Here is a 288358-nt window from a genome sequence, read left to right as displayed (position 1 = left end):
AAGCCTCTCACCACCAAGAGCCGGTAAAGAACACTTTCCCAAATTGTTTTTAAAACATAGTTTAGGCCACATTTGTATTGTGTGCCAGAAAAGGGAGGCCTTCTCCCTCTTCTATACTTTGCCTTATTCATCACCAAATCTAAGGGAAGAAAATAGACCTATGTTAGTGAATCCCCTCTTAAGAAGCTGAAGTGAAAATTTAAGCCCCTTTCACACAAGGTGTGGCTCAGAATCCCCCCAACTCCGGTATCCCGTGTTCAGTCCTGTCTGCTGGTGAAGACATCAACAGCACCAAATGACCCTTTGACCATTCCTTTTATTGGCTTCTGTTTAGATTTTTCTTTATCACAAATGCTGAGCCTTTTTGAGTGTAAGGCCTATCATATTTTGCTCAAAACGGATGGTGGTTACAGTGGTTGTTGCTCCTGCTGCTGAAATTGCATTTTTGATAACTCAAATTAGGCCTCTGGGCATGGCTCATTCTAACCACAGCTAGCTGTCATTTCATATTTCTATCTGTGAGATAGAACTATCTGCTCTCTTCAAAACCAACAATATAAATAAAATTTACCCTTTTCTCTTATTTTTAAGTGTTTTTGGAATGTTACTGGGAACAGTGGAGAAATGAAACATGAAACACAGGACAAGGCCCCTGCTCTCAAAGGTCTTTATTCTACAGCACATAGTGATAACAAGTACATGGAACCCAAGAAAAACAAATCTATCCTTGCATTCATCAAACAGATATCAATTACTTACAATGTGCAAGGCACTGTGGTGAATCCTGTGAACAACGAAAAGCTGTGTTACATACGTTTTCGCTGTCTAAGCTTGAAAAGTGAATAGAATTACTCAATGGAGACCATGGTACCTACACTGAGACTTGAATTATAGGTTTAATGTCAATCAGTGGTGATTGTAGAGGAACAATCTCATATGGAAGATAAAAAAGGGTAAGAAAGAACAAGGCAGAAACAGGGAGCTCTTACTAATGTAGCTTTCTTGAAACATGGTGGAAGAATTAAAATCATGAATGCTAAGTCTACAAATACATAGAAAGCATTGAGTTTGTATTTGAGAAAATTTTTTAAGAATTGGTATAATCAAAGAAATGCTCCATATACATATGTAGGAAGATTAATGTAGTAGTAGTGACAACAAAATGATGAAAACATAGATTTGGAATGAGCAGTTTTGAGTCTGTGATAAATTATCCAGCACTGAGTGTTTAAAAGTCTTGAACAAGTAAGGTGATAATGAGAATTTAGAAGAGAACGTGAACGTGATAGACATGGTGAAGGTAGATCCTCCAGTACCTAGTGATTTTTACAGGTGACAACAAAGGGTGAAAACAAGCTTTGATATTTACAGCAGGATGAAAATAAATCACCAGTGCCATAAGTAGATAAGTTAGAGGACTTACACAGAAGTTGGGGGTAGTGGTATGTGGGTCGGGGTAGGGAAAAGAAAAATTGAGGTTGACCTGATGGTTATTCAGTGCGCAGATAGGAACAGAGGAGTAAATCTGAGGAGAGAAGTTAGTAGAAGACAAATATTTAAGCCTTGTCTATGTGGAAGTGATTATTAAAGTCATGAGCATGATGACATCACTGAGATAAGTAGGGCATAAGAGAAGAAAGGAAACTTAAACGTTTTGATCCCTTATATATCAGACACTGGGTTTGATGTTTCATATACGGTATCTCATTTATCTAGTATACAAATTCTTGGAGTATGTCCAAGAAAGGGCATGCAACATAAAGGAAAAAATACATCAAAGAACAAAGAAGACTGGGAGGAAAATGAAGAAAACAAAAAATCAACATACTGTCATGTTATTTAAGGCAAATGGAAATGGGAGAGAGACAGAGATTGGTCTACATTGTCATGTGCTGTGGGAGGGAGCATGTTGAAGATGAAACCTGAGAAGGGGTTAATTATTAGTGACCTTTGTGATTTGTGACATAGAGAATGGGGAGTCAAAACAAGATTTCAAGTCTGTAAAAAAGAGTTTGTAAAATGTTCAAGGAAGCGTGTGACAAAAGATGAGTGTCTGTTATAACCCCTTTGCACTAAAAAAAAAAAAAAAAAAAAGCCTAATTTTCCCTGTATTTTATCCTTTGCACTCTCCTTGCCTATAGTATTTTGTGTAATTGTTTTCCATTCATCTCTCTGTGAAAAAGATGGACACCAGACTGCTCATTAAACAAATATAAACAAATAATTATAGAATACTGTTTATATAGCTAATGCTAGAAATATACCAGTAAATTTTCTTCTTGATGGCTTTGAGCATTTTTTTCTATATCAAGTACTATTGCTTTGTGTGTATGATCAATCTTATTCTCAAAATGACCTTGTTGGGTTATTGTTTTTTTTTTTTAATTTTCTTTCTTACTTTGGCACACTGCAACTGAACAAGGGTTATCATTATTTTTATTGTTATTAGCCAATGAAGCAAATAGAGACACATATAGATTAAATAACTTTACTGCAGTCATACAAATAGAAATTAGAGGCAATTTTGTATGCACTGGTTGTGACTCTTTTGCATATGTGATTTAGATGGAAACATAATATAGCTCCAGACCTACGATCTTAATTGCCATTTTACACTTATTTTTATTTGTTTCCAACAAATCCAATAGACAATTTTCATGTATGGGCCACATAGAGGAGATACAGTGGCATTCTTTATGCTGGAAATGAACATATTTAAAAGTGAATAAAAATGGAAAACAGTAAATAAAATAAATTTTCAAAATCAGTAATTTGAGAAAGTATAAATTAATTTAATATTAGCAAAATTATTGTTTAATAAAATTAATAATGCTTTTTTTTTGAGATGGAGTTTTTTTCTCTTGTTGCCTAGCTGGAGTGCAATGGCACCATCTCGGCTCACTGCAACCTCCGCCTCCCAGGTTCAAGTGATTCCCCTGCCTCAGCCTCCTGAGTAGCTGGGATTACAGGCATGCACTACCACGCCCAGCTAATTTTGTATTTTTAGTAGAGATGGGTTTCACTGTGTTGGTCAGACTGGTCTCAAACTCCTGACCTTGTGATCCGCCCGCCTCGGCCTCCCAAAGTGCTGGGAGTACAGGCGTGAGCCACTGCACCCAGCCTAATAATGATTATGTTTTGAGCTTTTTGTCAGTGTGTATCATTGTAGTAACTGAGGTATTATTGTTGGATTTCACATGACACTCTTTCAAAGGTATTATATTCAGTTTCTCTCTCCTTTTATTCATTACTTTCTTGGGTTTATCATTTAACATTTTCTTAGGTAGCTATATTTCATGTTGATATATTAAGTATTACTCAAGTTTTTCTTTCTGAATTTTTATAATCTAGGAAGTTCTAGGTTTTTATATCTTTTATTTATTGCTTTTATTGCAAAACTACTTATTTAAAAAACTGGCCAAATAAATTAACGTTTTAATAAGGGTGGGGTGAACCTATTGTTTTTGTAAAACTCTTTCCAATTTGTTCTTTTCATTTTTGTTTTAACATGCAGCCACAGAAACTAAATAAACAAAACCCCTCTAGAGATGACAGGAATATAAAACACCCAGTGTTCATCTTTTTAGGAGCCACATTTAGATTATTAGGCAGGTGAAGAAAAGTCTTAAAGATAAATATTTATTTTTCCATTTCTTAGAGTCAGGCAAAAATAGCTCTTGGTTTGTTTTTATGATGCCCAAGTGTTCCATCAGTTCAGTCAGATGTCTAATCAATCATCCAGACGTTTGATCAATCATCCAGATGTTTTAGCCAACTTTAGGTGGAAGAATTGGATGGCCCAAACTGACTTGAGTTGCTATCTTAATGTACAGAAGAATTAGACTTAGTATTAAATGGAGCTCATCTACGCAGCCTTAATGAAGAAATAAACAGCGGTTCTTACATATCTCCATCAATTCTTATGGTCATGCTTATTTACTTTGGTAAATTGAACTCAATAAAATTTGTTAGAGAAGTCCACAGAAACTAAGAACTTAGTGCAAAGTGATATCTTTCAATATTTCTTCAGTTGTACAAATAATTTTTTAAATCTATATTGGTAGCTAGATTTTTGTATTTGTCTCAGTTTAGATGAATTCCAAAGCTGAAAATGTCATTTTGGTTTTCTTAAAAGTAATACTTCTTAGATATCAAACATTGCATAATGGTGGAAAGTGTAGAAGTGTAAAGAAAGGAAAAGCTTTGGAAACAAGCACATCTGGTTTTGAATCCCAGGTCTGCTATTATAAATAACTTGATCTTGTGTAAATTACTTGATTTCCCTAATCCTCAACTTATCTGTAAATTTCAATGTTAATGTAAAGATTAGCTATAATAAATATAAAATGTCTTGCACTTGTAGCTATTATGATTTTCCTAAATTCTCAGACTAGATAGATATATCTCCTTAAAATCAACGTGTCGTGTCTATATGGAATTTTAGCTTGATATTAGTTCCTGTGATCTTCCTAACCCCTACCCAAAGTGTGCAACTATTTGGGGCTGGTATTTATTTATTCATTTAACAGATATTCTTTAAATACCTACATATTTCCAGTACTGTCTTGGCAATAAGAATACATTGAAGAACAAATAGACATAGTCTCTGACCAATTTGAATCTGAAACTAAATTTGAAAGAAAATAAATTAGTGAATAATTAGTTAGGTATATGACTATGAAATATGCTAAACTGAAATGAAGTACAGGTACTGCAAGAAACTAAAATTGAAAGGCCTGCATATGTGGAAGATTGAAACTGGACCCCTTCCTTATATCATACACAAAAATCAACTCAAGATGAATTAAAGACTTAAACGTAAAACCTAAAACTATGAAAACACTGGATGATAACCTAGGAAACATCATTCTGGGCATAGGACTAGCAAAGATTTTATGATGAAGACACCAAAAGCAAATGCAACAAAAATAAGAATTGACAAATGGGACCTAATTAAACTAGACACCTTTTGCACAGTAAAAGAAACTATCAACAGAGTAAACAGACAACATACAGAATGGGAGAAGATTTTTGCAAACCGTGGATCCAGAAAAGGTCTAATATCCAGAATCTCTAAGGAATTTAAACAAATATACAAGAAACAAACAACACCATTAAAATGTGGGCAAAAGACATGAACAAACAGTTTTCAAAAGAAGACATACATGTGGTAAACAAGCATATGAAAAAATATGCTCCACATCACTAATCATTAGAGAAATGCAAACCAAAACCACAATGAGATACCACCTCACACCAGTCAGAGTAGCTATCATTAAAAACTAAAAATAAAATAAAATTAAATTAAAACATAAAAAAAACCCACAAAAAACAGAGGCTGGTAATGTTGTGAATAAAAGGAAATGCTTATATACTGCTGGGGGAAATGTAAATTAGTTCAGCCATTGTGAAAGGCAGTTTGGCAATTTCTCAAAGAACTTAAAGCGAAAGTACCATTTGACCTAGCAATCCCATTGTTGGGTATTATATACCCAAAGAAATATAAATTGTTCTACCATAAAGACACATGCACGTGTATGTTCATTTCAGCTCTATTTATAATAGCAAAGACATGGAATCAACCTAAATCCCAATGGTAGACTGGATAAAGAAAATGTGATACACATACACCATGGAATACTATGAAGCCATAAAAAGAATGAGATCATGTCTTTTGCAGCAACATAGATGGAGCTGGAAGCCATTTTCCTAAGCAAATTAATGCAGAAACAGAAAACCAAATACCGCATATTCTCACTTATAAGTGGAGCTAAAACATTGAGTACATACAGACACAAAGAAGGGAGCAATAGACATCCTTACCTGGGTGATGAAATAATCTGTATATCGAATGATATGTTAGGCTTTGTGGCCCCACCCAAGTCTCATCTTGAATTATAATTCAACACCTTTCCCAGGTATTGAGGGACAGACCTGGTGGGTGGGAGGTGACTGGAATGGGGGTGGTTCCCCCATGCTCTCATCATAGTGAGGGAGTTCTCACGAGATCTGTTGGCTTTATAAATGGCAAGTTTCCCCTGGGCTTCTCTCTGTTTCTCCTGCCACCTTGCCTGCTTCTCCTTCTGCCATGATTGTAAGCCTCCCTGAGGCCTCCCAGCCATGCAGAACAGTGAGTCAATTAAACTTTATGTGTTTATCAATTACCCAGTCTTGGGTATTTATTTACAGCAGTGTGAAAACAGACTAATACACCAAACTCCTGCAACATGCAATTTACCTATATAACAAACCTGTATATATATACCCATGAACCTAAAATAAAAGTTAAAAAAAAGAATAAAAAAGAATTGAACGGCCTGATTTATGTTAGATTGCCGAAGATGGGTCTAAGTAAGTGACATTTTATCTGATTTCTCAAGGATAAATATGGTTATCAGGTCAATCGTGGGGAAAATGGCAATTCCAGGCAGACAATTCTGATATGTAAAAGTCTTGTGTCAGGACAGATCTTTCTGCATTGAGAAACTGAAACAAGATTGGTGGGGTTGTGATACACTTTGCCTCCTCCAAATCCAGATCTTATGCTGAAATTTGATCCTCAATGTTAGAGGTGGAGCCTAGAGTCAGAGGTGTTTGGGTCATGGGGGAAATCCTTCATGAATGGCTTAGTACCTCTCTTGTGGTTATAAGTGAGTTCTCACTGTGTTATTCCATGGGAGAACTGATTGTTAAAAAGAGCCTGGTACCCACCTCCTCTCTCATCTGAGCCTCCTCCCCTTACCACTTCACCACGACTGGGAGCTTCCTGAGGCCCACAGCAGAAGCAGATGTCAGAGCCATGCTTCTTGTATAGTCTGTAGAATTCTGAACTAAATAAACCTCCTTTCCTTATAAATTACCCAATCTCAGGTAGTTCCTTTATAACAATGCGAAAGGGGCAAACATAGGTTGGAAAGTCAGGGCAAGAGGTGGCATGATAAAAGGAGAATCTGGAGAGTGGAAGAGAAAGACCATTAAAGGTGTCTTAGAATAACTCAAGTTTAATCTTGAAATGCTTGAAATGAGCATATGCTTTAGCCTCTCCTCAGCCTCTTCTATCAAATTCATATAGAAGTTACTATAGAATAATTTAAACATTTTAAATGTTCAGTGCTCAAAAACAAGAAGGAGAATTATCAGAGGAGTAGACATTAAAAGAAATCCTAAAAGCAGAGTTCAAATTAAAAAGAGAACAAAGGATACAAAATGTGCAAGAGAAAGTTTAGCTATGGAAGCTGAGAAGTAACTAGGCTTCTTCACGGCCTCAGTAGTAGACACCTGGGACCACAGGGCCCAGTGAAACAAGGAAGATGATTAGCTGGGGTACCACAGAGGGGAATATAAAAAGCAAATACTGATAGCCCTACAAAGCAAAATGGACAAATTCGTAATCACAGTGAGAGGCTGAACATCCCTCTCAGAAGCCAACCAAGTAACCACCAACTAATAAGGAGGGATATGGAGGAGTTGTGTAATGCACTTAACAAGACTGACTGAGTAGCTATACAAAAATGTCTACCATACACTTAAGACTACATATCATTTTCAAACACACAGATCACAGCCACAAAAATTTACCATGTGCTATACCACATTGGAAATGTCAGCAAATTCCATAAAGGTGATAGTATACAGGCTGCCATTACTTATTTGTCGACAATTACAAGAAATTCCACTAAAAAAAAAAAAACACATACAAGAAAATTAAAGACACACACACACACACACACATATGCATAAACACACACAATTCCAAATAATTATTAGGCTAAAGCAAAAATCAGAATGAAACTGGTAAGCTATTTGGATCTGAATAACAAAATAAAATGCTATATAACAAAACTTGAGGGTATGGCTGAGGAAGTCTGAGAAAAAAAATGTATGAACTTAGATGTATCCGTATGAAAAGAAGATAAAAAATAAGTGATCTATACTCTGAACACAGGAGCCCGGGAAAATAAAATAAACAAAAGAAAATAAAAGGATAATATAAATAAAAGCATAAACCAATAAACCATGTGACAAAAAGTAAAAAACTGACAAATAAAAGCAAAAACCGGTGCTTTGAAAGATTAAGAAGACACTTTAGCAAGTATATTCAAGATAAAAAGCTACAAATAGTTGTTAGAAATGAAATAGGAAATAATAACAAGACTAAAAAATTATAGGAGAATAACAAACTTCAAAGCAATGCATTTGTAAATCTAGATTAAGAATTTCAAAAATAAATTTCGTATGTATGTACTTTTCTGAAGTCTATTATAGTTCAAAAAGATTTTAAAATTAATAATAATTGAAAATGTATTCTCCAGGAGCATTAGGAAAAGGAGAGAAAGGGAACCCAGCTAAGATGCCCCAGGTGAGTAAAGGCAGTGGCACAAAAAAGTGTTACTTATTAGGGCGGGTTAGTGACTTGTAGTATTTTGTGGTAAACAAGGGTTTGGGAAGCAAAAGCAGGAGGCAGGACCCCTGCTAGAGAAGAGACAGGAGAAGGAGTAATGGTCATAGAGAAAAGGGGTATTTAATACAGAAAAAATAAATCAGTGATTTAATATTATTTTTTAGTATTTGTCATCCCTGAAGTCTCTAAATCCCAAATAGTCATTCTGCATTTTTAGGCCTGAATCTCAGAATCTAGGTTATGAGAATTTTTAATTTAAAACTCTATTAGACCGGCACAAGCTAATAGAAAACAGTAATAGTTCTTGTTTTCCCTATGAGCTCTCAGGATTTAAAAATAATTCAAAAAATAATGTATGTAATTTTTGAGACTACATACTGTTTCCAAAATATTAATTTTTCCAGCCTGAGCTACACATATAGCTAATATTTATGTTTCAGAAAAGTGCATACAGGCCAGGCGTGGTGGCTCACGCCTGTAATTCCAGCACTTTGGGAGGCCAAGGTGGGTGGATCACTTGAGGTCAGAAGTTCAAGACCAGCCTGGCAAACATGGTGAAACCCTGTCTCTATTTAAAATACAAAAATTAGCCAAATGTGGTGGTGGGTGCCTGTAATCTCAGCTACTTGGGGGACTGAGGCAGGAGAGTAGCTTGAACACGAGTGGCGGAGGTTGCAGTGAGCTGAGATCATACCATTGCACTTTAGGCTGGGTGACAGAGCGAGACTCCATCTCAAAAGAAAAAAAAAAAGTGCATACAACCTCAAATATTAAGACTTCAACATGTGAGTTTTGAGGAGGCACTGTTCAGCCCATAACAGGGGCTTTTGCAGACTACAAAATCAAAAGTGAGAGGGGAATGAAAACTATGCCATAAAGGTAGCTGATAAAACCACTGCGTGAGGCAAGGAAAGACAAATGATCGAGAGCCTTTAAAAGCCAAACTTGGCTGAATACTAATCAAGCGATTGAAAGTAAATTTTAATATCCTACCATAACTTTCACAGTTGGTTATATTAACTGAGTTAATTGTGTGCAAGCTTTTAAAAAACACCTTCTATAAAATAAGGACTTAGTATTAGCTGTTGCCCCTGCCATTATTGTCGTTGTCATCATCGTCAGTGTCACCATCATTGTCAATGTCATCGTCGTTCTCTCATCCTGGCCCTCACCACAGCCTACTGTAATAAAATGGTGTAGTCATATCTGTCTCCCTCAACAATCACGGGTTCCTAAAGGCACGCTCACTTCATTGTCTTCATATTAGGATACATTGTGCACTGTGCTTGACACCTAAATCAATGTTGAACTTAATGAGAAAATGAAAACAAACGAAGGATTCCCTATTTCTTAACATATTTTTCCTTAAAAGCTTTGACTATACGTATGTGCTAATAAGTGCTAAATTAAATATAGACAATATTTGTCTAAATAGAGAACTAAAATTTTTTGGGTAACAAAAGAAAAACCATTTACTGAGGTATTTTAGAAGCTCATGAGAAAAACATTTTAACCACTAAAGAATTTCAATTTGGTAGTGTTTGCAAAATGCTTTGAAGATGCAGACTGATGCATGTGCATTTTTTTCAACTTGGCGAAAAGGAAAAGGATACAGAATATATAAAACCAGATGGAGTGTGAAAAACATGAAAAAAGTGAAAACTAAATCAGCAAAAACAGTTTTTAAAAATAACTAATATTTTTGTTGTCATCTGGAATGACAACAAAACCTTCAACTTTAATAAAATAAAAACACAATCTTTAAAGTGACCAGCTTATAAATGTATTTTTATTTTGAAAGAAGTTAATTAGAAAGACATTAATAGTTTGATCACTATACTTTTTTCTAGAAAGTAAAAATGGCATGTCTCAGCAAAAACAGTTTTTAAAAATAATTAATATTTTTACTGTCATCTAGAATGACTAAACCTTCAACTTTAATAAGAGAAAAACACAATCTTTAAAGTGACCAGCTTGTAAATGTATTTTTATTTTGAAAGAAGTTAATTAGAAAGACATTATTAGTTTGATCATTATACTTTTTCCTAGAAAGTAAAAATGGCATGTCTTTGTAAACATGGGCAGAACAGAAGAGCTCGGCTTGGCCTGAACTCCTCATACGCTTAAGGGTTTGAGATTTGTATTTTGGTGTCATCTATAGGCACTGTACATAGTTTCTTCATCTGATGTTTTTTTTTCTGTTGGTTGTAGTGGTTCATTTCTCTACTTTATGGAATTCTATTACAAAATACCTACCTTTGCTGGTGTAATTTAATAATCACATTGGTACTGCTGTTCTATCACTTTATACTAATATTGCTTTTTTTTTTTTTTTTTTTTTTTTGAGACGGAGTCTCACTCTATTCCCCAGGCTGGAGTGTGATCTCGGCTCACTGCAACCTCCACCCCATGGGTTCAAGCAATTCTCCTGCCTCAGCCTCCCAAGTAGCTGGGATTACAGGCCCTCACCACCACGCCCAGCTAATTTTTGTATTTTTAGTAGAGACAGGGTTTCACCATGTTGGCCAGGATGGTCTTGAACTCCTAACCTCAAGTAATCCTCCCACCTGGGCCTCCCAAAGTGCTGAGATTACAGGCATGAGCCACTACACCTGGACCATATTGCAATTTTTAAAGTAATTCAAAAGCATGTAATTTGGAAGGAGGCTGTCATGGTTTGAAGAGCTCTAAATTAAGACTTGGCTGGCATTCACATTCTGCCCAGCTACGCATTAAATGTTGAAAAATAGGTAACTCATGTAATTTCTCTAATCTCTTACTTTCTTATCTGAAAGACAAGGGAAATAGTAACTATTCTTGCTATCTAATGTGGTTGTAATGAGGACCATAGTTGTAATGAGAATCAGGAGAAAATGTACATAAAATTTTTATTAAATGAAGTGTGATTTACCTTTTATTATTTGTTTAACATAATTTATAATTTTTACTCAAGTGACCAGTTTCCACCCTTTATGTCTTATCAGTGACAAGAGATACCTGCTCTCTACATACATTGCTCAGCAAATTGTAGCAAGCAGCTTCTATTCTTGTGAAGTTTGGTTGTATATATAAGACATACCCAAAATTTATAGTTAGAAGAACACTCAAAATATCTAATTAGGCTTCTTTATGAATTTGTAAACAAAGAGACTGAAGCCCTGAGATAGTTAATAATCTGCTTAAGATCAGTGTACTCTGATATGTAATTTAATGCTTACTATGGCTCATGCATGATGCTATTGGCACTAATAGCTGGACTGCACTTGTCTGGACTAGTGGGCTTTGTTTCAATATTTTAGATCAGGGTAAGTAAACTACAGTTCATGGGCCAAATCTAGCCTACTACCTGTTTCTGTAAATAAAATTTTTGGAACACAGTCACACCCATTTGTTTAGGTATCATCCGTGGCTGCTTTAGTTCTACAGTGGCAAAGTTGAGCAGTTGCAACAGAGACCATACGACCCACAAAGCCTAAAATATTTACTGTCTGGCTCTTTACAAAAAAAAGTTTGCTGACCTCTGTTTTAAAATAATTATTTTTTATAAAATTATTTGGAATATCTTTGAAAAGTGATTTATACTTTTTAGGATAAAATTCAAATTTTCAGAAGTAAAATGTAAAAGAGAAAACTTTTATTCTTCTTAGGTGACATTTCCATCATGGTGGAACCTAGCAGAACTACCTGGCACAGAGTAAATGGTTGTCTGTGAATTTTTGTCAAGGGAAGGAAAGAAAGAAGGAGGGAGCAAGAGAGAGATGTTGGGCGGGAAAGGCAGGAACAAAAAGACTAGGTGACAGGTAGAAAAGTCAAATTCAAGGTCTTAACGTCATGAAAATGAGAAAAAAAGTGATTTTTGTTTCTGCCATGCTCTATGAGTATTCTGAACAAGGTAATAGATTTTTTCTCCCATTGGGACATTTTGCTTTCGTTCTAAAATTGGAAACATGTAACATAAGAAGAAAATTTGGCTGAGATGTGTAGTTCTGAGCTACTGCCTATACGTAAAATACATACAGTGAGCCCTCTTATCCATGGGGCATATATTTCAAGCACCCCAGTTGACATCCAAAACTGAGGATAGTACTGAACCCAATATCTGCTATGATTTTTCTTATACATACATACATACATATAATAAAGTTTAACTTATAAATTAGGCACAGTAAAAGCTTAACAACAATAATAATAGAATAGTTATAATGATATGTCAGCATCACTACTCTTGCACTTTGAGGCCATTATTAAAAAAAAAAAGGGTCACTTGAACATAAGCATGTACCACAACAGTCAATCTGATAACCCAGACGGCTATTAAGTGACTGGGCAGGTAGTGTCTCCAGCGTGGATACACTGGACAAAGGGATAATTCAAGTCACAGTTGGGAAGGTGCAATGTTTCATCACACTACTCAGAATAGTGCACACTTTAAAATTTAGGAATTGTTCATTTCTGGACTTCCCCATTTAATATTTTCAGGGCCTGGCACGGTGGTTCACCCCTGTAATTCTAGCACTTGGGAGGCCACAGAGGGCAGAATGCTTGAGTTCAGGAGTTTGAGACCAGCCTGGGCAATATGGCGAAACCCTGTCTCTACAAAAATACAAAAATTAGCTAGCATGGTGGTGCACACCTGTAGTGCCAGCTATTCGGGAGGCTAAGGTAGGAGGCTGGCTTGAACCTGGGAGGCGGAGGTTGCAGTGAGTAGAAATAGCACCACTGCACTCCCGCCTGGGTGACAGAGCCAGACCTTGTCTCAAAAAGAAAAAAAAAATCTCTCTCTCTATATATAGATACATCCATATATATTTTTTCTGGATATATATAATTTGTACATATATATATACGTATATATATATTTTCAGAGTGTGGTTCACCACCGGTAAATGAAACTGTGAAAAGCAAAATTGTGGATAAGGGGGGACTACTGTACCATAAATGCTAACTTTGGCAGAAGTTAAAGATTTTGTTTTGCAGAGCAAGAAAAAATGAACCTCATGATTTACACATGTTCTTCTGGGAAAAAGAACAACAACAACAAAAAAACATTAAAAAATAGATTTTTCCATAAGAAACAAGAAAGCAATGGATACTTCTGGAAAACTCTCAATCCTTGTTTCCTAGGGGATCATAGACCAGGGGTTGCCTTGGCAGGGATTTAACTACATCATTTAACCAAATGACTGCTCTCAGTTCATTAAACATGAATTGCATATGCTTCTCTCATGCTATTTCTAAAGCAGGTTATTGTAAAACAGTGCTAGCCCATGAATTCTCAAGAGAAAAATGTCATGAGAAAGATACCATAGGAAATGTATCTATTTCCTTATTATATCCTATTCCTTCACTTCGCTTTTGCCTGGTGAGGTCATGCAAGTTAGAACCTTCAGCTTATTGTTTTAAGAAGAGTTCATCTAGTTCACTTTGGTTCCTGGGTGGTAAATTGCTCAAAGACCTCCCATAGGTAGCAAACCTTTGTATTGTTATCTCATTACACAACAATGAAGGCTAGTGGAATGAATTTTTTTAATTTTTTTTTCCGCACTGCAGTTTGTCTCTGCTACATAACAATGTGATACAGAATGAAGCTGGCTCAAGTCTCTGTATGTGATATTAACTTGGAATTGCTTCTTGGCTGTCATCATTGACCATGTCACCACTTTGTCACCTGACTCCCAGATTTTGTCAACTGGAGCTGGGCGTCTGAGATCACTTTCATCCCTGTGGAATGTGCCTGCAGTGTTTGCATGAGGGCCGGTCCACTCAGACTTCCCACACAAGGCTATCGCTGCTGATGGAATTGTTTTACTTGCAATCTCTGTACTTGTGAGATTAATATAAAGCCCTCCAATGGGGAGGAGGAGGAGGAGGAGGAGGATTCTAAGAATGTCAAAGGAGGAAGCATTTCCTCTAGCTATTTGATTGTGACGTTAATTTTATGAAACAAAATAGGTGTGAACCTTTTACTTACAGCTTTTTTATCTCACCCAATACTGTGGCTGGGCTTCCCTCATCCGGCTTTTCTTTCATTTAAAAAAGAAAAAAAAAGTGTTATCAAATCCCAGAACTCAGTCCCCCAGCATCTGTTTACACTTCACAGAGTGACTGAGTATGTGTGAAAAGAAAATGGCAGAAACAAGAAATAAGGAATGACCCCATTCCTAAACTCGAGGATATTCAGTTTCTCCCCTCTTTCATTTTCCCCTTCCTCAATTTCCACCCAAACAACCTCACTGTGTGTGTGTGGAAGTTTGCTATTTGATGCTCAAGGTTAATTTTAATACTTAAATGATTCAGCTGTTAGTTCTTCAGCAACCTGTGTGATTCCCTCTGCTTTTGGTGACTGTAAAATAGGTATAGGGTAAACAACAGGATTCGTTTTCATCTACACTCACAATGAAAAATCCTTTCATTTGCTTTGAAGTAGTACCTCTCAAAAACTAAAACTATTTTTAAATACTTTATTATTTAGTTAAAACTATTCAAGCATATCACAAAACATGACTGAACAAAGAAATATGAAAAGGAAGTGTGGGGGAAGAAAGGATTCAATGTTCTGATAGAGTCCCAACAAAACAAAATAACAATGATCATTTTAGTATCTTACACATTTTCCTTTTCTATTTCAAAGAAAATCTCAATAAGCATGCTAGCCTGTAACATCATTGTTTTAGGCTTCTAGCTCTGTTCCTGCTTAACTACATTCAGTCCTGTCTGTAAGAACCCCACTGGGAGAGAAAAAACATTCCCTTTGCTGGCAGGTGGTCTTTTTGTAAGCACTTTTCAATTGAAAACATATGTGTCTGGGTGTGAGGAGGCTTCTGGTAAGTTAGTGGGGAGCTTATGCCAGGGAATGATTGAATTCTACAGGCAAATGCAGGGTAAACATGCATAGCCTTCCCTTTCTTTCAAAATGAAGGCAGAGGCTTTCATTTCATGTAGAAGTTCTCCATTCTACCCACCCTCACCTTCAAGTCGGAAGTCAGCCTTAACTGTCATACAACATAATTCAATATTTACAGTCTTTTCTTATCAGTGTAAACCTAAGACCCCCTTGTTTCTCCTCCCTTCTCCTGGTCTTTTCCACCAAGATAGGTTAAACTACCAACAACTGGGGATTGATCTTCTTAGGGATAAAACCTCTTTCTCAGACCTCAGAATGCTTCACAGCTAATCGAAGAGAAAAGAGAGTTGCCAAAGTAAATGTCTTTTCAGTTAAGAACCAAAAAATCTTTTTCCTATTCAAAGAACGGGGAAAAGGCTTTTGGCAAAAAGCTTTTTAAAATGAGAAATATGATGCAGAAAGAGCAGTACATAAATAACCATTTGAAAAGAAGTCAATTAGAAAAGTGCAAGAAAATAATCATAATGAAATAGATTTTAATAATAAAGTTTTTACTAAACTTCAGACCTCTATTAGGTGCCTTTCCCCATCTGAACACATCTTGATAAAAAGGCTCAGGTTGGCTAATGCCCTTATAGCTTTCTGTTACATTTCCTGGAAAGAAGAAAGACTGAGTCAGCTTCGTATAAATTAGAATTTAATTTGCAAAGTAACTGAAACTGTAAAGGCATTTCCTCCAAATCGCAAACTCTAAAAATAATTGAAGATTGCACAGAGGCAGTGAATCACTGAATAATATGGGAAAATGTACTTTACTCCAAGCCCAAAAGTACTTTATAAACAACCGTACCTCACAAATATCAGTGAAAAGAAGAGGTTAGATTGATCCTGTTTAAGTTACTGGTCATTTAATTAACATTTGCTATATCAACACCATAATGCTTCCCAAAACACCAATGCTCTGTAATGAAATTTCTTTTGCTGGAAACTTCAAAGTTTTCTTTATTGGTTCAGAGAAAGTGACAGCACATTTTCCCTCTGTCCTAATAAATGACTTTTGAACATTTACTGCAGAAAGTGAATATAACAAAATCAAGGGGAAAGTCACATTGCTTATCTTGGAAAATACTGAAAATGAGGCAAATTCCTCTTATTTTCTTTTTAACTGAATATCTTGCACCCTACTTGTATATCATTGGTTTATACATGAAGCAGCTTGCAATAGATAGTTACATGTGCACTTTAGAATTCCTAGGAGCTGCTTGAGTAACCCAGAAAAAGGGGTCAAAAATTATTAGACTGTCCTTCAGTTATTACAGACTAATTAGAAAATGGAAAACAAGCTAATTCCAACCCCCTCAAAATCATGATACTTTGTTGTTATATACTGCATTTCAGACATGACTTCATTATTTATCAGAACATTCTTCTTAGTGTAGGTAGCAACGGTTTTCTCCAGTTTATAGAAGCATAAACTTGGGCATAAAAAGATTAATTGATTTCTGTTGGGTAGAGAAAATCTATACTGAAAGGAGGGAGAGACCAACTTTCTCCAGGGACTCCAGAGCCTGCTGTTTCTCTAGGATATAGAAACTACATCATCAGCAAACTTGGTAACATGTTCTTAAAGTCTTTGACACAACACTGATATTAATCATCTTCATAATATTGACTTAAGAAGGTTTGGGGGTTTTGTTCGTTTATTGTTTTATACTAACACACTACACTCACATAGAATATAGTTACTGATTGGTTGAACAGCATGTTGCATGTACAGTAACAAATAAAAGATGAAAATCAGTAAATGATGCTTAAATCTTAATTCAAGAGTGCACGAGAGGTACAGTTAAGAATTGTCATTACTTACTCCCAGAAAGTACTATTTAAGGACAGAAAATTACATAATTGTGCTTGCTTCGGCAGCACAGATACAAAAATTAGAAAATTACACAATTAGAGAAACTTCAGAAGTCTATGATTTCATGAAAAATGGATAACATAATTATAACATCCTTATAAAAATATCTTTAGGAGATTGCTTTACTTATGCAGTTTTCCCTGTTTGAGTGTATCACCTCTACTTTCTCTAATATCTCTGCAATTCATGCATTCATTACTTCATGTAACTGATAAATATTTATCCAGTACCTATATTTTGCCTGGAAATTTCGCTTAATATTGGGGATCCTAATATTGGGGCAGTAAGATAGGCAAGGTCCTTATTCCCAAGAAATTTATAATGGTAAACAAATATGATAAAGCAGGAAACACATTCTATCAGGGTGACAACAGAAAGTGGAGATCATGCAAAGCTGGAAATTCCATGCCCCTTGTAAAGAGTATTGTGCCATGACGGGGCACAGGCCATAGTGCACACATATTATGGATTTTTCAAGAGGAGCTCAAGGCTTTATTTTTTTGGTGGTTGTTGTTTGTTTTATTAGTTGTGAAATTATTTATAATTAAAGCAAAAAATGTTTTTAAAGTGTGTATATAGTGTTGTGTTCTCTCATAAATATCGTTGGGCTTAAGAGCAGATTTTCTGGCCTCAAATACTGATTTGGTACTTCCAGGATGTATGACCCTGGATACATTATTGTACTTCTCTGTGCTTTAGTTTCCTTAACTGTAAAAAAAGACATTCCTCATCAGGTGTTGTGTGTAATGAATGAATTTATGTATCACACTTAGAATCTGGCACGCAGTAATCACTCAATTAGTCTTTACTATTACTATAGTCTTGTGGGAAAGATGTGATTAAGGAAGCAACTACCGTAATGTGTTGTTAAGTACTCTGTCAGGGGAATTTCGGAATGTGGTGGAAATGCAATACAAGAACATTTGACTTCAGTCTGTGGAGTATATATATGGTAGAAGGTTGTAACATGGAGGTCAAGGTAACTTCCCTGAGGAAATTATACAGGAAGGAATAGTAGATTTCAGCCTAGTATATTGTAGATTCTAAAAGTAGCTCAATTGGGTGCACTCACAACAGGTAAGGGAAAGGGTAGTAAGAGTTGAGGCTGGAGAAAAAAGCAGAGGCACAAATGGCCTTCCAAGACAGTTATGTTAAGAGGTTTAATTTTGTTTAAGAACAATAGAAAATCATTGAAGTAGAGGTGCAACACAATTTGCATTTTTGAAAGTTGCATTTTGGTTGTTTGGAGAACATAGAGGTCAATGAGATGGAAGACAATATGATCAGTTAAGAGGTTTTGGTGAGTATCCAGGTAAAAAATAATGATGGCATTATTGGAGCAGTGTTAGGGGTCATGGAAAGGAGTGGGAAGATATACCAATATTTACTTGCTAAAATTGATGTTTGGTTAGTTTTGGGGGTTGAGGGGAAAAAAAAGACATAAAGATGTTTTTCCAAGTTTTCTATTTTTTTTTTTTTTTTTTTTTTTGAGACAGAGTTTTGCTCTGATTGCCCAGGCTGGAATGCAATGGCATGATCTCGGCTCACTGCAACCTCCACCTCCCAGGTTCAAGTGATTCTCCTGCCTCAGCCTCCTGAGTAGCTGGGATTACAGGCATGTGCCACCATGCCCGGCTAATTTTGTATTTTCAGTAGTGATGGGGTTTCCCCATGTTGGTCAGGCTTGTCTCGAACTCCCAACCTCAGGTGATCTGCCCACCTAGGCCTCCCAAAGTGCTGGGATTATAGGTATGAGCCACCGCGCCTGGCCTATTTTTTGTTTGTTTGGTTGGTTTTTTTTCAATTAAGTGGATGCTAGTTCCATTCAGTGAGATTAGGATTAGCACAGGATCACAGATTTGGTCTAGCAAAGATGAAGTCCCAGCTATTGACTTGAGAGTTTAAGAGGCCTAGGAGAAATCCAGGTAGAAGCAGGGGCACCTGGATGTGTGGTTACATCATCCAGCCTCAATGTTTATCCTCCATGAAACCTTCCATGATCACCCAAATGAAACCAAGTCTAAACTCTGGATGCTCCCTCATTTCCAGGAATTTGAAGAACTTATCTCACAGTATCTTGATTTATAGTTAAAAAACCAAAACAAAAACCTATCTAATTTTTAAGTTGCTTACATTCTAAAAGCTCAAATGTATAAAGTAAATTTATAAGCAATGATCTTCCCTGAACATGTGAGGTATTTTCCTTAATTCCACTTCAGCCAGATAGTATATTCATTTGCTGAGACCCTACACACTTCCTGGAGTTCAGCATTTCCTGGGTATTATGAAATAAGACTTTTGTTTTTAAATCTGTCAGGTGTTTGATTTAAGAGATGATTCCTATGCTTTTAAGCCCAGACCTCTAATGAATACGCTAAATTTTCAGATATGAATTTACAACCTGTCGTTCATTCACTTGTTTAGCAGGCATTGTTCTAGCAGTTGGAGATTTGGCAATGAATCTCAAATAGATGCCTCTTTCCTCAGAAAGATTACAATCTGTGATGAAGACAGATAGTAAAGATGGTAAAATATATAGCATATCAGATGGTTATGAATTATCTGAAGAAAACTGAAAGCACAGAAGATTAAAAAAGAAACATTTGGAGAGGGATCTTTTCAATTTTCATTGTGGAAAGCTTCACTATGAAGATGAGATTTGAAAATTTACCTAGCAGAGATGAGGGAGGAGGCCAAGCACTATCTAAAGGAAGAGTGTGTCAAGCAGAAGGGCAGTGGCACACAGGCCCGTTTCCAGCCATGACCTCCACAGTGAGGAGGCCAGTGTGACGAGAGTGGAGGAAGTAAGGGGGAAAGTTGGAGAAGACCAAGCTGGAAAGGGAAAGAGGTAGAGGTCTAGGTGATGTGGGCCTTCTAGGCCACAGAAGGAAGGAACTCATGGAGGGTTTTATGTAGAGGAGTGTCATGTTCTCACTTGTTTTCTCAAAGGATCGCTCTGGTTATGTTAAGAATAGGCTGTCAAGCCTCAAAATGGAAGCAGGGAAAAGCGCAACAATTCAGGAGTGAACTGACAGGGTTGTGCTGTGTCAGTTAATTCCAGCAGGCCTGGAATTGGCCTGAGCTGTTCTGCTAAACGTAGGAGATGTATCTGGATGACACTGATCCCTTAGTCAAGGCATAAAATATACAGGATAATAGTGTTACTTTGTAACCATGAGTCCAAGGCAAGTTTCAGGGTGGTTATTACCAGGTTTTCAGCATTATTTTGTTTACTGGTAACAGTGAGATTGATGATTTGTACCTGGTTTCAGTGAAACTTCCACAGGGCTCTGATGCTGAGGCTAAATAATTGACTTAAAGGAGACGAGGGAGGAGGCCAAGCAGCTGTATAAAGGAAAAGCATGTTACATCGCAGAGAACATGCCCATATGTCCAGCAAGGAATTAAAAAACCCAGTCAGAAATCCACCTGGGTGTTTCTTGGACACATTGGAGGTCCCTGATCTTTGAGAGAAAACAATAGAGTCCTACAAATAGGAGATGATTGGCGCCTATATGCAGACTTTCTAGACCCCTTGCTGAGAGGCAGCCTTTGGCCAGAATGCATTCTTACTTTAATCTTGTGCTTTTCCAGCAATAAACATTATATTTGCATTCATTTTATTTTGGATCCTATGACTCTGGCAACATTAGTGCCAGAAGTTAGACCAAGGTGGTAGCTGTAGAAGTGGTGAGTCAGTCTGTTGTATCCTGGATAACATTTACAGGAAGAACTGATGTGATTTGCTGATGGACTGGATGTGGGGTATGCAAGACACAACAGGGTCTAGAATGACTCCCAATTTCTTCATCCTGGGCAATTGGCATGATACAGTTAGGAATAATGACTGAGATGAAGCCTAATTAGCATTCACTTAGTTAACAAAAGAAAAGAAAGAAATTGAAGACATTGAGTTTAGACAACTCTCTTGGGGAGATCTGATTTAAACAGAAGCAGAGAAAGGAAAATTTGTTGGAGAATCACAGAACTATGAAGATTTAAGAGAGCTGGTAGTCTAGGCATAAAGGAATTATTTTAATGTTTTGAAAACTCATTTGAATAAATTATTTCCTTTTTCCACGCTGGCTATTTAAATTTTAGCTAACACAAGCAAATAGAATGCAGTAAACATCAGTGCCATATTTAATTATATTATGGGACTTGTCCTATATACTATATCATTCTGTCTCTCAGATATTTTCATTCCAAAGTGATATTCCATTTAACAACTAAAATAAAAGGTGATTGCAATACTATAGCACAATAAAATCAGAAGCTGGAGCCTAGGGAAAATGTAAAATATTGACTCAGTTTCCTATGTGGAATATTATATTTAAGCAAAATATTATTCCTTGTGATTCTGGACCCAGTATTAATCCTAGAATTATGTGGACATTACATGAGCCCAAGAAAAGAATCCCATTTCTAAGCTAAAATGAATTAAACCTGCCATTAATGTTGCTATTGGCCTTTAATATTTATTTTATTCTCTATTTACATTTAATCTGGAAGTCTTTTTGTAGGAAATCTGGGATGATTTTTACATAGTTTGAAGGTAAAAACTTTGAAAACACCCTTAACTGCTGTATTGTGCATGCAGAATAAATGTTTGCTAAATGGATGAATGCATATATTAATGAATATATGAAAAAGCAGAGAGTTGCATGAATTGGTTGACAAATGAATATATGAATTTGCTGTGGCATATATAATGCAAAAGACACTGCACATAAACAGAGAGGAAGTCATGAATCCTTTATGAATCCCTTTATGCATGAATAGGAACAATATTGAGAGATACTAGCAGAATTCAGGCAGCAAAAAAGAGCATTATCATTTATCATCTTAGAATAAACCAGGTGGATGGAATACGGGCAGAATGAGGGGAAAGCGCAAGTCTAATGCAGGTGATTTCACTAAACAATTACTGTGTGTTTAGGTGGCATCCTTGGCCCTTAAAATGGAGATTGAAGTTAGAATTACAGCCAAAAGAAGCTTCCCAACACTCTTGGTGTAGAACTGACTCACCTGAGAAAAGAGTAAAGTTTATTTCTTTCCTCCTCTGAGTTAGGAATTTGGGACCTCCCTCCGCTTTCTATAAACACACACACGTCCCTAAGGCATTGGTGAAGTGAAAGATTTATATAGGCTCTCCTAAAGGATGTGACTGTTCTCGTGAGATTCTCTACCCATCCATCTCTCAAAGTGATTCCTAAACCAGGTAGAAAATTGAGGCATGGAATTGAGACAAATACTGAAAAGACATTTTAGGGAGATGAGCCTTAGGATGAAAGAGAAAAAGTAATTCTAAATTTCTATATCCTTACATGCATGTACTTCTAGATAGACAGACAGACAGGTAGAACTCACCTTCATAGAAAATGCTCCCGACATTATCTCTTTCTTACTTTTAAGCTAGTTTTAAAATGTCTTTCTGCTTCCTCTTTTTGCAATTTAGTAAAGAAGGGCCAATTCTCACAGGATTAGAAAAACAGATAAGTTACCTATAGTAGCACAATTTGATAGAAATTAATCAAAGAAATGCAGTGCAGCTCTTCTAATGCCAAGCTGCCACACTGCCCACTAAAACCACAAATGGGGATTTCCATTCAAATAGTTGCAAAATATTCTTTGATACTTCAGGCTCTATTAATGGTAGGATTGTTTCTTCAGTGAAACAGAACAATCCTGCCCTCTGTAATGAAAAGAAAATTAAATTAAATGTTAAAAGAAGGCAGTTTGTTGTTTGTCTTTAGACAATAGACACCAGACACCAGGAGGTAATGAAACAAATGCAAAGAGAAAAGATGTAGGTCAGAATTTCCGAAGTTTTTCCCACGGAATTATAGTCCAGATGCTCCGAGAAAAGCGTGCTTCATGCTGAAAGAGTTCTGCAGCGCTCCATATGCTGTCCTCTCTAGGGGAAGCATAGTGCTCATTAAAATAGTAAAGGCCCCAAAATCCTGAACTAAAAAACCCATTGAGTCTCCTTTAACCTGGTGTTTCCAAAATTTATGAGTCCACACAGCCTTTTAAAATATAACACACATCAAGATCCTGCAGAGTTAGTGATATGGAATATGCCTGGGGTGTTCCTATACAGACAATGCAAACACATCCAAGTGTACACAGAGCCAGGCCCTAGGGAAATGGAATCACTTAGTGGTAATCAAAGCCTTGGGTAGAAAAACATAACCTCTTGATGGTCAGAGCATGGAAAAAAAATTATTCAGGTTGGGAACAATGTACTATACCACTTAGGAATAGTTGGAATTAGAAAAAATTTGAAAGAAGCCAAGAAACTGGAAACGAAAGCTTAATAATTAAATCCACTAGACTGTATTTTAAATTAATCTTTCTGGTGGTACTGAACACAACTTTTCTAGGATAAAGGATATTAATATTATGATATTGTTCACTACATCAGTGCCTTCTAAACTCTGAGATACATTTGTCTTTGGAAAACCCCACTTCCCAGGGGTTCCAATGGGGAGAATAAAAAGACTTACAAGGCATCTTGGACATCAAATTCCTCTTACAAAACAATAATTTGTTGAATTAAGTGCTAATGAAACAGATGGATTACATTTCCCTCACAACGTGCACAAATTTAAAAATTAAACCGAAAAAGCACTTGGTAAAACCAGCTTTGTGTTTTGCTGGTTCTGAAACAGTTAGGAAAATGGTTTGAGATGCCACCAGGCCTGTCTGGCTCCAAGACACCAGCCTCATTGACTGAAATATTCTATTAAGCAAACAGATGGGGGAGTGGTTTGTTACTGATTTCTCCATAAAAGTGAAACATGAAATGTAATATTCCCGGAAGAATAAAAGCCTTGTGCTTCATAATTTACAAAGCTTCATTGAGATTCATCTCTAGGACACTTCGGAAAAATAGAAGCTCAGGGAATTTATTTTTTACAGAGATTAATTGTATCAGTATGAGATAATTGAGAAAAGGAGAAATAAGTACCAACAGAAAACAAAGTAAAAAAATGTGGTAGCATAGAGGTATACAGAGGAGCTGGTACCATTCCTTCTGAAACTATTCCAATCAGTAGAAAAAGAGGAAATCCTCCCTAACTCATTTTATGAGGCCAAAATCATCCTGATACAAAAGTCTGGCAGAGACACAACAAAAAAAGAGAATTTTAGAGCAATATCCCTGATGAACATCTATGAAAAGTCCTCAACAAAATACTGGCAAACCAAATCCAGCAGCACATCAAAAAGCTTATCCACCATGATCAAGTTGGCTTCATCCCTGGGATGCAAGGCTGGTTCAACATACGCAAATCAATAAACATAATCCAGCATATAAACAGAACCAATGACAAAAACCACATGATTATCTCAATAGATGCAGAAAAGGCCTTGGACAAAATTCAACAGCCCTTCATGCTAAAAACTCTCAATAAACTAGGTATTGATGGAACATATCTCAAAATAATAAGAGCTATTGATGAAAACCCACAGCCAATATCATACTGAATGGGCAAAAACTGGAAGCATTCCCTTTGAAAACTGGCACAAGACAGGGATGCCCTCTCTCACCACTCCTATTCAACATAGTGTTGGAAGTTCTGGCCAGGGCAATCAGGCAGGAGAAGGAAATAAAGGGTATCCAATTAGGAAAAGAGGAAGTCAAATTGTCCCTGTTTGCAGATGACATGATTGTATATTTAGAAATCCCCATCGTCTCAGCCCAAAATCTCCTTAAGCTGATAAGCAACTTCAGCAAAGTCTCAGGATACAAAATCAATGTGCAAAAATCACAAGCATTCCTTTACACCAATAACAGACAAACAGAGAGCCAAATCATAAGTGAACTCCCATTCACAATTGCTTCAAAGAGAATAAAATACCTAGGAATCCAATTTACAAGAGATGTGAAGGACTCTTCAAGGAGAACTATAAACCAATGCTCAATGAAATAAAAGAGGACACAAACAAATGGAAGAACATTCCATGCTTATGGTTAGGAAGAATCAATGTCATGAAAATGGCCATACTGCCCAAGATAATTTATAGATTCAATGCCATCCCCATCAAGTTACCAATGACTTTCTTCACAGAATTGGAAAAAACTACTTTAAAGTTCATATGGAAACAAAAAAGAGCCCGCATTGCCAAAACAATCCTAAGCCAAAAGAACAAAGCTGGAGGCATCATGCTACCTAATTTCAAACTATACTACAAGGTCACAGTAACCAAAACAGCATGGTACTGGTACCAAAACAGAGCTATAGACCAATGGAACAGAACAGAGCTCTCAGAAGTAATACCACACATCTACAACCATCTGATCTTTGACAAACCTGACAAAAACAAGAAATGGGGAAAGGATTCCCTACTTAATAAATGGTGCTGGGAAAACTGGCTAGTCGTATGTAGAAAGCTAAAACTTGACTCCTTCCTTACACCTTATAAAAAAATTAATTCAAGATGGATTAAAGACTTAAATGTTAGACCTAAAACCATAAAAACCCTAGAAGAAAACTTAGGCAATACCATTCAGGACATAGGCATTGGCAAATACTTCTTGACTGAAACACCAAAAGCAATGGCAACAAAAGCCAAAATTGACAAATGGGATCTAATTAAACTAAAGAGCTTCTGCACAGCAAAAGAAACTACCATCAGAGTGAACAGGCAACCTACAGAACGGGAGAAAAGTTTTGCAATCTACCCATCTGACAAAGGGCTAATATCCAGAATCCACAAAGAACTTAAACAACTTTACAAGAAAAAATCAAACAACCCCATCAAAAAGTGGACAAAGGATATGAACAGACACTTCTCAAAAGAAGACATTTATGCCGCCAATAGACACATGAAAGAATGCTCATCATCACTGGCCATCAGAGAAATGCAAATCAAAACCATAGTTAGATACCATCTCACACCAGTTAGAATGGCGATCATTAAAAAGTCAGGAAACAACAAGTGCTGGAGAGGATATGGAGAAATAGGAACACTTTTACACTGTTGGTGGGAGTGTAAACTAGTTCAACCATTGTGGAAGACAGTGTGGCAATTCCTCAAGGATCTAGAACTAGAAATTCCATTTGACCCAGCCATCCCATTACTGGGTATATACCCAAAGGATTATAAATCATGCTGCTATAAAGACACATGCACATGTATGTTTATTGCGGCACTATTCACAATAGCAAAGACTTGGAACCAACTCAAATGTCCATCAATAATAGACTGGATTAAGAAAATGTAGCACATATACATCATGGAATACTATGCAGCCATAAAAAAGTATGAGTTCATGACCTTTGTAGGGACATGGATGAAGCTGGAAATCATCATTCTGAGCAAACTATCACAAGGACAGAAAACCAAACACTGCATGTTCTCACTCATAAGTGGGAATTGAAAAATGAGAACACTTGGACACAGGGTGGGGAACAGCACACACCGGGGCCTGTCGTGGGGTTGGGGGAGGAGGGAGGGATAGCATTAGGAGACATACCTAATGTAAATGACGAGTTAATGAGTGCAGCACACCAACATGGCACATGTATACATATGTAACAAACTTGCATGTTGTGCACATGTACCCTAGAACTTAAATAATAAAAAAAAATTGGTAGCATAAATATTGTGAATAGCTTGAATTTCTGCAACTATGAACACAATTATTGAAATACTTCTTAGAATAACATTTATAGATAAAAATAAGATTTTGTGTGTGCTTTAATAAAAATTAATAAACTTTATTTTTAAGAACAGTTTTAGGTTCACAGCAAAACTGAGTGGAAAATACAGAGAGGTCCTACACAGAAACCCCCACCCCCACACTGGTACAACCTGTCCCATTATCAACATCCCTCACCAGAGTTGTGCATTTCTTCCAATCGATGCACCTACATTGACACATAACTATCACCTAAAGTCCATACTTTACATTAGGATTCACTCTACGTGTGTTTTTGACAAGGCAGTAACTTGGTATTATGGATTATTTATCTTGTCAAATAATTGACAATGCTATGTAAAGCATATTATTAGTGGATATTTGAGGATAAAGAAGACTGGAATTAATGCTTTGCCTTGTAAAAGAAATAATTTATAATTACACATTGGTTTATTTGATTTCAAAAGGAAATAAATTACAGGAAAATGTAAGTTTTACACACGTAACTTTGATGTTCATCACAGGAAGCAGATAAGCCTAATAAATTATGAAATACCTTTGCTAATTTTTCTAATTTACAATTGTAGATTTACAATTTCTGCAAATGTAGAAATATTATTTCCCTGATGTGACCCATTCTTTCTTTGGATAGCTATCTTTGGAAAGGCACATATTAGCACATATTAGAAAATTAGCTTTATAGCAATGCTTTACATAGATTATCATAAGAACAAAACAAAGCCCATATTCATTTCTCATAAACCTATTTTTCAAATGCTTCCATTTCAATATCATGTTGAAATCTTCAGTGCATCAATTATGTATCTCCTCTTTTACAGGGACACTGAGATATATTAATGGGATGAATTTTGATGCTGATTCTGACTCTAAAGGTTGAACTTTGGTTTTCTGAACTAAGCTGGACCTCTTAATCTATTCCCTGACATTAAAATTCCTGAGAAAGAGATTAGAAACTCCACAATCAATTTAGAGTCTGTGAATGTTCCTGCCTAAGGCCTGTTCCACACATTTCTGGCATTAACTCTCCTCAGATATATTCCTGAAGAGGATGACTGAAGCATGCCTTTGGCAACCCAAAGAATCACTTTTTGCTCAGCAATGCCCAGAAACCCTGGATGTGCAGGATTTTTAATAAACTGATTAAGCTAGAAATTCACTCTTACAGATTGTTTTATCTGGACTTTAAGATTTCTTTACATGATAGTTCTCTGGGTTTTATTACTAAGTTAAGACTCTATTATTCTTTTGCTTCCCAGTAAGAATAACTGCAAATATTTTAGTGTATTTTTCAAATTGAAAGATGTAATTTTTTTACAAACAGAACAAAGGGAAATTCAACTTTAATCCTCAACTACCCAATGGATATTCCCTTTTTGTTTTCTTATTTTTTGTCTCTACTTCTCTCTTTCAGTTGTTACCTTCCCAATTTCATTTTTCCTTATCCTTGATGCAGTCTTCAACCTGTAATTTTTGCCCAGATATCCACATTTCCCCCATTTTGGCCTGGGGTTCCAAGGTTAGAGCACTCATCTAGGTTTGGCCAAATACTTTATCTCCCTCCACCCCTCCATTCTCCTATCCATGGTGGTTAAGATGGGGATTGGCCTATGACCACATCCTGTCAAAACTGGATTTTCCGTTATGCAAACAAATACATACTCTTTTTTTGCTTAAGTTGACTTTAGTTGGTTTTCTCCAAATTTGAAACGAAAATAGTCCTGGTACACCCTTTCAGACTTTTTCTGGGTGCTATTCATGCATATATTTTTACTTAGTACAGTTACTTCTATGAATTAATGATAGTGACAAGAGGCAGTCAAATGCCTAGGAACATAGGGGCAGGACTCTGGTGAAACCTGACCTTCAAGCCAAAGATAGTCCTGGGTAAACCAGATTGAGAACCTGTCTTCCTGTTTGGTGTGCTTTCCTCTGAGTGATCTCTATACTTCACTTATTTTATAATACATATACCTACCCTTTCCTAATTGGTTTTATACACTGCCATGCTCACTTTTGAGCAATGCCTTTGCTTTAGCCTTTCTTCGCATACTCACAAACCAATCAGCACCCACTCCCCTATCCTGAGCCCATAAAAGCACCAGACTCAGCCACACAGGGAGAGAAACCACCTGATTGCAGGGGTGGAGGACTAGCCCCCGCATCCCCTCTCTGCTAAGAGCTGTTCTGTCACTCAGTAAAACTATTCTCCACCTGCCTCACCCTTCAAAATGTTACTGTAATCTCATACTTCTTGGACATGGGTCACGAGCTCGGAAACTGCCGAATGTGGGTACAAGCTGTAACACAGGCGAGCTAGGGCACGTCTGGCCCAGCCATGGGCTGAGCCAGTGCACAAGCCAGTCTCAGCCCAGCAGGCAAAGCGGGCAGGGCACCTCTGATGCCAGGCCCCAGGGCTGAGGGGGTGTCACTGGCTGTGGAGGTCCCTGGTTGTCAAACTGGCTGAGAAAATCCTGAAACTGGCTGAGAAAAATCCTGCGTCATTAACTTTTACAACAACTAAGTAAGAGAGCTTGTATTTGGTGACTTTAATTCTGTAATAGAATTAATTTGTAATAAAATTTAGAGACTCAGAATGAACTTTAGCATTGTATTAAGAACATACAAAGAACTTGATATTTTTCTTAGATGGATTGATTTTTTTTCTAGAGTACCTGCAGTTTTGAAGAACTTTCAGTAGATTGGTTGCTCTGATGTACAACATTGCAATTCAGAGACAATCACTTGCTTTTTTTTTTTTTTTTTGAGACACAGTCTCACTCTGTCACCCAGGGTGGGGTGCAGTGGCACAATCTCGGCTCACTGCAACCTCTGCCTCCTGAGTTCAAGCAATTCTCCTGCCTCAGCCTCCCAAGTAGCTGGGATTACAGGTGCCCACTATCACGCCCAGCTAATTTTTGTATTTTTGTACAGACAGGGTTTCACCATGTTGGCTAGGCTGGTCTTGAACTCCTAACCTCAGGTGATCTGCCTGCACTGGCCTCCCAAAGTGCTGGGATTACAAGTGTGAGCCACCATGCTGGGGTGATCACTTGCTTTTTGAAAAATATTGCTCTATATCTTGTTAATTGTTTCTCATATTTGAGTGGCATTTATTTGGAACATGTAAAGAAAAGAAAGTCATTAATTTGTATTTAAAGAATTAATTAGTATTATTCAGAAGACTTCCTCAGGACTATCGATTAAACCTATGACCTGGGAGCAGTTCCATCAGACTGCTCTGGCATGGTAGTTCAGCCCACTGCTACATACAGGTGGTGGGGGTTCAGTACATGCAAAATCACATTGAGCTTTCTCAGAAGTTACAATAAAGCAGAACCACATCAAGACTGGGGTGTAACCAGTATACAATTCATCTATGTAACCCAAAACCTCTTGTACCCCAAAAGCTATTTGAAAAAATATTACTAAAAAAGATCGGGGTATAAGCACACATCTTACAGAGGCATAATCACTAATCCTGTCAGACATTGTTTTATGTGTAGAAAAAGGCAAGGACTATGGTCACTATGTTTTAGGGAATAGAGTGACTCAGGCAAGAAACATGGGGGACCATGTACTATATTCTGTTTTATCTTCAAGGCATTCTTCTGGAGAGCTGCAATTCATTACAGAGCCAGGGGTTCAAGCAGGCAGGAATAAGCCAATGTGGCTTCTTACATGTTTGCTAGTTTGTGTCATCACAAACATAATCCATCAATTTTAGCTCTGATTTCTCATTAAAATGATCTTGGCTTAATTAGTTGGAAAACTACACATAAATTGCAAAAAAAATCAAAAAACAAAAAACAAACAAACAAACAAAAATCCTGTTTTAAAAGGAATTAGTCTATAAAGTCACAATTTTTTCCATGATACTGTATGAGAACTATAGCTTCCTAGTTTCTGTTTCAACTAGAGAGGTGAGCAACAGTTTCTAATCCAATCATTGTAGGTGTGGGATATGTGTAAGAGAATTTAGGAGCATAGTAAAATAGTCTAATAAACATGTTATTGCTGTCTCCAAAGGAAAAGAGAATAGGATCAAAGCAGTTTTTGAAGAGATGATGACCAAGTATTATTTTAAAATAGGTTGGGCGTGGTGGCTCATGCTTGTAATCCCAGCACTTTGGGAGGCCGAGGCAGGTGGATCATCTGAGGCCAGGAGTTTGAGACCAGCCTGGCCAACACGGTGAAACCCCGTCTTTACTAAAAATACAAAAATTAGCCAGCCGTGGTGGTGGGCGCCTATAATCCCAACTACTCAGGAGGCTGAGGCAGGAGAATCACTTGAACCTGGGAGGCGGAGGTTACAGTTAGTGGAGATCGTGCCATTGCACTCCAGCCAGGTCAACAAAAGCAAAACTCCATCTCAAAAAATAAAAAGAAAGAAAGAAAGACACGAACCACTAGGTTTATGAAGGTCAGCAAATCCCAACCCAGATAAATACAAAGATAACTCCATTATGCCTATTTTAGGCAAACTTATGGAAACCAAAAGTAAAGAGAAAATTTTAAAATAAGCTCGGAGGTCAAAGAAGAAATGTTACTTTCAAAGAAGAAAAAATGAAACGAATAGTTGGCTTTTCAGCCAAAACTGAAAAGGAATGATATCTTTAAAGTACTGAAAGAAAAACAAAATGCCAACTAAAATTGTAAGCACATTGAAAGTACTCAAAAATAAAAACAAAATAAGATGTGTGTAGTCGAATAAAGACTGAAAGACTTTGTTAGCAAAATGGCGATACAAAACATATTAAAAAGAAATTACTCAACTCAAAGGAAGTGGGAAAATACAGCAATGAGTGTAGAGCCTTTGAAAGTGTGTGTAAATATATTTTAATTAATATTCAAAATAATTGCAATATATTAGGATGTTCATCATATCCTAAAATAATTCAGTAGAGAAATATAGCAATCCAAAATGTGAGTGCACCAGATAGCACAGCTTTTTTAAAAAAGAAGAAAAATTGAGAGAACTATAAAGAAAAATGGAGCAATCATAATTGGAGATTTTAACGTGTCTCATGACTGATGGAACAAACAGATAAAATATAGCAAGAATATTTAAGATTTGATTTATTTAATTTATATTTCAGAACACTGCACTAAACAATTGCATTTTTTACATTTTTTTTAAAGTGGGCATGGGATATTTGCCAAAATATAGGCCCATAAAGCAGATCTCAACAATTTCAGAGGATTTGAATAAAACAATATATTATTGATTCACAGTGGAATTAAACTAAAAAAAATCAATAATAAAAATATAACTAGAAATTCTGCAAATGTATGGAAACCAAGTGACACACTTTTAAATAAACATGGGTCAAACAAGAAATCACAATGGAAATAAAAAATATTTTGAACTGAAAACCAATAAAAACAGGACATGTGGACACATGATACGCAGATAAAGCAATGCTCACTATGAAGTTTACAGATCTAAATTTACATAAAAATAAGAATGGTTTCAGGTTAGTGATATAAGCTTACATCTTAAAAAGCTAGAGAGAGAATTTCAAAGTAAATAAAAGAACATAGAAGAGAGAAAATAATAAGTAAAAGAATAAAGGTCAATGAAATAGAAAACTAATAGGTAATAGAGATAATCTCCAAAACCAAAGGTGGGTTTTTGAAAAGATTAATAAATAAACTCAATAAAAATGATCTAGAATATAAAAGAGAAAAAGACAAATTATCAATACAAGGAATAAACTTTAGGACACTAGTAAAGACTTTAGAGATGTTAAAAAGATCACTCGGACAGCAGGGCAGGGGAAACATAGATGCAAAAATCCTCAACAAAATACTAGCAAATAATCAAAATACTAGCAAATAATTAAAAAGCTAATCTACCATGATCAAGTAGGCTTTATCCTTGGGATGCAAGGCTGGATCAACATATACAAATCTGTAAATGTGATTCACCACATAAACAGAACTAAAATTAAAAACCACATGATTACCTCAATAGATGCAGAAAAGGCTTTCAATAAAATCTAACATTGCTTCATGTTAAAAACCTTGAAAAAACTAGGCACTGAAGGAAAATACTTTAAAATAATAAGAGCCATCTATGACAAACTCACAGCCAACATCATACTGAATGGGCAAAACCTGGAAGTATTCCCGTTGGGAACAAGAACAAAACAAGAATTTCGTGATGGTTATATCAGAGGCTGGGAAGGGTAGTGGAGTGGAGAAGAGGAAGTGGAGATGGTTAATGGGCACAAAAATATGGTAAGATAAGATGAATAAAATCTAGATTTGATAGCACAACAGTGTGACTACAGTCAACAATAATGTATTGTACATTTAAAAATAACTACAAGAGTATAATTGGATTGTCTGTAACACAAAGAAAGGATAAATGCTTGTGGTGATGGGATCATTTATTCTGGTATGATTAATGCACATTCCATGCCTGTGTCAAAATACATTATGTACCCCATAAATATATATGTACACCTACTGTATTTATACCATAAACATATATATATACACCATAAATACACACACCTATTATGTATCTCAAAAAATTAAAAATAAAAAAATCATCAGTCTTAAACAGTGTTTTTTCAGAGAATCAAAAAAGGAGAAATGTTTTTTACCTCATAAGACCAGCATGACCTTAAAACTAAAGCCTAGTAAAACATCATAAGAAAAGGAAAATCAGTGGGTAATAATCCTCATGAACACAAATGCAAAAATACTAAATAAAATAATACATTAATTGAGTAATTTATTAAAAGGATAACATATGTTGACCAAATGGACTGTTTTCTAGGAATCAAGGTTGGTTTAGCTTTCAAAATCAACTGATGCAATTTACCACATTAACAGAATCCTCCCCAAAAATCCATATGACAATTTATATAAATGCTGAAAAGCATTTGATAAAACAGCCCTCACTCATGATAAAATCAATTGTCAGCCAGTAGGAATGCCCTTCATGTGTTAAAATATACTTATGAAAAGGCTTACACTTAACATAATGATGATGTATTGAAAACTTTTCTTCTGAATGCAAGATCAAGACAAGAATGTTGACTACCATCTCTTCTACTAACCACCATACTTACAGCCAATGCACAAAGGCAACACAAAGAAATCAAGTTATAAAGACTAAAAAGGAAAAAGAAAACTTTCATGATTTACAGATGACAGAATTTTATGTGGAAAATCAAAATAAATCTATAAAATTGTAGCGAATTTAGCACAGTCGCTGGATACAAACTCAATATAAAATTTACATATATGTTTTATATAAAAGTATTAAATAGCTAGAAATGAAATGTACAAAAATTACCATTTATAATACATGGTAACAGCAATAAAATATTTAACTCATGGAATAGATCTAATAAGACATTAAAAATTTCTATGCTTAAAACTAAATTGCTGAGAGGAAAAAAACTAATCCTCTCAAAATTGATCAACATAATCAACAAAATTACAATCAAAATTACCAGCAAGCATTTGTGTGTGTGTGTCTGTGTGTGTGTGTGTGTGTGTGTTTGGAAACTAAAAAGCTGATGCTGAAATGTACATAGAAATGCAAAGGACCTAGGTAAGGCATGAAAAATCCTGAAAAAGAACGAACTAGTGGATTTTACAAATTTACAGTAACTATCACAGCGTAATATTGGCACAAGGACTGAAACCGAACCAATAAAAGATAGTAGAGATTCCAGAAACAGATCATGCCTATATGGTCACCTGATTTACAACAAAGGTATCAGTGCAATTTAGTGAAGAAAGATAGTCTTTTCCATGGCAGGGAGGGGGAACAAAACACCTACCTTCCATTGTATACAAAAATTATTTCGAGATAGATCATGAATCTAAGTGGTAAAGATAAAATATTAAAACTACACAAAAATAGAAAAATATTTTAATATAGGGAAAGATGTTTTAAATAAAACCAAAAAGATAAAATATTATTAATTTAGACTTCATTAAAATTGTGAATTATTGTTTATCAAGTCACCATTAGGAGGGTAAAAATACAAAATGATGGGAAAGAATGCTTGCAATATATTTATCTGGCCAATCATCTATACCCAGAATTTCAAAAAACTCTTATAAATCAAGTTTTAGAGTTACAAAAAACACAATAACAAATAGACATAAGATTTGAACAGGTACTTCACAAAAAAGGATATCTAAATGCCCAAAAATATAAAAGTGCTACCCATCGTGACTCATCATGGAAATGCAATTTAAACCACAATGAGGCACTTTCATATATCCATCAGAATTACTAAAATTAAAAGGACTGACAATACCAAGTGTTAGTGACAAAGTGAAGCAACTAGAACTCTAACGCTACTGCTTGTGGCAGTGTAAGTTGGTAAAAGCATGTTGGGTAATTATTTATAGTAGTATCTACTAAAACTAAGCGTACTTATACCCTATGAAATGACAATCCCACTCTTACATATGTAACTAAAAAAATAAGTGCATGTGTCCATTTATTTATTTATTTATTTATTTATTTATTTATTTATTTGAGACAGAGTCTCGCTCTGTCACTCAGGCTGGAGTGCAGTGGTGTGATCTCGGCTCACTGCAAGCTCCGCCTCCCGGGTTCCTGCCATTCTCCTGCCTCAGCCTCCCAAGTAGCTGGGACTACAGGTGTCCACCACCATGCCTGGCTAATTTTTTGTATTTTTAGTAGAGACAGGGTTTCACCGTGTTAGCCAGGGTGGTCTCGATCTCCTGACCTCATGATCTGCCTGCCTCAGCCTTCCAAAGTCCTGGGATTACAGGCGTGAGCCACCGCGCCCCGCTGCATGTGTCCATTTAAGAGACCTATTTAAGAATGTTCATGGGCACTTTGTTCATAAAAGCCTCCATTGGAAATAATCCAAATGTTCATCAAGAGTAGAATGAGGAAATGAATGGTGATAAACCATTGATTTGTCATATCCTAATTACTGTGTGAGATACACTGGAATCCCATACAGTAATTAGAGTATGTTGTTGCTACAATGTAGCGGTGTGTATAAATATCACAGAGATAATATTGAGTAAAAGAAGTTAGACATAGAAGAATACACACTGAATGATTACATTTGTCTGAAGTTCAAGATCAACCAGATCTTATATATGGCGGTAGAAATCAGAATATTGGTTTATGGCTAGTATATTGTGGACTGTAACGGACATAAGAAAGCTTTCTGAGGTGCTGGAAATATTCTATATTTTGGCCTTAGTGATGGTATCATGGAAGAGGATACATATGGAAAAATGTATCCACCTGCACATTTAATATCCATGTGTTTTTCTCTTTTCTGCAAATACCCTGTTTTTAGTCCACTAAGTGGTCACAACTCATATCTTGAAGTATAAAGATTAATTTATATGTTGACTTTTAATTTTTTAAATGTAGTCTAAATTGAACTTTAAATAAATGCTAAGAAATGACAGAAAATTTTCCTATTTATTGCAAAATAATTTATTTAAATGTGTTTAAATAGCTATATTGTTTTGAAAATTCTGCTGACTAAAAATAATATGTATAACTCCTTTCAAAAGTTGTTCAAGTACCTGTTGACACATCTATGCAAACAGAAAGTTGTAACCGTTGTCTAAATATCAGATAAAAACATCAACACAATGACAAAATTTAACCCCGACTATTAAAATATATTTCTATTTATTATTGAGGAGTGACTTAATTTTTTTTCTTTCTTTACCTCAATGTTTGTTGACATGAAATGAATATTTATGCATAAGTCAAATTCTTCTTTAATATTATCAGTTGGATAGAGTAAAATTTGAGACTGAATTTGAGAACACGGGTTGTAGTATCTATTCCATGTGCTAGTCATCTAAGGGCAAGCTTTTATATTCACATGAATTGCGGTAATAAGTTTGTTAATTTTTTTATCTATACATTTATGTAATTAATTTTATATATTTATTATATATAAATTTCAAACTACCTGATGCAAATAATGTAGCCAGATATTAACCTCAACAATTGAGTAATTCACTATTTTTCTTTTGAAGTATTTTTTAAATTATTTGATCCAAAATTTTGTTCTACTTAGTAACTTATGACTGGATATTCATAAGTCTATTGGCCATTTTAAGTATATTATCATTGTAACTAAACAATTACTTCGAATTAGAAAAGTTCCTTTTAACAGAAAGGTATAAACAGCAACCTCCTTCTATAGGAAGAGAATTAGAAATACAAATAACAGCTTTTCCAGTAGATGATGTAAACAAATACCAAGAATTCCAAAGGGGGCGGGGCCAAAATGGCTGACTAAAAGCAGCAGCAATCGGAGGCTCCCACAAAAAGAACCGTAACAGCCCGAATCCAGCACCAGCAACCAACATATTCAGGTTCTGTCATCAGAAGTGACTACACGGCTGGCATGGCCCACTGAGAGGAAGGAAGAACAGTGTGGTGTGGCGGCCCACCTGACAGCCACACAGGGCAGGGGAGACCCCAACCCCCAGTCAAAGGAGGCAGTGAATGAGGATGCTACCCAGACTGGGAAACTGTGCTTTTTTCTTGAAAGTGTGCAATCCATGAATCAGAAGATCCCACTTGTAAGCCCATGCCACCGGGGCCTAGGGCCCCAACCATGGAGTGGTGCAGATTCTCAAAAGCCACTCAGCTAGAATCTAGAATCAGCTAGAGTCTGCTAAGCTCCCGTTAGGGAGGGGTGGCCAGCACCATAGCTACTGCTGCCTCCTGCCATCTAAGCCATTTGAGCTCCTTGTGGGAGGGGCAGCAGCCAGCACTGGGACTGATAGCTGCCTAACACTAAGCTCCTAGGGAGGGGGAGGGGCAGCTGCCATCCCTATAGTTCCAGGCCATGCTTTTCCCCTGCTGAAGCCAAGAAGTTCCAAGAGGTATCCCCCCACAGTCCAACACACTAGTTGTGGCAGACTGTGGCCAGAGCCCCTCTTCAGGCCTGACCCTGACCCATCACTCCTCACTGGGCAAGGCCTCCCTGCAGTAGCTCCAACAACTCCTGCCAGGAGCTCAGAGACAGAACTCTGATCTCCCTGAGCCTGAGCCTCTAGCAGGAGGGGTAGCCATAGTATCCACTCTTGCTAGTTCTGAGGAATCTGGGCAGCTCAGGCAACTGGGTTTTCCCCCAGCGAAGCACACCTCCTCCACCAAGGGACAGTGCTTTGTTAAATGGTTCCTGCTGCCTGTGCCACCTAACTGGGTGAGACCCTCCAAAAGGGGTTGTCAGACACCCTATTCAGGAGCATACCTACTAGCACCAGGTCAGTACTCCTTAGGGTCAGAGATCCCAGAGGAAGGAGTAGGCACCAATCTTTGCTGTTCTCCAGCCTCTTTGAGTGACATCTCCAGATGCTGGAGTGAACCAGATGAATAAGGCCTGAAGTGAACCCACAGCAATCCGCTGCAGCCGTATAGAAGAGGGACCTGATAACTGAAAGAAAAACAAACAGAAAGCAACAAAAATAGCATCATCAACAACAACAACAACAAAAAGCCTCCAATAAAAACCCCATCCAAGGCTCAGCAGCCTCAAAGATCAAAACTAGACAAACTCATGAAGAAGAGAAAGAATCAATGAAAAAAGTGTTGAAAACCCAAAAGGCCAGAGTGCCTCTTTTCCTCCAAATGTCTGCAACGCCTTTCCTGCAAGGGTACAGAACTGGATAGAGGATGAGATGTGCGAATTGACAGAAGTAGGCTTCAGAAGGTGGATAATAACAAACTCCGCTGAGCTGAAGGAGCATATTCTATCCCAATGAAAAGAAGTGAAGAACCTTGATAAAAGGTTACAGGAGCTGCTAACTAGAATAGCCATTTTAAAGAGGAACATAAATGACCTCATGGAATTGAAAAACACAGCACAAGAACATCATGAAGCATACACAAGTATCAATAGCCGAATTGACCAAGGGGAAGAAAGGGTATCAGAGTTTGAAGAGCATCCTGCTGAAATAAAGCATACAGACAAAATTAGAGAAAAAAAGAACAAAAAGGAATGAAAAAACCTCCAAGAAATATGGGGCTATGTAAAAAGACTGAACCTATGATTAATTGGAGTACCGGAAAGAGACAGGAGAATGAAACTAAGTTGGAAAACACACTTCAGGATATTATTCAGGAGAACTTCCCCAACCTAGCAACACAGGCCAACATTCAAATTTAGGAAATACAGAGAACACTGCTAAGATACTCCAAGAGAAGATCAACCCCAAGACACATAATCATCAGATTCTCCAAGGTCAAAATAAAGGAAAAAATGTTAAGAGTAGCCAAAGAGAAAGGCCAAGTCACCTACAAAGGGAAGCCCATCGGACTAACAGCAGACCTCTCAGCAGAAACCCTAGAAGCCAGAAGCAGGGGGGCAATATTCGACATTCTTAAAGAAAAAGGATTTTCAACCCAGAATTTCATATCCAGCCAACTAAGCTTTGTAAGCAAAGGAGAAATAAAATCCTTTCCAGACAAGCAAATGCTGAGGGATTTTGTCACCACGAGGCCTGCCTTGCAAGAGCTCCTGAAGGAAGCACTAAATACGGAAAGGAAAAACCAGTACCAGCCACTGCAAAAACACACCAAAATATAAAGACCAGTGACACTATGAAGAACTTCAATCAACTAGTATGCAAAATAACCAGATAGCATCATGATGACAGTATGAAATTCAAACATAACTATATTAACCTTCAATGTAAATGGGCTAAATGCCCCCAATTAAAAGACACAAACTGGCAAACTGTATAAAGAGTCAAGACCCATTGTTGTGCTATATTCAGCAGACCCATCTCACATGCAAAGACGCACATAAGCTCAAAATATAGGGATAGAGGAAAATTTACCAAGAAAATGGAAAGAAAAAAAAAAAGCAGGGTTTGCAATCCTGGTCTCTGACAAAAGAGTCTTTAAACCAACAAAGATCAAACAAGACAAAGAAAGGCATTACATAATGGTAAAGAAGAGCTAACTATCCTAAATATATATGCACCCAAAACAGGAGGGCCCAGATTCAAAAAACAAGTTCTTAGAGACCTACAAAGAAACTTAGACTCCCACACAATAATAGTGGGAGACTTTAACACCCCATTGTCAGTATTAGACAGATCATTGAGACAGAAAATTAACAAGGATATTCAGGACTTGAATTCAGCCCTGGATCAAATGGTCTTAATAGACATCTACAGAACTCTTCACCCCAAATCAACAGAATATACATTTTCCTCAGTGCCGCATGGCATTTATTCTAAAATTGACCACATAATTGGAAGTAAAACACTCCTTAGCAAATGTGAAAGAGCTGAAATCATAACAAACATTCTCTCAGAACACAGTGCAATCAAATTGGAACTCAGGATTAAGAAACTAACTCAAACCCACACAACTACATGGAAACTGAACAACCTGCTTCTGAATGACTCCTGAGTAAATAATGAAATTAAGAAGAAATCAGGAAGTTCTTTGAAACCAATGAGAGCAAAGAGACAACATACCAGAATCTCTGGGATGCAGCTAAAGCAGTGTTAAGAGGGAAATTTATGGCACTAAATGGCCACATCAGAAAGCTAGAAAGTTCTAAAATCGACACCTTAACATCTCAATTAAAGGAGCTAGAGAAGCAAGAGCAAACAAATTCAGAAGCTCACAGAAGACAAGAAATAACCAAGATCCAAGCAGAACTGAAAGAGAGAGACACAAAAAACCCTTCAAAAAATTAATGAATTCAGGAGCTGTTTTCTTCAGAAAAATTACCAAAATACATAGACCACTAGCTAGACTAATAAAAAAGAAAAGAGAGAAGAATTAAATAGACAAAATAAAAAATGATGAAAGGGATATCACCACTGACCCCACAAAATTACAAACTACCATCAAGGAATACTATAAACACCTCTAGGCAAATAAACTAGAAAACCTGGAAAAAAATGGATAAATTTCTGGACACATACACCCTCCCAAGATTTAATCAGAAAGAAGTTGAATCCCTGAATAGATCAATAACAAGTTCTCATATTGAGGTAGTAATTGATAGCCTACCAACTATAAAAAGCCCAGGACCAGATGGATTAACAGCCGAATTTCTACCACAGGTACCCAAAGGTACAAAGAGGAGCTGGTACCATTCCTTCTGAAACTACTCCAAACAATTGAAAAGGAGGGACTTCTCCCTCTCATTTTATAAGGCCAGCATCATCCTGTTACCAAATCCTGGCAGAGACACAAGAATAAAAGAAACTTCAGGCCAATATCTCTGATGAACCTCCATGTGAAAATCCTCAATAAAATACTGGCAAACCTAATTCAGCAGCACATTCAAAAACTTATTCACCACAATCAAGTCAGTTTCATCCCTGGGATGCAAGGCTGGTTCAACATACACAATCAATAAATGTAATCCATCACATAAGCAGAATCAATGACAAAAAAAAAATTATCTCTATAGATGCAGAAAAGACCTTTGATAAAATTCAATATCTCTTCATGTTAAAAACTCTCAATAAACTACATACTGATGGAACATATCTCAAAATAATAAGAGCTATTTATGAAAAACTCACAGCTAATATCATACTAAATGGGCAAAAGCTGGAAGCATTTCCTTTGAAAATCGGCACAAGACAAGGGTGCCCTCTCTCACAACTCATGTTCAACATATTATTGGAAGTTCTGGCCAGGGCAATCAGGCAAAAGAAAGAAATAAAAGGTATTCATATAGGAAGAGAAGAAATAAAATTGTTTCTGTTTGCAGACGACATGATTCTATATTTAGAAAACCCCATTGTCTCAGCACCCAAACTCCTTAAACTGATAAGCAAATTTAGCAAAATCTCAGGATACAAAATCCATGTGCAAAAATAACAAGCATTCTTATACACCAATAATAGACAAACAGAGAACCAAATCATGAATGAACTCCCATCCACAATTGCTGCAAAGAGAATGAAATACCTAGGAATACAACTTACAAGGGACGTGAAGGACCGCTTCAAGGAGAACTACAAACCACTGCTCGAGAAAATAAGAGAGGACACAAACAAATGAAAAAACATTCCAACCTCATGGATTGGAAGAATCAATATCATGAAAATGGACATACTGCCCAAAGTAATTAATAGATTCAATGTTATTCCCCTCAAACCACCATTGACATTCTTTACAGAATTAGAAAAAAACTACTTTAAATTTCATATGGCACCAAAAAAGATCCCGTATAGCCAAGACAATCCTAAGCAAAAAGAACAAAGCTGGAGGCATCATGCTACCTGACTTCAAACTATACTACAAGGATACAGTAACCAAAACAGCATGGTACTGGTACCAAAACTGACACACAGACCAATGGAACTGAACAGAGACCTCAGAAATAACACCACACATCTACAACCATCTGATCTTTGACAAACCTGACAAAAACAAGCAATGGGGAAAGGATTCCTTATTTGATAAATGGTGCTGGGAAAACTGGCTAGCCATATGCAGAAAACTGAAACTGGATTCCTTCCTTACAGCTTATACAAAATTAACTCAAGTTGGATTAAAGACTTAAATGCAAAACCCAAAACCATAAAAACCCTAGAAGAAAAACTAGGCAATACCATTCAGGACATAGGCATGGGCAAATACTTCATGATGAAAACGCCAAAAGCAACAAAAGCTAAAATTGACAAATGGCATCTGATTAAACTAAACAGCTTCTGCACAGCAAAAGAAACTATCATCAGAGTGAACAGGCAGCCTACAGAAATGGGAAAAAAATTTTGCAATCTACCTTTCTGACAAGGGTCTAATATCCATAATCTACAAGAAACTTAAACAAATTTACAAGAAAAAAACCATCAAAAAGTAGGCAAAGTATATGAACAGACACTTCTCAAAAGAAGACATTGATGTGACCAACAAACATGAAAAAAGCTCAACATCACTGATCACTAGCGAAGTGAAAATCAAAACCACAATGATATACCATCTCACACCAGTCAGAATGGTGATTATTAAAGAGTCAAGAAACAATAGATGCTGGTAAGGCTGTGGAGAAATAGAAACACTTTTACACTGTTGGTGGGAATGTAAATTAATTCAACTATCATGGAAGACAGTGTGGTTATTCCTCAAGCATCTAGAACCAGAAATACCATTTGATCCAGCAATCCCATTACTGGGTGAATACCCAAAGGAATATAAATCATACTACTATAAAGACACATGCACACATATGTTTATTGCAACACTATTTATAATAGCAAAGGCATGGAACCAACCCAAATGCCTATCAATGATAGATTGGATAAAGAAAATATGGTACATATACACCGTGGAATACTATGCAATCATAAAAATGAATGAGATCATGTCCTTTGCAGGGACATGGATGAAGCTGGAAGCCATCATCCTCAGCAAACTAACACAGTAACAGAAAACCAAACACCATATGTTCTCACTCAAGTGAGAGTTGAACAATGAGAACACATGGACACAGGGAGGGGAACGACACATACTGGGGCCAGTCAGTGGGTGGAGGGCGAGGGAAAGGAGAGCCTTAGGACAAATAGCTAATGCATGTAGGACTTAAAACCTACATGACCGGTTGATAGGTGCAGCAAACCACGACACACGTATACCTATGTAACAAACCTGTATGTTCTGCACTTGTATCCTGGAACTTAAAGTAAAATTAAAAAAAAAAAAGAATACTAAAGAGGACGTCCTTGTGTCATGAATATATTGCTAAGATGGTTAAATGTAATTAAATGGTGGTAAAGTCTGAAAGCCTTGTTTTCAGAAAAGTACTCAGGATTATTTTTTTTTTCTTAAAAAACCACAAATAAATTTATATACTTTCTGTAAGCTGTTTTGCTGTATTACTATAAACATCTTTCTAGTCAATGCACACACACCCCTGACACACAAAACTAAAAGTATCTTAAATTGGTACTTATGTGCCCTAGGTTGGGTGAAGCATAATTAATTTAGTTTAATAAATTTTAGAAAATTTATGTTTTTCAATTTTTTATATTTCCAATTTGTTAAATTATGAATTATACTGTAATTAATAAGTTTAGAATGAAATATTTTCTTCAATTCATGATGATTTTAGGGCAAATTACTGGAGTTTGGGTTATGTACACTTTAATTAACAAGCCATTTAAACATATTTTTGCTAAACAAGATAATTATCTTATACTGTAACTAACAAAGTACATTAAACTTCAGTGAGAGAGAGACAGAGAATCAAATCTTTGTATCTTTTCTTTTAATTTCTGTTCCTTTTTTTTTTTTCTTTTTTTGAAACAGGGTCTCATTCATTGCAACCTTAAGCTCCTGGGCTCAAGCTTCCCAGATAGCCTCTGGCCTCAGTCTCCCAACTAGTTGGAACTACAGGTGTGTGCCAAGTGCCTGGCTCATTTTTGTTAATTTTTTTTTGTAGAGATAGAGTCTTTTTATGTTGTCCAGGCTGGTCTCAAACTCTTGGCTTCAAGGGATCCTCCCTCCCTATTCTCTTAAAGCGCTGGGATTACAGGCATAAGTCACTGCACCTGGCCATAATTTCTGTTTTTAATAGTATGCTTAAAGAGGTTTTTCTTACTACAATATGCATATTCACTATGCTAGTTAATTTTAGGTGTCAACTTGACTGGATTACCGGATATCTTGATAGCTAATAAAGCATTATTTTTGGGTGTGACTGTAAGGAGCTTGATATGTGAGACAGTGAGCTGAGTGAGGAAGATCTTCCCTCAGTGTGGTTGGGCACCATCCAATTGGCTGGAGGATTGGGAAGGCTAGAACAAAAAGCAGAGGAAAGACGAATTTGTTCTCTCTCTCCTGGAGCTGGGACACATTTTTTCTCCTGCCCTCAGACATTAAAAATCCAGGTTTTCCATCCTTTGGACTCTGGAACTTGCACGAGTGACACCAGTCCACCACCACCCACTCCCTTCTCCTGACTCTCAGGCCCTGGGGCTGGGAGTTACAACATCAGTTTCCCTGGTTCTGAGGCTTTCAAATTTGGACAGCCATGCTACTGATTTCCCCGGTTCTTCAACTTGCATCTGATCTATCATGGGGCTTCTCAACCTTCATAATCACATGAACCAGTTCTTCTAATAAAAAATCTCTCATGTATCATTATCTATTTACCTTATTCATTCTGTAACTCTGGAGAATCCTAACTAACACAGTCACTTAAATTTTACTCTGATATTTATATGGTATTATTTCTGAAAAATCACATTTAAGAACATTGTGTGTATATATATCTTCATATGCTAAAATTTTGGCTCTCAGTGAGGATTTGTATATAGGTAACACTTTCTTGGTGAGTATATTATATTGTTGTCTATGTTTTTATTGCTATTACTAATAGATTATTTTTATTATAGTTTCTTAACTATTTCTGGCATTTAAGAAATCCATAGAACTTTTTGTATATTTTTCTTTTTCTCCATTGACTATTACAAAATGTTTTCATGGTTTTAACAGTTCTTAGTTGATTTTCTTGGGATTCTCTTGGATTTCCTCATTGAAGAATCATGATTGCATTAGACACATAGGTCTAACCTGATGTATAAAATGCCTGCTAGATGTTGTGCACCATTCTAAGTGACCAAAATACAGTAAATGCAGTCATTGTCCACAGCATAAGAACACTAAGTATTACTCAGCAGGAAACAATCAAATCCCATTTTCAAAGTAGCAAATTAATAGACATACACCCACATAGTATATGAGGCAATGGAGTTCAAAAGTACTGAGAGAAATGAGGTAAGCTATCACTGGCAGGCACAGGTCAGATGAGAGTAATTACAGTATGTTTATAAAAGAAGATCAAGTTTGGGTAAGAGTCATAGACTAACAAGAACATTAAGGCCAGAGAGACACTGGCAAGATGGCAGCAGCAAATTTTTAATCCTTCTGAATCCTTATATAAAAATAGAACATCTGAATACCAATTGAAAACCTATGGATAACATGAACAGCAACATTAATTTACATGACAGCCCTACAGACCACAAAATGCAAACTGCAGAGGATAAATTCCTCAGCTAAAAGACCAGGATTTTATCAGCATCTATATAAAAAGAAACATAAAGAGGTAACAGAACATTCAATGAACATGAATTTAAGAAACTCCAAATAGCCAATAGTATTCATTTTAGAGGAAAATGAACCAACTTGAGAACAGCAGCTTAAATAAGTATCTGAATACAAGAGCTCTACAGAGTTTTCTATTGCTGCTATAATTTATCACAAACTTAGTGGCTTAAAAAAACACAAATTTATTATTTCACAGTCCTGTAGGTAAGAAGTCCTATAAGTTTGGAAGGTTTCTCTGCTCCAGGGCCCACAAGGCTGAAATCAAGGTGTCAGCTGGGCTGAATTCCTTTCTAGAGGCTCTGAGGATGGATTTATTTATAATCTCATTCAGTTTGTCAACAGAATTTCATGTGGTTGTTAAAATGAGGTCCCCATTTCCTCATTGACTATTGGCCCATAATCATTCTCAGCTTCTAGAAGCTGCTGACATCCTTGACTTGTGTCTCTCTTCCTCCATCTTCAAAGACAGCAGTGTTAGGTCAAGTCCCTCTTATAATTCAAATATATCTGAATTTCTTTCTGTGGAATCTTTTGGCTCAACTTTGAGACATTTTCTTTTCTTTTTTTCTTTTTTTTTTTTTTTCAGGGCTTATGTGTTTAGATTTTGGCTTACTTTGATTATCTAGGACCATCTCCTGATTTTAAGGTCAGCTGATTAGTAACCTTAATGACACCTGTAAAGTTCCTTCATGAGAGTACTTAGATTAGTGTCTGATTGAATAACCAGGCAACAGAAATCTTGTGAGTAATCTTTAGAATTCTGCCTACCACAGAATAGTCAGTAATTTCTTAAAGGGTTGGACCAGTGGGGACCACATAAACTTTGAAAACCAACCGGCTAAATTTCTTTTCCAGGAAAGCCCCACACTGAGAAGAAACTGCTGGGATGGAAGCAAAGTTGAGTAGAATATAAGCAAAATAGATGAATAAAAGATAAATTATAGATAAAGGAAGGATAAAGAGACAGTAAATATTAGAAAGCAAGTCACCATATATCTGTGCATTTCACAAAAACAATAGAAGAGGGGCTGGGCGCGGTGGCTCACGCCTGTAATCTCAGCACTTTGGGAGGCCGAGGCGGGTGGATCATGAGGTCAGGAGATGGAGACCATCCTGGCTACCATGGTGACACCCTGTCTCTACTAACAATACAAAAAATTAGCCTGGTATGGTGGCATGCGCCTGTAGTCCCAGCTACTCGGGAGGCTGAGGCAGCAGAATCGCTTGAACCCAGAAGGCAGAGGTTACAGTGAGCCGATATCACACTACTGCACTCCAGCCTGGGCGACATGGCAAGACTCCATCTCAAAAAAAAAAAAAAAAAAATAGAAGAGTTATGTTAAATATGTATCTCCTAGCAAAATAATCATCAACAGAAAGGTGTTGAGATTAAATAGCATACCGATTGTTAAAAGAAAAAAGATGATAAGAAGTAAAATAATATCCCTACTGGCAAAGGAATTATGGCAGAAAGATATGGCCACAAAACAACCTGTACGTAAATTTAACTATACACATAAGGAATGGTTATAAGACATAAAAAAACATAAATTAGAATAACTAGAAATGAGGTAAAAGAGTTTAGAAATGAATTAGAAATAAAAAAATTAGAAATGAATAAAAAGAGAAAATGCAAAAGAAAACCATAACAGATAATGTTTTAAAAGAAATAGGAAGTGAAAGCAAATACTTTTTTAAAAATTGGAAATAAATGAAGAGATAAAAAGGTATTTGAGACAATGACAAATTATGGAGATTGATAAAAAAGATCCAACAAAAGGATAAAAGGGGAGTTGGGGAAGGAGAAACAAGGGAACAGAACAAATACACAACAAAATGTAATCCCTGAAAAAAATGTGACTACAAATTGAAAGATGCACATTGTTTCATACATCTGATATTATCTGAGAATATTGACCCAGAATAATCAATATGAATGCATATTCTAGTAAAGTACTGGACTTTAAAGGAAAGAAAAAAATAGCTGATGGTTTATAAAGAAAAAATAGATTTTCATCAGACTTTTGACAGCAATACTTTATGCACTAAGGAAATAGAATAATATATTTAATGACAATGAAAGAAAGAAAATGTACCTTTGAATAAATATTTACTTGGAGAACTAAAATTAAATGAGAGTTTAATTTAAAAGGGAGAGAGTATTTTAATAGCTACATGTTCTGCCAATGTAAATATAGTACAACTATTCTAAATAACACAGAAGATGACTGGAGAAACAATATGGAAAACTGTGACCTATTCCAGTAATCATAAGGAGAATTGTTATTCTGAGAATGTTGTGTGTATAATGTGAAATAAAACTATCTGGTTTTGTAAAATATTTTAATCGTACCATCCTCTGTGTCTTTGAGAAACAAGGACACTTGTGAAAGAATGAAGAAATAGGTACACTTCAGATGAAGTTAAATAAAAATTCTGTCCTGAAGTTGACTTGTGTCAGAATAAAGTAATGAGACATTTTTATATATTTATGTTTAAAAATACCAGCCCTGTACACTGAAAAGGCCTAGAAAGAAAATCGCAAGTTCTTAGCATGAAGAGGATGAATCTAGAATTATCAAAGAACACTAAGGTCATGTGAAAAAGATTTATAAATTTCCATGGAATAATTTGAGTTTCAAAAGGATATAATAATAATTCATTATTTTAAAACTGGGGGAAATAAAAGGAAAACAATCAATTAATTATCTTGACTTACCTATATAAACTATATCACTAATATGTGAAAAAGAAACGACAGAATTTTAAAAGTACTGTTTTGCAGTCTCTTATAAATTAATAGATCTAGGCATTGAGCATCAATGGCCAATAACACCCAGAAAGAGAGACCACCAGACACTGATGAATAAACCCCAAACTAACCATAGTCTTGCCAAAATGATAAACATTCTGATCAAGCATCTGGATTCAGCCAACAATTTGCAAGGAACACAGACGACAGAGGAACTATGCTGACTTCACTATGAAACATCAGTCAATAAAATTCAGATTGTGGAAGATTTCCAATGTGAATTATTGTTATTTTTTAAGAGAACTGGAAGACAAAAAGGAATAGAGAAGGGAACTGGTAGATTAATAGCAGCTTAGAAGACATTGCCTAAAAAAAAGGGTAAGACCCAACTATTGTTCCTAGGGATGCCTACTTGGGTGATAAAACTATAAAGAAATGCAAGGAAATAATTGCTATAAAAATTAGAGTAGTGGCTACTTTGGAGAGACCAAAAGGGGCTTATGATTGAATGGTGCACATACAGAAGCTTCTGGGTGGCTGGCAAAGTTCTATTTATTGATCTGGATGGTGTTCACAAGGATGCTGATTTTATAACAATGCATTAAATTATACATTTATTTCATGAGGTTTTCTTTGTGCTTTATTTTATAATTTCAAAAAGAAAGCAAATGGTAGAGCATTGAAGGCATTTGCTTTCTATCTGAGTGCAGATATACAAAGCTTGTATAACAGTGCTTTATGTTTTATGATACTTTGCAGTTTAATTATCACTTTAATTATCTCAAGATTTTCATACTAATCCAGTGACATTTAGAGATAAATTGTTATTGTCCTCTTTCAAATACGAGGAAACAAAAATTAAGGGTCTAGACCACTGTGTGGGCCTGAGGTTTAAACCCAAGCCTAGAAGCAATTCACCTCCACACCTGCATCTACATACGACCACATCACACACATAAACGTTCACACATACAAGTGGTATTAATATTTATTGGCAGAGAGAAGATTCAGCAACCATACCCACTCCACCAATCACCCCAGAGGTTGTATTGATAGTAAAAGAAATGGCATTTGTTTTTTTTGTTTTTTTTCTACATTAAAGACATTACAAGTTAACCTGTATACATTGGTCACTGTTTCTAAAGGACATTTTCACAGGATCTCTCATGACACAAGTTATGTTGCTTCATTGTTATGCATTTCATTGTACTTCCTCTAATCCTTGTTGCTCAGATTTTTACAAGTTAGCTTCATTTTAAATGGTCTGAGGTAAAGATAGTTAATACTCATTTAGCCTCTGTTCTCAGCTGTATTTTATACATGAGGAAAGTGTGACTATGACAGCTTAAGAAATCTGTCCTCACGGCAAAATATTTCAGAACTAGAATTTTAACCAAGAATAGTATGATGACAAATCCTCAGTTTTCATCCTGCTGACCCCTCTGGGGCCTTTAATACTTGACAAATAATAGAGAAGAAAATGTAGTGCTGAGAATGTGAGAACGCTATTACCATCTTTCTAGAGTACTGCATAAAGTTGATGGTCAAAAAATATAATTCCAGGAAGAAAGAAACATTCAAAGAATTAATGTGAATAATTTTCCAGGAATTCCAAATGTAGGTCTTATATGAACCTTGACAACAAAAGTTTAGTAGGTACAAGCTGTGGGAGGAAGCACAGAACTCTCGGGAGTCATGCAATAGCCCTTGAGTAGCTGATTTCAGCAGCTCACCTTACATGACATATCTCCAATGGCATTGCAAAACAAAGCAGTGAGGAACACCTGCACATGTAAGCTTCCATGATGAGATAAAATACCAGAAGAAGCAGGGCCACTGCAAAGGCTACTTTGTAATTAAACATAAATAAGCAGACATAAGATCTAAGCAAAGATTTATTATCATATATATATTGGAAACCACTTTTATAGACAGTTGTCAAATGAGTTACAAACCACAATCTCTTTAAGGTACTGTGTATGTTAAGGAAGTCTTTTTTTTCTTCTAGACAACAATCTCTGACACAACCCTTTCAAAGAAAATGTCTCATTTAAATCAAACACTACTTTGCTGATTTTTAATTTACAGAGAATTTGCACTTAGAAACTTAAATTATGTACCATCTTACATGTAACACCATTGATCCTCTAAAATTCTACATATAAACAAAGTAAAGCAAAGACATCAGGAATTTTACAAGACTACCTGGTATTATTGCTGGAGATGCAAATCTTGATATTCTCTCAGTAAAACTGTATTTACAGGAGGTAAGTGTTTTTCAACCACACTTTATTATTTGGCCCCAAATATCTTTCATACACCCCTTTGAGACTTGTCTTGGCAAACAAGGAGGTAAAACAAGTAGGCCAAATGGCACATCACGAAACTCTCAAAAGTAAAACATACTTGGAATTATAAAGGAAAATGCTTATGATATTTGGTATTTCATCTTGACACCAATCAATTTAGAAGGGAACCCTTATTTTCTATTATTGCCTGAGTTTTAAGCCCCAAATTAAACATAATTTATCTTAGTTGAAAAAATTGATGATAATCTTATATTTTAAAACTTATATGATTGTATATAGGTAGGCTTAAATGCACATACCATCACACATAGAATCACAAATAATTATAAAAGAAAGTGAACCCATTCTTTCTGAAACAATTCCTATGTGCAGATTTTCTTTACTGTCTACATATATTTAAAATTATAAATCAAATCTTAGTAGCACTAATTTATCACTGATACATAAAATCTCTACTAGAATTAAAATTATTACAAGGCCATTGAGTCATTAAAAAGAAAAGCCAAATGGTTATAGGTAGATTTAACAATACCAAATTTGCTCTAAAAGAATAAAGGATACTGTGTCACATAATCTCCTTATTTCCTTTGATTATTGGTCTGTAATCTTGCTGAAAATTATAGAGAAACAATAAAAAATTAGTTTTGACATTCAAAGTCAGATTTGAGTGTGCCAGCAAAGAGCATATACAATAATTCAATAAATTTGAGAAGCATTCTTTCTGAATAATGATTTTGAAAATTCTCATGAACCCAAAAAAGTAAAATGCTCTTTTTCTATTTTGAAATTCTGTTAAAATATAACTCCCTATATATTCAATACATTGCTTGTGACAGTTAAAAAAAAAAAAAACAGAAACTCAAAAACTATTTAAAGAAACCAATACAATAATACTGGTGTTATCTATAGTACTCCTAATGTTCCGAAGAAGTCTAGTAAAAACATTTGGGAATATTAGTGCTGCATTCTTAGTCCATAACTCGAGAAAAGAATTAGCTGGAAAAGTATAGTAAAAGTTGTGTCATATAGAATTAACAGGATGCCAGGCAAGACTTAGATCAAGCCAGTGTCATGTGAGACACAAGAAAAAATGTCTGCTTACACTCAGCCACTCATACTGAATACAGCATCTAACTGGATTACCAGAAGTGATGTTCCTTACTATGTTAGCTAGGCTAGGAAGGCAGAGATCATTGACAGTAGGAAATTTCATTTCTAGAACTTGTCATAGTCTGAACAATTAAATTGTGAAATGACTACTTATTTACATTTTCATTTCTATTGAAATCTAAGAATGTCATCATAGACAACAAACAAAAAAAAGGGTTATGTTTATTAATAATATTGGTTTTGCCAAGAGAACGTCCTAGCTTTTTTTTTGAGATAGAGTTTCGCTCTTGTTGCCCAGGCTAGAGTGCAATGGCACAATCTCGGCTCACTGCAACCTCCACCTTCCGGGTTCACGTGATTCTCCTGCCTCAGTCTCCCAAGTAGCTGTGACTACAGGCATGTACCACCACGTCCGGCTAACTTTTTGTATTTTAGTAGAGACGGGGCTTCACCATGTTGGTCAGGCTGGTCTTGAACTCCTGATCTCAGGTGATCTACCCACCTCAGCCTCCCAAAGTGCTGGCATTACAGATGTGAGCCACTGCACCCGGCCTCCTAGCTTTTATTAAAATAGGTGTGCATATTTCCATTCTGCCCCTAATGATACATGTTTAATGTGACTTAGAAAGAAAAGACTGGAAACTACTGTGGACTTCAATGAACTATAACATAATCTGCAAACCTTAACTCAAAATAAGATCAAATGTATGAAGAAATTTACCACTTACCAGAAAAGTTACTGATTTGGTAAAGTAGAAACCAAGTCTGTTTAGATAGTCTAGCACTTCATTATGGCTAGACGTAGCCTCTTGTGACTCCCACCATCAAATGTTTGTTACAATATACTTTATAAAATATTGGAAAATAGTGTAACAATGCAAAATCGGAATGTAGTATAACAAAGCTAGATACTAGCTCTCTCCTTGCTTTCCTTTTTAAAAGTAAAAAAATCCCCCATCCTATGTAAACGGAAGTTAAAATATGGTGCATATAGTAGAGTCCTTTAAAAAATTCTGCATTTCCTTGGACATAGAGAGGTATGGAAGGCTTGTCATAATTCGCCTAACCACCCAAGCTCTCCTCTTCTAACATTTTGTGTGCTATATTTTACTTGGTGGAAAATAATGTCCTTCCTGTATTACTCTCCCACCTGCTGAGTGGTACACAAATTTATAAACTTAAAGTATAACATTTTAAAAAGAAAAAAGATTAGTATAACATAGAATAAATGACCAACTGAGGAATCAGTTTAAGTAGGACCATTTAAAGTTAATCCAGTTTAAGTAGTAAATAGGAATAGTAATAAGAAAAACAACCTTATTTTTGCATAATATTGACAATTTTTCATAGTGTCTCGATGAGAAAAAAATTGCCACTGGGTACTATTTTTAATACTTTGAAATAATATACAGAAAAGTTTAATTCAATTGACATTTGTACTCTTTCAGGAAAAGCAAACCAAAACCAAAACCAAAACCCAGGAAACAACAAGTAGTTTTTGATAAATAGTACAAAAGTAATCTTAAAATATTCTTTGAAATGTACGAATTATTCTCCAAACATTTTTTTGGAACAATTTCCTATGCCACTAACAGCATTATGAAAATTAAGCTTCTAAATTCTCATGGCCAACAGGTAAGTGCTGAAAAATAGTTTAAATGTTTGTTCACGTTACCTGTTTTCTTAATAAAATTTAAAATATATAAATACAGAAAAATAAAGTAACAAATGGCAGGACTTCAATTTTTACAAATGCATATGTAATAAAAGTTTGGATCAGAAAAAAATGCAGAGGACTGATTGGCAAATCAGTCAGTAAAGAGTTCAGGTATCTGAACTTAATGTTTTGATGGCATTACTGCTTCCTGAAAGCATACTGATGTCTCAGTCAGAAATGGAATCTTTGTCTGTGGAGCACAGATCTCAGCATTGAAATCACTGTGCTTTGTTCTTTACCATTTTTATTTAATTAAGTGAGATTCAAAACACTTTTAGTTCATGAAATAAACCTAGCTTTATTTATTTTTAAAATTTTCAAACATAGAAATTTCTGCCTGCACTCTGGGTGGTATATTCAGACATACCTCATCTAGTGGCAGACATAACAGCAAAAACTAAAGTTCAGCAAAAACTAAAGTTTAGCATTAGGTCTCATAGGAAAAGTAATTTTTCAGTAATTTGCCTATTACCCTGTTATATGTGTCGTTTAACATATTCTAATCATTTTTGGAGTCTTCTTATAATTTATATAAGTAATACCTCTATATAGGCTACATATTTTATTGAATTTTAGTAAGATATGCTAGTATATGCCAAATAGAAGAATTTTGGATTAACCCTAACCCCAAATTAACTGATCTTGAAAGATGTCCAGATATACTTCCACATATTTACACAACCCAACTCAAATGTAAACTGACAATGAAAGACCTTTCCAAACTATCTTCCATAAAGATTTAGAGAAAACTATTAAACCGGTTAATATGAGACGAAGGATATTAGTTTATGTTCACTGACACTTTTCTAAATGATGCAACCATGGTAATTAGGCTAAATGTCAAATATGCCTTGTTGACTTTTTTCAGAGTCAGAAGTAAACAGGAAATTTCAGATTTTGACATTTTCATTCATTTTGGAATTGTCTGATAGTGACAGAGATTCAACACTGGAGGTAATCATCCTGTTTACACAGACTGTGCAAAATGAGTGTACCAGCTAATAACTCTCAGATATTTCACTTAATCAAACTTTTAAATGATTCTTCTTAGACTGATAGCATTGATACAACAGGAACATAGAGAGTAAAACAAGAAAATCTTTATTATGCTTTTTCATGAAAGAGGTGGTAGAAAATTAAATGTCCAGATATCCCGGGTTCTTTGAGTGTCAATAAGGACAAAGCTTTTTAAGTCTGTACGTGATGCTTTAAAGCTTATCCAATTTAAGTAGTAAATAGGAATAGTCCTAATAAAAACAACCTTATTTTTGCATAATATTGGCAATTTTTCAGTGTCTTGATGAACAAAAAATTGCCACTGGGTACCATTTTAAATACTTTGAAATAATATACAGAAAAGTTTAATTCAACTGATATTTGTACTCTTTCAGGAAAAGCAAAAACAATAAAAAAACAAAAAACCAGAAAATAATAAGCAGTTTTTGATAAATAGTACAAAAGTAATCTTAAAATATTCCTTGAAATCTATGAATTATTCTCCAAACATTTTTTGGAACAATTTATGCCACTAAGAGCAATATGAGGATTTAGCTTCTAAATTCTCATGACCAATAGATGAGTGCTGAAAAATAGTTTAAATTTTTGTTCATGTTACCTGTTTTCTTAATAAAGTTATATGCTATCAATAAATAGTTAAAATCCTTCCAATAGACATCACTGATTTTTTTATACTGGATATTGCTTTTGGTGTTAATCAGTCCTAACATTATGAAACGTAGCCACTGAGAAAATAATACGTGAATAATAGTTATTTAAATCAAGTTTGTATTTTTATTTTACTATGGTGAAAACCTCTGAAAACATTTTGGATATCTTAATTTTTATCAAAACCGATTCATCTGTTTTATTCATTTCAAAAATATTATTATGCTGTTGAAAGAAGAGTTTGTTAATGACAAATAGTCATGATTCCAATTTACGTTTTGAAAAAGAAGCATGAAGTTGGAGGACTTGTGTAATTTCAAATTTTAATACAAAGTTACAGTAATCAATGCAGTATGACATCAGTATAATAATAGATATGTAGATCAATAAAACTGGATGAAGAACCCAGTAAAAAACCCACACATTTACAGTAAATTGATTTTTAACAAAGATGCCTAGGCAATTCAAGAGGAAAACAATAATCTTTACCACAAGTGGTGTTAGAACAAATGGATTGCTATATGCAAAACAAAAACCAAACCAAACCAAAACAAAAAAGCTCAGATGTTTATTTTACATCATATACAAATTTAAATAAACATGGATCTGAGACATAAGTAGAAAAATTAAAACTATCCACATTTTAGAAGAAGACATCCGATAAACAATGTGTGTCCTTAGGCAAGAATTTCTTAGACATGATTCTGAAAGCCTGATTCACAAAATAAAAATTGGCGAATTTGACTTCATCGAAATTGAAAACTGATGGTATTGGAAAGATACCATTTCAAAAATGGAAAGACAAACCACAAAGTGAGAAATATACTTGCAAATCATACATATAATAAACACTTGTATCCAGAATATAGTTGTTATCTATTGCTGAATTACTCTAATACTTAGCATCTCAAAACAACAAGCCATACAGTTTTGAGGGGCAGGAATCTGGAAGTGGCTTAGCTGAGTGGTGCTGGCTCAGGGTGTCTCAAGACAAGCTGTTGGCCAAAGCCACAGTCATCTGGAGCTAGACAATTCCGTGCTCACTCATACGGTTGTTGGCAGGCCTCGGTTCCATGTTGGCTGTTGGAAAAATACCTCAGTTCCTTGTCCCAGGGGCCCTTTATAGGCCATCTGATTGTCCTCAAGACACGGCAGCTGGATTCTCCGGAATGAATGATGCAAAGGGGTTTGGCAGGGGAGAGAAAGAAGCTGAGATGGAAAACACAGTCTCTTATAACCTAACCTTGGAAGTGATATACCACCATTTCTGCCATATGTTGTTTGGTTCTGTTGGTCAGACCAATCCTGGAGCAATGAGGAAGGTACTACTCAAGGGTGTGAATGCTAGAAGGTGAGGCCTTCTGGTTATTGAACAGAATACATAAAGAACTTTTCAAGCTCAGTAATAAGGTGACAAATAACTCAACAAGAAAATGGGAAAAATATTTCAATAGGCATTTCACTAAAAAAGATATATGTATGGCTAAAAATGATAATAAATACACCAAATGAAGACATGCTCAACATCATCTGTCATTAGGATAATGCAAATTAAAATTACAATGAAATATCATTATATACCCACTAGAATGACTAGAATCAAAAAGACTGACCATACCAAGTGTTGGCAAACATTTCGAGAAACTGGAACCTTTATACATTATTGGTGGGGATGTAAAATGGTACAACCATTTTGAAGAACAGTTTGGGAGGTTTTAAAAGTTAAGTATCCATTTACCATATGACTCAGCAATTCTAATCTTAGGTATTTATCCAAGAGAAACAAAATCATATATTTAGATATCCACAAAAAGATTTGTACATAAATGTCTATAAAATCATCACTTACAATAGCCAAAAACTGGAAACGACCCAAATGCCCACCAATAGGTGATTGGAAAAACAAAATTTGATGTCAATACAATAGAATGATACTCAGCAATAAAATAGAATGATCCATGCAACGAAATGAACGCATCTCAAAATCATACAAAATGAAAGAAGTAATTTCTATGAGTTTTATATTGCTACCATAATAATTCCTACAAACTTAATGACATAAAACAATACAAATGTATTATCTTATCATTTTGGAGGCCATAAGCCTGACATGGGTCTCCCTAAGCTAAATTGACAGGGCTGTGTTTCTTTCTGGAGGCTCTAGAGGGTAATCTATTTCTCTGACTGTTCCCTTCTAGAGGTCCCCTCCATTTCTTGACTCACGGCTCCCTTCCTCCAATTTCAAAGCCACCAATGGCAGACTGAGTCTTTCTTGCATTGCATCTCTCTGACTCTTCTTCCATTATTGTATCTCTCTGACCCAGCTGAGAAAGGTTCTGTGCTTTTAAGGGCTGAAGTGATTACACTGGGCCCATCCAGATAGTCCTGGATAATCTCCGCATTTGTAAGTCTTATTTACATTGGCAAAGTCCCCTTTCCAATGTGATATAACATTCACAAGTGCAGGGGATTTTATTTTGCAAACCACACTTTTTATATGAAATTTCTAGAAAAAGCAAAAATAAGTAGATGAAAATTATATCAGTGTTTGCTGGGACTGGGGGTGGGAGCAGATTTCACTAAAAATGGACATTAAAGATCTTTTTAGAATGACAGAAGTTATCTAAAATGGAATCTATCATATTTGCACAATTCTAAATTTTACTAAAAATAATCAAGTTGCATATTATCAATGGGCGAATTTTATATGTAAAATATAGTTCAATAAAACCATTAAATATTTTTAAGTGAATAGAAAATAGCAAAGAAAAATAATTTGTTGAAGTAGTTAATACTATTAAAATAAGCCTTGAAAACATGGACCTCTTATTTGGGATTTTGACTCCTGGTGAATTTCTGTTTTCTTCCAATCAATTAAATTAGTGTTTCTGCTTTCATCATGAGCACCTTATGTTTACATTCAATATATCATCTGCTGATCTTAAACACATTCCTATTACATCACTTGATAGAAGTGCATAAGTGTGAGACTTCTGAACTCAAATAAGGCCTCCCAAAAAGCTTTTCTTTTAATACTTCCATTGGATAAATTATGAACACATAGACAGAAATGCTAGAATCAAATCTCAAATGCTTCATCCTACTATACGTGTAAAATTATGATTCATTATTATTAAGGATCACAACAAACCCCATTCACCAATTAATTTTTTTCACATAAATATGTGGTGAAACATTTATTTACAGTTTCCTTTGCCTGGCTAGTGGTAAACCAGAATACTGAAAATTTGTGTCTTTTCTGAGTACATAGACTTAGTGACAAAAAACCAAGCACTTCATACACATTTGCTCCAGAAGTATTCAGAAGGGTCATGTTACCCTAGTGAAGAATAAAGGTACACACACTGCATCTTTATTAGTGATGAATCATTAATTTATTCTGATGAGCCTTAAAGTTATGAACGAGTCAGCTAGCTGAACTGTGTGAAATGGTGGGTGGTACAGCAAGAAGTTTGATGTTGACATATTTAACTATAGATGTTAATGCCTTGCTGTGTATATTCCCATGATGAAATTCATTCTGCTTTTGCTTTGTGCCTCGAGGTCTCCTGTAATTAAAGGTGTAATGTCTACGGATTGCTTTGAAATGAAGAGTTATCCAAAGAGAAGGTATTACCATATTACAGAGCCATCTGCTTAAAGCTTGCCAAAACAATATGGACAAGAGTGAGGGCCCTAATAGTGCATGTCAGCATGATCTCATCTTGAAGTATGAGAACATAAGAATCAGCACATACTTCTAAATACTTCCTTCAAATAAATAAAGAGAGCCTAATTGTTTAGCTAATTTATTTTATTTTATTTCTTCACTACAACTTTTCCTACTCTATTTTTACTATTGTGGACTTTTCAAAATCCCTTAAAATTGATGGCCATATATTAGCATGTAATTTAAAAAGCTTCAGTTTCTTTTCCCATGTATTGGTGATGTTAACAAAAGAATCAGGAGTTAAATAGATATATCCCTGGGAAATGCAATTTTAGAGACATTTATTAATGTCTATATTTCATTAATTATTTAAAAGTAGGGTTTTGAGGCAGAAACAATTTTTCTATTATATCTGTAACCATAAAAGATTAAAGATGCATTCATTTTTTTCTTCAACCTTTATTTTAAGTTCCAGGGGATATATTCATTTTTAGTTAAGTGGAAGTAATGCTTGAACCATGAATAAAGATACAGATTCATTTGAGTAGGCTTTGTTGGTCTGATTCACTAATAGTTTTTTAAACGTTAACATTCTTACCAGGCAATTTTTATTTCTTAAAAAAATCCTGAGTTTAATAACAGGTTAGAGTAGTTTCTGTTACCAAAATGACTTCGAAATTCCACATAATTAGAATCAGATAAAATGTATGTTCTGCAACCAATTTCAAGGGTGCTATTTAAAAAAAACCATGACAACACCAGGATTTAATTTCTGACCTATTTCTCAGATCTTTTTATTTAATCCACAATCCAGCATTTTAAAAAAATCCCACAAGGAAGCAATGGAATTCAGGTAAATAATTTTTTTCTTGAGAAGTGACTGGGATCAAGAGAGATTAAAAGATCCTTTGTTTCTTGTCAGGAAACCTGGATTTCCATTCAATTCCCACAGAAACATATTGTGCAATCTAGAAATATTCTATGTCCTTAGCATAAATGAATGGAATTGACTATATAAATTTTTATGAAAGTAAGTTCTAAAACCCTATTCTAGAACTCAAAAGGTTAATACCAGGTCTATAAACAAATGGGTTGAAAAGTCACCTTTGAAGTTTAGAAGCTGGATCTCAAATTCTAGGCCTGTTCATGAAACCACAGGTTTACTGGAGCAGATAAAATAAGGAAAATCTTGTAAAAATTTCTCAGAAGTTAAACCCACCAGAAATGTGCATAATTTTTGCATTTTCCACATCTAAGCTTCCGGTCAATTAGAAAGACTATGGTCAAAAGGTGCACACTGCTTAGATGCTGGCATTGATTTAATTAAAAGGAAAATGGAAGAAATGAATTCTAAGAATGGGGCAAATCTTAATGTCTTAATTTGTTTTGTGCTGTGAGTCTGGGCAATTTATAAAAAACAGAGATTTATTTCTTACCATCTTGGAGTAATACACAGCAATTTAGGCTTTTTCTAGCCTGCTCCTCTAAATTCTTCCATACTCTACCCCTTACCCAGTTCCAGAGTGGCTTCCATTTTTAGGTATTTGTTATAACAATGGTACTACTCCTTCGTACCAATTTTCTATCATAGTCCATTTTGTGCTGCTAAAACAGGATACCTCAGACTGGGTAATTTATAAAGAACAGGGATTTATTTCTTACAGTTCTGGAGGCTGAGAAGTCCAACATTAAGGTGCTGGTATCTGGTGATGGCTTTTCTGTTGCATCATCCTATGGCAGAAGGTGGAAGGGTAAGAAAGCATGAGAAGGCAAGACAGAGTTGAAATCACCTTTATCAGGAAACTGTTCCCATGATAATTAATCCATTCCTGTGATAACAGCATTAATCCAGGGCAGAGCCCTCATGATCTAATTACCTCCTAGAGATCTCAACTCTCAGTACTGTTGCATGGAGAATTAAATTTCCAATACGTGAACTTTGGGGAACACATTCAAACCACAGCAGTTAAGTAACTCAATTTCCCCTTATTCCCATACCCATATTCAAGCTACATGAATTTTTTTTCCAATTAGAAGTAAATAGTTGTAGGTACTTCAGTTTAGTAAATGTCACTGAATAGCATTTCATGAGACAAATTCAGTAGATAAACCTAAAGGTCCTTGCTGACATTTTTCTCATGTCAGTCTTAATAGTTTCTTAATCTCACTTTAATTATCTTAGTTTAAAAGCCAGATTCTAAATGGGTTACATAGAATTACCAGGGGACAAAAACTAAAGGAGTCATTTTAGGCTGGAGGCTTTTTTTTTTTTTTTGAAACAGTCTTGCTCTGTCGCCCAGGCTGGAGTGCAGTGGCAAGATCTCGGCTCACTGCAACCTCCACCTCCCGGATTCAAGCGATTCTCTTGTCTCAGCCTCCCGAATACCTGGGATTACAGGCACACACCACCACGCCCAGCTAACTTTTGTAATTTTAGTAGAGATGGAGTTTTGCCATGTTGGCTGGAGGGTTTTAAATGAGTATTTGCTCCTATTAGAGGTTGCCTTGGTAGTCATTGCCAGATCTGGTGCCTTGTACAGTGCCTGGTACATGGGAGAGAATTATTAAATGTTGGATTAATGAACAGACATACCTCAACCAGGCTTTATTGGGTTAGCCTATCTCAAGAGAGGGGTCACTTGTGTGTAAGACAAAAAGGGGTTATGGGAAGAGTTTATTTTACCTGTTATTGTATCCCTCTCGCCAAACTTTCTACCAGCTCTCATGAAAATGTTGCTCTCTATACCTTCCCTGACCATATATTTCCAGAAATGTCACATCATAAATATTACACAGGAAATAAAGCATCTAAAATTATAAACCCTCTGACCAGAATGTCTTTCATCTGACCCACAACTTGTGCTAAATAATCAAACCCCAAACCCAATGGAATTTTAAAATTTGGGGTTTCTGGTGCTGAATATTTTGTGATTTGTCTTCTCTTGAGGCTTAAAAATTTCTATGTGCTGGTACAAGTAAATATAGAGGTAAAAAATAAATAGGCTTTTATTGGACAAGCGACTTTGAGTGCAGACTATAACGTGTTTGAGGAGAGATTTATAATAAAATTTAGTTGGTCCAACAAAGCCTAAATGTTTATGTAGCTCATTCAAACTTGTCTGTGTCCTCAAATTGACACTGTTTTACTTCATGCCATATCAGATAAAGTTTAATGTGTTTATCTGTAGGAGAAAGAGCTTCTTGTCAAACACGAAAATAAGAGAGAAAGAGGTGGAGTTTCCTCACTGAAATTAGTCAGTAACACGCCGTGTCCATTACGAACCCTCACATTCAATAAAGTGGAGAATGCCAGGATACTGCAGCAAATGGAGTTTTGCTGAAGATCAAAGCAACGTAAGCTGCTATAACAGACTTTATGTTCTGTCTTTTCATTTCCTGTAGGTGGTGAGCTCCTGAATTGTGGTAATTACCAGTCCTTGATTGAAGGCAATTCATTTCCTTCCTGACACTGAAAATATCAAAAAGCAAGCTGCCTCTTGATGGCCCTAACTTTATAGCTCATTTGTAATTATTCTAATCAGTTGTAAGGAGCAGGTAAGAATGAGAATATGTTTTGTTTAAGACAGTCTGAAGTTCCTTGCTGGAGCTTATTTCTAAATACCCTTGGTAGTTTGTTTTATATTCATAAACTAATTTGATCATTTCAAATTCTTACCAATTTTTAGTCTGTTAATAAAAAAACCTTATCCAATTATATTTTTACAAAAAATTGCATCTTATAATTCTATGATCTAATGAAATTGCAAAATTAAAATTGTGCACAAACACTTTTTAGGTTGAAAAGTTTAAAAAGAACAAAAAGCAGGTATAAAAATACACTCTAGTTTTCATTTTCAGATAGAGTAATTATATATCATATATAAAATTCATATATAAAATTTATATATATGAAAGAATATATATTTTCATATATTTACATATAAAAGAAATCTATATATATATAATTTTTATCTTAGATATCTCCAAAGATAAAATTCTTAAGATTGATAGGGAGCTGAGAAGAAATTTTAAATAGTGGATAAAACTTGTAATCATTTAAGATTTAATTAAGTCACATTTTCAGTAGATGTTCTAATAAATGCAATAGTAGTAATTAGTATTATTATTAGGATAGTGCCTGAAATAAAGGGTGTAAACATCACATAAAGCTTGGATAGAGAGCTGTAGGCTCAGAATAAAAAAACTTCAGACTAGAAACATACCTGAAAGAATCTTAGTCAATTCCTGAGTTTTACAGTTAAAATTCAGTTTCAGAAAAATAAACTGTCTCAAGTTAAATTGTCACTTACTGGCTTAGTTGAGGCAATAATTTGTGTCTTCTACTTCTAATTCATTTACTCTGTTTTTTTTTTTTTAGATATACTAACTGACAAATAAACATTACTATATGTATTCAACTATTCCTATAATTATTAATTTAAATAGTCTCAAGTTAAACTTTTACATACAGAATAATACTTGAACATATTTTATACAGTGCTATACATTTTGTAGATCACATTGAATTTTTTATTGCTTACTCTATATTTATATCTTTTGTACCAGCATAATTATGGCAGTAGAGGAAAGGTAAAAAGAAAGGGCAAATATACACAATTTTCACTATCATGTATGATTTTTAGTTTTTACTTCTAGAATTTATCCATGCTTACATAGTTTCTGAAGTTGTAATGATGAGGAAATACAATCTTTGTTCTGTTTTATTTAAGTAACATTATATTATGACATTGTCATGTTCATAATTACTACTTTAGCAACTAATACTTCATTGACTTAATTTGATAATTATCCAGTCATTTCCCTCCTGAGAGTGATTAGGTCATTTCTAATATTACTATAAAAAATACTGTTGTGAATTTCTTTGTGTACATTGCTTTTCTATATTGTTTGTCTTTTGATTTTTTTTGTGCAGATAAATCATATTATGCTTATGTGCATAAATTATGTCACATAGGCTCGTGTGATTAAACAGCACTGTCCCTCTTTTACCTGAAGTGGAATGTGAAAACAGCAGAGAAGCTACAGGCAGGACTGGCCTTATGTGCAGAAGGGTACCCAGAAGTCTGCAAAGATAATTTATAGGACAACTCCCCAAATCACCCCCAGTAGTCTTTCCTAAAATTTCCAACAATGCAATTTCTCAGTACTTTTTTAAGAGGTAGTTATTTAATAAAGTTAAGGCATTTCTAGACTAAACAAAGGTAAAGCATTAGCTAACACATATGCAGGGTCTAGTTTATATGATTAATTCCCATTACCAATCATAAATTCTTAGGCAGCACAGACTCAATTCTTCAAATAAGTATTAAAAAGAACAATATTGAGAGCATGACACTATGATGCCTCTTCAGTGAAAGAAAATAAGAGAATTGAACTTCAATCTCTCATACATTATAAACATGTTTCCTACACAAAACACATACCAGTCAATGAAAAGGTCATGGTTTTTCACAAGTTCTTTAGGACTCGGGCCCAGAATTCACAAGATTGTTGTGATTTAGTCACTCATTATTGTTTAGCATTTATTTTCCTGGCATATACAGCTATACAGCTACCATGTATTGCAAAGCTACAATGTCTCAGCCACTTTTTTACATGATCTCATTTCGTGCTTATAATAACTCTATATAATATCCATTATTTCTCTCATTTTACATATGTGGACATCAAGGCTGAGAATGTTGAAGTATTTTGCATAAAATCACAAGTTCTGAGCTATGAAGTGGCATAGCCAAAATTGACCTTTCTCTGAACGATTATTCTGTAAGTACTCCTTAGTGAGCAGGGATTTCTACCATAATATGTCAACAGCTTTTTGGGGCTATCTGAATTCTCTTGTGATTTTTCTGTTCATAAAACTTGAAAAAGCTCTTAGTTAATTCTTTTTCCCAGAATGTCAGTCGTGCTGGACATTTACTCTGCTGTTAAACATGTAACTAGAGAAATACAAGTGGGAACCACATTTGTGACCCAAAATGAACTTTTCAAAATTTTTTTGAAGTCTTATAATATTTTGCACTCAATCTTCATGACCAAAGTGTACTAAAGTCACAACAGATATTCCAAATCAGCAGTTGTGTTGCCAATGGAATGTCAAAAATATTAATTCAGATTTAACAACCACTCGGATTCATCTCTTTAGACTCAAGTCCCATAAAAACACAGGATGAAGTCTCATGACTTTTATTAAAATGTCTCTAAATATAAGCCCTAAAAGCAATTAACTCTGATATGGTGTTTGGATCTGAAAAATTTTGGAGAAGAAAAAGAATGTAAGAACGTACCTGCACCATAAGCATAGCAACTTCAGATTTAATGAATTTTTTTGTTAAATTTTGTTCAGTAACTAAGCTGATCTCTCAGAAAATCATTTAAAATTACTCACAAGACTGTAATTATGTAGTGTTGGAATGATCTTGGTACAGAAATGAAAAAAAATCCTCTCTTTCACTGCTTCAAAAACTTCACCCAAAAAAAGGATTGAATGAATTCTAAGTTTTTAAAGTTTAAGAATTCTACCACAAATTTAACTTCAAGGAGAAAATACTTTAAGTTATAATTAATGTATTATTGGTAAATGTTTAGGATAAAAAGTCTCATACTAGAAATCCACAAAAAAAAAATTAACAGTTTTGAATCCATAATAGGTAGAAAGATAGTGTGTGATATGGTTTGGCTCTGTGTCCCCACCCAAATCTCATTTTGAATTGTACTCCCATAATTCCCAAGTGTTGTAGGAGGGAGTCAGTGGAAGATAATTTGAATCATGGGGCGGTTTCTCTCATACTGTTCCCATGGTAGTGAATAAGTCTCATGAGACCTGATGGTTTTGTCAGGGGTTTCTGCTTTTGCATATTCCTCATTTTCTCTTTCTACTGCCATATAAGAAGTGTCTTTCACCTGCTGCCATGATTCCGAGTTATTCCCAGCCACGTCAAACTGTAAGTCCAATTAAACCTCTTTTTCTTCCCAATCTTGGGTATGTCTTTATCAGCAGCATGAAAATGGACTAATACAGTAAATTGGTACCAGTAGCATTGGGTATTGCTGAAAAGATACCCAAACATGTGGAAGTTACTTTGGAACTGGGTAACAGGCAGAGGCTGCAACAGTTTGGAGGGCTCAGAAGAAGACAGGAAAATGTGGGAAAGTTTGGAACTTCCCTGTGACTTGTTGAATGGCTTTGACCTAAAGCCTGATAGTGATCTGAATAATAAGGTCCAGGCTGAGGTGGTCTCAGTTGAAGATGAGGAATTTATTAGGAACTGGAGCAAAGGTGACTCTTACTATGTTTTAGCCAAGAGATGGGCAGCATTTTGCCCCAGTCCTAGAGATTTGTGGAATTTTGAACTTGAGAGAGACAATTTAGGGTATCTGGCAGAAGAAATTTCTAAGCAGCAAACCATTAAAGATGTGACTCGGGGCCAGGCACGGTGACTCATGCCTGTAATCCCAGCAGTTTGGGAGGCTGAGGTGGGCAGATCACTTGAGTCGGGAGTTCGGGACCAGCCTGGCCAACATGGTGAAACCCATCTCTACTAAAAATACAAAAATTAGCTGGGTGTGGTGGTATTTGCCTGTAGTCCCACCTATTCAGGAGGCTGAGGCAGGAGAATTGCTTGTACCAGGAGGTGGAGGTTACAATGAGCTGAGATCACACCACTGCACTCCAGCCTGGATGACAGAGAATCACTTGTACCAGGAGGCAGAGTTTACAATGAGCTGAGATCACACAACTGCACTCTAGCCTGGACGACAGAGTAAGACTTTGTCTCAAAAAAAAAAAAAAAAAATTGACTTGGGTGCTGTTAAAAGCATTCCATTTTAAAAGGGAAACAAAGCAGAAAAGTTCAGAAAATTTGCAGCCTGATGATGAAGTAGAAAAGAAAAACCCATTTTTTGAGGAGAAATTCAAGCTGGCTGCAGAAATTTGCATAAGTAACAAGGAGCCCAATGTTAATCCCCAAGACAATGGGGAAAATGTCTCTAGGGCAGGTCATAGGACTTCATAGCAGCCCCTCTCTTCACAGACCCAGAAGCCTAGGAGGAAAAAATGGTTTTCTGGGCCAGTCCTAGGGTCCCCATGCTGTGTGTGCAGCCTAGGGACTTGGTGCCCTGCATCCCAGCTGCTCCAGCCACTGCTAAAAGGGGCCAAGGTATAGCTTGGCTTATGGCTTCAGAGGGTGCAAGCCCCAAACCTTGGCAGCTTCCACGTGGCGTTAAGCTGGCAGGTGCACAGAAGTCAAGAATTGAGGTTTGGGAACCTCCACCTAGATTTCAGAAGATGTATGGAAATGCCTGGATGCCCAGGCAAAAGTTTGCTGCAGGGCGGGGCCCTCATGGAGAACCTCTGCTAGGGCAGTATGGTAGGGAAATGTGGGATTGGAGCCCCCACACAGAGCTCCTACTAAGGCACTGCCTAGTGGAGCTGTGAGAAGACAGCCATTGTCCTCCAGACCCCAGAATGGTAGATTTACTGACAGCTTGCACCATGCACCTGGGAAAGCCACAGACACTCAACACCAGCCTGTGAAAGCAGCCAGGAGGTAGGTATACCCTGCAAAGACACAGGGGTGGAGTTACCCAAGACTTTGGGAACCTACCTCTTGCATCAGTGTGACCTGGATGTGAGACATGGAGTCAAAGGAGATCATTTTGGAGCTTTAAATTTTGACTGCCCCACTGGATTTCAGACTTGCATATGCCCTGTAACCACTTTGTTTTGTCCAATTTTTCCCATTTGGAATGGCTGTATTTACCCAATACCTGTATTCTCATTGTGTCTAGGAAGTAACTAGCTTGCTTTTGATTTTACAGGCTTATAGGCAGAAGGGACTTGACTTGTCTCAGATGAGACTTTGGACTGTGGAGTTTTGGGCTAATGCTGAAATGAGTTAAGACTTTGGGAGGCTGTTGCGAATGCATAATTGGTTTTGAAATGTGAGGACATGAGATTTGGAGGGGTCATGGGTGGAATAATATGGTTTTGCTCTGTGTACTCACCCAAATCTCATCTTGAATTGTACTCCCATAATTCCCATGCATTGTGGGAGAGACTCAATGGGAGATAATTTGAATTATGGGGGTAGTTCCCCCATACTGTTCTCATGGTACTGAAAAAGTCTCACAAGATCTGATGGTTTTATCAAGGGTTTCTGCTTTTGCATCTTCCTCATTTTCTCTTGCCACCACCATGTAAGAAGTGCCTTTTGGCCGGGTGCGGTGGCTCACGCCTGTAATCCCAGCACTTTGGGAGGCTGAGGCAGGCGGATCACGAGGTCAGGAGATTGAGACCATCCTGGCTAACATGGTGAAACCCCGTCTCTACTAAAAATACAAAAAAATTAGATGGGCATGGTGGCGGGCACCTGTAGTCCCAGCTACTCAGGAGGCTGAGGCAGGAGAATGGTGTGAACCTGGGAGGTGGAGCTTGCAGTGAGCCAAGATCGCACCACTGCACTCCAGCCTAGGCAACAGAGCAAGACTCTGTAAAAAAAAAAAAAAAAAAAGAAATGCCTTTTACTACCTCCCTCCATGATTCTGAGGCCTCATCAGCCATATGAAACTACAAGTCCAACTTAACCTCTTTCTTCCCAAAGTTGGGTATGTCTTTCTCAGCAGCATGAAAATGGACTAATACAGTGACCATAAATAGATCTTGAACTTTTAACTGTGAAGAACGAAATTTTGCTACATATTTAGCCTAACTTTACGTAGTTAGCTAAGCTCTATATCATTACATAATTACGAATATAGTTATATGACGAGTTAAGTCCTATGAAAAGGAAAGAACATGATTCCATGTAGGTGCACACAGTTCTCAAAATTTGCTTGTAAATGGTTTGGCTTTTAAAACATATTTTCTGATAGAAAATATTTTAAATTATAGCCTCTCCCCACCTGAAACTTATTGAATGTGTAATTAAGTTGAATTGTGCTTATTATGCTTGAGACAGAACTCTGAGTTCAGGAAGGAAGGAGGCAGAGAACAAATATTCACTTCTTTCTGGCTACAGTGCTGGCTATGAATAAAATTTGGCATAGGCAATATACATGGGAATTTTTTTACTTCTTTATATTCATTCCTTTCTCACTTGAATATTGCTGTTATTTGGGTATACTATGCTCATTTCCTAATTTAAACTATGCTTATTAGCACACTTCCCAGCACCAGCCTACCCCTCAAACTACTCTGTGCCTCAAAATTATCTCCTCCATTCTTGTTCCTACTACAGTGCCTTGCACATACAAGGCACACAATAATTACTCATTAAAAGAATGAATGAAATAAGAAACATAGAAAGTGTTAGAGAAAGCACCAACCTAACAGAAAGAAAAGATGTGGCTTTAACTATCCTTTGCCTCTTTACTTCCTCTACATTTACATTCTCAGCTATTCAAGTTTTATACGGTTGTTGTTCTGTACAATGATTTCTTGAAGGCAAAAGCTTGAGCTCCAACAAGGTTAGGGGGCATCAGTGCAGATGTTTTACGGACATTTTTAGAATTGGTGTTGATAGAAGTCTCATTTTTAAATGAGGTAAAAACTGAGGCTGTATAGCCTGATTCATAATGCTCAAAAGACCATTATGAATCATTATGAAACAAAGCAAACACATAGTTGTCATATAATATAGCAGTTCTAGGCTTGCTTCACGTGTTTCAAACAGTGATGGTTCCTTAAGAAGTCACATCTCTGTGCTATCTAACACATAAAGAGGCACAATAAAACAGTACAGCTACCGTGCTGTAATGTAGTTCACGGCCAACACTGCTCAGTGCTGAGTGTGGCATCCGTGGTAATTCGTGAGCGAGGTGCCTCCTTAGGCCTTTCCTGTGTTGCATACCTATCTCATTGCTAAACTGCATCTGGTTAGAAAGCCCATCCACATGCTCTTGTATGGTCAAAAAGGAGAGACTTCTTCTATACAGAACTCACTCAATGCCCGGCATGGGCACATGGCAGGCTGACAGCCAAAATGTGCCCACTAAGCCCCTAACAAATGAATCATGAATCTGGGTGACTGGAGAGACAAATGTTTACCATGGAATGGTAACAAAAAAGTCTGGGCTTTTTGCCATTTAGGAAAAAAAAAAAAAAGAAGTATGTGAACCTTCTTATCCTTTCCCAGATAGAGCTCTGAGAAGGTGTAGTACAATCAACTCAGTCTTTGGAGGGGCATATTGACAACCAAATGATACTTTGTATAGTTTCACAATTTTATGTGTGTGTGTGTGGTGATTTTCTCTCTTGTGGTGACTGATTTGCTTTACCATAAAACGAAGTAGGATGATACTATTATAATTTATCCTTTCCTATCACATCATGTTTTAGTTTAAGATTATAGAGCAAATAGACTGTGTTATTACTCATTGAACGTTGAACACCAAGAATAAAGAAAGAATAATATAAGATTTTTGAGCATGGTTCTTTTCTCTGCTCAGTATCAATTCTAGCTCTGCCAGTATCTGGCTGTGGGATGTTAGGCAAGTTACTTAACATCTTCCTCTATAATGTGGTCATTGAGACTAGATAATATGTGTATATGTATTAAGTGCCTGGAACAGATTAATAATAAATGCCAGTTGAAAATTATTTATTTGCGGAGGATGATGGTGGATAGGAGGCAGGACTAGCTTGCAGTTCCTGCCCAGATGGACGGAGCAGCGTGTGGAGACTCACATAGTGAACTTTTGCTCCAAGAACTATCACAGGAACATAGCAGGAAAGCCGAGCGAATCCACAGACCCTTTGAAGGAACGGGATCGCTGCTGCAGGCTCTCCAAGATGCCAAAAAAACTGTGAGTTGAGTTACTTTCTCAGGAGGGAGGCTGGTGGTCTGGGACATGTTCTCTGCCTGTCACCAGCTGCCTGGAAATAGACTCAGTGCTGCTGAGGGGATATGGTGGGAGTGAGACCAGCTTTTAGGACTGCAGGCTGTGTGGGAGCAGGGTGAGGCCTGTGACTGCCAGCTTTCCCCTCTTTCCCTGGTGACCTGTATGATGCAGCAGAGGCAGCTATAATCCCCCTGGGAATATAATTTCATTAGACTGAGAACCACACCCCCATCCCATACAGTAGCCACAACAAGCCCCATACAAGGAGAGGCTGGGCTCAGACACACCTATCCCTGCCCCCACCTGGTAGTCTTTCTGTATTCACCATGGTAGCTGAAGACAATAGTCATAATCTTTTGGGGGCTCTATGGCCCTGCCCACCTTCTGAGAAACCCAAATACTTAACCAGGTATCCCTAGGGCAAGTTTGCATATTCCCTATAGGACCACAACTGATGCGCTCTTGAAAGCATCACCTCCTGGCTGGAGGCCAACCAACACAAAATCAGTGCACTAAACAAAAGCACAACCAAAAACCCTCATAGAGTCCATTTCACTCCCCTGCTACCTCCACCAGGGCAGGTGCTGGTATCCACAGCTGCAAGACCTAAGGACGGACCATATCACAGTACTCTTTGCAGACACTCCTTAGTACCAGCCTGGAGGCCAGTAGCTCTGCTGGGTGGATAGACCCAGAGGAGCAAAAACAATCACTACAGTTTGGTCTCAGGGAGCTTCATTTTTAGAGGAAGGGGGAGAACACCACATCAAGGGAACACCCTTGAGACGAAAGAATCTGAAAAGCTGCCCCCGAGTCTCAGATTTTCCTTCTGACTTAGTCTACCCAAATGAGGGGGAACCAGAAAAACAATTCTGATAATATGATAAAACAAACTTCTTTAGGACTCCCAAAAGATCATACCAGCTACCAGCAATGGATTCAAACCCAAACAAAATCTCTGAATTGCCAGAAAAAGAATTCAGAAGGTTGATTATTAAGCTAATCAAGGAGTTACCAGAGAAAGGTGAAGTCCAACTTAGATAAATCAGAAACATGATACAGGATATGAAAGGAAAACTCTTCAGTGAAATAGAAAGAATAGATAAAGAACAATCACAGCTTCTGGAAATCAAGGACACACTTAGAGAAATTCAAAATGCACTAGAAAGTCTCAGCAAAAGAATCAAACAAGCAGAAGAAAGAAGTTCAGAGCATCAAGACAAGGCTTTCAAATCAACCCAATTTATTAAAAAAGAAAAAAAGAAAAAATAATTTTTAAAAATGAACAAAGCCTCCAAGAAGTTTGGCACCATCTTAAACATCCAAATCTAAGAATAATTGGTATTCCCAAGGAAGAAGAGAAATCTAGAAGTTTGGAAAACATATTTGAGAGAATATTCTAGACATTGAAATGCAAGAAGCTCAAAGAACACCTGGAAAATTCATTGCAAAAAGATCATTGCCTAGGCAAATAGTCATCAGGTTATCTGAAGTCTAGATGAAAGAAAGAATCTTTAGAGCTGTGAGGCAAAAGCATCAGGTGACCTATAAAGAAAAACCTATCAGATTAACAACAGATTTCTCAGCAGAAACCCTACAAGCTAGAAGGGATTGGGGTCCTATTTTTTAGCCTCCTTAAACAAAACAATTATTAGTCATGAATTTTGTATCCAGCAAAACTAAGCTTCATAAATGAAGGAAAGATACAGTCTTTTCCAGACAAACAAATGGTGTGAGAATTCGCCACTACTAAGCCAGCACTATAAGAACTGCTAAAAGGAGCTCTAAATCTTGAAACAAATCCTCAAAATACACCAAAATAGAACCTCCTTAAAGCGTAAATCTTACAGGATCTATAAAACAATAACACAAAGAAAAACCAACAACAAGGTATTCAGACAACAAATAGCAAAATGAATGAAATAATACCTCATATCTCAATACTAACATTGAATGTAAATGGCCTAAATGCTCCACTTAAAAGATATAGAATGGCAGAATGGATACACATTCACCAACCAAGTTTCTGCTGTCTTCAGGAGACTCACCTAACACATAAGGACTCACATAAAGTTAAGGTAAAGGGGTAGAAAAAGATATTTCATGCAAATGGACACCAAAAGTGAGCAGAAGTAGCTATTCTTATATCAGACAAAACAAACTTTAAAGCAACAGCAGTTTAAAAAGACAAAAACGGGCAATATATAATGATAAAAGAACTAGTCCAACAGGAAAATATCACAATTCTAAATATACATGCACCTAACACTGGAGCTCCCAAATTTATAAAACAATTACTTCTAGACCTAAGAAATGAGACAGACAGCAACACAATAATAGTGGGGAATTTTAATACTCCACTGACAGCACTAGACAGGTCATCAAGACAGAAAGTCAAGAAAGAAACAATGGACTTAAGCTATACCCTAGAACAAATGAACTTAACAGATATTTATAGAACATTCTACCCAATAACTGCAGAATATACATTCTATTCATCAGCACATGGAACATTCTCCAAGATAGACCATATGATAGGCCACAAAACAAGTCTCAGTAAATTTAAGAAAATCAAAATTATATCAAGTACTCTCTCAGAACACAAAGGAATAAAATTGGAAATCACCTCCAAAGGGAACCCTCAAAACCATGCAAATATATGGAAATTAAATAACCTGCCCCTGAATGCTCATTGGGCAAACAGTGAAATCAAGATGGAAATTAAAAAATTCTTTGAACTGAATGATAATTGTGATACAACCTACCAAAATGTCCGGGATACAGCAATAGCAGTGATAAGAGGAAAGTCCATAGCATTAAATGCCCATATCAAAAAGCCTGAAACAGCACAAATAGACAATCTAAGGTCACATCTCATGGAACTGGAGAAAAAAGAACAATCCAAACCCAAACCCAAACCCAGCAGAACAAAAGAAATAACCAAAATCAGAGCAGAACTAAATGATATTCAAACAAAAAAGTACAAAAGAAAAATGAAACAAAAAGCTGGTTTCTTGAAAAGGTAAATAAAATAGATCATTTGCAAGATTAATCAAGTAAAGAAGGAAGAAGATCCAAGTAAGCCCAATTAAAAATGAAATGGGAGACATTACAACTGATACCACAGAAATACAAAAGATTATTCAAGGCTGCTATGAACACCTTTATCCACATAAACTAGAAAACCTAGAGAGATGGATACATTCTTGGAAATATACAACCTTTCTAGATTAAACCAGGAAGATATAGAATCTCTGAACAGACCAATAACAAGCAGCAAGATTGAAATAAAATTTTTAAAAATTGCCAACAAAAAAAGTCCAGTACCAGATGGATTCACAGCTGAATTCTATCACACATTCAAAGAAGAATTGATACCAATCTTATTGACACTATTACAAAAGACAGAGGAAAAGGGAATCTCCCTAAATCATTCTATGAAGCCAGTATCACCCTAATAGCAAACCTAGGGAAGGATATAACAAAAATAAAATCACAGACCAGTATTCCAGATGAACATAGATGCAAAAGTCCTCAGCAAAATCCTAGAGAACCGAATTCAACAGCATATCAAAAACATAATCCACCATGATCAAGTGGGTTTCATACTAGGGATGCAGGGATGGTTTAACATATGTAAGTCAATAAATGTGATACACCACTTAAACAGAATTAAAAACAAAAATCACATGATCATCTCAATAGACACAGAAAAAATTCAGCATCCCTTTATGATTAAAACCCTCAGCAAAATCAGCACAGAAGAGACACACCTTCAGGTAATAAAAGCTGTCTACAACAAATCCACAGCCAACATTATACTGAATGGGGAAAAGTTGAAAGCATTCCCCCTGAGAAGTAGAACAAGACAAGGATGCCCACTTTTACCACCTCTATTCAACATAGTATGGGAAGTCCTAGCCAGAGCAATCAGACGAGAGAAAGAAATAAATGGCATCCAAATCAGCACAGAGGAAGTCAAACTGTCATTGTTTGTTGATTGTAGGATTGTATACCTAGAAAACCCTAAAGACTCATCCAAAAGCTCCTAGAACTGGTAAATGAAAAAGTTTCAGGATACAAAATTAATGTACACAAATTAGTCGCTCTGTTCTACACCAACAGCAAACAAGTTGAGGATTAAATCAAGAACTCAATCCCTTTCACAACAACTGAATTAAAAAAAAAAAAAAAAAAAAAAAAAAAAAACTTAGGAATATACCTAACCAAGGAGGTGAAAGACTTCTACAAGGAAAACTACAAAACACTGCTGAAAGAACTCATAGATGACACAAACAAATAGAAACACATCTCAAGCTCATGGATGGTTAGAATCAATATTGTGAAAATGACCATACTGCCAAAAGTAATCTACAAATTCAATGTAATTCCCATCAAAATACCACCAACATTCTTCACAGAACTAGAAAAAAAATCTTAAAATTCATATGGAACCAAAAAAGAGCCCACATAACCAAAGCAAGACTAAGCAAAAAGAACAAGTCTGGAGGCATCATATTACCTGACTTCAAACAATATTATAAGGCCATAGTCACCAAAACAGCATGCTAAAGGTATAAAAATAAGCACATAGAGCAATGAAACAGAATAAAGAACCCAGAAATAAAGCCAAACACTTACAGCCAACTTGTCTTTGACAAAACAAACAAACCATAAAGTGGAAAAAGGACAATCTATTCAACAAATGGTGCTGGGATAATTAGGGAGCTACATGTAGAAGAATGAAACTGGTTCCTCATCTCTCACCTTACACAAAAATCAACTCAAGATGAATCAAAGGCTTAAATCTAAGATCTGAAACCTAAAGATTCTAGAAGACAATGTCAGAAAAACTACTCTAGATATTGGCTTTGGCAGAGACTTCATGACCAAGACTTCATGACCAAGAACACAAAAGCAAACACAACAAAAATAAAGATAAATAAATGGGACTTAATTAAATTAAAAAGCTTCTGCACAACAAGAGAAATAATCAGCAGAGTTAACAGACTACCCACAGAGTGGGAGAAAATCTTCACAATGTATACATTTAACAAAGGACTAATATCCAGAATCTACAAAGAACTCAAATCAGGAAGAGAAAAAACAAACAGTCCTATCAAAAAGTGGGCTAAGGACATGAATAGACAATTCTCAAAAGAAGATATACAAATGGCCAACAAGCATGGGGAAAAATGCTCAACATCACTAACTAAAAGGGAAATGCAAATCAAAACCACAATGTGGAACCACCTCACTCCTGCAAGAATGGCCATAATCAAGAAGTAATAGATGTTGGTGTGGACATGATGAAAAGGTAACACTTTTACACTGTTGGTGGGAATGTCAACTAGTACAACCACTATGGAAAACAGTGTGGAGGATCCTCAAAGAACTAAAAGTAGATGTACCATTTGATCCAGCATTCCCACTACTAGCTATCTACCCAGAGGAAAATAAGTCACTATACGTAAAAGATACTTGCACATGTGTATTTATAGCAGCACAGTTTGCAATTGCAAAAATATGTAACCAGCCCAAATGCCCATCAAATCGACCAGTGGATAAAGGAAATGTGATATATACACTGTGAAATACTACTCATTCATAAAAAGGAATGAAATAATGGCATTCACAGAAAACTGGATGGAATTGGAGACTATTATTCTAAGTGAAGTAACTCAGGAATAGAAAACCAACATCTTATGAAGAACGTGAATGGAGAACATTGTATGTTCTCACTCAGATGTGGGAGCTAAACTATGAGGAGGCATAAACTATAAAGGCATAAGAATGATACATTGAACTGTGGGGACTCAGGAAAAAAAGTGAGGGGTGGCCATGGATAAAAGACTACACATTAAGTACAATGTACACTGCTCAGGTGATGGGTTCACCAAAATCTCAGAAATCACCACTAAAGAACTTATTCATATAACCAATTACCACGTGTTCCCCAAAAACATATTGAAGTAAAGAAATGAAAATTTGAAGAAAAAGAAAATAATTTATTTGCTTATATTGTTTCTAAAATTAATATTGGGATAAAATTCATCAGTAGCATTATAGCTAGAGACCAAAATACCTACCAATAACATGTGGCTCGCTAGACTAGATTTTTTTTTTAATCTAAAGAAAGCTATTTGGGAAATAATATTTTCAAATTAATTATTGTCAACCTTTTCTTGACTTAAGATTTTATTTATACTCTGTTTTATCTGCCCCTTACACTGTACCTGGTAAATAAAATAAAATAACTTATTTTAGTAAATGTAAGTGGCAAACGAGAGCTCCAAAACAATGAAAATCTAATATAGTAATGTATTCTATTCTAGAGGAAAAATAATAAAAAAAGAAGCTTGCAGAATATTTATGAATAGCTTAATATTGGTATATATGCATATGTACAAACAGTATAGAATATAAATATTAAGCTATTCATATATATTCATATGCCTATACATATATACATGTATACATATATATGTATCAGCTGTCCATAGATACCTATGTGTGTGTAGGTATATTTCTGTATACAGATGTGTGTATGAATTTTTACATATATGAACCCAGTTTTTGAGAACTAGAATGTATGAGGCAGTTGTACTCATCTTTCCTTTTGGCCACAAGAATGCTTTTTCTTCAACTGTGGTTTCCTTCTCTTTGGCTTTTTGGCACTCTGACCAACTGTGTGACAATCCTGTGTTGAGTACACAGACTTTGACGGTTCTCTAATATCTTCATTCAAATAGTCAAGGAGAAGCTGAGAATAACAAACTATTTTTAATTATGCTGGAAACACACTATGAAGTTTCCTACTGTGTAGTGGAGTGGAAGTGATTTATCACATGAGAAAATGAATCATTGGTCAATGGAAAGTTGACAGCTAATAAAAATTTTGCAGTTGGGACTCATCACTTCATATCTCAAATATCTCAAAGATATTTGAGAAAAGTAGGAAAATTGAGGTGATTTGAACTACTTATTACATAAAGTTCTGACACTTTTTTTATAAGGCTACTAAAAAAATATGATTTTCCAACTTCAAGACTGAGTGATGAAGAAAAGACTGAGTGACGAAATTTTAGAAACTTACTTCCCAAGAGAGTTATTTTGGATGCTCTAAAAATATCAGTAAGACTTATTTTAAAATTTCCTTGTAAGGTCCCCTTTCTTTAGAAATTTGCTTTGCAATCCAAACCCCAAGTTCAACTACAGTATAAGTTGGAAAAGAGAGGTAGAAAAGGAAGGATGGAACTTTGCTCTATCAAAAATACCCTTTTGTAACCTGTGTGTTCTAATAACTATTTGATACTTTAGAGAAATTTGTTTTCATTTATACAATTAATTATGCTTTGAGGGAGGACATCAGCAAGATGCCAAAATAGAAAGCTCCACTACCTCCTTCTCCAGTGGAGACAATGAATCAATAACAATACACAGACAAATTATCTCTGTTAGAAATCCAGAGAGCAGTTAAGAGGTTCATGCATCCCAAGTGAGTGTGAAATCAACTGCATTGAAACCAGTAGGGAAATTTGTGACACTCACTTGTCAGAGCAAGAGAACCTGACAAAACCTCTCTAATGGGAAATGTATATGCACAAGTTTAGAGAAGATATATTCACAGAAAAGGTTTGAGAAGCCCACAGAATCTCCAATTGGGCTAATTAGTGAATGTCTTTCTCAATATAAAGCTAGTTTTTAAAGACTGGGAGAGGTAACTGTTTTTTCAAATTCATGGATCCCAACACAAAGTAACAAGGCACAGAAAGAAATAGTTAAAGTTGGTCAAACCAAACGAACAAAATAAATCTCCAGAAACCAACACTAAAGAAACAGAGGTATGTGAATTATCTGACAAGGAATTTAAAATAAGCATCATAAAACTGTTCATTGAAATTAAGGAAAACGTAAGAATAAAATGCAAATATTAATAAAGAGATAGACAATATGCAAAAGAACCAAATAGAAATTTTGTAGCTGAAGAATATAATTGAATTTTATAATTCACTAAATGGGTTCAATATCATCTATGATCAAACAGAAGAAAGAATCAGTGAACTCAAATACAGGTCATTTGACAGTATTCAGTTAGAGAGAAATTAAAAAAAAAAGGATGAAGAGAGAAGAAGCCTAATGAATTCATTAGAAAGAAGAAGCCTAATGAGTTTATTTGGTCCACCAAGTGGACCAAAATACACATTATGACAGTCCCAGAAATAGAAGAGGAAGAAAAAGAAAGGGGAAAAAAGCTTATTTAAAGAACTAATGACCAAAATATTTCCATTATTGTGAAGGAATTATTGTGAAGGAATATTTTTGTGATAATTCCATTATTGTGAAGGAATATCTCCATTATTGTGAAGGAAGGAATATTTCCATTATTGTGAAGGAAGGAAATCTTTCCATTATGGTGAAGGACAAGAAGCCAAATGAATTCCAGATAAGATAAACCCAAGGAAGAAAACACTGAGACACATTATAATCAAATTGTCAAAATCCAGAAAAGAATTTTGAAGGCATCAAGAGAAAAGTGAATTGTCACATACAAGAGAGCCTACACAGAGAAAGAAGACTATCAGTTGATGTCTTAGCAGAAAATTTGCAGAAGGAAGCAGGTTAATATATTGAAAAATCTAAAAGAAAAAAAAAAACTTGCCAGCCAAAAACACAATATCTAGCAAAACCATCCTTCAAAAATGAAGGTGAAATAAAGACTTTTCCAGACAAAGGAAAGCTAAAGAGTTTTTATCACCACTAGATTTGACTTATAAGAAACGCTGAAGGGAATCTTTCAAGTTAAAGTGAAAGGACACTGAACAGCAACATGAAAGCATATAAAAGTAGAAGACTTGCTGGTAAAGGTAACCATATAGATAAGTACAGAATATTGTAATACTATAATGGCAGTACATAAATCAATGCCAATTCTGGGATGGATGTTAAAAGATGAAACTATCAAAATAACTACAAAATGTGTTAATGAATACACAAAATAAAAAGATGTAATTTGTGGCATCAACATAAATTCTGTGTGGGACAACAAAAGAGTAGAGTTTTTTCTACACAGTTGAAGTTAAGTCATCATTAGTTCAAAATATACTGTTATATATATTAGATGTTTTATGTAAGCCCTATGGTAAACACAAAGAAAACACCTATAGAAGATATACAAAAAAAAAGAGAAAGAAATCAAAGCATGTCATTACCAAAAAAAAAAAAAAATCGATGAAACACAAAAGAAGACAGAGAGGAAAAGATGTGCAAAAAATTATGAGAGAAGACAATTTGCAAGATAATAATGGTAATACTTCCCCTATCATTAGTTACTTTAAATGTAAAGAGATTGAACTCTCAAATCAAGAGAAAGAGAGTGTCTATAATGAGATACCATTTCATACCAGTTAGAATGACTATTATCAAGAAGTCCAAAATAATACATGCTGACAAGTTTGCAGAGAAAATGGAACACTCATAAACTGCTGGTAGAAATGTAAATTAATTCAGTCATTGTGGAAAGCAGTTTCACAATTTCTCAAAGAACTCAAAGCAAAATTACCATTCAACCCAGCAATGCCATGATTGGGTATATACACAAAGGAATATAAATTATTCTACCATAAAGACATATGCATGTGTATATTTATTGCAGCCCTATTCGTAATAGAAAAGACACAGAATCAACCTAAATGCCCATCAATGGTAGACTGGATAAAGAATGTGGTACATATATAACATGGAATACTACACAGCCATAAAAAAGGACAAGAGCAAGTCCTTTGTGGCAACATAGATAAAGCTGGAGACCACTATCCTAAGCAAACTAACACAAGAACAGAAAACCAAATATGCAGGTATTCAGATATAACTGAGAACTAAACATTGAGTACATATGCATACAAAGAAGGAAACAATAGACACCAGAATCTACCTGAAGGTGGAGGAGGGCAGGTGACTGAGGATTTAAAAACTATGTATCAGATACAATGCCTATTATCTGGGGTGTTGAAATAATCTGTACACCAAACTCCCATGACATGCAATTTACCTATGTAATGAACCTGCACATGTACCCCTGAACCTACAATAAAAGTTAAACAAAAACTAGAAAGAGTATCTAAATGGATACAAAACAGAATCCAACTATATGTTATCTTCAAGGGACACACTTTAGACCTAAAGCTTATAGGCTGAAAGTGAAAGGATGGAGAAACATAGTCCAGGCAAATAATAATAAAAGAAAGCCAGGGATATTTACACTTATATCAGACAAAGTAGACTTTAAGTCAAAAACTATCACAAGAACCAAAGAAGAACATTATAAAATAATTAAAAAGGTCAACTAATCAGGAAAATAAAACAACTATAAATATATGCACCCAATATCAGAACATCTAAGTACATAAAGCATCTAATACATAAACTATTGACAGAACAGAATGAAGGAACAGACAGTGACGCAATAATATCAGAAGATTTCAACACTCACTTTCAATAATAAATAGAACAATTAGACAAAAAATCAACAAGGAAACAGAGGACTTGACCAACACTATATACCAAATAGATCTGAAAAACATAAACAGAACATACTCTCAACAAGAGCAGAATACACATTCTGCTCAAGCACACAGATGATTTTCTCTGGGACAGAACACATGTTAAGTAACACATAAGTTCCTAATGGATGTAAGAAGACTTTTCCAACCACAATGGAATCAAACTGAAATAAATAACAGGAGAAATTTTGGAAAATTCAGAAATATATGGAAAATAAAAATAAAAAACATACTTACAAAAACAAATGGGTCAAAGAAGAAATTAAAAGGGAAATTCAAAAACATCTTGAGACAAAGAAAAATGAAAATACAAAACACTACAACTTAAGGGTAGCAGCAAAAGTAGTATTAAGAGAGAAATTTGTAGTGCTAAATGTCTAGATTTAATAAGAAGATCGATCTTAAGTAAACAACCTAATTTTACACCTCAAGAAGATAGAAAAAATAAAACTAAGCCAAAAGTTAGCAGAAGGAAACAAATGATAAAGATTGGAGCAGAGATAAATGAAATAAAGAATAGGAATAAAAAAATAAAAAAGATCAACAAAATTGACAAACCCTTAGCTGGACTAAGAATAAAAGGGAGAAGACTCAAATAAATAAAATGAAAAACTGAAAGAGGAGACATTATAACTGATGCCACAGAAATAAAAATTATTATAAGAGACTACTATAACCATTATATGCCAACAATTTGGATAAACTAGAAGAAATGGATAAACTCTCAAAAATATACAACCTATGAAGACTGAGTCCTGAAGAAACAGAAAATCTAAACAAATCTATAACTAGTAAGGGGACTAACACCATAATAAAAAACCTCTTGACAAAGAAAAACCCAGGACTAGATGGCTTCATTGAAGAATTCTACCAAACATTTAAAGAAAAATTAATGCCAATTATTCTCAATCTCTTCCAGAAATTTAAAGAGGTGGAACACTTCCAAATTCATTTATGAAACCAGCATTACCCTAATAACAAAGCCAAACACTACAAGAAATTGAATTGTAGGCCAATATTCCCGATGAATATAGATGCAAAAATCTTCAACAAAAGTCTTGTAGACCAAACTCAACAGCACATTAAAAAGATCATACACCATGACCAAGTGGCTATTATCCCTAAAACACTAGGATGGCTCAGAATATGAAAATTAATCAATATGATATACCACAGTAACAGAACAAGGATAAAAATTACACAGTCATCTCAATCAATGCAGAAAAAGCATTTGACAAAACTCAACACTTTTTCATGATAAAATCACTCAACAAACTAAGGCTAGAAGGATTTTACCTCAACATATAAAGGCCATATGTGAAAAATCCACAGCTAACATTATACTCAGTAGTGAAAAACTACCATCTTTTCTAAGATCAGAAACAAGGCAAGGATGCCCACTCTCACCACTTCTGTGCAATAACAAAAAACAATCTGAAAAGGAAATTAACAAAAGAATACCACTTTCAATAATCCCAAAAATAAAATTCTTAGGAATAAATTTAACCAAGAAAGTGAAAGCCTTGTATGTTGAAAACTACAAAACATTGAATAAAGAAATCAAAGAAGACACAAATAAGTGGAAAGACATATGTGTTCATGGATTGGAAGACTTCATATTGTTAAAATTCTCATACTACCCAAAGCAAGATACAGATTTAATGTAATCCCTATCAAAATCCTAAAAGTACTTCTTGCAGAAATTAAAAAAAAAATCCTAAAATTCATATGGAACCACTTAGGATGCAGAATAGCCAAAATAATTTTAAGAAGGAATATCAAAGCTGGAGGCCTCATATTTCCTTTCTTCAAAACATACTACAAAGCTATAGTAATTAAAATAATATGGTATTGACATAAAGACAAACATATAAACCAATATAATTGAATAGGGAGCTTAGAAATTAACCCAAACATACACAAATGATCTTTGACAAGCATGCCAAGATCACGAAACAGGGAAAGGTGCAAAAAAAAAAAAAAAAAGGTGCAAAAAATGGTGCAAAAAAAAAAAAAAGGTAGATGGCCACATTCAAAAGAATGAAATTGGACCCTTGTTTTACACCATACACAAAAATCAACTTAAAATGGATGAAAGACTTAGACATAATACCTGAAAACTATAAAATTTCCTAGAAAAGAACATAAGAGAAAAGCTTTATAATATTGGTCTTGGCAATGATTTCCTGTATATGACACCAAAAGCACAAACAACAGAAGCAAAAATAGACAAATGAGACAACATCAAAGTAAAAAGTTTCTGCACAGCAAAGGAAACAATCAATAGATTGGAATGGCAACTAATGAAATGGGAGAAAATCTTGGAATAACCAGATATCTGTAAAGGGGTTAATATCTAAAACTATTAAGAACTCCTACAAGTCAATAATATCAACAACAACAAATAAACTATTTTTTTTTTAATGAGCAAAAGACTTGAATAGACATTTCTCCAAGGAAGACATACAAATGGCCAACAAGTATATGTAAAGATGCTGAACAAAAGATATTCTCTTAATCATCAGGGAAGTACAAATCAAAATAACAATGAGACATCACCTCACATTTGTTAAGACAGCAATTATGTTAGAAAAAACAAACAAATAAATAATAATAATAAAAAAACACCAAAAACCCAAACCTGAAAAATAACAAGTAACAAGTATTGGTGAGAAAATTGGAACCCCTGTCATCGACAGTGGGAATGTAAAATGGTGCAGTTTCTGTGGGAAACAGTGTGAAGTTTCCTCAAAAAATTAAAAAACAGAATTACTATGGGATCTAGCAATCCAGCTTCTTGGTATTTATCTGAAAGAATTGAAAACAAGATCTCAAAAAGATATTTGCACTGCCATGTTCATTGCAGCATTATTATTATAGCTAAGAGGTAAAAGCAACATAAGTGTCCAGCAATGGATGAATTAAGAAAATGTGGTATTCAACCAAAAAAAGCTCAGGACCAGACAGATTCACAGCTGAATTATATCAAAGGTACAAAGAGGAGCTAGTACCATTCCTTCTGAAACTATTCCAATCAATAGAAAAAGAGGAACACCACCTAACTCATTTTATGGGGCCAGCATCATCCTGATACGAAAACCTGGCAGAGACACACACAAAAAAGAAAATTTCAGGCCAATATGCCTGATGAACATTGATGCAAAAATCCTCAATAAAATACTGGCAAACTGAATCCAGCAGCACATCAAAAAGCTTGTCCGCCACAATCAAGTTGGCTCCATCTCTGGGACGCAAGGCTGGTTCAACATAGGCAAATCAATTAACATAACCCATCACATAAACAGAACCAATGACAAACACCACATGATTATATCAATAGATGCAGAAAAGGCCTTCAACAAAATTCAACAGCCCTTCATGCTAAAAACTCTCAATAAACTAGGTATTGATGGAAGATATCTCAAAATAATAAGAGCTATTTATGACAAACCCACAGCCAATATCATACTGAATGGGCAAAAGCTGGAAGCATTCCCTTTGAAAACTGGCACAAGACAAGGATGCCCTCTCTCTCCACTCCTATTCAACATAGTATTGGAAGTTCTGGCCAGGGCAATCAGGCAAGAGAAAGAAATAAAGAGTATTCAAATAGGAAGAGAGGAAGTCAAGTTGTCTGTTTGCAGATGACATAATTGTATATTTAGAAACCCCCATCGTCTCAGCCCAAAATCTCCTTAAGCTGATAAGCAACTTCAGCACAGTCTCAGCATACAAAATCAAAGTGCAAAAATCACAAGCATTCTGGCCGAGCGCGGTGGCTCACGTCTGTAATCCCAGCACTTTGGGAGGCCAAGGCGGGCAGATTACGAGGTCAGGAGATAGAGACCATCCTGGCTAACACGGTGAAACTCCATCTCTACTAAAAGTACAAAAAAAAATTAGCTGGGCGTGGTGGCGGGCACCTGTAGTCCCAGCTACTAGGAAGGCTGAGGCAGGAGAATGGCCTGAACCCGGGAGGCAGAGCTTGCAGTGAGCTGAGATCGCACCACTGCACTCCAGCCTGGGCTACAGAGCGAGACTCCGTCTCAAAAAAAAAAAAAAAAAAAAAAAATCACAAGCATTTCTACACACCAATAATAGACAAACAGAGCACCAAATTATGAGTGAACTCCCATTCACAATTGCTACAAAGAGAATAAAATACCGAGAAATACAACTTACAAGAGATGTGAAGGACCTCTTCAAGGAGAACTACAAACCACTTCTCAAGGAAATAAGAGAGGGCACAAATAGAAAAACATTCCATGCTCATGGATGGGCAGAATCAATATCATGAAAATGGCCATACTGCCCAAAGTAATTTATAGATTCAATGCTATCCCCATCAAGCTACCATTGACTTTCTTCACAGAATTAGGAAAAACTACTTTAAATTTCATATGGAACCAAAAAAGAGGCTGTATAGCCAAGACAATCTGAAGCAAAAAGAACAAAGCTAGAGACATCACTACCATATATAGTATATCACTACTGATATAGTATATATACTGTGGTATGTATACTACAAGGTGACAGTAACCAAAACAGCATGGTACTGGTACCAAAACAGATATATAGACCAGTGGAACAGAATAGAGGCCTCAGAAATAATGCCACACATCTACAACCATCTGATCTTTGACAAACCTGACAAAAACAAGCAATGGGGAAACGATTCCCTATTTCATAAATGGTGGTAGGAAAACTGGCTAGCGATATGCAGAAAACCAAAAATGGACCCTTTCTTTACACCTTATAGAAAAAATAACTCAAGATGGATTAAAGACTTAAACATAAGACCTAAAACCACAAAAACCCTAGAAGAAGACCTAGGTAATACCATTCAGGACATGGGCACGGGCAAAGACTTCATGACTAAAACACAAAACGCAACGGCAATAAAGGCCAAAGTTGACAAATAGGATCTAATTAAACTAAAGAGCTTCTGCACAGCAAAAGAAACTATCATTAGAGTGAACAGGCAACCTACAGAATGAGAGAAAATTTTTGCAATCTATGCATCTGACAAAGGTGTAATGTCCAGAATCTACAAGGAACTTAAACAAATTTACAAGAAAAAAATAAACCACTCCATCAAAAAGTGGGCAAAGGATATGAACAGACACTTCTCAAAAGAAGACATTTATGTGGCCAACAAACATGAAAAAAAGCTTATCATCACTGGTTATTAGAGAAATGCAAATCAAAACCACAATGAGATACCATCTCATGCCAGTTAGAATGGTGATCATTCAAAAGTCAGGAAACAACAGATGCTGGAGAGGATGTGGAGAAATAGGAATGCTTTTACACTGTTGGTGGGAGTGTAAATTAGTTCAACCATTGTGGAAGACAGTGTGGCAATTCCTCAAGGATCTTGAACTGGAAATACCATTTGACCCAGCAATCCCATTACCGGGTATATACCCAAAAGATTATAAATCATTCTACTATAAAGACTCATGCACACGTAAGTTTATTGTGGCACTGTTCACTATAGCAAAGACTTGGAACCAACCAAATGCCCATCAATGATAAATTAGATAAAGAAAACATGGCACATATACACCATGGAATACTATGCAGCCACAAAAAAGGGTGAGTTCATGTCCTTTGCAGGGACATGGATGAAGCTGGAAACCATCATTCTCAGCAAACTAACGCAGGAATGGAAAACCTAACACCGCATGCTCTCCCTCATAAGTGGGAGTTGAACAATGAGAACAAATGGACACAGGGAGGGGAACATCACACAACACACCAGGGCCTGTCGGGGGGTGGGGGGCTAGGGGAGGGATAGCATTAGGGAGAAATGCCTAATGTAGATGATGGGTTGATGGGTGCAGCAAACCATGAAGGCACGTGTATACCTATGTAACAAACCTGCACGTTCTGCACATGTATCCCAGAACTTAAAGTATAATAATAATAATAATAATAACGATAATAATAAGCTTTCAAATGGAAAAGAAAGAGTGTATAGCCTATTTGTGACCATGTGTATAGCCTATTTGTGACCATGTGTATAGCCTATTTGTGACCACGTGTACAGTTGATTAAGACTGTATATATGTTTCAGGCACCACATGGAAATAGCTGAGGCTGGAAATTTCACAGGAAATTCTCAGATTAAGGGCTTTGTAAGCCATGCTAATGTGGACTTAATTCTGATTGTTCTGGTAAGGGACTGTAGAATTTTAAGCAAGAATGTGAAGACTTCTTTCCACTCAGACTTCAAAGCTTGCAGTTTTAAGACTTTTTCCTCCTCCCAACTGGGCATTAATAGCCTATCTCCCAGCCCTTAAATTCGATATCTGTATCCATAGCTCCTGTGGTTTACATGGTCTCAGCTGCCCCCACAGCCTGATCTGGTTTGAGTTCTCTTTTTTTGTATTTGCCAACTTAGAATTTTCCTTTCACTTGAAACCAGTTTATATATTTTTTAAATTTTATTATATATTATCCTGAGCTTTTAGCTGTCTGTAGTGGCAGAGCAGAGCCTTTTTAAAAATAGCTTAAATGCCATATTATCATAAAGTTCAATAAAATACAGATATTACTCCGACATCTGTTGTCTTATTCTAAAAAATTAAAAATGGAATTATGTGATATTTAATTTCTTCAATAGACCATAGTACAATGTGAATAATAATACTGTATAGTATTTAAACAACATCATCTTTCCCCAATATTAAAGGGTTCAGAGAACTACAGAAGAAAGTGAGGGAGCTCCTTGCTTAATAAATGAGCAAGGAGAAATCTTTACAGTGTTGTTCAAATACTGCAAAGTAAGAGAATAAATCCATATAAAGGAGAGAGAATCTAGAAAACAGTAGATCCACTGAAGAGGGAAGCAAATGGAATTCTCAGTATAATGGCCAAGGGAAAGACCATGATGACAGCTTTGAGAGAAACTAGTCCAGATTACAGCAGATCAAAAACACTCTAGAGGACTATGTACATGTATGATATATCAATTTAAAGACAAAGAAGTTAGCGTGCAAGAAAGGCTTCAGAAGAAATATAGCCACAAGAAAGAACTGATAAAACACTTGATGTTTAAACATTTAAAAAGGAGATACAGATAACTTGTGAGAGTTTAAAAATGAATTCATGATAAATAAATAGAAAACTAAATGAATAGAAAAAAACGAGAAAAATTTATAATTCTAGGGAAAATAAAATGCTATATAAATGGTGAAGAATAATCATTTTATCCTATATAGCTCATCGGTAAATAGCATTATACATATATATGCTATTTTTAATAATGTGAATACTTATCACCTATTTAACCAAAATTATGATATAATTATATTGAGAGGCTAGGGAAACAAAAAATGAATGAGAAAGAAGTGGAGTGACAAAAGTTAAATGTTAATTTTTCATAGTAGAAAGTCAATATATATTGCTTAAAATTAAAAAACCAAAACTAACACTAAGCATATTATTTAAAGGAACAGAGGTAAGTAATAAAGGAAATAGCTAGAAGAGAATAAAGTAGTTGCTTCCAGGAAAGAAAACTGGGGTTGGGAGAGGTAGGCACTTTATTGCTATTCCATAAAAATAATACAAACCTGTTGAACTATTTGCCCATGTTACTTTGATGTAGAAAAAAGAAAAATAAATTGTAATAAAAATAACAGGGCACTCATAATATTGAAAAAAATGAATTTGATTAATAGGTATTTTCCATCCTAATTTGATAAAATATTTGTGGACAGCAGTGTCAAGCTTTGGTCCAGTTGAAAAAATAAAATAAAATAAATAAATTAATTAAATAAGATGGAACTTCCTAAAAAAGAAAATAAAGATAAGTGTTTCTTTATCTTCTACTAGAGCAGTGGTTTGTTTGGATTTTTTTCTTTTTTTAAGAAACACAGCTTTACTGGCTGAGGACTGCCTTTCCTGTGGAAGGAAAAGTTATGCTAAGCTGAGTGCTAAAGTCAAAGAGCTGCAGAGCCATGCCTGCTGTTTTCAATTAGCATGCCAGTCCCAATGGCATGTCCGGCAGACGGTGTTTTATTAAGGGTGGGTCATCTCCTCCTCCAAGCCACGTGAACAGCCTGCGGTTCTACATGCTTCCCTTGACCTTCCAGTCCCTCTGGAGTTGTCTGTCACTTGACTCCCAAAGCTCAGCGTGATCTGCAATCTTCCCTTGGGACAGAGAAGGAAAGCAAGTTGATGGAAAGAAATGTCTCTTTCTGAAATAAAGTAGTTTCTTTTCCTTGAGCATATTTGAGAACTTAAATGAAGGTAACGAGCATACAGAGATGTGGAAGGTTGGTCATGTAATAATGCTCAGCAGGAATCAGGTGGGAAGTTCTGGTCCTCTCGCTAAGGGACTGGTTCTTGGCTAAAGGAGAGTGGCTGTTTACGAATTAGGATGGCAATCATACTGAAAAGCTTGGCATATATGACTCTGGAGAAGAGTGAGCAGACCTGGAATTTAGCCTAAAGAAGAGAAGGTTGAGGGTGATTTAAAGAGGAACTCTGGAGCAGGAAATGTCATTATATTAGGAACGAGGACCAGATGTTCTCAATCTTGTCAGAGCACAAAGTCCAGACAAAGAATGACTTTATAGAATAAAGCAGAACTTCATGACCTTTGTTAAACACTGGAATGGGGTGTTCATGGAGACTGTGGAATTCTCCATAAAAATAATTCCTTTGTCTCATATGAGCATTTGTGTGTAGGTTTGCCTTAAGCATTAAAGATTAATGAAACAATCTCTAGGGGGTCCCTTCGTGAGTGTTATTTGTATCACAACAGTCTTTCAGATAAATAAGAAAAAAGGGCCTTTGGAAGTTCTACTGATAGTAATCCCTGGATCCCACAGCTATAGGGGCCTGAATGAACAGTACAAACAAATTTTCTTGTTTTTTCCTTCTATTCTCTTTCCAGTTTCCTGTACATGTTTATAAACATATTGATTACACTGATCAGAGTAACAGAGGGACAACAATCCTTCAATTGCACCCTTTCACCAATGGCTTTGTTCATTATTGTGTTGGAGATAGAAAAGTTTATTACTTAAGACAAATATATCTTAATGTCTTAGTCCTTCTTTGCAATGAAATGAAGTTTTGTTTCAACACTTTTAAGTGCTCAATGAGATGACAGGAGTAATTTACAGGTTCGAATAAAAACGTTCCTTTTATTTTTCTTAAATGGTGTGACAGTAACATATAAATGTATGGTTAATTCTTCCATTTGATCTAACACTTACTTGATATGTAAGTTTACTTTAAGTCTTGCAAAATATCCATTCACCTTTAAGGTGGAACTATCCACATAACCCACAAGACTTGGATATGTCATCTCACAGAAATTTTAACAAACCAGTAACATATTGGTGACTGTAATTCACTGTAATCTGTAGTTAGAATAAGTAGTTTTCAACTTATATTTCCTATGCTTCAAATCAAAGCCAACATTTTAATTAGTAAAATGACCATAAAAAAGTGGCTGATGGCTAATTACTACTGATTACTACACTGTTAGCTGATTAATGAGTTCAGTTAGTAAGATAGCTATAAATTTTGATTAGTTAAACTCATCTGTGTATCTTTCAATGAACTAAATTACAATTCTGTTTATTAACCTGCTGTAATTTTTGTGAAGTTTTTATATTATTTAACAAGGAAATGGTATCCAAAGGAAAAACTACAAATATATAAACTAAATTGATATATATATAAATAATATAGAGCTATCTTCTCTTTGCATAATGACTAAAGTTAATACGATGACATTTTTCTTGCACTCATCAACACAGAATCACTGCACTTACTTACCAAATAATTTTTTAAGAAATAAATAAGCAAAATTTCTAGGAATGAAAGGGTCTTGAAATCTATATTTTATCCATCCCTCTGCTTCTAGTCAAGGTTGAATTTAAAGCTGTCTCATAAGATGGCTGGCTCTTAAATCAACTAGCGAGCAGGAAAAGGAATGAGAAGTTATAGGAAGGAGTTGAACAGCCAATATCACCATATTTGTGTCACAGTACCTCCAGGGTTAAAGAATCTTAGGTGCCAATAACTTGTTACTCAGAGTGTCAGAAGCTGTACTGCCCCCAAAGTACATAAGCAGTCCCAGAAGCCAGAACCAGTGACAGCACCTTGAGAGTTCTTTTAAGGAATACAAAAATAAGTGTTTGCTGTAGAAGGGGTTCAAATATTTTATGTATATCAATTGATAATTTTATACCCCTAAATCTAAAAGAAATATATAGTGTCCTATTTTTATTAGGCTGCTAATAATCCATACTTGGGATTGTTATTTTGGCATCAGGTAGTTATGTCTACCTTCAAACTTTATCAACCTAAAGAGTAATGAGACCAAACTTTCTGTAACTCAATTACTACAGTAACCCAGAATTATCTCTATTCTATTGGAATTAATATTTTTACTATAAACTGTCTTTCTGTGCATCCCACTGTAGAAGATATGGTGTAACAGAGTACTATGTCATAGGGGAAAAAACTTTACTAAAAAAACCTTGGTAGTTTGATGACAAATTAGGTGTAGTGAGAAGAACGGATGTAAGGAAGGAAAGATGGAGGAAAAAGTATAACTGCAAAGTTCCTGGCTTGAGAGGCAGATAGACACAGTGCCCCAGGTGCTGCTCAACATTAGAATGGAAAGGCAGTCTGAGAGAGAAGAAATGAGTTTTGTTTAAAACTGTTGTATTTTAGTTATTTACATGGCTTCTTCAAAAAAAAAGTTCTCCTAGGAAGTACAAAATTAGGATTGAACCACAAGCGAGAGGAGAACATCTAGGTCCAAAACGTAGTGTGTGGAAAGCATTGGATTGGAGTAGAAGCTTTCTGAGGCAATGCACACTGGGAGGTTGGACAAACAGTCATAAGCAGATTGTTGGAAAAACAAGAGGTGAAAGAAATCGAAAAGATAAGGAAGCATAACAATGTAGAAGCTTTATTTCTATAACATTCTCTGTATTTTTATATTTATGTGATTCTCCATAAAACCTTTCTTTAAAAATATTTTGTAAAGGAAGATTGCACAAAATTATATGCTGTTTGATAATATAATACTACAAGTTTATAAGGACATATAAAATCTTCAGAGGTTATTATGCCCTCTTTATGAAAATATCATAGAAAAAGAGTTCAAGGAAGAGGTGGTCTAAACTATTAAGAAATATCTGTTTGTAATTAACCCAAATGAAATCAGAACTATTTCATAGTAGATGAACTCAAAAAGTAGCTACATGATTTTTTATATTTTTTCCATAAGAAATATAGCTAAAAATAGAGACAGAATTACTCATAAATTTGTATCAAATATGTGATTTTTATTAAAAGTTTCCACTGACTTGGCTTTAATTCAAGAAGAAAACAATTCCATGGCAAACTTAATTCTCTAAATATAATATTTAGGCCTGGGTTATTTGCTTTTTTGTTTTGTTTTGTTTTCCTCTTTTAAACCTTTCCTATTCAGTTTCTAAGTTTCCCAGACAGGTACCACTCTGTAATCCTTTCAATATATTTACATAATTTCATTTGTTTGACAACTTTCAATCGTTTGTCAGTATTTGAAATATGCTTTAGCTTCTTTAAAATAAATGGAAACAGAAAAAATTTGTTTATAAAAAATTAAATAGGATAAAACTTTTCTTGAGTATAATTTAATAATATTGACCTTATTCTCAGTGGCTTTTAAACCATCTGACAGTTCAAAGGTGAATTTTTGGCTGAACAGACTCAGTTATATTCTGATGGGAACCATGTGCTGCTTGGTAGTTTCTAAGACTGTTTCCCCTAAAATCAGTTAAAGTCGGATTTTTGTGGGGTTCTGTTTTTCTTGGGACTAAAATACAAATTCATATTTACATTTTTGTTTTTGTTTTTGAGACAGACGCTCACTCTGTCACCCAGGTTAGAGTGCAGTGGTGCTATCTCCTCTCACTGTAGCCTTGAATTTCTGGGCTCAAGGATCCTTTCACCTCGACTCATGAGTAGCTGGGACTACAGGCATACACCACCAAACCCAGCTAATTTATTATTATTACTACTTTTTGGACAGAGAAGGTCTCACTAGGTCACCCAGTCTTGGTCTTGAACTCCTGGGCTCAAACAACTCTCCTGTTTTGGACTCCCAAGGTGCTGGGATTACAGGCGTGAACTATTGCACTTGGCCCTATTTGACTGTTTTGAAGATTTTCCTGGGCGTGTTTTGTGGTATTAAAATACTATTATGTACAGAATTAACAAAAAACTTCCTATAGTCTATCATGTTTCAGAAATCCCCAGTTTTAAAATATTTAAAGTTAGCGTTGAATTTTTCACATGATTCATGTGTAATTCTATTAGTGGCCTCATTTGGTAACACCTCCATAATGGTGGGCACAGAATTTGTCTCCATGTTTAAGGGACAATTTTGGAAGTTGGAGTCAATTTCATTATCTGAGGGCTGATTAATGCTAATTGTGGAGACAAACAGTGAGACAACACATTTGGGAACTTTCAAGATTTTTCCTAATTACCCAAAAGTCGACCAAAAAAAGATATAGAGATTTAATGCCTGAAACTAAAAGTAACCAGAGGACACTACTTTGTATAACAAAGTGCCCCTGCTCTCACCTATTGACTCTGTAACAGTCCTGCCTATTGGGAGGTGAGGGGATGGCTCTTCAGCATTCTTTTTTTTTTTTTTTTGAGACGGAGTCTCGCTCTGTCGCCCAGGCTGGGGTGCAGTGGTGCGATCTCGGCTCACTGCAAGCCCTGCCTCCCGGGTTCACGCCATTCTCCTGCCTCAGCCTCCTGAGTAGCTGGGACTACAGGTGCCCGCCACCAAGCCAGGCTAATTTCTTTTTGTATTTTTAGTAGAGACGGGGTTTCACCGTGTTAGCCAGGATGGTCTCGATCTCCTGACCTGGTGATCCGCCCAGCCTTGGCCTCCCAAAGTGCTGGGATTACAAGCGTGAGCCACTGCGCCCAGCCAGTTCTTCAGCATTCTTAATGTTGCTTTCTATGTGGAGGAATCCCACCAGTGTGATGCTCTTAGCCTCTCTCTACTCCTTCACTTGCTTCTCTTCAAAAAGACACAACATTCAATCTGATGGGTAAATCTGAAAAAAACTAGATACATGTAAACTAGTTTCTTTCTATCCCCATTTCTTTTTGGGAGAAGGCATCTGGTAGTCCAGTACCTTTTGTACCTGGGTAGGTAAGTTTATCTAGTTGTGAGGATCAGTATTTGGAAGTTCACTTGCCCACACATTTAAAACATATTCTATTTTATTAGCTTCATTGGGAATTATTTTGTTTTCCATCTGACTTACTCTTTTGTTCTACTTCTCAGTTAGTTCATAAGCCAAACAGAATAGAGAGGTGTTGAGAACTGAGCCCCTTAAACATCAACACTCCTGTCCTGGATAACAGTCTCTTATTCATGTTTTCATACAACAAATATTGATGAAGCCTTTGCTACATATTGGATCTTGCACTCGGTGCTGTAGGTGGTGAGAAGGTGAATTCAGTCCCACCTCTAACTTAACCCTGGCTTAGGTCTATCTTCCGAGAGTGAATTATAGGGTCAGCCCTAAACCCAGACAAAGCCACTATGTTGGCTGTGAAACTGGAGGAATTAAGTGAGGAAAGGAAGGGAGCATGGGCTTTAATTTTGCCTTGCACAGCTCCTACTCCAATAACTGACAAAAGATAAATTTATTAAATGTAAACAGGTCAGACTAACAGAAATTTTTTGTTCATGATTTATGAAAGTTTATTTGAAATTTAAGGTCTTTGTGAACTAAAATTATATTATTTTTACACTTTTGAATGATGCCAAATGTTGAATATTGCCTAAATAAATGTTTTGATCAAATCCGTTTGACTATTTTTGCTTTAATTGTGATTTGGGCTGTTTACGAACTCCTTCTTCTTCCATCTTGTTTCCTTTATCCCAGTGATAGAAAGCTGAAACAAGTTTTCAACTTTGTTTAACAAGTAGAAACAAGTTTTCTACTTGTTTCTTAGTCTACTCACTATGTAATTAATAACTGACTAGATTATGAATCCATATCTCCTTTATGACCCTGTCTCCTAAATGTGTTGCTTCTGCCTCTTCACTGGGCTTTCCTAAACAGCCTTACAAAATTTAGGGGAAAAAAATAAAGGGAAAATGGATGGATCTTGGGACTCTCTTAACAGGAGGCCTAGAATAGTACAGAAATAACATCTTTGCAGAATGTGTTGTTAAACAGCTGGGAAAAAGGGATGGAGGCTTTCCCAAAACCCAAACAATGTTTCTTCCACCTGGAACCCATACCATTATTTTGCCTGAGAGACCAACCTGTTCCAAATTCCTCTTTCATTCCAATCTACTGCCAGGCCAAGGTCTACCCAAACCTGTCTGTCACCCATAATGAGCTGGATAATGTCAGTGGACTGGGATGAATTTCTGTTTTCTCAAAGATACTCTGTTCCAAGAAATATAAGGCCTTTTTCTTAACTGTGTGAACAGTAAATGTATGTATTGTTTATGGAGCATGCCAAAATAGTTTAAAAATGATACTATGGAAAATTATTAACCAAGCACTTTGAAAATTTCAAGATAGAATTTAAATGCAGTTTCAAGCACTCTCATTTAGAACATTTTTTATCTGTTTCTGATGGTGACTGATTTTGACTCTGCTAGGAAAATCTCAGGATGGAAATTTCCTGAGCTGACAGTAGGTCATGCTGAATTAGAGACATCACTCATGTTGGGGGAGGGGGTAGCAGTTAAAGAATGTAACTGAATTTATTTCTCATTAGTTATATATTCATAAAAGCATGGAAGAGTAATTTTCTAATTTCCCAGTTTTAAAAATAATGGATCAGTTTTTCCATTCAGCTTCTCCTAATATGATGGGAGCAAAGAGATACTCAAAGGAAGCTTCAACTCACATCACGTTTCAGAACTTTTTTTTCTTAAGAATGTTGTCTTTTTCTTTTCTTTTCTTTTCGTCCCCAAGTCCCTATTATTTTTTCCATGACATATCATTGGGATATCAAAAGCAGATATACTGTACTCTATAAATGGACCTCTAACATTTAAACCTATTTGAGAGGCACACAGAATTTCACTGGAAATTGTGACTCAGGCAGGCTGAAATACACAGCCCGTCTGTGCCTACACTTCATCTCCCAGTGTATTCTTATTTAAGAAAATTAGACTATTCCTTTGCTACTAGATATTTTTATTCACTACTCACATTAGTGGGCACCCTAAAAACTGAAATTTTAATATGGGGATAACAATTAATTTAATCCAGTGCTTGAGAGCAGGCCAGGAATTGAAGGCATATGGAACTTTGTTTCTTTTTAATAACTTTCATTCCTCTCTTAGCTTTTAAAAAGAGTTCTCTCTTGTGCTCCTTTCCTGACATCATCTTTAACTTTGTTTGCTCTTATCCTTTCTTTTGAAAATTTCCCCCAATTCTATGTAACTGTATTAATCAGCTATAGCTACTATGATACTACATAACAAACTACTCAAAAGTTCAGTGCACTGGAACCACAAGTGTTTATTTCCTCTCCTACAGGTCTGTGGTTTGTTTGGGATGGTTCTGCTGTAGGCTATGAGTTGACTGTGCTTCATCCCAGGCTTCAGGTTAACTAGGAGTGGGCTTTGTATGTCTCCACATACCCCTAGAACCAGGAGCTATCCAAGTCATGTTCTCTTCACAGTGGCTCACAGAAGGCCAAGGAGGCAAGCAAACACCTAGGATGTCTCTTAAGATCTTGGCTCAGAATTCCATATTCATTGGCCAAAAACTTCATGTGGCCAAACCCAACATCAATGGAATAGAGAAATCTCCACTCACGGTCATGCACTGCCAGACGCATGCAGGAAGGAGAATTGAGAAAAATTACTGAATCTATAGTGACCAATGGGAGGTAAAATATTCCATTGTTTCTGGACTCCACCTCAGGCTGCACATTAAATGTGATGTGACTTGCCACTGGTGTTATATTATACAATAGGTTCCATTAAAAATAAATGTTGCATTTCAGACGATGTTGTATTTTAGGAAATGATTTGTACACATTTTATCAACCTCATGTAATAATGCCAATTACAAATGAACACACAGGATTTCATAGCCATTTATACAGATAGGCAAGCATTCTCAGAAACATTTGTCTGTCTCTTGTATTTATCAAACATAATTATACTTCCCAAACCCCAGTACATCCTTGGATATTGCAGTGATTTTCCTTTATTCTCTCTACCTCTTATTCCATGGTTTAGGTTAAAGCACAGAATCAGGAAAGTTATACAAAAAGTTAACTAAAAAAATAAGAAATTAGAAAAGGAAAATGTAACAAAATGTGAGTGCTAGGTAAATGGGATGAAACAGCTCTGGCAATACTCATTGTGAGTCTATGCAGATCAAATAGACTAGAATCTGAGGTCTCTACTCAGTGCCAAGTGAGCCTTAAAAAACATTACAAGGAAACGAATGAATTAATCACAATGAATTCCTACTATCATCTTAAACCTGGAATTTAAGATATGTCGCCAAAACTGGTAATGATAGTCTCACTAACTTGTCAGGAGCCAACTCTAGTGACTGAAACAGTAATCTGATATGTATTATGTGCCTGGAAAATAAGTAAACACTCACAAATGTTTACCATTATTATTCCTTTTATTATTGTATATGAGTTACTGTGCTACATGTTACAGATAAAGTGGTGGGCAAAACACATATGGGTGCACTTCTGCAAATTGTCCAGTGGCTAAACTCAAAATTTGGTCTTAAGACTATCAGGTGGACCTATACACAATGAATTTTGTTTAAGAGTAGTTTTTGTGAAAATCACTTAATGCTTTTAGTTCACTGCATACTCAATTTGAATTAACAACAGAATATGGCTACAATGGAAAATTGTTTTTACTGATAGGTTAATTAGCAGAGATGTAGTTCCCAAACAGGTTAATTAATAGAGACATATTTCCCAAAAAAAGGAAGGCAATCACTCCACTTTGCTCTTGACAAGTCAGTAAACATATGAAGAACTATATTAAGTTTATGTTACCAAGTATTAACATTTTCAGAAAATTAATGAAAAATTGAACTATGCACAGAAGAGGGTACCCAAAAGGGTAATTTATCTGGAAATGCTTGTGTAAGGAAAAGATGAAGGGATAAGTGACTTTTATCTTAAATAAGAGAAATAATTTTTATATAACTGTTTCTTAATAAGTGTTTAAAATGTTACTGTGGTCAATATATTATTTTGTTATTATAGAGGTCAAAACTTGGAGTAAAGACAGAACTGATTGCCTTAGCATAGATGTAACTACAATTGTTGTATTTAAACAAGAAAATAGATACCTATATAACTTGATTTTTTTTTCCCGGAAATATTCAGGAAATGCTTGATGGTATGAATAATTATTTAACAATTTATTATTTCAGGCTACCATTCTATGCTACTAGTTTTCCAAAGGAACATGCATATATCCTGACCCACTAATTTATTCATTTGTTTAGTTTTTAATTCAACAAATATTCTTTGAAAATTTACTAAATTTTGTGCAATGATCTTGTCACCAGGAATATAGAAATAAAGAAGAAAAACAAAATAATTGTCCTCATGAGCCCTACATTCAAGTAAGTGAAAAACTTGTAAATAAATCTTCTCATATTATTATAAATTCTATTAAGAACATGTATTTAAAATTGTTTCAAGAATGTCAAAAACGCATGTTTTGTGTGTGCCCACTCCCCTTCCCAACTCTATCACTTTCAATCTCTTTTCATTTTCATGCTCAGATCTAAATGTTTAAGTCATGATATGGTGTGGCAGAGGAAGGACTGTAATATGCACTAGACAGATCTGGTTTCATCCTTGGCATGGCTATTTACTAGCTATATGAGCTACTTACTTGGCCACTTTGACCCTCACTTTCCTTATTTATAAAATGCAGGGAAATTGTGATAGCATTTGTACAATGATAAAATGAGATGACATGTGAGATAGTTACCTTTTTTGATAGTTCTTTATTGGCAGCTCCCACCACCACCACTCGTCTCCACAGATCTATGTATTCTCTTCCCCTGCCTTACTTGAGGCCAGGAGGCTGAACTTCAAGGGCTGCATCTCCTGGTTTCCCTTGTTGATTGGTTCCCAGTTCAGTTCAGTGATTGGAAGCACTGGCAGGAGACTGGAGAATACAAAAAAGAGAGGTAAGAGTATTTCTTCCCTGATGTTTCCATGTGTTGGCAGGTATATTTAGCACTAGCTGCATCCCTCCAAGACCCGTGCTTCAACCAGGTGGCCCATATTTTTAATAATCCTAGCTCCCTCTGTGCTTGAGTAACTTCATTTCCTCCCTGACCTTTTTGTCCTGGGAGTAATATGTTTTCTTACTGATGTTAGTCCATGGATGCCTCACTATCCCTTCACCCCCCCACACACATCCACAAGTAGTCCTTCATTAAAGTCTCTGCATTTGAACCAACTGGGGAGAATCATTTCCTGTAGGGATTCTGAATAATACAGTATTTACTACCAGGAATAGCCACATAAAGTAGCTCCTCAATAGGGTATTCAGAAGCCGGTTTGTTAAGTGTTGGATGAAGGCATTATCTTCCTGAAGGAAGATAGGAGATAGGTAATAGCTTGCTGTGGTATCATAATTGCTCGGATTATTGCCAGTGTTGGCATAGGATGGAGGATCAGGTATCCAATTCCTGTTGCATTTCATTTCTATGGCAATAATGGTAATTATAGAAAGTATGAGCTGGCTAGCTACTTATGACTATGCAGGGAGCTAACCAAAAAAAAAAAACAAAAAACAAGAAAAATGCACAGCAACTTAAATTTCAAACACAAAGCACTAGTGGAAAACTAGACAGCTCCTATAATGAACCTTAAAAGAATCCTTTATATCTAGTAACTACAGGGCAGACACGCCTGAAGACTGGGCCCCAATGTATAATTGTGTAGGTAGCAGAATTGCTGCATTTTATAAATGCACATCATTACCAAAGCACTTACGATAAGGTTAGGGCATTGGTTGACAAGTTACACTGTGAGACTGGGGATGAGGATATTTGGATAGGATAGACCCATTTGAACGTGTAAACTTTGATTTTCCAAATCACTTGAAGATTATTTTGCAAAAAGAAGGAGCCTTTCTTTCCCGGTGTTAGGAAAATAAACTTTCTGTGCAGAAAGACCTTTCAATGACCTAATCTGCACTTTTGACTTACAAAGCGATGCCAGTTCTTCTGAAAGGCCACCCCCCACTATCTCTCATTGCCTCTGTACATGTAACTAGAGCTATATCTCAGCAGCCCTCAGGTATATAATTGATAACCCTATTTCAAAAAGAGACAGTATATATCATAAGACTTAAAAGATCTTTTAAAACTGGATCATCAGGAACCTTATAACCTGTGTAGGGATGGTTTCTAAGGGTGTTATATTGAGGAAGACAAAATATAAGGGTGAATTGAGACAATTCATCAATAGATAATAGATGCACTTCCCAGTATTTTGAATTAGCGTGCCAGCCAAGGCAACTTTAAGCACCTCTAGTAGTTTCCTTTGTTGGCTGCTGAAGCCTAGATTCAATGAAAAACAACATTTCATGATATTAATCTGCCAGAACTTTCTTGCTCTAATTTGAAGAAAAAAAAAAAAGACTTTAGAGAATTAAGGTCTTGAGGCAGATTTATCATATGCAATGTACACACCTTCCTTCTCTGTCCATCAAGAGATGCCAGAGAACACTGTACCTTTTTCTGTGAAGGCATTAAAAAATTAATACTCTTTCCATCAAGGCAAGTAAGAAAATTCACCAAGAAGAGAATAGCATCTTCAGAAAGTTTTGAAGTGGCTCCTTGGCAAACTGAAAATAAAGGTGGGGGATGTTGCCATTGTATTAGGATCTCTCATTTCTTGGAATCTCTCATTTCAATGAGAATAATGGAATCCTGGGGTAGGAAAGGCCATGTGGTAGTGCTTAACCTTCAGAGAAAATGTGGTTGCAATTACCATAATCAGCCACAGAGATGGGGTGGCAATCAGTGTTTTGACCTGCAGGAATCTGTGGCGGTGGCTAATGACAATGTTCCCTGTAATAAAGTGGATGGGCAGTTGATGAGGTATTACTTGATCTATATAATTGGAAAAAGTGTATGTCTTTTAAACCGAAATCTGACTTGAGTTGCCAAAGGACGGGGGTATTCACGACCTCTTATAGCCTCTCATTCAGTTTCTAGACCTGGGAAGTTTTTGAGGACACTGCAAATCAGCCCCAGGGAAGATGGTTAGATGGTCCTTGGAGAATGACTGAATTATCAACAATTTTATCTGATTTTAGCTGTTTTTCTAAAAGTGATATCTAGACTGGTGAAAATTAACATAGCTCCTGCTTAATAGGATAGCAACTATTCACCTGGCAAACATTTTTTTTTCTCATCCCTGGGGATACTATATGAAGCCTCCGGGACATACAGGGCATATACATAGAATTTTGGAGCAAAGCAACAATTCGTCCATTTGAGAAGCAGCTGTCAGGAGCATCACTTCCACTGTAAAAAGTTGCTAAAATCTAGTGTTTGGGGTTTTGAATGCATAAATATCTAGCTAGAAACCACATCTCAACCTCCCTTGTAGCTAGGTATCCCCTTCCCACAGGTTGCATAGATATGCAGCAACCCAGCTTCTACCATACAGAAGAGGATCACATCCTAGGGGTAGCAAATGCTATAAACCTGAGTTTCTGAATAATCACCTGCAGCAGAGCTGCCCCATCAGCCCACACTGGCCAGACATTTCATAAGAGAGAGAGACAGAGAAACTTACATATTATTTAGGCCACTGTATTTTGAGGTCTTTCTATTTCACCAGCTAAGCTTTTGCCTTATCTAATATTCTTTGAATGTTGCTTTTGCCCTCATTCCCTTCTTCCTCCTGCTATTACTAGAATGAATTCTTCACTGACCTTTCAACTTGACTAATAAACAATCATAAACTTAAAGAATACCAGATGTCATTTTTTAACTATTAATTTGGGAAATAATATTTAATAACATTCACTATGAGAGATGATGCATAAAATAGAATTCTCACAGTTGGTAGAATGATAAATTGATACAAACTCTTTGGAGGATAATTTGGCATAATCAATCAAAATTTTGAAAGTATGTAGTCTTTAATTCAGCAATGCCATCTAAGAAGCTGTTGTATATGTACACCAAGTTGTGTTTATAAGAACATTGATTACAGCATTGATTGAAGGAGCAAAAATGCTGGTAACAACTTAAAGTTATCAATGGGACAAATATTAAACTGAACTAGTGTCCCTATTCTGAAATCCCATACCACTATCAAGTGAATGATATAGGTCTACACATCTTGATATAGAATAAACATAGAAAAATCTCCACAGTGCTGCATGAAAAAAGCAAGGTATATACTACACAGATAAGCATACACACACACACACACACACACACACACACACACAGATATAGAGAGATTAAATGATAGACAACATACAAATTCTAGAAGGAACATCAACCCCCTTAATGGACTTTGGGGAAATTTCATTTTTAGCTGTTTATGTGTAAAACTGTCTTGAATTTTATATAATAACTTAATAATTAAAAACAACAAAAAGAAACTATTAGGCTTAAAGAACTTACAGGGGTTGGAGGAATTCCAGGTTCTGCTTTGGCAGAAGTTATTCTAAATCTAGTAATTCCTTTCCCTTTTTAAAGAGCAAACTTATGCCCCCAGAAATCTTTTACACCTGTTAGGATAAACATTATCATTGTTGGCTAACTTGCCCATGAATTTCCAGAAGTAAATAATTTCTTTTTTCTGAAAGTAAGGTGTTCATTCATCTTTAAAAAATCCAAGATTTAAAAATCTGAGAGGAAATCTTGTAAATACATAATTTATAATTGATGTGGTAAATCATTCTGCATAAACATCTGGTTTATTTTTAGTTCAATTAACATCACGGATAGAAAGTAAAACCATCCACAAGCTTACTGATGTTCACAATAAGTATCCTAAAAGTCACTTAGTAACAGTGGCAATTTACAAGCTCACTAACAACCCCAAACTATTCCCTGGATAAACTTTGTCAAGTAAACCTAATTTTATTCCTAAAGGCACTATTTCCATCCAAAGAATTACATTACATTTCTACATTTGCTTCTTTTTGATTATTTCTTTAGTCTTAATGCTTGAGGAAAGTAAGAATGTTACAGAATACTTCTCTTCTTCCTGTTTTACGTAAAAGATTACAACTCAACCTGGAGTACTTCATCTCAACAGACTCATCAAGAGAATGGTTATGAAATGTTTTTAAGTGGGTACCTGTCAGATATTTTCCCTCCTCCTACAGTTCACAAGATGAATCCTTATCTAGTGTTACATTTAAGAACAATGCTTACACATATTATGAGTCAATGTTGCTCTTGTTTCAGAGGGTGATTAAGACTTCTTTTTGCACACTTCTACTGTTCTCAGCTTGGATGTGGGGCATTTTCCAGGGAGTGCCCTTTGCTTTGAAGTTGCCTTTCCAATCCTGTTTCCCTTTTCTTCTGGGAGGATTGAGAAGTCCTGCTTTTCCAGTTTGATTTATTCAAAGAAGAAAAATATTTCCTTTGAATTTATTAGAGCTTTTTGGTTTTTGTCACTTAGTATTGGCATGAACTTTTTTCTTTGGGTTTTGGTTTTGATTTTCTTGCACAGAAGCAATTGTATTAAGATAGTGGTTTTCAAATTGTGGTCCCTGACCAGCAGCATCTGTATAACTTGGGAACTTATGAAAGCACAGATTCTCAGCTTTATCTCAGATTTACTGAATCTAAAACTCCACCCAGCATCCAGACTGGACTCAGCAATCTTCATTTAAACAAGCTTTCCAGCTGATTCTGGTGCATGCCTAAGTTTGAAACCCCACCACCACCCCCCCTACCACCACATGAAATAATATGAAAGGGGCTTAGCATTTTAACATATTGCAAGTATACCCAAGCAATTTACACTTGGAAAATGGGACATTATGTTGGGCTGGATTCTGGACACAGTATGGGGTCATCAGAAAAGGTGTTCTGAATTTGAGTGCTATTGGCCACTGGCATGGAGGGGTAGACATGGGGACTGAAGTGTCCATTTCTTTATTCTTTTGTTTAAGTACTCCTTTAGCAGGAAGTACCTGAACCTTGGTACTTCGAGTATGTTCTGAGGACCAGAATCATCAGCTTTTCAGAAATTCGTCCAAGAATGTGCATTTTAAGTAGTTCACCTGATGATTCATACTTACATAAAAATGAGAAGAGTCATTGACCCAGTGAGTACCTGGTGGCCTTCAGTTCAATATCAAGGTGCCTCTTCTTGCACTTGGTTTTGATTCATGCTCTTCTGATACTTGAACTGCTTTACTGGATTTCTGGCATGTTGCACTTATTTTCTTCTCTTACCTAAGTTAAATAAATGTGGAATTGTTGGGTCAAAGACTATGTGTCTTTTAAACATTGATAGACACTACATAATTGTTCTCTATAGAATGGACCCCTTTATCTTTTCATCAACAATTTGTAAGTGTTCCAGTTTTTTCCAACCTTCTGCCATACTGCATAATTTTAAAACATTTAATTTTTTCCAAAACTAAAGGTGAAGAGTCTTATTTTTGTTCTAATTTTTATTATATGTTGGAAATGTTGCTTCTTTTCTGCTGTTTCTGTTTAATTTTATGCCATCATTGATTATCTATTATGTGCCATCAACTTGCAAATTATTTTAAATACATAATAGGTGACACAATAATCCTGCAAGGTATGCTTTATAGTTTACAATTTAGACCTAAGGATATTCAGGCTCAGAGCAATTAAATCATTGGTCCACTAAGATACACATACGTTACACATAAATTAAAATTTTATGCAAAAATTAAAAATCAAGTTCAATTCAAACATGCATGTATTTTCTATGAAATTGTGCTATCTCCCTGTTCAGAAAAATCTCCCTGTTCATAAGAAAAGTGAGGAATACCAAACTTGGATTCAAGAAACTATAAGCAAGAATGAAGAGCTGAAACTAACTCTTATGGGTAAAAAATGTCAAAAAAAATTATGAGCTAAACGCTAGTGTGTCATGTAATAAATAAAAAGAAAATGTTACATTCAGATTATGTTTTCCCATTATCATAACTGGTTGAATGTGAAATAAAAAGAATCAATGAGTTCACGGTTTCACTTGTGGAATATTAAAATATTTTTATATAACTAACTTTAAAACTTATTTTCTTCAATAAAGTAACTTTGCTGCTTTGGTGAAATAATACTACTATTAACAATTATGATATTTATTAATTTACTACTATGTGACAGCCACAATTGATGGTCCTTTAGGTATATTAACTAATTTAATCCTCTTATCAGCTCTATGAGGCAGATATTATTGTTAGAGTAGGTAGATAGGCAGATATGAGGGGGGCAGGATAGGGCCCTAAAAACTATCAGGAAATTTTCAGGCATTTGGTAACAGAGAGGGATTAAATCCAGAATATAATCCTTTGACGTAACCCTCTCAGCTATTTTTTTTTCTTTTTTTGAGACGGAGTCTTGCTCTGTCACCCAGGCTGGAGTGAAGTGGCACAATCTCGGCTCACTGCAACCTCCCCACCCCGGGTTCAAGCAGTTTTCCTATTTACTCAGGAGGCCAAGGCAGGAGAATTCTTTAAGCCCAGGGGTTTGAGGCAGCAGTGAACTATGATCACACCAGTGCACTCCAGCCTGGGAAACAGAGTGAGATGCCATCTCTAAAAAAATAAATTATTTAAAAAGAATGAAATAATAAAATAATTTAAAAAATAGATGTGCCTACATATACACTTAAAAATCTGGAAAGGCCAGAGCAATTAAGCAAGAGAAAGAAATAAAAGGCATACAGGCTGGGTGCAGTGGCTCACACTTTTAATCCCAGCACTTTGGGAGGCCGAAACACTTGAGGTCAGGACCATCCTGGCCAACATGGTGAAACCCTGTCTCTAACAAAAAAATACAAAAATTAGCCAGGTGTGGTGGCGGGTGCCTGTAGTCTCAGCAGGTAGGGAGGCAGAGGTGGGAGAATCACTTGAACCCAGGAGGCGGAGGTTGCACTGAGATCCCACCACTGCAGTCCAGCCTGGATGACAGAGCAAGACCCTGCCTCAAAAAAAAAAAAAAAAAAAAAAAGGAAAGAAAGACAGGGAAGCCAAATTGGAAAGGAAGAAGCAAATTAGCTGTATTCACAGATGACATGATCTTATATTTAGAAAACCTAAATACTCCACCAAAAAAATTGTTAAAACTGATAAATAAATTCAGTAAAGTTGCAGGACCCAAAATCAACATACAAAAAATAGTAAATTTATATGCATCAACAGTGAACAATCTGAAAAAGAAATCAAGAAAGCAATTCCATTTATAATAACTACAAAAAATTAAAATACCTAGGAATCAATCTAACAAAAGAAGTAAAACATCTATAAAGGAAAACTACAAAACTCTGATGAAAGAAATAGAAGATGAAACACACGAAAAATGGAAAGATATTCCATGCTCATGGATTGGAAGAGTTAATATTGTTAAAATGGCAATACTTTCCAAAGCAATTTACAGATTCAATACAATCCTTATCAAAATACCAATGATATTCTTCACAGAAACAGAAAATAATCCTAAAATTTCTATAGAGCCACAAAAGACCCTGAATAGCTAAAGCAATCTTCAGCAAAAAAGAACAAAGCTGGAGGCATCACACCACCTTACTTCAAAATTTATTACAAAGCTATAGTCACCAAAACATTATAGTACTGGCATAGAAACAGACACATGGACCAGTGGAATGAAATACAGAAAGCAGACTCATGCATATACAACCAACTCATTGTTGATAAAGACTCCGAAAACTTCCAATAGGAAAAGGACAGTTTTTTTAATAAAGGATGCTAGGAAAACTGGGTAACTATATGCAGAAGCATACAACTAGACTCCTACCTTTCCCCATACACAAACATCAAATCAAAATGTATTAAAGATTTGAATCTAAGACCTGAAACTATAAAATTACAAGAAGAAAACATTGGGAAACACTCCAGTACATTGATCTGGGCAAAGATTTCTTGTGTAACATTTCACAATCATAGGCAACTAAAGCAAAAATAGAAAAATAGGATTATGTCCAAATAAAAACCTCCTTCATAGCAAAGGAAACAACAAAGTGAATAGATAACCCACAGAATGGGAGAAAATATTTGCAAACTATCCATCTGACAAGGGATTAGTAATTAGAATATATGAAGAGCTCAAACAACTCAATAGTAAAATAAATAAATAATACAATTTACAAATGGGCAAAAGATCTGAACAGACGTTTCTCAAAGGAAGACATACAAATGGTTAACAAATATATATAAAAAAGTTCAACATCACTAATAATCAGAGAAATGCAAACCAAAATCACAATGTGGTATAATCTCACCCCAGTTAAAATGGCTTGTATCAAAACAACAAACAATAACTGCTGCTAGTGAAGATGCAGAGAAAGGTGGACCTCCATACACTGTCGGTGGGAATGTAAGTTAGTACAGCCACTAGGAAGAACAGTATGGAGGTTCCTCAAAAAGCTAAAAAGAGAACTTGCATTTGATCCAGCAATTTCACTACTGGATGTATATCCAAAAGAAAGGAAGTCAGTATGTCAAAAAATATCTGCACTCTCATGTCTGTTGTAGCACTATTCACAACAGCCAAAATGTGAAATCAACCTAAGTATCTATCAATGAATAGATGGATAAAGAAAGTGTGGCATATATATACAATGGAATATTATTTAGCCATAAAAAAGAATGAAATCCTATCATTTGCAGCAAAAAGGATGAAACAGGAGGCCATTTTCTTATGTGAATAATCCAAGGACAGACAGACAAACATGCATGTTCTCACTCATATATGGGAGCTAAAAAAAAAATGGATCTCATTAAGATTGGTGGGTGGAGGGATGTAGGGGGGAAAAAGAATATAAATGTATTTATTTCCACTGAACTATACACTTAAAAATAGTAAGGATGGCAAAGTTTATATGTATATTTTACTTCAATAAAAAAATTTTAAAAATACTTCTTGAAACAAACCCACCATATATAATTTTCTCACGTATTTACAAAGTGGGGCAATATTTTTAACAGAAATACCTAATAAAATTTCTTGATATATAAGTATTGCTGATTTGCCTTTCTAAACTATAAATTGCTTGAGAAAAAGGACCTGCACAATCTGTCTTTGAAAAAATACCTCTTGAGGGCATAAATTAGTTAATATATGTCAGGAAATTGATAAAGGCAAATATTGAAATATTTTAAATGGTTTCTCTGGCTGAAGAGTTTTGTTTTTATTTCAACTGCAAGCTATTGGCAAATGCAGTTATTTTTACCTAAGATGGGTATGTGATTATTCAGTGATAGGCACATGAAAATTTTTTTAATGATGCAAGCAACATTTAACAGTGTCTTAAAAATGACTGTGGATTTGGGCTTTGATGGCTCTTTGTTTTATTATTTTTCTAGGCTAGATTTCTTACCATTAAATATGTGCATTGAACCCAAGTGTCGTGAATGGGCATGCCATCTTAGGAAAGCAAACAAATTTCATAAGCTGAACATTTTAAATGTTTTCTTAATTTCATTATTTAGTGCTTTGAGATCAAGTATAAGAAGCAAGTTATAAAAGTCGTGCCAATCATAATTCTTTGGTGGTGAGTCATCTTCTCTTCTATTTCATCAATCATTCTTCTTTGTTGTGTTTTGAGGTTAGCTTCTTATCCTTGCAAATTCAAATCCACTTATTGCCCTGATAATAAATTGTATTAATGATGATACCACCTCTGCCATGTAACTTTGGGCAAAAGACTCAATCTCTTTCCATGTCATTGTTTGCCACCCATACAAGTGCAATTTTAATATTTTAATTAAATCTGAAAGTGTTGATATAGTCACAGGGTTTTAGTCAATGAAACAACATAGAAAGAAGCCAGCAGATAATTTTCTTTAAATTAGAGTCATTTATCTTGCAAAAAATGTATTTTCACTCACCAAAAGGAAATATTTACAACTGACTCAACTATTTTCATTATCAACCCAAAGGTATAAAAAGTACTTACCCATAGGGAATTTAAAGTACTAAAATTTGATCACAAACCCTGCTCTCTGGTGTTAAGAAAGTAAATAGGAAGGAGTGACATCAGCAAGATGGCCAACTGGAATTACTTGGTGCTTGTCCCTCCAAAAAAAAAGGCACCAAAACAATAAATAAATGACTATATTCCAAGAGGATTGACTGAAGAAGTAAGCTGGAGAGCACCCAGGTAGTGGTGAAATTCTTCTGGAGCACAGAAACTCAGCACAGCGTCATAGAGAGGTGAGCAAATCACCTACCTCTGCCACATTGTTTTCCCTACCAGAATTGGCTCAGACCCAGGAGGAACTTCTTATGAGGAAAAAGATAGCTGGAGACCTGTAGCAGTCCCCATTACCACCACAAACACCTGCAGTCCTTGCTGCAGAATACTCCTACAAGCCCCACATCCAGTTTTGAGAGTCGCCTGGAGAACACACAACTACATTGCAAAGTAGGAGCCTACATTGTTTACTACTCCCCTGTGTCCTAGGCTGCTACAGCACAGCACCACCTTGACTCCAGACCCACTACTAGAGTGCTTCCTGCCCTGGGGGTCAGTAGCCACTGCCTGTCTCCATCCTTTAGGCCCTGCCATTATTCTACCATATTCACATGAGTGGCTACATTACCATGACTCTGGCTCCCTAAACTGTAGGCCCAGCAAAGCAGCTGAGACCCCAGTGTTTGAAATCATGCAGTATTCAATTACCCTGAGAATAAGCCAAACTTCACAGAGAGGAAGCTAACACAGAGCCAGCCGGCCTGCTGCACTTGTGCATGCCTGCATCTGGCTCTATAGCCAGTACAGCAGTGGTCCTATCACCTGGAGAGCCTGCCACACAGCCAGCCAGACCACTGTACCTGTACCAGCACATGCTTAACCCAATAGCCAGTATGGAGGTGGCCCTGCCCCCTATAGAGCCACTGCACATCCTGCTGGTCTGCTATGCCCAGGTGCACACGGCCTTACAGACAGGATAGTGGTAGCCTTGCTTCCTGGACAGCATGTAGCACAGCTGGCCAGCTTGCTACTCCCACATGCACCTAGTCTGATAGCCAGCCCAGTGACACCATCCCCAGAAAAACTGCACCACTGCTGTCACAAACTTCACAGCCTAGGCCACCGAAGCAATGGCAAACATCAATGATGAAAATTATAACTGAAGAAACTGCACAAACACCGTGCTTCTGAGTCCACTGAGAACCAAAGCCAATATACTATACCTAGCTGACACCCTAGGATCCATCTACAGAAAAATGTCTCTCCCTATGAAATGCTGCTTTATAAAATTGAAAAAGGTGACTGTTTCATTACATGTGCAGATACCAATGTAAGGACACAGGAAACATGAAAAAGCAAGAAGAAATATGACACCCCTAAAGAGGCACAGTAATTCTCCAGTAATAGACCCAAAAGGAAAGAAATGTATGAAATGCCAGAAAAGAAATTCAAAATGATGATCTTAAGGAAATTCAGTGAGCTATAAGAAAACACAGACAAATAATCTAATGTAATCAGGAAAACAATTGATGATCTAGATTAGAAATTTAACAAAGAAATAGATATCATAAAAGAGAGCCAAACTGAAATCTTGGAGCTAAGCAATTCAATGGATAAATTTAAAAATACAATTGAGAACTTCAACAACAACCTATATCAAGCAAAAGAAAGAGTTCCTGAACTTGAAGACAGATCTTTTGAAATAATCCAGTCAGAAGGGGTAAAAAGAAATAAGAATAAAAAAGCGAAAAAATAAATAAGAAGTAAAAATAATAAAAAGAATAAAAAAGAAAATATGGGATATCGTTAAGCAAGCAAATATTCACATTATTGAAATGTTAGAGAGAGAAGAGATGGAGAAAGTCACAGAAAACCTATTTAATAAAATAATAGCTGAAAACTTTCCAAGTCTTGGAAGAAATATACACATCCAGATTCAGGAAGCTCAAAGCTTCCCCATTCAACCCCAAAATGTCTTTTTGTGTGTGTGGCACATTACACCCAAACTGTCAAAACAGAATTTTTAAATGATCAAGAGAAAAATTTCAATTTACATATAAAGAAATTCCAATAGACCAAATAGACCTAGCAGTCATTTACAGAACACTCTATTTTACAGCTACAGAATCACATTCTTCTCAACTGCACTTGGGACATTTTCCAGAACAGATCATATTAGGATACAAAACAAGTCTTAACAAATCTAAGAGAGAGAGCATATAAAGTATATATTCTAACCATAATGGTATAAAATTAGAAATAAAAAACAAATCAAAAATTTACAAATACATGGAAATTAAATAACCATTGGGTCAATGAAGAAATTAAAAGGTAAATTTCTTGAGTCAAATGAGAATAGAAACATCATACCAAAACCTAAGGGACACAACAAAAAACAGTTGTGAGAGGGAAGTGAATAGCAATATCCTCCTACATCACAAAAGAAGAAAGATTTCTAATAAACAATCTGACAAGGAAAGTGGAAAACAAGAAGAAACTAAATCCAAGATTGATCTAAGGAGAAAATAAAATAATAAGGCCCAGAGAAAAAATAAATAAAATAGAGATTGCAAAATCAATTCAAAAGATCAATGAGTGAAAAGCTGCTTTCTTGGAAAGAAAAATAAATCTAACAAACCATTATCTATAAAAATTTTTAAAAATGAAAAAAGACTCAAAATCAGAAATGAAAAAGGAGACATACCACTGACACAACAGAAATACAAAAAATAGGACTATTATAGACAACTATATAGCAACAGATTTGATAACCTAGAAAAAATTAAATTATAAGGAAATAGAAAATCTGAACAAATTATGAGTGAGGAAGCTGAATCAGTAATAATAATCTTCCATTGGAGAAAAGCCTAGGACCTGATGGCTTTACAGATGAATTTGAAGAAGAACTATTGCCAATTTTTCTCAATCTGTTCCAGAAAATTAAAGAGGCAGGAACACTTCCAAATTCACTTTATAAAGACAGCATTACTCTAATACAAAAACCAGATCAGGATACACACAAATAATAAAATTGCATACCAATACCCCTGATGAACATAGATGCAAAAATTCACAATGAAATACTAGCAAACCAAATTCAACAGCACGTTAATAAGATTATTCACCCTTCTCAAAAGAAGACATTTATGCAGCCAAAAGACACATGAAAAAATGCTCATCACTGGCCATCAGAGAAATGCAAATCAAAACCACAATGAGATACCATCTCACACCAGTTAGAATGGTGATCATTAAAAAGTCAGGAAACAACAGGTGCTGGAGAGGATGTGGAGAAATAGGAACACTTTTACACTGTTGGTGGGACTGTAAACTAGTTCAACCATTGTAGACAGTGTGGTGATTCCTCAAGGATCTAGAACTAGAAATACCATTTGACCCAGCCATCCCATTACTGGGTATATATCCAAAGGATTATAAATCATGCTGCTATAAAGACACATGCACACATATGTTTATTGTGGCACTATTCACTATAGCAAAGACTTGGAACCAACCCAAATGTCCACCCATGATAGACTGGATTAAGAAACTGTGGCACATATACACCATGGAATATTATGCAGCCATAATAAAGGATGAGTTCATGTCCTTTGTAAGGACATAGATGAAGCTGGAAACTATCATTCTGAGCAAACTATCACAAGGACAGAAAACCAAACACCGTATGTTCTCACTCATAGGTGGGAATTGAACAATGAGAACACCTGGACACAGGAAGGAGAACATCACACACCGGGGCCTGTCATGGGGTGGGGGGAGGGGGGAAGGAAAGCATTAGGAGATACACCTAATGTAAATGATGAATTAATGGGTGCAGCACACCAACATGGCACATGTATACATATGTAACAAACCTGCACATTGTGCACGTGTACCCTAGAACTTAAAGTATAATACAAAAAAAGTCTATTCACTATGATTAAGTGTGATTAATCCAAGGCATGCAAAGATGGTTCAACATAATGCAAATCAATAAATGTGATATAACTCATTAACAGAAAGAAAGCTTAAAACCATATTTTTATTTCAATAGATGCATAAAAAGCATTTATTAAAATTCAAAAATCCTTCATGATAAAAACTCTCAACAAATTAAATATAGAAGGTATGTACTTCAACACTGTAAAGGCTACAAATAACAAATCCACAGGTAACATATGAGTAGGCAAAGGCTAAAAAGTTCTTCCTCTGAAATCAGAAAGAAAACAAGGGTGCTCCCTTGTACCACTTCTGTTCAACATAGTACTAGAAGTCCTAGCCAGAGCAATTAAGCAAGAGGAAAAAATAAAAGGCTTCCAAATAGAAAAGGAGAAAGTCAAGGTGTTTTTGTCTGCAGATGACATGATACTATATACAGAAAACCTTAAAGACTATACCAAATAACTATTAAAACTAATAAACAGATTCAATAAAGTTCCAGGATATATAATCAACATACAAAATTACAAATATTTCTGTATGTTAATAGTAAACTATCTGAAAAAGAAATTAAAAATCTATAATAGCTACAAAAAAAGACACCTAGGAATAAACTTAACCAGGACATAAAAATCTGTCCCCCGAAAACTACAAAACACTGATGAAAGAAATTGAAGAGGACATACACAGAAATGGAAAGATACACTGTTTATGAATTGAAAAAAAATAATATTGTTAAAATGTCTATGCTACCCAAAGTGATCTATAGATTGAATGTATCCCTGTCAAAATACCTATAACATTCTTCACAGAAATAGAAAATCTTCTAAAATCCATATGGAAATTCAAAAGGCCCCCAATAGCCAAAGCAATCTTGAGCAAAAGGAACAAATCTGGAGGCATCTCACTATCTTATTTCAAAATATTTTACAAAGCTATAGTAACCAAAACAGCATGGTAGTGGCATAAAAATAGATGCATAGGCCAAAGGAACAGAATAGAAAACCATAAATTTATGCACCTACAGCCAACTGATTTTTTACAAAGGTACACAAACACAAATTGGAGAAAAGACAGTTGTTTCAATAAACAGTGCTACGAAAATTGGATATAACTTGCAGAAAAAGAAGACTAGACCTCTACCTCTCACCATATACAAAAATTAACTCGAAATGGATTAAAGACTTAAATGTAAAACCCAAAACTATTAAACTATTACATGATAACAAAGGGGAAACACTTCACAACATTGAGCTGAGGAAGAACTTTTAAAATAAGGCCTGAAAGCGACAGGCAACAAAAGCAAATTAGACAAGTGGGACTACATCAAGCTAAAAAGAGTTTGCACAGCAACAGAAACAATCAGCAGGGTGAGGAGACAACCTACAGTGTGGGAGAAAATATTTACAAGCTATGCACCTGACAAAGAATTAATATACAGAATATGTAAGGAACTCAAACATCTCAACATCAAGAAAACAATTAGATTGAAAATGGGCAAAAGACCCAAATAGACATTTCTCAAAATATGATATATAAATGGCTTAGAGGTATATGAAAAAATGCTCAACATCACTAATCATCAAGGAAATGCAAACCAATACCACAATGATATACCACCTTATTCCAGTTAGAATGGCTATTACGAAAAAGGCAAAAGAAAATAAGTATTGGTGGGATTGTAGAAAAGAGGGAAGACTTAGATACTGTTGGTGGTAAGGTATATTAGTACATCCATATGGAAAACTCTATGGAGGTTCTTCAAAAATTAACAATAGAACTATCATATGATCTAGTAATCGCAATACTGGGTATATGTCCAAAAAAGTAAAATCAGTATGTCAAACAGATATCTGTACTCCCATGTTTATTGTAGCACTATTCACAATAGCCAAGACACAGAATCAACCTAAGTGGTCATTAGTGGATGAATACATAAAGAAAATATTGTACACACACACACACGCACACACAGAGGAATACTATTCAGCCATAAAAAGAATAAATTCTGTCATTTGCAACAACATAGATGAAACTGGAGGACATCCATGTTGAGTGAAATAAGGCAGATACTTACAGGAAAATGCCGCATGATCTCACTCGTGGAATATAGAAAAACTTTATCTCTAAAGAGTAGTTATCAGAGACTGAGAAGGAGATAGGAAAGGAGAAAATGGAGAAAGGTTGGTCAATGGGTACAAGGTTACAATTAGGAAGAATAGGTTCTGGTATTCTATTGCACAGTAGGGTAACTATGGTCAACAATAAGGTATTGTATGTTACAAAATAGCTAGAATAGAGGCTTTTGAATGTTCTCACCACAAATAAATAAAAAGTGTGTAAGGTAATGGATAAATGTGCTAACTACCCTGATTTGATTATTAGATAACATATACATGTATCAAAGTTTCAGATTGTACCCCATAAATATGTACAATTACAATGTGTCAATTTAGAAGTTAAAAAAATATAAAGCAAATGAGGAAATAGAAATATATGTTCAATTCCTTTTGTGCCCAGAGGCTTTGTTAGAGGTTCTTCAAAAAATGTTCACTTCTTCTATCTTCAATTGCTCCAGAGGATTTCTCTAACATCCATCCCATTCGGCAGAACCAAAATTAGACTTTTCATTTTGGACACAATGCCTGCTCTCCTTTATATTCATAGACTTAAAAGTTTCAGAGTTTATCCTTCCTAAGATGACTGAGTCTAGGACATGAATTTTGATTTCCTTTGTCCCATGCCTGCAGTTAAGGGCCAACCTTACAGTCTTTGGTATGTGGCTTCAACGATACTGAGATGGGCACCCACACATGCATGCGCGCGCACACACACACACACACACACACAGACACAAACACACACACTTCTAATTTAAACTCAGAAAAATCTATGATAACAATGACAAATGGCAGTAATGTTCTCTAATTTCCTCTCACCTCACCATCCCCTATTTCACTACTGGGGAAACCACGCAGTAAGTGGATCCAAAGTGTTGATTCTATTTAAACCAAGTACATTTCCTTCTATGATCACAAGGTGAGAGACCAGAAGGTGAAAATCAAAAAGATACTTGAAAGAGGATACTGAGTCAAGCCAGAATAAGTTGTCATTGTCTAAAATGGATCGTCAAGCAAAAGGGCAGACTGCAAATACTAACAGCTATAAAGGCAGACTAGTTAAGCAGCCATCTTACCTTTCTCTCTTTCTGTTCTTATCCCTTCCTATCCAAACTCTGCACCTCAGCCTGAGTGAGCTATTTAAAATACAAATCTAGCATTCCCTTTGAAAACTGGCACAAGACAGGGATGGCCTCTCTCACCACTCCTGTTCAACATAGTGTTGGAAGTTCTGGACAGGGCAATGAGGCAGGAGAAGGAAATAAAGGGTATTCAATTAGGAAAAGAGGAAATCAAATTGTCCCTGTTTGCAGATGACATGATTGTATATCTAGAAAACCCCATCGTCTCAGCCCAAAATCTCCTTAAGCTGATAAGCAACTTCAGCAAAATCTCAGGATACAAAATCAATGTACAAAAATCACAAGCATTCTTATACACCAATAACAGACAGACAGAGAGCCAAATCATGAGTGAACTCCCATTCACAATTGCTTCAAAGAGAATAAAATACTTAGGAATCCAACTTACAAGGGATGTGAAGGACCTCTTCAAGGAGAACTATAAACCACTGCTCAATGAAATAAAAGAGGATACAAACAAATGGAAGAACTTTCCATGCTCATGGGTAGGAAGAATCAATATCATGAAAATGACCATACTGCCCAAGGTAATTTATAGATTCAATGCCATCCCCATCAAGCTACCAATGACTTTCTTCACAGAATTGGAAAAAACTACTTTAAAGTTCATATGGAACCAAAAAAGAGCCCGCATCGCCAAGTCAATCCTAAGCCAAAAGAACAAAGCTGGAGGCATCACGCTACCTGACTTCAAACTATACTACAAGGCTGCAGTAACCAAAACAGCATGGTACTGGTACCAAAACAGAGATATAGATCAATGGAACAGAACAGAGCCCTCAGAAATAATGCCGCATATCTACAAGTATCTGATCTTTGACAAACCTGACAAAAACAAGAAATGGGGAAAGGATTCCCTATTTAATAAATGGTGCTGGGAAAACTGGCTAGCCATATGCAGAAAGCTGAAACTGGATCCCTTTCTTACACCTTATACAAAAATTAATTCAAGATGGATTAAAGACTTAAACGTTAGACCTAAAACCATAAAAACCCTAGAAGAAAACCTAGGCAATACCATTCAGGACATAGGCATGGGCAAGGACTTCATGTCTAAAACACCAAAAGCAATGGCAACAAAAGCCAAAATTGACAAATGGGATCTAATTAAACTAAAGAGCTTCTGCACAGCAAAAGAAACTACCATCAGAGTGAACAGGCAACCTACAAAATGGGAGAAAATTTTCGCAACCTACTCATCTGACAAAGGGCTAATATCCAGAATCTACAATGAACTCAAATTTACAAGAAAAAAACAAACAACCCCATCAAAAAGTGGGCAAAGGACATGAAGAGACACTTCTCAAAAGAAGACATTTATGCAGCCAAAAAACACATGAAAAAATGCTCACCATCACTGGCCATCAGAGAAATGCAAATCAAAACCACAATGAGATACCATCTCATACCAGTTAGAATGGCAATCATTAAAAAGTCAGGAAACAACAGGTGCTGGAGAGGATGTGGAGAAATAGGAACACTTTTACACTGTTGGTGGGACTGTAAACTAGTTCAACCATTGTGGAAGTCAGTGTGGTGATTCTTCAGGGATCTAGAACTAGAAATTCCATTTGACCCAGCCATTCCATTACTGGGTATATACCCAAAGGACTATAAATCATGCTGCTATAAAGACACATGCACACGTATGTTTATTGCGGCATTATTCACAATAGCAAAGACTTGGAACCAACCCAAATGTCCAACAATGATAGACTGGATTAAGAAAATGTGGCACATATACACCATGGAATACTATGCAGCCATCAAAAATGATGAGTTCATGTCCTTTGTAGGGACATGGATGAAATTGGAAATCATCATTCTCAGTAAACTATCTCAAGGACAAAAAACCAAACACCGCATGTTCTCACTCATAGATGGGAATTGAACAATGAGAACACATGGACACAGGAAGGGGAACATCACACTCTGGGGACTGTTGTGGAGTGGGGGGAGGGGGGAGGGGGGAGGGATAGCATTAGGAGATATACCTAATGCTAAATGGTGAGTTAATGGGTGCAGCACACCAGCATGGCACATGTATACATATGTAACTAACCTGCACATTGTGCACATGTACCCTAAAACTTAAAGTATAATAATAAAAAAAATAAAATAAAAAATAAAAATAAAAAAATACAAATCTAAATAACTAGTTCTTACCTTTAAAACTCTTTAAAAATGCCTTATTCTTGGTCCTAGAATAAAGTCCAAAATCATTAGATGATTTGACCCATTAATTGGTCTTACTACCTTCATTCTCTTGTGTTCAATTCCTAAGGAAAACTTCAGATGATATCACAACCCTGCTAAAATATCTTCAGTGGATTCCTATCACTTGTAGAATTTGAATTTCAACTTCCATGCTTTACCTCAGCTCAAATTTATTCCCTGTTATTTCCTTTTATATTCTTTATTTTGACGACTCACATTCTTCTGCTTCCTTGTTCCTTTTTTTTAATAGTCTCACTCATCCCAGCCTCTGCATGTCTAATTCCTTTCCAGTAGAACTTAAATCCCATCTCCTCCACGTCTCTTTTCTCTCTTAATTCCTCTTATCAAGAAATAATCTCTTCACCAACTGCATTATTATAATATTTTACCATGGCACGTTACCACTTGCTTCTTCGGGTTGTAAATAGGAATGTCCCTGTCTCATTTCACCTTCTTTCCTGAGCACTCCTTTAGATGCAAACAAGGAGCTGCATCTGGTTTATCACTTGTTTCAAAGCACCTAGCACAGTACCAGGATTCTTAGCTGGCACTTGCTCAACAAATATTTATGCAATAAATTACTGTCTACAACCATCAGAAATAAATCACTTCAAGAATCTACAAAACCAAACTACTACTGACTTCTTTTGTCTACTGTTGGCTAAGTGGAAAGTGCCAAACAGTCCTAGAATAAACGAATTACGTTTTTAAAGATGAAGAAGCACAAAGCAAAGAAAACAAGAGGGAGATGATCACATCATGGCCTGATTGTTTTGCCCAGAAGGCTTCAAGGTCTTTAATTAAACAGTTTAACCATGGGAGGCAAAGGATGGAATGTATTCCTAATTAATGCTTTAAACTCATTATGATTCCAAGCCAGAAAATATAACAACTACATAACAATTTGAAAATTATTTCCACCAAGATCATGGCAGGTTTTTTGGGTTTTGGTTTGTTTTTGATAAATCTCAATCACTGAGCTTCAAAGAAATCTGTGCCATTAGCTGAGCTGATACCATAAACCAAATGGGCAGGAGTTGAAGATGGCGGTTTGATTTAGACATAGTTAGATGAACTATAGCACCACACTAAAATCTCTTCTTTTCCCTGTCTTAATATTTCATAAAAATGTTGCACAGTGCAGTAGGGATATTTTCAGTGATTAGGTTCTAAATACATTTATAGGGGACAGATTGCTTAAGTCAAAGTTAACTATGAAAGTTCATTAAGCTTTTATGAATTAGAATAAACATGGTTTGAATATAATTCTATTTCTCGAGAAGTTCAGCAAATTATTTTTCCCTGGAGTAGGGATAGATTATTGGTTTTTATTGGTTGAGCATCAGAGGAAGAAATTTCCTTATGGCTAAAGGGCTTTGCTTTGTGAAAACCATTTTCTTTTTTTCTCTTAATTCATAAAGTTGAATATATTACATTAAAGGAAATATGACTATGCTATATTTAATTCACTTGATCCCAATTCACATGCTGTTCGTAATTTCAGTGCTCTTCCTCATAATGATACTCAACAAATATTGTTTGAGTGGATATTGTATGAAAACACTAGTTTGAACTCTACAGGGAACATAAAGATAATCAGTGTATTATCCCTGAGCTAAGGTTTTTACAACTTTTAGGAGAGCTGTGGTAGCTTTGTTTCAAGGTAGTCCTCAATGAGTCTTACCTGCTGGTATTCCCAACTGTGTATAGTCCCTTTCTATACTGAATCAGGGCTGGCCAATAGAACATTGTAGAAATTATGATATGTGACATTCTAGGCTAATTCAAAAAGCCATCTCAGCTTCTGCATTGGTCTGTTAGATCACTCACTCTAGGGGAAGCCAGCTGCCTATCAAGAACCATGAAATATCTGAGATTTTATCTTACTTGCAAACATACAAGTTACCTTGCCACAGTTTTGTGGATGGTAACAGAAGAAACAAGACCCCTGAGTCAAAGTCAAAGGACAGCTGATTACTCAAAACAATGAAAGTAACCAAAGTTTAAGCATGTTCAGTTACTTCAGCCCCAATTTCCACAGACCAATGCAAAGTGGAACAAGGGATGCTTATACATGTACTGGGTTGTGTTAAAGAAGATACACACCCAAATTTAGGGAACTCAATTTTTTATAATGGGCTGTAAACTTGTCTGACCTTTAGCTTAAGGAGATAGTATCTCTATTAAATAGGATAAAAATGAAAAATCCTTGCCCTTTGCTCTAGAGGGGGACTATCTTCATTAATCAAGGCAGTTTGCTATGCAAACATCTTTGAAAAGAGAATTCAGAACAAGGGAAATTTTAAGTTCCCCTTCTCACAAGATGTGAGAGATATATGGAGAGTCATCTCCTAACACTATAAAGCCATGAGATGCTAAAGCATCCCTGGAGAAGGATCTATGTGGTAATGAACTGAGGCCTGCTTCCAGCAGCCAGCACCAGCCACCAGCATCAGCCACCTGCCAGGTGACCACATCACTTTGAAAGTGAATCCTCCAGCCCCAGTAACCTTCAGATGGTTGCTTTCTTAGCTGAAATCTAACTGCAATCTTATGAAGGACCTCTAGCTGGAGACAGCCAAGAAGCTATTCTCAAACTGCTAATCCACAAAGAGTATGAGGGATAATAATATTGTTGTTTTCTACCACTAAGTTATGAGGTGATTTGTTACACCATAATGGACAACCCATACAAATTTTTGTACTTGGAAGTGGGGTGCTATTACAGCCAAAGTTTCAAAATATATTAGTGGCTTTGGGGATGATGTAGTAGAAAGAAGCTTGGGAGGCCTATGGAGAGTGTTATCTAAAGCACTGGAAGCCTTGAAGAGATTTTTAGGAAAACTCTCAAAGCCTCATCAAGATCTTTGAGGAGGCTGCTGGGAGGTCTTTAAAAGCAGTGAAGGAATGTTATTGGATCCTGGAAACAAGGCATCTTTGTTACATAGTGGCAGAAACTTAGCAACACTGTTGCCTGCACTAACATGGAAAGTGGAAAATGTACCTAATGAATCCGATGATCTAGCTAGAGTTTTTCAAGTCCAGTGTTGAATATCCCATCTGGCTTCTTTGTGTTACTTGCAGTAAAATGAGATAGACAGCCCTCTTGAGAATTCTTGAATACAATGTTTTATAGGCAACATACCTCCAGTACATAGTTTGCAATTCATGCCTATTGCATTTTCGGAAGGTAAATCACATTTTTTAATATAAAACTGAGTTACCTATTTAAACATTATGATCAAATGCCATCTTTTAAGAAAAAATAGGCTAGTAATAGAGAAAGGGAAAGTAAGAACCTTTCTTTCAGCTGGCTTTTATTAAGTGGCTTTGAAGGTAAATGTCAAAGAATAATATGATTGGGAATAATATTTTCAGTATTAGCTTCCTGGAGGGTCAAATTACCCTGTCCCATAGAGCTAAAGGTCATCTACTATGAGCCAAAGTAAAATGGGGAAGTTACCAGGAAAATGGGTGTTGAGGACACAAGAGAAATATGAGGTATTAAAATAGAACCCTATTCTTAGAGAAACAGTGTTAAAACATCTTTTCATGGGCAAGTACTTTCCTACCTTAAATAATTATTCTGTCTTTGAAAAATTCTAAACAACAAGAAAACACTTGGTCCAAAGATTCAATAAGTTGCCAACTTTAATTTGGCAGGGATACTAAGCTGGTCTGTGAAAGCTGAACACATTGGACAGATTCAAATGATGAATTATTTAGAGGTCCATGCAAAACAGTTTCTGAACCCTTTCTTAATCACCTCCTGCTATAGTCAACAATTATTAACCTTTCAAAATCTGTTAAGCATGCTTTCCTTTAAATTTTGTAATTTCATTTCTAACAAATAAAATCAAAACAGTTATAGAGTGACTCCAGTTCAGGACATAAAAATCATATTTGGAATATTTTACTTAATGAACACTTCTAAAAATTCCCCCCCCCAAAAAAACTACAATAGCAGTTCTCTTCTTTCTTTTGATTTTGTAAGAATATTTGTCTTTGGAAAGATAATGTCAACTTCTAGAAGAAACTCATCAAAATGATAAAACACTGGGGGAAAGGTTTTATTTCTTTCTTAGAAACTGAGTTTCTCACTCTACTCAAAAGAGAGCAGAATATTCTTTTCACTGTACATTTATTGAAAGTGAGTAGTCAGGTGTTCCTGGACACATCAGAAGCACTGCCTCTATTTCCTAAGAAAATGTGGTTTGAAATTCAGCCTGGTATTCTCAACCCAAATACAGGTACCTCCCTCTTTGAATTCTAGATGCCAGAGGCACTAATATGGAATGAAGACAAGCATATCCCCAGAATCTGCCTGAAATGTGCTATAATAGAATGTGCACAGGGTTTGGGGGGCTAAGAAAACTGAGTCTTGATCAAGTTTTGCCCACAACTTCTTGTGCAGTCACTTGAAACCTTTAAGCCTAAGCTTCCTCATCAATGAAATAATATCCAGGCATACCTTGGAGATATTGTAGGTTCATTCCAGAACACTGCATAAGAGCAAATACAGCAATAAGTCAAGTTACACAAATGTTTTGTTTTCCCAGTGCACATAAAACTTGTGTTTATACTATACTGTTGTCTATTAAGTATGCAATAACATTACGTCTAAAAGTAATATACTTACCTTAATTAAAAAATACTTTATTGCTAAAAATTCCTAACAATCATCTGAGCCTTCAGCGAATTGTAAGATTTTTGCTGGTGGAGGATCTTGCCTTGATGTTGATGACTGCTGATTGATCAGAGTAGTGGTTATGGAAGGCTGGTGTAGCAGTGGCAATTTCTTAAAACAAGACACAATGAATTTGCGGCCTTGATTGACTCTTCCTTTCATGAAAGGTTTTTCTGTAGGATGCTGTTTGACAGAATTTTACCAACAGCAGAACTTCTTTCAAAATTGGAGTCAATCCTTTCAAACCCCATCATTGCTTCATCAACTAATTTTAAACAGTATTCGAAATCCTTGGTTGGTTGTCATTTCAACAATGTTCACAGCATATTTATCAGGGGTAGTTTCCATCTCAGGAAACAATTTTCTTTATCCATAAGAAACAACTCGTCATCGATTAAAATGTTTTTATGAGATTGCAGCAATTTAGTTACATATTCGGGCTTCACTTCTAATTCTACTTCTCTTGCTATTTCCACTACATTTGCAGTTACTTCCTCCACTGAAGTCTGGAGCTCTTCAAAGTCATCCATGAAGGTTGGAATCAAATTCTTCCAAACTTGTTAATGTTGATATTATAACCTCCTCCAATGAATCATGAATTTTCTTAATGGCATCTAGAATGGTGAATTCTTTCCAGAAGGTTTTAAATTTACTTTGCCCAGATCCATCAGAAGAATTACTATCTATGGCAGCTATGGCCTTTAAAAATGCACTTCTTAAATAATAAGACTTGAAAGTCAAAATTACTCCTTATTCCATGGGTTGCAGAATTAATGTGTGTTAGCAGTCTTGAAAGTAACATTAATCATGTACATCTGCATCAGAGCTATTGTGTGACCAGGTACACTGTCAATGAGCAGTAGTATTTTTAAAGAAATCTTTTTTTCTGAGAGTTCTTTCCTTAAAGCTCATGAATCAACCTCTCCTAGCTTAAGAGATTTTCCTTTCTCACCTACATCAGCCTTTATAGAATTGAAAAGAGTTAGGACCTTGGTCTGAATTAGGCTTTGGCTTAGGAGAATGTTGTGGCTGCTTTGGTCTTCTATCCTGACCACTCAAATTTTCTCCATATCAGCAGTAAGGCTGTTTCACTTTAACATTGATGTATTCACTGAAGTAGCACTTTAAATTTCCTTCCAATAAATTTTTCCTTGCATTGACAACTCGATTAACTGGTACAAGAGGCCTAGCTTTTAGCCTATCTCAACTTTCAAACATATCCTCCTTGCTAAGCTTAATCATTTATAGGTTTTGATTTAAAGCAGGATATGTGCAACTCTTCCTTTCTCTTGAATACTTAGAGGCCATTCTAGGCTTATTAATTAGACTAATTTCAATATTTTTGTGTCTCAAGGAATAAGGAGGCCTGAAGAGAGAGAGAGAGAGAGATGGGGAACAGCTGGCTGGTGGAGAGCGGTCAGAACACATATACCATTTATCGATTATGCTTGTTATCTTCTATGGACACACTTCCTGATGCCCCAAAACAATTCCAATAGTAATCAAAGATACATCACAGATATAAGGGTAATGAAAAAGTTGGAAATATTGTGAAAATTACCAAAATATAACAGAGACATGAAGTGAGCACATGCTGTTGGAAAAATGGTGCTGATAAACTTGCTTCGCAAAGGGTTGTCACAATATTAATTTGTTAAAAAAAATTGCAATTATCTGTGAAATGCAATAAAACAAGGTATGCCTATGGTTGTATTATGAAGTAAGTTTCCTTCCAACTCAACTAGTCTGTGATTCTGAAAGTCCCTACTTTTCAGATGACTATAACCTGATATAAAATAATGAAGTCCAGCTTTACTCAGCAGCATCATCTGTAGGCATTTTTTTTTCCTCATGATATATTTTTCCCTGAGGTTAATGCTCAACTATCATGAAAGCTAAACCCCTTTGCAAATCAGTCACCATAATTTAATGACAATGTCTGAGACCTGTGAAAACTCTAAGACCTTGCTATTGTTGGTTATGGTTATGTTACTTTACATATGTGATGAATTATTTAACAACTTTGTCACTAAAATATAAGCTTATATAACTTTTTATAGAGGTAATCTTCATGAAAGGTGATTTCTGTCACTGGACGTATGCTCTTTTACCAAATACCCTCCTTTGATTAATTGCTTCAATCACAAGTCATGATTGAGTTGTCATGACACAGAGTATCTGTTCCACATTCAGGAAAACATTGATTTGAATAAAAAATATGATTTGTATTTGTATCAGATGGTTTTCTTCTCCAAAGAAAGAGCAAAGAACAAGTGAGACATGAGATTGGCTTCTGGCTTTTTACTAAACCCATACACATTCACTCAGTAGATGATGTCACAGCACAGCTTGTTCACAGTAAATTTTTACAATACACTAGAATAAAATGAGGTTTTAGTTTCCAACTTTGAAGTGCATACAGCATATTATGGGGGGGCAAAATTACTGTATATGAATATGAAAGGATTTTGATATTGAAGAAGATGTTCTATTCTTAAAAGGACAAATTTCTTATCAAAATACCAGATTAGCAATCTTTTCTAAAAGTCAGAACACTGCAGATACTTGTGTTGGTTTGTTGGCTATTTAAATAAGTGTGTGTGTGTGTGCACGCTTGTTTCTCCAAAAGTAAACAAAGTGAGCAAATTTTCTGAAGTGGCATATTTGAATGGTTGTTCACCCATACTACTTTTAAGTCTGCTGTTTTTTATTCCTAACTTACAGAAGAATCATACTTTTAAAAACCCTCCCAAGTAAACAAAATTACTACGAAATCTAAAACATCTGAACAGGAGCCAAACCTGTAGGTAAATTCATCTTAAATCATTTGATTCACAGGTGTTCCTTTTCTGATAAGATGAGACAAGCCAAACAGCATCCAGCAGCATTCCTCTGTTTTCCCTTTTGTTGTTTGCCAGTTAATTTCTATTCACTGGAAATGCCAATTTTCCACATGCTATTCAATGTGGTGTGCTTGTTTGAAAAGAAGCAAAGAAAAAGCACTAAAGATGCTAAGGACTTAATTCATTCCTCCCTTCTCTCCTCTCCTCCTCCCTAACAAGTTCCCTTTCTTCCAGGCTTAGTGAGAAACAAAAGCAGACTCATTCAACCTCAAAACTTGAACATGTGCCAGGTGAAATATTTTAGTGAGGTTTATGCTCAACTTGGTCATACTGTATAGGTGGGCCTAGTTAAGTGGTTTTTGTTGGCTATTCTGCTTATTACGACTGCAGTCACACCCTCTGTGTCAAAGTGGAGCTCAGCAAAGTATATATATATATATATATGTATTTTATATATACACATACATATATCATTTTAGAAATTGAGGAAACATTTCAGTAAAAATTTTATCTACAATGAACTAATTTGATCTTTACTATATATAGTATATACACACAGCAGCTTATATATATCCTTATTATTTTTCCCTAATTAAGTAAGCTAAAAAAAAAGTGCTGGTTCACTTGCTCTAGGACAGGTTTGAAAGTCGGATAGAAAACAAGAGTATAAAATAAAACTTTCAGCTTGAATTATTTTACCTGTATCAACAAACAAGTCTCTCGGCCTCTGGAGGAACATGGCAAAGTCATGCAAATAGCAGAATCTAAACAATTCTTCCATAAGGTGCCTCTCCAGAGTCACTTATACAGCAGAGGATTCCTTGCTCAGAGTTGGCACCAATTAGGAGCAGTTATCAGTATACATTACATAAATACAGCTTAGCATGTTTGCTAATAAAAAGAGCCTAAAGAAAACTGTGGAATGCAAACTTTCTTGTAGATTATGGGTGATTCGCAGCAAAGGAAATCCAAATATTTTGGGATATAAACATGTTCCACACTTTCCTTGTGTGTTATGTTAATGGGGATGACTAAGGATTGGTTATTACTATTATATACTTGGTAACATTTTAGGAGTAGAGATCAGCTTCAAGATCAGCTAGTTCAATCCTTTCATTTTACAGATGAAAAAATCTGAGGCCAGTAAGTGATTCATCAAATATCACTTGGACAGTTAACAGCAAGAGGGGGATTTTAATGTGGTTTTCCTAACAGCCAATTCAACTCACCAAACTTCTGGTTCTACTTTTCATATGGAAGAAATGTTTCCTACTGATGCAAGAGGTGTAATGATATACCACAGTCCCTACCTTTAAAGAAAGAATAATAAAGAAATAAGACAAATTTTATGAAAGCAAATGAAGATATGAATTTCCATGGGGTTCAAAGGATGGCGAGGAGAAATTTTCCACATTTTCTCACTACTCTAAATCGTAATGATTTCTTTTTCACAACTATGATAGAAGAGACACCTGAAAAGGACCTCAGAAAAAAAAATCCATCAACTTCATCAGGTGTTGGGAGAAAAGCTGAGTGTTGGGAAAAGCTGAAGCAGGGCTTGCATGTCTGACATAATATGAAAGAGTCTTGGAACATGTCCGGGGTCCAGGGTCTAAAACCCCTTGTGGCCTTTGGAACACCAAGCTCTGTGCTAAAGGGTGGAATGCTACCCTGATGCACCATAATCTAAGCCCAGGGCATAAAACCCCTCATGGCTTGGATTGAATCCAGGGCTCGTGGCCTCTGGAATGTGTCTAGACTTGCTGGCTCCTTGCTCCTTGCTCTCCCAGGATCGATTGTATCTTGAGTTAAAAGAACCTGCTCTCCATTATCTCAAGGAGCGAGCATATGCTAAACCATCACAGCTGTAAATCATGTGCTTAATGCAACCCTCCCTTTCACCCCCACATTCTCACCACCTATTTCTTTGTTTGATCACCAATAAATAGTCTAGGCTTCCAGAGCTTGGGGCCTTTGCAGCCTCCATACTTAGCGATGGTCTCCTGGACCCGCTTTCTCTCTCAAACTGTCTTCTCATTCCTTTGACTCTGCCAGACTTCGTCATCCCCACGACCTGGTGTTGAGTCTGATCTCCCCAACATCATCAGGTAGCTATCCAAATTAAGGGTGACAAACTCATGCCTTAGGATGTAGGACTCTTCAGAGCATAAGGTTTACTCATTGAAGAAAGAAAGGTAAAACTGATGTTACTATGAAACAGTACTCTATTTTAATGAAATGCCTATTTTGTTAAAAACTTTAAATGATAACAATGTAAAGCAATATCTTTACTTTCAAACCACCAAAATAATAGGAAAACACATTGTATAATGTAGCCCTTTGTTGATTCTGTACTCTATTATTATACTGGTCGCTTTTGGATAAAATCTTATGACTTGTGCCCTTAAAAATGTTTTACATACTTGAAAATATAAACTCCATTAGATTTTTGTAGATTAATGTTTCCAAGTTGTCACAGCATATTTAAATTAATAATTAAAAAATTAAGTTCGCATTTAATCAAGTTTTTCTTACCCCTGTAAATTTAGAATTATGAACAAATTTTATAAGCAAATTCTTAACTCTGTAATTCAAGTAATCAACAGAGATGGTGAATGAAAATCACGAATATCATTAGTGAATCCCACATTATTTCATATTGATAGTTCATCTTTAGAAGGACATCTGATTTAATCATTTATCAAGGCAAAAGGACTATGATTAAGAGCACTTTTTCTAACTGACTTTAAGAGCATGTCTTATCACTATATATTGAATATTCTTGGAAGTGTAGCCCTCCAAGCACTAGAAAGTATACATAATGATTGAGAAACATTAATGCTACCATTAATAAATTTTTCATCTAATGAAGAGATACAATTAATGTAATATCAATGTGAGTCATCTAATGAAGAGATATAATTAATGTAATATCACTGTGAGTCATATGCGAAAGTTGACCCAAACACTGTTAGAAATGAGATCGTACCTGAGAGGAGACTAATCAGTCCTGTCCAGATGCAGAGCAACATTAAGGAACAATCAAAGCAAAAAGAAGCCAGCTTGAAAGGGAAGGGAAAGTCTATATTAATGCAAATGAAAAATGAACTTCAATTTTGTGAATCTTCATGTTTATTAATTGGTTGCTAGAGATACAGTCTAGACAATATTGTACATTAAATAATACTCAATGGGGATTATCTTTTTGAGTTTAATATTCATTTTCATAAATTGTCAAGGCACTGTGATGAACTCAAACACCTAAGAATAAACAACTTCTCATGAAGGGGACTTAAATACATCTATCACATTTAAGATGAGAACAAGCAGATTACCCCAGAGACAATGAGAACATTGAGATGAGAACAAGCAGATTACCCCAGAGAAAATGCAGCAGTCAAAGACAAAGTGTGGAATAGGCAGAGGCAACATTGTGCAAAACACACTAGAGGAATGCATAAGTACTACAAAAACTTCTAAGAAAAGAAATATCAAAGATGACATCCTCAAAGACTGCATGTGGAAGAAATACCTAGGCAAGAACTAAGAATCTCATCAGAAATGCCTGAAATAAAATGTGAACATCTCTGCATGGACTAATCAATACAGAATAATGTACCACCCATATTGAGAGGATGCATATGAGACTGATACTGTTTTTGCTGTTCTGATACTGGATAAAAATTCTCACCTATTCTTTAGAAAAGGAACAGGCATTGAAATTCTGATGCCTTCAATGCATAATTAAGTTTGTTGTACATAATGTTATAAAATCCTGTTTATGTTTCTCATTATAGAATTCGGTTGAATATTTCTCAGCACATCTCTTTAATCATTTTATTGTTATTGTTATAATATGAATACCTGAACTGGTAGATGATAATGTGTTCTAGAGATTCAGGGTCACATCCAAAATTATTTGAAAAAGTGATTTACAAAATAACTAAATATGGATAGTACCATAAAAATGTACAATTCTCGTCAGATTCAAATAATGTAATTAACATGAGATGTCGATTTTCACCTTACAAAATGGCAAATATGTTTTAAAATAGCAAATTTGTCAAGATTATATGAACAGATGAATATGTAAATGTGCACAACCATTCTGGATATTTTAAATCAAAATAATATATTTAAGGAATATAAAGTATTTTATTATTATTTCTCATTGTAATATATTATGTAGCCTGATTTATGTTGGGAGAAATATTTAAATGATTGTATATTCACTCATTTCTCCTTTCAACAAATATTTACTAAGCCCCTATTACAGACTTCATGCTAGATGTGCAGTGAACGAAATATGTCCTCATGCAGTTTATATTTGAAACTAAATCTGATGAATATTGAAAGATGTTTTGATATATGAAGCTATAAGAGCATATTATAAACCTTACAGTGTGAACTTATATATATATATATATGTATATATATATATAGCATGTTTATGTATATGAGTAAAAAACAGTCTGAAAAAATATGTTTAGGATTTAATGTTGATAATGTATATCTAGTGAAACTAAGGGCATTTGAATTAGTTTTTCTTTATGTTTTTTAGTATTACCTAATTTTCTGCAATAAATACGTATTTAAAAAATAAATTGTATTTTCTGGTAAGACAAGAAGCCATCCTTTATAGAGGCCTTTAAGGCTTACTCTTACCTGAGTTGGCTCTAAAACATAAAGTCAGAGATTTATTTTGTTGAATCATATTCCTAGAACCTTCATTTAAAAGCAAGATAGTGGAAAATGAATTATTTTTACCTGTTGTTAGCTACACAGAATAATAATTTGAAAATATAATACTATTTAGGTTTATTTTCTTTTTACCATTACATAATACTTTCTAATGAAGTTATTTGATTCTAATAATCTTGTAATGTGTTCAGGTCACAGATAATTATCTGTATTTTACAAGTGAGAAAACCTAAGCCTTTGGAAAGTTTGAGTCTTTTGCTCACAGGCCCAAAGGAAGTAAGTAGTGAGGTAGGAATTAGAATTCAGATCTTCCGAAAGTACACTTTCTACCTATGTATGGTATGTACAAAGGTTTTTAACACACGGAAAGCCTGCTGTTAAAATTTGGATCACTAAAAAAAACTGACATAATGAAATTCCATTTGGTTTATGATGTGTCCTTTTTCATTTGGTTTATAATGTGTCCATGGTCAAATGATAAGTCCTTTTCCCAACTGCTTATGGTAGAAAGAAATAAAGCATCTCTTTAAGAGAGCATTAGTTGAGCTTTTTAATAAAATGCAAAGTGTTTAAAAAGTGGGAATGGGAGTATTTCCATTACTTGTGAAATGCTTAAGTTTTGAGAATTTGACATATGTGCCTCATGAAAAATTTTTCCACTCCCAGGGGAAGGCCCTGGTTGGTTTATGAGTGGGCATGTGACCTAAAAAGTTTCAATTAGGGTGAATCTCAGAACTCTCGTTTCAAATGCCGGGATAGAAGCTTCCCTCTCCTCCTCCAGACCTTGTGGTGTGCACGTGGGAGTCCAAGAACTAGAATACTCATTTTCAAAGCCTGACATTGGACCTGGGAGACAGGGAAAAACCATCCTCAGGAAGTCACAGTGAGTTCCTTGATTTAGTTATACAACCAGTATGTTTCCTTTTTTTTAAGCCATTTACCATATGATAATCTGACCCTTACAATGAACAGTATTCCAAATCACATTATCCTTATAACCTTCTGTAAAGTTCTTAGCCTGATCCAAGCTTTGTAATCTGATTCCTTCCTGCTTCTCTTGCTTTGTGACTTGTCATCTTCCCATACTCACCTTTTTCTCCAGATGTGAGGTACCGCGATGATGTGAACACATTGTGCTGTTTCAGATCTTCACATATAGACCTTTGTATGTGTATGTCCCTCTCTAGGAATGTCTTTGTTCCCTTTCTTGGTCTAATTCTATTTATCCTTCAAAACCTTTCTTCTATGTGATGCCCCAAAAAATATTTTCTGCAATATCTCCCACCTGACATAACTGTCCCTCCTATGTATGTCCATGGCTTATCTTTCCCATAGTATTTATCCCGTTGTTTCACAATTTCTTCTCAACCAGACTAGAAACTCTTCAAAAGGAGAATTCATGTATTATTTGTCTTTGCCTTTTTTTAAATCACCAGTACCTAAAATAACAGTTGGTATTCAAATATCGACAGAATTAATAAATGTGTCAGGTAGAATCACCACCTACAAAAAAAAGAATAATAACAACTAATTCTGGCATAAGACAATGTTATTCTTATTTTTGTTTGGTTTCATTTTGTTTGTTTTAGGTTTTTATGTAGGAGCCAACAAACCTAATGGATTTTAATTACTAGGAATGTGTTTCCACAGTTTGGTAGAGTTTATTAACTTAACCCATTAGTAGATTGGTAATCCGATAGAAAATGTAATTACTGATGAGTTGCTTTCTCTGATAACCTGTCATTAGCCACCAGAAATAAGCAAGAAAGATTGAATGGATCAGTGAAAATCCACCATCGCAACTTGAAAATTCTCAAAGCACATGATTTACACAATAAAGTCATGCTTATTTTGACTGAGGATATAAATGAAAAGAGGGGGCATTTAAAGGATTATTGTGGAAATTTTATATTACTTGAGAAAAATTTTACTTAAACCTTTTTCAAAAAGAGATTGCCTTTGCTAAATGGGGGTGCATTATTAGATATATGGGAAGCAAAGCAGTTTAAGACATCGTGTCTTTCTCCAGAGTGTTGCCCTAGATCCCAGTTTTTTCATGACTGGGACATTTAGCATGCTTCATGGATAATGTCAGCCATAGTTCAGCATCATTTCAGAAATAGTTGGATGTGTTCTCTTAGATGACCCAGTGATATCTTTTTCATAAAAGATACACAATGGAGGAAAATTCTTAGTGACCTCTTTTTTAACAGTGAAGCTTGCCAGGTTTGCTTCTCCTTATTCTAAAGTTGGTTTTGGCATATTTGTTATCAGACATCTAAGTGTCATTCAGAAACCTTCCTCACAGGAAACAGATGGCCCATTCACATCAGAATAACTTAAGAAGGATTTGTTTACAAAGTGACTAATGACTGAGATGTGAATGCAGTTTAAGAAACAGCTCAGATCATGCAGAGACTCAGCGCTAGTATCAATAGAGCTCTCACTCTCTTCTCCCATCCCATGTCCAGAGGGGTGAGAAGAGGAACTCGGTAGGAAAAAGGTGAGAACAGAAGGCCACCTGGAGAGGAGCAGGAATTTCCCATTAAGGGCACAGCCAGCCCTAGGAATAAGTCCCTGATGTCACTCTCTTCCCTACTTCCTGCCTCCTGCTAGGCTCCTCCTTAACTGAAGTCAGAAAGAACAGGAGGCTTTTTGTTGTACTACAAGACAGTCAGCCCTTTCTGCTCAATGTTTCTGCCTGGATGGAAAGCCTGTGCCTGCAACTAGAGAAGAAACAAAGTCTCATCAACTATCATATCACTATGGGACAATATCCATTCAATCATATTACCTCCTGAAGCCTAAAAAGTTAACTCTTCTAATTCTTCTTCTTCTTCTTCTTCTTCTTTTTTTTTTTTTTTTTTTTTTTTGAGTCAAGGTCTTGCTCAATTCCTGCTTATCACCCTGTCAGGAGTGCAGTGTTATGATCATGGCTTACTGCAACCCTGATCCTGATCCCCAGGGCTCAAAAGATCCCACTGCCTCAGTCTCCTGAGAAGCTAGGACTACAGATGCATGCCACTATGTCCAGCTAAGTTTTTATTATTTTCTGTAGATATGTGATCTTGCTATGTTGCACAGATTGATCTTGGACACTTGGCCTTAAGCTATCCTCCCACCTTGGCCTCCCAAAGTTCTGAGATTACAGGCGTGAACCAGCAGGCCTTGCCTACTATACAAGGGAAAGGGAAGAAAAAAATAATGGAGTATCATAAAGTATAACTTCTAAATTCTCCCTCTGTAGCTGGCCAGTAGCATAAATTGATGATCATAATTGCCTGCTTCCACCATCCAATTCCAAGCTCTCTTAGCATCTGGAAGTACTTCTGCTGGATGAGAGGTTTTTACCTAGTGGGATGACTTGAATATTCATTCCTCCTCTTGTGAATAGTCTTTGTACTCTCAGTCCAGTCTGTACTGGGCTCCAACTTTTATTATAGGCCTACTGGTGAAGTGGGTCTGAAACAAGAGTCAATATTTGCTTGTGAGACAAGGAAAGTTTATGGGAATCTGAGAGTCATAGTTCTTAGCTTCATCTGTATCTACCAAAATGTGCTCAGCCATATGAGGCACAGTTTCATTGCTTCTTGACAATTACCTTTTACTTAGCATAAGAGACCTGGCAGGTCAAGTTTATAATTAGTGCTAAAACTTTGTAACCTTTACAATCATACCCTGAGCTTGGTTGTCAGCTGCGTCTGTCCTGTGACTATAGGACAGAAGTGCCTACCCCAAGTTATTCAGAAAACCTTCTGGCTCTATATATACTTAATTACATGTTTATAGTTTTAACTCTTTTTCCCTATGTATATTTTATAGAACTGTAAGAAGAAATTAAGTGACTAATCTTAATTGTTAGAATAGCTAAGTGCCACAACCACTTGATCTCTGCTAGGACATTATCCCATGTGCAACCACCAGAGATAACTTGAGTGTTTATGATGCTCTCATATGCCATATACCCTATCTGATTCCTCCCACCCCCAGCAAAAAAAATTATCTCTGTACTCCTCAAAGATATGATGTACCAATCCTAGGCTCTCCTTTCAAGAGATCTGTTTCCTGGGGCCACTTCTAGTACCAACTAATGTATCAGCCAAAGTCCCAGCAGAATAGAAATAATTAGATGAGTATTTAAAAAGTAACAGATTATGAATGTTTGAGTGGAAAGGAAGTAAATCACCACAGATAGGTCAGGAGTGGCGGCCAGCAGCAGTGAACTGTTACCACTCTTAATCCAAAAGTGTTGAGGAAATGGAGAAGTGAACAGAACCTCAAATGAAACAGTACAAAGCCACAGGGCATGGGAGGAGGGTGGTCTGTGGATGTGACCAATGCAGGTCCATTTTTGAGGCCAAGGACAGATGAGAAGGAAGGAGGGTGGCTCAAGGGGTCACACAGACGTAAATGACACAATGGTATTTTTTTGCTTCCTCTCTACAAAACCACTTTCCTATCGCCCAGGCTGGAGTGCAGTGGTGCCATCTTGGCCCACTGCAACCTTCACCTCCCAGGTTCAAGAAATTCTCATGCCTTAGCCTCCCTCCCAAATAGCTGGGACTACAGGCGTTCACCACCATGCCTGGCTAATTTTTGTATTTTTAGTAGAGGTAGGGTTTTGCTGGCCAGGCTGGTCTCGAACTCCTGACCTCAAGAGATTGGACAGCCTCAGCCTACCAAAGTGCTGGGATTACAGGTGTAAACCACCACACCCAGCCCTATCCTTCTTCCAAATGATGCAATATTATCTTTTCTTGAACTATCTGGTTTAATTAATCCATAGACTCTAGTTTTTAATTTATGTGTACACTGCTGTGACAGTAGTAAAATGTACCCTTATTTTTATGTTCTTAACATGCACTCTGCTATTACATATCCATTCTCATACTTTTATGTATGCACAAATATATATTCACTTTTCCCCCCAAATATGAATGTAACCAGTGACCATGTCTTCTGTGTCATTAGACCATGCCATAGGTGTGTACAAATATTAATGACTTCTTGAGTTTAAAAGGTGAGAATTGATAACTGTACTTGGAATTAAGTACAATCCTAAGAATGGTATCTTTCTATTTCCTCTCCCTTCCAGCATGAGAATTCTTTCTTCAATTGAAAACATTCATTTTCAATTCATTTCATCATCCGGGGCAAGTGCTGGCTTTAAAAATGCAATTTAAAGTATGGCTTTCAAAAAGTGGCAAGAGATATCTTTAGTCTTGTAAGGAGTCCATGAGGTTTTTTTAATATCTCATGTCAGTAATGATTTCTGATTTTCTTAACAGGGATTAGAGTTGTTTTTATAAAAATCTCTTAATTACCTCAAACTTTTATTTGAAACAGAGAGTGGGTTTATCTGAATGATTCTCCAAAGAGATATCATAACAGAGCATAACCAATTTAGTTGAAAATTGAGGAATACATGTTGACCACCATGTCCAGTTTCAGAAAATTTAAGCCCTGAGCATTTTTCGTGTAAGAACAATAAACTACAAGTAATTACCCTAAAAGACCATTTTGAAACATCCTTTTTTATCTATTAAATGTTACTGATTATAGCATGGGGAATAAATTCATAGTAACACTGTTCTAAATCCATTCTCATTTATAACAACTTAAAACTCAGATGGCAATGATATTATCATAGTTTCCAGATTCAAATTACCATAGGCATTTCCACCATTGTTTACTTGTTTTTCAAGGATCTCACATTGCTCCATAGACAGACCATGATTGTTTGGGACATAAAATATCTATATCATTTCACAATGTGAAAAATAAAATACATTCTTGAAATTGAGACAATTCGACTAAAGTTATCTTTAATGTCTATGAGAAAGAAATAGAAACTGAGATGGTTGATTCTCTACTGTAGCGATCTAGGCTCCCCACAATTCTATTTTACACTTTAAGGGGATACCGTATTGATTATTTTGCTAGGAGACTATACTCAGTCCTCTTTATTGGCTTGGCAGTTATAGCAGACTTGCCCTTTGTGTACTAATTAGGTTATGTGGAGAATGATTTTAAAAATTCTGGTTCCAAGTCTACACGTGTATATGGAGTGACAAGTTTCTGCCACTCTCTAGAGGCCAAGATAAAAATCAAGGAATATGTAAAAACAAGTTTATTCCTCTTTCCAGTTTTGAGAAACAGAGAGCAGATGGGCAGAATGAGTTTATTTTCCCCAGTTAAAGGTGAAGAAAAATCTTATCGCTTGCATGTCGTAACCTAAATAATCTATGTGAAATCCACTAATACCTTAAGAACCAAATATTTCTGGCCCAGAAAGGGCCAAATACATCATTAACATAAGCTTCCGCACATAAAAAAATGATTTGCAAACTCTCCATGTAAAAGCGTGGCTTAAGATAATTCTAAATAGTAAGAACATATCTGATGTTACAATAGCATTAGATGTGGGTTGGAATTTGCTAACTATAAAGGCCATTCTAATGATGAATCTGGACAGGAAATGGTCATTTAAAATGTAATCATATGCTTCTAATTGTGATGTAATAGCACACTCAATGCTGAAACACAACATGACCAACGAAACAAGATTGAGCAATAAAGGAATAGAAAAAGAATTAATACCAGACAGGACAGTTTCAAATCTCTTTGAAGACTTCTCAGTGAAAACATCTTTTAACCTTTTTTTTTGTACTCTTAACCTGGAGGACACTGGTAGAAATTCAATGAAGCAAGAATGTGGCAGAAATGGTTCCAGAAAAGTTGGGAAAGAGCAGGATATGAGGCAATGGCTTTGCCTGCCACGCTGGCCCAAAGGTAGGTCCAGAAAAGAGTCCTTACATTCCAAAGATCCTCCCGTGACTGAGTCATACACTTTTTCCACTGTACCATGTGTGTCCAGTATGTGTTGCCTAAGAAAATATTGGCTAAAAGGCCAGTTTGGATTAAAAATGGGTTTGTCTGAAGCTACAGTTCACAGTTTTTACCATGTCACTCTCCTGTTCAAAAAATCCTTCAGTGGCCTTCCTTTCAAATGTGATGTGTTAACAAAGTGCATCATTATCTTGGCCTCCCATTGAGCCTCTCTCAGTCTTGCCAGTTTCATCTCTCATTGCTTCCCTACAGGAAGGTTCTGCCTCATTCAAATCAGTCCATTGCTCAGCCTTGGTGCTCTTCCACCACTGTACATATTTGATCTGGCTGTTCCTCCCATCTGGAACACCCCCTTCTGTCCTCCGTTTATTTCCATCCTACCCAATATTTAATGCAAGGGTCAGAAATCCACCTCTTTTGTAGGTGTTTCATAAGAGCTCAGTCAGTCCCTGGTTCTCCTTTCCTTCCCTGGACACCTAGAGTACACACTCTCAAGATCACTTATTGGGCTCTTATCAGATTCTACTTAGAGCTGCAAACTCCCTTTCCTGGAAAGCTGCTACCATGTTGCAAAAGCAGATCATAGCACAGTGCCTCCATCAGGAGGGATTAAATATATAAACTCCCATACAATGTCATGTGCACTTTTGCACTCTATAGTTTACACAGAGCTTTCGCATATCCCACAGCTTAAATAAACAAGCTTTCATGCCCTCAATCCATAGAGTACACAGAGAGTTTTGACATTTGCTATCTTGTTTCGCAATATCCTTGGAGAAAGGCCTGATAGATATTATAATCTCCATTTTACAGATAAGAAAGCTGAACCAGGGAATCATGAGTGATTTGCCCAAGTCACATACCAACTAAGGGGCAGTATGAAGGTGTACAGGCTTCTTTTCTGATTCTTTAATGTTCATTTGGCTTAATCATTTTTTCTGTGCCTAATCACTTTAATTTTGAAGTTTTAAACACTGTGATTTGGAGTTTTCTCGATAAAGTACTAAAAAGAGAAAAAAATGACTTGATACTATAAGATCAGAGATACACAAAGCTAATAAACAGAATAAAGGTGTATGATCAGTATTTTAAATGACTTGGGCAACTGAGGCGAAAGAGAAAAGAGCGTGAGAGCTCTTAATGTTGAATCAAATCATGAAGACTTAAGTCTTTTATAAAGAAAAATGAGATGAAAGTCTACAAACAATGTTTTTAAATTACGTATGTCTAGAGCTTTTTTCTAGAATTTTAAGTCATACACTGAAAGATGAAAAGAAGTACTATACTATACCAAATCCATTACAAAGAAAGAAAAAAATATGTTCTCAAGGTAACGATTCCATTAACTAATCTGTTCTAGTGTTGAATTGCTAGCATTTCTTAAATGCAAACTCTGAGTCAGGCACAGTCCTGAGTACTTTACATGGATTATGCACTCTCTCTCACAATGGTGCTCAAAAGTGTTATTATCCCAACTTTTCAGAGGAAGAAAGGCAAAGAACAGGTGTTGATACAGGTGTGATTTTCAACATGTGCCACCTAACTCCTGAGCTCAAGCTAAACTCTGTATAATCACCCTTGTCATTGGGAAAATCTGAATCCAATTATTCCAGTTCATTTTAAGTCAAAGTAAGTATATTTGGGCTTTATACTATTTCTTAATAATTATCCATATGTTTTTTACCAAAACTACTAAAACCCCTTGAGGTCTTGCTATAACTGCATACAACGCCAATGACTTAATATTTCCCCAGAGGACTTGAATGTCACGTTTGGGACAAAATATTCTCCAGGACAAGCTCCTTTGTGCTTTGCAGTATATGCACATCTGTTCGCTCCTGCACATGGAAGAAATGAACACATGTGACTCTGTTAGGGTTGCCAAATATCTCTGACTATGAAAGGTGACATTTGCTTTAGGAAGATACTTAGTTCTCAGTGGTCTCTAGCCTTGTTGAATGTAACGCTAAATGCACATGTTAACATTTTTCAAGGAATGCAACTCAGTATTTTTGCTCTTAAAGTGGTTGTTATTGTTGGGGATGATCCATTCTCAAACATCTTTGTGTTTGACACATTCCTTACACTATTGGCAATACAAAGTAACAGCTAACAGATGGTTATTGAACCCAGACAGACATGGATGTGAATCTCAATCTTTACTAACTTTGTGTTTAGGGGCTTTCACTGGACTTATCTGAACTTCGGTTTCCTTATCTATAAAACATAAAACTAATTAATAGGATTTGGGTGAAGATAAAGTAATAAGTGGAAAATCTAGGGAATATGGCTAACAAATGCTCCATAAGTATTAGCTTGACAATATAACTGCAGAGAACACAGAACACATACATAGAAAATGGATTTTGCTAGACAGACAAATATAAATATATCAGTATAGTTGACTGAGAATATAAGATTATGGATGTTTCCTTTTTCATTCTAATTTTCTATATCTTCTAGAATTTTCTTTAATAAGTAAAATAGAATTTGGCTAAGGAATGACACCATCTTACTGGCAGTAGCAAGAAATCTCAGCATACAGAGGTTGACATTGTTATCCACTTCAGTTCATTTGCAAGAAATCAGACATAGTCTCTTGAGGTTTTATATTGAATTCATTACAGCAACCACTTTTTTTCATTTGATTAGTTCTGTGAACACTTTTCCAATGATCGAGCAGTTCACAATCCCAGAAAACTCATTTTTAAGTGTAAAGATGTGGATTCTTCAGGGAGAAAAAAAAAAAAAAGAGTAGCCAAGAGGATTTACACAGGGCTCTCACTTATCACACAGTATGAACTTAAGAGGTTAAGCTGGCACACTGAGAACAGTGAACTTGGAAAAGCTGCCTCTAGCATAGTCCAAGGAAACTCTGAGGCTGTAATTTTCAACAGGCAGTCCACATCCTTTGGTAAACAGTGGTTTAGGATGAAGAAGACAATTTCACCCGGCAAAACCCATTTCAGGACTTGTCAATCTAGCTAGCAGAGCTTGCTTTCCTTGAAACTGGTAACCTCCTTTTAGGAGAATATGACTCTTCAGCAGGAAATCCACCTGTAACACCTATTATAGCAGCCTGTGAATACCGCTATTCCTGGAATGAATTTCATTGTAATATAATGAAAATGACCTTTCACTAGATGGATCTTTTTGAATAGAGGTACCTAGTGTGAGGGAATGAGCTGGAAAAAATGAACATGAGTATAGTTTCCAGCCAGGGAATGCTTCAGGAAAAAAAAATATGAAATGGATACTCTGAACCATGTTTATGCATGTCCTTGTGTAATTAACCCTGAGCAATTTATTGATCTTAAAAACTCATCAGTGATGGAATCATTGATTCTGGTATAATCCAGGTTTATGTGGGTTAAGTCAGTCCTTCCCCCAAACCTCAGAGAGCTGACAATTAAAGTTATAGATGTGTAAAACTGAGACACAAAAAGATGTGGATTAACAACTTTGCCAAACTCATAGTGAATCCACAAAAAGTGCATGCTACATTGCTCTAAATTGAGTGGCACACTATGAGTCACCTGCTTTTTCTACACTTTTCCCTTTGTCCCTTCAATTCCAAATCTGCCACTTAAAAACTTTGCAACACAGCAGAGAGCAGGGAACTATGCTTTGGGGTTTATGCTTTCAAAGGCAATTCCGGTTAGCAAAAGATGCAACTCAAGGAAGGTCTCCTTCTGCTGTCTCTCATACTTCCCTCTGTACTCAGTGACTTGTGGTTACTAGTGGATTCTTGCCAGGCATAGCTCCTGTGATGGTCGTCTCCCAGTAGAGCCCTATAAAATCTTCAGCTTGACCCTGGGTCCCTTTGAGACCGGAATGCTCAGTGTGATTATCACTATGGGTCAGTTTATAACATTTATTATATTCTCAATTCGTTGGACATCACAAAGTTGTACACACTGGATACAGTAGTGAATACTACAGATGGGATTTCTGTGACAAGAACATACAATGGGGTAAGGAGAGGCACTTCCCCTGGAGCTCCTCCAAACAATCACTGTGTTCAGAGCTCCCCATAGTAGCATTGGGAATTTGACCTATGTAATAACACAGGGCCTGATGTTCTCTTCAGTGCCTTTCATGGGTGGAAGCAGATTACAGTGTGCTGGACTCCACTTTCCCTTTGGGTGAGCTCTCTTGACTGTTATTGATTCCAGGATGCTCAAGCCTTGGAGTATTTGATTGTAGAGTCATTCATTCTCTCTTAGGCAGGTACAAATTCAGTTCACCAAAGGAGATGGTAATTCTTTATCTACCTCATGTATACATGATACATATAGGAAATAAATGCTGATGTATCTTTGGTTTTCCTTTAGTTTCCCAATATGGTCATGTAAAAGGAACTTAAGTGATCCTAGAACGCATTTAAAAAGATCTTCCAAAAATGATGAGCACTTAGCCTGTGTTTCAACTTTCTCCACAAGTTCTGCTCATTGCAACCAAAAATTTAAAAACTGGGAAAAGGGTAGTTTACTAATTTTCTTCTCTGTTGTCTGAGATTTCACATTTTGAGTAGAGAGAAGCAAACAAATTATAGAGGGTATGTTATCTATCTCTCTTTAATTATATTTCAATCAGTTTTCTATAGATTCTATGATTTAAACATGGATTACTTGGGTCAAAGTAATGTTATTGTCAATTGTCTCCATATAAACTAAATTAACACATTATAATTGTGTTGTCATGTTTATTGTCTTCTAAACATTTTATAATTCATAGAAGTAATTTGCATATCTAGAAGCAAGCCCATAAATCCAAATATATCATGTATTAAAATAATTATCCACACAGTACCAGTATAGTCTCCTTCATCTTATACTATAAATCACTGCTTATTATCACTCGTTGAATTTATTTGCAATATATAAGTCTTGTTTTATATACAAAGCTTATTTAGGAGGAACTAGATAGATAGGTGGATAGAACTATTGGCACATACATAAGGCTGCAATTCTGCAGAACGTTTTTATGCATCACTTTCTAAAGTAATAATTCTAAGACATCCAGACTACGTATGGAACCCTGCATTAGGCTGACATCAAAAAGCAATAAAATAAAACTTTCCAAAGCTTCTAGCTTTGGAATGCTAAATGTGGTCAATTTAAAATGATTTCCTGTTTCCAAAAAGGTCTTTTGTTGTTTTTCTCCCTCCCAACAAGAAAATCCTGTCTCTGGAAATATCAGATGTCCTCATGGTTATTTGATATTACTGCCCAGGAGAATCTGAGGGGAAAAAGAACAGAAAGAAAGTGAAAAAGGGCCAACAGAGTACAGGAAACCCTTCTTGGAATTTCAAAGGCAGTAAAATGTGGAATAACTTAGCTATGCTAAGACATTTTATATAGAAAGCCTGAAGAACTGAGTAAAGAAACATTTGTATAAATAAACATATAGATATTATATATGTAGCTTCATATTACATAAATTAAACTAAAAAAACCATTAAAATCTTTTAAAAGAGACATTAAGAAAATATTTAGTACAAATAAATGGATGAATAATTTGAATGACAGGGAACTATAGAGTAGCCACTCAAATGTTCCTAAAATGGTACAGCTATTACTGTTGCTGCTTTTCTGCATTTGTTTACACTTAAGGTAGTTAATTGTTATTTGTTAATATGTATCATCTTTTATGCAAAAAATTAACATATGATTTTAGAGAATGAAATCTTTTATGACATTGCCAATTTGTGTTGTCTCTTATCAAGCCATTCTTCACTGCTGTTACAAAGGAATAGGTGAGGAAACTTCCAAGACAAGTTTCTACATATTCCTGACAACCTAATCGCCCAAAATGGAACAGAGAAAATTGTGGTGCTTTGTTTTTGAACAACAATAGTTGTTATAATTAGCACACCAGGTAGCAATCTTGCTGAAAATGAAAAATATATTAGAACTCTTGTTCTTTTCAAACTAATAATAATTATAAAAATAGTGGCTTGTGATTTGGGAAAAACTAAATATAGATAAATCTTGAAATGATGCATTAATACTTTTTGGATATCTTATATTCCATGCAAGACTAAAATATGAGATGCTAAGAAAAATTACTTATACCAAAACCAACACATATGTTAATAAAAAGTACTTTTTATAGCTTGAAAAAGCACCTATATGGCACATAGTAGTTGCTCATTATGGGTTTTGGGGTTTTAGTAGACTGAGTTTCAACTCCATCTAAAGACTATTCAATGCTTTGCTAACAGCTTACACATAATTCATATATTTACTTGCAATTTTTGAACATATTTGCTTTCTTTAAGAGGAATGTTTTTTGGGAAAGAAATGGGAGAAAGAATAGTGAGGGTTTCCTTGCCGTACTATACATTAAAATAGATTATACAATCTTAATAATTTTTAAAGTTTATTACTGGTATAAGGATAGAGGCAAATTAATGTGTAATACACTAGAAGATCCAGAAACATATAAGTATACAAAGGACTCTAATATATGATAGAGGTGCCATTTTAAATGACTGAGAAAGAAAAGATTATTTAGTAAATGAGCTGGCTGATGGCTTGGAAAAAAAAGTTAGATCCCTACCTCATGCCACATGGCAGAGTAAGTTCCAAATGTACTGAAAATTAATAATAGAAAATTGAAACACTGAACTACTAGAAGAAATATAATGACAATATAATCTTGAGGTGGCAGATAGTACTTTATATTATAATTTAAGTAATATATTTATGAAAATTGGCCATATTTTCTAAAACTGACACAAATGTAGTGAGAAGGGTGGCATTGTTTTACATTTTTGCAAGTCTCCTTAATGTCTGGCTTAATAGAAAACATCTGGAATCTCATATTTGCCTTGGCAATTATCTGTGGTGATATCATATGTCTGTAGCTGGACAACTCCACTGTAAACTTGTAAAAGAGTAGAAGTGAAAAAGGCAGATATATCATAGTATTATTATGTAAATAGTTCTGACCTTTTAGGCCTCTGGAATGGATCTCTGGGTCACATGTGGACTGTGAATCACACTTTTGAGACTATGAAATATAATATAAACCTTTAAATTGATTGTATTTCTAAAGTATCGATTTTATTTGCATAGTTATGGAAAAGATTCATCTGAATTACCTGTAGTTTCCTATAAGTGATCAGTTTCCTAGCCCTATTGAGTAGCAAAATAGCTTAGTATACTCTTAAATTGGATTATCCCCCAAAAGGTCTAAAATCACCCCATAGTCCACTGAAAGGATACCCTATCATCTCTTCTGTCCATTTCTCAGTCTATCCTCCTAACCTACACCACCTTCAATTATCAGCCTCCATATTAAATGTTTTGATATGAAAAGGTCATAAGGAGATGGGCAAATTTCTAGGTGGTAATACAGCAAGAAAGAAGGAGATTGGAACTGTTTGCAGTGTAGTTAATGTAGTTACTTCTTTATATTTCCACACTTAAGTCCTTGCAAAATTTCCTCCTTCACAACTTCCCTCTTTCATTTGAAAAATCACATTTTCCTAAAGAAGTCGTTCTTCATGTTTCTTATTTCAGTCCTTTATCTCCTTTTCAGGAAATCTTATTACTTTCCTCAGCAGGTAGACGTTTCCCTTTTTGGTCTGTTCCATGCCTACCAACTCAAATGGCACTTCTGACTTAGTTCAAATGTTTATAAGGATCTCATTTGTTCAGGAAGATGGGATGCATTCTAATTACATGATTATAAGTAAATATGAGTTTCAGTTCAGGTTCAGTACATACTCCAAAGGAAAATTTGCTTTTTTTCACACTAGATCATCTGGTAGTTAATCTTCATCAAAGTGGTCACTAAGATTATAAAACGAAATCTCATATTCAAAGCAAATGCATATATATATGTCTCACGACAGATATATATATATGCACATGTGAAATGAAAGTCTATGGTTATTTAGCTTTATTTTGTCCTGTCCTTTTTAGGACAATAGACTCCACCATTATTCTTCTAAGAGGCTTTTTTTTTTTAATCTTTCTTATGCCCCACTGAGTGTGGTGTCATTATAAAAGACATCATAGTAAGTATAAATTGCTTAGCCTTAGTTTCCCTTCCTGCAAAGTAGTATTTCCAATCAAATTCCTTACAATTTCTCCTTCCTAAGGTATATGTTTGAGAGCAGAGGTAGAGATGGAGAGAGCTCCAGTTTATATATAACACATGCACAAAAATGTATACCCACAATGTGAACATGGATAAGAATGAGTAGGCCAGACATTTGAAAATTTACAAACATTTCGCTGCTTCATTTTATGGTTTAAATTGAGGTGTGGAGAACAAATCAGTAAGTATTTGTATGACTAATAATCCTAAAACATTACTTATTCTAAATCTGACTTTGGGACTATAGAAGTGAGTTATTTCATATTTTCAGTATAAAATTAGAGTCACAAGGGGCTCAAGTGTGATTCTAGAGATAGAAAGTGAACTATGACCACAAAGAGCAGGATTTACTGAGATGTACATAAATATCTAATCTTCCCCCTACTCCTTCCTCTCCTCCTCTATCTCTCCTTCTCTCCACAACATGGACAGGAGGAAGATTAAGTAGCTCAGACATTTAAAAACTATCCTCCTTTTCCTCCTCCTCTTTTCCCTTCTCCTCTTCTTTCTCCTCCTCCTTCTTCTAATGAATGAAAATAGAAATGGCAGCCATGTGAAATTTTTGGTCTAAATAGGATTGCAAACTCTGAAACATGGATTAAACCTGGCCCTTTGCCTCTTTCTGTACATCCATGAGCTAAGAATGGTTTTTAACTTTTTTTTTTTTTTTTTTTTTTTGAGACAGTCTTCTCTGTTACCCAGGCTGGAGTGCAGTGGCACAATCTCAGTTCACTGCAACCTCCACCTCCTGGGTTCAAGTGATTCTCCTGCCTTAGCCTCCCAAGCAGCTGGAACTACAGGCACCCGCCACCATGCCCAGCTATTTTTTGTATTTTTAGTAGAGACAGGGTTTCACCATATTGGCCAGGCCAGTCTTGAACTCTTGATCTTGTGATCCACCTGCCTCAGCCTCCCAAAGTGCTGGGATTACAGACATGAGCCAACGCGCCTGGCCAGTTTTTTAACACTTTTAAGTGGTTGAAAGTAACTCAAAAAGATAATATCTGGTGACACTTGAAAATGATATGAAATTCAAATTTCATTATCTACAGATAAAATAATATTGGAACACAGCCACACTTATTTGTTCATGTACTATATACCATTGCTTTTGTGCTGTACTGGCAAAGTTAAGTAATGGCAACTGAAATCATATGTACTACAGATCACAGTGATGCAATTGTAACTCAACAGTATTTCAAATGTAACTCAACAGTATTTCAATATGTCATGCATATTGCTCCACCACAACATAATTTTTATAAATTATCAATGGGTATTTATTATGTCAAAAGAAGAAAAGAAGAGAAAATGGAGGTTTGAAAATTGTACCTTTGAGGCACAAGGGAATGTAGGTTATTTTATTATTGAATTCAATTGTGAAGGGTTGTATTTATTATGCAATGACACTACAGCTGTGCTAAAATGCAATATACATCAGCGTCACCAAAAACCATGCATGCACTACAGTATTCTTCCAACTCACAAAAAAGACAATAATAAAAAAAATTTAACATGGACTATTTTGTCACAGCAGAATTTCTTCACAAAAATAAAAAATGAAAATCAGACTGTGACCAAAGTTTATGTCCACATTGCTCATTTGTTAGTCAAGGAAATTCATTTACAAATTGTGAATTAATTAAATCACATTTGATTGCAGCTATAGTTAATATCTGCCTAGAGAAAATTCTACTGAAGATTATTAGCCTTTTAATGAGAATAACAGTTCAAAGAGTTGAGGACATTGGAAGCAATGTCAATACTCAATTAAAAAACAAAGGAAATTGTGTTTAGTGGTTAGTTTTGGCTCTTGGTAAGTTAACAGGGGTTAACAATACTGCTGAGTTGTTTTTCACTTGAGGAATTAATGCCAAGTTTGCGATGACTGAAGAATTAGTATGTATGAACTGTTCATGTGGGATAATTACAGGAGAGAATATTTTCCAAAAAAATTGAGAAAGCAACAATTCAGTAAAATCTGAAGTGGTATCTGCTAAGATGTGTTATAACTAATGATGGAAAAAAACGTGTAGAGCAGAAAATGGCTTATTTGGACAAATTTACTAAGCTTTTGACATTGTCTTGAACAAGAATAATTGCCCTGAATCAGTATTATTCAATACTAAACAGCTTTGGAAATTTGCTGTTACTGCAGACTTGATTACTTAATTCAATCTAAAATTACAAGGGAGTTTAGAGTTTATATGTGAACGATACTGCAATAAAGTCATTTTGGCAAGTAATATTTTCTCAAATGACAATTTTGAACCACATGTTGGCAAAAGTTAAAGCAACAGTCAAGATTTTCATCCTCATATGAATATTTAGTGAGTATGTTCTTTGAACTCAAACTGCAGTTTCAGCAGAACTCTTTAGACCTTGATGCAAATGAAAAGGAAATTTCGTATTTCAAAATATATTTCACTAAGACATTGAGAAGCTTTCACCTAACCTTCAATTACAACTTATTCATCCAAAATGTAGTGACAAGCTAAAAGCCAAATATCAAAAGACTCTAATAGAAGTGTGTTAATGTATTTCAAGTTTTAATTATGATTAAAATCATATGCTGGTGGATTGATAACAGTATTTGGCAGTGCCATCTGTGCTAAAAGATGTTTTGGAAGACGAAATACATAAAATTTCATTATGGATAGCATTAACAGATGATATTTGTAACTGATTTTGATAAGAGAAAACACTAGGAATTTCAGTTAAGCAAATGTTACCTGCAACCCCCAAAAGGGAGAACTCCATTCTTCTCATTATTAGACGTGTATTAAAATTATTTAAACTCATTTGGATACAAAGTAAAAAAGTAAAAAAAAAATACATATTATTTTGTAGTACTCAAAATAACTTGAATGCTGTAGTACTCAATTATAATTGTTATTATATTTAAATTTCATCAATTAAAAATATGTGGAAATGTGTTTTCTCTCTGATTATGTAACATCTATGTAATTTCCATGATTTTGCCTCTTTGCCCGCAAAGCTTAAAAAATTCATTATCTGGACTTTTTTTTTTTTTTTTGAGACAGGGTCTTGCTTTGTTGCCCAGGCTGGAGTGCAGTGGCATGATCTCTGCTCACTGCAAGCTCTGACTCCTGGGTTCACACCATTCTCCTGCCTCAGCCTCCGAGTAGCTGGGACTACAGGCACCCGCCACCACGCCCGGCTAATTTTTTGTATTTTTAGTAGAGACGGAGTTTCACCATTTTAGCCAGGATGGTCTCAATCTCCTTACCTACTGTGCCCACTTTGGCCTCCCAAAGTGCTGGGATTACAGGCGTGAGCCACTGCTCCTGGCTCTATTATCTGGACTCTCACAAAAAAAGTTTGCTGATCTTTGATCTAAATAAAACAAATCTGAATTCTGGTTCCACTGGTGGAATGCCGAGGAAACTGACAGCAGAAAGAAAGTGCTGGAGGCCAGAGATCAATGAAATTGAAATTGAGGTGATGATTATCCTGAGACTTACAGTGAAAGACACTGGCTGCAAGGGTCTATCTGAGATGTTCTTCTCTCAAAAGAGGGCATCAGGTTCTGAATAAAATTAGCCATCCTAGACATCCAACAGTGGAGCCAAGATAACCAGTCTGTCATGCTCCAGTATACTGAGCACTATCATTTTTCCTTCCAATGACTTTGTTTGTTTCCATAGTTATATGTTTGTAGGGAAACTGTATGTTTGCCCTAAACAGGTGTTTATCTTTTTGACATAGAGAACACAAAAATTTTGGATAATTTTATTGTTAAGAGGTGGCATTGGCCAATGTTGGTATCATTAAAACGGATTGTAGATGCCTAATAAATTGCATGCGAATTTACTTTTTCTGAAACTAAGGTCAACTCTTTATGTCTTATTAGCTTTCAATGTTTTCAGAAAGAAAGAAGATTACGAGAAAATTAGAACAGGGACTATTAAAGTGGTTTTTCACTTGATTTTCCAACATCTTAGAAAAAAGACCTAGGCTTCATGCAGACCAGTGTAAAAACATTATGCCTTGTCTGGACATAATTAAGCCAGGAAAATGAACACTTTCCACTTAGTATTTATTTGTAAATTCATAATCAAAAAGGTAATAGTTATCATTCCTAACTTCTTCAAAGATACAGGGGATGAAAAAATACTTTTATAATAACCTCTTTAGAATAGATTTTTATGTGAAGGAAGTGCAGAATCACCAGTGTTTTTTTGTCAGCCTACCTCTGGGAGTTACATTGGGATTAAGTCTCCTCTAATCACCAATTGTTAGCTGACAAGGTGGACTTTGAACTAGTGTGTTCAAACATGGGGTTCTCTCGTGTTTGAAAAAAGAAAAAGACCATGTCAAAGCTAGTCTTTATCACTTATCTGGCAATCAATCACATACCTTCCATGGAAAGCTGTTTTACATACAAAGTATTTGCTTTAAATACTTTATAGAAGTAAAAAATGTGTACTGAGGATAACTTTTAAAAAGTAGCTCACATTTTTGAAAAGCATAATTGCTTCATTACATTTTTTTCATTATTGATATGGTTTGGCTCTGTGTCCCCAGCCAAATATCACTTTGAATTGTAATCATCCACACGTGTCATGGGAGGGACCCAGTGGGAGGAAATTGAGTCATGGGGGTGAGTTTTTCCCATGCTGTTCTCATGATAGTGAATAAGTCTCATGAGATCTGATGGTTTTATAAAGGGTAGTTCTCCTGCACATGTCCTCTCGCCTGCTGCCATGTAAGATGTCACTTTGCTCCTCCTTATCTTCTGCCATGATTGTGAGGCCTCCCCAGCCATGTGGAAATGTGAGTCCACTAAACCTCTTTCCTTTATAAATTACTCAGCCTAGGTATGTCTTTATTAGCAGCATGAGAACAGACTAATACAGTAAATTGGTACCAGTAGAGTAGGGTGCTGCTGTAAAAATACCTGAAAATGTGGAAGCGACTTTGGAACTGGGTAACAGGCAGAGGATGGAACAGTTCGGAGGGCTCAGAAGAAGACAGGAGAATGCGGGAAACTTTGGGACATCCTAGAGACTGGTTGAATGGTTTTAACCAAAATGTTATTCGGGATATGGACAATGAAGTCTAGGTTGACGTGGTTTGAGGTGGAGATGAGGAACTTGTTGATAACTGCAGCAAAGGTTACTCTTGTTATGCTTTAGCAAAGAGACTGGTGGCATTTTGCCCCTGCCCTAGAGATTTGTGGAAATTTGAGCTTGAGAAAGATGGTTTAGAGTATCTGATGGAAGAAGTGTCTAAGTGGCAGTGTTCAAGAGGTAGCACAGCATAAAAATCTGAAAAATTTGCAGCGTGATGATGCAATAGAAAAGAAAAACCCATTTTCTGGGGAGAAATTCAAGCCCGCTGCAGAAATTTACATAAGTAACGAGAAGCCCAATGTTAATCCAAGACAATGGGGAAAATGTCTCCAGGGCATGTCACAGACCTTCAAGGAAGCCCCTCCTATCTCAGGCCCAGAGACCTAGGAGGAAAAAATGGTTTCATGGGCCAGGCCCAGTGGCCCCTGCTGTGTGCAGCCTAGGAATGTGGTGCCCTGTGTCCTGGCTGCCTCAGCCATTGATAAAAGGGGCCAAGATACAGCTCAGGCTGTGGCTTCAGAGGGTGTAAGTCCCAAGCCTTGGCAGCTTCCATGTGGTGTTGAGGCTGCGGGTGCACAGAAGTCAAGAATTGAAGTTTGGGAACCTCCACTTAGATTTCAGAGGATGTATAGAAACGCCTTGATGTCCAGGCAGAGGTGTGCTGCAGGGGCAGAGCCCTCATGGAGAACCTCTACTAGGGCAGTGTGGAAGGGAAATGTGGGGTGCTATCCCCTACACAGAGTCCCCACTGGAGCACTGCCTAGTGGAGCTGTGAGAAAAGGGCCACCATTCTCTAGACCCCAGAATGGTAGATCTACTGACAGCTTGCATTGTGCACCTGGAAAAGCCTCAGACACTAAATACCAGCCCATGAAAGCAGTCAGGAGGAGGGCTGTACCCTGCAAAGCCACAGGTCTGGAGCTGCTCAAGACCATGGAAACCCACCTCTTGCATCAGTGTGACCTGGATGTGAGACATGGAGTCAAAGGAGATCATTTTGGAGCTTTAAGATTTGACTGTCCTGCTGGATTTTGGACTTGCATAGGGCCTGTAGCCCCTCTGTTTTGGCCAATTTTTCCTACTTGGAATGGGTGTATTTACCCAATGTTTATACCCCCGTTGTATCTAGAAAGTAACTAACTTGCTTTTGATTTTACAGGTTCATAGGCAGAAGGGACTTGCCTTGTCTCAGATGAGACTTTGGTCTTGGACTTTTGGGTTAATGTTGCAAGGAGTTAAAGCTTTATGGCCTGTTGGAAGGAATAATTGGTTTTGAAATATGAGGATATGAGATTTGGGAGGGGCCAGGGGCAGAAATATATGGTTTGGCTGTGTCCTCACCCAAATCTCACCTTGAATTGTCATAATCCCCACATGTCGTGGGAGGGACCCAGTGTGAGGTAGTTGAATCATGAGGGTGGGTTTTTCCCATGCTGTTCTCATGATAGCAAATAAGTCTTATGAGATCTGATGGTTTCATAATGGAGAATTCCCCTGCACATACCTTTTTGCCTGCTGCCATGTAAGACATCCCTTTGTTGTTCCTTTGTCTTCCGCCATGATTGTGAGGCTTCCCCAGCCATGCTGGACTGTGAGTCCATTAAACCTCTTTCCTTTATATATTACCCAGTCTTGGGTATGTCTTTATTTGCAGCATGAGAATGGACTAATACAGTTATTCTCCAAATTAAGCTTTTCCTTTCTGTTTTAAGGGTAACATGATAAAATCACAGAATAGCCACAGAAAGAAAGATTTTCTGAAAATAAGAAATATACATCAAATCCCATTTGCTGATTAAATATTTTACTATGCTTTATAAATACCTAAAGATATTTAGCTTATCCAGTTACTATTCTTTTTAAGGAAAGCTTTTGGAATTTGGAATTTAATTGCCATTTATACTAAATAGTAAAAAGAAGGTTGTGCAATTTACATAGGTTTAACTTCTAATATGAAATTATCACTCTGAAGTGTTAAGTCAAATTGAGAATGGAAGCAGCCTCCCTAAGCAGCATAAAAGACAGGCTGTAAAAGAAGTGCATGGAGAGGAGAGAAAATAATAGGCTATAGACAGAGAGATTCCTTTACTAGGGTGTATCATGGAGTCAGGAAGGAGAGGGGTGCAAAATTGAGGGATGTAATCTGACTCCCTGTTTGGTAAAGTCTGGATTTTATCAAAACTAGAATTGGTAAAGGCTTCTCCATTTATTTCCACCTATGTCCAATCAGTTACTAATTATTGGTGATTCTACTTTAAAAATTTCGATTGGAGATACTGAATAAATATATAAATGTATTAATATATGGATGAATGAATGAACAAATGGGTGAATGAATAAATAAGGGAAAACAGTGAAAGGTCCTTTGACTTATTATTTCTCGGGTGATAGTGAGATGCTTCATCCTGATTTCTGGGCAATCTGTCCAATCACAACAGAGCACCAGGCAGTGGATAGGGCACAGCAATTGAGATGCAGTGCTAGGGAAAGAAAGATGGTTTGAGTCAGACTTGATATTTTAAATAAGTCAGGTATCCAGGAAAATTAGAACAAAAGGGAATGTTAAAAATCCCACACTAGTTAATAGGGCTTAATTCAGGCATACAAAACATCATGTCTTCTTCATAACATGACTTCATTTTAAGTGCCACTCCGTGGTGGGCTGAGCTTCCTGGTCTACTTCCTAGCCTACCGTGATCTTCTGGGTCAGCCTGTATGTGGCCACTAGGGAACAGAGTGGCAGGCAGGAAGATGGAGAAGAAAAAAGGCAGGGAACACAAGGCAGAAACCAACCAAAGTAATCTAACTTCAGCCACTCTTCAAACTTTTACAGTATTTTGGTTTATGTTCACCACTATGCCTTTTGTAATTCTTGTATTTTATAATTTGTTAAGCTGCTATGGGACTTATGTTGATATAGAAAATTCTTTTTTCTTCTTCTTTTCCTTTCTTTTTTGACACACGCCTAATTTGTTGCTTATTTGATCACACCAAAACTGCCAAGTGTCTGCATGTGGAGACGTGTGATGAGTTAGGTTATACACAACAATTGGGCAGTGTCATTCATTGTAAATTCATAGGAACATGATAGACATTTTCCTAGAATTTAACTGTCAGGTTCATTAGATGGGTGATTTGAATTCAGCTTCATATATTTACCAAGTTATGATATGTTGATTTATTATTTTTTTCCATGAATGGGCTAGACCAGGTTTACTTGAGAGGCAATGAAGGAGGCAGTAGTAAAGTAAGTATTTAGTGTGAGTTACTTCAAAACTGTGTCTATTATATACTGTTAACTTGAAGAGAAAAGAAAACTATCTTAGCAAGCACCCTTTTAAAAAAAAATTAACTTTGAGTAGCAGTTTTACTAAATTAAAAGTGATTTTCCCATATTTTATCATCTTCAGTTAATACAAAATAGTGGAATATTTTATAATCCTAATAATTTGCACATTAAAACTTTGTTTATTACTACTATAAGTATTCCAATGACAACTATTGTTTATTCAATTCCTGCTTTTTTGTCCCTATAATAGATCAATTATTTTTGTTAACTAATGCATTGACTTGATTCCCTCATTAAAATAATCAAATATTTCAGTTTAATTGAAGAAATTTAGTGCTTTATATTTAGTATCATGTGGTAATTATCTTTGCCTTTCAGGCCATCAACATTTTTTTTCCAGAATTGACTAGAATAAAAATATTTTAAATGCTGTGCTTTTGACTCTTCTTTTTAGCCACTTTCATGAAATGCAAAGTTAATAGAATTTTTAAAGAAGCTCTTTGACCAACTACTGCTGGAAGCAAAGATGCCAAAATGCCATCTTTTTTTTTTTTTTTTTTTTTTTTTTGAGGTGGAGTCTCACTCTTTCGCCCAGGCTGGAGTGCAGTGGCGCATCTCTACTCACTGCAAGCTCTGCCTCCCGGGTTCACACAATTCTCCTGCCTCAGCCTCCCACATAGCTGGGACTACAGGCACCCACCACCACACCCAGCTAATTTTTTGTATTTTTTTTAGTAGAGACAGGGTTTCACCATGTTAGCCAGGATGGTCTCAATCTCCTGACCTCGTGATCCACCCACCTCCGCCTCCCAAAGTGTTAGGATTACAGGCATGAGCCACCGCGCCCTGCCCATCTTTTTTAAAAAGCTCTTGAAATACCTTCTACTTAGGTATATATACCTGAAAATAAGAAGAAATAGAGAATCTTCTGAAACCTTCATACGAGTTTGAAACTCAGATGTAGCCCAAAATGTGCAGGTGATTATAAAATTTAAGCCCTTTTTAAAGTGTTCTTGTTTTAGCCTTTATAGTATTAAGAAATCTGTTCAACGTCTGGGCAAGGCTTAAATATCTTTCATATTTCTATCAGCTGGAAATAAGAAAAAGAAATATATTTCATATGACACATTTTTCTACAAGACAAGAATGCAGAAATATTTTCTCTAACAGTATCTATTTTACAGAAAGAATATCAAGAGAAAGCAAGTTTTTTTTGTGATGGGGGAGATGCGGGGAGATACCTAGATGACAGCCATGATAATGTTCCTTCCGGTTTATTTCACAATTCTATCCTTTGCTAAAGCAATGTTTACCTTGATTTGGGGTTTCTCATCTTGTCTTCCTCTTCCTGGCTTGGCTTTAGCTTTTAAACTAAAAATAAAGATAAATGAAGGCAGAGAAGAATTTTTACTAGCAAGTGTTGCACAAGAAATAACTATAGTCTCATAAAGTTTTATATTTTTTGACTTCTTGCAATTTGAAATGTAGTTAAAACATAAGGCAAGGCTTCATATCATGTCCCTGAAGCAAATAAAGTACTTTTCTACTTACCTTCTTTAATAGAACTTATGTATTTTTAAACTTTAGTACACTAAGATTTTAAAAATCTTAAACTGCCAAGGTCTGCTTAGGATTCCCTTTACAAGTTTTGCGGAGGGACACAGACTGCACACAGGAAACTTGGTACCACTTACTAATGCCACCAAATTAGGTAATGTGTAACAGAATGTCCAACTTTTGAACAAACACCATTTCAACAAATACCGGATTTGAAGATAACCCCAATGAAATCTGAAATAAAATCTTTCAAATCAGATAGAAGATTGTACATATAGTCTTCAGCTTAAAAAATCTGTAACATTTTAGTTTAAAATGCACTTTATAAGCTAAGATTTAAACATACTTTGGGCACTTAAGATCAAATTTTGGAATAATAGTATGGTAAGTTTCAATTTTTCCAAGTCAACTTGGGCATTGCAAATACCAACTGAACTATCTATCATAAATATGTTCTGTTTCCTTGAAATGCATTAGGTTTTTAAAAAATGATACTACTCACAGTGGGAGAAAAAAATTTATAATCAATTTATGTGGGTAATATTAAGACAATAATATTAGAAATATTTTGCCATGCTGAGCTAATGTTTAGTAACTCTGAAAAGTCTGGGAAGTGTCTACTTTATACAAATCTAAGTAAATATAAAAATTTTGAAATAAAGTCTTGTATACTTTTTATACTCTCTCCCTTGTATACTAGGGAGAAGTTGAATGGTCTATTAAACTTGTTAAGTCCTGTAAAATTTGCAATTTCTTGGCTAAAACACAACACAACATGCCACTTGAGGTCATTCTTTCCTACTGAGTCACTGACTCAGGGCTCAGAGCATGGTGCTTAAATGTCAATGGAGACAAGCCCTCTGACTGTGATCCTTATTGTGATACAGTCTCATGTTCTGGATACTCCCATTCTCATAAAAAGCAACTCATGCTTATTTATTATGTAGGGGAGAAAACATAATTTCTTTTCTTTCCTTTTTAGGTTCTTCGTTGAGAGAGTTTCCTGAAAACAAACACTGAATTAACAAAAGAGACAAACGGAAGTTTATTAATGCATGCTGTACCCATCATGCAGGAGAGGCCTCAGTTCAAAAGTATTTCTCTCTCAAGGCAGTGACTTAGGGGACTTGCTTAAATAGTATTTCAACAAAGAACCATCAATCCAATATAGTAGAAAGACAAAGGAGAGAGCAGTTTCAGTCTTCCAAAAGGTAGGAAAATGTAGGAAGATAGTAAAATGTGTCTGCAATTTTTTCTGGTGCCTCCTGAAAACTTCTCTGGTGACTCCTCTGGGCTGATAAGCAAGTTCTGTCTCAAGGAAGGATTGATGGCCTGCTATCAAGCAAGCAGAGCCTGAGACAGAGTGTTCCCCTGTGTTTTCAGTGTTTGTAATTCAACAGTCCTCACTATTTTGGAGAGAACTATTTTGGTTTCCTTCAATCAAAATCTGAGAGTTCCTAATGTACAAATACTGTGTCTAATTCACTCTTTTATCTTCCCAAGGATCTCCATATAGCAGGGTGCTAATTTAGTGTTTGTTGAATTGAATTTATTTAAGGTAGGCTTTCTTCTCTCCTTACAATTTCACATCATGACTTTTACTGTTTTCTTTGTTGTGTGTCTGCATTAGACCACCACTTACTGATTTTTGCACTATTTAATGCAAGCAGGACAATAAAATTGCCTATTTGACTCTGAGCCTGAATCAGATAAATAGTAACATTTTGGAAAGTTCCAGGAAAGGGTAGGAAGCAGAAGAAATGTGCTGTCAGGGATTTTTCTGTCTACTAGGGGATTGGTGCAGTAGAAAAGAGCACAGGTATAGAAGTAAGATGGGCTTGTTTTCAAACTTCTGCCATTTCCTAGGAGGAGTTTGTCATCTTAACAAGGCTTACCCTTAGGAATGTTGGGAAGATGAAATAAAATGTTACACATAAAGCATCCAGGATAATGCCAAACGCACAAATGGTAGCTATTAAAATTTGAACCAGAAAGATTATGGTATTACAAAATAAGAGATTTCTTTTTAGGTCACATTGCTTGCTTAGAAATGACTCACCCTGTCAAAATAGGTTTCAATTGTCCCCTTTCACTTCAGTGACATGTGAAGAAAGCTGATCCCATCCAGAGAACTCAACCACCATGGAGAAGACAGCTGAGTACTCCACCATTACACAGAGCAACTCCCTGACACTGTTAGGGTTGGTAAGCTATGCCAGAGCCTACATTGCTGATTAACATGATGTTAGAAGCAAGTAGCATCCCTTAGAAATCAATCAGTAAAGATAAAATCTCGAGAAATTCCTCTGATAAACGACAAAGAGGTATACATTGGCTTGTAAAATAGAATTCAACTGTAAAAGTAGCATACAAAAAAAGATACAGATTAACAAAATTTTTAAAAGGCAGATAAAAATTCACACGTCAAGTGCAAATGAAGGAAATCTCAAAATACAATTAAATGTGAAAGACATCACCCTTCCAGGAGGTGAAACTTAATGATTCCTACCCTAAATCTTTAAATATGGACTGTTCTTAATGATTTGCTTCCAAAGAATCGAATATGAAGAAAGATTAAAAAAAGGGGGGAGAGGAAGGGGAAGAAATTTTATAGTGAAGAAAACTATCCAACACTACCTTGCCCAGGTATGAAGGATAACATCACCAGTAATAAGTCATGTCTCCAGTCTAACCATGAGAATAACGTCAGACAAACCTTCCTCTCTACTAAATCACTGATCACTGTTCCTTAAAACTTTCAAGATCACACACACACACACACACACACACACACACACACATATATGTAGAGAGAGAGAGAGAGATCCCAGAAAATGAAATAAAAAGAACCTTGAAAAAAGGTTAGACGAATTGCTCACTAGAGTAACCAGTTTAGAGAAGAATATAAATGACCTGATGGAGCTGAAAAACACAGCATGAGAACTTCGTGAAGCATACACAAGTATCAACAGCTGAATTGATTAAGCAGAAGAAAGGATATCAGAGACTGAAGATCAACTCAAAGAAATACAGTGAGAAGACAAGGTTATAGAAAAAAGAGTGAAAAGAAACAATGACTCTGAGAAATATGAGACTATGTGAAAAGACAAAATCTACGTTTGATTAGTGTACCTGAAAGTGATGGAGAGAATGGAGCCAAGTTGGAAAATACTCTTCAGGATAATATCCAGGAGAACTTCCCCAACCTAGCAAGGCAAGCCAACATTCAAATTCAGAAAATACAGAGACCACCACAAAGATACTCCTCGAGAAGAGCAACCCCAAGACACATAATCATCAGATTTACCAAGGTTGAAATGAAGAAAAAAACTTTAAGGGCAGCCAGAGAGAAAGGTCGAGTTACCCACAAAGGGAAGCCCATCAGACTAATAGCAGATCTCTCAGCAGAAACCCTACAAGCCAGAAGAGAGAGGGGGCCAATATTCAACATTCTTAAAGAAAAAAATTTTTGGACCAGTCACGGAAGCTCATGCCTGTAATCCCAGCACTTTGGGAGGCTGAGGTGGGCAGATCATGAGGTCAAGAGTTCGAGACCAGCCTAACCAACATGGTGAAACCCTGTCTCTACTAAAAATACAAAAATTAGCGGGGCATGGTGGCGCACACCTGTAATCCCAGCTACTCAGGAGGCTGAGGCAGAAGAATCGCTTGAACCCAGGAGGTGGAGGTTGCAGTTAGCTGAGATCATGCCACTGTACTCCAGCCTGGGCCACAGAGTGAGACTCCATCTCAAGAAAGAAAAAAAAAAAAAGAATTTTCAAACCAGAATTTCATATTCAGCCAAACTAAGCTTCAAAAGTGAAGGAGAAATAAAATCCTTTAGAGTAAAGGAAATGCTGAGAGATTTTGTCACCACCAGGCCCGCTCTACATGAGCTCCTGAAGGAAGCACTAAACATGGAAAGGAACAACCGGTACCAGCCACTGCAAAAACATACCAACTTGTAAAGACCATCAACACTGTGAAGAAACTGCAACAACTAATGGGCAAAATAACCAGCTAGCATCTTAATGGCAGAATCAAATTCACATACAACAATATGAACCTTAAATGTAAATGGGCTAAATGCCCCAATTAAAAGACACAGACTGGCAAATTGGACAAAGAGTCAAGACCCATTGGTGTGCTGTATTCAGGAGACCCATCTGACATGGAAAGACACACATAGGCTCAAAATAAAGGGATGGAGAAATATTTACCATGCAAATGGAAAGCAAAAAAAGGAGGGATTGCAATCCTAGTCTCTGATAAAACAGACTTTAAACCAACAAAGCTAAAAAGAGACAAAGAAGGTCATTACATAATGGTAAAGGGATCAATGCAACAAGAAGAGCTATCCTAAGTATATATGCAGCCAATACAGGGGCACCCAGATTTCTAAAGCAAGTTCTTAGAGACCTACAAAGAGACTTACACTCCCACATAATAATAATAGGAGACTTTAGCACCCTACTATCAGTATTAGACAGATCAATGAGACAGAAAATTAATAAGGATATCCAGGACTTGAACTCAGCTCTGGACCAAGCTGACCTAATAGAAATCTACAGAATTCTCCACTCCAAATCAACAGAATATACATTCCTCTCAGCACCACATAATATTTATTCTAAAATTGACAACATGATTGAAAATAAAACACTCCTCAGAAAATGCAAAAGAACGGAAATCATAACAAACAGTCTTTCAGACCACAGTGCAATCAAATTAGATCTCAGGATTAAAAAACTCACTCAAAACTGCACAACTACATGGAAAGTAAACAACCTGCTCCTGAATCACTACTGGATAAATAATGAAATGAAGGCAGAAATAAAGATGTTCTTTGAAACCAATGAGAATAAAGACACAATGTGCCAGAATCTCTGGGACACATTTAAAGCAGTGTATAGAGGGAAATTTATAGCACTAAATGCCCACAAGAGAAGGCAGGAAAGATCTAAAATTGACACCCTAACATCACAATAAAAAGAACTAGAGAAGAAAGTGCAAACAAAATCAAAAGCTGGCAGAAGACAAGAAATAAGTAAGATCAGAACAGAACTGAAGGAGATAGAGACATGAAAGACCCTTCAAAAAATCAATGAATCCAGGAGCTAGTTTTTTGAAAAGATGAACAAAATAGATAGACCACTAGCCAGACCAATAAAGAAAACAAGAGAGAATAATCAAATAGATGCAATAAAAAATGATAAAGGGGATATCACCACCAATCCCACAGAAATACAAACTATCATCAGAGAATACTATAAACACCTCTATGCAAACAAGCTAGAAAATCTAGAAAAAAATGGATAAATTACTGGACACATACACCCTCCCAAAACTAAACCAGGAAGAAGAAGAATCCCTGAGAAGGCCAAAAACAAGTTCTGAAATAGAGGCAGCAATTAATAGCTACCAACCAAAAATAGTCCAGGACCAGACAGAGTCACAGCCTAATTCTACTGGAGATACAAAGAGGAGCTGGTACCATTCTTTCTAAAACTATTCCAAACCACAGAAAAAGAAGGATTCCTCCCTAACTCATTTTATGAGGCCAGCATCATCCTGATACCAAAACCTGGCAAAGACACAACAAAAAAGGAAAATTTCAGGCCAATATCCCTGATGAAATCGATGTGAAAATCCTCAATAAAATACTGGCAAAGATAATCCAGCAACACAGCAAAAAGCTTATCCACCACAATCAAGTCAGCTTCATCTCTGGGATGCAAGGCTGGTTCAACATATGCAAATCAATAAATGTAATCCATCAGATAAGCAGAACCAATGACAAAAACCACATGGTTATCTCAACAGATGCAGAAAAGGCCTTTGACAAAATTCAACAGCCCTTCATGCTAAAAACTCTCAACAAACTAGGCAGTGATGGAATGTATCTCAAAATAATAAGAGCTATTTATGACAAACCCACAGCCAATATCATACTGAATGGGCAAAAACTGGATTCCCTTTGAAAACCGGCACAAGGATGCCCTCTCTCGCCACTCCTATTCAACATAGTGTTGGAAGTTCTGGCCAGGGCAATCAGGCAAGAGAAAGAAATAAAGAGTATTCAATTAGGAAAAGAGGAAGTCAAATTGTCTCTGTTTGCAGATGACATGATTGTATATTTAGAAAACCCCAGGGTCTCAGCCCATAATCTTCTCAAGCAGATAAGCAACTTGCAGCAAAGTCTCAGGATACAAAATCAATGTGCAAACAATCACAAGCATTCCTATACACCAAAAACAGACAAACAGAGAGCCAAATCACGAGTGAACTCCCATTTGCAATTGGTACAAAGAAAATAAAATACCTAGGAATACAACTTACAAGGGATATGAAGGACCTATCCAAGGAGAACTACAAACCACTGCTCACAGAAAGAAGAGAGGACAAAAACAAACGGAAAAACATTCCATGTTGATGGATAGGAAGAATCGGTATCATGGAAATGGACATACTGCCCAAAGTAATTTATAGATTCAATGCTATCCGCATCAAGCTACCACTGACATTCTTCACAGAATTGGAAAAAACTACTTTACATTTTATATGGAACCAAAAAAGAGCCTGCATAGTCAAGACAATCCTAAGCAAAAAACAAAGCTACAGGCATCACACTACTTGACTTCAAACTATACTACAATGCTACAGTAACCAAAGCAGCATGGTATTGGTACCAAACAGCGATATATAGATCAATGGAACAGAATAGAGGCCTCAGAAACAATGTCACACATCTACCACCATCTGATTTTTGACAAACCTGACCAAAACAAGCAATAGGGAAAGGATTCTGTACTTAATAAATGGTATTGGGAAAACTGGCTAGCCATATGCAGAAAGCTGAAACTGGATCCTTTCCTTACATCTTATACAAAAAATTAACTCAAGATGGATTAAAGACTTAAATGTAGACCAAAACCCATAAAAACCCTAGAAGAAAAATTAGGCAATACCATTCAGGACATAGGCACGGGCAAAGACTTCATTACTAAAACATCAAAAGCAATGGCAACAGAAGCCAAACCTGACAAATGGGATCTAATTAAACTAAAGACCTTCCGCACAGCAAAAGAAACTATCATCAGAGTGAACAGGCAACCTACAGAATGGGAGAAAATTTTTGCAATCTTTCCATCTGACAAAGGGCTAATATCCAGAATCTACAAAGAATTTAAACAAATTTACAAGAAAAAAACGACCCCATCAAAAAGTGGGCAAAGAATGTGAACAGACACTTCTCAAAAGAAGACATTTATGCAGGCAACAAACATATGAAAAAAGGCTCATCATCGCTGGTCATTAGAGAAATGCAAATCAAAACTACAGTGAGATACCATCTCACACCAGTTAGAATGGTGAACATTAAAAAGTCAGGAAACAACAGATGCTGGCAAGGATGTGGAGAAATAGGAATGCTTTTACACTGTTGGTGGGAGTGTAAATTAGTTCAACCATTGTGGAAGACAGTGTGGCAATTCCTCAAGGATCTAGAACAAGAAATACCACTTGACCCAGCACTCCCATTACTGGGTATATACCCAAATGGTGATAAATCATTCTACTATAAAGACACATGCACACATATGCTTATTGTGGCACTGTTCACAATAGCAAAGACTTGGAACCAACCCAAATGCCAATCAGTGATAGACTGGATAAACAAAAAGTGGCACATATACACCATGGAATACTATGCAGCCATAAAAAAGGATGAGTTCATGCCCTTTGCAGGGGCATGGATGAAGCTGGAAACCATCATTATCAGCAAACTAACACAAGAACAGAAAACCAAACACCACAGGTTCTCATTCATAAGTGGGAGTAGAACAATGAGAACACATAGACACAAGGAGGAGAACATCACACAGTGGGGCCTGTCAGGGGTTGGCGGGAGGCAGGGGTGTAGGGGAGGGATACCATTAGGAGAAATACCTATGTAGATGACAGGTTGATGGGTACAGCAAACCACTATGGCACATGTATACCTATGTAACAAACCTTCATGTTCTGCACATGTACCCCAGAACTTAAAGTATAATTTAAAAAATTAAAAAAAAAGAATTTTAAAGTTAATAATGATTATGCTTTAATGAAATAGACATGAAATCACAATAATGAAAACCACATAAAAGATTATTCAAATTTACTTTAAAATATACATGAACTAAAATTCAGGAGGAAATTATCAAAATGTTAACATTTTTATCTCTGTGTGATGTGATTATGGATGACTTTTATGTCCTTTTTTCTATTTAGTTTCTTCCCCCACAGTAAGAATATTACTTAAATAAACAGAAAGCAAAAAAAAAAAAAAAAAAAAAAACAATAAAAATGAGCTTAAAAGATGTGGTACTGAAAGATTTTTCTTTGAACAGTCGCACAAGCAAAGACAATACTTAGTAGTAAAGCCTCTAAGGAAAAAGTGGACATCTCAGCACAGATGGCAGGATAAAAATGTAATATGGGGAGCACAAAAAAAATATGCAGACTGAATCAAAACAGACAATTCCCTTAGGTAGGTGGGCTTTTAAAAATTGGGCACAGAAACCATTTATCCATACTGGATCTTGCCCAGAAGCATTGAAAGAAAAACAATGGAAGACAATGATGGAGGTTTGGGAAGAGGAGAATGAGAAGCTGATGCCCTGCTGCCTGCTATCCTTTATCTACACCTGCCTCTCTCCTCTTCCCCAGTGCCCCCAGCAGCAGGCTCTCCAGATGCATTAGGTCCAAGCAACACAATTTGAAAAATCAACAAAATCATCTTAGGTTAGATCTACTATCAATCACTCTCTAGTAAAGATGAGCTGGAAATTATCAGAATCCACAGTATAATCTTTGTGGTTTACTACATATGAAAATTTAAGAAAACTTATGTTATTCTCATGACACTAAAGCTTGGTTTATTAATTCTCCACAAATTTATTTGTCCTGTCTGTTAAAACCTTATTTAAAAAATATTATTCAGGGCCGGGTGCGGTGGTGCATGCCTGTAATCCCAGCACTTTGGGAGGCCAAGGCGGGCGGATCGCCTGAGGTCAGGAGTTCAAGACCAGCCTGGCCAACATGGTAAAACCCTGTCTCTACTAAAAACACAAAAATTAGCCAGGGGTGGTGTCATGTGCTTGTAATTCCAACTACTAGGGAGGCTGAGGCAGGAGAATCACTTAAACCTGGGAGACGGAGGTTGCAGTGAGCCAAGATTGTGCCATTGCACTCCAGCCTGGGTGACAGGAGCAAGACTTCATCTCAAAAAAAAAAAAAAAAAAAGTATTCAGGTGGCTGTGGTGGGGTGGCTCACACCTGTATTCCCAACACTTTGAGAGGCCAAGGCAGAAGGATTGCTTGAGTCCAGGAGTTCAAAAACAGCCTGGGCAACATAGAGAGACCTCATCTCTACAAAAAATTAAAAAATTAGCCAGACATGGTGCTGTGCACCTGTGGTCCCTGCTACTCAGGAGACTGAGGTGGGAGGGAGGATTGTTGGAGTACAGGAATTTGAGGCTGCAGTGGGCTATAACTACACCACTGCATTCTAGCCTGGGCAACAGTGAGACCCTGTCTTAAAAAAATAAATTTAAAAATTCATATATATATTATTCTAGCATTTATAGCTACTTGTTACTTATTATTAGCGTTTCTAGGTACTTGGCCTAGAAGGATGCTTCCTGATCGTTAGAGTTACCCAGAGTAAGAAAAACAGAAAGAATACATGTGAGTGAATCTGACAAAAGCTGTGGGACTGAGATGTCGAGTCAGTTTTGGCTTGAGCACACTTGGCTGTACTTGACATGAAAGGAAAAAGAGTTCTTCCTGTGTCTGGCCACAGTGAGCCTGGACAAGGTTGTATAATGATGGCAGCAATAAGAGCAGCAGCATGAACCCAGTCACACTGTATCAAAGCTGAGCTTAATCTAGCAACTGCAGCTGCAGTGAGCAGAGGCTTGGAGAGAACTGAAGCACTTGGTTAGATCTTACTTACTGAATCTATTAAAACTTTACGGAGATTTCAACAGCTGGCCTTTCCTCATTATGGTACCAATGGTTGCAGTAGAAATAAATGTGGACATCTCTTTCAATTGTATGGGAAACAATAGCGCAGAAGCATATTCTAGAACTGTGCTGCCCAATGTGTAACCATTAGCCACACCTTGCGATGAAGCTCTCAAATTTTGGCTAGTTTGAATTGAAGTGTAAAGTACACATCAGATTGCAAAGTCTTAGTATAGGAAAAAAATGTAAAATATCTCAATAATTTTCATATTAATTACATGTTGAAATGACTTTTTTGATATTTTAAGCTAAATAAAATATACTGGAACAATACAGTCAGGATGGATAAAGTTGACCCGAAGAAACCAAAAGGCAAGATGTCTGCCTATGCCTTCTTTGTGCAGATGGGCAGAGAAGAACATAAAAAGAAAAATCTAGAGTTCCCTATTAATTTTACAGAATTTTCCAAGAATTGCTCTGAGAGGTGGAAGACGATGTCTGGGAAAGAGAAATCTAAATTTGACGAAATGGCGAAGGCAGATAAAGTACACTATGATTGGGAGATGAAGAATTAAGAACCAGCTAAGGGAGGTAAGAAGAAGAACCCTAATGCCCCCAAAAGGCCACCATCTGGATTCTTCCTGTTCTATTCAGAATTCTGCCACAAGATCAAATCCATAAACCCTGACATCGCTATTGGAGATGTGTCAAAAAGCTGGGTGAGATGTGGAATAACTTAAATGACAGTGAAAAGCAGCATTACATCACTAAGGTGGCACAGCTGAAGAAGTATGAGAAGGATGTTGCTGACTGTAAGTCTAAAGGAAAGTTTGATGGCCCAAAGGGTTCCACTAAAGTTGCCTGGAAAAAGGTGGAAGAGGACAACAAAGAAAATGAGGAGGAAGGAAAATAAGGAGGAGGAAGAGGAGTAAAAAATTTAAAAAACTGTCTCCTTGTGAATACCTTAGAGCAGCAGTCCCCAATCTTTTTGGAACCAGGGACCAGTTTTGTGGGACAGTTTTTCCATGGATGGGTCGGGGGATGGTCTTTGGGATGATTCACGCATATTACATTTATTGTGCACTTTATTTCTATTATTATTACATTGTAATATATAATGAAATAATTATATGACTCACCATAATGTAGATCAGTGGGAGCCCAGAGCTTGTTTTCCTTCAACTAGACAGTCTTTCTGGGGGTGATGGCAGGCAGTGACAGATCATCAGGCATTAGAAAGATTCTCATAAGAAGCAGGTAAACTAGATCCCTGGTATGCACAGTTCACAACAGGGTTTGCTCTCCTATGAGAGCTGCTGCTGATCGACAGGAGGCGGAGCTCAGATGGTAACGTGAGCCATGGGGAGTGGTTGTAAATACAGGTGAAGCTTTGCTCACTTGCCACTCACTTCCTGCTGTGTGGCCTGGTTCCTAACTGGCCACTGACTGGTATCTATCTATGGCCCAGGGGTTGGGGACCCCTGCCTTAAAGTAGGGGAGAGCTGTAATTGACACATCTCTTATTTGAGAAGTGTCTGTTGCCCTCATTAGTTTTAATTACAAAGTTTGATTACAATCATATTGTTGTTTCTCAAACTAGAAACTCTTTACATGAAGTGGCCAAGTGGGTCTAGAGCACCCTGAAACTATATTAAAGTTGTACATATTTCCAAATATTTTTAAAATGAAAAGGCAACTTCATGCTCTTCTCACTCTGTGTGCTTTGCTGTTAGTGTGATAAGGCATTTAAAGGTGCTTCTGGCATTTTTTTTTTTAATTTGTAAGGTAGTGTTAACTACATGGTTATTGGCTAGAAATCCTGAGTTATCAACTGCATATATCCATAGTTTTTAAAACGAACAAAACAACCAAGACAAACTCTTGATGCTCTTTGCTTGATGTTGAGGCTGTGGTAGAAGACGCCTCTGGGAGTGGCCGTAGCTCAGGCTGTGCACTATGAGGCTGGGCCTGTTGACTATGCACTGGGCATCCACTTAGCTTCAGGTTGTCTTGTTTCTGTATCTAATGACATAGCATTCTGCTACCATTCCTAGCTGTGAACAAAAGGTGGTCAGCTGGCTTGAGAAGTATTTACTTTTTGTTTTTGCTTTTTTTTCAGTTAAGTGTGGTAGTTTTTAAACCATTTGTTTTTAAACAAACTACAGAACTTTTCATTGTCAACAAAGCGAAGAGCCACTGCATCAATGAAAGTTCAAGAAACTTCTGTACTTAAACATGATCTCCAACATTCTGGTTTTTTTTTTTTTTGTATGTTTAGAATGCTGAAATATTTTTGAACTTAAATAAACAGCATTACATTTTAATAATACATTACACTAAAATTATTTGCAACATTTCTCTTACCTTTTTTTAAATGTGGATACTAGAAAATTTTAAATTACACATGTGGCTTATATTTAAGAAACTGGGATTAAGTTTCTACTGGACAGCACTGCTACAGAGCAAACAGAATTGGGACTGCTGTTGTTAGGCCCTCAGGTCTTATTTGGGATTTTTGTGGAGGGAGGATTCCTTGTTTTACGAATGGAGAGAACACAGCCCCATCCTTTTGAGTTCTTGACATTTCAACTAGGGTTTGAGTTTCTTTGTGAAAGCAGGAAATACCAGTTACATTCCATAATAAATGATGGAGACGTGGACTAACCCAAAAATGAACACAGAGTGAGCCTTTTGTTGGCTTGTGCAATGGTTAGAAACTGCATTGAGTCTTTTGATCAAACCAACTCTGTTTTCTTGCCAATATGAAAAGGAGAAAATCATTTAAACAGATTTCAAAAAAGGAATGTGGATATTGACCATCAAAATGAGCCTAGGAATACACCATATCATTGAGAGCTAGTCTGAACTTTTATCTAGGGATATGTCCTCTTTTATTTAGGTCTAAACTTCTATGCAGAATACTTTTCTCTGAAATTGAAGATTAATTTTCTGAAGCCTATGAATTCTAACATAGCATTAAATTATATATTTCTTCAAGAGTGTCTTCATTCATCATTTACATATATTTTGAGAGTCTGAGTAACATAACAGTAGATTTTAAGATGGAGTTTACATTATACAGTCCCATACTTTAAGGGCCTTAGCATTTTCATTTGTTTATTCAACAGATATTTATTGAGCACTTACTATGTGCCAGGCAGTCTGCCAGGCATTAGGGGTGCAATAGGAATCAAAAATAGAATAAGATCACTGATCTCCTACAAATTACAGCCTACTGTGGGAGGTAGACATTTATCAAATAATCACATGTGAGAGGTCTCAGAAGCAGGGGGCAGGGATAATTCAAAGCTCAAGTGGAAGGATGAATTGTAGACAAGAGGAAGTACGGCTCCTCCAAGTGTAACAGGAGAAGTGATTCCCCGAATCCAGTTGGCTGCAAAACAAGTCAATGTGTTTGATATGAAGTGTGTGAGAAGAGAGCAAAACTAGCTGGAATGCTTAGTATATTATTTTATAACTCATCATCTAGGCATGGCTAGTTACTCAAGGTAAGGTTTAATTTAATATAATGTCCAGGATTTAGAAATAGACTCATCTGTTAGTAAATTGCAGGTTTGGGGTGGCAGGACACATCAATAACAGTAGAAGAAAATACTTGGCAGTAGAGACAGGCTTGTCATCACCATCTAGGAAATCTATAATGTACAAAGACTGGGCTTCTGTACTGGCAGAAACCCTTCAGCAGGTCTAAGCAGCAAGGCAGGACAACATTGCAAAAACTCAAAACATGGGTCAAGATAGAATTCTAGTAATTGAGCATACAGAATGTGAGGACATGGGGAGTTGGAGAGGAGAGAGATAATGACACTCAAGATAAAAACTCAGGTTTAGGAGTATTCTTATCAGAAATATTCAGAAAAAAACCTTTATTTGGAAAACACTGTGGCAGTCCAGTGGCCAGGACTGGCCATAACCTGGGGTAGATTAGCAAGTGTAATCAGTACTGCAATACCATGAGCAGGATTAGCCTGTTAGGGAGCAAGGCTTACTCCCAAGTTCCCCAAGGATGTGGAACTTTAAATAGGTTTTGAAGGAGACTCGTGATTTAGAAATTTTGAGGTTGGTAAGAATGGTCAATGCCATGTGTAATAAATGCATTGTCACTTAAATTCTTATAACATTTGTAATATCTCATATATAAATATATTTGTAATATAAAACATACAATATAGGGTTTATATTTTTAATATACAAATCAAGATTGTAAAATATATACTTTATATTTTCTAAATACGTATTTTCTAAACCATATATATACACACATATATATATATACACCTACATAGCTTAATAAGTATTCAAATTTGAGGTAAAAATTACGCATAAAGGCATTTTAATAATTTTAAAATTATTCATCATTATTAGGGTAATTTTTGATAACACAGCTATCACTAGTTTAATGATACTCCTTTCTTAGCTATGATTTTACACACAAAAGACTTCTTCAGTAACGTGAAGTTCTTTAGGTAACTGGGGATGCTGTGAGGCACCCAAGAGTGGAGATTCATCCTGTTGCCCCATCCCATTTTCGACTCTCCCACCGCTCTCCACCCACCATGCATTAGCAAAGTACACTGGACCTTTGTCATAAGCCTCTTCACAGGGGTATGAAAGCCAGAGGGAGAGAGAAAGGATGAGGGGGAGAAGGATATATTAACCATGTCGCCTGCTTCTGTAAGCTTGATGCTTTATCTATCCTACATGCATATGCCAGATACATCAAATTCTGGACAACCTGATAATATGCCTGAGTCATCTTGCCTTAGCCTCCTGCCTCCTTTGTCCCCCCTCTTGTCAAAGGGGTTTCTCCTCCACAGTGGCACACTATTCAAATACAAATGAACCAATTCAGTCTATACTCTCAACCACCTCCCTTATCTCACACTCCAAGCCACTATACAACTGCTGAAATTCACCCCAGGGCTAGATGCCAGACAACTAGGGACAACCCCCATACCCCAGAACTTGCTAGAATTTTCAAGCTCTTCCATTCTAAGCGTGATTGCCTTGCCTTGCCCATTTTCCCCACAGAAACTATGGTGAAGGCTCATGGGCACCAGTTTTCCCCTCTTCCTCTGCTTTGGGACCAACCCTGGCGCTTCCCTATGCGGCCTCTGTGGCATGACTTGTACTCCTTCTCTTGGGATCTGACAGTATAATAAACTACCTTTTCAATGGCAGTTATCTCCTGGTCTGTTGGTTTTACTATGCCTTAATAGTAATAAAGCCAAAAGGAGATAGGAAGAGGGACAAGGGGCATGGTTAATGACTCATTCTAGTTACTTTAGTTGATAATCTGCATGTTTTTATCTGCTGTTGCACCTGAGCAGGGCAAGACAGTTGTCTCCCATCAAAGTCACAAAACAACAGATCCAAGAAGTTCAGAGGACACCAACCAGGATGAGCATAAAACTATTTATACTTTGATATATCACATTAAAGATGCAGGAAAACAAAGACATAAAGCAAAATCCTGAAATAGAAGGGAGTGAAGGACTAAGGAAAATTCTCAGGCATCTCTGTGGGTGGCACCTTTGAGATAGAAAAAACAGGTGAGAAAACCTTCCATGCTGAATTCAGCCCTACATTCTTTCTTATTTCTCTATAACCTTCTCCACAGAATCTGCCAGTACCCAGATCCAGGCTTTATTTGAGACCTGGATTCCTACATCAATGTTTTCCTTAAATCTGATGAATTCATTTTTTTCATTTTCTTCTTCTTATACAGCTTCAGTACTGCTCCATAACACTTTTTAAAATATTACTAGCTGGACACAGTGGTTCACGCCTATAATCCCAAAACTTTGGAAAGCTGAGGTGGGAGGACCACTTGAGCTCAGGAGTTCAAGACCAGCTTGGACAACAAAGGGAGACTCCATCTCTCCAAAAAAAAATTAAAATTAAAAATTAGCTATTGATGGTGGTGTGTTCCTGTAGTCCCAGCTACTCAGGAGGCTGAGGTGGGAGGATCGTTTGAAGACAGGAGTTCAAGGCTGCAGTGCTATGATTGGGCCACTGCACTCCAGCCTGGGTGACAGTGAGAACCTATCTCAAAAATAATAATAATAATAAAAATAAAAATAAAAATAATATCACTTCTAGGTTTTGTTTTTTCCTCTGTCACTGATTTTTTACTCCTTTGGGTACTAAAACATTTTTAAGTAATAAGGTAATGTGGTTTTCTTGCAGAAGACTAAGAAAGTTGAAACAAAGTCATCTATGATCCTATAGTCCAAAGTTATCCGCTGTTAGAAAGTGATGTTTTCCAGTGTATTTCTCTATCTAGACATGACCATACCTCTTCTGTCTCAAAGTGTAACACATGCCATTTTACACCTCTGAAATACTCTTTCTTCCCATTTTATGTGCTTTCAGCAACAGTACCTGAACATGGTGGTATGAACTAAAAAGAGCTATCACCTTGGCACATAATACAGGACACCCCTATGGCCTGGCATGTATATATAACAGCAAGAATACCTCAGTGATGGTACACACCCACTGTTCATCAATCTGCAGGCTCAGGCCTTAACATCAACACTGTGTGCCAGGGAACAGCAATGGCAGAAGGAGTCTAATTGGGCAGATAGTTTCCTTTCTGTTTAGTGTTGGAATCAGGACAAGTGTCACCCTTCTTAGGGTTCTTGGATTTTTCTTCTTCTTCTTCTTCTTCTTTTTTTTTTTTTGTTTGTTTGTTTTTCTTCTTTTTTTTTTGCCTAGTAGGGAAAGAGAAGTTGGGTCTTAAAGAAAGATATCATTTTATTTTGTTTTGTTTTGTTTTCTAAAAAGAGGTACAGGGGAGTAAATGATTGATTGGTGGAGGTAGAGTGGAGATGACTATATTATAACCATATTTGTGTCCTTAACTTTGAAACAAGTCATGCCGGTTCCTAGTCTGTGCATGCTCTTGTATCTGTAGGATGCATTTTTAAAAGCCAAATGACTATCCCATCAAAACCTAAGCCAAGTGCGACGTTGCCTAGCTTTGTCTTTAAAAACAAAACAGATTTTTCACTACTTTCTAATGCAAGCACTAGCTTAATAAACTAGCAAAAATTGGGAGACTTCCTTTCTTTCTTCAAATGCTTCTTAACTTCATTTATTCATCTGGGCTAAATTTTCTGTGATTTTTAGAATTACAAAAGAAAACACATAACCCTTCATTAAACAGACTCACCAAATAACACTTCAATTAAGAACAAAGCCAGTATTATGGTAAACAAGCCATGATATATAATATGCCTAATTAACTTCAGTAGATGCAATTATAAAAGATCTCTTTCATGACTCTGGTTGATAAATGAAATGGACGGTTTTCTATAAAGAGGCTACAAAAAAATAAATAAAGTTAAAAAATTTTAATAACTGTCATCGTGGAAGGAAAAACCACAAGACATTAGAACTCTTCAATAGAGCCTCTTGTTTTCTAGTGAATTTTCACAACTATATTGCCTTTTTTGTAAGCTGTCATAGTATAACTTATTTCACCCCTGAGGCTATCACACTAAAAAGGATACTTTTTTTCTCATGAAAAAGTACAACACAGCTAAGATTTTCATGGTGTACCTAGTTGTACACTAAAAAAAAAAAAAAAAAAAAAAATCATGTTCTTAATTATCTACAATTCTAGAAAGAAAAGCAACTACTGTGATTACTGAGGGAACAGAAAATCCTCTCCGTGTTCCTTCTAAACAACATTACATAAGATATAAAGAAGAAAACATCTATTTTATTTTCAAATAAGTATCAAAAGAGCTTGCCTGGTGGGTTTATAAAAGAGTTCAGTTGGGCTGAGAGTTGCTTAAGCTGGAAGTGCCACACTGCTAGGGAGGGAACAGAAAGAACAGCAGTCCTTTCAGAGGATTACAGGGCAGTGCTGTGAGCCTGAGAGGCTGCATTCAGCTACTGGCTGAAACAAAGGCAGAGCCAGAGCCACACTCTTAAGTGGAGTGAGAGTGAATAAAGAAAATGCCTGGCATTCAAAAGCTGCCTCTCAACTGGAATTCAGGATTGTCCTTTTTGGTTTCTAGGCATCAAGAAATCTACAAATGTTTGGAAAATATGTATACTTTTGAGGTGAGCTGAATATGGCTGGGACTTCTGCTTATCTGGTCTTCAATCTCTGATCTCCTCAATTAGAAGAGGAAAAACAAAACAGACAGAATGAAAAAGATTGCCAAGAGGGAAGTTTCCACTTAAAAATATATATATATATGTGGATTGTAATAGAGGTCAAAACTGAGCTTGAACCTCCAAAGTACTGGGGTAAGGCTGTGCACTGCGGCTCATGCCTGTAATCCCAGCACTTAGGGAGGCCAAGGCAGGAGGATTTCTTGAGACCAGGAGATCGAGACCAGCCTAGGCAATAAGTGAGACCTCATCTCTACAGAAAATTTAAAAATTATCGAGGTGTGGCTGCACTGGCCTGTAGTCCCAGATACTGAGGAGGCTAAGGCAGGATAACCTTTTGAGCCCAGCAAGTTAAGGCTACAGTGAGCTATGACTGCACCACTACACTCCAGCCTGGGTGACAGAGTGAGATTTTGTCTCCAAAAAAAAAAAAAAGAAAGAAAGAAAAAGAAAGAAACAAAGAAAAGAAACAATGGTAGGTGTGCTCCTGATTTTGTTCAGTGTTGCCCAATAACAATCCCTTGTTGAAGTCTTGCCCATGTCTACCTCTTACATAAGACTTTCCCAGGCATCTCAGCTCAAAGTGATCTAGATTCATAGCACTTATTGCTAGTATTACACATATGGCACCAAATACTTATGGCCTTGAATTTTCATTGGGATATGTTGGATTCAAATTGACTTTGAAATATTCTAAGGGAGAATTCCGGCAGAAAATTGTGAGCTTAAGTCTGTCACTCAGGAAGGGTGCAGTCTAGAGATATAGAGATATAAAGGTGAAAATCTTCAGAAAATAGGTGGTAACTGAAACCACAAGAAAGAACAGGCGTACCTAAATAAAGGTCTGTAAAATGAGGAAAGAAAGTTCTAAAAGAATTCTTAAGAACATCATTATTTAAGAAGTACATAGTAGAAAAATTAGTGAAAGATAATTGTAAGATGTCAGAAAGAATGGTTAAGAAGGAAGAAAGAATGGTTGCTTTATGCGGGCTTTTAGTTTCCCCAAAGAGCGAGGTATTGTATTGGTGATTTCTGTATTTTCCAGAACACCTATCATAATTTTATGCATGTAATGTGCCCTCAATATTTATTGAACAAGACGTGAGGAATAAATATATATAAATATTGTTCTTAGTTCTCTTTTGATTGTTCTTTTCTTAGCATCAACACCACCAGTACCACTCCTATTCCAGCGTATTTATCTCACCTTTCAGAAGATAATGGGTAACAGCAGGGGGCCTGTTAATGGAGGACTCTGACCTCCAGGGGGAGCTCAAGGAGAGTAGTACTGATGAGGGTCCAGACACATTCCTCTCTGGGTCATTGTAGCAGCAGATTGAGCTTTTGGTGAATTAGGAAGGGCTAAGAAGGTCCTGCTTCCACATAGCTCAATCTTTAGTTCTTTTGAAATCATACCTCTCTTTAAATGTCACATGACAGTAAGCGGATCTAGGCTTACGTCCCACGTGGAAAAACTTTCCTAACATGGACAACCTAAACAAAATGCCAGATAGGATGTATGGGTTAAAGTAATGGCCATAAAACTATATATAGCCACTGAAATGTTTGGCCCAAGGTGTGTGTGTATGTTCAATAATTTGAATAACTTTGGAGCAGGCATAAATGTACCACTCTGCCACAGCCCTAACACGTCTTTCATCTAATACCTGCCCCACTTCACAAATTTATTTCTTACTTTGTTGGTCTTTATAGGCATTTGAATTTGCAAATATTGTTTAAATTTATAAAAGTATATTTTTCCAGGTTACATTCTCCGAACTTTCATGGTTAAGATGTAAGTGTTCAATGTCTCCTAAATTCCTACATTCCTCACCAGAAAAACAACAAATTGAATTCCTTTCTCTGAAGACTTGTTTGATTCCACATAGGGGAGCTTGGCAGAACAGGCAGATGATTGTGTGCACAGGCCACAGAAATTGCTGCAGTCTGTCCTAACTCTTTTGCTTTGGGGTTCTTTAACTTCCCTTATTGTACCTACCTCAGCAGAGTTGAAATTATGGGAGGATCCCTTTTGAAGAGAATAAATCTGAATCCTTCTTTTGGTTGTGAATCACTATTGTCACCAAAAATTCAATAGAAAAGACAAATAAGAGCTGAAAACAAAGTATCCAGGACTACGTGTAGGTCCAACCTTGTTTTCCTTACACTTGAAAAGAAAATAAAGTGTACTGAAGTGAAAGCCCTTCTCCACAGTTCTATGATCAGATCCAAGGCAGGAGACTTCACATCTCGCACAAATGAGCGTTCCAAAGCAGGAGGGATTAGACAACCACCACGAAGCCGGCACACTGCCACTGGGCTGGATTTCCCAGGGTAGGAAAAAAAGCTCTTCTGCTATCCTAAAAGCACAAATATTTCAAGTCTCACCATGGGTAGCCAAGAAAATAGAGTAGAAAAGAGTCTTCCAAACCGTAAACCACCTATTTGTTTGAGGCATATTTTACAAGCTCAAGGAATCCACTGTTTAATCAATACAATCAGAAAAACAATTCATGAAATGTCTACCATATGTTGGGCTCTGCACCTGCACAGAGGTATAAGACAAGGACCCTGCCTTCAAAAGCAGATAGTCTAACACTGCTGGCAAATGTGGGTGGATTTCCTGTCTCCAGCCTGATCTACAGCAGTGTTTTGTTTTGAAATCCATTTACTTGAGAGCATTATGAACCAATTCATTGGTCGTAAGCACTACAGTAAGAATAACATATAATATTAGTTCCCAGGTATGAGACATTCCAGGCATATTTTATAAGGGTGATTTTCAGGGTCCCATGGCAAAGATTTTAAATGGATTTGATCAAAAGTCAAAAGGAGCCTTTTCACATGCTTTTGCTGAGGAACTTGGCATTGCGACTGTACCTAATTGAAAGGCTTTGTTGGCTGAAGTGTGCTGGCTTCACGCCGAATCACAGGACCCCTTGGAACAATTAGTAAGGCCATTAGTTTGCATGCCTAATCCCAAGTGACCTTGTATGAGTCTCCCTCTGTCTTGGGATTTGAAGGTCCCATGGTTCAGTCCCATGGGAGAGTGAGATGTTAATCCTGCTTTTTTCTCTCTCTCAACCTTACAGATTGCCACAGGCCACTGACTATCCTATAAACGGAGATTAAGTCTTTTTTTTTTTTTTTTAACTACTTGACGGTAAAGCCTACATGAGAACATGTTAAAATTACAGGTGTTATTAACTTTGAACATCAATCTCACTATAATTTTTACTTTTGGCCTTGATAATAACTCCTTCTCCCTTTTTATTTACTTTTTATTTTATTTTAATTTTTTGAGGCAGGATCTCATTATATTGCCCAGGCTGGACTTCAGTAGCTCAAACACAGCTCACTGCAGCCTTGACCTCCCAGGCTCAACTGATCCTCGTGCCTCAGCCTCCCATGTAGCTGGAACTGCAGGTGCATGCCACCATGCACAGCTAATCTTTTTATTGTTTTGTAGAGACAGAGTCTCACTCTGTTGCCCAGGCTAGTCTCAGACTCTTGGGCTAAGTGATCCTCCTGCCTCGGCCTCCCACAGTGCTGGGATTATCATAGTGTTGGGATTACAGGCATGAGCCATTATGACCAGTCTCCCTCCCTTTTTAAAAGAAGCTTTATTAAGACATGCCTCAACTATAGTTGGTCTAAATGTTATAAATTAATTTTAATTTTTCATTAATTATTTCCTCTCATTAAAGTCTTATTACATATTGGATTTGTACTTTTAGTGGCTACAGAGTGACTAACCAAGTGAAGTAACTAATTGTCTTAAATACACCTAGACTCAGAAAGTAACTTTATATTTTTGTCTTTAATAAAGCAAAAGCAGGCTGGGCACAGTGGCTCACATGTGTAATCCCAGCACTTTTGGAGTCCAAGGTGGGTGGATTGCTTGAGCCTCAGGAGTCTGAGACCCGCCTGGGGAACATGACAAAATTCCATCTCTACTAAAAATACATACATTAGCTGAGCATGGTGACACACATCTGTAATCCCAGCTACAAGGGAGACTGAGGCATCACTTGAACCCTGGAGGTTGCAGTGAGCTGAGATCATGCCACTGCACTCTAGCTTGGGTGACAGAGGGAGACTCCGTCTCAAAAAATACATACATAAATAAAAAATTAAAAAGTAAAAGCAAAACAGAGAAACAAACAAAAAGGCCCAATACAGAAGCCTTTAAAAGCAATTTTAAAAAGTTTTCTATAAGTAAAAGTAAATCCTGGGCCAATATAAATTATCTAAACCTCATTCCTCTATTGTTACAGACTGGCTTTGACAATTCCCTCTGGCCAAATTATTTCTGGTTCTATAGAAAATAGTTTTAGAAAATTAACTTAGAAGAAGCAGAGGAAACAGTTCTCTAAATAAAATAAATGTGTATGATTGTATAAGATAATTAGCAGATGCATTGTAGTAAAATTGTAGGTTCAAAGTGACAGGAGCTGACTTTAAAACAGGGTTCTCAAGGATCTCTTTGATGAGAAAATTCTCTCTCCCTGAAGCCTGATGGGGGTTAGAGAAGTTTGACTCACTATTGTCCTTCTGGGAACTGAATGGAGCCATGTGATAGTGACCACTGGCATAGAGATTCACTGCCATAAATTTCAGATATGGATATGAACTGTCATGAATTAGACCTGTTTAAAACTGTGAGGAAGGGGTCCCAATTTAAGATCAACTGGGAAGCATGGGTTTGAGAAGAAAAAAGTGAAAATTATGTCATGATTTTTCAAGTAGAATTAAAATTACTGGTTTCCATGAACACATGTCTTTCTTAAAAATATATTTAAACATTTATTTAACCTGAAACAAATGCAGAAATGGCAGGTACTTTATTTTCCTGCAACAAATAACCACAGTTTTCCCTGCAATATTCAAAACTCGTTATTTGTGCAATAGCTGGTAGACTTACTTCACTTAGAAGCCCCTTCACTCCCCAATCTGCTAATAGAACCCGATTTGTTACCCACTTTTTGCCCCACCTTCCCCCACCTGTAAAGGGCTAAGTTTGATCCAAATATGGGTCACGAAGACCTATACGTCATTAGAGAGACTTCATATTACTAGCTCCAAAGGCCTAGCTTTGTAGCCAAGTTTCTGTGGTCTACATGCATCCATCTTTGCTATTTGTAATACAAATTAAGTATTGTTCTTATTCTTCTTATTTTAGTGCCAAATTTTAAAAGATGTCTAAGTTTGGTAGAAAAAAATCAAATCAAAATCAGTAAAGAAAATCTAGCTTCTTTATTGAAATGGACATAGGAGAAACTAATTAAATGCTTATTGAATGTTAAAAAACGAAAAAGCTAAATAATACCATAAATGTTTTCTCCTTTTGGGTAATATAATCAGGAGTAGTAACATAAGAAAAGACTCTATAGAAGAATAACATTTGCTGATATTTGTTGTATATTATATCACGAGATGCTTGCAGATATGGTGAAAACTAGGACATTGTTCAAATAGCCAATTAATTTAATATGTAAAAGGATTTTCTGCTTTTAGTGTAATATTTTACACTTCTTCTTTTTTAAAAATTTCATAAACTACCTTTCCAAGAGTTGGAACATTACATCAGAAAAAATACATAAACTCTGGTGTATTACTTATTAACAAATAGATAGCCTAATAGTGAAAATTTTCCTTATAAAGATTGCGTGTTGAGTTTTTCATAGAAAGTCTAATATGTCTTTAGTCACAGATGTGTATTCCCTGTGGACAAAAAGCAGGCAACATGTTTCTGAGCACCTTTTATCGGTTCTGACACATCATTACTCTTGCTTCTTCAGAAGTACCAGAGGATGTGAATGAATGCGCCCCCTCACTATAATTAGTGTCCTTATCTAATAAAGGTACTAGGTTTCTCTATCTGGCCTCACAGCATATTTATTGAAGGAAAGGGTGCGGTACTGTCATCAAGTTGGTTTACAGATCACGGCCACCCTGTACTATTTTAGAGATTTCAATTCACTGATATTCAAGGTGACAAAAATGAAAACCATTGGTTTGGATTTTTAGTAACAACACACGAAAAGTGCTGTTAAGTACATAATAAACTATAAGAACCTCTGAATTGGTCAATTGTTTTTATGGGGCTATGAAAAGTAAACCAGAAAAAAAAATAGCAAATATACTCAGTTTTTGCAAAATCTAAATACATAAACTTTTAAAAAATATTTTCTTTTCTTTTGAGACAGGGTCTTGCCCTGTCACCCAGGTCGGACTGCAGTGGCACAATTATGGCTCACCACAGCTTTGAACCTCCAGGGTCAAGTAATACTCCCACATCAGCCTCCCAAGTAGCTGAGGCTACAGGCATGCACCATATGCCTGGAAAGTCTTTTAAAAAATTTATTGCAGAGACAAGGATCTCGCTATGCTGCCCAGGCTGGTCTTGAACTGCTGGCTTCAAGCAATCCTCCTGCTTCATCCTCTCAACGTGCTTGGATTACAGGCATGAACCACCATGACCAGCCACATAAACTTTTTGATAACCTACCTGAGGTAGGTCTATTTTCTTGTACCACACTCATAGAACTTTTAGTTTGGGACTTCCTGTTTCTGCATCATGGTTATTATTGTCACTCTTCCTCATGAAATTTCTTCCTAACTCTTTTACTCTTGTCACTGCTTTCAACTTTTCTGACTCATCTCAAATCCCATCCACAGACAGTGAACTAATGTTCCTAAAGCCCTCAAACTTGAACTTCTGGATGCTTGCTCTTACCGCAATGACAGCAACACGGTATTCAACAGATCCCCCTGCACCCACCCCAGCTTCTTCTCTGTAGAAGATCAGAAGATTTTATAGGAATACAGTAGTCACTAGCCACATGCGATTATGGAGCTCTAATCTGCATTATGATGTGTATACTATCTATTGTACATATGAGCAATATATGTGACTGATCTATATTGAGAATGTGGCTTAATTATATTGTATATGTTGAGTATATTACTATATGCTGTAAGTTGTAGGATGACTATAGTTAACAATAATATATTATGTAATTTCAAATCGCTAGAAGGAGGATATTGAATGCTCCCAACACAAAGAAATGAGGAAAGTTTTAGATGGATATACAAATTATCCTGACCTGATTACTATATAGTGCATGTATTAAAACATCACTATGTATCCCAGAAATATGTACAATTATTACATGTCAATTTTTAAAAAAGAATTTTTTGGAGTGATACAGCTGTTCTGTATCCTTCTTTTATGGATGATTACATGATTCTATACATATGTTAAATTTATAGAACTATATACCAGGATGGGCATGCTGACTCATGCCTGTAATCTCAGCACTTTGGGAGGCTGAGGTGGGAGGATTGTTTGAGCTCAGATCAAGGCCAGCCTCAGCAACATGGTGAAACCCTATCTCTACAAAAAATATAAAAATTAGCTAGGTGTAGTGGCACACGCCTGTAGTACCAGCCACTTGTGAGGCTGAGGTGGGAGGATTACTGAGCCTAGGGAGGTCAAGGCTTCAGTGAGCCTTGATCACTCCACTGCACTCCAGCCTGGGTGACACAGTGAGACCCTGTCTCAAAAAAATAAAAATAAAAAATAAAAAGAACAACAACAAAAAATGTTACTGTTTCAACTTAATGAAAAATTATTTTATTAATCAAGTTGATTAAAAAAACAAAACTTTAGGCCGGGCATGGTGGCTTATACCTGTAATCTCAGCACTTTGAGAGGCTGAGGCAGGCGGATCACAAGGTCAGGAGTTTGAGACCAGCCTGACCAACATGGTAAAACCCCATCTCTACTAAAAATACAAAAATTAGCCAGGCGTGGTGGCGTGTGCTTGTAATCCCAGCTACTCAAGAGGCTGAGGCAGGAGAATTGCTTAAATCCAGGAGACGGAGGTTGCAGTGAACCGAGATCACACCACTGCACTCCAGCCTGGGCAACAGAACGAGACTCTGTCTCAAAATAAATAAATAAATAAATAAAACTTCAAAAAGAAAAGTTATGACATGATGTATATACACCTGTACTAGATTTTGATTAGTATTCAAAAAGTAACATATCTCAATGATTTTAATATTAATTTTTAAATAATAATTACATGTTGAAATGAAAATATTTTCAATATATTGGCTATATTAATTATATTAATAAAGCTATTTTTACCTGTTTATTTTCATTTTTTAAAATGTGGCTACTAGGAAGTTTAAAATTAGCTATGTGACTCACATCATATTTCTATTGGACAGCACTGGATTCGAATATGAATCCCTGGATACTACATCCCTACAGTTTCAAATAATCCTTCCTGATTCTGAATCCTTTTAATATTTGCAGCTCATGTTTTCACTTGGACTTTTCGTCTCCACACAGTCGGCTACTTCTCATGTCCACATTGTAAGCTTTAGAGGCCTTCTTAACTTATATTTTTGTATTCAATAAGCATGTATTGAATGACTATTTGGTTCCAGGGAGTCTGTCAGAAACTGTAGGTAAACTGGAGGCTGGAGTATATTCTGGAAACTGCAGGTGCCTCCCTGTGACTAGAGATAAAGATGCAAGAAGGAAGGTGATAAGATACAATGTAGCCAAGGCAGAGGAACCCCATCAGGAAATGGCTTGTGTGAAACTATGGAGTTCAGCTTTTATCCTGAAGGCAGCAGGTTGTCATTGAGAAGCTTTAGATGAGACAGTGACATACTCAGGTTTACTTTCTCAGAAAAATCAGATTATAACACAGCAACAAAAGAATTAAATAGCTGTCACAACAATAAAAAAATTAAAAGCTTGAATGTAAGCAGTGGTAATAAGGATATCTAAATTTGGATTTAAAGGATGTACAGCATATAAAAGATATAGAACATGTTAACTCTTTAGATATGGAAAGTAAGAGAATGGAATGAGTCAAGGATAAGAACCTGCCTGAAAATTCTGGTTTGGAAAATTCAGAATGTGCAGATTGGGGAAACATACATTTCAAGTGTGATACACTAAATCTGGGCTTCTGAGAGGGCACACAGGTAGTCAAAGGATATAAAAGTAGGATAAGCAGAATGAAACTCTGGATCAGAGGTATAAATGGTATCAAAACTTAGGAGTTCAGAAAAATCAACTTGGGATAGAATGAAAACTGACAACACAAACTCTGGAGAACTTTTTTTTGTGAAATACTAAAAATAAAATACTTAAGGTTCTGTATCTAAATACATTTGTACAAGACAAAGTCCAGAGGGCTATATGTTAAAATGTTAGCAGTAGTGGCTTCTGAGGGTGGGGTTATGAAAAAAGTTTCTTTTATTTTTTGGCTTGGTATTATCTTCTAAATTATCTATAAGGCACATGTATTAGTTATGATACTTTCCATGTTTGAAGCCATGTGTCTTCAAACAATACAGAATGCATACAGCAGAAAGGTAACATTTTCCTTCAACTTCCTCCAATCCCACAACCATGTCAGAATCAATGTTCCAAGTTTAGCTTGTATCCTCCGTGCACTTTTCCACTGTATTGGCAGATACACAAAAGACAGATAAAGAAACATTTTTGTTCTTTTTGTGTTGTGTTTGGTTTTGCTTTATCCTAAATAGATCTGAGCACTCTCCTCTTCTTTATCTACATTCTCCAAATAGATGATTGCTTATGGTCCCATGATGCCAAATCTCTCTATACGGATGGTGACACCTAAATTTAGATGTTAAAGCCATGAATTTTACTGAGAGCTCTAGATTTATTCATACTTTTTACTTATTTGGTGTTTATACTTGGCTATGTACTAAGCACCTTAAATTAAATACATTCAAAACAGAATATTTGATGCCTGTTCTGTCTTGTGGCCACAAACCCCAAAAACCGTTCTTTCTCACCTCAGTAAGGGGTATTTATTTTTGTCCACCAATGCCAAGGCCAGAATTCAAGAAGTTGTTAATTCCTCAACTTCACAACTAATGCATCAGCACAAACTGTTGTCTCTACTACTCAAATATATCCTGTATCCATCCACTTTCTCCCATATGCACTGTCATCACCCTAGTTCAAATCATGTTCACTTGTCTGGATTACCTACAGTGGACAGTCTACATCTCTTCCACTAATTTCCCTTTAGAATCCATATTCCATGCATATAAGTGACTTGTAAAAATGTACATCTGTCATCTTACTCTTTGATTAAAAATATTCTATGGTTTCTCATTACTTTTAGAATAAAACCTAGACTCCCTACCACAGCCTGGAAATACTGCCATGGCCTAGGTCTCCATCTCCACCATTCTGAGCACATTGGCTCTCCCTCTGTTCCGAAAACACAGCAATTCACTGTGGCCAACAGACCTTTGCATTGCTACTCCATCTATCTGAAAAGCTCTTCCTCCAAATATAAGTCAGTGTGGCTCCTTCTCAAATTCAAGTCTAAGCTCCAATGTTACCTTCTCGGGGAGTTCTTCCCTGGCTCTAAAGTTCCTGCTTCGACCCGTTATTATACATGATTTTATTCACTTGAAGTTTTGTCACAAATCATTACTATCAGAAAATGGTCATTCATTTACTTGGGCCCAGAACCAGGCTTCAACCTACACTACAATTTATTAAAGGCAAAGAAAATGAAGTATTTTTTTCTTAGTCTATTAACTAACGTGGTCTTACTCATGAGCCTGTCCCCAACCACACCAGCTAGTAGAAAGGAAAAGTGAAAAAGAAATTCTATGTAGTATATTTCACTTTAAAACTTAATTCAATCCAAGGGTTTAAATCGTTTCTAGATTTGTTTGAAATAATTATTTCATCTTTTACATGTATCTTCTGAACTCCTTGCTTTCCTCAAGTTGGAAAAGGGGGAAGTATTTATGTGTCATCATAGCAATATGGAAAGGGAATTTCCTGGCCTCATGCTGGTTCTTGGGTAACTCAAGTATGTTTAATGAATGATTATTATAATCCCAGAATTGTTCTAAGTTGATTACATGCATTGCTTAATTTAATCATCACAACAACTCTGTCAGGTAAACACAGACAGTTCCTATCCTACAATAATTTATCTTAAAGCTTCTTGACTTTATGATGGTGTGAATGCAATACACATTCAGTAGAAATCCTACTTTGAGTACCCATAAAACCATTCTGTTCTTCACTTTCACTATAGTATTCAGTAAATTACATGGGATATTCAACACATTATAAAATAGGCTTTGTGTAAGATGAGTTTGCCCAACCATAGGCTAATGTCAGTGTTCTGAGCACATTTAATTAAGGTAGCCTGGGCTAAGCTATAATGTTCAGTGGGTTAGATATATTAAATGCACTTTTTTTTTTTTTTGAGACGGAGTCTCTCTGTTGCCCAGGCTGGAGTACAGTGGTGCCATCTTGGCTCACTGCAACCTCTGCCTTCAGGGTTCAAGTGATTCTCCCGCCTCAGCCTCCTGAGTAGCTGGGATTACAGGCATGCACCACCATGCCCAGCTAATTTTTGTATTTTCAGTAGAGATGGGGTTTCACTATGCTGGCCAAGCTAGTCTCGAACTCCTGACCTCAGGTGATCACGAACCTCGGCCTCCCAAAGTGCTGGGATTACAGGTGTGAGCCAACATGTGCAGCCTATTAAATGCACTTTTAGCTTATAATATTTTCAACTTACAATGGGTTTATTGGGCCATAATCCCATTATAAGTCTAAGAGCATTTGTACCTTTATTAAGATTTACAGGTGGAGAAACTGAGGCAGAGAGCGGCAATATGATTTATGCAAAGTTACTACAGAGACAAGAATTGTATTCAGGCAGACTGCTCCATAACCCATGTCTTTAACCACCATCCTGTGCTGCCTTGTTTGTGTACTTGGCTGGGATCCAGTGAGCTGTGGTTGGCTCAGTCTCACCCTTGGGCTTTCTGTTAGTGTCTGCTGCTGACATCTATATCTGATGAGCTTGTGGTTGAGTGTGCTTGGCTTGGCCAGGGACTGGGCTGTCAACTCAGCATTCACATTACACAGTACCTAAGGGAGTTTCAGGAGGAAAAACAGAACTCTGACTCAGTGTGTGTATGCCAATCCACCTACTTACCTGATGTGGGCCATTTCATTTTGTGTGGCCACTCTGTTCATGGGCTCCTCCCAGAGACCTAATGGGCGGCTGGGCCAAAACCCTTGTTGCCTTGATTTTCCTTAAAGTGTACATCCTTCATCAAAACCCCATGTCTGACTGTTTTCCTTCTCGTGATATCTTATGTTTTCTTTCTCTTTTTCTGCCCATAAGCCAGTGAAAGAAGGGAGTGCTCTGTCTGCCTGCTTTGTGACATAGACTTTCACTATGTCTATGTCCTCCTTCTTCCTGAAGAAGCATTTGTCAACACCTCCTTTCCATGCGCAACCCCAATAAAATCACTGTGATGAAACATGGTTTATGGGGGAGAGGGATACAAACACAGTAATTTAACATTTGTCAAATATTATCCATACCTCTCTTGTACGTCTTCCCCAGTAGAGCATAGGCTTAATACAGCAAAGACTTTGACTGACCTTGTCTATAGACCAATTTGCTGACTTCTAAATCTTAGCTGTTTACTTTTTGAAAACATGTAGTCTATCCATCATGGATACGACCCTAAGAAAAGCCTATGCAATGCTTAGAAAAGTAAAATACCTTATAAAGCATTTCATCCATCAGATGTCTATCCTACTGCCAGGCCAGGCAAAGCAGTAATTGTATTTGCATGTATCAGCAAAGAGCAGGGGTAACAGATGAAACTACTTGAAGTAATGAACTTACTTATAACTTTTTTTTTTTTGACAAAAACAGGCTCGAAAAACTGAAGTCATAAAGAGCAAGAAAGAATGAGGCATGCAGAAAAGATTGCCATAGAATCACTCTGTCTACTTAAATACTGAAAGGGCAAAGTCAGCATGACTACACATACACACATGTGCACCCACAGTCAATTACAGAAAAGTACCCTACTTACAGAGAAGATGGAATGAATTAGTGAGTAACCTTGAGGTGTACAATTATTTAAAAGAAGACAATTCAAAGTATGCTATCTAGTTATAACTTGCCCACTGTATTAATATCTTTAAGCTGCTGTGAAAAAAAAAAAAAAATTCACTGCAGCCTTGGTGTCTAAAAACAACAGAAAAGTATTCTGTCACAGTCCTGGAAGCCAGACGACCAAAATCAGATGTTGGCAAGGCGACCTTCTGTTCCTTGCATCTTCTAGCTTCTGGTGGCTGCTAGCATTCATTGGCATTCCATGGCTTGTGCCTGCATCCCTGCAATCTCTGCTGCTGTCTTTACATACTCTTCCCCATGTGTCAAATCTCCCTCTGCCTCTCTTTCTCTGTCTCTCTCTCTCTTTTTTTTATTTTTTAGATAGAATCTCACTCTTGCCCAGGCTAGAGTGCAGTGGCATGATCTCGGCTCACCACAACCTCTGCCTCCTGGGTTCAAAAGATTCTCTTGCCTCAGCCTCCAGAGTAGCTGGGATTACAGTGAAGCACCACCATGCCCAGCTAATTTTTGTATTTTTAGCAAAGATAAGGTTTCACCATGTTGGCCAGGCTGGCCTTGAACTCCTAACCTCAAGTGATCTACCTGTCTCAGCCTCCCAAAGTGCTAGGATTACAGGCATGAGCCAACATGCCCGGCCATGCCTCTGTCTTACAAGGAAAATTTGATGGCATTTACAGCTCACACAGATAATCCAGGATAATCTCTCCAGCCAAGGAAGGAGAGGACACAGATAGAGAGAAGAGAAATATCTAGTTCCCTCGCAATATATTGACCAGGCTCAAATGGACTGGCCTTTAGAATTTTCTCTATTTCCAGAGTCAAGGAAATCCCTGGCCTTCAATGTTTCAGCTCTCTCATAAATGTGCTTTACTCCTATCCCTTCCCTAAATTTCTCGAATTAAGTTCACTTTTCATCATTTTTGTGTTCATTTGCAATTCAATTCTTGGTGATTTGGGCCACTATAAGTTAATATTTAACAAAAACATGCAACAATATAAGTATCTGCCGTTTGAATTCAAAGGAGCCAAAAATACATATCCAAAGAGGGTGGAATCTGATTATCTCATTTTCATCTGTCCACCAATGGTGTCCTACTTCCAGTCTATATCTCACTATACCCCTCAAGTAAATTGATGATGGGTGAAAGGAAAAATAACTGTGTATACATGTGTGACTTTGCTATTGCAGATTTTGGAGAAAGTTTGGAATTGCTTTTGAAAAAGTAAAAATCACAAAACTCTTCAAATGAACACATGGTTTAATAATAAAGTTGAATTAATTATGTTGGCCTATTTGGATACTTTTTATCTTTATTTAATTTACATTAATCATGATACTGGTTTGATGATGGGATAGAGAAGGTCCCCAAATCCCCAAACAAGTCATTTGGCTTGCATCGTAGTTCCACAAGCCTCAAGAATAAATCCTCCATCTACATCAGTGCTCCAACCTTCACAATATGTGGCTTCCATCTTGCAATTGATGCCCAGCCCTTACCTTCCCACAACTGGGAAAGGAAAAGGGAGCAAGGGAACGATATCCTTTTAAGAGAAAAATCTAGAAGCACATACTATTTTTGTTCTAGAAGCCAGAACCAAGTCATATCAACACAACCAACCAGCTGAAAAAAAGCTACAAATGTACTCTTTATTTTGGATGGCCTTGTAAAAGGTAAGATTTCATTACCATGGATAAGAAGAAAATCATCTTTCCCACAATCCATTTTTTGCTTGCCTAAGTGTCATATAAGGAATATATTAAAGCCTCTCTAAGTCCCATTCAGCACCTGGCAACCTATGAAATGAAAGACAAATATGTTCCTCACCACCCTGCCCCTCTACCAATACACACACACTAAGTTTACAATGGTGGATTAAGACTAGGAGAACTGTAATAATATCTGTTTTAAATAGGAAAAAATGAGAAATGTCAGTCATCTGTCCACAGGGATTATCAAGGGCTGTTGGATATGAACTGCAAAGATTCCTTCCCCTAAAGTAAGTTTCTTATAGAGCCTGTCTGACTGTCACTGATTCTTACCTTGGTGAGAAGCTCTCCAGCACCCTGTTCTCTGTGAGGAGCTCTCCAATACCCTGTTTTCCATGACCTCATGGCTTTGGCCTCTGGGTACCTTTCAAGTCTATCTTTCATTCTCTCTGGACATGTTGAAAGTAGTATGTATGTTTGATGGCTGCCCAGCTTTGCAATCTGGCTTACAGAATTATCTGATTTAGGATTTGAATAATTAGAAGTCTTTGTAAGCATAACATGTGGATTCTTTGACAATATAAAGTCTTCCAAAGCTTAATAGGTTTCCATATTTTTGTTCTTACTCAGTTCTATTTGGGAATAACCATAGCCAAAGTTTTGGACATAATTTTAAAACATGAAATCACGCCTTCTTTTTATTTACTATTTTCTCTCTTCTGCACACCTCACTGCCCACCCCGGTCCCCACCCTCCCACTCACCACCCTCAACTTTCGTCACATAATGGATGCTACCTAGAGGCTGTTTAAAATACTTGCCTTGAATGAAGATGCACTTCCCTTAATTTAACCTTTGCCACTTGGCTGTTTTCCAATTTTTTAGAAAAATATAGAGGCTTGGGGGCTATAGCCTTATTGCCTGCTTATTAACACCGATTCAGTGCTACTCTGTATCATCGCTTCAGTTTAAGGTGCAGAAGCAGGTGTTTCGATCATGAGGCCCCAAACCATGGGAGGAAATCTTACCCCTTCAGGAGGGTGACAGTCCTGAAGAGTAGTCAGGAAGGCATTGTGAAGGAGTTGATATATTAATGAGTGAGCAAAAGTTAGATGAAGATATGAGGGAAGGATGACTCGGTCAGAGAAAACAGCAGGAACAAGGTCATCAAGGTAAGAGAAATAAAGTGTGAAAAGAAGCATTGGCAACAAACTCGGATGGGGAGGAAGACTGAAATGTAGAGGTGTCTAGTTAGTAGGAAATGTATATACTTGGTCAAGTAGGGCAATTTTATGGTTTGAATCGGATGGTAGCAAAATGGATTTTTGATGGTCCCCTTTGATAGTGGTGTGAGGCATGGGCTTCAGGAACAAACATTTTGAGACAGGGAGACGAGCTACGAGGTTACTATAGTAATTCAAGCAAGAAGCCATGAGAAAAGTATGTTGGGTCCAGCTTTCCCACTGGCCTTCAGAAGGTTCTCTGGAAAAAATTCAGCTTGCAAAAGGCAGATTAATAGGAGAAAAGGGATACAATTTATTTAACACATACACAGGGGAGCCTTTAGAATGAAGACCCAACTTTCCAAATGTGGTACATGAGCATATATACCATCTTGAGGTTATAGAAAGAATGGAGCTTGGACCCTGCCTGGTAAAACAGGTTATGGAAGGGGGGAAGAAGAGAAATTCTATTAAGGAACAATAAATAATTACTAGGGAAAAAGATCGGAGGGAGATCAGAAATTAACTTGTGAAAATAGTTCTCTTTGGAATTTAAATGTTCCTTGAAGACAGTCATTATCTTGAAAAAGGGTCTGTTCAGATGTAGTTAGATTTTTTTGGTCTTCTTTCCTATAATGGATAATAAGATAATGTGGGGAGGGGAACAAGAAGAAATGTTCTCCTTGATGGGTCCTATCTTTATGCAGATGGGGGAAAAGTCTCTTCCAACGCCTGTTGATCTCTAAGGTCTTTTAATTTAAAACACTCATTACCCTCAGGGAGCCATATTCTAGGAGGAGACCTTTTGATTTTCTTCAGGTGATATCAGGATCAAGAAATATTTTTAAAATAACATCTGCATGATTTGGTAGTAGTTCAGCAGTGAATGACGTAAGAGAAAGGGTTGTAGAGAAGGTCAGAGGAGAAGGAGCAGGGAAGGGAGACTGATTGAGGAGGTTGAGATGAAAGACTGAATTTCAGGCATAGATATTCAAAGGAGATAAATATGGTTTTTTCCCAGGAGAAGTCTATACGGGAGAAATCCATTGTAGAAGTCTTTAATAGGCCGTAGATAATACCCTGAAATAAAATGACATCTTTCAGATAAAGTATGTGAAAGAAAACAAACAAACAAAAAACAAACAAACAAACAAAAAAACAAGATCATCAAAAGTTTAGAAGACATTAAAAAAAGAAGCCCCTCATGAAACTAAGGGAAGTCAGAGAAGCAGGAGGAGAATGGAGTGGTGGTGTAAGAGGATTACTCTGAGGGGAAGGGAAAGAGCCCAGATTGCAATAGGTTAAACAGTGAATTTTACAATAGGTTTGAACACCTATACAAAGTTTAGGTTGATTCCAGTATTATAGGTTTCAAAGAAAAGCGGAGTGAATGTCCTATAAGAAGGTAGGAATATGAGAGAGTAAGAGAGACAAAATCTTAGAAGTTACTCCCAGAAGGGCTTGCTGTGGGTTTGGTGGGCATTTGTATCTCTGGAGGTTCTCCCTGGAGAATGGAGAACCTGAGGCTGCTACTTTCCCTCCCTCCCTCGCATCTGCCTTTACCTCCTGCTCTTACAGAGTGGTGTTCCCTGAGTTTCCATTCAATATACGAGTCCAAAATACTCAGTAGGGACAACCTGGAAATAGTTATTTTTGAGAATCAAAATATGAATCAATAGAATGCTACAAAATTTGTGTTAAAATTTTAAAAAGCCCTTCATTGAGAGTTGATCAGATAAGCAGCATGTTTGAACCAGCATTCCTAATAACCATTCCATAACTGTGATGTTTAAACCATTTTCTCACACTGGGTTGTTCTAAGCTTGGTCAAGTATAAGCTAGTAGTAACATAAATTTAAAGACAGATATAATAGGGAAAAGAGAGAGGGAGAGATTGAAAGAGGAGAGAATGGTAATGTTATGAAAATAAAAATTAATATTTGAGGTAAATTTGTAGCATCAGAAATATTCACCTGGGAAAGAAAGACTCTGAGTAGCTCTCTACAATTGCTTGTGTGGGCAAAAGTTTTAGAGATCATGCCAAGGCTTTTTGAAATCCATACCTAAATTTGGTCTTCTTCCTTACTCTCCTCTTAAAATTGCTTCATAAACAGCCTTTTAAAGTTTATGGCCCAGTGCGGGGGCTCACACATATAATCCCAGCACTTTGGGAGGTTGAGGTGGGAGAATCGATTGCTTGAGCCCACAAGTTTGAGACCAGCCTGGGAAACATATGGAGACCCTGTCTTTACAAAAAAAAAAAAAAAAATTATAATTATCTAGGTGCAGCGGTGAACTACTGTAGCTACTCAAGAGACTGAGGCAGGAGGATCCCTTGCACCCAGGAGTTAGAGACTGCAGTGAACCAAGTTCACACCACTGCACTACAGCCTGGACAAAAGTGTGAGACCCTGTCTCAAAAAAAAAAATCTATGAGGAGAGGAAGAGCAAATCAAAAGTATTTAGTAGATTATTGCATACAAGCAGTTTGTAAGAATGAATACGAAGACACCACAGAATTTCATTTCTCATTAGAAACACCTGTAGCTATATCTCACTTGCAGATTCTGACTAATTAAGGCTACAGGGGTGAGCTATTATCATAGTTACCTAAAGAAACCATAGTATCTATATTTTAAAGCAAAACCTACACTCTCAAATTTAGTACTTTTTCTGATTATCTGTAGTCCATTTACATTTCTCCCCTTGGGAAAATTTCTCAAGATACTATAAATAAATGAAGTACTTACATAATTTTGCATAGAGTGAAATATGTCACTGTTCCCTTTTATCAGTCTCTTTGCTTTAATCTTTTATCCTGATCATTAGTATAACATCAGTTCAAACTTCAGATCAATATGGAGAAATCTAGTTTCATTGTTCTCTCATTTTGTCTCTGTTCTCTTTGCCAAGAGACAACTTCTGTTCTATGTAAAGGCAGGAAAAGCACATAGCCACATTGATATGGTTTGGCTGTGTCCCACCCAACTCTCATCTTGAATTGTAGTTTCCATAATCACCAAGTGTCTTGGGAGGGACGTGATGGGAGGTAATTGAATCATGGGGGCAGTTACCCTCATGCTGTTCTCATGATAGTGAGTGAGTTCTCATGAGATCTGATAGTTTTATAAGGGGCTTTTCCCCTTTTGCTTGGCACTTCTTGCTGCGGCCATGTGAAGAAGGATGTGTTTGCTTCCCCTTCCACCGTGATTGTAAGTTTCCTGAGATCTCCCCAGCCATGCAGAAGTGTGAGTCAATTAAACCTCTTTCTTTTATAAATTACCCAGTGTGAGGTATGTTGTTATTAGCAGCATGAAAATAGACTAATACACACATATATAAGTAGCATTACGCACACACGTGCAGATGCACACACAAAATCCTCCTCCCCAATCCTCTTTCCACACACAAACACAAACACCAGACACCTACAGAAGGAAGCAAAAGCTTGAGACAAGTAAACTTCTGTGACAGATTTTCCAAACTGGACCCAAAATAGCCCCTCTGCACAAAAAAGACCTATTTGATGCAAAAAAAAAACTTAGTATCTGGTTATTGTCAGGTTTGCAATTGCATAAAAGAAGACTGTTTTTATACTTTGATTTATTTTTCTTTCACCAAATACGCTGGATTTTTTTCCCATTGTGTGTATTGTGTCTAGAAAACACATATTTGGTCCTCTTTGTCTAGATAGTCTTAGCAGAACTATATCAAAGCACTTTCATCAGTTTGTACCTCTCACTGACCATCCCCCAACACAAATATAATAAGCAACATTCACTTGTTAAAGTGACAGAGTCTCAGATTCTGAAAAAGTGCAGTTCTGAAATCGTCTTTCGTATTGCCATATGCAAATTAAGGCCATAATGACTTTATCTAGCTTTAGCATATATTCTCATATAGAGCTTTGATATCAGAAAAACAACCAACAACTCCAGAAAGGAATGAAATCCTCAACAATGCCCAGAATTTGTCCCCAGTGGTCCACACTGCCAGGTTTTCCAGCTTCTTGAGTGTGAAGGCCTCACTGAGAGCTTCCTTCGCACACCAGCCCAGCACAGCTGCTTTTATTTCCCTAATAATTAAAATAGCAGAAACACATCTGTTTTCATGCTTCACTGTTGACAGCTCACCAAAAAATGTGCATCCAATAGTTTTTATCCAAATAGACAGACCTGATGGGTCCAAAACACAGAGAGGTTATATGATGTTTTGGTTTTAAGTTTGTGCAAGAAATTCAATTTTTATATTTTATGTCATGTCTGAAACAAATCCCTCTCAACTTCTGAAAATCTTCTTAGAGAGGTTCCAAAGTGTTTCCTGGAGTGTCACCACAGTGTGTTGAAGCTCATACTTTATATAAAGTATATTTTAAGATAGTTATTTGCCAAAAATGATTTATGCAAACTATTTTAATCTTCAAAGAAGGGAAGGGTAAAGTAGTACAAGTGCATGTATAATGCTCACATGATGTAACAGAGAGATGTAAGCAAAGAAGTGTTTGCTTCTTTCTTGTTACTCAACATATCTATATTCAATTTTTCAGCTTTAAAAAAAATGTTATTTCTCTTTGATAAGAACCTGTATCTGAAAAATGTTCAGCTTAATAGATGAATATTTTTCATGGTCTTGAAACAACCAAAACATTAATTGTGATTTTTAACACTCATTAAACAGAGAGAAAGAGAGAGAGAGAGAGAGAGAGCACAGAGGTATACAGCATGTGAAACTTTGGACTGCTCAAAGAAGACATTTTCAAATATATCTTTTCAGGACTCTCAATAGGAACCATAAGTGAGTGTCAGGTAAGTAGCTGTGATCAAATGGGAAAGTTTGGGGAGGAGAACAAAGAAATTAGCTTTCATCTTAGAGTTTGTTTCAACCACATCAAAGAGATAGTTAAAAATAAGTAGCCCCATACTACTTAATAATATTATTATCATTAATATTTTAAACTATAGTTAAAATAAATAGCCCTATACTACTTAATAATGCTGTTATCATTAATATTTTAAACTGTTAAAGTAAAAATATTAATGTAAAGTCACATCTAACTTTTCTACCTATGATAATAAATCTTCTGAGTAATCTCTTTTTTTCCATTATTGATTTTAGGTTCGCTCATCTAATTGTAGCAGTTAACTGACTGACAAGGTGAAGAAGGATTGTGGTTTTCTGTTTCAGATGGAAAAACTAAAAACATAAGAGAATCTCACAATTATCCACACATGCCCCAAAAGTTCATACTACAGAAGAATCTATATATACTTAAACAGACTATTGAGAAAAGTCAAGTTGTTTTTCTATATGAACCCAATAATGCATTTTCAAGACACTGGATTAATCTAAAGTAAGGGTCTTACACCTTTACTACTGAAGGGCCAGTTAATACAAAAAGATCTAATGCCCTTATTGCAGAATTATTCAACCAAATTTCCAGCTAATGCTTTTTTAAAGAATAATTTCACAAGAAGTTTTATTTTGGGCACATGCCTTTGGTCTATACTCCTTTTTGTCAAGTCAGCCATAGCCTATGATCAATGTAAGTTCTCCAGCCCACTTAAACATGCACCCACTTGAACACATTGAGACCCACCTTCAGATAGGATGCCTGTATTCTTTGGACAGGCACTTATTAGGTAATGAAACAATGATAAGTAATAACTGTCCTTTTATAATTGCTTACTTAAAAGAAAAAAGCTCAATCACCTAGCCAGGTAAAACTCTTGTCAAGTATTCACACAATGTACTGTAACATGAACCAAATGCCTAAATGATACGTTTCTGCCCTCCAGATGCTTAAAACCTAAGTGGTACACACACACACACACACACACACACACACACACACATCTATAGTCACCCTGTATGGTTAAAATGGAAAGAAGTACTATAAAAAGAAAGAAAGAGTATAAGAACCAACTTCCTAGTTGTAAAGTAGGTATGTGAGAGACCAGTATTTTAATTTTTTTTCTCAATCTTAGAAAAATGGGCATTTTCCAGGAAAGGGAAACTAGAAATAAAAGTAGAAAAAAAAGGCTTAAACAATATTCTCCTTTAACTTTCTGGTGAGTTTTCCTGTTTGCTTCTTCCTCCCCATTTTGTCTTCAAGCATTCCCTGCTGTGCAGAAAGCTGTTTTCGGCAACTTCTCTCTGTAGTCTTGCTCACACCAAGTAAGAGTCCAAAACTGTGTTCTGCTAAACATTATTCTTTGTGATGATTCATCATTTACAGAGAAAAAAGGGTGTGTCAGCAGGGAATCTGGACTAAGAAACAAAGGACCTGGATTCTAATCCTAACTCCTCCATTAATTAGGAATTCATTTTGGCCAAGTCCACTAAACTACATCATGACTCATCTTAGCTCATTGATAAAATGAGGATAATAACTTTTGCATTGTCTTACAAAAAATGTTGAAAATAGAAAGCATTTTGAACATTACATGTGTTCTATATTTTTATTGTTAGTAAACCTGTCAAAAATTAATTCTAAGTTTACAACTAAAAGCCACAAATGAATTTTTTATTTACTCGGTCATATGGAATCTTTAAGCACAAGTAAAAGATCTCTAAGTGGCCCTAGGAAATAAGAAGTGTTAGAACAAATCAGCTCTGCCAAATACTGGGAGTTCTGAGAACTTCACTGTGTCCCCAGCCATGCTGGTCGTCTTCCAGTTTCCACTCAGAGGTTTTTATCTAATCAATGAATTTACTGATTTAAATACAGTTTTAGGAACAAAGTCCTAAGTAGTTATTTTATGGTTCTTGCTTTCTTTGCAACCATATCCCAGCATATTTCCCCTCTCTCACTGTGCTGCAGTCATAATGGGCTACTGTTGATTCCAATTCCTTGTCCTGGTGTCAGGACTTTTCCCTTTCAACTGTTCACTCCAGCCTCAGATTTTTCAATGACCAGCTCTTTCTCATGCTGCAGATCTCTGCTCAAATGCAACCTTCACAAAAATCCTTCTGTGACCACACTATCTCCAGGTGGAGTAATATCTCTCCCATCACCCCCTACCACATCATCCTCAGAGTACTTACCACTTCTATTATTATCTCATTTTTTTATTTGTCTGTTGTAGGCTCAAGTGAATAAAATCATCCTTGATTCCTCTCTTCCCCCCTGTGCTCAGCCTATCAGCCAGTCACCTCTGTCTCCAAAATTATTCCATAAATGTTCATTGATTTCCATCTCTAATGTTATTATGCCATCCCATCACCAACATTGCTAACTAGGCTACTGCAGTATCCCTCTGACAGGAGCACCTGCATCCACATGCATCCTCGCATATCTGATTTTTTCACTGTATCCTTAATAACCTTTTCCCAAAACTTGTCAGGTTTAGTATGTACCTACTTAAAATCATCCAGTAGTTTCCCAATGCTTAGAAAAAGAGTCAAACTTTTCCCATGGCCTACAAGGGCTGCCTACTAACCTCACCATCTACCCCCTCTCCTCACTCTGCCCAACCGTACATCTGTCAGCTGTTTTCCTGTTTCCCTCAGGACATTCACTTGTCACCTATGCTTGAGCACATTTCCCTCTGGCCTTTACATGGCAGGCTTGGTCTCATCATTCAAGTCTCATCTCAAATGTCACCTGCTTAGCCATTCCTTTCTTGAACTATCCTCTATCCCTTTGATTTCCCATCACATTACTGTTTGTTATTTACTCCATTGCATTTTTACATTACATTAGCATTATATAGCATTTTTACATTACAACTGACTGTTGTTTTCTCCATAGCACTTATCACTATTTGGAAGTGTTATATTCTTTTACTTGGTCACTTATAATTTCCATCTCTCCCACTAATACACTGGATCTCTGAGAGTACAGACACACTGTCTTATTCATTGTGATGTATCTAGAATTTAGAGAAGCATCTTTAAAATAATAGAGGCTTAATAAAAATATTAGCTAAGTGAATTAATAGCAGTTCATTGCCTGCTTTCCTTATAAAATGTAATTTCCATGAAGGAAGGACCTCATCTTGTCTTTGTGTCTTGGTGTAACATATACTGCTATTTCCCCATCACCCAGCCCAATGCTTAATGAGTACTCATTAGTTATTTTAAGAATATTTGCTGAATGCAAGATAAATAAATGACTGAGTCTGAAGAAGATAATAGGTTTAAGTATTTCTAGACTATAAATCAATATTTATTTATAATGGATAATGTGGTTACAGAAGTTAGAAGCTCTTTCTAATATTTTTGGGTAGTCTACTGAAAGGGCAGATAGCCAAGAATTTACCTTGAAAGGTATCATTGGGTCAGTAAGCATGAGTTCTTATTCCAGACAAAAATGATCTTACCTTAGCTAGTAAGATCATTGCCTACTGATGACTCACAACTGAGTCTTTTTCTAGGCATTGGGAACTACCCAAGGGAGCTGACTCACCCAAAGTGATGTTACTCACTTCCAGTGATTGTTAGATACTGACTGAACAATAAAGGCACAAATTCCCTTACCTCAATTCGAATTGTCTGGGAACTTCTGTAGAAACTGCATCATATATTGGGTATCCGTCTTGCTTCCCTCTTTCCTTTAAAAGTATTGCTCTTGTCTATCAAAACCTATGCCCTGGGAGCCATGTCCCCTTTAAGGGTCAAGGCAGTCGTTCCCACATCTGTTGGTAGTGTAGCCTGCTGATGGCTCTCAGCTGAGTCCTACTCAAGACACGTGCCTTATAACTACCTAAGGCAGGAGTGCAAAGACTCAGTCCTCCTGCCTCAATTTGGAGCATCTCTGAAATGCAATCTCACTTTGAGAGCTTTCTGTGGGATTGGCTGAAGCCTCATGACAACTGCATTCAATTTAACTACTCTCTGTGCTTAAACTGCTTAAACTGCTTAAGGGTCAAGGCAGTCGTTCCCACATCTGTTGGTAGTGTAGCCTGCTGATGGCTCTCAGCTGAGTCCTACTCAAGACACGTGCCTCCAATAACTACCTAAGGCAGGAGTGCAAAGACTCAGTCCTCCTGCCTCAATTTGGAGCATCTCTGAAATGCAATCTCACTTTGAGAGCTTTCTGTGGGATTGGCTGAAGCCTCATGACAACTGCATTCAATTTAACTACTCTCTGTGCTTAAACTGCTTCTCTCACTCTTCAAAGTGCACTCACCAGTAAACCATCTGCAGGTAAATTTTCATCTCAGAATCTCTTTTCAAAAAAACATGATGTCTGTCATTATTAACTAAGGTTGAATTTTAAAATATAGTATGGCTTTGAGTTATCATGATTATCATTGCTTTTTGTATGGGAATACCACAAGTTAAACGTTGATGTCATGCAGGAATAAGGAAAGAAATGGAAGGACCTTACTAAGGAGTTGATCCTCTTTCACTTTATGGGAGAAATAATATAGTGCAATATAGCTATAGACTATGGGTAGATAAACAGAAGATACATAAGACAATAAAACAGATAACATAGGCACTAAATTTATATCATATGCAGTACCACATCACTTAGTGCTTCATATCAAGGGTGTGGTGTTCTCAAATGAAAGAGAATCTGAAAATAAGCAAGAAGGTCTGTAAGAAGACACATACAATGACATGAAATCAGTATTCAAATCATAAACTATATATGCAGAGAAACCTACCAGGATTCAAAGCCTTTTCCTTATTTGAACATTAATTCTAATAGTCTTGATTTTCTGGTGTGGGGCTAGCTATGCATCATAAGCTATAAATTACTTGTATGTACATAGACATGGTATTGTTAAAATAATAGGAAATGAATGAGACAGAAATATTGAGGGAAGAGACAGAGCCATAAAAATTGTGGGAAAATTTAGTAGTCAGTAAGATGGGCTCTAAGAATGGAAAGTCTGTGTTCAGGTCTGACTCTTCTACCTTCTTGTTTATGCAAATTATTTCACCTAGTCTCCTTATTAAAAAAAACTGAGTAACTGTGATAGGCAGAATCATGAACCTCAAAGATGTCCATGTCCTAATATGTTTATTGGAAAGATCTCATTAGATAATGCTTGCAAAATAATACAGTTTCTAGTACATAGAATGTTCATTATAGTAGCATAGTATAGTCGTGTAAGGGCATTCAGTAGAGGAACAAACCTCACTGCTCACCTCAGTGAAGCCCAGAGTCACAGTATTTGGCATTTATAGCCATGATCTTAGTTATCAAAAAGAAAAAAAAGTTAAAGTTTGCACATTGTTCTTTTAAGATGGCAAAGAAGTGTGAAAAATTTTTTCTCTGAAACTTAATTTCAAAAAAGCGTTAAAACTAGATTTTATTTGCCTGTAACATGGTTTTAGAAAGAGCACATAATTTCTCCAGAAATCAGATAGATTTGTAAAATAAAGCTCTATATGGAAAAACAAATTATGGAATTCTCCAATGTCTGACACAACATTTACAGAAGAGAATCTCATCTGTCCTTCTTGAAGTATGTTTCTTAAACTTTACACACTCAATAATGACATGATAAAGGTCTCATACAGTAGATAACTATTATCATCTAGCACTTATACAATTACATAAAGAAAATAAGTGACTTATTATAAACCTGTAGATTTACCTGTAGAAATATAAATATGCCCTTAACATAGAAATTTAGGTAAGTAAGAGTGTCTGTGGTGGAAAATGGATTGAAAATAAATGAAAACAAAAAATAAACAAAGAAGTAACCAGTGAGATTCTAAGATTATAATATCCAATTTAGCATTTTGGGCTATGAGTGAGAAAGGAAGTAAATCGTGGAGATCATTTTAACCTGTGATTTCGAAACACTGCTGGAGGATAAGTACTCAGTTTTTATTAATTTTTTACAAGCCTGTAGATAAATAAGATAAATGAGGACAACGTAGTTGTTTTTTAAATCTAAATTTATTTCATTTAAAAGACTGGTATTATTCTGAGATTACACTGTTTTACTTTTGAGTATTCAAAATCTTTCCTTAATAAAATGATGAGGATAATAGTGGTAAAAGTTTGCATTTTTAAATGCTCTTATTTGGCACAATTTACAAAGGTTATCCCTTCTATGTCAATTGCTTTTAGTTTTACTAATCCATTAATATCACAAGTCTGGAAGCTGCTGATTTAGCCTCACCTCCATTTTGCAGAGGAAGAAATTGAGGCCCAGAGAAGTAAATATCTTCTTTAAGACCTCATCAGTGGCAGCACCCAGCCTAGGACCTTGCCATGGGTCATTTATCAATGGTCATTAATATAACATTTTGGAAGAATATAAGTAGCTTTATTTCCCATCCAGAATGTTGAACTAATTTTTTTCTAAAATAGATTATTAAAGAAGTTCCAATGTTTATTCGCTTACCAAAACTGTATAATGCATATCTGAACTTATTTAAATTTAAGCACAGACTCTATTGCAAAAATATTGCTTTTCTACTTGTGTTACTTAAGTGTTGAGTCACCTTTTCAGAAATAACCAAATCCATCAGGCCATAATAAATGATAGAAGCTAAGTGACAACACATCCGCTAGGCAGGACAAACATTCACATCTCACGAGGACAAACATTCACATCCCAGGAGGGCAAGTGCTTGGAATTCTCAACTGGATTTAAGTCGTTCAGAAATGTTAGCAGAAGGTAGAAATTTCTTCTAGTATCTTTTGGCAGCCTATTGGAAGGGCGAGTAGCCAAGAATTTACTTTGAAAGATGTAATTGCGTCAGCCCCTATGGGTGATTCTTGTTAAGAGAGCTAATGGTAAAGATAAGCAGCATTTGTTTGGAGGTTGTGTAAATATCCCTGCTCTGAGATAAACAATTTGCATATCTGGAGAGAAGACAAAGTCAGCCTCTCCGGGGTACCTGACACTGGCTTTTCCAGGCCTTCAGAAATAACAGAGTTGTTTTCTTAGCTGCTGGGAAGAATTATTTTAGGTAGATAGATTCTTAAATAAAACAAAAGGATGTAATATGAAACCCTAGGTATCTTATACCTATATTATTTCACTCTTTTCTAAAAATGAACATTTTTATAATTGTGTACATAATGTCTTTGAACCCTGAGCATCTGCCTGAAACAGCTGTTTGTGATTAAAATTAAACCAAAGCTTTCTACCAGTGAATAATTCACAGCAGATAAAAAGAAAAAAATCATGGGTGCTTTAGGGACTATGCAACTTTTAACTTTCTTCTCATTCAGATTATGTGCAAGAGACACTTGCTCATTTTATTTCCAGAAAGGGAAGGAGTTTAGTGTCAAAAGTTGGAAATTTTCTGAGACACAAGAAGTCTTTTCAGATATGGTGCTAAGACTTAAACCAGTTCACTAATTTAAAAAAATTTTTTTCAGTTATTGAACAACAAAAATATTAATGTGTGGTTGACTTCTTTGAAGAAGCATTTATTATGTTAATCGCATTTGGGGAACTTATAGAAGCATTTATTATGCTAATCTCATTTTGGGAATTTATAATTCCTACGATTAATAGGAAGAAATCTATATGGCTAATTTTAAATTTATATTTTGTTTGATGGCTGGTTTTATGTGTCATCTTGGCTAGGCTAGAGTAGCCAGTTATTCAAACACTACTATAGGTGTTGCTGTGAAGGTATTTTCTTGATTTGGTTAGCATCTGCAGTCAGCTTGAAACCATGATTGCAAAATTGTAACTGAGACAGTGAAAAAAGATCTGAACTAACCCACTGCATCTTGCTTCTAACCTCCAAACTGTCCTTGTTCATTCCCGGGTATAGGATGAACTAACTTTGTTAGGAACTTAGTTTATAGTTTAAAACAAAAACAGTAACAGCCTCTTCCCAAAACAAATTTCCTTCTTGCCTGGGGACTAGACTGCTTTTGTAGGACTAATAAATTAGCCACAAGATTAGAAATTATGGTTTAGGAGTCATGCAGCTTGAAGCTACAAGATTCTGACCCTCTCTAAACTGCCCCTAAGATCAGTGCTTGAGGTACGATGCAGACCCTGCACTTGATGGATCAGCTGACACCACCCAAATCAATACATTGGCTCATCTGATCTTGTGGCTCCCACCCAGAAACTCACTCAGCACAAGACAACAGCTTTGACTCCCTGTGATTTCACCTCTGACCTGACCAATCAGCACTCCCAGACAAACTCCCATCCACCAAATTTTCCCATCCCAGACTCACTCCCATCCACCAAAATATCCCAGACTCACTCCCATCCACCAAATTATCTTTACAAATTCATGGAATGCTTGGGGAGACTGATTTGAGTAATAATAAAACTCCAGTCTCCTGCACAGCCTGCTCTGCATGAATTACTCTTTCTCTATTGCAATTTCCCTGTCTTGATAAATTTGGCTCTGTCTAGGCAGCGGGCAAGGTGAACGCACTGGGCAGTTACAAGCTAAGTAAAGAAGACTATTCTCTATAAAGTAGGTGGGCCTGTCCCATCTGTTGAAAAGTCTGAAAAATAAACACTAAGGTTTCCCTGAAAAAGAAGAAATTCTACCTAAAGCATGCAACATCAACTTCTTACCAACAGTTTCCAGCCTGCAGGCCTGCCCTATAGATTTCAAACATGCTATCCTCCCAAAAACCATGAGCCAATTTCCTTAAATAAATCTATCTATCTATCATCTATCTATCTGTGTTTTTTACTCATTCAGTTTCTTTGGAGAATTCTGACTCATATATCTTCTAAATAATAAAAATTTTTTCTATGAATAATTTCAAAATGTTTGTGAAATGGTTATCAACTTTCATCATAAATCATCAGTTGGTGTAAATTAAAACCCTCTTAGTTGCTTGTCCCATCAACATATTTTTTATTTCTATTCAACTTCTCATTGATTACCTCATATTCAGATATATTTTTAAATGATTAGTTATACTAAGAAGTCAAAGATAAAAAACTGAAGCAATCCTTTTATATTTGCTTTCCAAAGAAGAGCTTATTCCTACTTGGGGACTATTCCTACTTAGTAGAGGGGAAAAGGCAAGCATGTATTAAGCTCTTAAAACTATTACTAATCAATAATAAAAATAGTCAAAGAATTTTCCTTCACCTAATCCTCAGCTAGCCATTTAAAAAATGAAGAAAGGGAAGAGGGAAATATATGTAGAGAGAGGGAGAAAACCAGAGAGATAGAGAGATGGAGAGACAGATTCAGAGTATGTGTATGTGTGAAAATAACTATAAATAGTTTCCTAAAACAGCATCAGAATACTATCTAATATGGGGACTTGGGGAAAAAATGTGGACATTTTACCAGCTATTGGAGTTATTTCATCATTGAGAATTTGACCTAGGAAAAAAGGTTAATCGTGGCACATGCTCATCTAGTTTGGATTGCTAAATATAAAAACTGTGGCCCCTGCACCTCAGTGAGTTCACAGAGAGAAACACTATGACACCAAATCACAGTAGCAAGATTACTATTTATGTACATTTGTCTTTAACTTCATACATCTCTTCTGCTACTTCTATGCCTGAAGGATTATGCAAACAAGGAAATAAATGACAAATTTTATGACAGCAAATAGCTTAAATATTAGAATAACATTTGATTCTTACTTACTGTGCATAACACAATATTGCAAAACTTAATAACTGTTAGAAACAAATGCTTGTTCCTCAGTGCCAAAAAGAAGAACTAGTCCTCAGGCAAAGAATTTTTTCAGCAAGGCAATTTTACTTCTATAGAAGGGTGTGATTCACAGATGGAGCAATAGTGAGAGCACAACTGAACAAGGGAGGGGAAGGGGTTCTTATTCCTGATACAGGTAGCCCCTACTGCTGTGTCATTCCCCTATTGGCTAAGGTTGGACCACACAGTCTAAGCTAATTTTCACTGGCTGTTTTAAAGAGAGCAATGGTATGAGCCAGAATGGCAGGGTGAGCAGTTTGATGGGAAAAATGGTTACCGAACAGGTGACTAAAGGTGTCTTAGGTCGGAGCAGGTGACCAGGGATGACTCAGGTCAAAGCAGGTGACAAGGATGAGTCAGAATGGAGCAGGTGACCAGAGGAATGATGTGAACTACTGATTAAAATTGGTGGAAAAGGTTGTTTACTGAAACTATGAGGAAGTTAAACTTTAAAATGGAGGACAAAGAACTGAACATACTGACACACTGATTATTTGAAGAGAAATCTAGAACTCACTGTATCCAACATAACTTTAAAACTATACATTATTATCTTACAGTTTTTCAGGAAAATGAGAGCAGCTGAATTAGGCATTTCTAGTTCAAGACCTTCCTTGCATGAGTTGCAGTCAAGGTGTCATCCGGGGCTACAGTTATCTGAAAGCTTGACTGGGGCTGGAAGATCCTCTTCCAAGATGGCTTTCTCACGTAAATGTTGACAAGAAGCCTTAGTTCCTCATTACATGAACCTCTCCCTACAGCTTCTCCAATGTCCTCCTAACATGGGAAGTGGTCTCCTCCTGAACATGTGATTCAAGAGGCAAGGAAGAAGTTCCAATGTCTTTTATGATCTAGCCTCAGAAGTCTCTGTCATTTTCACAGTGTCTAATTCATTATCCAATTTAGCCCTATCTACTATGGAAGGATAATACTAAGGCCATGAATATCAGAAGGGAAGCATGCTTGTGATCTATTTCAGAGGCCGGCTACCACAATCATTAAATAAGATGGACAAAAAGCACATTAAAAATCAACAAATGCATATTAATAGAGCTCAAAGTGAGTATGTCAATTTTGAAATAATAAACAGCATAATCAGAATAAGATAGAATTTATCATGGGTTTTTTTTTTTAAGGAGGTGAGAAGTTTTCAGTTGAGTTTAGAAAAAAATGAGAGACGGAAATTTTGATAGAGAATAATTAAGAGGAGCGGACATTTCAGGTAAATATATGTGTCTATCTTCGTAGTCTACTGAAGGGTAAGGATTATGTCTGAGGGCATCTGATCACTTAGCATTTAAATCAGAGTTACAGACTTTTATTTGTAGGTGATTTTAAAGCAACATTATAACAGTGAGTAAAACATATCCAAAGGACCCTTTTACTATAAAGGTAGGGATCTGAAACATTACCATGAAAAATTGAAAAATATCCAAATGTTTTTTAGAATAGGTGCTGTATTAGTCTGTTTTCATGCTGCTGAAGATATACCTGAGACTCGGAAGAAAAAGAGGTTTAATTGGACTTACAGTTCCACATGGCTGGGGAGGCCTCAGAATGATGATGGGAGGTGAAAGGCAGGGCCAGAGAAAATGAGGAAGATGCAAAAGTGGAAACCCCTGATAAAATCATCAGATCCCGTGAGGCTTATTCACTACCATGAGAACAGTATGGGGGAAACTGCCCCCATGATTCAAATTATCTCCTACCAGGTCCCTCCCACAACACATGGAAATTATAGGAATACAATTCAAGATGAGATTTGGGTGGGGACACACAGCCAAACAATGTCAGGTGCTTTCTTACGTATGTAAATAATCATAAGCAACTGTGATAACTAACATAAATGTAATAAAGTGTACTTAGTTAAATGCATAGTTTTTTACAGATATAAAGATATTTGTTAATATCATAAGCTCATATAAAGACACAAAATATATTCTTTAAAAGTTTCTCTGTACCTTAGCTTCTCAACATGTCAAATTAACTAAAAATCTGTGAATCAGCTTATTGAGTTAAAAATCAGATTACTAACAGACTGCCAACACAAACAATTTAAATTGTCGAACTTGCCTGATGCTGATTAAATCATGCTGAGCAACCCCACAATTATAATTTGGCACTCTATTTGCTGTTCAGTAAACATAAATATTCTGTCCTGTTGATAGTTTTATTTTTTCATTATAAGTTAGTCACTGGACATTCTTTATAAACCCACTTCTAGTAAGTTTATTGTATGTCATTTCATAAGAATTGATTCATTATCTTAAAGTATAATGACAAAAAAAGTGTAATGATCTCGAAAACTGGAGGACCAATTTCTAGAATATAATGACCACTTTAAAGCTTCCTCCTTTGCCAAAATTCCATCTGAGTGACCATTGACCTCGCAAGACCTAATGGTAACAAGTCCTAATTATTTTCTCTTTATACTTTGACTAAAATGAATACTATATCTAGTAAGGATCAAAGTTGGCAGAAGGAAGAAAACAAAAACTTCTATTAGAGAGGTAAGATAAGAAAACCTTTCCTCTTCCACTGAAAAAACTTGATATTATATTTTCTTTAAGGATCAATGAAGTTTTACCTAAATTTTTATATTTTGCATGGCATATCAGGAAGAATAAGATGAAGAATTATGACACATGGATTCAGGTTCTTGCTCTGAGACTATTTATGTGGCATTAGAATATTGCCCCAATTTTTTACATCTCATATTCTTCTACTTTAAGAACTGGTGCTTTGGTTAGATTATCTCTAAAATTTCTTTCGCCAAGAAACTCCTTGATGTTTCTTCAGATGACTAACCAAATTCTTCAAGAAAATAAGATAGTGTTAAATTAGTCCAGTAAAAACAAAGGAAGACAAAACACAGCAATAAGATATTATTTCCATGAGAAAAAAATAAAAATTTTAGCTATTATTGCAAATTTAATTAGTATGCATTAAAGCATTCCATAATTATTCTCAAGCCTCCTAATTTTATGCCATCCATACAGAGATTACAGAAAAGAACAGAATTAAATTGAGGCCGGAATCCCAGTAGCTAAAATGTAGGCCAACAGTCTAAAATGTTGCCAGATTGTCCAGACACACTACAGGGAAATGAGCCAGTTATCTTTAGTTTTTAAAGTACACCTTGCCCATCTCTGCTAATGGATTCAAAACTCTAGGGTAGCTCCTGGACATCTGCACAGACTAAAAGGCTCCTGCAAAGTCTGGGTCACCTTAATCCTTTAAAAAGTCACTATGTGCTTCTTTCTTATCTGAAAAATCTTAGTTATGCTTTCAAGATGGTTTTCTGGTAGATTTTATAAGATAATACCTCCTCTCACCCTCCCCTGCCTATTTCATGAGCCTATGTATGTGATAAACAGCAAGCATTCTGAAATCATCTGAGGTCTTTATAAACAAACTTGCTGGCCTCAGACCCCAGATAACAATGTGTGTTTTTCATGTGTGAACAATCACTAAGTGACTTTTGAAAATTGGGAAATGTGCAGAAAAAAATTTTCCTCAGTTTTAAAATATACCTCGTTTAGGAAAAATAATTGTTTGTGTAATTCCTTTGATTTTTAGTAATTAAAATTATTTTCCTTTCACAAATAGTTTTATCCTCTTGAAATAGTGCTTAAATTGCTGTGTTTCATGGAAAACATATGATGCTTGATTTTTCCTTGAAGGAAAAAACCTGGAAAAAATCCTCCAGAAAACAAATATACCGTAGAAGAAAAAGCATCAAGCTCAGGTTTGGGGTCCCAGGTTTTCACACTCACTTGCATGAAAAATTCTGGATCTTTTGTTCCCTCGGCTCTAAAATGAACAATTAGAATCTAATTTCCCTTCAGGCTTAAAAAACTAGGAATATATGTTTTTTCATCATGTATGTTATGAACAGAACTATGTGCCCCCCAAAATTTATATGTTGAAGCTCTAACCCCCAGCACCCCAGAATGTGACTGTATTTGGACACAGGGCCTTTAAGATGTGACTAAGTAAAATGAGGCCATTAGTGTGGGCTCCAATCCAATCTGACTGGTGTCCTTGGACAAACAAAGAGACGTCAGGGATGTGAACACAGAGAAAAAAACATGTGAAGACACAGCAAGAGGGCATCTGCAAGCAAAGAGAGGCCTCCGAAGATGCCAAGGCTGCTGACATCTTGATCTTGGACTTCATCTTAGTTTGGGTGCTATAACAGAATACCAAAGACTGGGTGGCTTAAACAACAAACATTTCTTTCTTTTTTTTTTTTTTCCTCACTCTGTCGCCAGGCTGGAGTGCAATGGCGTGATCTCAGCTCACTGCAACCTCCGCCTCCTGGGTTCCAGCAATTCTCCTGCCTCAACATTCGGAGTAGCTAGGACTACAAGCACGCGGCACCATGCCTGGCTAATTTTTGTATTTTTAGTACAGACAGGGTTTCACCATGTTGGCCACGATGATCTCGATCTCTTGACCTCATGATCCATCTGCCTCAGCCTCCCAAAGTGCTGGGATTAGCACAGTCAGTTTCTTGGTGAGGGCTCCCTCTTCCCAGTTATGCCCTCATATGACCATCCTTGGTGTTTGCACAGGGGGAGACATCACGTGTCTCCTCCTCATCTTATAAATGCACTAATCCCATCATGAGGGCCCTACTCTCCTGACCTAAGATAACCCTAAACACCTCCCAAAGGGGCACCTCCAAATACATTAGGGGTTACATTTCAACATATGAATTTTGGGGAAACACATTCAGTTCCTAGCAGATTCTAGCCTCCAGAATGGTGAGAAAATAAGTTTCTGCTGTTTAGGCCACTCAGTCTTGTTACAGCAGCCTTAGTACAATAATATGATGTGCAGCAGTATTAATCATTAGTTTCCTTTTGTTGTTTTCAAACAAAAGAGAAGGCTAACTTTCAAGTGTAGATATACAATTCAAAATTAGAAAAAATGTTCATGTATGAGCTAAAATTTATACTTATGAAACAAAAATATTATACCTCACTATTCACATCCTGTTCTGCTGTTTTAACCTTTAAACAAATATGAAAACTCCAGGATGTCACATACAACTAGGGTTGGTAAATGTTTTTCATAAAGGACCAGACAAGTGTATCCGTTATCTTAAATGTTTTGAACCAGAAGTGTTTTGGATTTTGAATTTTTTTGGATTTTTGGAATATTTGCAATCTATACTGGTTCAGCATTCCTAATCTAAAAATCTGAAATTCAAAATGATCCAATGAGCATTTCCTTTGAGCATCATGTCAGCACTTAAAAAGTTTTGAATTTTGGAGTACTTCAGATTTTGAATTTTCAAATTAGGGATACTCAACCTGTAATAAATATTTTGGCTTTATAGGCCATATGATCTCTTGTAAATACTAGATTTTGCTGTTGCAGTAATGCATGAACAAATGAATATGACTATGTTCTAATAAAACTTTATTTTAGATGCTAACATTTGAATTTCATATAATTTCACATGTTATAAAATATTTTTTGAATTTTTTTCAAATATCAAAAAATGTAAACATCACTCTTAGCATGCCAGTTATAGCCCATGGACCATAGTTTGCTAACCCAGAATAGTATAATAAAATGAAACAATCCACTTTCTGTTTCTTCCTTGTTACATCATAGTTATTAATGTTTATATTTGTTTATTTTTTAATTTTTTTGAGACAGGGTTTTTTCTGTTGCCCAGGCTGGAGTGCAGTGGCATAATCACAGCTTATTGCAGGCTCAACCTCCGGGGCTCAGGCAATCCTCCCACCTCAGCCTCCTGAGTAGCTGGGACCACAGGCATGCCCACCACGCCCTGCTAATTTTTCTATTTTTTGGAGAGATGGTGTTCTCCCTATGTTGCCCAGGCTGGTCTCAAGCGATCCTCCTGCCTCAGCCTCCCAAAGTACTGGGATTACAGGTGTAGGCTACTGCCTAAATCTAAAAATACATAGTACCACAGGGGTTTGAGACAGGAACTAGGCAGAAGCAAGCTCAAACCATTTCTTACTGTTAAGAATTTACTCTAGAAATTAAACCATGTAGCAAAGTCTGCATATTTCAGGGCCACTGAACAGTTGAGAGTTCTCTGAATTAATGTGCATGTAGAATATAGTATTTATTAAAAGATAAGTAAAATATGCTAATTGTAAGTTTATATACATTATTAAAACTCATCACTAACCACAACAACTTAGAATTTAAGCCAGAGTTCCACCAACTACAGCCCACAAGCTAATCCAGCCTGCTGCCCATGGCTACTATCTATCCCTTTACAGAAAAACTTGCTGACTTTTAACTTAAATTAACAAAAGATTTTTCCAGGGGAGGGTATTTTAACACTGATATTGTACAGAATTGCTGGTGTTGGGGAATAATAAAGAACACGACCATAGATAATATGCACACTTATTGCCTGTACCTAGGGTAAACTGTTCCCACTTCCCTGTCCTTGGTATGTCAATGGGGTGTAATAATATTTTGACAGTAGAAACCTAGGGCTCAGACTCTGTAAATATTTGGAGTTGTACAACCCCTCATACAACATATTGATTGGGCCTTAGATTCTACCTGACTGTTCCTACATAACTATTTGAATATATAACTATAAATAGTAGTAGAAGAGCCTTCTAGGATAAAAGAATTTAGAAGGCATCATGCCTTCTCTTTGAGGTTCAAAATGACTAAAACAAATGTATACTATTTCTGCTTTATCTACCATTGATCAGGCAGTGCCTTAAATGCAGAAACATTTGCATTCTATACATATTTATAGTGATACTAGGGAAGCTCCAACCAAGGAGAGATATAAGTAAAGGATAATGTCGGTTCTGGCCAATTTAGGTGTATGTATTCCCAACCCAACTCAGCCATCTTGGAATCATGGATGGCCTTGGGGGGAAATGGCTATGTGAGTGAATCTAAAGGCCCACACCACTGGATTTGTAAACCTTGGAGCCCAAGAGTGTGTGTGTGTGTGTGCTCACGCACGAGCATGCATGCCATAGCCTGGCACATTTTGCATCTGGAAGTTAATGTAAATCTTTACTGGCAGCCAGTAGCAAAGATGAATAACGTAAGCTCAACACCATCAGTAAAGGGAATCTTTCTTACTAATAGGTTACCTTAATGGCTATGTATGTTTTGTTAATGATACTGTCAATAGAAGACATATCATTCATCTTCTATTTTTTACTTTTGATTATATTCTTGTCTAATAATTGGCTTGCTTTTAAAATTTGCTACAATAGGCGATAGGCCTAAAGAGTCAACCGTTTTAGTTTTTTTGCTTTGTTTACCTTGTAGGTTTCTTTCTGACCTTGCTTTAGTCTGACTGAAATGTTATAATCATTGAGCTGTGTCAATATCTTTTGGTAAAAATAGTTGTTGTTTTTAAATTTTAGATTCAAGATATTAGTTTCATAGATCTTCTTGGATGGCATTTTTCAGTGATCACTGAACACTGCCAGGTGATAGAGAATGATTGGTTAAAATAAACTAAGTTGTGGGGCTTCTGCCTTTTCAAAAATACAGGGATGCTTTCCAATAAAAGCAGAGTTCAAGTAGAAAAATCTCAATTTTTAAAAAACTGAGAATTTTTTAATCTACTACTAGTAATAATAGCTAACATCCATGCAATTGTTAATAGGGTTTGTTTCTAAATCTCACAACAACCCAACGAGGCATGTGAGTATTATTATCCCCATTTTGCAACTGAGGACATTAATGTTTAGGAAGGTTAAGGGACTTGCCTATAGTGGCAATAATGTGTGGCCACACATCATTAACAGAGGATTCCTTTAAATGTCAGTTTCCTCTAGGATAAGTAAACTACTTTTCTAGCACCATGAGTCAGGAGTGCACCTGGGAAAAACTATGCTTCAAAAATGTACACAAAGATAGCAAAGAGAGAACTGCAGAAAGAAAAAAAAGGGTATTGGAGAGACTTCAGGAATCTTTTGGACTGAAAGGAAGTAGAGGCTGCTTCGAGAGGGACTGGAATAGAAGAAATAGGGGAGCTGTCTAGAACCACGGTGACATGTCATTCTACCACTCTCTCTGGGGGTTTCCATTTGTGTTTGACTATGTGAGTCTAGCTCATCTTCTCCTTGGTCTGCAGCCTGGCTGCTTTTTCAGCTTCTCCTTGCTCACTGCCCACCCATACTTGCCCCTGCAGAGACTCGTATTTAAAGTGCCTGTGTGGACTTTGGAGACTGGCCCTGACTTTAAATGCCCACAGAAAAAAATTGAGGTAGAAGCGGGAGGAAAGCCAGGAAAAGAAATTGTGGAAGGAAAGTTTGGGCAATTGGAAAAAAAAAAAAATAAGACCAGGTAACAAAATGGAAAGCAAGGAAAAGGACTTCAACAGTGACAAATACTTTCAGAGAGAGCATTTCTCACTCAAAATCAAGAGAAAACGAATGAATTTTTTTGATAGGGCATAATTGAACCTAGAACTATATGTTGTTTTTTTGCTTTTCACCTCTATAACAAAACTTTAAATTCTGCTTGAATTTATTGATACTGGAATATTCTTTCACAATCTTTTCTCCTTTCTTTTCTCTTTTCTTTTGGTAGTTCTTGCCCAATGCGTTGGAAAATTAGAGCCAGGTGTCTCCTTTATCAAGAATAAATGTTTCCAAGTAAACTTGTAAATTAGAATGTAAACTCTATTTAGCATAGAGTTTTATTTTATGCTCTATCATCTTTATTGGTTTTACCTTTCCAATTTTGAGACTAAAAAGTACAACCCGAACAGCTCCTTATTTTTGTAATAAAAATGTGCTGCATTCCTGTCCATACAACAAAGAACTAAACGCCACATTAATCTAAGGGAGATCTTCTACCATATAGTATCTTGAAATGTGCTGCTATATATTTTAGTTCTTCTCTGTCTCAGGTAGGGAATCTTCAGTTTGCTCCTGCTGTTGTTTTTGTGTTGCTTTTTTGTTTTGTTTTTCACACTAAGGTTTTATTTAAAAAACAAATACAAAACTTTCTTTATGATACGTATCTTTTCTTAACCTTTTAAAAATGCTCTTAAACCTTTTTTAACCTTTAAAAAAAATGCTTAAGATTATCAGCATTCCATAAGCACAAATAAAGACGTGAGTGATGTGATGAAAATAGGCCTTAGGTTATGTTATAAGAAACTGGATTAAAAAAACAAAAAAAAAGCTGAACTCAAGCCTTCAACAGCTCTGATTTAATTTCCTGTGGAGTAAATCCATTCTCAGACACCTGTGGATAAGTTTGTTATTTAGCACTTCACTGAGTCCCTTTTTGAACTTTACAAAGGAACAAACTTCAGGTCACAGGGTCCCAGGGCTTTGTGGACCATCCCCTGACACACTGCTCTGACCCTTTAATACACGGTCATTGCATTTCACCCTTGATCACTGGCTAGGAATTAACCACGCGCAGAGAGTTGCTTTTGTTAATTTTGGTCATACCGTACATTCCTGGTAAAAACTAAAGAAGGATTACTGGAGAGGGACGATGAAAAAGAAAATGAATTAGCAATTTTGTTTTTAATTCTATGTTTCTATGTGAGGTATATATTTTGTCTCTCAAATATCACAATTTTTTTTCAGAATTTCTGCCTTTCTAGCCATTATTAAAGGTTAATTTTTTTTCTTTTAAAAACAGTGATATATATTCATGCTAGTTAAAAAAAAAAAAAAATTCTCAAAGTAACTACAGCTGGAATGTAGTAAGGTCACCAGAAGAAATGTCCTGGGTCCATTGGCCCAATCTCTTACTCCTGGATGAGGCATGTGAAGAAACCAGAGAGGTAAGACTCTTCCAGAGCCATGTAGTTAGTTGACAGCCACGCCGAGACTTGAACTGAAATCCTTGGACACATGGTGAACTTTTTCACGACAACTTGCATCCTCTAGGTAGAGTGAATGATGCATCTTAGTCTGTCTGGGACTTCCCAGTGCTTTTTATAATGCACCTCAAACTTTAACAGTTAGGGATATCATTGATGAAAATGTGGAGATGATTTTACAGTCAGTGCTCCCTGTCAGGAATATTCTAAACTGCTGATGGCTGGTTGACAGCCAAATTCTGGAATGCTCCTTGGGTTGTCATGACAGATCTGCTGAGTGACCTCCAAGAGCTGCACAACAGAAGATTATCATATTGACTAAATGTGCTTTCCTAAGTCCAGAAGCTTTTGATTTTCTCTCTTGTGAAGTAGATTCTCACTTCAAAATAGTCCTTTATTTAGAAAACGTTACTGTAGAACAGTAATAATGAGTCACTATAAAATTTTACTTTGTAGAGCATCTTCCAGATTACATTTTTACATATTATGACAGTGCCTAAAATATTTATTCTAAATGTTTTCTTTCTGACTACTTTTTAAAAAAGCACATAATAGGTATACTTTCTAATGATAGGCTAGCTTAACATTCCAGTAAAAATTCTGGTCAATTTAGTAAACCTTGAAATTTGCAAAATGTCAGTCATTTTTCTAAATTTTGTAAAGTATGCAGGAAAGTTCCTAATCTCAAATTTTACTTTTTCTGCTCAATTATGCTGAGAAAAGAAATTGTCTATAAATTTAGATGTAATACAATTTCATTTCACTTTAGTTCTTAATATTAAGCTTGGTGATACCTAAGGGAAGATATCAAATAATTTTAAACACTTGAATGAATTTAAATGTCTCTTGAGCATATTATAACTGCCACCCAAAAGATAAAATTATTTCAATTCATTAACAAAACGGTGGCATATAATTCCAAAAGTATTATTACCAACATATATTTATAAAGTTTTATCAATATTACATTCTATTACATTTCACTGAAGGAAAACTTTGGTGAAAATTTAATTTTGTATCAATACATTTATAGCCCAATTTACAATGAGTTATTTGGTTATATTAAATAAACCAGTCAAAATTATTTCAGGGTGAATAAGCTGAAGTACTATGACTTTTAAAATATTCAGTAATGGTATTTTTCTTCTCAGGTCTGAGTTCTCTGTAATCCAGGATATAGTTAGTAAAATTCTTCTTAATAGTCTTTAGACCACGTTAAATTGCCAAAGTGTAGAAAAATACCTGTTTCTGAAAATCTGTGCTTTTGATGTTTTTTATTTGAGAGAATAATATTTCTTCACAGGAAGCTAGGGTTACATCAGAAGCAGGAGACTTGTCAGAGACCTTTTACCCACTGAACTTTCCCTTTGCTTTGACTCTTATTACTATTAAAAATGCATTGTGCTGGTGACAGGATTTACAGATTCAAGCAAAAGGGAAGAGCATATTTTTCCTTAGTAAGTTGCGGTACTACGAGTGGCAGATTCTTGGCCAGGGCACCTATGAAAGCCCATATCTTGAAAGCGGCTGTGTCCAGTAGTAGGGCAGGGGCTAATGGGGCCAGAAAACACACTTGACTCCCAGCCTTAGTAGGCACCTCCTGATATCCTGAGTCAGTGGATGCAGTTTAAAAGACCAACATAAGCAAAGGAAAAAGGAGAGGCCCTAGACAAATGGCCAAAGAGTAACAATTGCACTCTTTTAGTGTTGCAGTCAGCTCCCATGTATTTACTTTTCTCCTCTACAACTTTCTCTTTGCAGTAACTCTCTTATTGAGACAACCAGGTCAGACGGGGTCCCCAGAAAAACTCCCAGCGTCGGTGGGCCTGCGCACCACTGTGGAGCAGGGAGGAGCCTGGCCCCTCCTCTTCCTGTGTGGAACCTGGGATTCAAGCTGTGAGTGGGAAGTGCTCTAGCAGGGAACTCTGGCCTTGCCAGAGTCCTGTTTCCCCCTTTTTTTCCTTTTCACCCAATAAAACCCAGTCTTACTCACCATTCAAATGTCTGTGAGCCTGAATTTTCATGGCCATGGGACAAAGAACCCTGTCTTTAGCTGAACTAAGGAAAAGTACAACATTATTATCTTCCTTTCTTAGCAGGTAACTAATTAAGGTATTCATTGATATCAATGTGTAGTGTTCAATTAATATCTAATGTTATCTATTCTGTGATGCAAAATTCACTTACATATCACTTTCTGGATTCCCTCCATCAAACATACATGCACGCACACACATACCCAAGTAAAAAGGAGAGTATTTAGGATTGGAAGACTGCTCTCTGCTCTACAAATTACACTATATAACGAGTGACATTTGTTCTTGGTGTGTGGCCTACATAGGAAGACTTTCCTCTCTATTGCCATACAACCCATGCCTGATTCATCTGGTTCTTTCCTTCTCTTTAATGAAATAATAGTAAAAGTTGTGTGTTCATGTAGTAATACAAAATCATTTTCTTGATGTTAAAGTTTTCACAGATTTTACATTATAAATATGTTTTATGTTTTTAAAAATAAAGGTCAGCCTAGAGTTTCTTATTTTTGTAGGCATTAACATATTTTGAAAGCTAGAAAGTAACAAAAATATGATTTTTTGTTGTTGTTTTTTTTTAAACAAGGTCTCACTTTGTCCACTCTGTTGCCCAGGCTGGAGTGCAGTGGTATGATCGTGGTTCACTGCAGCCTCTACCTCCGTGTCTCAAGTGATCCTCCCACCTCAGCCTTCCAAGTAGCTCTGACTATAGGTTCCTGCCGTCATGTCTGGCTGATCTTTTGTTTTAATTTTCCTTTAATATAAATGGGACATGAATTTTCATAACAGTTTTTCAGTCAAATACAATGCATCCCTAGAATAGCAACAAAAAAGATTTTAAAAGCAATTATCTTTTAAAAATATAAATACCTCTGTAAACTAAGTCTAGTGTAACAGTTATCAAATGTTTTGGTTTCAGAACTCTTTACATTCAAAATTATTGAGAATGCCCAAGAGCTTTTGTTTATATGGTTTATTTTTACTGTTATTTACTATATTAGAAATTAAAACAGATTTTTAAAATATTCATTAATACATTAAAAACAATAAAATCACATGGGTGATTTTACAGACATGATTTTCAGTTAATATAAACAGCAATTTTATCACAAATAACTGTGTTTTTCAAAAAATAGTGAAAAAAGTTTCATTTACATTTTTTATTGTGAAACATTTTGTGAAGTCTGGCTTCAAGTACGATAATGGACCCTCATATTGGTTTCTGCATTGTTATCTATTGCATTGCAATGTTTTAGATGAAGTAAATGAAGAAAATCTAGCTTCACACAGATATGTAGTTGGAATGGGGAAGTCTTTTTGGATGATTGTAAATATTCTTTGATACTACACTAAAATTCAACAACCTATAGGTTCTTAAAGATTAGTTGCAATGTGGGATCTGAAACCTTGTCAGTGAACTTTTGACATTCTGTTATAATCTATTGGTCTATATTTCACTTTGAATGAATCCTTTGCCTATGCATGGTTTTGTAACATTGTTCACTAGTCTTATGGAAAATATTGAGTCACTGAGTAACGCAGATCTGAACGCTGACTTATTTCATGATACAATGTCAAAAAAATTCATTAATATCACCACTGATCACATAGAAAAAATCTTTTAGTATCAGGAAGCTCCTTGTGTTGGTTAGAAGGTTTCCAAAATTCTAATTTTTGTTTAAAAGCTTGAATTTTATCATTGGTAGCAAGTGCTATCAGATGTTTTCCTTAATGTAAAGGCTCAATTTGTTCACTTTTGAAAAAGTTTCTGCAAACACACAAGTCCCAATCACCATAGTTTCTCTGCTGCCCCTTTTCAAGGAAAAATGGTGTTTCATTAAAAAAAAAAAAAAAAAAAAAAAAAAGGAGCTAGTTCAGCTTGTAAATCAAACAACTGCATAAGTGCTTTTCCTCGAGACAATCATTATTCTCAGTTAAGCAGCAGAGGTGCTTTATGCATACTCCTAATTCTTCACATAGGATATTAAAAGGGGTGTACTCAAGGGTTGAGATTTAATAAAATCTGTAATTTTTATTGCTTCATCAAGAATATATTTAAATGAAACTGGCCATTTTCTTCACTCTGTGTGCGTGTGGCAATAAAAAATGCAATGGGTGCTAGGAGTTTAGAGCCATTGCCTTGATTTATACTAAAAAACCAATTGTTTTTTGGTGTAAATATTGACCAAGTAAAAAAGCAAATAATGTTTTAATATTATTAAGAGAATAGTTTTGACCTTAAAAGTCTGTTGAGAACTCCCAGGAATTATCCAGTTTACACTTTGAGAATAACTACTCTAGTGTGATGACTTTGTAAATCAGGAGACAAAAAAATGGCATTCCTTGGACCAAACATAGCCTGTGGATCTGTTCTGCTTGGCCTCTTCAACATATTGTTATATCTTTAGACAGGGAATGCATTCCCCAGTTTACAACAAGTTCTCACCACTTTCTTCCTTTTGGCTCAGTTCCTAATTCGCTCATTGATGTTAATTGGCCTTGAGAGAGATTTGAGTCCATGACCATTGCTAATTCAATGAGACAAGTAAAATCTGAAGCATACGTTTTGGAAAGCATTTGTAGATACAATGATTTTTCATTTTAAAATCTAAGAAATTCACTGGAAAACCAGTAAAAGTAGTAAGAGTTAGTAAACACTCCCAGTTATGATATCACCTTTTAAAATGAATGCATACAGTCACAATATCAATTAGAAAATATAAAATACCTGAATTTAAATCTAATAGATAATATATAAGACCTATCCATATATATTAAGAAAATTATAAAATAGTAATAGAAAACAGAGTAGTCTAATTGATTAATAATTACAGTAATAATAAAAATTATTATTTACTAGCACTTACTAAATATCAGGTAATGTACCTCAGCCTTTCCTTATATTATCTAATTTCATCCTCATTCTATAGCAATCCTTTGAGTCAATACTGTTACTATTCCCATTTCATAGATGAGGAAACTAATGTGCAGATAAATTAAATGATTTACCCCAAATCAAATAGAGACATTATGCCATGTTTCTAAATGGGAAATTTCAGTTTCATAAATAAATTGATACTCCTCAACTCACTCCATAATTCATGGAATTTTAAATAAAATCTTACTTTGATTTTTTAAAATAAAACTTGACAAACTAATTCTAAAGTTCACATGGAAAGATAAATCTTTAATACTAAAAGCATTTTTAAAAAGAACAGAAGAAGACTTCAAGATTCTATAAAGTTAAAGTAATTAAAACATTGTTGATTTGGGGCAGACATAAAGAAATAGATGAATGTAATAGAATAGGGTATGGAAATTCACCTATATATGTATGTTCTTAATGTATGAAAACTGGTGTATCTCAAATCAGTAAGGGAAAGATAAGGGCAATGTAATTGATGGTTTGTGACAATGGTTTATTCATTTAGAGAACTGTTAAATTAGACCCCCTCCATATCAAATAATATAGAAATAAACACTGAAAAACAAAAAACAAAAAAAGTTAAATGTAAAAAAGTTAAGCTATGAAACATAAATAAAATATAGGATAATATTTTTATAACTTGAGATATTGTAAGACTTTCTAAGCTATATTTTAAAATTCCAGAAAGTAGAAGAAATGAACTAATACATCTGATCTTATGTTAAAAAATACATTTTTTAAAACTTTTATAAGACATTATTCAAATGTAAAAACTCAAGTGATGCTTGGGAGAAAACATCTATAACTCATCTAACAAAAAATGTTAATATCAAACTATGTAAGGAGCCCCTAAAAATATACTAAAAATTGTTAAGTGATCAGATTTTTAATGGACAAAAATGGCCTGGCTCAGTGGCTCATGCCTGTAATCCCAGCACTTTGGGAGGCCGAGGCAGGCAGATCACCTGAGGTGGGGAGTTCAAGACCAGCCTGACCAACATGGAGTAACCCAATCTCTACTAAAAATACAAAATTAGCCAGGCATGGTGGCGCATGCCTGTAATCCCAGCTACTAGGGAGGCTGAGGCAGGAGAATCGCTTGAACCTGGGATCGGAGGTTGCAGTGAGCTGAGATCATGCCATTGCACTCCAGCCTGGGCAACAAGAGCAAAACTCTGTCTAAAAAAAAAGAAAAAAAAAAGGACAAAAATATTAAAAATACAATTCCAAAAGAAATATAAATGCTAAATAGACATTAGAAATTAGATTCACTCTCACTAATTATTAGGAAAATAAAAGGCTTAATGACATAATATTTCCTATTTTGGGCTGTTTTGCCCAAATTCAAAGATTTCTGATGTTAAGTAATGCTTAGAATTCATTGAAAAGAGCATTCTCATACCCTCAAGTACAGTCTAAATTAATGAAACCTCTTTGGAAAAAAAATTGTAAGTATCTACTTGTATTTTAAATGTACATCTCCTTTGTTGGAACAATTTCATTTCTGGTGATCTACTTTTAATGGATGCCAGCACATGTGCTCAAAGCTATAGGTACAAAGATGATTACTGTTTCATTAGCTGTGCTAGCAAAACCAAGCATGCAAACAAATAAAAAGAGCTAAGAACTTAAATGGCCATTAATGGGTAAGTGGTTATTTAAACACGCCTGTTACTGATAAAAGTGAGCTACTGAAGTGAAAATAGCTACATGAATATTGTTAAGTGAAAAAAGAATGTTGTAGCTTCAGTAGGTTTAGTAAAATACCAGTTACCTAAGAAAGAAGAAAGATGTATGCACATCTATTTGCAGGTAAATAATTAGAAAGACCATGAGAAAGATGGTCAGTTGGCAATGCTACTTCTGGGGGAAAGGAGGCCTCCATGATAGCTCCCATTTTGCTTGCTATCATTCTTCAAAATTTGAATTTTTTCAACTCTCAGAATATACTAAGGCTATATGTGTGTATATATTATTATATATTATATTATATATTATATATACAGATTTATATACATATATGTTATATTTGAAATATATACTTCCATATATATTTGAAAATGACTGTTTTCAAACTTACATTGAATGTCTGTACTCATTCTACAGGTGCAGAGTGAGGCAGCGAGGAAATAAAAATAGAGTCCGCACTCTCAAGTGTTTCCTGATCTGCTGGGGAAAATGGTCATATTAACACATGGAGTCATGGCACAGTGTGTGCTAAGGATCATGGTAAAGGTGTACACAGTGATTTGCTAACAAGAGGGATAGAAGGTGTGGCTCAGGGAATGACAGAGCTGTCTGAAAGAGTCAGGAAATGTGCCACAGAGAACGTGACAGAGATCTGGATCTCGAAGAAATGAGAGGTTGCCTAGGGAGCAATGACAAGGAGGGCATTCCTGGCAGAGGAAATGGCATGTGCAAAGAGACATCAAGAAGATGAAGTGTTAGAAATATAACTAAATTATGGTTATAGCTTGGGTGCCTATTAATAGATCTGCTCAATATTAGGCAAAAACAATAACAATTGAGAATTTGTATAATATCTTTGGTGTCTTCTTTGATAACTTACTTTGTGTATGTGTGTTTTTCTTTCCTGCTACTACTCTGGAGACTTGTTCCACTGGTGACCTTTATACATTCTAAACAATCCTAATTTCACAGACTAAGTTGTTCTGTTCTCCCTATGTGTTTTGTCACTAGCCATTGTTTTAAAGTAGCTTGCTTGGTTTTTTGTATTGCATCTTGTGAAAGCCTAGATGCCTAGGGGCTTTCATACAAATGTAGAAGTCAAAATACATTTCTTCTTGGAAGGTAATAAAGTATGAACGTTTTCAACAAATAAAGCATTAATATAAGACCTGTATTAGTTCATTCTCATGCTGCTACAAGGACATACTAAAGACTGGGTAATTTATAAAAGAAAGAGGTTTAATTCACTCACAGTTCTGCAGGGCTGGGGAGGCCTCAGGAAATTTGCAATCATGGTGGAAGGGGAAACAAACATGTCCTTCTTCACAAGGTGGCAGGAGAGAGAAGAATGAGAGCCAAGCTAAGGGGGAACCACCTTATAAAACCATCAGATCTCATGAAAACTTACTATCATAAGAATAGCATTGGAAAAACCACCCTCATGATTCAATTACCTCCCATTGAGTCCCTCCCATGACATGTGGAGATCATGGGAACTACAATTTCAGATGAGATTTGGTTGGAGACACAGCCAAATCATATCCTTCCACCCTAGCCTCTCCCAAATCTCATGTCCTCACATTTCAAAACACAAGCCCTTCCAACAGTCCCCCAAAATCTTAACTCATTCTAGCATTAACTAAAAAGTCCAAATCCAAAGTCTCATGTGAGACAAGGCAAATCCCTTCCAACTATGAGCCTGTAAAATCAAAAGCTAGTTACTTCCTAGATACAATGGGGGTACAAGCATTGAGTAAATACACCCATTCCAAATGGAATAAATTGTCCAAAACAAAGGGGTTATAGGACCTGTGCAAGTCCAAAGTCCGACAGGGCAGGCATTAAACCTTAAAGTTCCAAAATGATCTCCTTTGACTTCATTTCCCACACCCAGGTCATACTGATGCAAGAGGTGGGCTCCCACAGCCTTGGGCAGCTCCACACCTACAAATTTGCAGGATACAGCCCCACTCCCAGCTGCTTTCATGGGCTAGCATTGAGTTTCTGTGGCTTTTCCAGGTGTATGGCACAAGCTGTCAGTGGATCTACCATTCTGTAGTCTGGAGAATGGTGGCCCTCTTCTCACAGCTCCACCAGGCAGTACCCCAGTGGGGACTCTATGTGGGGGCTAGCACCCCAAATTTTCCTTCAGCACTGCCCTAGCAGAGGTCCTCCATGAGGGTTCCATCCCTGCATCAATCTTCTGCCTGAATATCAGATGTTTTCATATATTCTCTGAAATCTAGGCAGAGATTCCCAAACTTCAATTCTTGACTTCTGTGTACCCACAGGCCCAACACCACATGTAAGCCACAGAGGCTTGGGGCTTGCACCCTATGAAGCAATGGCCTGAGCTGTACATTTGGCCCATTTTAGCCATGGCTGGAGCTGAAGCAGCTGAGATACAGGGCACCACATACTGAGGCTGCCAAGAGCAGGGGAGCTCTGGGCCCAGCCAATGAACCATTTTTCCCTCCTAGGCCTTCAGGCCTGTGATGGGAGGGTCTGCCGTGCAAGTCTCTGACACGTCCTGAAGACATTTTCTCCATTGTTTCGGTAATTAACAATTGGCTTCTCGTTACTTAGGCAAATTTCTGCAGTAGGCTTGAGTTTCTCCCCAGAAAATGGGTTTTTCTTCTCTATCACATCATCAGGCTACAAATTTTCCAAACTTTTATGTTCTGCTTCCTCTTGAATGCTTTGCCACTTAGAAATTTCCTCTACCAGATAGCCCAAGTCATCTCTCTCAAGTTCAAAGTTCCATAGATCTCTTGGGCAGGGGCAAAATGCTACCAGTCTCTTTGCATAGCAAGAGTGACTTTTACTTCAGTTTCCAACAAGTTCCTCATCTCCATATAATACCACCTTTGTCCATATCACTATCAGCATTTTGGCCCAAGCCATTCAACAAGTGTCTAGGAAGTTCCAAAATTTCCCATATCTTCCTGTCTTCTGAGCCCTACAAGTCTCTAGGAAGTTCCAAGCTTGGCAACATTTTCCTGTCTTCTTCTGAGCCCTCCGAACTTTTCCAACCTCTGCTTGTTACCCAGTTCCAAAGTCACTTCTACATTTTTGGGTAGAAGCTTTATAGCAGCACCCCACTCTCAGTACCAATTTACTGTATTAGTCCATTCTCACGCTGCTATAAGGACATAACTGAGACTTGGTAATTTATAAAGGAAAGAGGTTTATTTGACTCACATTTCTGCAGGACTTGGGAAGCCTCAGGAAACTTACAATCACAGCAGAAGGGGAAGCAAACATGTTTTTCTTCACAAGACAGCAGAAGAGAGAAGAATGAGAGCCAAGCAAAGGGAGAAGCCACTTATAAAACCATTAGATCTTGTGAGAACTTACCATCATGAGAATAGCATGGGGGAAACCACTCCATGACTAAATTACCTCCCACCAGGTCCCTCCCATGATACATGGGGATTATGGGAACTACAATTCAAGATTGGGGTGGGGACACAGCCAAACCATATCAAGACCTTATAAAGAATCATAGATAGGAGACACCTTGTGCTGAATGAAAGTATGGGTACTTCCTTCCATTTCCATCCATTTGTTCATCAATAACATGTATCCACTTTTCCTTGGTAACACATTCTATGCTTGGCTTCACTCATTGTACATTTCTAAACCACTGGCATATGCAAAAAATGGATCACACAGATATTCAGATATTCACTTCAGAAAAATACAGTCTTCTGGGCAAAAGAAAAGCAGGCCTCTGAGATTGTATGTGAAATTTATATGGTAAACTTCTAGAACCCTGTGCCCCCAACACAGCATTGGTGAAACAGATTAGTCGATCACAGGCTGTGCTTGGACAATCTGGCCCCTTGAAGTTAGGGAAACTCCTTGTATTAGTTTGTTAGTGCTGCTATAAAAAAAAATACCACAGACTGGATGACTTAAAGAAGGAAAATGTATTTCTCACAGTCCTGGAGGCCTGATCTCCAAGACTAAGATATTGGCAGAGTTGGTTTCTTCTGAGGCCTTTCTTTTTGGCTTGCAGATGGCTTCATATGGTCTTTGCTCTGTGGTTGTGCATGCCCCTGGTGCCTCTCAATGTGTGTCTCAGTTTCCTTTTATTTTTATATTTATTTATTTAATTTGAGACAAAGTCTCACTTTATCTCCCAGACTGGAATGCGTTGGCATGATCATAGTTCACTGCTGCCTTGAGTTCCTGGGCTCAAGAGATCCTCCCACCTCAGCCTCCCAAGTAGCTGGGACTGTAGGCAAGTGCCACCATGCCTGGCTAATTTTTTTAAAAAATTTTGTAAAAACAGCATCTCATTGTCTTGCCCAGGCTGTCAATTTCCTCTGATTTAATTCAATTTACTGATAAGGATATCAGTATTGAATTATGGCCCATCCTAAGTGCCTCATTTGAATATAATTGCCTCTTGAAAGGTCCTATTTACAAGTATAGTCACATTTTAACATTTTCAAGCATTGTTGATCAGTGCTTCAACATATGAATTTGGAAGGAATGCAATTAAGCCCATAACATCTCTGGGTTTTGTTTGTTTGTTTTATCTTTTTTTTTTTTTTTTTTTTGGAGGGGTGAGTGATTCTAACCACACATAATGAAATCCAAGATTGATTTCTTCATCAAATCAGAAGTGGCTACATGTATTCAAGTGTTATATCAAGAAGGAAGAAAGGGACCCAACGCGTATACCAGGCTTTTTGGTGTGCAGGTTACATACATTTTTTTTTAACTTGATCTTTACCAAAAAATTTAAGAATATGATATACTGATTAAACTCTTTTTTTTTTTTTAGACAGGATCTCACTGTCACTCAGGCTGGAATGCATGGCATGAACACAGCTCACTGTAGCCTCAACCTTCTGGGCTCAAGGGATCCTCCTACCTTGGGTGCTCAGTAGCTTAGAGTAGCTTGGACCACAGGCACACACCACCATGCCCAGGTTAATGTTTATTTTTTAGTTTTTTTGTAGAGACAGGATTTTGCCATGTTGCCCAGGCTCGTCTCAAATTTCCGGACTCAAGCAATCCTCCTGCCTTAACCTCTAAAACTGCTGGGATTACAGGTGTGAGCCACCACACCCACTTTATAAAGAAACTGACATTTAGGGGCAGGCCCATATTCATTGTATAGATAAAGAAACTGAGGTTTAGAGGTGGGCCGCTACTGAAACCCTGCTCTCTGACTTCCATCAAAGCTCCTGTTCTTAGTGTAATTGCCTGATGGGTTCATTCTGCCTGCTGCACAGACAAAACCAATTTACTGAGACCTTAGTACTACAGTAAAGAAAGAGTTTAATTAATGCTAGGCTACCCATGCTAATAGATGAATTATTACTCGAATCAACCTCCCCAAAGACTCAGAGGTTGGGGTTTTTCAAGTATAGTTTGATGGGCAGGGGTCTAGAAAATGGGTGCTGCTGATTGGTTGGGGATGCAATCACAGCAGTGTGGCAAATGGTCCTTGTGGGCTGAGTCCACTGCTGTGTTGGAGGATGGGGGCCACAGGACCAGATGGGTTGAGTAGTAAGTCATGAGTCTGGATGGGATGAGTCAGTTGTCAGAACACAAAAATCTGAAAAACATCTCAAAAACACAATTCTAAGTTCTGCAATTGTGATGTTATCTACAGGAGCAATGGGGAATTCACAAATTTTGTGACTTCTGGCCACATGACTCCTGAGCACTAAGGGATTATAGAAACTACACCTATATGTTAGCAGCATTTGGTGCCCCCCACCCATCTTATTCCTAATCTTGTGGTCTTTTATTAGTCTTACAAAGGTGGTTTCAGCTAAGGAAAAAGGAGGGAATTCATTTTAGGGAGAGACTATTATCATCCTTGCTTCCAAGTTAAACTATAAACTAAATTCCTCTCATGGTTAGCTTGGCCTATGCCCAGGAATGAGCAAAGACAGCCAGGCTGTGAGGCTATCCAGGGAAACAAGATAAAATCACCTACTGGGTGTACTAGCCCCCAATATTTCAATGTAGGTTCTTTTCTATTTTCCCTAAGTGTCAGCTGGTCTGAGAAATAAAGGGAAAGAGTACAAAAGAGAGAAATTTTAAAGCTGGGTGTCTGGGGTAGACATCACATGTTGGCAGGTTCTGTGATGCCCCCTCACCTGCAAAACCGGCAAGTTTTTATCACAGATTTCAAAAGGGAAGGGGTGTATGAATAGGGTGTGGGTCACAGAGATCACATGCTTCAAGGGCAATAAAATATCACAAGGCAAATGGACAGGGAAACGTCACAAGGCCAGGGCAAAATTAGAATTACTGATGAGGTTCCCTGTCCCACTGTGCACGTATTGTCACTGATAAACATCTTAACAGGAAACAGGTTCAAGAGCAGAGAACCGGTCTGACTAGAATTTCACCAGGCTGGAATTTCCCAATCCTAACAAGCCAGGGGGCACTGCAGGAGACCATGGCATATTTCATCCCTTATCTAGAACTGCATAAGACAGACACTCCCAGAGAAGCCATTTTAGAGGCTTCCACCTGGGAGTGCATTCTTTTCCCAGGGCTTTTCCTTGCTGAGAAAAAGAATTCAGAGATATTTCTCTTATTTGCTTTTGCAAGAAGAGAAATATGACTCCGTTCCACCCACCCCTGCAGGTAGTGAGACTTTATGGTTATCTCCCTTGTTCCCTGAAAATCGCTGTTATCCTATTCCTTTTCTAGGTGCCCAGATTTCATATCGTTCAAATACACACGTTCTACAAACAATTTGTGCAGATAACGCAATCATCACAGGATCCTGAGGCGACATACATCTTCAGTTTATGAGGATGACAGGATTAAGAGATTAAAGGAAAGACAAGCATAGGAAATTATAAGAGTATTGATTGGGGAAGTGATAAATGTCCATGAAATCTTCGCAATTTATGTTCTTCTGCTGTGGCTTCAGCCGGTCCCTCCATTCAGGGTCCCTGACTTCCTGCAACAATCACCCATGTTAGATTTCTCTCACTGTCATAATCTTTGCAAAGGTGGTTTCATTACCACTACACTAGATTGCACAGGGCATGGACAGCACCTAACACTGAGTGTGCTACATGACAAGCACAATTAAACATTAGACATCACCACTGTCCTAGTTAGGGTTCTCTACAGAAATAAAAGCAGTAGGACACATAAAGATATCTAGAAAGAGACTTATGAGGTTTTGGTTCATGTAATTATGAGGGTTGAGAAGTACCATTATCTGTCCTCTGCATTCTAGAGACCCAGGGAAGCCAGTGGTGTAGTTCCAGTCCAAATTTGAGCACTTGCGGTAGTTCCAGTTCAAATTTGAGCACCTGCGTGCCAGGGGAGCTAATGGTGTAGATTTCAGACCATGTCTGAAGGCCCGAGAACTGGTGAGGTGAGCCAGTGATGTTAAGTCCCACTCCTGAAGCACCAAGAACCAAGAATGCTGATGTCCAAGACAGGAAATAATGGATGTCCCAGCTCAAGCAGAGAACAAATTCACCATTCTTCTGTCTTTTTGTTCTATTCAGGCCCTCAAAGGATTAACTAACACCCATGCACATTGGTGAAGGTGATCTTCTTTACTCAGTCTACTGATTCCAATGATAATCTCTTCTGGAAACACCCTCACAGACACACCCAGAAATAACATTTACCAACTATCTGGGCATCCCTTAGCCCAGCTCAGTTGACACATAAAATTAATCATCACAACCACAACCATCATCATAAATCATTACTATCACTGTCATCACTATCATCACCTTCCTCAATCATCATTGTCATAATTGAGCTCCTCTAAAGGATAAACATTATTTCCACCTTATTCTAGGATAACTGAAATCCGAAGAGGAAAAATATATGTCCTTGGGATTTCGACAGTTTTTATAACTACCAATCTCTTTTCACCATAGAGTGTTGCCTCTTACAGAATTGTTTCTGCAATTTGACGACTTCGTTTGTAAGTTTTTATTCATTATTCATTCCTCAAAAACGAGAATAAGGGGAATGCAAAATAAAGTGGTGGTTAAAAGCTGATAATTGTGAATCAGGACTTGTGGCCTCAGTTCTGTCCACGTATATGGGTTTTCACATAGCATATTGTTATCCAGTATCCGTTAGTCACAGCAATTTTATTTGCATGAAAAACTAAGTGGAGGCATTCTCCTTTTCAGTATAAAGTCTTCTATTTTTAGATGTTTATCTTTTTCTAATCTTACAAACCTATTTTTCAGAAAAGTATCATGCCTTTTATAAATGAGTTTCAAATCCTGAATTGTAATTTATCATAAAAAAAAGATACATATATTCCTGCCCTTAGAAAGACTACAATTCTCTAATTATCAGGTTTCTACTTGGATGCTATGTGTACGTTTTAATTATAGTCTCAGTCACTTGTACTTGATCTTGACTACATTGGATTCTGAATATCTACTATGAGGTTTAACAGTATACTATGGCCACAGTGCATATACTTGACTATTTCAGCCCTGTTTAGCTTTGTCATAGCCATACACATAGTCTGATTTTCAAAAGTCTGTAATATTCACATTGTTATGAAAGAATGGATCATGACTTTTTCTTTCTGATGAACAATAAACCACATATTTCATAACACACCACTGCAGCTTATTTTCAGTGTATATAGCAAGCAATTCACATGCTTTCAAATAACTTTCACTTTAAAAAAAAAAATTTAGCACTAATGAATATCTACAGGTAAAGTATGCTTTTAAACTACAATAATTTTAGAAAAACATATATAATATAAGAAAAAGCTTTAACAATAGTATCATTTTTCAGCAAAAAGTATAAGAAAAAAATAGGTGTACTCTTTTTTGCTCATCTCTTGGACAAGCAGAGTTTAATCTATTCATGGTCACATAGAATAATAAATGTAAGCTCCATGAGAGTAAGGATTCTGTCTGTCACCCTGCAAAGTGCATAACACACACTATATAAATGTATGTTGAATGAATAACTGACTGGCTGAATCAATACAATTGGCCTTGGTATACGAAAGTACCATTCATTTCAGCAAGTAAAAATCTCATTTCATTTATAACAAACAACATTTATAACACAGTTGGAAAGTATTGTTGCCCCTTGAGTTGTTAGTAATGAGGAACACAGAATTTTGTTTTTGGTAAAATGTGGTGTATGAATGGTTATTTCAAGGGTTTTTGGATTTTTATACAATGTATGCAATGTAAATAAAATTTTTAAAAATCCTTTCTCTTGCCTACTGTTTTAGTATACTTTGATTGTTTTATTTATAGTCTCCTTCTAAGAAAAATAGAAATACCACAGAACACATGTCAATATCTATAGAATTGCATCTGTTTTGATTAAAGACAGTTATGATTTCTTTAAATCAGTTGCTGACCTCAGACTGACTGGGCACAGCAGCTGAGGACTGTGGCTAAGCGGTCACCACCTAGAATGCAGTGAGTCAGCCTTCTGGGTTTTCATTCCGAGCAAAGTTATTGACTCATGGAGTGACCTTAACCAATCCTCTTGTGACTCAGTTTCTCCAAGGAAAATAGCTCTCACATAATGGAGGGGGTTAGTATTATGAGCATCAGCTGATGGGAATAGGGATTTTAAAACCTTAGAAGGAAAGTCATAATTTGTTTTTAAATTTTCATTTCTCTTTATTCACAAATGAATAATTGTCATGTCATATTTGTATTAATTTATATTTTCTTCCCTACTGGAGTTTACCAGCTGGTAGAGGACAAATGGTATGTGAAGAGGCAAATAAAAGAACTACAGTTTGTTGTGTGAACAAAGATTCAAAGAGGGAGCTATGATAAAGACGAAGGGAAAAGGGCCCGGATTACATCACGCCTGTAATCCCAGCACTTTAGGAGGCTAAGGCAGGTGGGTCACCTGAGGTCAGGGGTTCGAGATCAGTCTAGGCAACATGGTGAAACCCCATCAATACTGAAAATACAAAAGTTAGCCAGGTGTCATGGCGTACCCCTGTAATCCCAGGTACTCGGGAGGCTGAGGCATGATAATTACTTGAACCCAGGAGGCAGAGGTTGCAGTGAGCCGAAGTTGCGCCACTCCACTCCAGCCTGGGCAACAGAGTGATATTCTGTCTCAAAAAAAAATAAAATAAAGGAAGGGGATCTCTTTGAATGGATGAACAGGGATTGTTCCCCTAAGAAGTGACAATTCAGCAAGCCCAAAGAAGGAGAAAGTGGCCTCCCATCAAGAGGAAACTGAATGAACAAAGTTTCCGAAGTATAAAAAATTATGATGTGTCCCAGGCACTGAGGTAGGGCCAATAGGGCCAAAGTATAATGACAGATAGATAGTCCCTTGGTCATGCTGGGGCCCTGTAGGCCTAGGGAAGTTACTGGAATTTCATTTTAAATGCAGTAAGATGTTTTCATAAATGTTGACAATACAATTTCTCATTTACTAACATTTTTATTTCTTTTTTTGAAGGCCTTCAGTTGTCATTCTCATTTCATGGCAAATCAGTCTAGGCAAGGCCCCTCTCCATTTAATTTATTCCTTTTCTTCTCAACCCTTACTTCCACTTACCACTCATTCTTAACCTGTCAGTCATCTTGTCTCATGTACTTGATTTAAACACGTGAGTATGTAGCATTGCTTTTTATGCTCATGTGGTTTTGCACAAATTGTACTAAAATCTTATTTTATCTTTTCACTCAACACTGTGCATTCAGCCTACCCATGTGGTCATTTATACACCTGGTTCAGTGCCTCTAATTCTGTATGTAAATCCATAAAATGCATCCATTTCATGTATCAACACCCTTAGCTAGTGAAGGACTCCAAGGAGGACCTCCGTTTCCTAATACAAAAAAATACCATGATGAACTCCCTCCTGCACATCTACTTATGGACCTGAGTGAGAAATTATTTTAAAAGTCTATTCAGGGGTTGCATTGCTGAATCTTAAAACATATAGATACTTATCTATCTGCTTAACTTACCTATGTTGCCTTTTAGATTGGTTCTATTAATTTACACTCTCATCAACAAAACTCAAAAAAGTATTCATCTCCCTATATCTGCACCAATATTTTGTTTTATGAACCTTTATAATTTTGGTATTTTCATGTCTAAACGGTGGTATCTGATACTTTAATTTTGTTTTCTCATTACCAGTGAGTTTGAGTTTCTCCATATATTTGTAGGTCATTTAGGCTTTTCCCTTGCACCAGTCATTCCCAAACCCGGAGCCATAAACCAGTAGTGGTCCATGGCCTGTTAGGAACCAGGTTGCACAACAGGAGGTGAACCTGCATATGTGAGGATCTAGGTTGTGTGCTCCTTATGAAAATCTAACTAATGCCTGATGATCTGAGGTGGAATAGTTTCATATCAAAACCATCCCCTCATCCTCATCCATGGAAAAATATTGTCTTCCACAAAACCAGTTCCTGGTGCTAAAAAGGTTGGAGACCACTGCCTTGCATGTATTTTTCCTATTGGCTTTCTTCTCTTCCATTCATGTTTTGTAGAATAGATAATGATCCCTTATTGCTATTTAATAATTCCAATTATCTTGTTTGTCTATTGATATTTTTGTTGTTTTTGGATAGATAGCCTTAATTTTAGTATAGCAAGTCTGTCAGTTTTTCACTTTTGGATGTTAGCTACTAGAGACTTAAGGAACTTTTTTCTACTCCTAGGATACAAGGAGCATAAAAAGAGTATTTAAATCCATCAAACTTACTCATCTCACAGAAAGAAAAAAAAAAGAAATAAGAAATAAAGAAAACTCAGAAAAACTCTAACATTTAAATTGTCAAATAAAAAGAATTTAATTGGCTTAACCATTGACTTAAGTTACTGCACAAATGTGCTAATTCAAGTGAGGCTTATATCTATAAAATGTAGATATATGCATACACGTATAATGTATTCATATATATGCATATAATCATGCCTATAAGATGTGAAGGGATTTGAATTAAAAACCCAAAGGTGGGTTACTACCATTTTATTCATGATAACGGAAATCTAACTCTTCAAGGTTTATTCTTCTGGGCAAAATTGTTTAGACAAATGCCTCAGGGGAGGAGATGTATCAATAGGAAAAGTGATAGTCAAATGAATCTGTCGTTTTCATTTGGTTAATGATAGGCATCCCAACTTGACTGCTAAGAATATTTTTAAAGCATAGAGAAGAAGGAAGACTAAAAGTAGAGGATAAAGAAGGCCCCTTCCTCTGTTCCTCCGACCCATCACTCTCCCAGGCTTTGCCTCTAGGTGGCCAGCATCCTCATACAGATGTTAACTGTCACCGTCTCGGCCACAAGATTTGTATCCCCAAGAATAGTGTTGCATTCCTGTGGAAGGAAGCTCCAGCTTTTGCTATTTCAGATGCTAAAATTATTTCTTTTTTATTATCATCAGAATTAAAATATCTAAAACTAATTGCTATTTAATACTATCTTTTTTTTTTTTAACATTACTTGCCCAATATCTTTGTTTAAAAAAAAAAAATCTAACTCTTGGTTTCCTTGCTGTGGTGATTGCCCAAGAGTCCTTCAACCGGGATTCAGTCTTAAATATTCTCTGATCCCTGTGGAAAAGTCTGATTTAATTAAATACTTAGATGTCAACACTGTGGTATATATGCAACTACTGCCATTCCTTCTGGGCCACTGCTCTCCTCATTTTGCAGTGTCATGGGATTCCATGAAGCAATAATTATTTTCTTTATGTGAAAATTACAAGTGGGAAAAGAGAAAAAAATGGCATATACAGAGGGAGAACAAAAGAAGAAAAATATGCAAAGACTATAGAAGAGAACTAGGACGTGTTGCTACTGTTACTCTTTACTAGAAGACATTCTATAAAGTAGCATGTCCTGCTTCTATTTGATGTTCTTGGTGAAGGAAGGTTGGCTAAGGGTAACTTGACCTTTGTTACTTTTGTTAGGTTTCCCTAATTTCTTCACTTGTAAAACAAACAATCTATTATTCACACAATTATAGCAGCTATATTGAGAATAAACAAAACAACTAACTAAAAGAAAACTCTATTTAAAAAATGTTCTGCAATTCAGGGTTTCATTTTTACCATTATCACTACTATTAATAACTTCAGTATTTTTTTAATAGAACACAGATAAATCAAGTGTTAATTCTTTCATGGACTTTATCAACTAGTTGCTATTTTTCCCCTCAACTCCAGATTACTGTATCCTGGAGATATCAATTATTGAAGTTAAATGTTATACTTTTGAAATGAATAAACTGTAAGCAATCTTAAATATTGGTGTGCTAAATTGTATTCTGCTGGTTTTTCTTATTTTTCTTCATTATTGTGTTTTGTAATCATGGGGAAAATAGAATATAGACTACCTTTCTGTTTTCAGAGAAAATGTTACCTATAGTGGAGTTCATGTCAACATCCAGCTTATTCCATTTTCTCTAGGGTCTTGATTCATGCAAAGTCAATGCATCAGCAGTGGCTTGAGCTTTAAGGTTGCTGCATTAGTCTCAGCATACTCTAAATGACAGTGAGGGATTTGTTCTTCCCACCTTTTCAAATATTTAAAATTTTACCACACTTGTAGAGATATCTTTGGGTATTTTCTTTAGGCTTCAAGTCTTTCAATACCTCATCTCATCACCTAGGTATCATTTGTTTGTTTTCACTTTGCACACTGTGAAAGAAAATCAGTGCAAAAATAGAAGATACTGCTGGAGCTTTTTGAAGATTATAGATTCTTCACAGCTACTCTTTTCTTCTTCATATTCCTCCAATAGTATTCCTAAGAAGACATAGGTACCCATATCCCTGAGTGAGTTTAGTCCTGTTCAACCACCAATGACCCTGAGTTGTATCCCTATATCTACTGATTGATGGTGGAGAGTAACTTGATAATCACAAAAACAATGTCCACTAGATACGTTAGCAATCCCAAGTAACACAGTCCTACAATCTTTCACTTATATTTAGCTTCTCCTCAGTGTAGAGGATGCAAACTTGAATTAAGAACACAGAATTTTATACTCAGGTAAGACTTTTGGCCTTCTTGGCATCCCACACATCACAGATACTCCCAAGATAGTTACTGATTGACTGTCCCACTGAAAATATCCCAAAATAATAATATCAGTAAGAATGGTAATACTTGTCTCTGTGACAAGACTTTGATAAATGTAACTTTCTTAAATGTCCTCTTCAAACTATGTCATGGAAGCAAATATGTATTCGGCCTAATTCTAGAGTCAGATCTTAACTCTGTTTTTAATCTCTTTAACAACAGAAAGCAATGCCATTTACAACAAAATTCTACTGTAATTATCCGTAAATGCATAAACATATTGGTAAAAGATTATTTTTTGTTGAGATTTATTCATGTGAACTCATTTTGAATTCATGAGCATTCTTTTCATTTTTAATGTTTCTAATTTATGGTTTTTTGCATACAACTCTCCCTCCTTTTCTTTTGGGAACTTTGTTTTACAGTATCTGTTCATTTATCATACCTATTTCATCATAAATTTTCACAAACTGAATCGTTACCAAGAATGTTGATAAAATTTAATCTATGATTTATTTTATTATCTTGAAGTGAAATTCAGCTAGGTCTGGTGACCTAAGTCATATAAGGCAGTCACTACTTTCCTTTCTCTAAAGCACAGTAATGTAGAGCTTCTTTCATTAGGATCTAGAGTCAGCCTGCCTGGGATTACATTGCTAGCTATGTGATCTTGAGACATTTAACTTCTTTATGCCTCAGTGTCCTCTCTGGAAAATTTAAGGATAAAATAAATATAAAACCAATAACATTATTACCTTGAAATGTCATAGAATTAAATGTAATAATATATGTAAAACATTCAAAGTAGCCCACATTTGGTGATTAAGCAAGGCAGCACCTGGCCTGAGACATTCAGACAGAAAATTCCTACCCCAGAGATCCTCACCAGGTTACTAAAACCTTGGTGGGCCTGCAACACTGTTCATCTTCCTTGCCCAGTTCTGCTTCTTCCTCCTTCCTTTTTCAAGTGTTGATCCTTAACAAAAAATTTGAAACCCAAATACCATCTCAGCATCTGAAGATATCAAACATTCCCATAGAATAACAGTGTGTAACATCCGCTCATCAGAAAGTTCCCAGAGGTTTCCTATAGACGTTTCCCTTTATATTCTTCATTGATGCAGTCCATGCTTGAAGTGAGAGTTTGATTTTTATAATCCCCCAATATAATTTTAAGTCAAATTAATATTTTTAGTCTAAGTTTATTATATTATCTTCTATTTCAAACTTTTGCTTATATGAATCTTCAGTTATTTAAGAAACAATATCAGATTTCCCATTTATAAACTAATATATGTAGGTAAATAACTTGGAAATTTTTTTAAGAGTACAGAAAAAAATTAAAATAACCAATATCATCATCACAACATCAGAATCAACCTATAGGTCTTATTTATAAGTCATTATTCTCATTTTACATAATGGGAACACAGTCCTGTGGTATGCATTCATGTAAAATAATTTATCGATATGTATTTATGATTAATAATTGCAAACATATACCAAGTGTTTATGTGCCAGGTACTATTCTAAGCACTTTTTTTTAACACTATTTTTTTTTTTTAATTTTTTGAGATGGGGTCTCGCACTGTTGCCAGGCTGGTCTCAAACTCTTAAGTTCAAGCAATCCTCCCATTTCAGCCTTCCAAAGTGCTAAGATTATAGGTGTGAGCCATTGTGCCTGGCCTTAAGTTCTTTTTGTGTCTGTTCCATTTTGTATACGTAATCAGCTTATGAGATAATAACTATTATTACCCCATTTTAGAGATGAGCAAAATGATGTCCTGAAAACTTAAGCAATTTGCCCACAGTCACACAGTATGCGAGTGGCAAAGCTGGGATTCAAACCCAGACATGTGGCTTAAAGCTCATCTTAAGCCTAAAAACCACTGTCTTTTTATTTCTTAAAACATCTAATATTTAACATTCTCAGTGGGAATCTTCTAAAATCTAGGACCTCATAAGCATCTTTACTCTTACGTTATCTGTCATATCTAAAACTCTGTTTGGGGGCACCATGGGTTCCAGAGAGGCATAAGACACAGCATCTGTCTTAAAAGTAACCTAATGGGCAAGAAAGATGAGGACAACTGACCTGAATATATGAGAGTAAAATGAGTGCTATCAGGGGCATAGAACAAACTGCAGTTTGAGCAAAAAGAAAAGAAAAAAAAATAGAATTTCATAGAGGGGGATGAAACCTGCGGAACTGTTGGGAGAGAAAATGAGCTTTCAAGAATGGATGATGGAGAAACCTATTAACATACTATAGATTTGCTTTACTTTATTGAACTAAATTGTTCCTGAATAGCTGCATGAAATTTGAATTTGATAAACTAAGTCACACTTAAAGTACTGGGATACTAACTAAATGAAATCATTTAACCTTAAACAAAGCTAAGAATTCCTTTGTATAGTATAAAATCACACCTTCACGTTTTTTAAATCTACTTAGTAATTCTATCTTTCCTTATGTTGGAATTTTAAACCAATGCAACCTGTCTTTTCATGCTTTATATGTAGTATTCTTTGGAATTCATGGTTCTGCTTCTACTTTTTGTTTTGCTTTTCTTGTTTGTTTGTCACAGTTGGTTGTATTTCTCATGTTTCCTTTTCTAAGTCTGTAAATACTGTGTAACAACAAAATATACAAAAAAGGAAATAATCCCAAAATGATTTCAAGATCAAATGTACTTTTCTGTAATTTGATTTATAGGTAATGCCAAAGAAAGAACCAGGAAACACTTTTAATGAACTCTTAATTACTAACAGACAAAAATGTATTAGCTAAGTTTGGGCATGGAATTCAGGCAGCTGATTATGTCAGAAATGCAACTGCATGCTTCCACGGGTGAATACGCCCTCTCTTTCCAGACTGGCCCACCCAGTGCTTTCTGGGTCTACATTTGTACTGTTCATATTTCCATGTACTTATGCAGTATTGCCTGAAAGTATTACAGGAAGAAGAATTATCTGGCTAAAAATGCCTACCAGTTTTCCATCTTTAAATTCTCATACTTTAAGAAATATTATTGACATCATATCTTCACAGGTATTATTTTACTTTGTAAAACCTTGTATTTGCCTTTTGCATCAGTTTCAAAGGTGAAAGGTGACTCTGGTCCTGAAGATTAGTGTCAGGAGAGTATAGTCCTCACTATCTAGAAAATACCAACCAACTTTGAGTCTGCATCACTCTAAATTGCCTGTGGATAGGGCTGGGACCATCCACAAAGGAAAACTATAGAGATAATCTGATGTCCATGGGTGATCTAGGTTTGCTGAAAGAGGCTGGGCTTGAAATTGGCTGATGCTAAGTACTGTAGGTTGTTCATATGCCACCTGATTAGCCAAGGTTATAGGGAGACAGAAAAAATATCACAGAGCAGCAATGTCTATAGAAGCACTGGCAGTGGTACGGGAGGGGACAGCAGTCAGGTTCAATTCATTCAGAGACTTAGGAAGTAAAAATCAGGGTAACTGTGGTAGTCACTTGCAGAATATATGCTATGTTCATCTTTCTCTATGATGTGGTAACCAATTACATGTTCTCTATGGGGCAGACTCAGACTTTGTAGAGCCTTAAAGTTTCGAATATTTGTGAAACCCACATATTATTTAAGGAAAACATTTTTTAAAAAATTACTAATATGAAATTGCTAGGGTTCTTCCTGAGTGTTAGAAAGAACTCATGCAAGTAAGGGGTCCTGATACTCAAGTTTCAGTAGCTTCATGGAAAATTTACTTCTGCTATCAAAGGAGTATGAATATGCTTGAGGAAATCCTAAATCCTATTATTCTATTTGGTTTATTCAACAGGATGAATGGCTTCCAGGAAATATAGCAACATTTTTAAAAGGAAGCTGGGGGAAAAAGGGAGTATCTGATGGGAGTCAGAAGGAAGTTTTTATGGGACTTCTTCACAGTGGTATGTGGGAATAAGCTCATACAAATTCACAAGAGCCAGTTAAATTTTGAGGAATTTTGTGTCTCTGCTGATGTCATGTGGGTAGCTTGAAACCTGCCATGATAAGAATATTTACAAAGTGAAAGTTGGCAAATGCTATGTCAGTACACCACTGGGTTTATGAGAACTCAAAATCCATGAAGTTATTAAGTGGAAATTATGACAGAATTTAGAGAAGTCAAACTGTACCTCGAGTCTGTTGTACCAATAGGAATCTCATTCCAGGGAAGGCTTTTCCAGAAACTTGAAGAAAGGAAAGCAAAAGCAGAAGCATGCAGATTGGACACTTTCCCCAACCCAGGGCCCATCATCAGTTGGGGCGATGGTCCTTATGCATAAACATCCAGCCTTTTTATACCAGGGTAACTTAACCTTCAGTTCTTCACATTTATGACCACATTTTGGGCCTTCTCATCACCTGCTTGTTTTCCATTTCTGAGATCCATATTTCAAACATCCATGACTCTAAACACAACTTCAATTATTCAATCTTTCAACAAATACTTATTTTACATACACTATATGCCAAGCAGTGTTATAGATATCAGGAATAAAGTGATGAACAATAAATATGCTATAATGGAAAAGACAATGAACAAATAAACTTACAAAATAATTCCTGGTAATAAGTTCTAGAAGAGAAATGTAGAAAGGTGATGTGACAGGTAATAATTGTATTTGGGAAAGAAGGCTACTTTACCTAGGTTGGTTTGAGCAAAGCCTCTCTGAGAGTTCATATTATTATTAAGATATCCTTATATCATATTAAGATATAAGGAGAACCATACAAACAGAAGAGGAAGGCTATCTAGGCAGAGTGGACAACATGTGCAGAGGCCTTGAATTAGAAGAATCTTGACTTGTTTCCAGAACAAAAATGGAAAAAGACTAGTGTAAAGTAGAGAAGTAGAGAAAGAATATAAGGCAATTGTACAAAGTGAGGATACAGAACCAAGAAGAGCCTTGTAAGGTATGGCTTTTGTTTCTTGGATTTTATTGTAAATACAATGAAAAGGTTTTGTAAGATGTTAAACAGGAGAACAACATAATCTGTTTATTTATTTATTTATTTTTGAGACAGAGTCTCGCTCTGTCACCCAGGCCAGAGTGCAGTAGTGCCATCACAGCTCAGTGCAGCCTGGACCTCCCAGGCTCAAGCAATTTTTCCACCTCAGCTGCCCAAGTAGCTGGGACTACAGGCATGTGCCACCATGCCTGGCTAATATTTTTGTATTTTTTGTACAAATGGAGTTTGTACAAAATTCCTTGGGCTCAAGCAAGCCTCCCAAAGTGTTGGAATTACAGGCATGAGCCTCTGTTCTTGGCGTGTTTTTTGTTTTTAAATTATTAATCCATCTGCTATGTGATAGTAGCATTAAAGAGTGATACAAGTAGAATCAGGAAACCAATGAGAAGGACTTTATAAGTGTCCAGGCAGATAGGAAGATGCCTGGAACCACGGTGCACAGGCAGATAGGAAGATGTCTGGAACCATGGTGCAGGTGATGAAGATGGGCAGAGATAAGTGGATAGATGAGAGATATTTTAGAAGTATAACTAAGAAGAGTTGCTTTTTTTTTTTTTTTTTTTTTAGACAAGGTCTGTCTCACTCTGTCACCCAGGCTGGAGTGCAATGGCACGATCTCAACTCACCACAGCCTCTGCCTCCCGGGTTTCCTGCCTCAGCCACCCAGTGCTGGGATTACAGGTGCGTGCCACCATGCCCAGGTAATTTTTGTATTTTTAGTAGAGACAGGGTTTTGCCATATTGGCCAGGCTGGTTTCGAACTCCTGACCTCGAGTGATCCACTTGCCTAGGCCTCCCAAAGTGTTGCAATTACAGGTGTGAGCCACTGCGCTAGGCCAACAGTTGTTTTTGAATTGAGGATTGAATATAAAACACAGGATTCAAAAATGGTTCTTCAGGCCGGATGCCATGGCTCATGCTTGTAATCCCAGTGCACTGGGAGGCTAAGGCAGGAGGATCACTTGAGGCCAGGGGTTTGACACCAGCCTGGGCAACACAGGGAGGACCTTTTCTCTGCAAAAAATAAAAATAAAAAAATTAGCTGGGCATGGTGGTATGCGCCTATAGTCCCCTGTACTTGAGAGGCTGAAGTAGGAGGACTGCTTCAGCCTAGGAGGTCGAGGCTACAGTGTGCTGTGATCACATCACTGCGCTCCAGCCTGGGCAACAGGGCAAAACCCTGCCTCAAACAAACAAAACCAAATAAACAAAAGAATGTATATAAAGAAAGCAGGTAGAAATCAAAGTGTCCATAAGCTTTTATGCCATTAGCTCTGAAGTAGATACTGAATTGGTCCTAGAGCCAAAGGTAGTTCACAATACTTCCCGCAAAATCCCACTTCAAGACAACCTATCCAAGAGATAGTCTAATTTGGCCATCTGACTGCTACCCACACATCTCCAAAGGGAAATTTTACTCTTTGTGCTTACTGGGCTCCAGGAGTGGGGACAGCATGTAATAGGTCTCCTGATTTGCCTCTAGAATGCATGCTAATAAGCATACATAAACTTCCATATGACAGCATGGAAGCAGGAAGAGAGCAGAATGCATCTTGCCTAATAAAATAAACTCTATCTAAGGCTCTGTCTGCTCATGATTCCCATTTCATAGGAAAGAGTGAGCAAGTGAGAAGGGAGGCTACAAGTGTCATTCTCATGGCCATCTCCTAATAGAAACATGGAAGTGATTGTCTCTACACATAGAGATTTTGGATTTCTTTAGTTCCTTAATTGTATATTATTTGACTGTATTATGATAAACATGTACTTTTACAAAAATGGTAATGTGCATGTGTCTCTTGTATCTTGTCTTTTAAAACTTTTTTATGTATTCCTTTTGCTTAGAATGTCTGTTATGCCTCTATCACACCTAGTTGCTATAAAACACGAATATTTATCATTCAAAGCCTAATTGAACTATTGGCTACTCTTAAAATTATCCCCATCTCTCTCCTGAACAATAATTACTGTACTGACCATATACTTTAATTACCCGTTTTCTTATTTCTCTTCCACCTAAAAGAAAATGTCAGCTTCCTGGGTTCCCTAAGACCACAAATAATGCCAGTACATAGTAGCTGCTAAATATGTATATATATGTGTGTGTGTGTGTATGTGTGTGTGTGTATATATATATATAAAAGAGACTGTCAGCTTCCTGGGTTCCCTAAGACCACAAATAATGCCAGTACATAGTAGCTGCTAAATATATATATAAATATGTGTGTGTGTGTGTGTGTGTGTGTGTGTGTGTGTAAATATATATATATATATATTCGACATGGAGTCTTGCTCTGTTGCCCAGGCTGGAATGCAGTGGTGCGATCTCAGCTCACTGCAACCTCCACCTCCTGGGTTCAAGTGATTCTCCTACCTCAGCCTCCTGAGTAGCTGGGATTACAGGCGCACACCACCACACCTGGCTAATTTTTATATTTTTAGTAGAAATGGGATTTCACCATGTTGGCCAGGCTGGTCTCAAACTCCTGACCTCAGGTGATCCACCCGCCTCGGCCTCCCAAAGTGCTGGGATTACAGGCATGAGCTACTGCTCCTGGCAATATATTTTTATTGAATTGAATTCAATATTATTTCTAGCTGGCTGTCACTGGATTGGTGGGCAATGATACTGGCTACACTGTGGACTCAGGATTCTCATCCTAATCCCACAGAATTTTGGCCTGGGTTGCAATGATTAATATCGCATATTAATGGCTTTCCTCTCATTTTAACTTGAAGAAAGGTGGCATCCTAAACATTTCTGAGAACTAGCAGATGGCTATTGGCTCAGAACTTAACACCTGATGAAACTTTGCCACTACTTTTTCTTCATAGTCTTTGTCTATTAAACAAAGCTTCTTTCAAGACAGAACTCTCTGCTCTGAAAGTTCAGGGGCAATTGGCATTGCCCTCTTTTAATTACAGCACTGCAGTACATTTTTTTCTACACTAAAAAAAAAAAAAAAAAAATCACCCACAAGGCTGAGAGTTTAAAAACACCTTTTAAATACATCAATAAAATTTTATTTGTCCACTAAAATAAAAAAATGAAAAAACAGAAAGAAACACTTGCTGTAAAGCAGCTGCAGGTTGGTTTCCATTTCTGGTAAGAGAGCACGTTTTTGAGGAGCAGTATGCCCTGTGATTAGGAGCCCAGACACTGAGCCAACTTGTTCAGTAGGAAGTCTGGCTCCACCAGCTTCCCATTGCTAATGCTAAGCAAGACATTTGATCCCTCTGAGCCTCAGTTTCCTAGTTTATAAGAAAAACCTATCTCATAGCATTATGGTGGGATTAAATATTAAGTATTTTAAGGAGTAATTGGAAATAGTAAAGTTAGGTAAGGGATCAGTAGAAAGTAATCACTATCTAAGCACTAGCTATTATTAATATTCTTACCTAGAAAATGTGATTGACATAAAAATGTGGTTTTAAAGAATAGGTTTAAAAATCACACTTAAATATGTCCATAAGACCCATTTTGAACTCTTTGTTTTTTCTCTGATTAAAATGACAAAGAGATTTAACACAATTTAATAACTGAAAATGTGCTTGTATGCAAATGGTTCTTGTCTCTGCTCTTCTTGGGGAATTTGCTGTGTCGTTAATATCTCACTTTGTTTTCAATCATTTGCTGAAAGGTTCCTGCTGTTAGATTCAGGACATAAGAACTACCTTAAAAGTCTTAAGAATCAATGAACAGTCATATCTATGTGTTCAAATGAGATCGTTCAGCCATTTAAAACTTAGTAAGGGAAAAAGTGCAGCTAATATGTCCTTAGGGATTATTTTCAACTACAGTCATAAATAATCACTCTGTCTAAATGACTTACCATACACTTACACAGTTCCTAAGTTCTCTCCCTTTCCCTTCTATATTATGACTCCATGGGGCCTTGCGCATCACAGAACATATGGAAGAAGATTGAAAAGTGGTCTTTGCTTTCTCACCTCCCAGTTATATCTTGAAATCCCCCAACCAGGTTTGTGTTGTCATTACACAACCAAACTGCTCTTGTCTTGTCAAAGTCCCAGCAACCTCCACCTCACAACACCCAGTCACCAGTTCATTGTCTGCACCTTGCTTAATCTGTCTGAGTCATCCACAGTATCAGACACCGCTGTCTCTCCTTTGTGAAGCACCTTTCATCTCTTGGCTTTCAGGACACCACATTGTTCTGGTTTTCTCCCTTTTTCAATAGCTTCCCCTTCTGAGCCTTCTTTTCTGGTTCCTCTAACTCTGAGAAACTACATGTCAGTGATCTTCCAGGGTATAGTCCTTGGCCTTCTGTCTCTTCTGGCTTTACTCTCTCCCTAAGAAATTTCATCTCTTCTAATGGGTATAAATGTCAGCAATATGCCAGTGATTTCCAAATCTATTTTTTTAAGCTGTAATAGTTTTAAAACAAGTCCATAAATGTTTTGACACACCTCTTACCAAAGGTGGAGTCTGATTCCCCTCCCTTTGAATAGGGGCCAGCCTTAGTAATTGACTTACTTCTAATAAGTAGAAAGAAGCAAAAGTGACGTTGTGGGACTCCTGAGGCTAGATTGGGAAAGGTAATACAGCTTCATCCTGGTTCTGTCTCTCTTGGGATGTGCACCCTTGGAACACAACCATGTATGAGGAAACCAGGCAGCCACATGGACAGGCCATGTGTGGGAGTGCTGGCCCAGCCCCAGCAGATGGCTGATGGCCATCCCCAACCACCAGACAAGTGAGTAAGACAGGTTGCAGATCATTCCAGCTTCCAGCCTTCAAGTTGCCCCAGCTGAGGCCAAATGAAGCAGAAACACGTCCCCATTAAGCCCTACTCAAATTACAGGTTTGCAAGAAAAATAAATGTTGCTGTCATTTTAAGCCACTAAGCTTTATTGGAGCGGGGAGTGTTATGTGGCAGTAGGTAACCAGAGCACTATCTGGAAACTTCCTCTGTACTCCAGAACCTGCTCACTCACATCCCCATTTCAATCTATTATAGGAAATCCAACTTTATATGGCAAAAAAAGAACTCATAATTTCCCCCACAAAACTAACTCCTCCCCGTCTTCCCTAGCTTAGTCCAAGACACCACTTCAGTGCTCAGGCAAAAACTTGGAAAATCATCCCTGAATAAAGCCTTTTCCTCACACTACACATCCAATCTATCAGCAAATATTGCAGTAACTACCATCAAAATATACCCCTAAGATGGCCATTTCTAAGTACCTCCCCATCACCTCTTGTAATCATCATCACCATCATCTCTTGTAATGTCTGAACTGGTACGATAGCCTTCTAAAATACTTACCACGTTCACCGTGCTACAGTCTATTCACTGGTCAAGCATCCCCCGTGCACATGTGAATGGCTTCCACGACACTTAGGGTAATGTACAGGCCTTACTGTGGCTGACGAAGTCCCAGATGAATGGGCCTTTGCCTTCTCCTCCAATTTTATCTCCTACCACTTGCTCACTTGATTCTCTCACATCAGGTTTTTGCATTTTCAAGAGCAGATTTTGCTCATTCCTGTCCCTGACTGGCTGGGTTTTGTCTGTCTGGAAGACTCTTTCTCTCAAATATTACTCAACTGGGACACTCAGGTCTCTGCTCACACATCACTTTCTCAAAGAGGCCTTCCTCTACATGTTAAGTTCTCCATCAGCCCCTATTACTCTCTAGCCCCTTGTGATATTTTTTATCCTTAAAGCACTTTATAGTATCTGAAATCATATTTATTTGCTTACTGCTTGCTCTCTTCCAGATGAGATGTTAGGTTCCTCCCCACAGGGACTTTCCCTGTCCTTTATGTTTCAGTAGTCCACAGTTGCCAGAGGAGCGCACCACAGCTGTCAGCAGTCTAGATGTATCTGATAAATGGACTTTATTCAATAAAGGAATTGTTCAATCAATTAATACCTACTGCTTCATTGAATTAGTTTGGGTTAAAAATCTGTGAAGCATTTTCTTGATACTCAAGCTATTTCCATGGATGAGAAGTTGTCCTCCTTACAATGAGGCCTGCTTGAATAAATTGGTATGACTCTGGACTATTTTGAGATATTATGACTGTAATGTTACATGAAAGCCTTGGATATAACAATAGGAACATTAAAATATGTAATGCAGTACCAATATCATACTTCATTTTAGCCTAGGGGTTATTTATAAATTCATATGTAAAGTTTTATTGCCTGATCACACATAGTTTTCTGGTTTATTTTGTATTTTTTGTTTGTTTTGTGGTTTAGATATTGTCAAGAACTGTGAAAGTCTGAGATTTTACCCTACTTGCAAGCTACAAATTAGGTTGCCATAGATGTAGATGTGCTGGCAAAAGAAATGAGACCTGAGTGAGAGAAAAGACAGTTTATTGCTCACAGCAGTAGCCGTAGTCAAGATATCAGCATTTTATTTCACTAATTTCTTTACTCCTAATTCCCAGAGAGTGACAAAGCAAAGGCTGTAACACATGCACATGTAGTGGATTGTATTACAGAAGAGAAATCTCAAGTTTAGGAAACCTCAGTCCTTTATAATGGACTGCAAGCAAATCTGCTTAATCTTTTCTCAAAGAGAGACATTATCTTTATTAAACTGCACAAAAAACAAAACTGCCCTTTTCTCCAAAGGCAGACATTACCTGTCTTCTAAAGCTGTTTGCTTTAGCAACACCTTTGAAAGGATAGTCTAGAAAATAAGCTGTCAGTGCCACTGCTTATAAAAACATGCAAAAATGCAAAAGACTCAAGAAAAATTGTCTCTTATTATGGACTGAAAAATGTTCTCTCAAAATTCTTGTTGAAGCCTTAACCCCTGATGTGGAGATATTTGAAGACTGCAGCTCTTGGGAGGTAATTAGATTTTAATGGGGTTATAAGGATGGGCCCCTCATAATGGTATTAGTGCCCTTATAAAGAGAGAGTGAACCTCTCTCACTCTCTTCCCATCTATGTACAAAGAAGAGGTTATGTGAGCACCCTACAAGATGGCAGTTGCCTAAAAGCTAAGAGAAAAAGCCTCAGAATGAAACCTACCCTACTGTATGAACCTTGGACTTTCCAGACCCCAGAACTGGGAAATAAATCTCTATTGTTTAAACTACTCAGTCTGCGGTATTTTGTTATGGCAGCCCAAGCTAACTAAAACATCTCCCAACTGACATTTCCCTTGCATTGTCTTTTATTTTTTCTAAAGAAAGATTGTTTGGCCAGGTGCAGCAGCTCACACCTGTAATCCCAGAATTTTAGGAAGCCGAGGCAGGAGGATCACTTGAGCCCAAGAGTTTGAGACCAGTCTGTCCAACATAGTGAGACCCTGTCTTGTCCCTACCAAAAAAAAAAGAAAACTTAGCCAAGCATGTTGACATGCTCCTGTGGTCTCAGCTACTTGGATGCTGAGGTGGAAAGATAACTGGAGCCCAGGAGGTCAAGACTGCAGTGAGCAATGATTCTACCACCGCACTCCAGCCTGGACAACAAAGTGAGACCCTGTCTCAAAAATAAAAATAAAAATAAAGAAAGGTGTTTAAAAATATATAGCTAGCTAATAAAAATATTTTGGCAGAGAACTGTCAGAATAAAAAGTGCCATTACTGCAGAAAATTAAAGCAAGACATCAAATGAAGTGATATCTCACTTTCAATTGACTGGATACTTTGTATTTTATTTATTTATTTTTAAACAAATTTATTCTTGTTAAATATCAAGAAATCTGCAAATCATATAAATCTGGTACAGTGACTTATTGATGCATTAGAGACACACTCCTGTTGTTTTTCTGCTCTGCCTACCTCAGTGTTTTGGTAACATATGGTTAAAAGCAATGATCCAGCCATAGATTTTGGTGTTGGGCAACAGAACTGAATCAGGAGTTAAAACATTGATGCCACTATTTGGTGTTAATGTCAATTTCACCAAGCCATCTTATGTCTTTGAGCCTCCAGGTGCTGCGCTGTAAAATGACTGTAATGGTAATATTCACGAGTTATCATGAGAACCACAAAGGTGAATGTGAGTGTTGGCAAACAATGGATTTGAATATTGAGCAGAATTGATTTCTTCACAGCATATTTATCATCTAAATTGTAAAGGAACACACAATTTAAAAATATTGCAAGGTGATGATTGTTATGTGACCAAGGAGAAACCACACCACTACAGAGTGCATAGCTGTCATTTATATATTCTGTGTTCAGGTCTGTGCACTGAAGTCACATTAAAGTATTTGCTACTCCAGAGAAGTGCCTTTAAATGTGAACTTCTAGGACTCTACACACACTGCCTCTCCTATTGACAATGACTTATCCCTTCAATCTACACCTGGTAATTATTCTTCAAAGCCGGGTTAAGTATTGTCTCTGGAATCTCTTTCCCAGGCTTCTTGGGCCAACTGGGCTTTTCCATTGTAGTTATTATTATAATGTATCATCTTAACTTGCAGTTGAATCTACTTATCCTACTGAGTAGTGAACACTTTGATGATTAGGGATCTTATTTGATTTACCTTAGAATTCTCAATATGTAGAATTATCTGGCACTTGCTTGTGTTTAAATTACACTTGCTGAAAGAAAGGGTAGAGTTGGGGGATAGGAAGATACGGGAGAAAGAAGGAAGGGGAATTCTTCAAAATTTAAAGCCCTTTTTGAGATGCATTTATTATGCCATTATGAAGAAGAGCATGGACTCTGAAGCTAGAGGACTGAGTTGATTTCCAGCTCCATTCCCTATTAGTTGTAAACTCCGAACATATTCCTTATCTTTACTATGCCTCATATTCTTCATCTATAAAATAAATATATTACCAGCCATTTCAGTTTTTGTGAGGATTAAATGAATCAATATATATACAAACTACCTAGAATTTTGCGTACACTGCAGCAACCACTCAGTAAGCATTAGCCATTGTTATTAATATTGATGCACTTCCCTCTATTACCACTACCAAATAATATGTGATGACTAATTGTAACTTCAGAGATTAATGATGTGTCAGTTGACATCTTTGAGGTATTTCTTGTTAAAGGTCATTTTGATCAGGTGGTCAGCCAGTTCTCATTAAGGAACACTTGTAAAGAATATGACCATACATTTTGGGAAAGCTGTCCTTTGTTTGTAATTTAATTGTGCCCATCATTGCAGAGGATTCTCCACATTTATTTTTATTTTTGCTATGTGTTATAATACTTTCCTTGGAAAATATAACCTGCTGAGGTTGAGAAAACTAAAACTCCTTATCCTTCACTGAGCTTTCCTGGAAATCGCTGTAATTTTGGAACTAATGCAAAATTCTTGGTCAGATGTTTGGTTTGACCCAATCCCTCTGATAGGAAACAAGTAAGATTTAGTGAAATTTCCAGGACTTTATCAAATCCAAAAGAATGGAGTTTATATTGTCCAGTATATCCTCCTTTCTTTACAGATGCAGAAGGCCTGTTCAGAGGCACAAAGTCTAAGACCACTTTGCCTTTTGATGGAGGCCACTTCTGGAATAAAGGTTTTTCATTTCCCAGGTGCTCTCAAGCTCACAGTATGAAATGAAAATGGTCAGTTATTGATGCTACATTTTATAGTGCCACTTTATTATTAAACATTTTCTCTTTCTGCTTCAGGTAAAATATTTTGTACACTAAATAAAAAGTTAAATTTTCAATATTATATAAGATGAAAACATGGTAGGAAATTTAAAAAATAGACATCACACTGAATGATTGATTTTATTATTTTGATTCTTGTCTAGTTTTTCCTAGGCATGGATAATTGAAAAAATACAAATATTTATTAACTAGATTGTTTTAGATCATAGACTGACGCTTTGTAATACTTAAGTACTGTTTTAAGCAATCATGCTACTGACTAACACCTGCAGCCTTGATTTCATATAAGGAACCTGTATTATTTTATTTTAAATAGACCCCAATGTTCATCTTCTAATTGGTCTGGCATTGACCTGTGATGGTGCCATAAGTCTGTCATCCCCTGATGGATATCCCAGGCTGTTCCCATTCCACACGGGGGCCCTACGGGGAAGGTAAAACGTGCTCCGTGACACTGTGACATTGTCTGGAGAAGGATGTTAATTCTTTACGATCATTCCCACGGAGAAATCTGACCGCTGTTCATCACAAACAGGAACTTTTTTTTTTTTTTTTTTTTTTTTTACCGGAAGGTAGAGTGAGAGAGGAAACATTGTTGATTTCTGGGAGAAGTGGTATTGGAAATCCAGTTTGTTGGCTCTTGGAACAATTATGGGAAGCCCCACAGAGCATGTCCTTTTTACTAGAATAATAGAAAGCACTTCCACTCCTGTGTGGAAACAGCAGTTCAAAGACAGGACAGAGTCCCTAAGCTCTGGCAGCTTTTAAATAGTGTGTGTTTGTGTGTGTGTGTGTGTGTGTGTATGTGTGTTTTTCCTTTTCCCTCACTGGTAAACTGAAAGAGGACTCTCCTTGTAGGCAAACTGTGCAATATGGATTTCATTTATAAACCACTGTGCTAGTTGCCTTTGGAAATTTAAAAAACTAGACTATCTGGTCCCATTTGTGTATTCAATAAATATGCAGTAACCGCTTTCTTCACAATGCGGACATAATATTATAAGAAATAAGACCATTTTGCCTGCCTTCAAGAAATGTATAGTCTAGACAAACACATGAATTGAAAAGCACATCGTTCTGGAGAGCAGATAGGAAATATGGAATCAAATTGCAATGAGTGAGCAATCTGTCTTCTGGTATTTATGTAAGAGGAATTCTCACTAAGCTCTCCGGGGTCCATACACCAAGATCTTCAGCTCAGCCCTTTTGAAGTCAGCAAGAAGTTGCAGGCAATATAGGTCTCAGTGTGGAAGTACACTGTGGGATGCTTTGCCACAGTTAGAAGCAAAGAACTAGATGTAACAAAATAACACAGATATACCTTTAAAACACATAGCGCTGAGCAAGCTTAAAAGGAAGAAACAAAATAATCTATAACAATACCATACATGTAAATCAAAATACATTCACACAAAGCAATGATGCCCAATTAGCAAACAAATTAAAGGATACATGGAAACACGTTAAAATGACAGCCTATGATGTGGAGGGACGTGGGAGTACAGACTGTTGAAAAAATGAATTAGAGAGATAAATAAATAAATAAATAAATAAATAAATAAATAAAATGTGTGTGGGGTCTTTGTAGACCACTGATGATTATGTGACACGAACTAAGTGTGAATAACTCAATTGTCAACCAAAGTCCTAAAATGGATAAGAAGAGCAAAAACTAATTATGGTGCAAAGCAGTAAGTGTGCCTAGAATGCAAAGTTATTGCAGTCAGAGTTCATAAAATCTGCCATGGGGGATTCAGCAAAATGTCCTAGGGGAGGTAACATCAGAAAGAGTCTTAGACACTTAATCTAATAGCTGTAGCTATTTCTCCCACCACGTCCTTGCTGATCCTTGCCTTTGAATAAATTGAACTTTATTCCTAGTAAATTAATCCCTACTAATTTAAGAAGCCCTTTCTTTCAATAATATTGATGATGACTCATTTTATTCTTTACCAATTAAATGGGAAGGGTACTATTGCAAATTGGGAGCCAAAAGTTCAAAGAGTAGCTATCTTTATCTTTTTATCTGGATTTATTGTATTGAGATAGAGCACACACACTATTCTTAGAGACCAATCTCCTTGATTGTGGCAGCCTCTGTCTCACTCAGGGGTTCTGAGGTACAAACCCGTGCTGCATGCTGATCATCCTATTATGATCTGGTGCCCTAGGGCCAGTACATAGGCTCTTGCACTGTTTTGTTTCTGTTTGTTTGCTTGTAAGATACGACCTTTCATTTCCCTTTCAACAATCAGGTCCCCAGCTTACTCCACCATGGTCTAGTCAAGTGAGACCCACCACTTGATTCCTTTGTATCTCTGGGATTGTGTACTACCTGGTTCTGCCCAGAGTTTTTAGGAAGCAGAATCATGTCCTGTGTCTAGCCAAGCAGCAAAGCTTCCTACCTGATGCCAACAGTTTATCATGAAAAGATTCACCTATTCTGCCTTGCTAAACCTCTCTTTTCCCCTCTCACCTTTCAACATTGGTCAATGGACAACTTCTTTCTCCCTAGTCTCCTTGTGCCTACTCTGTCTGCCGGTCTGGCCTTTTCCCTGTACTGTAAGGCCAGGATGCCCCCAGAATGTATCTGATGCAGGCTTGTGGGAGAGGCTAAGTGCAAGTGATTATGCTAGGGGCTCTGAAGCCAGTCTCCCTAGGTTCAAATTCAGATGTTCAACTAACTCATTGCAGAGGAATAAGTGAGTTATTTGATTTGCGTGCCTATGGGATGGCAAGAGGAATATAATATATTGGGGTTCAAGTTTTGTATACGCATTAAAATGTGCAAAGTCCTTATGCCAATATCTGGCATGAAATAAGTGCTCTGGAAATGTTATCCATTCTGTTATTGCCTACAAGTTTTATCCTCCCTGAGATGCCTATCTCATTGTTAACAGCTTCAGTTCTGGGCCTGGGAACCAACAGGAAAAAAAAAATTGATGACATCTCTTTTGTTTTAACTAAAAAGAATTGTTTTGGGCAGAATGAAATGTAGTATAGTGGGAAGAGCCCAGTATATGATTCCAAATGACCTAGGTCAAAGTCACAGCTGTCCCTTCCTTGCTGTGTGATGCTGGGGAAGTTTATCTGTCTTGGCCCGTTTCCCTGTTTATGGAATGGAAATAATAATGACCCCTACCTCCCAGGATAGTTGTGTGGATTCAGCAAGGTAAAGGTTGCGAAAGCCCTTTCAAAAATGGTATTATTCTAGCATCTGTTACTGTTGTCATTGTTATCCTTCACTTGTTTTATATTTCTAGAAACTATGTCATAATGCTTCCTGCAGAGTCAATGAAAGATAACCCCAGTTCAATATTCTAGGAACAAACTTGATCTATTATGATGGATAAGTTTCACAATTTGAATTAGCTGGCCCAATTCATTATGAGAAAAAAAAATCGGTGTGAAAAGCTAAATACATCACTAATACATTATCTTTTAAATGTAAAAAACAGGCACCACATAGCCCACAAACACAAATTTCATTTTTTCTTTCCATTTCTCACTTTCAGTTTTTTCTCCATCAGTTAGCAGAATCAAGAGGACACAGCAATTCAGAAAAACCAAGATGTTCTTGGAATATGTGTTGACTATATCCTTTAATGATTATAATCACCTTGGGAAGCAGGAGACGTAGTATTATATCTTTTTGTAGATAAGAACCAGGAGAGTAGGGAATTTTCATCAAGATTATCTGTCTAATGGCTGGGCGCGTTGGCTCACGCCTGTAATTCCAGCACTTTGGGAGGCCGAGGTGGGCGGATCACGAGGTCAGGAGTTCAAGACCAACCTGACCAACATGGTAAAACCCCGACTCTACTAAAAATACAAAAATTAGCCAGGTGTGGTGGCGTGCACCTATAATCTCAGCTACTCAGGAATCTGGGGCAGGAGAATCGCTTGAACCTGGGAGTCGCAGGTTGCAGTAAGCCGAGATCATGCCATTGCACTCCAGCCTGGGTGACAGAACAAGACTTTGTCTCAAAAAAATAAAAGATTATCGGGCTAATTAGTGTTGAATTGAAGGTTAGACTATAGGTGGCGGGACTCTTACCCCATACTAAGAAGCAGCTCAAGATTTCTTTCTTCATAAAAATTGAGAAGAATGTATACGTATTATCCCAGATCTTTGCAATGCAATAAATAGAACACAGTCAGTGAATGTGTTTGTGTTATTTGCAGGGGAGGGGATAAAATTTTAGAGGAGGGAAAATTTTATGTAAATACCTGACCAACTTGACCAGATACAGTCTTCATCCCCCTGTAATGGAATATATTGCAATGCATTCAAGCATTTTTCCAAGTTCACTAAAATACCTTCCCCAGCTAGATCTATGCCTGGAATGAATACCTTTGTCCTCTCATGCCCTGAGTCATTTTTCTCAGATGAACCTCTGAAACTTAATCAATATGGGGTAGCAGAAACGAGAATCATGACAGTTCTTTGAGTCATCCATGAATGAGCCATAGTATAATGCGAACAGCCCAGAATCTGATTCCAAATGACCTAGGTTAAAGACATCAGCACTGTGTTCATTCATCTGTTTAATGCCCTTTTAGTATAAGTTTCATGTATTTCCTGAGATGCTCCCATTAGAGTCTAATGAGAAAGAGGCTTTCAACAAGCAGGACTGTTAGAACAGTCAGGAAAAGCAACCTGAATAAAATAAGACTATGTAAGAACCCCAAGTGTAGATGGCTACTTTCAAGAGTCCATAATAGCTGAAAGGAAAGAGTATAGTGATTATTACGGCCCTTTTTATTTCCTAACACAACCCACTAAAGATGTACTCCCTTTACCTTCCTCCTGCCATTAACTCCTCAAAGTCTAAGTGGATTATTTCCTGGGGGGAAAAAGATACTTTAACAATTGCAGATTTTATTTCTAAATAAATTATTTTTAATATCAAAATGTTACTAACTTGTCTTTATCAAACCTAAGTATTTTTATGTATGTGGCAAACTTTAATTTCCAAATGCCAAATAATACCTATAAGTTCTGTGCCTGCTCTCATTCTTTTTTATAGAAATGAAATTTAAAAATTGCACATGTAGATAAATATTCTTTTGTCAGAGTCTATGAAGTATTGAGTCATCAAAGACCCATAACTGTATTACAAATTCAATTATCAAACTATGTTTCTCTTACCAATTTACTGAATGTGTTCATCCAACACATTCTTGTTCAAAGTTTTGTCTAACCATTATGTTAGTTTTCCTTTTATACATAGAGTTTTTAAACAACCAAACTATTAAAGGTTGATTAGCTCTGTACCTGAATATTCATATATAAGAGCAATGGCAAATGATAGTTTCTTACATTAAAAAAAAAAAAAACTTATCAAGGACTCTAGAGCCAGGCCATTAGGATTCAAAGTCAGACTCTGACACCTACTAGCTATGTCACTTTGGTTAAGCTTCTGAAACTGCGCCTCAATTTCCATAATTATAAACTGAGGGTAATAATAATACTATCTTATTATTATTATACAGAACAAATAAGCCAATATTTGGAAACCATTTTGAAGAATTCTTGACACATTCCAAGTCTTATAAGTCCTAAATAACATACATATAAATAAATTATATACACATGTATGAATATATATAACTCATTTTTATGTATGTATGCAAATATATGAATAAAGAAGACATCAAGTTTCTCAAAATGTCTCTCTGAAGTTCAAACATTCATAAACCTATAGATTTATAATTCTTAGTCTCTTTTGAAATTTGATCTTTCAAAAACTAATTACATAATACATTGAAAATTCCTTTTTGTTTGTATTTATTGTTAAACATTGAAATTTCAATTTAATTTTTACTACTAAAATATAAAAGGAGTGTAAATATTATCCTTAAGAAAACTTGTATTAGACAAAACCTATATCAAAGAAGACAACCTTTAGCTAAGTTTTTAAAAAATTAGTGAAGTAACCATTATCAATGTGGCTTAATGTACAAAATATTGAAATGAGTTCCTGCATGTTTCATATCTTTTTCATGGTACATGTTGATCCAATGTGAAGCTAATTTCAAGTTTTCTCTCACCTTCTAAATCTATTCAGTCACTGACACTTATTGACCTTATGCATCTGAAAGGTTTGAACCAATCACTTGTCCTCTAGTTCTTCTGACACTGTCGTAGTTGAGATTCTGCTCATTTCTCACATGAATTATTTCTATAACATATTTCCTCTAATCCATGCTCCATATGCTCACAATTCACCTTTTTGATACAATGATCATTGTTTTTTAAAAAATTTCAATGTCTCTAAAGTACAAAATTTGAAAGCGGCTGCATAGTGAACAAAGTCACCCAAAAGCCAGCTCTAACTTAACTTTTCCTCATTGTTTTATGCCACTTTCTTCTCCTTCATGTCCCTCTCCAACCTGTTAGTAGATGAAACTTGTGACCATTCCTTGAATGAGCTATGCAGCTTTTACTACTTCCATAGCTCTCATTCACGTTATTTCTTCTGTTTTTGATGCCCTCAATTTCTGATGTCTTCTTACTCTCAGTTTAGAAGATTCTCGGTTGAACTAAGCCTTTAGAGATAAATGTTTCTCTAAAGACTTCCCTTAAATCCATTCTCAATTCCCATACCACTTTGCACATGGATTTATTATAAAAATTTATACTGTATAATTGTTTATATATGTGTGTTTGTGTGTGTGTGTGTATATATATACACATATATATATAATCTTATATATATAAAATCTTCCCCCAGTCCTTGTAAGTTTGCAGAGCCAGGCATATCATAAAAATATTGTAACCCTAGGGCTCATACTGGCCTGGGTTGTGGTAGAAGTTTAGTCAGCATGTATGTGTGTGTGCTTGTGTGTCTCTGTGTGTTTTAATAAAGAAAATGCCACTTTTAGCTCTGAAGCTAACTGGCTGAATCTCTCTAGATGAGTCTATTAGTTTCTCTTTATTCTTTAAAATGATGAGATTATGTAGGAGGCCCCTTTCTGACTCTAGAATTTTATAGTTTAATAAAAGTAAAATAAAAAATAATTGTAAACATACTTATAATAAAAATACTCTCTCAGGTTTAAAAGTGCAAATGTCCTTAGATACAGATAAACAAGTATTAACATGTTTCTAGCCACTTACCTAATCAAGCTAACACTAAGTGGAGATCTCTCCTTCGTTATACTTAAAAAAATTTTTTGAAACCCTTTCATGAACTTATTAATAAATGTGATAAAAGGAAGGAAAAGAAGGACTATCCTGGAAAGAGGAGAGACTGAGAGCATGGAGATCAACTCTAGTACCACTTTAAATTTTCATTTGTAGGATGATTGGAGTTTTATTAGGGTACAAGTTGCACTTTGAAGGGGACTTCTAGGGATATTAGCCTTTAAAATTTTACAGAAGGCAAACATTAATTAAATGGGATATCAGGAAAACTGATTACTAAAACACCTAGGCTTTGCAATTTTCTTCTTTCTAAAGAGGCTACAGATTAAAAAAAATGCATAACTTTTTTGTTTGTCTTAAACTAAAGATAGAAAATAAATTGTAAGGAGTTATAAATGTCCCTGATAAGACTCAGTGAAGTTTCCATTAGATTTTCCAAGATAGGATTGTTAAGATAAGATTCATAATAACAACAACAAAAAGATTTTTGCCAAACCACAATGACATTTTAGATGCAGAAATTTTTTAAAATCTTATTTTGTAATCAGATCCAAAAAATTATAAATGATAGTTCAATTCGATACAGTATTGTTAGCTATTACTGTTATCCCCAACCAAATATAATATAGCCTAATGCTGTGAAACAAAGCTAAGTTTAAGGGCATTTCTTTATATTCTTTTCTTATCTTCAAAGCATTACACTAATTACACTGAAGAATATGAAAAAAACTGGAGACAAGGTCTTTGACTGTCCAAGGAAGACGAGTAACACACAGACAACAAATAGACAGCATAAGCAAGGCCAAAATAACATACCTCCATAACATACTCCATAAGTGCCAGGGAATACAAAGCTGAGAGCTGATCTCATAGAAGAGAAGTTGGTTTGGAAGGCATCTAGGAGCCGCTAGCAAAATCTTAGAGGAAGGAAACCTCGGGTCATGCAGCTGAGGAATGAGGGCCTTCCAGGCAGAGCAGCAACCTTAGCAAAACATATCCCAAAGTAGTGTTGGACCAGATGTGTGCAGAAGCTTGGAGTAGCTTGATTCAAGTGAAGAGAATCTGAGATGTGACTCGGAAAGAGAGAGCTGGCAGAGATTCACTTGGAAACATCCTTGGATAATATTAACATTTAGCCCTAGCAGGGAAGGAGAGCCAGAGTTGATACTAAACTTCTAATTTCTGCACTCCCATAATTGGAAATGTATTATGAGTTCCCTAGGGGATATTACTGCAAATTTCCATTCAGTTTAGTCTTCAAAGTTCTCTAGGAGTCCGAATATTTATTCTTGCATTTCAGACCCTTCATGATATGGTTCCAACTTACTGTTCCAGTCCAATGCCCTACTTCTCTCCCATATAAAATTCCTACACAGCCATATTGAAATTAGGCATAGGTGACGACATTTATTTGGTTTTATTTTGGGTAGGGGGAGGTTCAGGGGTTTTGGGCTGGGAGATTTGCACAAAGGAGAATGATTTTAAGTATTTCCGTCATTGCTACCTATTTTCAATTCTCCCTCAAATAAATATCTTCCTCACTCCTATCATTTTGTATACTCTCCATCCTTCATAGTCCAGCTGGACTTTTGCAGTTTTCATGAAGCCTTCCCAATATCCCAACTACCCATGGTAGTTTCTCCTCTGCACACTTTTATGCTGTGCATATTGCTTGTAACATCCATTTAGTACTGAATTGCTGACTTTCATATCGTTATCTTTATGTATACAGTTTATGCGTATAGTTGTATGTATACTCATAAATAGATAATAAACAACTAGAGAAGAGAGATTTCTTTTATAGTTTTCATTTCCTACAATGACTTGTAGATATTAAGTGTCCAATGAAAATTAATATATTGACTTTTTAGAACATATGAAAATGGGACGGTCTTTTAGTGTTAAGCTCCTAATATATTTTTATTCCACATAAATAAGTTGAATGAATAAATGATAACAATGAAGTGAAAGAAGCACAGTCTCTGTAATCAGACAAACCTAGGTTAAAACCTAGCCCTTCCCACTACAAGTTTCGTGACGACCTTGGGAGTATTCTCAACCTCTCTAAGCTGTATTTTCCTCCACTGCTAATGAGGTAATAAATACATAAATTGCAATATTGTTGCAAGGTAGCACACAGAAATCATAAGTATTCAGTGAATGTTCTCTATTATTAAAGTTTTTCATTCAAATTTTCCCCATTAACATCGCATGTTTATCCTTCAATGGAAAAATTCGCCCTCTGACCCCAGTAGATACCTTGTTCATTTTGGCCATTTAAAATATTTCTACCTTACTGAGAATAAATACCTTATTGTTTCTCTAGAAAATGATGTCTCCCCATTCTTCCTTCAAGATGTTCCTGTTCTTTTAAGACTCATAAGACTAACCACTCACTATCCACTTACTTAGATACTGTTTCATACTGCTAAAATAAATTAAAATGGAGATCAGGCCTGAAGAATTCCTGCACAGACAAAGCCAGTAAGGCCTCATAGGTAATTCAAACCTTGGATGATTTGCAAGCATAGGCATACTTAACTTGAGCTATTAATATTTCTTATAAATGCCTACATTAAAGGAAAAATGAACTTAAGCTCAACCAATCAGAAACAGCCAAAAAGCTTGTAAGTGTATAACTAGGGACTTTCCAATAGGGTAGACCAAATAAGGCAACTGTGTAACTGTAATCACTGTAATCAATCTTCGTTCTGTTTTTTTCTTTTTTTTTTTTTTTACTTCTGTGTTTGTTCTATAAAAGTCTCCCTCTTGCATTTCCTCAGTGGAGCTCCAGAACCACTTCTGGTGTGGAACTGCCCAATTTATGAATCAATGTTTGCTCACATAAACTGTTATATTTGTGTGTGTGTCTCGGTTTCTTTTTAACACTATTTATATCCAGGCCATTTTCCCTTATTTCCTTAAAACCTGAGCACCTGGCCGCTTTTCTTCCTCCCCACTACCGTTACTATTATCATTTTGGAAACCAAACATCTGAGCATACCAGGTCTGTTTCTGACCCAGATGAGTGAATGGTATATACATTAGACTTTGGCACATACTATATCCAAAACACTGGTTCCAAACAACTTACTCTCACCATGCCACCACTTCTTAAAATTCCAGTTGAACTATTTTAGATCTCCCGTTACAACAGTTATTTAGTTCCACTTGCATTCCAAACTACTGACTCCACCAACTGCCCCCTTGTGCCCTCCTCACTTTTCCCCTAACCCAACACGGATTTCAGACTTCATCCCTGAGATTACTCATTTGCATACACTCTTAATTCTCTTACCCTTCTAGCTTTGTATTGTACCCTTTTGCAAAACCCCAATTCAAACTAAATCTTATTCATCACCTACCAGAGCAGTTGAATACGGCTAAAGAATAATATACAATCATGCTGCAGTTTCACTTTAATTGCTCTTCTTTCTCAGTCTTGCTTGTTCACCTAATGGTATTCATTTCTATTCCAGCATTCTAATTCAGGCCTGGCATTACCTTGTTTCTGCTCACCTGTGTCTCTAATGTTCTGTCTTCCTTCAATTCATTTTGCATGCCGGCTTCCATTAATTTTTTTTAATTTAACAGAAGTTAATTGAATAGTGAATGATTCTCTGATTGGGCAGTCCCCAGAACCAGAATAGTTCAGGGTGACTCCAGGGTTATCACGTGTTGTAGAACATTTATGAACAGAAAAAGAAAAGTGACCTGTGATGTACTGAAACAGCTAGATTTGTTACAGCTGTTACCATATTCGCCATATTTGGGTGTTTGCCTTATTTGAACCTGGTTTGAAGAGTTGGTGGCCTGTAATTGGCTGAGACTGGCTACTACTGTTTATCTTTCTGTTTCAACTTTTTATTTTAGGTTCAAGGGTATATGTGCAGGTTTGTTACATGAGTAAATTGTGTGTTTCTGGGGTTTCATGTACAATTGATTTTATCACCCAGGTTGTGAGCATAGTATCCAATAGGTAATTTTTCAATCCTCACCTTCCCTCCTCCCTCCCTCCTCAAGTAGGCCCTGGGGCCTATTGTTCCCACCTTTCTGTCCATGTGTACTCAATGTTTAGTTCCCACTTGTAAGTGAGAACATTCAGTATTTGGTTTTCTGTTCCTGTATTAATTTACTTAAGATATTGGCCTCTGTCTCTATCCATGTTGCTGCAAAGGACATGATTTTGGTCTTTTTTAAATGGTTGCATAGTACTCTAGTGTGCATGTATGACATTTTCTTTATCCAGTCCAACATTGATGGATATCTAGATTGATTTTATGTCTTTGCTATTATGAATAGTGCTGTGATGAACATACAAGTTCACGTGTTTTTCTGATAAAATGATTTATATTCCTTTGGGTATATAGCCAGTAATGGGATTGCTGGGTGGTATGATAGTTCTGTTTTAGGTTCTTTGAGAACTCTACAAACTGCTTTTTAAAACAACTTTATCACTTTCTCATCATCACTGAAAATGTCTTTATGTCTACCAACTTTTACAATTTTCAAAGTGATTTTTCTTGCATTTTTAAATTCACTTGAACAGGTAACTTGCCAACACAAAAATCTTTAAAACATTCTTGCAGCCTAAAAGTATTTCACATGAAAGTCAAAACCTTATATAATATCTTGTCAATCAACATTTTAAGTTTTAGTTTAGATGTCATCTACTGTAGATCAACAGTGATCTCTCTCTGGAGCTTCTGAAGTGTATTATGTTTACACACTCACATAACTCTGTCACATATTACATTACATTGTATATATACTTTCCTCTGCTACTAAATTATAATTTCCTAGATGGCAGGAACCATATTTGATGCATAGTTGTATCTCTCAGAGCAGCTAACAGAATAATATAACTATACCAGTGATCAGTGTATATCTGTGCTATGATTTTCTTCTTTACATTTTTATTATCAAATTTAAAATATTTGCACTAGAATGTATGACTTAAAAGTATTGTTAAAGAAATATTTGTTTGGGGTTATCTTCCAACATGGTGGTTTAGATTATGGCGACTCTAACACCTAGTCTTAGGGGACTGTCTATCACAGGATCAAGGGGGCAAGTTCTGGAGCAAAACTCCCTAGGTTCAAAATATTTACTCCTCCAATTCCTGACTTTGTACCTTGGGCAAGACAGTGAACATCTTTTTTTGTGTCATTTTTTCATTATTATTAACAAGGAGAGAATAATTAGTAACCACTTCATGATTTGCACCTTAGGCTCTTACTCTAGGTGCAAATGTTGGAGATCGGTGTTATTGCCTGGAAGGTACTAGATAAGCACAAATGATTAACCAGCTCTTCATCCTCACTTTAAGGCTGACAGTTTTAAGAGTACACAATTACAGACTCACAGTAGCCATAGTTCAAATTAAACTCCTTAAAATTAAATGGATCCCCTTGAGAGTGCTCAACTATAAGCACAACTATAAGCAGAGATAAGATGAAATAATTATTTTTATTATATTTTAAGTTCTGGGATACATGTGCAGAAAGTGCATGTTTGTTACATAGGTAAACACATGCCGTGGAGGTTTGCTGCACCCATCAACCCGTCATCTACATTAGGTATTTCTCCTAATGCTATCCCTCCCCTAGCCCCCCATCCCCTGACAGGCCCCAGTGTGTGATGTTCCCCTTCCTGTGTCCATGTGTTCTCATTGTTCAACTCCCACTTATGAGTAAGAACATGTGGTGTTTGGTTTTCTGTTGGTGTTGGTTTTCTGTTCCTGTGTTAGTTTGCTGAGAATGATTTAATGGTTAATATGATTTAAGGTTAATTAATATTGTTATGTGTGAATTTGATCCTGTCATTATGATATTAGCTGGTTATTTTGCCCATTAGTAGATGCAGTATCTTCATAGCATCAATAGTCTCTACAATTTGGTATGTTTTTGCAGTGGCTGGTACTGGTTTTTCCTTTACATATTTAGTGTTTCCTTCAGGAGCTATTTTAAGGCAGGCCTGGTGGTGACGAAAATCTCTCAGCATTTGCTTGTCTTTTAAAGGCTTTTATTTCTCCTTCACTTATGAAGCTTAGTTTGGCTGGATATAAAATTCTGGGTTGAAAATTCTTTTCTTAAAAATGTTGAAGATTGGCCTTCACTCTCTTCTGGCTTGTGGGGTTTCTGCAGAGAGATCTGCTGTTAGTCTGATGAGCTTCCCTTTGTGGGTAACTCGACCTTTCTCTCTGGCTGCTCTTAACATTTTTTCCTTCATTTCAACCTTGGTGAATCTGATATGTCTCTTGGGATTGCTCTTCTCGAGGAGTATCTTTGTATGTTCTCTGTATTTCCTGAATTTGAATGCTGGCCTGCCTTGCTAGGTTGGGGAAGTTCTCCTGGATAATATCCTGAAGAGTGTTTTCCAACTTGGTTCCATTCTCCCTGTCACTTTGAGGTACACCAATCAAATGTAGGTTTCGTCTTTTCACATAGTCCCATATTTCTTGGAGGCTTTGTTCATTCCTTTTCATTCTTTTTTTTTTTCTCATCTTGTCTTCACACTTTATTTCATTAAGTTGATCTTCAATCTCTGATATTCTTTCTTCCACCTGATCAATTCAGATATTGATACTTGTGTATGCTTCATGAAGTTCTCGTGCTGTGATTTTCAGCTCCATCAGGCCATTTATGTTCTTCTCTAAACTGGTTATTCTAGTTAGCAATTCCTCTGACCCTTTCCCAAGGTTCTTAGCTTCTCTTGCATTGGATTAGAACATGCTCCTTTAGCTTGGCGGAGTTTGTTATTACCCACCTTCTGAAGCCTACTTCTGTCAATTCATCAAACTCATTCTCCATCCAGTTTTGTTCCCTTGCTGTTGAGAAGTTGTGATCCTTTGGAGGAGAAGAGGCTTCTTGGTTTTTGAAATTTTCAGCCTTTTTGTGCTGGTTTTTCCTCATCTTTGTGGATTTATCTACCTTTGGTCTTTGATGTTGTTAACCTTCAGATGGGGTTTCTGTGTGGACAACCTTTTTGTTGATGTTGATGCTACTCCTTTCTGTTTGTTAGTTTTCCTTCTAACAGTCAGGCCCCTCTGTTGCAGGTCTGCTAGAGTTTACTGGAGATCCACTCCAGACCCTGTTTGCCCGGGTATCACCAGTGGACGCTGCAGAACAGCAAAGATTGCTGACTGTTCCTTCCTCTGGAAGCTTCATCTTAGAGGGGCACCCACCAGATGCTAGCTGGAGCTCTTTTGTATGAGGTGTCTGTCAACCCCTACTGGGAAGTATCTCTCAGTCAGGAGGCATGGGGGTCAGGGACCCACTTGAGGAGGCAGTCTGTCCCTTAACAGAGCTCCAGCACTGTGCTGGGAGATCTGCTGCTCTCTTCAGAGCCTGTAGGCAGGAATGTTTAAGTCTGCTGAAGCTGCGTCCATAGCTGCCCCTTCCCCCAGGTGCTCTGTCCCGGGGGGATGGGAGTTTTATCTATAAGCCCCTGACTGGGGTTGCTGCTTTTCTTTCAGGGATGCCCTTCCCAGAAAGGAGGAACTAGAGAGGCAGTCTGGCTACAGCGGCTTTGCTGAGCTGTAATGGGCCCTGCCCAGTTCAAACTTCGCAGCAGCTGTGTTTAGGCTGTGAGGGGAAAACCGCCTACTCAAGCCTTGGTAATGTCTGACACCCCTCCCTCCACCAAGCTGGAGCTCTCACGTCGACTTCAGACTGCTGTGCTGGCAATGAGAATTTCAAGCCAGTGGATCTTAACTTGCTGGGTTCCTGGTTTCACCCCCTTTCCAGAGGAGTGAACCGTCTGTCTTGCCGGCATTCCAGGTGCCACTGGGGTATGAAAAATAAAGCTCCTGAAGCTAGTTCCGTGTCTGCCCCAATGGCCACCCAGTTTTGTGCTTGAAACCCAGGGCCCTGGTGGCATAGGCACCAAAGGGAATCTCCTAGTCTGCAAGTTGCAAAGATCATGGGAAAAGTGTAGTATCTGGGCTGGGATGCACCATTCCTCACGGCACAGTCCCTCCAGGGTTCCCTTGGCTAGGGGAGGGAGTTCCCCGACCCCTTGCACTTCCCGGGTGAGGTGACACCCCAGTCTGTTTCAGCTTGCCCTCCGTAGGCTTCACCGGCTGTCTAACCAGTCCCAGTGAGATGAGCCGGGTACCTCAGTTGGAAATGCAGACATCACCCACCTTCTATGTTCATCTCGCTGGGAGCTGCAGACCGGAGCTGTTCCTTTTTGGCCATCTTGCCAGCCACTGAGATAATATTTTTAATGTTAGCATTTCTCAATGGTGATTTAGAGACTTGACACAAAGGTTCAACTTCTTCCCCAGGAAACAGATTAATGGATAAGTCTCTAAGGATTAAAAGCAATTAACACCAAAAAACAAATGGCTGGAAAATGATCATCCTAATCCATCAGGTTTTTAAATGGCTTCAGAAGCTTTTGTCAAGATTCCCAAGGCAAAGACCAGTCCTTCAGGGTTTACCATCAGTAAACCATATATCCATTTTTTTTAACCGTTAAAAGAATTTAAATTTTTTGTGTTTTAATAGTAATAAATTATTCAATAAAACTCACATGACTAGATGCTTTACAATAATTGCTCCCAGTTTATATTTTTAGGTTGCCTTTATGGAATTAATACCAATAAGCTACATAGAGGTGTTCCTTTCACAGAGCTGCTATTTGGGAAACGAGAAAATTCACATTGTTTTTCCTTCTGATTCTAGAGTAATAATAAAGTATCTGCTTTTGTTAATGTGTCCCTCAGCCAACCAGAAGGGAGAATATTTCAGCCTCCTACACTGAGGTTACATAGCCTCTAAGTGAGAGGCATGGTTACACTGACCTCAAACTAAACAAAACTATAACAGGTTTTAAGAGAAAAAGGAAGTGGAATATGCTGTGTACCATTTCAGTCTAGAAACAAAAATAAGGAAGTGGGATGGCCCAGAAAAGAAATTCCCAAACATTTTTTGGCAATGCAACACCTTTTTGTTATTTGATTATGTGATGTTTTTTCCTGTCTCTACCAGCTCCTTTCTCACGTCCTAGGGGGAAAAAATGTATAGTAAAATATATAATAAATTTGACATTTAGATTCAACCAAAACTATTTTGGTCTGAAAAACTGTATGAATTTTGAATAGTAATTGAAAATGCCTTTGGATGTTGCAAAGCCAAGACCAGAAATTAATATTCAATAATCACAGATTTATGGTGGAAATATTTTTGAGCTGGTGTTTACTTCACTGAAAAAAAAGTGAAATTGTATCTCCCTGTCTTTCTACCTGTTCTTCCCTTCCTTCCTTCCTTCCCAATTCTTAATGTAAATACCAATTCCTTCTTCAAATAAAAAGCCAGGCCACCGTCATGTAAGAATCTCTTAGTGGCCCATCCTTTGAGTAAGTGCTGGTTAAGGTTAAGGCCATAGCACTTTTAGGGGCTGTATTAGTCCATTCTCACACTGCTATAAAGAAATACTTAAAAAAAACTGGGTAATTTATAAAGAAAGGAGGTTTAATTGGCTCACAGTTCCATTGGCTGTACAAGAAGCATGGCTGGGGAGGCCTCAGGAAACTTTCAATCATGGCAGAAGGTGAAGGGGAAGCAAGCAAGTCTTACATGGCCGGAGCAGGAGAAAGAGAGAGAAGGGGGAGGTGCCACACACTTAAACAGCCAGATCTCATGAGAACTCACTGATCATGATGAGAACAGCAAGGAAGAAATCTGTCCCCATGATCCCATCACCTCCCACCAGACCCCTTCTCCAACATTGGGGACTGTAATTTGACATGAAATTTGGGTGGGGACACAAATCCAAACCATATCAGGCTGATGGGGTCAGTAAAGCACTTGGTAAGTATACACAGTGGCTCAGCCTCTATGCTGCCCTTTAAATAATAGAAATACATATATGGTACATCCATATTCCTATATAAAGATTAAGCCATATCATCCACAATTGCAAAAACAGTGTAGATCTATTCTGAAGTGTACTGATGTCTATTTGTGTCTAGAAATATCTATTATTAACAAAAATTTTATATTTGTATATGAGGTCATTTATGCCCTAGAAGATTTCATAGCCACTATGCTTAGAAAGAAAGAAATATACATAAGGAGAGAAATATATAAAGTGAGGTAGGATACTGACTCCTAACAGTGTATGATGCAGGAATTAAAGCGAGCACTAATAGCTGGGTTGTAATATTTACAAATGATAGGTTCCTGTATATGTGTGTGTGTGTGTATGTATAAAATATACATATTATATGTATGAATAAAATGTATGTATAATATATATAGTGCATTTTATGTCCATTCCAATTAGCAAGCTTTTATTAAGTGGCTAAGTTGAATGTTGCGTGTACTTCGGAGGCACCAAAGGAAGGAAGCCTGGTGGAGCTCTGGCTCCTGGTTAATCTCTCCCAGCACCTTCTGGATTAATATTAAAGGAACACACAATCAAAGTATAAAAACAGTGTGTTTTGCTGTGCTATCATTGCTGAATAGAGGTTCGTTTTCAGGCAGGTCTCAGACCTAAACCACTTGTTTAGAAACTCTGTAGTTTGTATCCCTGGGCCCAAGATGCACGAAGATGAAGAAGACATGATCTTCCTTCAAGGAATTTGTTTTGAATTTTCCTGTCAACACATACATGGGGATTTAGTTCATTGCTCATAGGGAAAACATCATGTCAGGGGATAGTCTCTAAGAATTGTATACAATTTCTGTAATGAGAACACATCACTGAGACAAAAAATAATAATAACTCAGCACAATGGGTCTCTTGAACACATGCACATGGTCTCAGGAGCTCAGTTGTACATAAACTGTATGAAGACGTTAAGCCTTACCTTTATCATGCCTTGGTTCTCAGAACCAAAGTGATCTTGATTTCAAAGTCACTTTCTATTCATTCAGCACCACTGCACTTTAGAATAATTTATAATTAGATGAGAATGCCTCAATTTCTTGCTCTCAATAGGTACTGAAGTTGTTAGAATCATCCATTATTTGCCATTTAAGTTTCCTCATATAAATCCACACAGCAAAATGCAGTTTGTTTATTTCATGTAATCGATTGTCTGTGTCATCTCCAGAAATGAACAATTAATATTATTGAGGTCTCAGGCTCAGGTTTGTGTATTCTTAACTGTGTGCATGTATCATATTCTTTAGTAAATATGCTTTCAAAAATATCATGGCTAGTCTGTCAAGAGTCTACTCCAAAAGATCACTGAGCATCACTCTGATGCTCCTTAAGACCTACTTTATCCTAGACCAGCCCAGGCAGAGCTGCCACTCATTAACCCTGTTCACTCCATCCCTAGAAAACTCATTTAACTTGCAAATTCAAAATAAATACTTGCAAACTAGATAGATACTATTATTAGCTTCAAAAAAGATTATTACATTTTTATCAATCCAAAATCTTTTGTACACCTGCTTAGTCTTCTGCCTTAAAATCTCTTTAAAAAACAAATGGGCCTAATTCTTCCCTCAGATCTAACTAAAGCCAGCATAGTACAAATTCCAGTTGCCATTGGAAAGGATTTAAATGGAGATGGCCCTTTACTCAGTCTTCCTTTGTGGATTATACCACAGAAATCTTCCAGGGCCAAATTTAAAACACATTTGTTTTAGACTCTGCCAAGTTGGGTATTATTTTGCAATTTTAGTGCTTTTTTTTTTATTTCTCTGTAAAAGTGTTTTTCTGTCTTCACCCTTTTACTTCTTTCTGTCTCTAATATCTATTTTCAGCAAAGACAGTGAAAAAGGATAGGAAATTCAAAGTGGTTCTGCTTTTGTTTCAAAATATTACAGCTATTTCTATAAAAACTATTCAAAAGCTTCCAACATTATTACCCATCTTACCCCATTGTTATGGGCACAATAATATTGTTTATAGTATTATTAAAAGTATCCTAAGAAGTGAATCATGTAATAGTTGGTGGTTGGAAGTATGTATCCCTATCTGTAGCAATTTTAATAACTTTGCACTTGCTAACCTGGCACTATCCAAAATCTGTCATAAAGACAACATAGCCCTCCTTTAAAGTTACATCATTTCTTCTCAAAGGATTAATAGTACTTTCATAGTTTTTGTTTTATTGGATTCTTTATCTTATGAAATCAGCAAATGTTAATTGCTCTTAAATGTAAAGGTTACTCCTGGCCTGGTGAATATCGAAGCAGAGTCAAGCGATTTGTGCTCCCAAACACATTTACCAGAAGTGGAGGATGCCCGTGTGCTAGCAGCCTGAAAGTCCCAACTCTCTATCAGCGTGAAAATTTGTTTCACATTGAACCTCAATTCTCAGTCCTGGTCTAATTGAAGTCTATCAGATAGCACATTAGATGACTAATGGCCCATTCCTAAAATGAAGGCCTACCCAACAGTTTCATTTATAAAGCTCCTTTAGGAATTCACTCAAAGGACACCTGATAGCTCTCATTAAGCTATGCTTAAAATTCTCTGAGGAACACCATTTCCTACCTGTACTTTAAATTAAAACCTTTAGGAACTCTATGATAGTGACCTCACATTGGGTGCTAAGAGTGGTCCAGCACCATGCTGAGAACTTCACAGGCACTGTTTCACTGGATCACCTCAACTGCTGTGAGGTTGATATTATTTTCCCTATATCATGGGTTTAGAAGCCTTATAGAAAGCTTCAGTAACTTATTTTCATATACTTCATCATGTTCACAAAGAGTTCATAAACTCTTCCTGGGAGTTTCCTCACTTGCATCATGGGAACAATAATACTTACCTCATAAAACTTAAAATCTTGTTCTCATCAATGAGGAAGCAATCCAAAGATTGACACAGAGTAAACTAGAAGTAAATGTGAAGAAATTTTTTTTTTCCAGTGGGTTTATGGAAATTTATTTCAGTATGTCAGCCTCCAAATTCAGCCACGGGTTTTAAAAAGGATGTGTGGTCCAAACTGCTCTTTAAGAATTAGCCTAAAAATCACCTTCCAGATCAACTTATAATAGCATTTAATGTACATCAGAGTCCCACTTAAAATATATTATCTCTTTTTTTTTTTTTTTGAGAGGAGTCTCACTCTGTCACCCAGGCTGGGAGTGCAGTGATGCGATCTCGGCTCACTGCAAGCTCTGCCTCCCGGGTTCATGCCATTCTCCTGCCTCAGCCTCCCGAGTAGCTGGGACTACAGACGCCCGCCACCACGCCCGACTAATTTTTTGTATTTTTAGTAGAGACGGGGTTTCACCATGTTAGCCAGGATGGTCTCGATCTCCTGAACTCGTGATCCGCCCGCCTCGGCCTCCCAAAGTGCTGGGATTACAGGCATGAGCCACCACGCCCGGCCTATCTCTTTTTGGTTTGAACTTGCACAGCTCATAGCAAAAGTACCACATTTTAAAGGCTTGTGCTGGAGCAACCAAAAGCACAAGAAGGAGAACAAAATTCTGCAAGAAATTACTGCCTGAAGAAAAATGAACATCATGAGCAACGGGCTCTATACCTATCCTCATCATGGCCTCATTTGTAACCAAAGGCAAGTCACTCCAACCTACGTGGGTCTCAGTTTTATGAGAAAGTGATTGACTAGAGAATGCTACTCAAAGTTTTTTCAATTTCTCTAAGTAATTTTTGTCAGGTGATTGAAAGGAGACAGTAGCCAGGCCAGCATAGAGGGGCATCAGTCAGCATCAGGGGTGAATCTTTTCAGTGTAGAAGTAAAGCACATGTCCCAGAAGACAAGTCCACATGAGTTTAAAGACTTGGCATAGCACCTCTAAATGATGGGGAGGAATGCATTTTGGTTTTTTCACTTCTATTTATACACATAAGTAGTAACATCTTTAAGAGTAACACTTCAGAATTCTTATGAAGAATATATAAAAGACTATTTGTGATTTTGAAGACAATATTTGAAGAAAATGTACATTGTTGTCAGATTGTTTTAAATTAATGTTTAACTATCTTTGGCAAAGGGAAAATTGTGAATAACATGGTATGCAGCTGTGTATGGAAAAACTAAAAATGGAACTGTAATTGGGTCTTAAATTGGAAACGCATCTGAGTTTTGTTAACAATTTGAGAGTGATATTAATTTGTTTTATTCACTCCTTAATTGTGTATATATGTGTCAGAGAATTCGGCAGGGAGATGGAGAAAGAAAAGAAGAGAAGGACAGAGAGAAACAGGAAAGTAGCAAGGGGAATTAAAAACAGGGAAAGGAGAGAGAAAATATATGACAACTAAACATAGATATCATAGTTCTTATGTGGACCTCTTTCTGTTTACAGTTAGGCTCTTTCCTAGAAAGGGAAAAATCACTGGAGTCCTTTCAAATTCAACTAAAAAGGCAACACCTTAAGAGAAACGTATGACTTCTTATCTATATAAATAATCTAATAGTGCACCAGTCCTACCACTGCTTTCAATAATGGGCACACAAATACAAAATCAATGAAAAGCATTACAAAGTCCTATGAGATAAACGACTATGAAAACTACACCCGACTATACAATCTAAGCACTTAGAACAGATTTATTCTTATTACCCAAGTTCAGTAATGATTACTGAGTGGCCGTAAATGTTTCCATTTAGACTACATCCAAATGCAAACAGGCCACCTTCCCATGCCAATCCACAGGGATCTTCATAACTAGAGCTTGAACATAAGTCAATTTCATGGTATTAATCTAAGTAATAGAACACATTCTCTAGGATAAGTTTATTTCATGCCAAAAAAAATCCAAGTATTGGTACTCATGTGTGCCCTTTAAGTTACATACATTCAGAAAGGAAGAAATTAAGGAATGCATTGACCTTTGTCACAATTTTGGATATTATCACATTGGTCCCTAAATGGCTTCCCAAGTCCTAAGGATTCAAGTTGACTCTTTTTTATTTCATTTATAAATTACTCAATTAGTTTGCATAATAATGCAGGAGTTTGTAAACAAGATCAGTTCTTTAAACCTGCCCAAATGATTGTTTCAGTAGATGTGGGTTTGCACTCTGGAATATACAGTTTTAATGAGTGGGTACTCTAAAACCTAGATTTCATAGACTATACCCTTAGAAACACTGACTGCTTCATTTCTCAGTTTCCTTCCAACTATAAAACGTTTGGGCCTTGCAGAACGAAAAGTAGTAAAGGGAGGATAGAGTATAGGTGAGTAAAGCTACAGAGGCAAACACATTATAAAAATAAGTGAAAGACTCATTCATTCGTCAATACATACTGCCAAAATGCCAAGCGCAGTACACATATTGGGTGAAAAAGAGACAAACGAGAGCTCCCACTTTGCTGGAGATGATAGCTTATAAGCAAATAATTTTGAGAGCAATTTAAGTGTGACAATGGAAACATGTTTTCATAGAAGAGGAGAGCTGAAAAGTCATCAACTCTGTCAGAGAGAAAAAAATGTTGAATCTAGATTAAAAGGGATCTAGATTAAGAGGAGGAAATAAAGACAGGAATCAAAGCAACTCATACCACAGCAAGAGAGAGAAGAAAAGGAAAGTAGGAAGAAAGGCCATAAACTAGGTAGACCCCCATGAGAAAGTGGCAAACACTAAATTTTGTGCTAGGTCTATCAATTCAATATACTTAAAAGGCTTAAATCTTTTTCCCTTTTTCATTCAATTTCTACCTATCAAAATTTATATGATACTTAGTTCTTTGGAAAACTGAATCTATATTTCATTTTCTTAAAGAAGCTAGATTACTATTGTGTCTAGGTAACTAAATAATAATACTATTATCATTTTCTTTCTGTAGTTACCAGCTTCCAAATATTGAGGTTTACTATTCAATTGGAATTATTTTGAATCTGATAACTATTTTCATTTGTTGTTTTCTCCTTGGACGTTCTAAAACAGAATCTTTTAGACAGTTTTTAAACATTTGACAATCACTTCACCAAATTCCATTCTCTTATCCTGCAAACTAAACTTATAGCAAAACTGGACTCTGATATGTAGTTGAGGGGTTGGGGGGCATGGTGTGACGTGTGTGGTATATGTGTACATTTGAAGACACTTTGATTGTTACATCTGTGCATGGAAACAGTTTAACATTCTAAAGTTGTAAATTACATAACTAAAAATGCTGTTCCATAGGCCAATGGAATAGAACAGAGAACTTGGAAATAAGACTGCACCTCTACAACCATCTGGTCTTTGACAAATTTGATAAAAACAAGGGATAGGGAAAGGATTCCCTATTTAATAAATGGTGCTGGGAGAACAGGCTAGCCATATGCAGAAAATTAAAACTAGATTCCTTCCTTACACCTTATACAAAAATTAACTCAACATTTTGGGAGGCCAAGGCGGGCGGATCACCTGAGCTTAGGGGTTCAAGACCAGCCTGGCCAACATGGTGAAACCCTGTCTCTATTAAAACTACAAAAATTAGCCAGGTGTGGTGGTGAGTGCCTGTAATTCCTCCCAATTGAGAGGCTGAGGCAGGAGAACTGCTTGAACCCAGGAGGCAGAGGTTGCAGTGAGCCAAGATGCACCACTGCACTCCAGCCTGGGCAACAGAGCAAGATTCTGTCTCAAAAAAAATAGAAAAATTAAATCAAGATGGATTTAAGACTTAAACATAAAACCTGAAACTATAAATACCCTAGAAGAAAATCTAGCCAATACCATTCAGGACATAGGTATGGATAAAGATTTCATGACGAAAATGGCAAAAGCAATTGCAACAAAAGCAAAAACTGACAAATGGGATCTAAACTAAAGAGCTTCTGCACAGCAAAAGAAACTATCATCAGAGTGAACAGACAACCTACAGAATAGGAGAAAAATTTTGCAATCTATCCATCTGACAAAGGACTAATATCCAGAATCTATAAGAAACTTAAATTTACAAGAAAAAACCAACCCCACTAAAAGTGGGCAAAGGACAGGAACAGGCACTTTCAAAAAAGACATACATGCGGCCAACAAACATATGAAAAAAAGCTCAACATCACTGATCATTAGAGAAATGCAAATCAAAACCACAATGAGATACCATCTCATACCAGTCAGAATGGCCATTATTAAAAAGTCAAGAAACAACAGATGTTGGCAAGGTTGTGGAGAAAAAGGAACACTTTTACACTGTTGATAGGAATGCAAATTGGTTCAACCATTGAGTAAGACAATGTGGCAATTCCTCAAAGATCTAGAAGCAGAAATGCCATTTTACCCAGTAATCCCATTACTGGGTATATACCCAAACGAATATAAATCATTCTATTATAAAGATATACGTACACATATGTTCATTGCGGCACTATTCATAATAGATAAGACATGGTACCAACTCAAATGCCCATCAATGATAGACTGGATGAAGAAAATGTGGCACATATACACCATGGAGTACTATGCATCCATAAAAGGAACAAGATTATATCTTTTGCAGGGACATAGATGGAACTAAAAGCTGTTATCCTCAGCACAGTAACGGAGGAACAGAAAACCAAAGACCACATGAACTCACTTATAAGTGGGAGCTGAAAGATGAGAACATATGGACGCATTGAGGGGAACAACACACACTAGGGCCTGTCGGGGGAGCAAGAGGAGAAAGAGCATCAGGGAGAATAGCTAATGGATGCTGGGCTTAACACCTAGGTGATGGGTTCATATGTGCAGTAAACCACCACAGCACACGTTTACCTATGTAACATACTAGCACATTCTGCACATGTACCCTGGAACTTAAAATAAAAGTTGAAAATAAATACAAAATAAAAATGCTGTTCATTTGCTAAAGCATTTGCTTTTGGCACTATTGTTGTTTTTACATTGTTTTAAAAAAAAAAACCAACACAACACTTCAGTTCTATTAACCAAATTTGGAAAAAGCATCTTATAAGAAAAGCAATAAAATAAATCTTTCTTTTTTAATTTTTTATTTGTAACATAGTTTTCATTTAATTTCTTTACATATAATTCATGTACATCTATATATAGTTCATATATATGTATTTTATATAAATGAGTAACTGTGATAATACGCATCCTTATTTTTAAATGAGCAATTTTTTTTTGTCTTTTGGATTCCCTGTTCCATTTTCCTCTTCCTTATCATACTAAAACATTCCATTATCTCCCTTCATGATAACCTGTATCAAAGCCTAGTGTCTTTCTCCGTAGCGATAGAATATTTTATAGACACATACCTACACTCATAGACAAACACACACATATATCTGATTTTTAAAATTGTTTATCACATTGTGGCAGACAGACTTTAATGTGGCCCCCATAATTCTCACCTTTTGATATTCTCACCCTTGTATAATTCCCTCACCTTGAGCGGGAAGGGGATCAACTTATTTCTAATAAATCAAGTATAGGAAAGGTGATTGAGTATACATGATTACATGTATGTGATTATGTCACATAAGATTATAGCGCCTGTCTTGAGGAATGGCTTTCTCCCTCTTACTGCTTTGAGGATGCCAGTGGTCATGTTAGGAAAGCCCACATGGCCCGGAAATGGGGGACAGTCTGCAGCTGACAGCCTGCGAGAAACACACACTCTCAGTCCAACAATCTACAAGAACTGAGTGCTGCCAGCAGTCATGTGAATTGGGAAGGGGATCCTTCCCCAGACAAGCCACAGCTAACACCCTGATTACACAGTCTTGTGAGACCCTGAAGAGAGGTTCCAGTTAAGCCATGGCCTAACTTCTGACTCACAGAAACTGTGAAATAACAAAACTATGATGTTTTAAGCTGCTAAATTTGTGATAAAATTGTTATTATGCAGCGATAGACAACTAATGTACATATAAAGTGAGATTATATCAAAAACAGTAAAAGGTGGCCAGGCGCGGTGACTCATGCCTGTAATCCCAGCACTTTGGGAGGCCGAGGCGGGTGGATCACGAAGTCAGGAGATCGAGACCATCCTGGCTAACATGGTGAAACCCCATCTCTACTAAAAATACAAAAAATTAGCTGGATGTGGTGGCAAGCGCCTGTGGTCCCAGCTACTCAGGAGGCTGAAGCAGAAGAATGGCGTGAACCCGGGAGGCAGAGCTTGCAGTGAGCCGACATCGTGCCACTGCACTCCAACCTGGGTGACAGAGCAAGACTCCATTTCAAAAAAAAAAAAAAAAAAAAGCAGTGAAAGGTAACTCTGCCTCAGTTTTGCGTGAGGCATGATGACTTGCTCATATAGACAGAATATACAAAGTAGAGGATTGAAAAGCAAATTTCAGACCATCTTCCAAGCAGAGTACAAAAGGGTGGAGACTGAAGAGCCCAAAGTTGAAAACTGAAGATTTCACTGGAGAGAGCTACCAATTAGCTGAGAATGTCAACCGCTGCTCCCATGGGAGACTGGATGAAAGGGCTTATCTCTTGCCTCAAGGCTAGTGAGTGGGATTTCAGAGAAACCAGTGGCAGAGCTTGATATGTGAGCCCAGTGCTGACAGGGACAAAAGGTGAGAGAACTGCTGAAGGAGATTGGGTCAGCAGAGTAGAGAGCTATGATTGGAAATATACCGTGGTCTGTCAACAGAGGGCCAGGGGTGTATCTTTCCCATGAGCAAGACACGAACTATAGAAGAGAGGGTTGGTATGGCGCTGTTGTAGATCCTGCCAAGAAGACTTTTGGGAGTGGTGAAGGGGCTTCAGCAGAGGGACGCTGAAGTGTACACTCAGATGCCCAGGGGACTAGAAAGAAATTGGAAAATAGCAGACAAAGAGTTGTATCAGCTCAAGTCAAGTGAACTGCAAGGAGACGTATTCAGTAATAGGAAGTTCTCTAAAGAGCCCACAAACCATTCATCAGAAATAGAGTCAGCTTTAAACATTTGCCAAGCCTGGAAAATACCAAGTCAGGACAACTTAGTCACACAAGATCTTTCCTAATCCTTTACAAAGCTCTCCTTCTCTCTTCGTCTACTACCAGTCTTTGATGCTCAAGGAGTTAGAAACCAAACCTAATCAGTCATGGCCAAAAGGGCAGAAACATAGCCAGGCAGATAGCCTTTTCTTCAGCACCAGACCAGAGCTAGGGAGACTAAAAGCTTTAACTTTGAATGAAGTCTTTAATTAGCACATCGACTGGACACATTAGTTACTAAACTGGATCTTTTGTAAGCTCAAATGACTGAAAGACATTTTATTTTCTAACAGTGTGCAGAAATTGTGAGTTTGCCCTAGATTTTGCCCAGTGGCAGGAGAACTTCTAGAGCTCTACTAAATCCATAGGAGCAGTTGTGGGTAGAAAATGCTGTTTATAATTGCAGCCTATAAATTCTGCATTTTCAATGTTCTTCTGCTCCCTTTTCACTCAACTAAAACTTCACGGAAGTTCTCACAAGACATTTCACATAACTCCAATCCATTTATTCATAATGGTTCATGTGCATGATAAATCAGTTTGACCTGTTGATAGGCACACTCTTTTCCTCCATCCAGTTTTATTTGCTACTTTACTCATATGAAGAACAATTTTTATATTAAACATGCAGCAATTAATACTCACGTATATATATATTTAAATACTGATGCTTTTTATTTCTATGAGGTATTTCTAGTGATAAAATTTGTTGGTTGAATGATATCTATACATACATATATCCATAAAGGCATAAACACTTCACATTTCTTCCAGTAGTGAACAAGTGATTTTTCACCATGTCTCAACAAGCAGTGTAGGATACAGACATTTTCTGTTTTTGCCAGTCTAATGGGTACAGAATGATAATCACTAATATAATGATTTCTATTTATTTGAAGAGTGACAAATTTGAAAATTTCATTTTATATAACACCAACTCCTAGATTAAGAGTGTTTTTAAAAAGGTATGCTAAAATGTTTACCTAGACTTAATAAATCTTAGAACAAAAGCTTAATTGACTTACCAGGGTCACACAGCTCCTTATTGGCAAACTAAAATAACATTGCAACTGTAGTCTTTTGTCTTTCAAGGCAACTATCCTTGAATTACAAAGCCATTCTTTAGCAGGAAAATATTTGATTAATGAATAAAAAAGAGGTATAATTAATAATTACAAGTGTTCCAAGAAGGTAAATAAAGAGCACTATGAGCTGAAATAAGCAGAGCATAGAAAGAGTAAATACTTGGAAGGAGTTAAAAAAAAACTTATTTGAGGGATAATAAGTCAACGAGTATGATGTGAAGTTTCTCTAATGGAAATGGCAAAGGTAAGATCATGAAGATAAGTTTAAAATAGATCTTACTTTCAATGCCAGGTTAAGATGTTTGTACTTTATGTTATAAACGAACATGAAGCATTTTGAATAGGAACATAGGAAAATTAGCAGTGTTGTAGAATAAGTGATATGGAATATGTATATAGAACAGTTTTAAAATTACATATTTAAACAATGTATTCTTTCTTCATAAAAAGTTATTTTTTTAGTTTCTGATATTTAAGTGTCATCATGCAAACATACATACACAATACATATGCTCTACATCTTTCAAAATAATTATTTGACTACATTATTTTTCCATAAAGATGCTGGATATTTTACCTCTTAAAAGGCTAATCAAGCTGTTTTCCTAATTATATTTTTCTTCTAACATTGTTCTCAAGATATGATACAGAACAGAACATAGATAATTCTATATTACCTAGATTCAAAACCTTCTTAAAATAGTGAAAGAAAAGTAAAAGAAACAAGAAGTCAGACATGAAAACTAAAGACTGAGGAGTCTATAAGATTGTGTTAGGAAGCCTGGAGTGAGCCTGCTGTAGAATGAGACATCTGAGTATATTTGAATGATGAAATACAAATAAAAATGAGCTCTGCTTCAATGGAGTGTACTCAACATAAGGAATTTTTATCCCTTAGAGATACTTGTGAAACTAATCTCAGAAAGTGATTAGAATTCATGCATGAGAAATTTATAATTTAATTGCAAATTCATACTTAATATGTGCCAAAGATTTTGGTGTATGCTAGATAACAGAGCTTATGAAACATGATCTCTTATTCAATTTTCTGCTGCTATAACAGAACATCACATATTGAGTAATTTATTTAAAAATGAGATGTATTGGCTCATGGTTCTGGAGGCCGAGAAGTCCAAGATCAAGGGGCCACTCCTGGTGAGATCAAAACACTGTGGAAGGTCTCACACAGAGAACACACACTCAAGAAAGAAAATTGGGCTGAATTCATTTTTTACCAGGCGCCTACTCCCAAGATAATGGCATTAGTCCATTCATGAGGGCTCTACCCTCGTGACCTAATCACCTTTTAAAGGTCCCATCTCTTAACACTGTAATGATAGCAATTACATTTCAACAAGAGTTTTGGAAGAGACATTTAAACCAAGGTACGTGGTCTTCACTTACAGATGTCTTAAAATTTATAAGATAAATAGATGTTTAAGTACACTACTTATTATTAGCAGCACTTACTGTTAAAACATCACCTTTGTCACTGTCAAAGATAAAATATTGAATAGATGAGAGTCTCAAAATGTTCGTTTTTTGTCCATTTTATTAGACTGAGCAATGTCAATGTCAAGTTTTTCCCATTATGACATTTTAAAAATGCAATTTATGTTTTCAAAAAAGGAATGCTTTTTTCTTCCTTCTGTAAGCTTGAATGATAGTTATTATCTGTACTACTTAATGCTGATTACCTGATGCCTTTCATTCAGTCATTTAACAAATATTTGGAGCATTTATTATGGCCCAGGCACTATGCTGAGCACCTTTTTATATTTCTGGTTATATTTTTATGACTATAAATTGATAGCATTATCCAACCCCTAACTAAAATTTAAACTCTGCCAGATGAAAGAAAAAATATATATGTATTATGCACTTGTACTATGATTTATTGTATCTAACACCTGCATACATGTGCTCTTTAAGTGTAGTATAACATCGGGAATCAAGCTGCTGTGGTTCAAATTCTGGGTCCACAACTCACTAGCTACGTGATTTTGAGCAAGTTATTTGACCTGAGCCTAATTTTGTAATCTTCCAAATTAGAATAATAAAGTATATCTCTTACAGGTTTATAATGACTGATGATACATGGCATAGTGTTTAGTGCATAATTGGTGTTTAATAAATGTCAGTTACAGGTAGAAAAGTAGGAAGATGTTTTAAAAGTTTTTAACCTTACATGGACCCTTAAATTCAGAATATAATAGAAACGAAGGTATCCTTGATAAACCCAGTGATCAACACAAATGTTAGGAAAAAACCAGCAGGTCATGGGGCCTTTTTGAAACTTATTTTCTTATTTGTAAAGATTTATAAAGTACATGAAATTTTTTCTTAAATCTATTCAAATATTATTTTTATAAAGTTTTTCACTGAAGCAGAGTACCCACAGAGTACTTCAGCCTCTACTCATGAAACATAGCATCGATCTGACATACAGAGTGTGAAAGTTAGATGATGATAAACTCTTAACTCTTTAGATACCTGTTTCCTTTGAGCACCCACTGCCCATCTCATTAAGGTGATGGGACATGGTTAAATAAAACTTATGAAGGAATGAGATACACCAAAAATAAGCTATCATTTATTACTGAAGGCAAAATATTGAATTACTGTAAAACAGATAGGTAACGCTCTCACAAACAATGAGATGTTATTCATTTAAGACACACTTGTCAATGCAATGCTTTCATCATAGTGATTCAGGAAAAAGTAACTGCCAAACATTTTCCCAAATGCTTTAAGAAAATAAAATCAAACTCTTTGGAGGGCAGATGTTGGCTGGCTGGTGCCTGTTCTTCTCTCTTTTCCCTTCATCTCTAGCCATAAATCACATAGAGCACAATCTTTAACTTTACAAGTGTTTAACATTTGACTATGAAGAAAAAATGAAATTTCTTAAACCTCTATAGTCTGTAGGAGTCTTTTTCCTATAAAATGCATTTGAGTCATTTGTGCAAAATACATCTCAGTGTCCTCACAAATAGTAAAGGACAATAACAGTGTTATCTGGATCTCATTTCAACTGCTCTTCTCAGCTTAATTGCAACAAATTCCATCATCCTTTCCAATTTGATTGTCTCTATCAAATATTTTTGAATCTGAATCTGTGCCTTGGAGGGAAACCTTGCGTCTTGCCCTCAATATAATTATCAGCAGCCATCCATGAAGCACAGCATGTATTGTACAAATATTTGGACTGATCATCTATTGTGCCAGGAACTTTAAAAATGGTCTTGCTTCACACATGATTTGCCCTCTAAAAACATCGACAGACACTATTAACTTGACAAGAGAGGAAAGGAAAAAAGAAATAATTAGATGCGGATGGGTAAAAGGGAGTGGTGCTCAGTGCTTAAAGGCAATTTTGGACCATCACTATTTACAGGAAAATAGAAAGGGTCAGAAGCAATGGAAATCTCATAATTCAATATTCAAACAAATAAACAGGACAGAAAAGTGCTGTGATGATTCCTCTCCTCTGGACATTTTTGGTTCCCTTCCTTCAAAGCTTATTGAGAGTAAAAGACGTAATTTCAGTGAGAATAAATGAAATGAAGCATGTTAGTTTAACTTTTCCATTGGCAATCCATGGAAAAGACACAAATTAGCAGTGGGATCTTGAGTGAGCTACTTTACCTCCTTCACTTCAGTTTTCTTATCTGCAGGATGAGTGTATTGACTAGAGAGCGGTCATTATCTATGCCAGTTCTAATTTCTATGATTTGTATATGCATGGCTGATCTGGCTGTCATGAGAAGTTAGTCATCCAAACAACAGATTAAATTAGCTATAGCAATTTCTAAATCTTTGAAGCTATTATGTTGACTTTTTTCTTAAACTGATTTGGCTTTTCTATTAGTTGAAGAGAATGTACATGTAAAAAAGTGGAAACTGGTGCAGCTTCAGAGACCTGGGCAAAAAAAAATTCCCAAAAAGACCTATCAATAATAAATGATATGAATACATGATGAAGGAGTGGTGTTCAGTGTTTGAAATACAACTTTGAAGACATCAGTGTTTACATGAAAGAGAATTTATCATAAGCAAAAGGGGATACATGATTATAAAAATCAACTTTTTCTTTTTATCAAAACAAATTTCAAATAGCATCAACCAAAACTATGTATCTGAGAGTGAAAGGGAAGAAACTAGGGGAATTAATCAGAAAATTAGAACATAGTATAACTTCAAAAATATGAATATTAGGTTTATCTACTCTTAGGATGATATAGGTTTGGGAGGCTGAGGGTAGAGAATCCCTTGAGGCCAGGAGTTCAAGACCAGTTTGAGTAAGTTGGAGAGATATGGTCTTTACACACTGCACTCCAGCCTGGGCGACAGAGCGAGACTCCGTCTCAAAAAAAAAAAAAAAAAAAAAAAAAAAAAAAAAAAAAATTAGCCAGGTGTGGTAACATACGCCTGTAGTCTCAGCTACACTAGATGCCGAGGCAGGAGGATTCCTTGAGCCCAGGAATTGGAGGAAGCAGTGAGCTATGATAGCCCCACTGCATTCTAGTCTGGGCAACAAGGCAAGACCCTGTCTCAATTAAAAAGAAAGAAGAAAAGAAAGAGAAAGAAGGGAAGGGAAGGGAAGAAGGGAACGGAAGGGAAGGGAAGGGGAGGGGAGGGGAGGGGAGGGGAGGGGAGGGAAGGGGAGGGAAGGGAAGGGAAGGGAAGGGAAGGGAAGGGAAGGGAAGGGAAGGGAGGAAAGAAAGAAAGAAGAAAGGTTTTTGTTCTCGGCCTGAGTATGTCCCTGCGCAAAAACAGAATTCTTGAGGTTATCATAGATGCTTCTTCATTCTTAATGCTTCCCCACTGTCATGACTCACCAGCAATCAATAAGAAATACATTTTTCAGCCGGGCGCGGTGGCTCACGCCTGTAATCCCAGCACTTTGGGAGGCCGAGGCGGGTGGATCACGAGGTCAGGAGATCCAGACCGTCCTGGCTAACACGGTGAAACCCCTCTCCACTAAAAATACAAAAAATTAGCCAGGCGTGGTGGTGGGTGCCTGTAGTCTCAGCTACCCGGGAGCTGAGTCAGGAGAATGGCGTGAACCCGGGAGGCGGAGCTTGCAGTGAGCTGAGATCACGCCACTGCACTCCAGCCTGGGCAACAGAGCGAGACTCCATCTCAAAAAAAAAAAAAAAAAAAAAAATTCATTTCTAATACCCACTGCTACCTCTCCTCCAATGAAGGCTTCTTTGAGGAAGCTCCATTTCCTCAGCCTCAGACTGCTTATCTTCTACTGGATAAGGAAATATTTACACACCTTCAATCTCAAAACCCCACCTAGGAAAACTGAACAAGTGGAAATGGTTGACTTAAAGTCATGCTTATTGATTTTTTTACAATTCAAACATAGAACGGGGTTGTAGATGAGACAAGTATCAAAATTTGGTTTGGTTAGGTTGAACTGTGTTTTATCCACCAACAAATAAGACACAGGCCCTGACCAAGGAGCTCACGGTCTATGATATTTATGGAGACAAACTATAAATATATAAAAAGTTTTAAAAGTAGTCATTCAAGTGTAATAAATGGATACTTAATAACTACACACACACAGACACACACAAACACACACACAGTTATTTATCTCATTGCTTGTGTTATTTATTAAGAACTATTGCCATCATCTAACAAGCTGGAAAAAAATAGCTTTCACAAATATAACACAAAAATTGCATATTACATAAAAAGTTCAAACAAATCAAGAGAAACCATTCCTCTCTGTCAGCTTATAATTACACTACAAATTTATGATGCTCTATCCTTTTGGGTATTGTATTTCTAATGCTAACATCCCTCAATTTTTCCATATATTCCTGCACATTAAGCTCTCTTCTTTTTGTATGGCCTATTACCATTGCAAGATTCCATATTAGGCAGGACTTCCAATCTACACCAACATAAAGATAACATTTCATAATGTCAATATTAAATTAAGTGGACAATGTGTCAACTTTTGCTTATAATACCTACAAAGGCTTGATTTTTGCTTACTGGGAACATGCTTTTCAATAATAAAATATATGTTTATATAAATGATATATATTTACTAAAACATTCTTTCAGTTTTTATGAGAAAAGGAGGAAGAAAGACTTCAGAGAGAAGAAAGGCTACAGAGAGAGGAAAAACTAATTAGAAAAGGATCTAAAGTCAAAGTGAAGAAGAAAATAGTCACCTGTGTATATTCCACATAGCTATTTTTAGCTCCTTGAAAAAAAAATTCCTTAAATTATAGTTTCTGACACTATATTTTATAACTGTAATCTTCCCAGGATAAAAGCTTATCTCCTCTAATAAGCTTATTCTAGGGCTATCCTCCTAACATTTTAGTCATCAATTAAGAATTAAATGTAGCTTGAGTAGGTAAGCAATATGGTTTTCCTATCTTATAACAGAAGAAATGATATGATTTTATCTCATAATACCTGTCTCATAATGAACAGTAACTTAGACAGCCATAGTGACAGCTGAAATAACGTTTTTGGATTCTTTATCATCTCTTCTATGGAATGGTAAATAAATGTGCCAAAAAGAAAAGAGTTGTTGGGCATTGTTAACAGTTTTAATTTTATATCTATCTCTCTATATCTTTTTATCTGTCCTACAAAGTATTTTATCAAATATGTTGTTCCTTTCCCAAATGAATATATGCTGCCATATTTATCAGTTTATTATTTTTCTAAACTTCTTGATTTTGAAGTGGTTCTCCCATCAAAGAATCTTAGAAGTCATCCAATTTGATATTTTATCCAGTATAATAATCCTATTATTAAGTTTTTGCCCTGATTTCTTTCTTTTTCTTTCTCTTCTCTTTTCTTTTCTTTCTTTCTTTTTTTTTTTTTTTTTTTTTTTTTTTTTTGAGGCAGAGTATCCCTCTGTTGCTCAGGCTGGAGTGCAGTGGCGCGATCTTGGCTCACTGCAGCCTCTGCCTTCTGGGTTCAAGCAATTTTCCTGCAGCAGCTTACCGAGTAGCTGGGATTACAGGCACCCACCAACACACCCATCTAATTTTTGTATCTTTAGTAGAGACGGGGTTTCACCATGTTGGCTGGGCTGGTCTTGAACTCCTGACCTCAAGTGATCCGCCCACCTCAGCCTCCCAAAGTGCTGGGATTACAGGCCTGAACCACCATGTCTGGCAGTACCCTGATTTATTTCTAAAGCTTATTCTAACCCAGTAATGAAAGAAGAAAACAGAAGTAAAGACATTAGAAGATAAATAATACAAAATTATTAGACAGAGCTAACTATAGTAGAAAAAAAGTGAGTGTAAAAAGTGATATGTTTGAGAATTCCAGATCACATTTGTTCTTTGTCAAAGGTTCTGACAGTAATACTCAACTTGGACTTAAACTCCAGAAATATCTGTGACACATCCCAAAACCAGGATGAGTGGCAACACGCAACTTCCTGACTCTGTATTCTTAATTACACTGCACAAGGTTGCAACTTTATTAGTAAATGTAATAGTGATTATCCTCAGACCTTAAAATTCACTTAAATAGAATACTAACTAGGTGAAAATGCACTATTTCTCAATAATGAGTGTTGTTTTCAGATTAAATTGTTCCCTGGGATTTTATTTTATTTTTGAGTTTAAGAGTGGAGTTTAATAGGCAAAAGAAAAAGAGAATAGCTCTCTTGCAGAGAGCGCAGTGTCTGATTTACATAGGGTTCAGACAGAGGATTGGCTTGACCAGGCATGCCATTTACATAGGGGTGTCCAAGAAACTGGACACCCCACTCTAATGCGGTTTTTTTTTTTTTTTTTTTTGAGACAGAGTCTAGCTCTGTTACCCAGGATGGAGTACAGTGGCATGATCTCGGCTCACTGCAACCTCCACCTCCCAGGTTCAAGCAATTCTCCTCCCTCAGCCTCCCCAGTAGCTGGGATTACAGGCGTGCACCACTACAACCGGCTAATTTTTTGTATTTTTAGTAGAGACGGGGTTTCGCCATGTTGGTCAGGCTGGTCTTGAACTCCTGACCTCAAATGATCTGCCTGCCTCGGCCTCCCAAAGTGCTGGCATTACAGGTGTAAGCCACTGTGCCTGGCCCCATCCCAATGTTTTATTATGCAGATGGGGCCTCTACATAGCCGGTACCATGTTGCCTGCTTCTTTTTTTTTTTGCGACAGTCTTACTATGTTGCCCAAGCTAGAGTACAGTGGCACGATCTCGACTCACTGCAACCTCTGCCTCCTGGGTTCAAGCGATTCTCCTGCCTCAGTCTCCCAAGTAGCTCGGACTACAGGCGCATGCCACCACGCCTGGCTAATTTTTTGTATTTTTTAATAGAGACAGGGTTTCACCATGTTACCAAGTATGGTCTCGATCTCCTGCCCTCGTGATCAGCCTGCCTTGGCCTCCCAAAGTGCTGTGATTACAGGCGTGAGCCACTGCACCCGGCCACCTGTTTCTTTACTGTACATGTGGTTGACAAATAATAAGAAAGATGGAGCTTCCATGTAGAACATACCCGGCCCCTAGGTAGCTTTTCTCTATTGGCGCAGCTGACAGCATTCACCTGTGCAAGCTTCTAGCTTGCCTTTCTATGTCTCCAGCTTGATTTTACAGGCTGCTCTTTGTTAGAAATGATTTGGGGGCTGCTTTTTGTTAAGACAGGAAACCTTGCCAAGGACTCTCTTACCGTCACTAACTGCCTAAATAATTTCTTTTTAGCTCTTGTATCCTTCCTCCCCTCAGGAATATCTATTTATTACACTTCAATTACTACTTTTTAAACTTTTATATATTTATAGTTTGTCTCCATAAATATCATAGACTGTGAACTCCTTAGTCAGGGCCCAGGTCTTGTTTGTTGTTAAACCACAATTAAATCTAGCCAAATCAAATTCTGATACTTGTCCCATCTACAATCCCATTCTATGATTGAATTGTAAAAAAAAAAAAAAAAAAAAAATCAATAAACGTGACTTGAAATCAACCATGTTTATACCCAGCAAAAATTACATTGAAAAATGAGGGGGAAGGCCGGGCACAGTGGCTCACTCTTGTAATCCCAGCACTTTGGGAGGCCGAGGCAGGTGGATCACCTGAGGTCAGGAGTTTGAGACTGGCCTGACCAACATGGAGAAACCCTGTCTCTATTGAAATTACAAAATTAGCTGGGCATGATGGCGCATGCCTGTAATCCCAGCTACTCGGGAGGCTGAGGCAGGAGAATTGCTTGAACCTGGGAGGCGGAGGTTCAGTGAGACAAGATCTTGCCATTGCACTCCAGCCTGGGCAACAAGGATAAAGTTTTCAACATGAAGTCAAATAACAGGAGAAAAATATTTGGATATACTGGGATGAATGAAGAGCATCAGGAATGGCAAATACTCAGGTAACTATTAATGATTATCTTTTTTTGTCTTATAGTTTATTTTTTAAAATTAAATGTTTAAAGAAAAAATATTAACAGTGTATTATAGAATGTATTATCCATGTTGATGTTAAATGTTTGACAATAGAATAAAAGATGAGGGGAATGATCAAAATTTATGAATACATACAGAATGAACTTTAAGCAGACTATAATAGTGAAAGATACATATAATTTCTAAACCAACTGCTAAATTAAAATGCAAAAAGAAAGAAATAGCTAAAAAGTAAACAGAGAGATTAAAATGAAATAGTAAAAATAATAGATTAACCAAAAAGAAGGTAGAAAAGAAGACACGAGAGGGGGCGGCCGCAGTCTCATTTTCAGTGGACTTAATCTTTCCTACCTGCTGGCTCTGAAGAGTCTGGCTGGTCCAGATGAGAGGGATTTCCCCAGCACAGTGCACTAGCTCCACTAAGGGACACTCAGACTGCTTCCTTAAGAGAGTCCCTGATTCTGTGCCTCTGGACTGGGTGAGACTTCCCAAGAGGGGTCACCAGACACCTCATACAGGAGAGTTCCAGCTGGCATCAGGTCGGTGCCCCTCTGAGATGAAGCTTCCACAGGAAGGAGCAGGCAACAATCTTTGCTGTTCTGTGGCCTCCACTGGCAATTTCCAGGCAAACAGGGTGTGGAGTGGACCCCCAGCAAACTGCAGGAGTCTTCCAGAAAAGGGGCCTGACTGATAGAAGAAAAACAGACAAACAGAAGGCAACAAGAACAACACCACCAACAAAAAAGACCCCACAAAAGCTCCATCCAAAGGAATACAGCCTCAAAGATCAAAGGTAGAAAAACCCTTGAAGATGAGGAAAAATCAATGCAAAAACACTACACTGAAAATTCCGACATC

The 288358-nt window shown here is 36.6% G+C and overlaps 1 long non-coding RNA gene and 1 pseudogene across 1 annotated transcript; one reads left to right on the top strand and one right to left on the bottom strand.

Moving 5' to 3' along the window:
* Positions 1 to 59627: 59627 nt before the first annotated feature.
* LOC129038466 (uncharacterized) lies at positions 59628 to 258298 on the bottom strand. Its single transcript, XR_010126768.1, has 4 exons — positions 258010 to 258298; positions 104879 to 105035; positions 99572 to 99751; positions 59628 to 60871 (listed from the first exon to the last, which is right to left on the bottom strand). It is a non-coding gene; the product is annotated as an uncharacterized LOC129038466 (long non-coding RNA).
* On the top strand, positions 166675 to 167265 carry LOC129038465 (high mobility group protein B3-like; annotated as a pseudogene).
* Positions 258299 to 288358: the final 30060 nt, after the last annotated feature.

Source organism: Pongo pygmaeus, chromosome 5 (assembly GCF_028885625.2).
Source record: "Pongo pygmaeus isolate AG05252 chromosome 5, NHGRI_mPonPyg2-v2.0_pri, whole genome shotgun sequence".
NCBI classification, from domain to species: Eukaryota; Metazoa; Chordata; class Mammalia; order Primates; family Hominidae; genus Pongo; species Pongo pygmaeus.
The sequence above is the reverse complement of the archived record's forward strand: the minus strand, read 5'-3'. Positions and strand labels throughout refer to the sequence as shown.